Source organism: Heterodontus francisci, chromosome 8 (assembly GCF_036365525.1).
Source record: "Heterodontus francisci isolate sHetFra1 chromosome 8, sHetFra1.hap1, whole genome shotgun sequence".
Taxonomy (NCBI): Eukaryota; Metazoa; Chordata; class Chondrichthyes; order Heterodontiformes; family Heterodontidae; genus Heterodontus; species Heterodontus francisci.
Window position 1 is genome coordinate 43,086,628 of NC_090378.1, and position 275,741 is coordinate 43,362,368.

General features: G+C 42.8%; 4 protein-coding genes and 1 long non-coding RNA gene across 13 annotated transcripts; 3 read left to right on the top strand and 2 right to left on the bottom strand.

The window, feature by feature from the left end:
• Positions 1 to 18,143: 18,143 nt before the first annotated feature.
• Positions 18,144 to 89,231, bottom strand: dmap1 (DNA methyltransferase 1 associated protein 1). 2 transcript variants are annotated; one of them, XM_068037019.1, is made up of 12 exons: positions 89,138 to 89,231; positions 87,433 to 87,582; positions 81,414 to 81,522; positions 75,882 to 75,973; positions 66,628 to 66,823; positions 65,926 to 66,084; positions 57,845 to 58,012; positions 52,777 to 52,962; positions 48,903 to 48,974; positions 34,199 to 34,271; positions 31,591 to 31,886; positions 18,144 to 19,398 (listed from the first exon to the last, which is right to left on the bottom strand). In XM_068037019.1, exons 3-12 carry the CDS (start codon positions 81,510 to 81,512, stop codon positions 19,339 to 19,341), a joined length of 1,401 nt encoding a protein of 466 aa, XP_067893120.1. In that variant the 5' UTR covers positions 81,513 to 81,522; positions 87,433 to 87,582; positions 89,138 to 89,231; the 3' UTR covers positions 18,144 to 19,338. The 2 variants fall into 2 exon arrangements, with proteins under 2 accessions (XP_067893120.1, XP_067893119.1); XM_068037018.1 differs by lacking the exon at positions 87,433 to 87,582.
• A 263-nt stretch (positions 89,232 to 89,494) lies between these two features.
• On the top strand, positions 89,495 to 176,273 carry LOC137372782 (HORMA domain-containing protein 1-like). The gene is made up of 15 exons (XM_068037020.1): positions 89,495 to 89,570; positions 94,010 to 94,104; positions 100,747 to 100,891; positions 104,125 to 104,188; positions 118,174 to 118,210; positions 121,646 to 121,666; positions 133,473 to 133,499; positions 133,608 to 133,675; positions 140,046 to 140,197; positions 145,273 to 145,508; positions 145,824 to 145,854; positions 148,804 to 148,865; positions 150,324 to 150,395; positions 160,936 to 161,052; positions 176,192 to 176,273. Exons 2-15 carry the CDS (start codon positions 94,057 to 94,059, stop codon positions 176,249 to 176,251), a joined length of 1,140 nt encoding a protein of 379 aa, XP_067893121.1. The 5' UTR covers positions 89,495 to 89,570; positions 94,010 to 94,056; the 3' UTR covers positions 176,252 to 176,273.
• Positions 109,975 to 114,200, top strand: LOC137372515 (uncharacterized). Its single transcript, XR_010975441.1, has 3 exons — positions 109,975 to 110,204; positions 112,294 to 112,444; positions 112,599 to 114,200. It is a non-coding gene; the product is annotated as an uncharacterized lncRNA (long non-coding RNA).
• Positions 176,274 to 203,462: 27,189 nt separating the features above from the next.
• Positions 203,463 to 231,206, bottom strand: mmachc (metabolism of cobalamin associated C). Of its 3 annotated transcripts, none has more exons than XM_068037026.1 (4): positions 231,134 to 231,206; positions 212,806 to 213,000; positions 207,718 to 207,870; positions 203,463 to 204,819 (listed from the first exon to the last, which is right to left on the bottom strand). In XM_068037026.1, the coding sequence occupies exons 1-4, from the start codon at positions 231,203 to 231,205 to the stop codon at positions 204,532 to 204,534; spliced, it is 708 nt and encodes a 235-aa protein (XP_067893127.1). In that variant the 5' UTR covers position 231,206; the 3' UTR covers positions 203,463 to 204,531. The 3 variants fall into 3 exon arrangements, with proteins under 3 accessions (XP_067893127.1, XP_067893129.1, XP_067893128.1); XM_068037028.1 differs by having other exon boundaries at positions 231,110 to 231,185; XM_068037027.1 differs by lacking the exon at positions 231,134 to 231,206 and adding an exon at positions 216,584 to 216,662.
• Positions 231,207 to 231,293: 87 nt separating this feature from the next.
• LOC137372785 (coiled-coil domain-containing protein 159-like) lies at positions 231,294 to 267,440 on the top strand. Of its 6 annotated transcripts, XR_010975499.1 has the most exons (13): positions 231,294 to 231,353; positions 234,100 to 234,168; positions 237,828 to 237,861; positions 238,321 to 238,469; positions 239,575 to 239,656; positions 239,750 to 239,942; positions 240,399 to 240,466; positions 244,270 to 244,346; positions 247,113 to 247,213; positions 252,426 to 252,505; positions 257,044 to 257,211; positions 258,348 to 258,412; positions 267,238 to 267,327. XR_010975499.1 is itself a non-coding variant. In XM_068037029.1 (12 exons), the coding sequence occupies exons 1-12, from the start codon at positions 231,297 to 231,299 to the stop codon at positions 267,372 to 267,374; spliced, it is 1,215 nt and encodes a 404-aa protein (XP_067893130.1). In that variant the 5' UTR covers positions 231,294 to 231,296; the 3' UTR covers positions 267,375 to 267,440. The 6 variants fall into 6 exon arrangements, 5 of the variants coding, with proteins under 5 accessions (XP_067893130.1, XP_067893133.1, XP_067893134.1 ...); XM_068037029.1 differs by lacking the exon at positions 258,348 to 258,412 and having other exon boundaries at positions 267,238 to 267,440; XM_068037030.1 differs by lacking the exons at positions 231,294 to 231,353; positions 258,348 to 258,412 and adding an exon at positions 231,369 to 231,550 and having other exon boundaries at positions 267,238 to 267,440.
• The last annotated feature ends 8,301 nt before the right edge of the window (positions 267,441 to 275,741 follow it).

The window sequence follows — 275,741 nt, forward strand, 5'->3', positions numbered from 1 at the left end:
TATGCCTCATTCTTGGCAGGTGGGGACCTGCATGACAATATTATATATTGCAGGACCAAGCTATCCCTGAAATATCATTAAGTTATTAAAGGTTGGCTCAGCTTTTCAAATTTTCAAGCAAGCATGGTCATATGAAATTCCACGTGACTTTCAATGCAAGGGTGAGTTATGGAATGATCCTGAAAGATCTTGCATTATCGCCGTAGAAGTTTCATCCCACCTGCTGTGTTTTCTTCACAAGCCAAGTAGTCTAATGCCACTTTCCTGCTAGATCCCCATGCCCTATAATCTTTCTCAAGCAACTATTTAATTCCCTTTTAAGAGAATTTATAGACTTTGCTTCAACAAAAATCTTTGGCAGAGAATTTCAAATGCTCGTCACTCTTTATAAAAGCACTTTTCAAACCTCCCATTTGTTGCATTAGTGCTGATTCGTTACTATCATACCCCTTTACAATCTAAAATCTCTATTAGATCACTCCATAACCTTCACAGCTCTAATGAAAAAAAGCTATAATTTATTAAAGCAGCTTCTCCACAATGCTGGTCTTGGAATGCACATAGTTGACAAGTCATTTCACAGGGCCTTGAGCTTGAAAGTCAGTAGAATATTCAACTGGTGCTGCAAGCCTGAGAATATTGCTAGAGCAGCAATGGCTGCCATGGTCAGAGCCAAAATCATCTGCAACTTCTTTATGCCATGTTAGTAGCACCTGGGAGGCAAATCCACCATTCAGGAATCACATTTAAGCTTCCAGGAGCACCAGTCACTCCATTCACTAACTTTCCCCTTTGCATAACCATCTCTCCAAGGTGCTGCTCATGATTTCCCTCCCTGAATCATCAATCTCACCTTCATCATTGCTGTCTAGCACTGTATATGTATCACAGCTTCAGCTCCCCCAGAAATTTGCTGCATTACCTCTTGCTTCCAATAACAGCAACAGCTTGTTGTTATATAGTGCCTTTAAGATGGAAAAAAAAATCCCAACACACCTGAGAGAGGCACAAGAAAAATGGGTGCAAAGCCAAAGAGGGAGATATAAGGGATGATCAAGAGCATTGTCAAAAAGGTGGGTTTAAAGAAAGATCTTAAATGAAGAATGTGAGGCAGAGAGTTTAAGGAGAGAATTCCAGAGTGTAGGGCCTAGATGACTAATGACATGGCCATCAAATGGTGGAGAAAAAGGGAGGTAACGATGTACAAGAAGCTAGGGTCACAGGAATGGTGAAAATGGCTGGAGGAGGTTACAGAGATAGGCAGGGACAAGTCTATGAAGGGAATTTTGAAATTTGAGGCATTAGTGCACTAGGAGCCCATCTAGATCAGCAAGGATAGGGGTAATGTGTGAACAGGACTTGGTGAGGGATAGGATACAAGCTGCAGAGTTTTGGATGAGCTAAAGTTTACAGAGGATGGAAGATGATACATCAGCTAGGACAGCATTGGAATAGTCAAGAGGTGACAAGAGTCAGGATGTCAATGCCTATGGATGGCAAAGGCACTGTTCTCGAGTGAACAGATATTCTGGGGAGAATTGCAGAGAGGACTGGTGATTAATCCAAGGAAGTAATATTGGGTGGAGTGAGCAGAACAGGAAAGATTTAGCATGGCTAGCCCCCAGCAGGTGCATTCAGTGGGCATGTTGACAAGAGAGGAGACTGGGATTGTTGGAGTAAGGAGCCAGGTTTGGATGGGTTCTTTGGGGAATGCCAATAGAGGCACAGAAGGTAAGTGGACTTATTCAAGTAGGATTCAAGCCTGCAATAGCAGCAAGAGAATATGAAGGCAAAGGAGTAACGATGAATTGGCAAAAGGGGCAAAGCATCTGAGGAGAGAAATGATTAATAGGAAGGGGATGAGATAGAAGAAAAGGGCCCAAAAGAGGAAAAAAAGGATATAATAATGAGGTTATGTCATGCAAGACCTGTACAACACTGGTTTCCACTAACCTAGCATAATTCAAAGAATTCAGAACATATGAATTAGGAGCAGGAGTAGGCCATTCTGCACCTTTGTGCCTGCTCTGCCATTTAATAAAATCATGGCTGATCTGATTGTGGCCTCAACTCCACTTTCCCACCTACCCCTGAAACCCTTTGACTCCCTTGTTAGTCAAGAATTTATCTACCTCTGCCTTAAAAACATTCAATGACCCTGCCTCCACCACTCTCTGGGGAAGAGAGTTCCAAAGATTCACAGCCCTCAGAAAAAAAATTCTCCTCATCTCCATCTTAAATGGGTGACCCCTTATTTTTAAACTGTGTCTCCTAGTTCTAGTCTCTCCCACAAGGGAAAACATCCTTTCAGCATTGTTATGTCCCTTCAGGATCTTATATGTTTCAATAAGATCACCTCTCATTCTTCTAAACTCCCATGGATACAGACTCAACCTGTCCCACCTTTCCTCATAAGATAACCCCCCCCCCACCCCAATCACAGGTATCAGTCAAGTGAACCTTCTCTGCACTGCCTCTAACGCATTTATATCCTTTCTCAAATAAGGAGACCAAAACTGTACACAGTACTCCAGATGTGGTCGCACCAATACCCTATATAACTGTAGCAAAACAACCCTACTTTTATAAAAGCAAAATACTGCAGATGCTGGAAATCTGAAATAGAAACAAGAAATGCTGTAAATACCAAGCAGGTCTGGCAGCATCTGTGGAGAGAGAAGCAGAGTTAACGTTTCAGGTCAGTGACCTTTCATCAGAACCATTCTGATGAAAGGTCACTGATCTGAAACGTTAACTCTGCTTCTCTTTCCACAGATGCTGCCAGACCTGCTGAGTACTTCCAGCATCTTTTGTTTTTATCCCTACTTTTATATTCCTTCCCCCTTGCAATAAACGACAACATTCCATTTGCCTTCCTAATCACTTGCTGTATCATACCAACCTTTTGTACCACCCAGATCCCTCTAAACCTCAGGAGTTCTGCAATCTTTCTCCATTTAAATAATATGCTGCTTCACTATTCTTCCTGCCAAAGTGGATAACTTTACATTTTCCTACATTATACTCCATTTGCCAATTTTTTGCCCACTCACTTAACCTATCTATATCCCGTTGCAGTAGAGGCCTGCTACCCGACCCAAACCTGACGGGACCCGACGACATGTGTCAGGTCGGGCCCATCTTCAGAGTCCGGCTTTCGGGCTCGGGTCGGGTTGGGCTGAGTCGGGTCGGACCAGATACACACAGGAAGTACTCTGCTGGTAAGTATTGAAATTACCTGAGCTGGGAGTCCGGGATGAAACGGAGTCTGTGCAGTGAGCGAGTGACGTCACAATGACGTCATCGCGCATGCGCTGCAGCTTCATGGAGTTTCCCAGTTGGAAGGTAAGTAAAGGGGTGGTCGGGTTGGGGCGGGTTCAAGTCGGGTCGGGCCCGGGGCTAAATCGGAAGGACTCGGGCCGGGTCGGGCTCAGGTCCACTGTGGTTCGGTCGGGTTCCTTTTTCCCTAACTGAGCAGGCCTCTACTTTGCAGACTCCTTGTGTCCTCTTCACAACTTACTTTCCTACTTATCTTTGTGTCACCAGCAAATTTAGCAACCATACATTCAGTCCCTTCATCCAAGTCATTGATATAAATTGTAAATAGTTGAGGCCACAGCACAGATCCCTGTGGCACTCCACTCGTTACAACTTGCCAACCCGAAAAAGACCCATTTATCTCTATTCTCTGCTTCCTGTTAGCCAACCATGCTAATAGGTCACCCCCTACACCATGAGCTCTTAATTTCCTTAATAAACTTTGATGTGGTGCCTTGTCAAATGCCTTCTGGAAACCCAAGTACACCAGATCCACAGGTTCTCCTTTATCCACGTTGTTTGCTACTTCGTCAAACAACTCCAATAAATTAGTCAAACATTATTTCCCTTTCATAAAACCATGTTGGCTCTGCCTGATTACATTAACCGCAAATAATTGAAACTAGTTTTAAGCCAACTAAATTTCATTGCTAAACTCCTATATTCATTCAACTGTCTTCTTACAACCACATATGGCCAGTTAGAGACTGAGAGCAATTCTTTTTTTCTGCTATGTGCATCGCAATCTAAAAGCTTTTCTGATTATTCCACCCAAAATATTTGTTCTTCGAACATGGGTAATGATTTCAAGGCCTCATTCACTTCCGATCCCTAGTTGCTATGTATAGTAGCTGTTTGACCACTTCAAGAGGCATTAAGAATCAGCCACATAATGTGAACTAGGCAATTTGAGGGGCAATTAAGAGCCAAACGCATGGTGTGGAGTAGAGTCATGTGTAGGACAGACTGGGTGGGTAGAATTATTAAAAGAAACAGTCCAATAACCAGGAGACTAACAGCAGTGCACTGAGAGGGTGAACAGTATTTTTTCAGTATTATAAGTGGTTTTAAAAGTTGTTGAAGCAATAAGCAATTCACAAACTGCTTTTCTGTAATATTATTTACCTGCCAGTACAATGATCTCGTCTGCCTGTCTATAATTGTACAACAAAGTGGGTCCCCAGTTAAAGTGTTAAAATCTTCAAATGGTTTACTGGACAGTGTTAGAGACAGTAATTATAAAACACATTCAGATCACAGCTGTGACTGCAGACCTGCCCGAAAATAGTCTTGCTCAAATATGAGATGTTGGCTGCAAGAAAGTGCAACTCTGAACAAATAATTTACAAACAATAAGGAACTAATGAGCTTTGTGAATATACTGCAAAGTTTACTTAGTATCATTTATTGCACACTTGGGTAAGGTAAGATGACAGGTAGGATGGTAGTAAAATCCATAAACATGATTTTTTCAGTGTAAAAATAGCACTGCATCATCTGTGATGGTTAATAATAGGGATACCCATGGGATAATCGACACAATATACAGCTTCTCTGATATTCAGCCTGCTGAAGCAGCTGTTAATTAGTTATCGTTGTTTTCAGTTAAAGCCGTACTCTGTTCTTCTTAAAGTTACATTATTGTGCAATCTACTAGAGCTGTAAACTTATCTTCACAACCTGCAAAGCAGAGAGGGCATTTTGTCATGGAGGTCACTAGTAGCTGACTGATCTCAATTATTTTGCTCAGATAGTTTATGTTCCCCTCTATGGTTTTAAAAGCATACTGGAGGAAAAAAACAATGCTTGGGTCTTGGCCCGTTCAGTGAGACCAACCGTTTCACGGCAACATAATCCAGTTTTGTACTTTATCTTTTCCAAATAAAAGAAACTAAAGAGGTAAATGTCGAAACACCAACATTCATTTCGCTATTCAGCTTGTGTCCTTTGGCATTGACATCACTGTGATGTAGTTTCTTATTCTCTGGGCTTTTCAATAGCAAGTTGATTGTAATAAACAAAACTTGTTCGTGCACCAATTTGGCTAAATACATTATTCATTTGTATATAGTGTATTTTTAATTAAGGCCACCGTACATGCTTGGTGTAGATTGTGCAATGTGCCACTAGAGGGAGTTAATAGTAACAGTTCAGTTTACAGCCGTAATCCAGAAGGTAGTACTATGTGTTTCTTCCAGAGATTTACAATAGCGGATATACGAGGTGAGATCTTACAATAGTTACAAGGATGGAATCTGCATTTACTTGATAGCCAGGTATAATTCGCCATGCTTTCAGTTGTGAACTCCAGGTAATGCAGATTGTCAAATACGGACAGTGTTGGGGTTTGTGCACAACTGGCCTTGCATCTTTGTGCAGCTAATGCAGGACAGCCATTTTGTCTCATACACCAATGCAAGGGTAGTGTGGTCTGTTTAAACCTTAGAGAAGAATTAATTGCAGGATTGAGGCACCACACTTAATGTGCATTATTCCTATGGAACACTATCCTGGATCTTTCATCACGCACTATCATTGAACTGATGATCAAGATGGCGATGCTATGCTCAACCTATGACATTTTGATGTGCACTCAGAGTCCTCATCTGTGTTCCCTCCTTGGCAGAAGTGTCTGCAACAATTCAAGGGTGTAATGTTGGCTTGGAATCACCGATAATAAAAAAGTCCTTACTTTTCCACTTTGGAGGTGAAGAATTTAAAAATACTTTTGAGACACTCACGCTTGCACAAGATGACTCAGCAAAAATACACTAACAACTTATTTCACACCCAAGAAGAATGCAATATACGAAACAATTATTTTCCAATGAACCAAGCAAATGAGACAATTGATCAGAATTGCACGTGACTGAGACAACTGGCAACCAAATGTGACTTTGGTGATGTCAAATACGTTGAATGAAAAATCAAAACACAAATAATTGAAGGCTGCCACTCTAGTCAAATAGACAGAAAAGCACTCAAGAAAGACAGAAAGCTGTCAGAGTTGCTGGAGTTAGCAAGATTTCTATCCCTTTCAGAGTTCAGAGCTGCTGAAGTTGAAGCTGCCAACAGCGACTTCAAGCTCAACTCCTGTGAACAGTGTTCACCACTCCTGTGCCAGGCAACCACGTGCAAAGCAATGACCACAATCTCACAAACAGGATCATGACTTGTCCAACCAATGCTTCCACTGTGAGTGCTTATCTACACCAGACAAGTATGCCCTGTTGCAAAATCAACTGTTAAGATCAATACTACCAAAAGGGTGCCATGTAGTACATCAAAAAGACGAGAGAATGTACCCAATGTAGAGATAGATGACTCTGAATATACTTTTGTGCTTGCTTCCAGACACAGCAACCAGCCACATGTGTCAATGACCATTGGCTGCTCAAAAGTAAATGCTCTTATAGATGCAGGAGCATCGTCATGGGAGATAAAACATTCAACAAACTTCAGGACTGTCCCAGAGTCACATTTGCAAACCAGGGAATACAAATATCTTCCCTTGCAACAGTAACAAACCACTGAATATTCTTGAGACTTTTGAAATGTCAGTCACATTCAAAAAACCAGAACAAATGCTGTATTCTATATTATATCTGGAGAAAGTGACGTGCTCAATTTCCACACAGCAACAGATCTGCACATGATTGCAGTCACATACGCAGTTCCTATGCTTACCAAAAACGTTCTTGAACTGTGTGCTGACTGCTTCACGGGTATCGGCAAAATGAATGGTGCTACTTGCAAGCTGTATGTAGATCCCAAGATGCGTCCAGTCATGCATCAACATAAACAAATGCCGTTCAATGTCAGAAAGCAGACAGAGAAGGAACTTAAGTGCTTGCTTGACCTTGACGTCATTGAGAATGTTATGGATGAACCCATCCTTTGTATAGGTGTCACCCATAGAAGTTGTCAGGAAATCCAAGGACGAGAACAAGATCAGAATCTGCATCAATATGCGGTCACCAAACCAAGCTAAACAACAAGACAGACATTTGGCACCATCATAAAGTGAATGGTGCCAAATGTTTTGCTAAACTTGACCTCAATGCAGGCTACCATCAAATCGAGCTTGCAGAAGAATTGATATATCTTACAATGTTCTCCACTCACATCAGGCTCTTTGGATGCAAGAGGCTCAACTTTGAAATCAACTCAGCAGCTGAGGTATTTCAGCACCTGATTCAATCTGCACTGCAATAACTTGAGGGCATGTTGAATATCAGCGATGACTTTCGTATCTGTGGTCATAGTGAAAGTGAACTCAAGACATACTTACATGCATGCCTGCAATGTCTTAGAGAATGCAACCTCACCCTGCACAATGAATGCAGAGTCAAATTCTTTGGCCATGTCTCAACAGTGAAGGAATATCATCTAGTCCAAGGAAAGTTGAAGCCACTGCAAATGCTGCAGATCCTACGAACATGCATGAAGTCCAGCTCATCACATATTGTAGTCATTTCATTCCTGACCTCATTATGCTCTCTGATCCCCTACACCCTGTGACAAAAGAGACCACCAAGTGAGAGTGGACTAAACCGTATAAACAAGCTGTACATCAGAACAAGGGTTGTCAGCAAGTTGCACAAATGCCTATTTCGACCCTGAGAAAACCACACAGTTAGCCGTGGATGCAAGCCCGGTTGGCTTAGGTGCAGTTCTCATGTAGGAAGACAAAGCAGGTCACCCATCAAGTGTGGCGATGGCAAGCAGATCGTTAACACCCATAGAACAACAATATTCACAGAGAGAAGTACTCTCAATCACATGGAACATCCTACACTTTTATTTCTACTTGTATGGAAGAGAATTTGAATTGATAACCGATAATAGGCCACAAGTAAGCCTGTTCAACAATCTGCATAGCAAGCCACCTACTCGAATAGAACATTGGATACTCAAACTGCACGAGTACAGGTTCTGTGTTAAGTATCAGCCAGGCAAGCTTAACCCAGTGAACTACCATTCACGCCATCCTTTAATCAACAAGCAGTCCTACTAGTCGTGAAGATGACTGCCGAAAAACATCTCAACCATGTCAGTGTAAACATGGTGTCAAAGTCGCTAAAATTAACTGACATCAAATTGGCAACAAAACAAGATAGAAGTGATTGAGAGAGCGTCTACAAACGAAATCGCTTGCACGCTATAACGTCTTCACAATGTTCAAAATGATCTCACAGTTGCAAACTCTTCTGATCTCGTGTTACATGGCAATTGCATGGTCATTCTGCAGTCATTGAGAGAATGGGTTGCAGAAATAGCACGAGGGACACCAGGGAATTGTCAAAAACAATCAATTTCGTAAAGAAAAAGTATGGTCCCTGGGAACTGACCGCACAGTGGAGCACAAAATCAGTGTCAGGCAACCATAATGTCAAATTTTTGTGATCTGCTCAACATGTTGGAGCTATCTGCAGACCCACGGACTGAAATTAGCATAGACTTCGCAGACTTGCCCACTGATGAGCACTTGCTCGCTGTAACTAACGGCCATAGCAGATTCCCAGTTGTAGAAATAGTTATGTCTACCTCAGGGAAAGCAGGCGTCCCAAAGCGCGACCAGATTTTCATCTTATTTAGAATCCCGCTAACGGTGAGCAGCGACAATAGACCCCCATTCAACAGCAATGAGTTCAGTAAATTCGCGAACTACCTGGGCTTCAGTCACTGAAAAATCACACCCTGTTGGCCAAGAGCCGCAATTGACAGATTATGAGATCCATACAGCTACTGCTGGGAGCAAGTCGTGGAAGCAGGAGTTGTATCGTTTTCTTCGCAATTATAGAGTGACTCCTCACTCGACCACTGGAAAGCCTCCATCTACGTTCAGCTTTGCACATCCTATGTGCACACATCTTCCTGAGCTACCCCGCAAAGCTAATGGATCAACACGTATGCGAGCACGATAGAGGACAAATAGATCACATGAAAGCAAATACAGAACGAAACATGAAATTTAGAACTACACCGCTAAAGTCAGGAGACAAAGTGCTTGTAAAACATGATGGTTATGTTGGAAAGCAAACAACCCGCTGACATCCAGCCATTTGTTGTGACCAACACAAAAGGTTTATTACTCATCACTGCTAAGTCTGGTTTGAAAATCATCACAAGAAAAGCATCAAAGTGTCACAAACACCCTTTCCAAGTGTTGCATCCGATCCAAACATTAACACTTCAGAAGAAGCTCATGAACTAAATGAGACACCTGATGTCACATGTCGATATTCTCCTCGTAAGCAGAAATGTCCACCATACTTAACGATTATGATACAAACTGATGTCCAAACAGAATATAAGCAAACCATTAAAACTCTCATTTACCAAGGAGAGGGATGTAGTGTATTGTTCATTTGAGGCCACTGTATATGCCTAGTGTAGCATGCACAATATGCCACGAGAGGGAGCCACTAATAAAGGTTCAGTTTACAGCAGCAATCCAGAAGGTAGTGCTGTGTGTTTCTTCCAGAGATTTACAATAGATAGCAGATCTACAAGGTGAGATCTTACATACATGGACTGCAATTGTACAGCAGTCAGTTGGTTGCAGCAGCAGCAATGGGATCAACTATGGTAAATTTGGGGCAGCTCATGTAGCATTAAGTGTCATTAAACTCAATTATATAGTGGAATGTCACTTTATGGGAAGACTAAAACCCAAGGTAATATGTTCTGTTTTTGGTGAGGAAGATATCATTCTCCCCATTTTTAGTTGCTGTTGTTGAATAAAGTGGATATAATGGGTAAATCTAAACTGTCCTTTCACTCAGTTTTTAGCTGGATAATTTTGTGAAATACCCTAGTAGGGTATTGGAATCCTGGCCAATTATGGCACATCTATAATACTTCTCATTTCTCACTTCTCAATTGGTGTGACAGTGTCTTAACTAATATAAATACTATTAGGCCAGCTGTGTAATAAGCAAAACAGTAGCAGGTGTGTCTCAGCAGTTCACCGTCATGGCCCATAAAAATGTGGGTCCATTCTATAGAAATAATCTTTTTGGAGCCGTAGCAGTAACAACTGCTTTGGCCTTTAGAAAGGCCACAAACCATTACTAGATTAACCTTTACTAGATCCTGGAGGGGATCAATTACCTTTAATTGAAAGGGACAATGGTTCTGCTGGTTGCAGAAGAATTCTTTTTTTTAAGTTTTATCTTCAACCCAAAAGGGCACCCCAGGCAGACTGGCTCTGGTTATTTGCCAAAGACATTTGACGCAGATGCTGTGCAACCACTTGGCTTTGAGATGTCTGTAGTGTGAAGGAGGGTGTCCCCAGGAATTTCAAGACCAACACATTTTCTGTAAATGGATTAAAAGGCTACAAATATGTGAAGAAAATGTAAGCAGTTTTTCTTTTCATACAAAGGAAATGCAAATGAATGTCCAATTGTTAGGGGCCACTTTCTTTCACAGACTGAAGGAAGCCATATAGGGAGACCAAGCAGCTAAAATAATCACTTCTGCAACTAAAAGATTTATGAATGAATTTGCAATATCATTGGCACTCTGTTGTAATTCTGAACCTTCTCATGTTTCTAAGCAAAGCTGGCAGATAAGGGCTGATTCAACAACACTGGCTCAAAGGCACAAGGCACAGATCATGTGCCAGCAGAGCAATGAATGATGAGCTGGCCTTACCAGATGCTGTCAAGATAGCTTATGAATATTATCACAGTCTGTGCACAACTTGAGCCTTACACAGGACATAAGAAGAATAATGCCCCCGTGCATACCCATACCTCAGCAGGGCACACAGCCAGTTGAAAACTTTGCTACACTCGCATCTTGCATGGATTTCACACATCAAACCATTGAAATACAAACCTGGTCAGTTACTGACATCCAGATGGGCTTCAGGCTCAGCACATAGTAGTCATTAAATGATCCCTGGCATACAGAGAAATGCATCTGTGTATATATATTGCCAACCACTGGCCGTGCCATCCCCGAATCAGGTTGACTGCAGGTTCTTGCAAAGCTCTACCCTGCTGACCCACAGCAAGTTGACGTAGTTCTCTTCAATTGTGAAAGTGCTGTGGAAAGGTCAAAGATGCACTTCACTTTTGTTGACAATCCTTGCAGGATGTTTTGAAGGCAGGTTCAGTAGTGCACCAATCCCTTGCCCATGTAGAGGCATGGCTCAGATTGCTGTCACCTCCACTTGCTCCTCATTAGACAAATGTGTTCCCTCATCAAACTCAGTATTTAAATACTCCCAGATGCTTGGATCAGTAATAGTAATTGTGGCAGAAAAAGTGCAAGACACAAGCTGCTGTCATGTATTAACCACCAGCTGGTTCCAGGTCATGTTAAACTATAGGAGAAAAGGAAGATATTTTACCGTAGTACAGGGTAGACTACTTTCTCACAGGTATGGCGCCAACTTAGTCCTTCCACTGACATAGGTCTAAATACATCAGTGGTCACCTCCTAATATTTGGTCAACTGCTTCAATTGTGGTGGCCCCCTCAGCCTGTGCATTCATTCCTAGTGGTTGCAACCAGTCTTGGAAGAACACACAAGACACTCAGACATTTGAAACTGTCAGAACACCCAGACAGCTGTCACCACTGCCTGTATAACTACAATGGATGTAGACTCTCTCTGGCACCAGTGCAGTTCAGAGTAGACCTTTCTCTATTTGGTTGCAATGGTGCAAGCTAGTTCTGTGCTATGTGACCTGCAGCTTTACTGCAACTGTAAAGAAAAAAGGAAAAGTTCATTTAGATGTTTGAATAGTATTTTCATGGCGAATGACAGAATGTAGTATGGGTTTGTGCCATGCTTATTATGCCTGAATGTTAAGAAAACATATGCACTTACTTTGAAAATGCTGGTTCCTCTGAACTTATTCCTTACTTAGGTCCAGGTTCCATAGACCCAAGAGTCCCAATTCATTCTCTGCTATCTTCATCCACACAGTTTTCACCTTTATTTTTACTGAAGAATGGGGGCTTACCATTGCAAAAAGCACCACCTTCCTTTGCTGCAATTCTGCATTAGCTTTGCCAATGCCTCAGGCTAGAAAGTCATATTGTTCCATTGCAAAGTCTATCTAAATTCAGGTATTTAGTACATAAAATTAAGCAGCAATACTTTAATAGTTGCTACCTCACCAAAAACCCTCAACATCCCGAGTCAATCACATCCGGGCCTAGATCCCAGCACTGATAGCCTATTAAAATTAGAGCGAGGAGCTGATCTTGCAATTCTTTACCAGCTCAGCTGCTGGTGTGGGTGCATCCCAGAAATTCTCCTAAGCACAAGTGCAGGGCTATGGAGTTTTTTTTTAAAAACTGCTTTTCTTTGTAGTCAAGAGACAATCGTACAGTCCAGAAATACTGTAGCGTTAAACGCCTAGTTGTTTGCATAAAGCTAACTTACTGCAGAGTGCTGACTGCTTTCAATTTTACAGGGTCAGCTCATTTGCATAATAATTCAGAGCTGCCTGCCTTGTGCAAGGAGGTAACCTAATTGAAGGGAGTGGGGCAACAAAAATCACACTTTAGCGGAAAATTAAAGGGATTTAAGCTTAAATGCAAAATGCCAAAATTTCTAGATTAGAAAAACTCAATGCATTTTGCACCTTTAACAAGCTTTGATCTGCAGACAAGCAGAGATTTTATGTTCTAATGTTCAGAATTTAAGGCATAAAGTTCGCATTTTTGTTGATAGCTTTAATGGTTTGCTAATTGCAAGAAAAAAAGCGCGTTAAATTGAGTTTTGAGGATCAATGCCCACACGGGGATTTCACTGATTGGACCTCCAATAGATTCAGGGACATTACAAGGAAAAGAAAATCAGCATCAAAGCAAAAGACGACGTTTTGGCTGGTTGGAATATCCCCAATGCTCCTTGGAGATTGCAAAACGAGTGTTCAAGAGGAAATCTTACTTATAATTATTACTGATTTCACTGGGGACATTAGTGTGAAACAATTGCAATAACAAATGTTAATTTGAAATCAAATATATGACAGGAGAGTTTTATGCCTGTTCCAGTTTAAATCAGGTTATCAAATAAACTAGGTTATGAATTGGAGATTCTTCGTAACAGCTTGATAACATACAACATTTTCAAGGTCATCTTCACAAAAGCAGAAACAATGTTATACAAGGCAAGCTATTCAAATTTTAAATAGGCAGAATTTGGAATTGTGGAATGTCTGCAGGGTGGCTTGTCTTGATAATTGGAGAAATCCAAATCTGTATTCTACTAAAGCAAATCTGTCTAACAGCTAATCTAGGCCTTATTAAAAGCCAGTGTTGAAAAATTCAAAATCTTGAAAGAATTACTAAAATGTTATTGGCACAATTGTTGCTTTCCTTTTTGTATGTTCAAATAGATTGCTGTCACAAGCTGATCAAATGTTTAGTTTAGTTTAGAGATACAGCACTGAAACAGGCCCTTCGGCCCACCGAGTCTGTGCCAACCAACAACCACCCATTTATACTAATCCTACATCATTATGTGAGGAATAGGATCACAAAAATCACAGTATATCTAGCAGCCCACTGGAAGTAGTGGACTAAATAATTTTGACAATAAAACTTAAACCACGTATTTAAAGATTTAAAAATCTTTAAGCATAATTATAAAATTAAATCATAATCAGCCCATCAAGTCACTCATTACCAATTGCAAACATTACCATAATATGCAACATGTAAAAGCTCTTGTACTATAGCACCTTCTAGTGGCAAGATTCAAACTTTCTCTCTGTCAACAAACAATTATTGTGGAATTTAGAATTCAATTCATTGGTTACAAACTGGGAAAAATAAAACAATAGCCACATAGAACCTTAATGCAAAATAACACTAATTTAGAGCAAAAACAATCTGGTAAGAAATCATTTACAACACACTAAAAATCAGAGCATCGCAATGCTCAATCTGCAGTTCAGGGAAATCCAACTGAATATCATTCTTTTGCTTCCAACACTCAGCACCACCTAAACCCACCCCCCAACCTCCACAACAGTCTGATCCAGCTGTTCTGATGCACAGTAAGGTGTTGGGACAGAGACAACATAGACATTAATGTGGGTGAGAGCAGCAACAAACGAACAGAAGTATGTAACTATAAACTTTTTAAAAGATTTATTTCTCGTAATTTCAAACACAATATTGATGATACAGTTCAACAGAAATGGGGGGTGGTTGGGGAAAAAGATATGAGATTCATTGCAGTGAGTTCTAGCCAAAATAAAATAACACTAAGAGTTGTTAGCAAGGTTACTGCTAACATGGAGATAGATAAAATAATTCAAAAAAACTAGAGGCAAGTTTCCAGTTTGACTAAGCCAAAAATCTCACATTTAACATATGTGTTTGATCTTCTATCACCACCCCTTCACTATGTGGTGGATTATACCAGCCCTCTGAGGATGCGCTGGAGGCAGGGGAGCCCGTAAAATGGAGAGGCGTCGCGGGGGTGGTGGAGTGCCCATCCTCTTCCTGTCACCAGGCCATTTTATCAGCGGCGGGGAAGGTGGAGGATGGCCCTCCTGCCCAGACGCTAATTGAACCACTTAAGTGGCCAATTAAGGGCCTCTCCTGCTGCTGCTGCATTTTACCAGCAGTGGGTGGGTCCTCCGCCACATGGGTAGACCACCTAATAAACCCTGGCGGCCTCCCTTCAGGCTCCAGGGTACGGAGGGCCCTCCTATTCAGGCATTCTGTGGCCCATGGAGTGGCAATAGCCTCCCTCTTGGCAACCCCCACCCCCCACCTCATTCCTCGCAGGGCCTGGCTGGCTGGCCCGCCCTTGCGCCCCCAGACCTCACTTAACTGGTTGGAAAGGTTCCATGGTGTCCTTGCTTCCAGGCGCAGTCCCAGCAGTGGCCACCACCCCTGGTGGCACTGGTGAGATTGCCGAGCTGCTGGCCCTCAGAATGGCCGGCAGCTCCTAAGGATGGGTGGTCGCCTTTTAAAGGGACGGGAGCCTTGACGACATTGAATTCGTTGCCAACGGCTGAAAAATGTGGCCGGGGCTCCCACAATTGGCCGAGGCGGGGTGGCCCCCAACATTTGGGCCAAGTCATCGGGGCCCCCGCCATGCCGATAAAATTCTGGTCTGTATGTCTGCCTCTTTGCTGCATCTGATCCTTTAACAAAAAGCTGCATCGTTTTCCTGTTCTATACAGAAAGTACATTTGTCTTTATTAGAATATTTGTGGTCAACATAACATGATCGTCTTTTCACTTGACAAAAACTCGAGCAAATTCCATAAAAATAGAAATTCTATTCGCAGGTAATCATTGGAGCAGCTCCACAATTGCTAACTTTTAGTCCAGGCCTTCAGGTTAAACCAGGAATGTGCAGCAGCTGGATCTTAATATTCTCTACAAAGATTGCCAGCAGCAAAGGTTAACATCATTTTTCCTACCTGTGGAACTCCTGCCCAGACTCTAATGTCATTGCCTGGAACTGTGTTCATTGTGTGTATAAATTTAGGCACATAGTTAACCAATACTTGTCAAATGGGATTCTTGGTGCATATACTTACAATTTCTTTTACGCTCCCAAAAGCCATCAAGGTCAATTTCATGAGAAATCTGTTCTTGTTATAGTTGCTTTTGGACATCGCCTAACTTTTTTACACAATAAACAAACTGATCCCTGGATTGTTCAGTCAGAGGACATGCTATTTTATCTCACATGTAACAAACAATATATTATGATGACCACTAATTATCTTTATTAAATAACAAACTGCATTTTTATTACAGAACTATAACATTGGGAATAGAATTTTCAGACTTGAATTTCATAGTTATGTGCCTTTTTGTACAAAATGTATTATTTGCTAAAGCAAACAGGAATATATACTGTAATGGAGATAGTATTATGTTGCTGATACAGTTGGCATCCTTCCATCTACGAAGGATGGACACACAGCAAACAATCCATTTAGGTGGGGTGTCTTCTCTTGGTCCACTTTTGCTGATGGCTGTGAAGGCCAATCCTTAAGAGGCAGGTTCTACCACAAGTGCTGCACATGAAGCTTCCAAATGACGCTGAGTTGTTCTTTTTGATGTTGGTGTCTGTTGCCAAGCTGCTGTGGCAACTGATCATCGTAGTAGTGCACAGCAGTCCACAGGATGTGTCACAATTTCCTTCCTTCGCCGGCTAGTGACTCCCAAGTGACAGTGGGCATTTAGGGCCTTCATGTCACGCCTGCAAGCATCCTTGAAGCAGAGCTTTGCGTGCTCCTCTGGTCGTCTGGCCCCAGCTACCTCACCATACAAAGTCCTTGGGTACGCAACCATCTTCCATCCTGTAGACATGTCCGATCCACCAAAGTTGCCTCTGTTTGATTAGTGACAATACACTTGGGATCTCTGCTTTGGGGAGGACTGCCACATTTGGGATTTTGTCCTGCCAAGATATACTCATAATGTGCCACAGACAGCAAAGATGAAAATTATTGAGCTTCTTTTCCTGGTAGCTGCAAGTCACTTACGTTTCACAGCATTACAGTAAGGTGCTGAGAACACAGGCCTTATAAACTATCTTCTTGGTCCGAAGGGTCAGCTTGGTGTTATCCCATGCGCGTTTTACAAGTCAGCCAAAAGTGGTAGCTGCTATCCCTATGCACATATCAAGCTCTGCATCAAGGGACAGATTGTCACCGGGGGCCCAAGGTAGCAGAATTTGCTAACAACTTCCAGTGGGTGTTATTTAGTGTGATCAGGGGCAGAGACGCAACACCTCGTGCCATGACCACGGTTTTCTTTATGCTTATAGTCAAGGAGAACAAGTTACAGGCATGGGAGAGACAGCTCATGAGTCTTTGTAGCTGAGTTTCCATGTGAGCGACTAGCGCAGCATCAGCGTAGAGGAGTTCTCTGATCAGGACGTGATGTGTTTTTGTCTTCACTTTCAGCCTTGATAGATTGTAGACCTTGCCATCTGGCCGAGTGTGCAAATAGACTCCTTCCATATCTGCAGGGAAGGCGAAGGTCAGGAGCATGGAGAAGATGCCAGAGTGGGGTCTGGGACACAACCCTGTTTCACTCCACTCTGAAACTGTCGGAAGTGGAGCCGTCAAACTGTACAGTGCAGTGCATGTTGTCATGGAAGGTGCAGATGAGACCGAGGAGCTTCGGTGGACAGCCAACTTTTCCCAAAATCTTGTGGAGCCCTGCTCTGCTGACGGTGTCAAATGCCCAAGTGAGATCTACAAAAGCAAGCACTTCTCTTATAGCTAGCGTATGGAGATCACATCCACAGTAGATCTGCCGGCACGGAAACAGTACTGTGCTTCCGGGTACACTCAGTCTGCAAACAAATAGAGTCTTTTAAGTATGACCCTACCAAAGGCCTTCCCTCTGAAGCTAAGGAGTGAGATGCCCCTGATATACTCTAGGCAATACTGGTCAAAAGTGAAGAGATACATGTAAAATAGATTAAATGGTTGGAAGAATTAATCTAGAGGAGACTATAGAATATGAAAGTAAGAGGGTCTGCGATGTGAAGGTATTGGGGATGATGGGGGAAACATGATGGAAGGAAATAGGCTGCATGATTCTTGGGTTGGGGTCCCACTATTGGGTCTCCAGCTCCCCTGTGTTGACAGATCCTGGGTCTCGATCAATACTGTCAGGAACTTCCCCACTGACCCAAGCACAACAATACAGTTTTCTGGGGGATATGAGGGTAGGACAAGGTCAGCTTGCGCCCTGCCTGACCTTCACCTACTCACCACAATCCTTTCCCCTTCAATTTCTCCTCTCCAATTACCCCCCCACCCCCGCAACACCTCCCCGCCAAACCAACATTTACATTTTCCCAGTTGCCTCCCTTGCCCAAGTTACTTTATTTCTTCCGTATCCACCCCCACCGCCACACTTTTCCTTTCTCCCAAGCAGATGAAAATATACTGTAAGCACAGCATGTACTTTTAAATATGGTGTTGGTTTCCCAGGAAACCACCAAAGAGAAGGCACTTGGCCAGGAGAGGGAGATGCAGGCAAAGTAAAGGCCCAGGGACAAGTGATAAATATAAATGGGAAAGAAAGAACAGAGGACCAGATCCAGGAACAGTTACCAAATGTCAGAGTGGTCATGGGAACCAATGAAGTGGGGGTGGGAGACGTCTGAGAAGTGGTGAAACGACATAGGAGTTCCATCAATATTTTAAGAAAATATTAAAAATTAATATATTTATATATTCTTAAGACAAATGTGGGAAGTTAACTGTCTCACCTACCTTGAAGACCAAGCATGGAGGAGTTAAGTAAAATCAATGGAAAAGTATGACAGAAGTAATGTGTCAGGTAGAGAGACCCAAGTAAGACTGATATTATAAACTTAACCAAAATGCTACAGGAAGTGCTACACAACAATAAGCGCACAAGATGTATATGCATCCCTTCCAGTGATTGCTCTGAACAGCTGCATATCCAACAGGGAGTTCCAGCACCAACTTCAACTAACGATGTCATACCTCAAACAACTTTTTAAAAATTCCTTTATTCTACGTTGATATTTTCTGCACTACAACAAACATTTGCAATTTCTTTTGAACACTTCCTAGTAACTGGATACTGCATATATTTGCAGCCTTTCTTCATCAAAATGAAAAATTCTAATAAAAATAAGGTGAAGTGAGTGGTCTTCAGTCAATGATGGTTTCACTGTCCTGTACAAAACAGAACAAAACCCGACAAAGAAAACATAATTATACAAATATTAAAAGCACTGTGATCCATTTCAGAAGTAAATGTGCCTCATTAATGAAGTTCGGAGTCATTTGGGGTATTGATAGAACTTCTACAGGAAATGGCTTAGCAGTTTTTTTTCTGATGTGATGGATATAGTATGTGTTACTTCCTAACCACTGCCAAATAATTTATCAGCAGTGCTCACTACTCCTGATTTCCTGGAGTTTTGGTGGTCTTTTCTGAATAAAATGCAGGAGCATAACTGCTATGTGGTGAAAGATCCGTTTAACCACATTTTGTTCACTTCCTAGCCTTTCAAACCAGTTCAGGGCTTCTTCAATTTCTTTACTGAAGAACAGCTTGATGCAGATTCTCTTCGCTTCCTCTGTAAAAACAAAAATCAAGATGTAAGGCAGCATGCATCAAACCATTTGCACAATCTCCAGATTAACTCTTGAAATTCGGATAGCAGCTAGAAACTTATGGTCATAGGAACAGCAACAAGTAAAATGACAACATTGCCATAAAAATCATTATTTTCTAAGAAAGATGAAGATCTCCTTTCAACACTGACTTATTGAACAACAGTGAAATTGGACTGCCAATGTAGATCAAACAATGGTGAGAAAGTGACTGCGGACTTAAATGACAATTAAAGGAAATCTCAATTCAAGTGTTGATTCATCTGGGATGCACGATCATTATCGTGAGCTTGTTTGCATTTCATCTACAGTATTACATCTGCTGACATCTTTAACAGTCAAAAAGATCACTCACTGCATTGTTTCAATTAATATTTTTCCCCACAAAGGTTTTATTTCATGACCTTTGTCTACTTGGAAATGTTAGTGGCTGGACCATATACTCCTGCATGATTTCATTATTTGGGAGACAAAATAGGCCTTTGCACAATGAATTGGCAGAATATGGATTTTTGCTGACGATTCCGCCATACAGCATAGCTTCTCATCTGTAAGGCTTTCAAAGAGACATACTTTCCAAGATTAAAAATAAAATAGAGAGATAAAACAGATTACGAGAGTAAACTAGCAAGAAATATAAAAACAGATAGCAAGACCTTCTACAAGTATATAAAAAGTAGGAGAGTAGCTAAACATTGGTCCCTTACAGGATGAGACTGGGGAATTAATAATGGAAACAAGGAAATGGCAAAGACTTTGAACAAATATTTTGTACCTGTCTTCACGGTACAAGACACTAAAAGCATCACAAAGTAGAAAAAAAATCAGGGGGCAAAAGGGAGGGAGGAACTTAAAACAATTATCACTAGAGAAAAAGTACTATGCAGACTAATGGGACTAAAGGCTGCTAAGTCCCCTGGACCTGAAGGCTTGCATTCTAGAGTCTTAAAAGAAATAGTTGCAGAGATAGCTGTAATCTTCCCAAATTTCTTAGATTCTGGAAAGGTCCCACCAGATTGGAAGACCGCAAATGTAACACACCTATTCAAGAAAGGAGCCAGACAGAAAGCAGGAACTATAGGCCAGTTCGCCTAATATCTGTTATTGGGAAACTGCTAGAATCCATTATTAAGGAAGTAGGAGCAGGACATTTAGAAAATCATAATAAAACCATACTGACTCTGCTTGATTGTATGAAAGGGAAATCACGTTTGACAAATTTATTAGAGTTCTCTGAGGATGTAACAAGCAGGGTGGATAAAGGGAAACCACAGATGTGGTGTATTTGGATTTCCAAAAGGCATTTGATAAGGTGCCACATAAAAGGTTACTGCACAAAATAAGAGCTCATGGTGTTTGGGAAAATGTATTAGTATGGATAGAAGATTGGCTAACTAACAGGAAACAGAGTCAGGATACATGGGTCATTTTCAGGTTGGCAAACTAGTGGGATGCCACAGGGATCAGTGCTGGGGTTTCAACTATTTACAATGTATAATTAATGACTTGGATGAAGGGACAGAGTGTATTGTAGCCAAATTTGCTGACACTACAAAGATAAATGGGAAAGCAAGTTGTGAAGAGGACACAAAGGGATACAGATAGGGTAAGTGAGTGAGCAAGCAAAAATTTGGCAAATGGAGTATAATGTAGAAAAATGTGAGGTTATCCACCTTGGTAGGAAGAATAGAAAAGCAAAATATTATTTAAATAGAGGGAGACTACAGAATGTTGCATACAAAAGCGATCTGGGGTCCTTGTACATGAATCACAAAAAGTAAGCATGCAGGTATAGCAAGTAATTAGGAAAGCAAATGGAATGTCGGCCTTTATTGCATGGGGGACGGAGTATAAAAGTAGGGAAGTCTTGCTACAACTGTATACAACGTTGGTGAGACCACATCTAGTGTACTGTGTACAGTTTTGATCTTATTGAAGGAGGGATATACTTGTATTGGAGGCAGATCAGAGAAAGTTCATTGGGTTGATTCCTGGGTTGAAGGGGTTGTCATGTGAGGAAAGATTATGCAGGTTGGGCCTATACTCACTGGAGTTTAGAAGAATGAGAGGTGATTTTATTGAACCATTAAAAGTTTTGAGGACTTGACAGGTTAGATGCTGAGAGGATGTTTCCCCTCGTGGGGGAATCTAGAGATTATTTCAGAATAAGGGGCCTCCCATTTAAAACAGGAATTTCTTCTCTCAGAGAGTCGTGAATTCTCTACCCTAAAGAGCTGTCAGGGCTGAGTCATTGAATATATTCAAGGCTGACATACATATTTTTGAACTATAGGGTAGTCAAGGGTTATGGCGAACAGACAGGAAAGTGTTGAGGCCAAGATCAGATCAGCCAGATCTAACCGAATGGCACAGCAGGCTTGAGAGCCCATATGGCCTATTCCTGCTCCTATTTCTTATGTTCTTATCCAATATTGGATGTTAGACAAGTAATGTGACAAATCAGATGCAGTGGAGTGGTCAAGTGAGGTGGTTGCGAAGAAGAGCTGGTTGTCCTCTGATTTGGAATCTTACGCTGTGTTCTCAGATGATCACAGAATCCTTACAGTGCAGAAGGAGGCCATTCGGCCCATCATGTCTGCACTGGCTCTCAAAGAGCAATTCTCTCAGTTCCGTTCCCCTGCCTTTTCCCCATAACCCTGCACATTCTTCCTTTTCAAATAACTAATTCTCTTTTGAATGCTTCAATTGAACCTGCCTCCACCACACTCTCAGGCAGAGCATTCCAGACCTTAATCACTCGCTGCGTGGACCTTAACCACTTCTCATGTCACTTTTGCTTCTCTTACCAAATACTTTAAATCTGTGCCCGCGTTCTCGATCCTCACGAGTGGGAACAGTTTCTCTCTATCTACTCTGTCCAGACCCCTCATGATTTTGAATACTTCCATCAAATCACCTCTCAGCCTTCTCTTCTCCAAGGAAAACAGTCCTAACTTCTCCAATCTATCTTCATAACCAAAATTCCTCAGCCCTGGAACCAATCTCGTGATGTTGCCAAGGGGTTTGTGGGACTCCAGAGGCAACAATGCAAGAGCTGGAACAGAAGCCATAGCACGAGGTTCTCTGGCTATGAGAGGTTAGACAGGAATGGAACCAGGCAAGGGCAGTCCCACTCAGCTGGTCAACAGAAAAGAGGATGGTATACAGCTTGCACTGCTCTCAAAGTAGATACCATGTTAAGCATTTTCTGCATCAGCTACTGTGTCCTTTCTCCCAGTCACCAAGAAAGCCCAATTGTAATGTCCAGACATTGATCCAAACTCAGGTCCCTTAGCAGAACCTTACTATTGGGCCACTTTCTAGGCATTCACATCAAAGAGGTTTAAAATGCTACACATGGCATTTCAAAAGCTGCAAAAGCATCTTCGGTTCTTAAACAGTTAAAGAATTACCAAGCTACCATGATTAGGTTAATTCTTGTATTTTCAAAGTACTGGTAAAATTACATTTTTGTAGGGGGAAAGGAGGTAATGTTAAAAACAATTTTAGAAGCACTCTAAAATGGTTGTACAGTGAATTGGTTTGACCTTCAGTCTTATTCTAATCTAATGCCATCCTCGTTGTTTAATCAGCCAGTAAAGGTCAGAGCTGTATTTAACATTTTAACTATTTTGTACACCACTGAAAATGCCCTACAGGAAATCTCCATTCCCAACTTTTCAAAATTGACATTCTGTATGACTTTATGCTGATTGATATAAAGAACATAATAAGGATCCATTATTATTCTCTAAATACACCAAAAGAATTACGTATGTACCTGATTCTGTGTAAAGTTTCAATGTGCACTCCCTATCCATTCTCATTGCACATATGGCATTACTAAAGGAAGATGAGTGTCCAAATCATGAAAGGTAACAGGCAATTTTGGGAAAACATATATGACTGCTTTCCACTGGTTGCAAATTCTTCCTTCACTTAGCAAAGTCAACCAAACAAAAAAAGTACAGCACAGTAAATTTCCTGCTACACACAGTAAATCTCTTCTAGTACTGGTTTGCTTGAATGAACCACATAAGATGAAGAGCAAAGATGGAGTTATGTTGAACCTGACCCTTTTGGAAATAGCTAGAAAAAGTGACAGACACGGAACAAAAGTTACACCCCAAATTGTGGTGAAAAAGAGTTTGCAACAGCAGTTGTTATAATTGGTGAAAGGAATGCAAGTTTTCTGACAAGGTCTGGCTTTTTCAGCTTTTAAAATGTATTATTTCCTTCCAAAAAACTGCCTGCATTTTCTGCAATCTCTGTGTTTTAACACCCGCATACTCTCTGCCAACAGTATTATTCAATGTACAATTATTTAGCAACCCAGATTTTACTTTTGGCTTTCACTCAGAACTTTCCCAAGATCTTAAAGCTCTCCTGTATAACGAATTACAAACACAAACTTGTTAATTCACCACAGAACAGCTCATTGAAGCAGGGCAGCATACTGAATCAATGCTGATTTTTGAACCTTTTCTATGGCAGCACATGTCAACCTAGAAAATTGACAAAAGCTAGCCAAATGCTTCAAAGAAAGCTGAAAACTCAAAAACATTCCTGAAATTGTGCCTTCCATCACATAAAGACACAGAAAATGCAGTGGGACATGGAGCTGTGCAGTTATATTGAACATTCAATCACTTCTATTGTAGGGGGTAAAATCTGAAGTGAACAAAAGTGTAGTTTGCAAGTGTGGTGGATCAAAAAAAATGACTGAAGGGGGTTAAAGTAATGCAGGCACCAAACTGATTTCATGGAAGGGTCTTCGGGCATAAACCCCATAAAATTTTGATTTTTGCCATTTTATATGATACACTTTCCAGCATTTTGAAACCTACTTTAATTCCACCTTTCTCTGGAAGAGTTAGGGATATTTTAAGTACTGTAAAGCATTTGGAAGGGCTTCAATACAACTTGGCAGGGTCCAGTTCACTTCATTAGAAGATGGCGCCTTAAGCTGTATTTTGGGAATTATAGTCCACCTGAATGACAATGGTGCATTCTGGGAGTTGTCATCCAATACCCTCGTAGAGTTGGTTCCTTCAGACATGGCGGAGATACATAACACAAGCTAAGATTGCAAGAGAACTCACTTTCAGATGACACGAAAGATGCAAGCCTGTGGAGAGGGATCTTCTTAGAGGTGCTGCTAATACACAACGGCTGATTTTATGGGTAAGTTGTTTCTCCCCACGAGAATATCTTTTTAAAATGTATGCTGTAAATGTTATTTTTAAGCTGTGTAGAGTGGTATTTGTGGTCCCACATTGAGGGGAAAAAATACAGCATTTCACTGGTGGCTGTTTGAGCCTTTCCTTCCTATGTAGGAATGGAAGTGGTGTTTTACTGGTTCATATTTAGTTAATGGAATATGGGACAAAAATAGTATAGTTTAACAGGCAATCACAAAAGTACAATATAAACCTTGTGATGCCCTGCACACATTCTTAAGCCCTATGAAATCAGATCATCAGTATCAAACAGTAGAGTAACTAGAAAATGAGAACATCGTTACACAAACACAACTTCAACTATTTTCCTAGAATAATGTCAGTTTATGAAGACTAAACAGGACTTCTACACCCATAGTCCTATTGAAGTTTACAGCCTGGAATTTCCACTCAATAGTGCTAGTTTTTTCATGCAATTTGCCCAAAATCAGAATAATCAGAGCAAAAGATTGAGGAATATTAAGTGCAAATTGAGTTTCTGCAATCTTCTGAATTAGTTTTAAAAACATTGCGCTAGTAGCAGGATACACAAACCTAGCCATGCCCACAGGGTGAATTTTTCACCATTGGGAGTTTCTGTTAATTGTGCTCGTCTGCAGGCCTTTGAGAAGGCTCCAAGAATTAAGCTGGATTTTTTGGGCACAAGGACTAATAGATACATTAGGATTTTTTTTTTTTAATTTACTAAGAGCTGACTACAATACCCCAATCTATCTAGAAAACAGGTTTGTATATTTTTTTAAAAAAAACAATTTTCAGTAATTTAAAATGGTTTTACTCACAGGTGGTGGATTGACCCTTAATTTAAAAACCTTATTTTTTTTTAATGATAAACCCATTTTCAGCTGTAGTAATCTAAGTTTACCACTCAAATAGATCAGGGAATATTTATGAAAGCAAAGGTTTAATAAAAAATTACACTTTAAAACGCTTTCCAATTGTGTTGGTTCATGGCAGATCTTGCATTCGGCGATATGCAAATAAGTTTGAGCAGAAACCTGGGGGAAGAAAACACTTCTCAAAACAGGCAAAATTTTGCATGCATTCTGTACCAGAAGCACCAATTAAGCCCAAAGCAGAAACTCCACCCCCTACATATCTGAAATTCTAGGGCCAGCAAATATGTGTACTAACAAATTATGTGCAGGACATATAAACAGAACTAATATTTTTACTGGGGTGAGGGGGGAGGTGGAAACCATGAAGTCTCCTTGGTGACTGGTTAGCAATTATGAATTGATTTTCAGCTTCTGTTACTTGCACTTAACAACTATATTACAACATTTCTCAACAATTCAGTTATCCAGACTTCAAGGATCACCTTTCTAAGGATTTTTTTATGATGCACAATTGTCTATTCTGTCTAGGGCAGTGGTTCGCAAAAGTGTGGTCCTCCGGGTGGTTAGTGGACTGTTCCAAAATACAAGTCATTGATGCAGTACGCCATTGCTGAGGCCGTATGAGAAAGCAGGTCAGAACTCTCATCCCCATCACTCGCATGATGTTACACAACCAAATTGGCTCTCATGTGCGCAGCACGTGTTGTCATAAGCACAAGGAACACCAATGAGTTTTCTAAGCAAGATTTATATTACTGTTGCAACATACAACTGCCAGATCGGATTTTCGACACTTATGGAGCTGAAAACAAAGAGGAACTGGCTGAACGTGGAGCTCTACAGCTTAGAAAAAGCAGCATCATTCTTTCCATTAATTCTGATGTGTCTTCTTCCATGAACAGTTGTGATTTTTCTGCTGAAATTTCTATTCTAAAAAAAAATCAGCAACTTACAAGTGATTCTGAGCTTCTGTTATTTGCACTTAGTAACCACAGTATAACATTCTACAAGTTCCGTTATTCAGGCTTCAAGGGTTGCCTTTCTAAAGCTTTTCTTTATGGTGTAGGATCACGAGCAGGAGTGGGCCATTCAATCCCTCGAATCTGATCCGCTATTCTCAACTTCATTTGCCAAACGTTGTTCCATATTCCTCAATACTTTTCCCTAATAAAAATCTGTTGATATCAGGGTTGAAAATTTCAAGTGACTTAGAATCCACAGCATTTTGGAAGACAGAATTCCATGTTTCCACTACCCTTTGGTGAAAATGTGCTTCCTGATTTCACTCCTGAACAGCCTAGCTCTAATTTTAAGAATGTGTGTTCTGAATTCCACCACCAAAGGAAATAGTTTCTCAGTATTTACTCTATCGAATCCTTTTATCATTTTAACAACCTCAATTAAATCGCCCCTTTATCATTTAAGCTCAAGGGAATAACAAGCCAAGTTTATGCAACCTGTGCTTATAACTTAACTGTTTAAGCCCAGGTATTATTCTGGTGTGTAAGCATCTTCACATTGGAGGGAACTGGTATTAAATAAATAAGTTTGTCATCTGCAGCACAACTACCTCATAATATCAAGCCTTTTCACAAGTCCTTTTACATGCAGTAGTAGTGATTGTTCTGCTGAAGTAACTTATTGGTTTTACACACAATTCATTAACAGGGTACGATAGCTTTTGGCTAATCACAGGATATACTCTTGCACTGTCTAACACCTAGTTAGTAAATATTGATCAGACATAGCTGAAATCAAACAAATACAGTGCAGCAGATGCAGTGTGAAAAATGGCAGCTCATAACCATAGAGACAGGTTGCCACTAATGATGATATCTATTAACATTAAAAGTTGTGTTCAAATATTGATCATATTAATAATTTCACAAAGCATATTTGAATAAACAATGTATATCGACAAGTTTTATATATATAGTTTTAAAAAGACCCTACTTAAAGATAGATCTAATAATGTATTTGTGACAGTTAGAAGGCCTATTTTAATATAATAAAGGGCGATTCATGAATTGCAATTTGTAATTTCTGTAGTTGATTATTTTTTCTATCGAAACTCGGGTATTCATTAGTAGCAAGGTTTATTCATAGCACCAAGGTTTATTATCTAATAGATAGAGGAATGGCAGAGCTGCTCCGTACCCTGGAGTGTATATCCTGTGCTATGTGGGAACTTCATTGTCCTGGATAACTATATGTGCAGAAAGTGTCATCAGCTACAGCAGCTCGAGCTCTGGGTTTCGGAACTTTAGCAGCAGCTGGTGTCACTGAGGTGCATTGTGAGGTTGAGAGCTTCATGGAAAACACGTTTATAGATATGGTCACGCCACAGTTAAGAGCATACAAGGAGAGGGGGAATGGGTGACCGCTAGGTAGCCAAGAAGAAACAGGCAGATAATGCAGGAGACCCCTGAGCACATCTGACTCTTCAACCAGTATTCAGTTCTGAATACTGAGGAAATTAATTGTTCATCTGGGGAGTGAAGCCAGGGCCATGGCACCACAGCTCCACAGGAAGGGACAAGGAAGACTGGTAGAGCAATAGTTATAGGAGATTCGATAGTTAGGGGAATAGACACGCGTTTCTGAAGCTGCAGAGGAGAATCCAGAATGGCGTGTGGCCTTCCTGATGCCAGGGTCAAGGATGTCACTGAACGGTTGCAGAGCACCCGGAGGGGGAGATGGATGAACAGCCAGCAGTTCTGGTCCACATTGGTACCAAAATAATAGGTAGGAAGAGGGATGTGGTCCTTCAGGCAGAGTTTAGGGAGCTAGGTAAGATATTAGCATGCAGGACCTCAAAAGTAGTAACCTCCAGATTACTCCCAGTACCACGCGTAAGTGTAGAAATAGGAGGATAGAACAGATGAATGCATGGCTTGAAGGATGGTGCAGGAGGGAGAGCTTTAGATTCCAGGGACACATGAACAGTTCTGGAGAAGATGGAACCTTTACAGGCCGGATGGGTTGCAACTGAACAGAGCTGGGCCAAATTTCCTTGCGGGGCAATTTGCTAGTGCTACTGGGGAGAGTTTAAACTAACTTGGCAGGGGTGTGGGAACCAGGAGATAATACAAGAGAATTGGGAGAGAAGATTGCACTAGAGTAGGAAATATAAGTTATTAGGTGGGGTCAGAGTAAGAGGGAAAGTAATAAAGTCTAAATGAGTGTTACTATACATGTATGTGAATGTGCAGAGTTTGGTAAATGAGATTGGTGAGCTGCTGAAAGCCACGTGGAAGTTTGATTTTGAGGCGATAACGGAGACCTGGCTCAAAGAAGGGCAGGACTGGGTACTAAATATTCCTGGATACAAGGTGTTCAGGAAAGATAGGAAGGGAGGAAAGGGGGAGGGGTGGCAGTTTTGATGAAGGAGAACACTGCAGTGCTAGAGAGGATGTCCCAGATGGGTTAAGGATAGAATCTATTTGGCTGGAGCTGAGGAACTAAAAAGGTGCAATTACATTGCTCGGTACAGTATACAGGTCACCAACCAGCAGGAAAGATGTAGAGGAACATATTTGCAAGGAAAATACAGAGATGTGCAAGAATTATAGAGTAGTTATAATGAAGGACTTTAATTATCCGAAGATAGACTGGGATAGAAGTCGTGTAAAGGGCATAGAGGGGCAAGAGTTCCTAGAGCGTGTTCAGGAGAATTTTCTGCAGCCATATGTTTTCAATGAGAAAGGAGGCACTGCTACACCTGGTTCTTGGGAATGAGATGGGCCAAGTGGATCAAGTGTCAGTAGGGGAAAATACGGGGACAGTGATCATTGTATCATAAGGTTTAGGTTAGCTATGGAAAAGGACAAGGGACAATTCAGAATAAGAATAATGAACTGGGGGAAAGCCAACTTCAATGGGGTAAGAATGGATCTGACCTAGATAAATTGGAATCAAAGGTTGGCAGGCAAAAGGGTAAGTGAACAATGTGCTGCCTTTAAAGAGGAGATAGTTCGAGCACAGTCAAGGTATATTCCCACAAAGGGGAAAGGTACAGCAAACAAATCCAGAGCTCCCCAGATGATGAAAGAGATAGAAATTAAGAAGAAGAAAAGTGCGCTTGTGACAGATGTCAGGTGGATAACACAACCGAGCACCAGGCAGAATATAGAAGGTTCAGAGGGGAAGTGAAAAAGCAAATAAGAGAAGCAAAGAGTGAGTATGAAGAGAGACTGGCAGCTAATATAAAAGGGAATACAAAAGTCTTTTATGGGCATATTAATAGTAAAAGGGTGGTGAAAAGGAGGAGTGGGCCCGATTAAGGACCATGGAGTAAGGGGCATGGCTCAGGTATTAAATGAATACTTTGCATCTGTCTTTACCAAGCAAGAAGATGCTCCGCAGGTCATGGTGAAAGAGTAGGTAATTCAGACACTTGATGAGTTTAAAATTGATAAGGAGATATTAGATAGGCTGGCTGTACTTAAAGTTGATAAGGCACCAGGACCACATGAACTGCATTCAAGGATACTGAAGGAAGTGAGAGTGGAAATTGCGGAAGCACTGGCCATGATTTTCCTGTTTTCCTAGATGCAGGGGCGGTACCAGAGGACTGGAGAATTGCAAATGTTACGTCTTTGTTCAAAAAAGGGTGTAGATAAGCCCAGCAACTACAGGGCAGTCAGTTTAACCTCAGTGGTAGGGAAGCTTCTAGAAACCATAATTTGGCACAAAATAAATAGTCACTTGGACAAATGTGGGTTAATTAGGGAGAGCCAGCATGGATTTGTGAAGGGCAAATAGTGTTTAACTAACTTGCTGGAGTTTTTTGATGAGGTACAGAGAAGGTTGATCAGGGCAATGCTGTTAATGTGTGCATGGATTTCCATAAAACATTTGAGAAAGTGTCACACAACAAACTTGAGAAAAGTTATAGCTCATGGACTAAAAGGGGCAGTAGCAACATGGATACAAAATTGGCTGAGTGACAGGAAACAAAGAGTAGTGGTTAATGGATGTTTTTCGGACTGGAGGAAAGTTTGTAGCGGAGTTCCCCAAAGGTTGGTGTTAGGACCCTTGCTGTTCCTAATATATATTAATGACCTAGATCTTGGTGTACAGGGCACAATTTAAAAATTTGCAGATGATACAAAACTTGGAAAAATTGTGGACTGAGGAGAATAGTGTAGAATTTCAAAAGCATAGAGCAGGTTGGTGGAATGGGCAGACAAGTGGCAGATGAAATTTAATGCAGAGAAGTCTGAAGTGATTCATTTTGGTAGGAAGACAGCCGACAGACAATATAAAATAAAGGGTGCAATTCTAAAAGGGGTGCAGGAGCAGAAGGACCTGGCTGTATATGTGTATAATTCATTGAAGATGACAGGAAGGTTGAGAGTGTGTGGTTAATAAAGCAATACAACATCCTAGGCTTCACTAATAGGGGCATGGAGTACAAAAGGAAGGAAGTTATGTTAAACTTTTATAGAACACTGGTTCGGCCTCAACTGGAGTACTGTGTCCTGTTCTGGGTGCCATACTTCAGGAGAGATGTGAAGGCATTAGAGAGAGTGCAGAAAAGGTTCACGAGAATGGTTCCAGGGATGAGGAATTTCGGTTACGTGGATAGATTAGGGAGGTTGGGACTCTTTTGTTTGGAGAAGAGAAGCTTGAGAGGAGATTTGATAGAAGTGTTCAAAATCATGAGGGTCTGGACAAGGTGGATAGGGAAAAACTGTTCCCATTGGTGGAAGGATGGAGAACAAGAGGAAACGGATTTAAGTAATTGGCAAAAGAAGCAGCAGCAACATGAGGAAAAACTTTTTCACGCAGCAAATGTTTAGGATCTGGAATGCACTGCCTGAAAGTGTGGTGGAGGCAGGTTCAATCAAGGCATTCAGGAAGGAATTGGACTGTTATCTGAAAAGGAAGAATGTGCAGGGCTAAGGGGAGAAGACCGGGAAGTGGCACCAAGTAAATTGCTCTTTTGGAGAGCCAGCACAGACACAACGGTCCGAATGGCCTCCTTCTGTGCTACAACAATTCTGTGATTCTATGATTAGCCAATACAAATCAAAAATTTGCTGGATATTTTCATTTCACTATCAGTGCTTACCGAGTTTGGTGTGAGAGGTGCTGCTCCAACAACATCAATGAACTGATCTTTTCCTTCCCCCTTAATTTCTTCAGAACTGGTTCCCATAGTTCCCATCTGTCCATCAATGCCAAAACCTTCTCCTGATGCCAAGCTGGTTGTCCCCGCCTTTGCCAGTGCCTCATATCGATGTCGTAGCATCTGAAGCTCATATTCACAATTGGCATACGCCTGCTTCAGCTCATATAACAGCACGAGATCACTGCGGAGTTCATTGAACATGTGTACAATCTCTTCAGTGGGCATTGGGTTTAGATCTGCAAATCAGTATTAACCAAATTGTGTAAACATTTTCATAAACTTTAAAACAAAAACCATTCCACCTAAATACAGTTGAAGACATCACTAAAAATTGTTAAGATTAGAAATAGCAAGGCAGTTTGATGCTCTGTATCAGACTTGCAGTACTCTTACATTAAACCTGTAACTGTATCTTAATACAGCTTCAGTGCTGGTAGCATTAACCTTCAAAACTGCAGCCACACAGAACTGTGCAAGCCATCTACACTTCCAGTATCATTTCTCCTCAGTTGACTTACTGTGAGTGTAGTAATGCCCTTGGTATATCAGCTTCACTATTAAAGAATTCCCATAAAATGGCTGATACATTGGAATTATCATTCCTTAGCAACAGTGGTGTAGCAATCTTAACAGTGCTGTTAAACCTGGGCTTGCTTTGGAAGGAAAAAAAATCTCTGCAGTTTAAATCATTAATTTCTCCAACTATTAAACACTTCAGACTGAAATAGCTCAATGACTTGTTAGAAAGGTCTGAAGACATGCAAGCAGACAAGTCAAATTGTCAAGAACTCTTGACCTCCAATTAAACTGCCTACTGAATAGACATATTAGTACCAACTTTCTATCATTCTGCACTAGCAACTCCTGACCATATGTAGATTGTACACATGTCCTCATTTCCTATAACACAACCAATAGTGTGCTGCATTTTAATAGTCACTATATCCATATTAACCTTTAGTATTGAAAGCTCTTTATAAAAGTTTCTTAAATGATTTTTCTCAAATCATATTTTCCAATAAAAACACAAGATAATTATGCAGCTTGGCAACAAGCAGGCCTGCCCTAATTAAATGCAGAGGTCACAGGTTGAAGCAGTTTAATTAAAGTACTGAAGCCATTTATTGGTGCAGACTCTCTTGAGATGAAAGGATGTTATTGTATTTTTAATATATTTTAGCAATTGAAGATTTATCTTTCGAACACCCCAAAGATGCAACAAATGTTGCTGGTGACTGCCCTTAAGGCCATATGCGCCATTATTTTGTACATTGTAATTGTGCAACATACAACATGGGCGGCGCAGTGGTTAGCACCACAGCCTCACAGCTCCAGCGACCCGGGTTCAATTCTGGGTACTGTATGTGTGGAGTTTGTAAGTTCTCCCTGTGTCTGCGTGGGTTTTCTCCGGGTGCTCCGGTTTCCTCCCACAAGCCAAAAGACTTGCAGGTTGGTAGGTAAATTGGCCATTATAAATTGCCACTAGTATAGGTAGGTGGTAGGGAAATATAGGGACAGGTGGGGATGTGGTTGGAATATGGAATTAGTGTAGGATTAGTATAAATGGGTGGTTGATGGTCGGCACAGACTCGGTGGGCCGAAGGGCCTGATTCAGTGCTGTATCTCTAAACTAACTAAAAAAAAAACAATGAATATTTGACTACATGACCCTGTACACATGCTTTAAATGGTCCACAACCACTTAAAATATAATGTTGACTGTAGAACACTGATGTATTATGTGTGTGCGCACATACATATATATATGTATATGTATTCAAATGGACTTAAAATGTCCTAATGCACTATTCAAAAGAAAACCAGGGAGTTTCAGTGATTCAAACAACATTACCAAAAGCAGATTCATTCATTTAGTTGATGTGGGTGCTTGCTGTATGCAAATTGGCTACTGCGTTTACATGTGCACTTCAAAAGCAATACATTGGTAATGAAATGCTTTGGTAAGTCCTGAGGATATGAAAAATGCTACATAATGCTAGTTATTTATTTCTGTTGTGTGCCAACATAGCAATCTAATCCTAATTTTACAAAACCTGCTACTTTACTCGTATTTCTCTGTTGCTTACATCTTTCTGACTGGATAATTTGATAATAAATTGGCACAGTTTTGTGCTGTTGACCCATGGCCACTAGAAACTGAATTGACATTGCCTGTACTGGTTTTACATAGAACCCAAAAAGCAGCAGAGAAAAGACTTTCATCCACCAACCTACGCTATACTTAACTCAGATTCCAGAGGTGAAAGTATAACATGCTTACCACCCAGTCCTTTTTTGGTGTTAAAAAGGTTACTGCAGCTTCAAAGGTATTGAACAGTAACAGCCCCAGATTTCTTATTTTTGGCAAATACCTCAAAGTGCATTTATCTGTTTGAGTGTCCCTTTCCTATACATTAAACAGTCACTGACACAATTTCACTAGTAATATATTGTTGAAAATTCATAGTGAGAGTGTGATCAATCTGCACATATTTTTATAGCAGAAAGTAATCAATAAAATAATCAGGATATCCACTTCTTTGCTTACCAACTCCCAACTCTGTTAGCATCTGTTCAATGGCTTTGATTTTTTTCTGTCCAACTGAGCTTGGCAGTTTCATCTAAATACAAAAAGGAGAAAATAACAATCAGGCAGCAGGTTCATTAAAACTGCCTTGCTGAAATAATGAAACATAAGCATTCAGATTATTCTGGGTACTGTCTGTGTGGAGTTTGCAAGTTCTCCCTGTGTCTGTGTGGGTTTTCTCCGGGTGCTCCGGTTTCCTCCCACATGCCAAAGACTTGCAGGTTGATAGGTAAATTGGCCATTATAAATTGCCCCCAGTATAGGTAGGTGGTAGGGAAATATAGGGACAGGTGGGGATGTGGTAGGAATATGGAATTAGTGTAGGATTAGTATACATGGGTGGTTGATGGTCGGCACAGACTCGGTGGGCCGAAGGGCCTGTTTCAGTGCTGTATCTCTAAATAAATAAATAAATAATAAATAAATTCCATTAGCAAATAACCTGAAGTTTCTTCGAAACTTGATTTTTTTCCCCATTCTAAAATATAACTATTTAACCCTAGTAGATACAGTTTTAAATCTGGTCTAAATAAGGGAGTGATTTACATTCACAACAATCAATGCATGAAGGTAGGGCAAGTATGGTGACTTAGTTTTGGAAACAGTCAGAGATATCAAGCAATATTAAACGCAGATAATCACACACTAATGCAAACTGATTTTTTTTTTTAAACTGTTAATCCCTTGGCAATTGAAAGATTCCACTACTTCAACTATTCTGACACTTTACGAATAAAGGGTTAGGATAATGTTCTATTGCTTGCTATCTTGTTGCTTTTTCCATCCTAACCCTGGTAAAACTCGCATTATTTTGAGCAATCATATGTAAATTCTTTGCCCTGTGCATTTAAGAGGATAGTCCCTTTCAGCATACCCCACAAGTGCACATTAGGAAGTTATACACTACCAACTTTCATTTTAGATCCATTAAAATTAATAGATAGGAAAAAAAAAAATCATATTGCGGGCGCCCAGTTTCTTAATTTGTGTCCCTAACATGAGCCAAAAGTGAAGTGAAACATATCCCATTTTATTTTTAAATTAGGTGTTTGGCTTCCGCCTAATTTCATTATGTCCTCCACCCCGTATTTTGTATTCTTCCTTCCCAATCTCTTTCAGGTCATGCTATGCATCTCTGTTTTTAACCAGGGAGTCAAGGAAGACCCTTGGTACTTAAAGGTACATGAGAATTGCACAAAGCAACTCTGCCTTCCACTCTGAGGGGTAATATTTCGATCAGAGAGTTAAATCTGTATGCATGAATGAACAGAACATGAACAAAGATTCCAGCATCATTTTTTAAATATATCAAAGGAAGCTGTACAGGTTTGCATTTCGCTTTTAAATTACTGAAGCAATAAGTTATTTTCAGGTAAGATATCTTAACTATATCTTAATTTTGTTGATACTCCCCTCCTCTCATATACACATGACAGGGAAAGCTTTTGGCAGTATGCAGATAAGAGAAGGCTGTTGCATCAACATGTGATCATGTGGTAACATAACAGTCTCCTAATGCGCCTCCTGTCTCCCTAATAAGTTGCTCTCCTTAATAACTATTCATTACCATTCTGTTGCTTCTGCATCCCTCCCACAACAACCCCATCTCTCCCAAACCCCTTCTCCTTCAATACTTAAGTTCCCCTGCAGCTTTTTAGTTCAATCAGCAAGTACAAACTACAGGCAATGTTACCAGACTGGACAGGTTCAGACCCAATTGGGCTTGATTTTGTCTCAACTTGCTGGAAAAAATAGCCTTAGATGGGTGCTTAATGAAGGGTGGGAGCAGTGATGGTGGGGGGGGGAGGTGGGTTGTAGGGGAGTCTCGAGTGCAGGAGTTTAAGCAATCAATGGCATCCTTAAACTCTGAATTATTGTCCGGGCTGGCAGCATGGTTCATGCAGTAATAACCCACCTCCAATAATAATTTTTATTTGGTCTCATTTGAAAGCAGGAGTTGCTTTTAATTTAAGCTAACACAAAGACAGAGAGGAAATGGAAATAAAACCTACAGAAAGTGAATGCACAAAGAAGAAATTATTTGGGGGTAAGCTGAGTTTAAATGAATTTCTAAACAAATCTTTGTGCTTCAGTGGAAGCCTCTTCTCACAAACTAATATACTTTATTAACTTAAAAGGTTCCTTGTCTAATCTTTTTTGAATTTTTTTCCCAGGAAAAAGACCAATATGTGAATAAATCAAAATCTATATTTTTCTCTCAAGTGCACTTTTTACACTTTTGCTTTTTCAACACTTTTTTTTTTTAAAAAAAAAGAGCTCTTCATTTAATGATTTGCAAAAGAAGCTTTAGGATGTGTAAGCAAAGTAATTCACCTGCATCCAAAAATGCTTAAAATCCAAGAACAGCCAGGGGCTTTGACACCGCCCCCCCACCCGCAAAAACCCCTACTGGGGCTATTCGTTCTTGTGCGACTCCCTAACCACAGCAAATTTGAGCAGCAGACTCACTGATTTCAATATTTAAAAGAGTGACATCTTTGTTGACAATCCCGGGTATGTGATTGGTGCAAGGAAGTATTTAATTCTGGCTTATTTACAAGCCCTGGATCCTCACTATAGTAGGTGCTGTCTCAATCACTCAATCCCTCTCCCTAATTGCTGTCAGAGTCTGAACCTGACCATTCTCAACCTTGGCATTCTATTTGACCCTGTGATGAGCATCCAACCTCATACTGTTCCATCACCAAGACCATTTTGTTTTCATATCATTCCATGGCCTTGTCCCTTCCCATCTCTGTAACCTCTTACAGCTCTACAATCCTCAGAAATCTCTGCACTCCTTCCATTCTGGGTCCTGCACATCCCCAATTTTAATCATTCTGTTGTCGGCCATACCTGCAGCTGCATAGAGTTCTGGGTTTGCAGGCAACTGCTGTCAGATGTGCCTGTCCCTTGTAAACCTTGGAATTTGGATTAACACTAATAATTAATCATTTGGCATTTTCCACTTGGGCACGTCACTTAACTTCGGAATAAATGTTTCAGTTCTGAGAGCTTGTTTATTTATTTAGTTGAAATCGCAGTGATGCAAATGGAAACTTTAAACATTAAAAAATAGTTGCATGTCTTTGGTTATTTTCTATTGCAAATTTGCCAGAAATTACAGAAATGTTCGAGAAAATAGGCTGCAAAAAGTGTTAATTGTAATTATCAAATGTAATTTTTTAAAATATTATTTTAGGGAAAAACTGGAACTATTCTGTCACTTTGGTTTTTATATTAAAATGTAAATGGTATTTCGGACTTGTTCATCTTTTAGTTTTACATATATTGGGAACCAGCATGATTCATATATTTTTTGTCAGCCACACGTGAGACTGAGCTCCATCACTCCTTCTAGAGCTAATCCAGTTTTGTTTTAATCCTGAACAGTATTTTTCCCTTTTAGTTGCAATTCCAGAACGTTGATAACCTGTGTAAATCTACTTCCACCTCTGTAATATCACCCATCTCCACCCCATCTCAGCTTCACTGGGTTCACATCTCATTTTTAGGTATGCCTGGTGCTGCTCCTGGCATGCTCTCCTGCACTCCTAGTGCCATTGTATAGATGATCACAGGCAGTTTTATTTTTCTGTGGCGTTATGTCTCCTAAGAACTGATTCTCTAAACTAATTTCAGAGGAAGACTACTTTCTTTTCATCAGTCAAGATTATATTTGAATCCGGGTCCAGGCATGAAAGGATGATGTGCTAACCCACCATTGGCACCCAAAACAACTTGCAGTGGCTGGAGGGCTGTTTTGTTTAAATCTTGTTCACACATTGATTTTTAAAGCAGAAAACTGGGAGTAGGCAGCGATTGACAATCACACGTTGATATGAAACTTCTTTTGGGCCTCCTTATCTCGAGAGACAATGGATACGCGCCTGGAGGTGGTCAGTGGTTTGTGAAGCAGCGCCTGGAGTGGCTATAAAGGCCAATTCTGGAGTGACAGGCTCTTCCACAGGTGCTGCAGAGAAATTTGTTTGTTGGGGCTGTTGCACAGTTGGCTCTCCCCTTGCGCCTCTGTCTTTTTTCCTGCCAACTACTAAGTCTCTTCGACTCGCCACAATTTAGCCCTGTCTTTATGGCTGCCCGCCAGCTCTGGCGAATGCTGGCAACTGACTCCCACGACTTGTGATCAATGTCACACGATTTCATGTCGCGTTTGCAGACGTCTTTATAACGGAGACATGGACGGCCGGTGGGTCTGATACCAGTGGCGAGCTCGCTGTACAATGTGTCTTTGGGGATCCTGCCATCTTCCATGCGGCTCACATGGCCAAGCCATCTCAAGCGCCGCTGACTCAGTAGTGTGTATAAGCTGGGGATGTTGGCCGCTTCAAGGACTTCTGTGTTGGAGATATAGTCCTGCCACCTGATGCCAAGTATTCTCCGAAGGCAGTGAAGATGGAATGAATTGAGACGTCGCTCTTGGCTGGCATACGTTGTCCAGGCCTCGCTGCCGTAGAGCAAGGTACTGAGGACACAGGCCTGATACACTCGGACTTTTGTGTTCCGTGTCAGTGCGCCATTTTCCCACACTCTCTTGGCCAGTCTGAACATAGCAGTGGAAGCCTTACCCATGCGCTTGTTGATTTCTGCATCTAGAGACAGGTTACTGGTGATAGTTGAGCCTAGGTAGGTGAACTCTTGAACCACTTCCAGAGCGTGGTCGCCAATATTGATGGATGGAGCATTTCTGACATCCTGCCCCATGATGTTCGTTTTCTTGAGGCTGATGGTTAGGCCAAATTCATTGCAGGCAGACGCAAACCTGTCGATGAGACTCTGCAGGCATTCTTCAGTGTGAGATGTTAAAGCAGCATCGTCAGCAAAGAGGAGTTCTCTGATGAGGACTTTCCGTACTTTGGACTTCGCTCTTAGACGGGCAAGGTTGAACAACCTGCCCCCTGATCTTGTGTGGAGGAAAATTCCTTCTTCAGAGGATTTGAACGCATGTGAAAGCAGCAGGGAGAAGAAAATCCCAAAAAGTGTGGGTGCGAGAACACAGCCCTGTTTCACACCACTCAGGATAGGAAAGGGCTCTGATGAGGAGCCACCATGTTGAATTGTGCCTTTCATATTGTCATGGAATGAGGTGATGATACTTAGTAGCTTTGGTGGACATCCGATCTTTTCTAGTAGTCTGAAGAGACCACGTCTGCTGACGAGGTCAAAGGCTTTGGTGAGATCAATGAAAGCAATGTAGAGGGGCATCTGTTGTTCACGGCATTTCTCCTGTATCTGACGAAGGGAGAACAGCATGTCAATAGTCGATCTCTCTGCACGAAAGCCACACTGTGCCTCAGGGTAGACGCGCTCGGCCAGCTTCTGGAGCCTGTTCAGAGCGACTCGAGCAAAGACTTTCCCCACTATGCTGAGCAGGGAGATTCCACGGTAGTTGTTGCAGTCACCGCGGTCACCTTTGTTTTTATAGAGGGTGATGATGTTGGCATCGCGCATGTCCTGGGGTACTGCTCCCTCGTCCCAGCACAGGCATAGCAGTTCATGTAGTGCTGAGAGTATAGCAGGCTTGGCACTGTTGATTATTTCAGGGGTAATGCTGTCCTTTCCAGGGGCTTTTCCGCTGGCTAGGGAATCAATGGCATCACTGAGTTCCGATTTGGTTGGCTGTATGTCCAGCTCATCCATGACTGGTAGAGGCTGGGCTGCATTGAGGGCAGTCTCAGTGACAGCATTCTCCCTGGAGTACAGTTCTAGGTAGTGCTCAACCCAGCGGTCCATCTGTTTGCGTTGGTCATGTGAAACTATGAGTGCACAAATCAGAAAATGGAATACTAAGTGACACTAGTTGTTTAGAAATTTCCCTTTTTTAATCTAAATTGAGTTCTGTGATAGTACTTTGGAGGTTGGATGCCCACTTGTCCAGAGAATATCAATCAGAATGTCACATATGTAATAAGAATTAAATGACAGGACATATTATTAGAACATGTGAAGCACATAATGTTGCATAGTTCACCTCTTAATTATACAAAAATACAGTTCTATGACTTATACAGCGACAGCTACGTTTTAACCACAACACACAGTCAAGACAACCATTATAGAACAGAATATTAATTATGTCCTGTGTCATTTTTTCAACTGTAGCTGGTAAATGCTAATTGCATTTCACCAAAGAACAAAGCCAGGACATTTTAAAATAAACTTCATTATGTGATTTTGCTTCCTCGCTATAAACTACAAAACTGCTGGTTTAGGCAACAAACAGAAAATTTGTCATTGTAATGGAACTGAAATCTCAAAAATATAACTTTGAACACAATGAAAAACAAATACATATTAAAAAGTAATCCGAAGCACAAGACATAAATGCCTTTGATTTTCAAAGCAGTGACTGATTTAACATAATCACTAACACTACATGATATTTTACTCATGATTCATTTCATATATTATATATTTTTAAAAATCCACTGTCAATATTCATTTACATTCATAAGAAATCCTGGTTCAGATTCACATTCAGATTACGTAGCAAGTTAATGATTTTTCTTCACTGTTTTTAGATTCCATAGCTAGCACTATTTAAGCTTGTAAGCATACCTGTGCAGTTCATGAAAAAATGTCTGAAATGCCTGAAGGCTTCTAAACTTCATTAGTCACATCTATTCTTTCCTTCTCTAAGGGGGTGGGGGGGGGGGGGGCGGGTATGGGAGGGAAAGAGGGGAACATTTCTGTGCAGATAATGTTGTGTTCTGACAATTAAAACTGAAGGGTCATATAAGTCATCAATAATTTCTATACTTTGCTTGCTAGAACAGGTTCAAGATCAGTACATGTAATGCCAGCACCAGGGGCTAGATTATGAAACTCATCTACAATCATTCTTTCATCATAATTAGTCATTAACAAAGATCATTTTGTTATAACACTATCCAACATATGGGTCTTTACCTTTGCAGCCCTCATATGCCAACATTCCCTTTGTTTGTCATTAGCAGGTTTGATCATTGCTAATCAAGAAAATAAGGTCATCAAAAATCCCATCATAAAAAAAATTATAATTGGACAGCTTGGAAAATTAAAAAACTGGGAAAATTTCAAATGGGGGAAAAACTGATATGCAATGTAAAGGAGTCTTTTTGAGAATCATTCCTCAGAACATTCAATATTGCAACTGGATGATCACTTCTTTAAAGTCATCCCAATAAACAAATTGCAACATGTGAACCCATAAGACCTAATGCATTATTAAAAGTATTTGAGTAATATACTCCTCATTTTGATGAAATAAATTTTGCATACAGACCAGTCTGTGCTCATCAGTCTTGAAGACAAATAAACTGACATGGGTGAGTTTTCAGATATGAGTTTTATGTTGGTGATATAAATCATAAAATGTTGGTAATGATAGTAAATTAAAATACACTTTGGCTGTTGATACTTTGTAGCCTTTAATAAATTAGTCCTCTACATTATTGAAGCATGCAACGTTAGCTGAATTAGGAACCATTCAGAATTACCAAAATTACAGGCGTTCAGCATTGTAGGAGTTGATGTAAATTGTAATTTCATGCTATCTGACACTACAATCCAATAATCACACCTGCATGAATAGTACAGCCTTGTTTTTTCCACAATAAATCAACGGCGAATCAGATGCACGAAGTTGGGAGCTAGATTTTTCTAACACACGACCGACAAACAGCCTTTGATAATCAGTTTACATAACTTACTAACAGCTTCGCACACCCCATTATGTTTCAAGCAATTCGATAATGCACTTAAAAGATGCCAAAAAGATGCCAGTTTACCTTAAGTGAAAGTAAGAGGGGACTTGTACACTGGGACAGTGATACTGCCATTAATCATGCTTCTTGATCAACTCATCAGAACTGCTGAGTATTTCCAGCATTTCTTGTTTTTATCATCATAATACTGACTAGTTACCAATAAAGAATTCATTAAACATATTCCCTCATTATCCCCGGCCCCAACACAGTCAAGATTAGAATTTTTTTAAAAATCATCTTAGGATCTGTCAAGACTAGGTTCAAACACAGTTATTAACAGAGGCCAGCTACACAATAGGATTTAACCAAAAAATACTGACAAAATATATAGTGCTTTATTCCTTGATTTATACTAGAAGTAGTTACTAACACGTTATGTAAACTGTGATTACTAGAGGCTCCACCTGCCTCAGTCTGGTGGATGGGTTAGAAATTCCAATTTCCAGCTCCATGTGAGTGATTCACCTATGGATGAAATGGGGCCTAACCTGAAGTGAGACTATTGGCACATGTGGGCCTTATTTAAAAGAAACCTATCCTGTATCTTCTGACGTTCAGCAAGACCCCACCCATAATGTGATCCAAGATAATCACCACTTTTGCTTCCGGTGGTGCAAATCAAGTTCAAGCAATTTTGCAGTTTTTATTTCAAGTCCAGGACTACTACATCATTCTCCAGTTTTCCGATTCCAGAAATGGCAATGAAATATTAAAGTTTCAATAATAGCAACTGCTTTAGAATACATTTATTTTGCTGTAAATCTATCTCTGTATTATATTAGTTACATTGAACACATAAAATGGGTCAATGGGGTCCTGGCACTTGTCCTGCTCAAGCAAGCTTCTTTTAAATAAAAGATGGAAGTTTTATTTCCTGACAAATATTATGTTTTTTTAAAATTACATTTGACTCTGTGCATGTCCTCCGTGCGGGTTCCTCCGCTACGTGGGGAGAGCGACTTGTAAAATGAGGCGTACTCCCTGCAGGCTTGGGGGTGGTTGGGGGGAGGTCCCTCCTCCGTGGGCAATCTGTGGCCCACGGACAACCCCACCGGCAAAATTTTCACCTCCATGGATCACCCTCCCCCTGGACTTCACGCCCCCCACCCCACTTCCGCACTGAGGCCTTCCACTGTGGCCCCTGCGCCCCCGCCTCAGTTACATGAGGTCCAAGGTTCCAGCGCTGGTCCTGGGCCCAAGGGCTCTGCAATACTGGCAGTGGCCACCGCTATTGGTGGTGCTGCCAAAACTGCTGAACTGCTGACCCTGTGATTGGCCAGCAGATCTTGAAGGCGGGATCCTTATCCTGGTGCCGGAAACTTCGCCTCCAGAACAAAGGATCACGCGGGGCAGGGGTGCGCGCAATTTCTAATTTTAGACCTGTGCCAGGAGCCCCACAGCCTTCCACAAGATTCCAGCCGATGGGCTGAATTTTACCAGCCCCCTGACGTCAGGGGTCGTGGCCCGGAAAATACTTGGTCACAGACCTGAAAGTTAACTCTGCTCCTCTCTTCACAGAGGCTCCCAGATCTGCTGAGTATTTCCAGCATTTCGGTTTTTCTGCCAGAGTTCCAGCATCCATAGTCTTCCGTTTTTAGGTGAGTATTTGGCAGCTGCCAGAAAGCAGGTGTTGGGGCGCTTTAAAAAGGGCCCCAGCACCTGCTCCGCAGCTGACCCAATGCCCATTACAACACCAGATGTCCCACCCCCCCCGTCACTTGGGGGGGGGGGAATGCGTCGCTTCAATGTTAATGAGTGACGGGTGGTTCGCGCGGTTGGACTGCCATCTTCAAAGCTGCTGGTAGTAAAATTCAGCCCTACATTTGCAACAGACAACTTCTTCATCTCGTATCCTGTGGAAAGGAGGCATCAGTGGGACTATACATAGCACTCATGTGAGCACTGTGGCTATTTGGAACATATCCCATCATCGACAGAAAAAGAGTTTGCAGTCAGGTATTGTCCAGGTGGTATATCAGTGGACATTATCCAACAAGCAGCCTTAATATCTTCATTGTGTGGCAGGAGAAGAATCGCTGGCTTGATAGTTCATAAGAAAACTGGGTGATCCCCTGTATCTATAGCTGCTGACTGAACTGAAAAATCCTGCAACAGCAAAGGAGAACTGAAGCCGGTGCACATCATCATGTTTGTTAATCCTCAGTTACCACTCCACCTTCAAGAAAAGTGTGCCATGCAGCTTTGGGCAAGAATAAAATATGCAACAAACGAACAGTTGTGTACAATACTTTAAATAAGAAATCCCAGAAGATGTAGCTGTTCTCAGCTTAAGGTTGCAATGGTTGATGGGTCCTTTAAAAAAAGTTTTTTTTTGAAAAACTGTTCTTGGGACATGGGTAGTACTGGCAATCCAACATTTGTTGCCCATCTCCAACTGTCATCAATTAGGGCATATGGAGTAGGACTGGAGTTAAACGTAGGCCAGACTGCATAATGGTGGAAGGTTCCCTTCCCGGAGGCTTTTCGTGAACCCATTGAAGTCTTACAGATATCTGGCAGTTTTCTGGTGCTAGCCCACAAATTATCAGGTTTACTGGTCAACTTCATGAAGGGATTTGAAGCTATGATCTCTGGGTAACTAGTCCAGTACCCCTTGGCTACCGTACTCTTAACCATCGAAGACACAGGTAACACAGTTACTAGTGATACTGCCAAACTTATTCCTCATTTGAAGACAGATATGAAGCATTGGGGTGACTGTATTGACTCAATCAGAAGGCTCCCTTAATCCACCCTGCATCTCAGTTCCAAATAGGGCCAACACTTCTTTGGTGCATCTTCTGCACTGAAATCTTTTCCATCAAAAGTGGGATAAATTTCGAACAGATCTAACAGCTCAAAACTGGGCATCCATGAGGTGCTGTGGGCCATCAGCAGCAGAATTGTATTCAACCACAATCTGTAACCTCATGGTCCAGCATATCCCCCACTCTACCATTACCATTGAGCCGGGGGACCAACTCTGGTTCAAAGAACAGTGCAGGAGGGCATGCCAGAACAGCACCAGGCATACCTAAAAATGAGGTGTCAGCCTGGTGAAGTTACAACCACAGGACTACCTGCATGCCAAACAGCAGAAGCATCATGCAATAGACAGGGCTAAGCAATCCCACAACCAACAGATCAGATCTAAGCTCTGCCACATCCAGTCATGAATGTTGGTGGAAAATTAAACTGACAAGAGGTGGTGACTCCACAAATATCCCCATCCTCAATGATGGGGGAGCCCAGCACATCAGTGCAAAATACAAGGCTGAAGCATCTGCATCCATCGTCAGCCAGAAGTGCCGAGTGGATGATCCATCTCAGCCTTCTCCTGAGGATTCCAGCAACACAGATGCCAGTCTTCAGCCAATCCGATTCACTCTGCGTGTTATCAAGAAATGGTTGAAGGCACTGGATATTGCAAAAGCTATGGGCCCTGACAACAAACCAGCAACAGTACTTAAGACTTGTGCTCCAGAACTAGCCGTGCCCCTAGCCCAGCTGTTCCAGTACAGCTACAACACTGGCATCTACCCAACAACTGACTAGGTATGTCCTATGTGCAAAAAACTGAACAAATCCAATCCGGGCACTTACTGCCCTATCAGTCTACTTCCGATCGTCAGCAAGTGATGGAAGGGGTCGTCGACAGTGCTATCAAGTGGCACTTGCTCAGCAATAACCTGCTCAGTGACGCTCGGTTTGGGTTCCACCAGGACAACTCAGCTCCTGACCTCATTACGGCCTTGGTCCAAACAAGGACAAAAGAGCTGAACTCCAGTGAGGTGAGAGTGACTGCCCTTGACATCAAGGCAGCATTTGACCGAGTATGGCATCAAGGAGCCCTAGCAAAACTGGAGTTAATGGGAATCAGGGGAAAACTCTCCGTTGGTTGGTGTCATACCTAGCACAAAGGAAGATGGTTGTGATTGTTGGAGGTCAATCATCTCAGTCCCAGGGCATCACTGCAGGAGTTCCTCAGGGTAGTGTCCTAGGCCCAACCATCTTCAGCTGCTTCATCAATGACTTTCCCTCCATCATAAGGTCAGAAGTGGGGATGTTCGCTGATGATTGCACAATGTTCAGCACCATTCGCAATTCCTCAGACACTGAAGCAGCCCATGTCCATATGCAGCAAGACCTGGACAACATCCAGTCTTGGGCTGAAAAGTGGCAAGTAGCATTCGCACCAAACAAGTGCCAGGCAATGACCATCTCAAACAAGAGAGAATCTAAACCATCTCCCCTTGGCGTTCAATGGCATTACCATCGCTGAATCCCCCACCATCAACATCCTGGGGGTCACCATTGACCAGAAACTGAACTGGACCAGCCACATAAATGCTGTGGCTACAAGAGCAGGTCAGAGGCTGGGAATTCTGCAGCCACTAATTCTCCTCCTGTCTCCCCAATGCCTGTCCACCATTTACAAGGCACAAGTCAGGAGTGTAATGGAATACTCTCCACTTGCCTGCAAGGGCATAGCTCCAACAACACTCAAGAAACTCGACACCATCCAGGAGAAAGCAGCCTGGTTGATTGTCACCCCATCCACCACCTTCAACATTCACTCCCTCTACCACCGATGCACAGTGCCAGCTGTGTATACCATATCCAAGATGCACTGCAGCAACTCATCAAGGTTCCTTCAACAGTACTTTCCAAACCTGCGACCTCTACCACCTAGAAGGACAAGGGAAGCAGATGCACCACCACCTGCAAGTTCCCTTCCAAGCCACATACCATCCTGAATTGGAACTAAATCGCTGTTCCTTCATTGTCGCTGGGTCAAAATCCTGGAACTCCCTTCCCAACAGCATTGTTGGTGTACCTACACCTCAAGTACTGCAGCGATTCAAAAAGGCAGCTCACCACCACCTTCCCAACGATAATTAGGAATGGCAATAAATGCTGGCCTGGACAGCGACGCCCACATCCCGCGAATAAATAATAAAAAAAGTGCTGTCCCCATCTCTGCTGTACAATTGGTCGAATTTTCTGTATTTGCCCTTTAATGGCAAACTGCAGCCCAGAACTGTTGCCTTACTTGGTAGTTTTTGCTTTCCAACTATGTATGCCATAGGTCATTCAAACTAGGGGAGCAACTCCAGATGGAAAATTCAGCAGAGCCTAACCTATGAACTACCAGCACAGGTCAGTCTGTGCTGTGGCTCAGCTCAGTCTGATCTTTGCTATTAACAACAAACAAAGGTTCAACTGGCATACCAATTCCTACTGCAAGGCTGTCCAATTTACAGTTCATGAGGCATTTCCAGTCCTGAACTCCTAACCATGTTCTACTAGTGAATTATATTTTTCATTCATTGGCTTGTGCACTTTGCATTTGGTAGGCCTCGAAGTTTAGATAAATCTTTATATTTGAAAATCTAGACCTGTTCGCATCCGTCAGCAATTTAATGGTAAGATCAATTTAAACTTTAGTTTCATAATATTCATCAAAATGAAAAATGGTTGAACAATTATTGCAATTTTTGCGTCAGTCTTAAATACATACCATTTTGGTTTTAATGACATCAGTCACTGTTGAAAGTGGATCCCACGTCCCTTATATTGTGGAGTTGACTTATACTACCCAAAATCTACTTACACATTAATATAACCAAGAATGTAACAATGTGCTTCTCATGACATATGAATTAGATATCACCTGTTTTACATGAACCCTTACATGCCCTCATGTGTTTCCCAACCTTTCAGGAGACAGAATGTTTATACTTTAATGAGATGAGGCCAGAATGATACATGAAGTTATTTTATAAATAAATATACTCATACCAGCAAACTTACTTAATTCAAATCAGTAAAACTTGTCTTTGCGTAATAATACAAAATAATGAACACATTACGCTACCCTGCATCCATGGGACACCTTGCCTGACTTAAACAAAATAACTGTCCTCCAACATCTCAAATTGAGTCTAAGCTAAAACATGCTCAAGAAACTTCCTGTTTAAAATCTCAACTGTCTGTGTTTCTGTCCTATTTTATCACTATGTTCATGGACAGAATAAACCGAATAGATCAGTGACTTTCATTTTGGACCAGCTTACAGACCACCTGGAAGATCCTTGCGGATCTGTGGACCAAGCTCTAGGAACCACTGCTCTCGTCCAATTCACATACACACTTTATCTTGATTCAAGATCAAGCATATGAAGGAAATAGGAAATGGTTCTAACAAACTGCATCTTTTTACCATGATCGTAAATTGTAGGCTTCAGCTGCTTTTTAGTCAGATTTCAGTTTAAGGTTTAAATCATTAGCAGCTGGAACTGTCCAGCTGAAATTTGGGAGAAATCTAAACATTAATATGCTACAGAAATTATATTACTAAAACTAAGGGGCAGACTGCTTTGTAAATTTGTCTCACCTTAAAAATGCAGCACATTCATGAAAGGGCATTCTGCAAACCCTAACTTAATGCAATGCAATTAACGATGTCAAAATGCATCGCATCATTTACGCTCTGGTTCAACAGAACAAAACTGATGCATACCCTCTGGCTGTTCTCTGTCCGCGCAAGAAACATTTTGCCAAACAGCTTCTTGCAAACAAGTGTTTCTTTAAATATGAATTTTTTTTCCAAATATTGGTCCTATGTTGTCAAACAGGTGTAAGCATATCTTATATTTGGCATATCAGAAGTTTTTGATAAATTAGCACAATAAGTTTAAGCAACATAATAACCATCCTCTGAAAAACTGAATGTGGCTTAAGGAAGGAGCCAAGCTTTTATAAAAATCTAAATTAATAATCTGAACTCTCAACACCAAGTGATTACCATAAAAAAAGTGATGTATGGTACACTACCGCTGCCATACTTATTCCCCTTCCTCAATTTAAAAATTAAACGAAGTATAAAAAAACCTTACCCTTTGACTTCGTAATGTGACACCTGCGGATTTGAAGTCTGGAAATTTGATGCCTGCTGTCTCTGGTACAGCCTGTAAAACAGGAGCAGGCAGCATATGTTGATATAGATGCATGACAACTAGGGCAATACTTGGAAGTAAGGAAAAGTAAATTGCTTCTGGATACCACACCATCTGCTAAGTCAAAACAGTCAAGGCTAGAAAGTTAAGACTGTTCTGTAGGTATTAATTAAATGTACAAAGATATTTGTATAACGAAGTACCTCATCTCTCTTCTGAGGGTTTATTAAGAGTACCAGTTAATTATCCTTTGGTTATAAAAGCAGCAGACAAAATTATCATACACAAATACACAGTCAACTGAAACTTCTAGTCAATGTGGCAACTACTAATTAGTATTTGATTAGTTAGCCAAAAAATCTCCAGAAGCAATTTTATTCAGACCTGCAAAAAAACAGCAGTATGTAGTAATTATTTGTCTCACATGTTGCAATGCTATTTGTTTCATGGCACGTGTATTTGTCTAATACAATTAACCCTATCTTGCAGAAATCTTTACAACAAACACAAGAATTTTCTTTTACTTAAAGCAGAGCCCCAAACCTCTAGTTTACCAAAATATGCAAATACTTGCTGCTCACTGTAATCTATGGAAAATAACTTGTAGGAATTTCAGTGCAGCAGGATGCTAACATAAGGGAGGTTCACCTACAAATAGTTCTTACATGTAAAACCTCTCTGAAATTTGGTACAAACCAAGTAAAAATCAGTTAAAGGTCATCACATATCCCTTGTGCAGCAACTTACTGCTTATCCACTTTTATACAATCCTTTTCTAGAGTTAGTTCAATATTACAACTCAATCCATTTTAAAACAAAAAAAGTAAAAATGTAACATTCCCAACATAACAATATATCCAGTATATGGATGATTACAGACAGTTTTACTTTTCTATTGGCTGTGCTCCCTCGGAATCTATTAACCATTTCAAGTAGAATTAATGAATCATTTCATGTCTCATATTTTAGTCTTAAAACAATTAGCTGTACTTTAATGGATCAGAAGTTTTACAAGTACTTGCTGGAATCAAGTATTCTCCGTGGCGAATATCAAAAAGTTTAAACCATTCAAGTGTAACACAAAAACCTGAACTCAATGCTCAAGATATGTTCAGTCCAGAAATTTGCTCCAAGTGTTGATGCAATGATTCAAGCTAAGAGGTAACAGTGGCGCAGTGGTTAGCACCGCAGCCTCACAGCTCCAGTGACCAGAGTTCAATTCTGGGTACTGCCTGTGTGGAGTTTGCAAGTTCTCCCTGTGTTTGCGTGGGTTTCCTCTGGGTGCTCCGGTTTCCTCCCACATGCCAAAGACTTGCAGGTTGATAGGTAAATTGGCCATTAGCAATTGCCCCTAGTATAGGTAGGTGGTAAGGAAATATAGGGACAGGTGGGGATGTGGTAGGAATATGGGATTAGTGTAGCATTAGTATAAATGGGTGGTTGATGGTCGGCACAGACCCGGTAGGCCGAAGGGCCTGTTTCAGTGCTGTATCTCTAAACTAAACTAAAAGATGCTGGAGAGTAGTAGTAGTAGCAAATAAAATCTAAATATAAGGAAGTATGAATATGGGTTAAACTTTATTTATTTAGATAACTTGATGAATGTGTCAAGTGCCAGCACATCGAATTAGGCCCACCATACAGAATGACTATTGCACCTTTGCCATAGATGGTTTGCAAATCTAATAATGGGCCTTAGATACTTGATTTTGTTTGGTGAACTTTGAGTATTTAGAGGTGAAATTCTGATTCCCTTTTGTAGTGTTGGCTAAATGCCTAAAAACTTCAATGGATATTGGAAACCAGGTGATCAAATTATAGGTGGTGGAAGCAGTCAGCAACATTGGAATGTAAGTAAGGGGTTGGTCAGTTGTTTCATTTTAAACCTGCTAATTTCGTCTGCTCAGACAGTTTAATCAGTAGATTATCAATGCGATTATTTGATGCTTCTCTGCCAACTGCTGAGTTGACAATTCTTCCTGAGTTCTATAATGTATCACTTAGAATACAAAATATTTGGCAGATATTTTTTAATAAGACTAAATATTAGTGGTAATATAATTTCAGAAGCAATTAAAAACACAGGTCTGGATTTAGAGGAGGTAGCAGAGGCCCCACGGCCGGGGCTGAAACACCGGGGTGGGGGGGGGGGGGGGTCGCCCGCTGTGGCAGGCGGCGGGACCAGGGCCGCATTTTGCTGGCAGCAGCCAATTAAGGATGGCGGCCTGGTCCCAAGAGCTGCCAGCCACTCAGACAGCCAGCAGCTCAATAGCCTCAGGAGCTGCACCTGGAAGATGAGGACACAGATAGCTGGGTGCCCTCAAAGTAGTAAATAAAGTCTGGGGCGCGACTGGGCCAGTCAGGCAGGCCCCAGTGAGGAGGTGGGGGTCACCAAGGGCTGATGGCACCACTGCCACAGGTGTGGCCATTGCCACTGGGTGGGGCACCTTCCGTGGGCAAAGAGTTCCAAAAAAGGGCCCCGCTGCCCCAGAGCCCGCCAGTTTACCTAGCAATTGGCACAAACAGTAGCGGGGCCCCCCAGCCTCTGGTAAAATGCCAGTAGAGGCAGGAAAAGGCCCTTAATTGGCCACTTAAATGGCTAAGTTGGGCTCTGGGTGGGCAGGCCAACTGCCAGCTTTCTCGCCACTGGCAAATGGCATGGCATTGGGAAGGCATTAGGCACGCCACTGGACACCTGCCCATGCCATTTTCCGGCCTCCTGCCTTCCAGCCCATCCCCAAAGAGCTGGTAAAATTCAGCCCATGATATAGAATTATGTTTTTGTGAGAAATGATTTACTGTTAAGTATAAAGTTAGAATTTTGAATTTACTTCTGAAGTCAATCATTCTACAAGTTAAAAATGTAAGCTAGATTATCAAAACAAAATCAAAGACTTAGGGACTGAAATTCTGAGCGCTTATGATGCAAAAATGCATGTAGTTTTGGCAGAAGGACCAAGATGTATTCAAGACAATGCTACATTACCACATCCTGAACATTTGCAGCTGTACTCACTGACAAAGAGGCATCCAAGCCAGCCAGTGCATTCAAAGTGAATGCTTTGACCACTGACCATAAAAGGCCATGGGGGGGAAGCATTGTGAGAATGATGACAATCGGCTTCCAAAAGCTTTCAGGCGCCACCTCTCAGGGTTTGAAGGCTATAACTGATACAGCCAGATCTGCCCTCCTGCTGATCTCTGGGCATCCAAATCTGGTAGCCAGCACAAGCGGCATGGCTAGAATCTGCCTTCATGATGCTGTCCTTTCTCTGCTGATGACAGTTTAAGTGATCTCTTTACCCAGCTCACTTAGATGTCAGCTGATCTACATGTTTAGAGTGCAGGACCAGACTGGCCATGCATCTGATGGAATACAGCAAAATTATGGGCCTTGAACTTAATTTGCTTTTGATTTCTAAAATCACAGTGGTGCTGTTATGCAACCGTTCGATACTGACTAAAGCAGCAATGTTGAAAGTAGTACTGTAATTTTAGACACAAGAGCCATGAAACTGTCATTTAGACTTGTAGCAATCCTGTCTAAAGTCATTAAATGCCACTGAATTACCTGGAACCATGCCAGTGGACTAGGTTATTAAAAGTAGATGCAGGGGAAGTGAATCAGCATCAGATTTGAGCAATTGTGTTAAAAAAAAACAAGGATTTCAATTCAATTTTTTCTAAATCAAAACAGGCTTGTGCTAGCGCTAGAAAGTTATTAGCCGAAAGAAGTGCAATATAAAAATGTCGAAATATTCTATTCAAGCATGTTCTTTTTTTAAAAAAAATTCCAACGCATATAGGTGCTCACCGGTTTTTCTGTTTCTTTTTTCTGCGGTAGTTTCTTCTTTGCTGCTTTGCGCTCTGCCCGACGCATTTCTGTGGTATTGTCTGCAGCTGTGATGAGTTTCTGCAAATCCTGTGTTTTCTTTTCTCTTTCTTTTTTTCTCATTTCAATTTTCCTCAATTCTTGTATTAAGTACTCCTCTTCAGCCACCTGCAAGTAGGACGACAGCTGAATATTACAGCAAACAATGCTGACACCTAGTGGAAAAGCTGCATAATGTCCTATAGACCAACTGTTGTCAATTTCTCTTTTAATGCAAAGAGCGTTATTAGAATATGGGAAAAGGAGTTCATTTTCACACTCTTAATTTTTCAGATTTTCCTCCTTAAATGTCATCTTTTAAGTGAGTGACCTTGGTTGGGAGGAGGGGGGAAATAGAGTTCCACAGCCAACTACTCCTCCATGGTAACTTACACCAATGGCTATTCTTCACGTGCGCTTAAAGAGCGGGTACTGGTGGTCTATTTACAGCAGCGATCACAAATGAGCAGAACCTTGCCCACACCCAGCAATTACCCAATTACACTTAGTGATCAGGAGCAGTAATTCTGGCTTCCTGGTAGAAGGATGAGAATAACTGTCACCCTTAGTTCTATCCAGTTGACATTGACTAACTCAGCACAGACAAAAATTGAATACCATGGATGCTCCTGGCCATGTGTTGGTGCTCCTGTGTGCTACACCATCAAAAACAAATAATTTGAAAATCATTTATAATTTGAACTACCTAGCAGCTACTTTGAAAACTCAAAAATATCATCCAGTACTGCCCCTTTCTATAGCAGTATTTAACCTGAAATGATTGATCAACACCAAATCCTAAATAAAAACAAGAAATGCTGGAACCACTCAGCAGGTCCGGCAGCATCTGTGGAAAGAGAAGCAGAGTTAACGTTTTGGGTCAGTGACCCTTCTTCGAAACTAGCAAATATTAGAAATGTCACAGGTTATAAGCAAGTGAGCCTGGGGTGGGGCAAGAGGCAAAGGAGAAGGTGTAGATTGGACAAGGCCACATAGCTGACCAAGAGGTCATGGAGCAAAGGCAAACAATATGTTAATGGTGTGTTGAAAGACAAAGCATTAGTACAGATAGGGTGTTAACGAACTGAAGATTGAACAGCAGCAAGTCAAACATGAAAAAAAACAGTGGGTAAGCAAACTGAACAAACTACAATGAAATGAAATAAACAAAAGAAAAAAATTGTAAAAAATGTAAAAAAAAGAATGTAAAAAAGAAAAAGAAAAAATAACTAAAAATAAAAGTAAAATGGGGGGCCCGTCATGCTCTAAAATTATTGAACTCAATGTTCAGACAGGCAGGCTGTAGTGTGCCTAATTGGTAGATGAGATGCTGTTCCTCGAGCTCGCGTTGATGTTCACTGGAACACTGCAGCAAGCCCATGATAGAGATGTGAGCATGAGAGCAGGGGGATGTGTTGAAATGGCAAGCAACCGGAAGCTCAGGGTCCTGCTTGCGGACTGAGCGGAGGTGTTCCGCAAAGCGGTCACCCAGTCTGCGTTTGGTCTCCCCAATGTAGAGACCACCACATTGTGAGCAGCGAATACAGTATACTAATTTGAAAGAAGCAAATCGCTGCTTCACCTGAAAGGAGTGTTTGGGACCTGGGATAGTGAGGAGAGAGAGGAGGTAAATGGGCAGGTATTACACCTCCTGCAATTGCTGGGGAAGGTGCCATGGGACGGGGACAAGGTGGTGGGGGTAATGGAGGAGTGAACCAGGGTGTCGCGGAGGGAGCGATCCCTGCGGAATGCTGACAGGGGAAGGGAGGGGAAGATGCGTTTGGTAGTGGCATCACGCTGGAGGTGGAGGAAATGGCGGAGGATGATCCTTTGGATATGGAGGCTGATGGGGTGGAAAGTGAGGACAAGGGGAACCCTGTCACGGTTCTGGGAGGGAGGGGAAGGGGTGAGGGTAGAGGTGCGGGAAATGGGCCGGACACAGTTGAGGGCCCTGTCAACAACAGTGGGGGGGAATCCTCGGTTGAGGAAAAAGGAGGTCATATCAGAATCACCGTCATGGAAGGTGGCATCATCAGAGCAGATGCGTCGGAGACGGAGAAACTGGGAGAATGGAATGGAGTCCTTACAGGAGGTATGGTGTGAAGAAGTGTAGTCCAGGTAGCTGTGGGAGTTGGTGGGCTTATAATGGATATTAGTAGACAACCTATCCCCAGAGATGGAGACAGAGAAGTCGAGGAAGGGAAGTGTCAGAGATGGACCATGTAAAGGTGAGAGAAGGGTGGAAATTGAAAGCAAAATTGATAAAGTTTTCCAGTTCGGGGCAGGAGCAGGAAACGGCACCGATACAGTCATCAATGTACCGGAAAGAAAGTTGGGGGAGGGGGCCTGAGTAGGACTGGAACAAAGAATGTTCGACATATCCCACAAAAAGACAGGCATAACTGGGACCCATGCGGGTACCCATAGCAACACCTTTTACTTGAAGGAAGTGAGCAGAGTTGAAGCGGAAGTTGTTCAATGTGAGAACAAGTTCAGCCAGGCGGAGAAGGGTGGTGGTGGATGGGGACTGGTTGGGCCTCTGTTCAAGGAAGAAGCGGAGAGCCCTTAAACCATCCTGGTGGGGGATGGAGGTGGTGTAGAGCGATTGGACGTCCATAGTGAAGAGGAGGCGGTTGGTACCAGGAAACTGGAAATTGTCAAAATGACGTAGGGCGTCAGAAGAGTCACAGATGTAGGTGGGAAGAGACTGGACCAGCGGAGAAAAGATAGAGTCAAGATAGGAAGAAATAAGTTCAGTGGGGCAGGAGCAGGCTGACACAATGGGTCTGCCGGGACTGTCCCGTTTGTGGATCTTGGGAAGGAGGTAGAAACGGGCTGTCCGGGGTTGCGGGACTATGAGGTTGGAAGCTGTAGACGGAAGATCTCCAGAGGAGATGAGGTCAGTGACAGTCCTTTGGACAGTGGCTTGATGTTCGGTGGTGGGGTCATGGTCCAGAGGGAGGTGGGAAGAAGTGTCTGAGAGTTGCCGTTGAGCTTCTGCAAGGTAGTGGTCGGTACGCCATACAACAACAGCACCACCCTTGTCTGCAGGTTTGATGACTATGTCGGGGTTAGCCCGGAAAGAATGGAGTGCCTCAAGTTCGGAGGGGGACAGGTTAGAGTGAGTGAGGGGGTCAGAGAAATTGAGATGACCAATATCTCGCCGACAATTTTCAATGAAGAGATCAAGAGCGGGTAAGAGGCCAGGGGGAGCGGTCCAGGTAGAGGGAGAATGCTGGAGGCGGGTGAATGGGTCTGCTGGTCGGGGGGAGGGCTCCTGGTCAAAGAAGTGAGCCCGGAGACGGAGGAAGAAGAGCTCAACGTCATGCCGAGCGCAAAATTCATTGAGGTGGGGACGTAAGGGGATAAAACTGAGAACTTTGCTGAGTACAGAACGTTCAGCATCAGAGAGGGGGAGGTCAGAGGGTATAGTGAATACACGGCAAGGGGTCGGGTCAGAGGGAAGTGAAGCGGAAGGAGGATCTGGAGGAGCATTCATCCCCATCAGCTGCTGAAGTTTGCGGTCCTTGACATCTGAAAGGAAGAAAAAAATTTTTTTGTTAATGCGTCGGATGAGACGAAAGATGAAATGAAACTGCGGAGTAGAACAGCTTTGAGATAAGGTGAGGCGGTGCTGCTGGAGAGAGAGGTTCAGTGTGTGCATGTGGCGGCGCATAGCACTGAGTGTGGATCTCAGGATGCGGCGAGAGTAGCAGTCCGAGGAACGTTGTATTTCTCGGAGATACCTGTTAATCCTGGGTGGATTCAAAACATGATGGATGAAAATGCAGTCGGAATCCATGTGGAATAAGTCGGAGCAGGAGGCAGTCACTGAGGAAGGAGATGTGGCTGTGAAAACGAGTTTTGATAGACACTTTATCAAACACCAGGAGGGAAATAGAAAGCAATGAAGGTGAACAAAGTAAAAGAGACAAACGAAAATCCCGTCGGAGGGAAGAGCAGAGCTTCCTGGAAGAGAAGTGGCAGTGAATTAAACACTAAAATAAAAGCAAAATACTGCGGATGCTGAAAATCTGAAATTAAAAACAAGAAATGCTGGAACCACTCAGCAGGTCTGGCAGCATCTGTGGATCAATCCTAAATATTGGTTTGTTAACTTCATTATTTTGGTGCTCTGAGACAATTCAGTACTCCATGTTTCTTTGTGTTTGTCCATCAATGTGCTGCAAAATTATGCATATATACTAAAAATGATTTTTTTTTTAAAAAAAGTTGCTTACTTTATCCTCTTACACCCATGTTCGATTTCAAAACTCTTGTTTAGAAATCTCTTTGTGGCTTTGCTTCACTTGTGCAATCTCACCTGCCTCAGGTCATATCTAATGCTCTTCTTATTCTGTACCATTATGCATGCCCCCTTCTCCCATTTCACCATTGCTGACAAATTATTCAGCCCTGCACTCCGAAATACTCTTTCTAAACTTCATCTTACTACATTCCTTCCCAGCTCCAAAGTCTCCTCAAAACCTAGTGCTTTGGCCACACCTTTTACTGCTTCCTGCTTATTTTCCAGTTTGTTCAATTTGTGAGTTGGTTTTTGAAAGAGGATGCCTTTGGTAATAGATTTTGTTAAATTTACTGTTTGGGTTAACTGGAAACATGCATAGAAATATCAGTTGGAACAAACGTGCTAATATTTCTTTCTTGAGATAGAATACTTCACTATCACAGCTGGATGAGCAAGAACTGGAAATGTCTGATCAGAACAACAAGATTATGTGTAGTATTACCCATCATCATCTATAAAATATGCTTAAGAAAACAACTTGCAGTGTAGACAGGCACACACATTCACAATGCAAATATACTCATAGCTTTCATGAGGTAAAAAGTGCTATTTCTAACAACTAACATGAAACATTAACCCATCTTTTTGGTTCAGCCGCTGACAAACCGGCTATGCATTTTCAAGACTTTCTGTTTCTATTTCAGTTCTAGCAATAGTACATTTTTTCTTCAAACTGTTCCACTTTGACAGAAATATTCTTACCTGCTCTGGTGTTCTGTTATACAGTCTTTCAAGCTGTTCTTTTCTCCGTCTCTCATGTCCAGCATCAAACACAGAGAGTTTGGGATCAGAACCAGGTGGGGCACGGATCTTTGTTAATTTGGCACAAATACTATAATACCGCTCTTTCAGATCTTCTACTGAACGTTTCTGCAAAAAATAAGGTTGAGTGATTAAACATGCTCCAAACATTTGTTTATTAGGTGTGCCTGAGCAGCCCAGGAATTATTACAAGCAGCTGGAGAGGGCAGCACACAAGATAGCACTATCTCATGGATTGAGCAAGCACTGATGGTCTTTTCTGACCCTTACTTTCTCCTACAGGTGATAACGTTGGCCCCGACTGCAGCCCCTAGTTTGAGATACACCATGAAACAGACCATGCCGCGCATGCAGCAAGACCTGGACGACAACATTCATACTTGAGCTGATTAAGTGGCAAGTAACATTCGAGTCACACAAATGTCAGACAACGGCCACGTCCAACAAGTGAGAATCTAACCGCCTCCCCATGGCATTACCATTGCTGAATCCCCCACCATCAAAATCCTGGGGTGATCACTGACCAGAAACGTTACTGGACCAGCCACATAAATACTATGGCTACAAGAGTAGGTCAGAGGATGGATACTCTGACGAATAATTCACCTCCTGACTCCCCAAAGCCTGTCCACCATCTACAAGGCACAAGTCAAGAGTGTAATGGAATACTCCACATTTGCCCGATGAGTGCAGCTCCAACGCTCAAGAAGCTCGACACCATCCAGGACAAAGCTGCCTCCTTTGTTATCTCTTGCCCCACCCCCCGGCTCACTTGCTTATAACCTTTGACATTTCTAATATTTGCTAGTTCCGAAGAAGGGTCACTGACCCGAAACGTTAACTCTGCTTCTCTTTCCACAGATGCTGCCAGACCTGCTGAGTGGTTCCAGCATTTCTTGTTTTTATTTCAGATTTCCAGCATCCGCAGTACTTTGCTTTTATATTAATAAAGCTGCCTGCTTGATTGACACCCCATCCACCACCTTAAACATTCCATCTACCACCAGCACATCGTGGTTGCAGTCTGTACCATCTACAAGATGCACTGCAGCAACTCATCAAGGCTTCTTCGACAGCACCTTCCAAACCTACGATATCTACAGCCGAGAAGAACAAGGCAAGATGCACATTAGAACACCACCACCTGCTAGTTCCCCTCCAAATCACACAACATCCTAACTTGGAAATATATCACTGTTCCTTCATCATCGCTGGGTCAAAATCCTGGAACTCCCTCCCTAAAAGCACTGTGGGTACACCTTCATCACATGAGTTCAAGAAGGTGGTTCATCATCACTTTCTCAAGGGCTATTAGGGTTGGGCAATAAATGCAGGCCTTGCCAGTGAAGCACACATCCCAACAACGAATAAAACAAAGGTCACTATCAGACTACAAGGATGGAAGGGATTTAGCATTTCCTTGCTGTTCATCAAAAAAAATTATAGCTATACATATATTATAGGCAAGGAAGCAATAGAAAAAATATATATTAGCAGATCTCTTGTGGCATTCCTCACAGTGAATCAGAGGATATTATAAGAGTTGTGAAAGACAATAATATACATTAAGCTCAGTCTGCAAGCAGGACCCTGAGTTTCCAGTTGCTTGCCATTTCAACACTCCCCCCTGCTCTCATGCTCACATCTCTGTCCTGGGATTGCTGCAGTGTTCCAGTGAACATCAACACAAGCTCGAGGAACAGCATCTCATCTACCGATTAGGCACACTACAGCCTGCCAGACTGAACATTGAGTTCAATAATTTCAGGAGCATGACAGCCCCCCATTTTACTTTCATTTTTAGTTTTTTTTTCTTTTTTACATTTTTTACAATCTTTTTTTTTGCATTTATTTCATTTCATTGTAGTTTGTTCAGTTTGCTTACCCACTGTTTTTTTTTTTCAGGTTTGCACTTGCTGCTGTTCAATATTCAGTCCGTTAACACCTAATCTGTACTAATGCTTTGTCTTTCAACACACCATTAACATATTGTTTGCCTTTGCTCCATGACCTTTTGGTCAGCTATGTGGCCTTGTCCAATCTACACCTCTCCTTTGTTATCTCTTGCCCCACCCCCACCTCACTTGCTTATAACCTGTGACTTTTCCAATATTTGTCAGTTCTGAAGAAGGGTCACTGACCCGAAATGTTAACTCTGCTTCTCTTTCCACAGATGCTGCCAGACCTGCTGAGTGGTTCCAGCATTTCTTGTTTTTATTTCAGATTTCCAGCATCCGCAGTATTTTGCTTTTAATATACATTAAGTGTTTTTTGGTTTTCTGAATAGTTTCTGGGAATTTTAGTCAAATTACTTTGTGCTGAACTTTTTCTGGGTTTACTTATACAAGAATCTAGACATCAAAATGCACTACAGATTTGTGTTATGCTCATATTCATAATATGGTGCATGGTATACACAAGACTTTTATGGTAGTCCAGAAGCAACATTGAAAAAGACCAAACAATGTCTTAGTTAGACTTCTACAGCGAACTTTCTTTGCAAAGAATAGTCATTTTACATTGAAGAGCAAATGTGTTTGGGAAGAAAATATTTTTGAAATTGTTACGCATCATGACCGATTATCTGAATTGAGGCTACTAGCTTATCTGGTAAGAACCTACCCTTGGAAAAGTGGTAGCTTGTGTAATTGGCAGCTTTACTGATCCAACCCCGAACAAGCAACAGGTGGAGGATGGACACCTCCCCTCCCTCGGGACTCAGCTACAATACTGGCATCTACCTAACAATGTGGAAAATTGTCCAGCTATGTCCTATCCACAAAATGGACAAATCCAATCCGGCCAATTACCACCCCATAAGTCTACTCTCAATTATCAGCAAAGTGATGGAAAGTGTCGTCGATAGTGCTATCAAGCAGCAGCTACTCAGCAACAACCTGCTCACCGATGCTCAGTTTGGGTTCTGCCAGGGCCACTCGGCTCCAGTCGTCATAACAGCCTTGGTCCAAACAAAGACAAAAAAGAGCTAATTCAAGAGGTGAGGGGGCAGTGACTGCCCTGGACATCAAGGCACCATTTGACCAAGTGATACATCAAGCAGCCCTACTAAAATGGAAATCAGGGGGAATACTCTCCACTGGCTGGAGCCATACCTAGCACAAATAAAGATGGTTGTGGTTGTTGAAGGCCAATCATCTCTGCCCCAGGATATTGCTGCAGGAGTTCCTCAGGATAGTGTCCTAGGCCCAACCATCTTCAACTTCTTCACCAATGACCTTCCCTCCAATACAAAGTCAAAAGTGGAGATGTTCGCTGATGATTGCACAGTCTTGAGTATCATTTGCAACTCCTCAGGTAGGGAAGTAGTCCGCATGCAGAGAAACCTGGACAATATTCAGGCTTGGGTTGCTAAGTGACAAGTAACATTCGCGCCACACAAATGCTAAGCAATGGCCATCTCCAACAAGGGAGAATCTAACCACCTCACCTTGACATTCAATGCCATTACCATCGCCGAATCCCCCACCATCAAAACCTGGGGATTACCACTGACCAGAAACTGAACTGGACCAGCCATATAAATACTGTTGCTACAAGATAAGGTCAAAGTCTGCGAATTCTCCAGCGAGTAACTCACCTCCTGACTCCCCAAAGGATGTGCACCATCTACAAGGCATAAGTCAGGAGTGTGATGGAATCTTCCCCACCTGCCTGGATGAGTGCAGCTCCAACAATACTCGAGAAGCTCAACGCCATCCAGTACAAAGCAGCCCGCTTGATTGGCATCCCATCCAGCACCTGAAACATTCACTCCCTCCAACACCGATGCACAGTGGCAGCAATGTGTACCATATACAAGATGCTCTACAGCAACTCACCAAGGCTCCTTTGTCAGCACATTCCAAACCCACGACCACTACCACCCAGAAAGACAAGGACAACAGGCGCATGGGAACACCACCACCTGCAAGTTCCCCGTCGAGCCACACACCATCCTGATGTGGAACTCTACTACCATTACTTCACTGTCACTGGGTCAAAATCCTGGAATGCCCTTCCAAGCAGCACTGTTGGGTACTAACACCACATGAACTGCAGCGGTTTACAGAGGCAGCTCACCAGTGTTAAGCAATTCACTTGGGGAACTGTGCGTGAGGAAATGTACAAGGATCACAATATCTAGTTTATATAACAAAGAGAGGGTCTCTTATTACATCTGCTGGGTTATGCTATTGTACATCCAGATACTGGATGGGGAAAGTAAACTTTTCATTGTGAGGGACACGGGTCCCCATTTGCGAGTGATCGTTGAAACTAACCAACTGTTCATTGAGAATATCTATGACAGATCCAAAATTTGTAACAGAGTCATTACACCATTCTGACAATAACTAAGCGTTCAGTTTCAAAGCTATAGACCCTGATTCCCCCATTACTGTTTTGAGTCTTTCTTGCTACAATAGCAAGAACATCTCCATTTTATCAAGTAGCTGTGGAGGAAGAAATCTGCCCATTATGCAAGTGCCTCAGTGACTTTACGTTAATAAACACCATCTGGTTGGTCGGGGTATATGGGCACCAGCTGATGCTGAACCCTGCTTTATTATACCTGAAGTTAGCGATCCCGGGTTCAATTCTGGGTACTGCCTGTGCTGTGCGGAGTTTGCAAGTTCTCCCTGTGACCGCGTGGGTTTCCGCCGGGTGCTCTGGTTTCCTCCCACAGCCAAAGACTTGCAGGTTGATAGGTAAATTGGCCATTGTAAATTGCCCCTAGTGGTGGTAGGAGAATGGTGGGGATGTGGTAGGGAATATGGGGTTAATGTAGGATTAGTATAAAAATGGGTAGTTGTTGGTCGGCACAGACTTGGTGGGCTGAAGGGCCTGTTTCAGTGCTGTATCTCTAAATAAATAAAATAAAATAAAGACATATAAACATAGCTAAAAGGTTGAGGACCTTTTGAGCCATACCAGGATAGTGAGAGATGCATTTAATTACAAAACAAAACAAAATACAAAAATATCCGATAAAGGTATACAGCATGAACTGCTAATAACAAGCTAATCCGATAATAGATGCTTTGTCCACTAAAAGCAGCTAACAACAAGGCAAGTTAACACAAAAAAATTAAAGCTGGAGTGCTAGAATCTGCTTTTAGGCACCAATGTTATCTTTTGGAGGTGCACATACAACAGCTACAGTGGATACTCCAGCTGTTCCCAGCACTCAATTTTAAGTGTCCATTTGACATACGGTTGCTAAGCTATAGGGAGCTAGCTCAGCTGAGTTGAACCAGTACTGGAATTCGGAATCAATGTTGGTAACCTGGAAGATCCTAGTGTACTATAGCTAAGACCGAGTCCTGCTGCTCAACTGATCTAGCACAAAACAACTCAGTCATTTACAGTAAAATAAAAGCAAAATACTGCGGATGCTGGAAATCTGAAATAAAAACAAGAAATGCTGGAACCACTCAGCAGGTCTGGCAGCATCTGACAGATGCTGCCAGACCTGTTGAGTGGTTCCAGCATTTCTTGTTTTTATTTCAGTCATTTACAGCTCCTATTCAGCTGACCTGGTACAATTTAGCATCACCAAGTCCCAGAAATTAGAAACAGCTGAATCCATACAAATTGCTTACAACGGATGCTAAGTGTTCGATTAAAACTGCATTAGTATCTATTGTAAGCAATAGATTTACTATTGAACTCTACAGTTTGGGTTTCCAAATTTAGTCTGTCTGCAATAATATATGTGTTTAATAGAAGTTCATTGTACTGTGTTCATCCCTAGCACTCGTCTGAAACAATATGTTTTGGGGGGTCTGCACTGTGTATCTGGAATGTTACTATGTAACTGGTTTTGGCTGAATTTGGTGGGGGTGGGGAATGGACTTCTTACCAAGACAAAACTGTAACCAGTTTTCAAAAGTGTGCATTTTCTTTAGGCTTCTCAGACCTCAATCAAATGTAGCTGTATTGGCTATATTAAATACAACTGTAAAACAAAATTCACAAAGAAAAATTTGTAAAAAGAATAACTGCACTAGAATAAAGAAAGAACTTGCATTTTTATAGTGCCTTTCATGAGCTCAGGACATCTCAAAGACTTCAAGTATTTTTGAAATATGGGAGTCAATTTGTGTACATCAAGGTCCCACAAATAGCAAATGACGTAAATGGCCAAATAATCTGCAGTTTTTTTTGTGATGTTGGTTGGTGGATAAATGTTGGCCAGACATCAGGAGAACCTGCCTGATTTTCATCAAATAGTGCCATAACATCTTTTATCTCCACCCGAGATGACAGATGGGACCTCAGTTTAACGATGCAACTCAAAGTTAGCACCTCGAACAATGCTTTACTGAAGGGCGAGTCTGGATTATGTGCTCAAGTCACTGAAGTAGTGCTTCTGACTCATAGATGAAAATCATCACTGAGCCAAGGCTGACACTTAACTGATTTAACAGTGTATGTTTTCCCAAAAATTAATTTAAATATTCCAACACATAATATACACCTTACACTTCATAAATGAATCTTTAACTGTATATCTGGAATATTTAGTTATTATTCAATTTCCTTTTATGTTTTCCTCCTTTCCATGATCTTCCTGGCCAAACGTTGACTGCTGAGGGTGGAGGATCTACTAACAGAACTAGCTCAATGCCATTTTAGGCTAGCTATTAGGAGATATAGAAAAGGTTTTTCTCAAGTCCTTTTTCTCCCTTGTCCAATGAGAAACCAAATGGCCATTGTTTGGTGCCTCCCTACAGTAATGCAGCTGAGATCAGGAAATAAACATGTGAGAGAAATCAAATCTGTGCCCCACCATCCGATAACATTGTCCGTTACTGTTCCAACATGCTGTACCCATTTTCTCCCAAAATATTAGAACCCAAAAATTCCGGATCAGGACTAGGCAGAGGGTAAATCTGGGGTGAAGCAGAACTTTTGCCTGTCTATTTCAGTGTCCTTGGTTCCATCAAAAATTCCAGGGACAAGCTACTTTGAATATTCTTGGTGGGTGCCCATGTTATCCCCAGTGCATATAGAGTTCCTGCCTGACTATCAGTGGGGCATGGAAGAAATTTAATTGAGATACTCTGCTGCAGTATCAGCAGGGCCACAGGCTGGAGAACTACCAAAAACTCTCTTTCCAAAAGTATGGTTGTTTTCTTATGACCCTCTAGTATTACCGACATACAGCACTACTTAGGACATAAAATAGGAAAACACATTGCATGACATATTTTCCTAATTTACAGGCCACTGTAATACAGACAACCCTTATGCGTCTGCAGGTGAAAAGGCAAGGATTTCCGAAGGGATTGAAATTCCCGTGAATCTAGTATTCTGTTCCAAATTCTGGCCCCAATGCTGGCAGTTCATTGTCCAACCGCCCTCCCTTGCTCAAGCAGTTTCAGAGACTAGGTTTGTGAAAAATTCAGTCAACTTACAGTTACAGATATATTTCTTATTCCACAATGTTTCAAAAGTTCATGAATTTTTGATAAACAAGCTTTTCGGGTGGCTTTCTCCAACTTTAATAATTTTATACTAAGACAGTAAACACAACTTGTGCTACAGAATGATGGGTTACATCTATGTTCCAGACCTAAAACAGCACATCCGAGAAGTGGTTGCAAATCTCCACCCGGAAGTAGGAAATAAATTATATTTATATAAAAATCAGAAAGTCAAGTCAAGTCCTACGATTTTTCTCTGCCTCCTAATGGTTAATTCAGCATCGGCTGGGATCTTGATGGAGGTCATCTGACCAAATGCTCAGTCAAGGAATAGCATATAATGTGGAGGACAGAAAACTTAAAACAACATAGTAATTGTTAGTAACAGAATGAATCATTAAAGAAATACAGAACACCTACATTCTGGACAGTTAGTGTTAATATAAAGGTCTATGAAATAAATGAGAAAAATGTTGCTATTTTATTGTACTTGCTCAGTAGAAAAGACATATACACATTCAAATTCTCACAGCTGTCCAGATAATCTAGCATTCATGAGGGTTATTTTTATTTATTCATTTTACCTCTACTCACCCTGAACTGCTGGTGGTCATAGCGGTCATGGATGACAATGAACCGGAGATCAAAGCGCTTGCAGAGGTCAAAGAGATGGTCTGTTTCTGCTTTGGTCCATCCATCATCGTGTAGATACATCTGGTATTCTTGCTCTGAGTATACAGGCACCTGAACAGTCTGCAGAACCACAAAGAAATTTACTTTGCTTTTATTTGGAAGTTTTTTTGACAAAACAATATGATATAATTTGAAGAATTGTTACTGACTTCAATTAATTCTGTTCTCCCATTGATGGGCAAAAGGAAGGCTCATTTTTATACCATCTCTCAAATGTCTGCAGCAGCTGTGCAAGATCTTTACTGATGCTACTTACAATCACAACAGCTAGTGTGAAACTGCAGCAGCACAATTAATGCACCAATTTCACAAAATACCATACCAAAAGGGCCAAAGGTGGTTCCAGTTTGTTTCAACACTACAGTCCAGACAAGCACGTAATAAACTAGAATACAAGAGACAGCAAATCTTAGCATTCCTAATTTTTTAACAAATCTAGTTAGACAATCTGGCAAAATTTTCAGGAAAAATTATGACCTTATAGCATAGCATCTTTTTTCTAATAATTTAAGGGATAACTATACTGTTTCCCCTATCTTTCTGCTCCCCCAAAAGAGGGACTATGATTTATTTTATCAATTTTTGCCAACATTAGTGTTCTACCTTATTAAATCTAGCAAAAGGGTAGTCTTTGCCTTCATCTGCCAGACGTCTCCAATGGAAAAATATTGCACCATCCTTCCTGGCTGGGTTCGTGAAAGGCATCCACTTCCATGGTCGGACCTTTTTGCACCCCAGCTTCGCTTTAACAGTCCTGTACCCTTGTGTTGTGTCACTTGGAAGCAATGGAGGAGCATCCCTTTTCAAAACATACAAAGAAATATTTTAAACTGTAGTTAACGAGCACATTCAAACATTTATCTACAAAGAATTTTATTAAAAATCTTACATAGGATGCCAACTTCCTTACATTCAGTTGTTACAATTTTTGGTCAGACCTTTGTGTCAACTTTCCGATTGTAAATTGATTTGTTAACAATTTCCATTCAATTTTGCTATGTCACCTTTCATTGCCAGATTGTTGATGACCATAAATGTGACAACATAGAGGCAGTGGAGGTGTCAAGGAGTGGTGAAGAGGTACAGTTGGGTGTCATCAGCCTACAAGTAGAACCTAAACCCACGTCTCTGGAAAATGTCACCAAGTGGCAGCATGTAGATGAGGAAGAGGAGGAGGCCAAGGCCTGAACATTCGGGGCCTTCAAAGCTAATGACTACAATTGGATATCGAAGAGTGAAATTAATCAGGGGCAGTCCCAGTAAGCTGGACAATAAAGGATTGGCATTGGAGAAGGATGGTGTGGTTGACCATGCAGAGAGGATAATGCACCATAGTCATACAGCATGTCATCTGTGACTTTGATTAGGGCTGGTTTGGTGCTGTGACAAGGACCCGCTTGGAGAGATGTAAATATGGAGTTGCGGGAAAGTTGGGCACAGAATTGTCGTTTGGTTATGTCACAAATATAAAAAAGAAAGAAAATGTTTCATATTCCAGTACCATTACTGTTTCACTACCTACGTCAATAAATAAGTTATAAAAACAGAAAGTGCTGGAAATACCCAGCGGGTCAGGCAGCATCTATGGAGAGAGAAGTAGAGTTAACGTTTCTGGTCTGTGACCTTTCATCAGAACTGGCAAAGGTTAGAAAAGAATTAGGTTTTAAGCAAGTGAAGTGGGTGGGGGGGTGGGGGGGGGGGGGGCGGTGGTGGTTGGTGGGGAAGAGAACAGCCCTATCACACACCTCTTTTGTTCTCTTCCCCACCAACCACCACCCCGCCCCCCCCCCCCCACCCATTTCACTTGCTTAAAACCTAATTCTTTTCTAACTTTTGCCAGTTCTGATGAAAGGTCACAGACCCGAAACGTTAACTCTGCTTCTCTCTCCAGACACTGCCTGACTTGCTGAGTATTTCCAGCACTTTGTTTTTATTTCAGATTTCCAGTGCCTGCAGTATTTTGTTTCAATAAATAACTTGTTCTGTTTATATACACCCAAGCTTACTAAAAGTATAAAATGTTGGAAAACAGCGAAACGTCTTAGAGATAACATATACCTCAGTACGACTGCAAATGGTAACCTAGTTGCAGTTTATCTGGGCTCAACTGCATTAGATTCCCAACCATCCAGTATTTTGTTTGCAACAGTCCTTAATCATTATGTGTCAGCCAAAGAACACTAGAACCTGTAGAAATCATTCAAACAGTGGGTCTTAATCAGAATCTCTGCCTGCCTCAAGCTTTCCTTCATGGTCAGTCTGATTAGCCTCAATACACTATTTGTACCTGCCCTTTCATGCACTGACTCATTTCCCTCTGCAAACAAGAAAGAGAATACATGGCAGAAACAAGCATAGAGGAGGACTTTTTTTTTTAATTCATTCATGGGATGTGGGTGACGCTGCCCAGGCCAGCATTTATTATAATAATCCATTATTAAGGAAGTAGTAGCCGGACGTTTACAAAATCATAATGCAATCAGGCAGTCAGCATGATTTTATGAAAGGGAAATTGTGTTTGACAAATTTTTTCATGTTCTTTGAGGATCTAACAAGCAGGGTGGATAAAGGGGAACCAATAGATGTAGGGCTGGATTTTGTTCACCTCACAACATCAGGCTTTGTGGCGCGGGGGGGGGGGTGCGGTAGATCAGAGCAGCAGCAGCCTGCCACAGAACCCAACACTGTGATTGCCAGGCCAATCCTCCCGATGGCAGTGAAGCTCCTTGGCAGCCCTTCTGCTGCTCTGCGACGGGACCCTGGTTTAAATATTTAAAGTAATATTATGTATTCATTTAAATGGAATTCCTCGCGATCTTACCTGCTGTTCTGGATCTTCAGCGCAACAGGCGGCAATCACACATCTTTACTTGCCCGTCGAGGGAAAGCTGGCGCCTCTGAGATAGGGAAGGGGGGATCTCAGCATTTGTAGTGTAGTTGTGGGGTTGGGGTGAACTCTGCAATTTTAATGTAGTGAAGACGGGGGGGAGAAGGGATCAACTCAGCAATTTTAGAGTGGCGGGGGGGGGGGGGGGGGGGTGGGATGGGGCAAATATGTATTTTCAGTGTAGTGGGCGGGGGGTGGGGAGAAGAAACGGGAGGCAACACTGCATTATCTACGCAGGGCTGGCAGCCCTTTAAAAAGGGCACCAGCACCTGCATAGAGATTGTTGATGCTGTTCACGGCATCGCCAAGGCTATCCCCGCCACCTGATTGGGGTGAGGCGTCCGCCCTGCACATTCGAACGAGCCGCTGGACTCAAAATCACAGCGGCGTGGCAGCACGCAAACTGTGCGTGCCAGTCAGCACTTTTTACATTGCCACCGCTCCCGGCGGCAGGAAAACAAAATTCAGCCCAAAGCGTATTTGGTTTCCAAAAGGCATTTGATAAGGTGCCACATAAGGTTACAACACAAGATAAGAGCTCATGGTGTTGGGATAATATATTAGCACAGATAGAGGATTGGCTAACTAACAGGAAACAGAGTCGAGATAAATGGGGCATTTTCAGGTTGGCAAACTAACGCCTGGATTGCCACAGGGATCAGTGCTCGGTCCTCAACTATTTATGATCTATGCAAGGACACCCAGATCCCTCTGAATGCAGCACTGTGTAGTCTATCTCCACTTAAATAATATTTTGATTTTCTATTCTTCCTACCAAAATGGATAACCTCACATGTTTTGGCATTATACTCCATCTGCCAAATTTTTGCCCACTCACTTAACCTATCTATATCCCTTTGCAGACTCTTTGTGCCCTCCTCACAACTTGCTTTCCCACATATCTTTGTAACATCAGCAAATTTGGCTACAATACACTCAGTCCTTTCATCTAAGTCATTAATATAGATTGCAAATAGTTGAAGCTCCAGCATAGATTAAAAATTGTAAATATCTAGCAAGCATCAGTAAAATCAAAAAAAGCAGATTGTTCTTTTAAGAATCCTAATAAATATGTGGAAAAACAACTCAGTATCACCATCCTGTGGCCACAAGATAAACTACATGTGCAAAAATACTGAAAGATGGAGCAAGGGACTAAATGGTGTGAGGACACAAATAAAAGGAAATGTACAGTAACATTAGTCATGTAAGCTTCAGAATTTTGACTGCTAAAAAATCTCTTAACTGTGTTCTTGAAACAAGACTTAATGGTATTTGGTCCTTCATTGCAAACCACTGGGTTTGTTGTACTATTTCCAAAAACAACTGTCTCCAACTGCCCCCCACCCCAACCACCTTCCCAACCCACAGCAAACAGTAATCCTGTACCTTTCCCAAGTCTCTGTCAATGTCAATCTGTCATCAAGTACTTGGAAATTGATCAGAAAGCATTCTAGAATAATTAATACACAAATTTTCCCTCAGATCCTTTAGGGAACCATTGGTCTCCACAAAAGTTAATATTGTTGCTACAGGGTTGTGATAGATGCTGACCTATTTTCCCTTATTTGCAAAGTACAATTTATGTTGCATTACAGAACTTCATTGTGTGTAGAAAGCTTCTTAAATAAGTACATCTCACTTTTCTATAATAAAGTGAGATGTATTACAGCAGTTCCAGAATGAAATTAAACAGTATTTTAAAACAGATAGGAAAACAAAAGCTTTCAATCCTTGGAGACTTTCCTCTTAAAAATCAACTTTTTAATGTTGACATTCTTGGGGTTCGAGAGAAGAGGCAATGGCCCAATATTTACAGGGAGGCAGCAGGAGGACAGTTTTGTGTTCAGGTTTCCCTCAGGTCCTGCCAAATATAATGGCAGGACCTAATTAACATTTCTTGTCTCCGTTTCCCGACTGCGGCTAGGCAGATTGAGAGGCTAGGAGGGATCGAAAAGGCCGGTGGTGGGGGTGGTTGGCAGCGAAGATCAAAGGCTGCAGCCTCAGGATAGTGAAGCCCTAATAATAAAATAAAACCAAAAATCAGACTAACAGAGGAATTCTTGGACGTGTATAGAATATAGACTTTCAGAAGGCATTTGATAAGGTGTTACATAACAGATTGGTTAGCAAAATTGAAGGTGCAGTGGCAGGATGTGTACAAAATTGTTTTCTGTCTCTTGGCCAGAGTATAGTGGTGTTTATCAGACTTGACGGAAGCATACTGCCATGGAGCATACTGTCATGTCCCCCAGGGTCTGTATTAGGACCACTGCTCTTTTTCATACATATTAACAACTTGGACTTGGGCTTAAGGGGCAAAATTTCAAAATCTGCAAATGGCACAAAGCTTGGAAATGTAGTAAACAGAGAGGAGGATAGTAGTAGATCTCAGGAAACCATAGATTGGTGAAATGTTCAGACTCCGCGTCATACATGACAGAGAAGGCCATTTGGCCCATTGAGTCCATGCCAGCTCTCTGCGGAGCAATCCAGTCAGTCCCACTCCCCCGCTCGATCTCTGTAGCCCTGCTGATGCAAAGTCACAAACCTGAAACATTAACTGTTTCTCTCTCCACAGATGCTGCCAGACCTGAGTGTTGAGAACTTTGTTTTTATTTCAGATTTCCAACATCCGCATTATTTTCCTTTTGTATTAAGGTTAAGGGGAGATTTAATAGACATGTTCAAAATTATGAGGGGTTTTGATAGTTAGGGAGAAACTGTCTGCACTGGCAGGCAGGTCAGTAACCAGAGGAAACAGATTTCAGATAATTGGCAAATAAACGCATGGGGTAAAGAGAATTTTCTTTTTTTGCGTGTAACACATTGTTACGATCTAGACAGCACTACCTGAAAGGGTGGTGGAAGCAGATTCAATAAGGTAATTGGATACATACTTGAAAAGGACAAATTTGCAGAGCAATGGGGAAAGAGCATGGACATGGAACTAATTGGATAACTCTTTCAAAGAGTCAGCATAGGTATAATGGGCTGAATGGCCTCCTTCTGTGCAGTAAGATTTTATGATACAGATTAATAATGGTACCTGTAGATCCACATCCCTTTCTAATTTAATTTTTTTTTTTACAATTGCCAACAGTTTTATCTACTTTTATCAATGAATTGGCCCATCATAATAGTTAAGGTGGGTTTCCTCCTCACATTGTATGTTTCATCAAAAAGACCCATGTACTACATCAAATACTGTTTTCCTATCATTTAGTTCTTATAATAAAAAACATGGAAAAATAACCAACAGGCAGTGCAAGTATCAGTGGCTCTGTCATTACATAAAGAACATATTATTTTAAAAATAATTCTCATAAAAAGGTTAGATTGTCTGGAACCAGGAAGGCCATGAAGTCCTACACACAGTTTCCCTCAAAAGTAAAATACTTAACTTTGAAACATTTTTTACGAAGGTAACACAACATAAACTGAATTCAATAATCAGGATTGTCTTTTTACTTTATCTCTGTCTATCATATTTCCAGAAACACAATTTCTACTTTACAGTCACTCTAGCACCATCTGCAATAACAATTTTATCTACTTAACAATAGCATCAACCTTCTTGCAACTTGTCAACATTTTCACCACCTTAAAATTGCAAAGATGCAGTCACAGACTGGCCCTATAAACTCAGTGCAATAAAATAGCATGAATGTAATTGCATGAGAAAATTAAGCAACATTAATTTCGATGTAAATGTTGTGCTATGCTACCTCCACTGGATTTGATGACAAAAATAGATGTCATGCATTTTCAGAATGTGGTTGAATATCAATGTTGGAAAAAGAATAAACTGCATTTATAACAGACCATTTGAGAGTGGCAGAACTCCAATCAGAATTATCAGAGCTGCCAGATGTTAAGAGAAACAAAAGAAACCTATATTTTTCTCAATAGCTGTGTAACTGTCAGACTTTACTGAATACAACACAGACGAGGTGTAATAAAGAGATTTGCCCTGCTTAACCCCTTAAAAACAGCTTTATAAAAAGATGGTACGGCACCATCATTGGACAGTGCTACTATTAACAGCTTAGGTGGTTTCAAGCTTTATTTTAAAAAACACAGCTTATGAAAATGAATGAATCTGAAAACAAACAGTAAATCAAATTTACTTTATTTTATAGATAACTTGTGGAGCTTTAGTTGTAGCAAATATTTTGATTGTTTATGAAGTGTATTTGCAAGAGTTAAAATTTCTCCCCCATTGCTAAAGCAAGCGAAGATGGAAAAAAGCAAGCATTATCAAAAGAAAAATAACATGTTTATCTGTGACCATAATAAAGCATAATGACTGTAGTGTAATGTGAAAGATGTATGTGAAACAAAATATTGTTGACCTGTCATCACATCTGTCACTGGGAGTTATTGGACTGTGAAACAGACTTTGTTTTTTAAAAAAAAATAATTTACCTATTATGATGCACGTCACTTTAACAGTTTCCTGGCATTAACTGTCTCCTTTTCACCAGGGAGGTCCAATCCCACTATATCTCCATCCTCCACCAGGATAGCCTGTGGGCTCGCCACTTCTTCCTTGAACGGATGCCCCAAAACCCCCCAATCCACCACTACCTACCACCTTCTTCCTCCTAGCTGAACTTGTTCTCACATCAAACAACTTCTCCTTTGACTCAACTCACTTCCTCCAAATGACAGGTGTTACTATGGGAACCCTTATAGGTCCTAGTTATGCCTGCCTTTACATGGGCTCTGTGGAACATTCCTGGCTCCAGTTCTATTCTGGTCCCCTCTCTCACCTCTTTTTTTACTGTACGCTGTTGTCTGTATCGATGCTGTTTCCTGCTCTTAGCCAGAATCAGAAAATTTCATAAGAACATAAGAAATCGGAGCAGCAGTAGACCATACAGCTCGTTGAGCCTGCTCCATCATTCAATATGATCATGGCTCATCTTGGGCTTCAACTCCACTTTCCTGCCTGCTCCTCATATGCCTAGATTCCCTGAGACACCAAAAATCTGTCTATTCCAGCCTTAAATATATTCAATGATACAGCATCCACTACCCTCTGTGGTAGAGAATTCCAAACCTTCGAGTGAAGAAATTTCTCATCTCAGTCCTAAATGATTGGCCCCTCACCCTGAGATTGTGCCCGTGTTTTAGATTTCCCAGCCAGTGGAAACAACCCCTCAATGTCTACCTGTCAAGTCCCTTCAGAATCTTCTAAGTTTCAATGAGATCACCACTCATTCTTATAAACTCTAGAGAATATAGGCCCAATTTACTCAGCCTCTCATCAGAGGACACCCTCTCCTCCCAGGGAACCTTCGTTACACTGCCTCCAATGCAAGTATATCCTTCTTTAAATATGGAGACCAAAACCACACAGTATTCCAAGTGTGGTCCCAAAGCCCTGTACAATTGTACAAGACCTCTCTATTCTTGTACTCTAATCCCCTTGAAATAAAGGCCAACATGCTATTTGCATTCCTAATTGCCTGTAGGCTAACTTTGTGAGTTCCTTATACAAACAGACCCAAGTCTCTCTGAACATCAACATTTACAAGTTTCACGCCCTTTAAAAAATACTCCGCTCTTCTATTCTTATTACCAAAGTGAATAACATTAAACATTCTACTCCATCTACCACCGTGTTGCCTACTCATTTAACCTGTCTATATCTCTTTGCAGCCTGTGTCCTCCTCACATACCTACCTTTATATCAACAATCTTAGATACATTACTTTCCGTCTCTTCATCTAAGTCATTAATATAGATTGTAAATAGTTGAGGCCCCAGCATTGAACCTTGCATCACTCCACCAAGTCACAGCCTGCCAACTTGAAAATGCCCCATTTATGGCTACTTTTGCTTCCTGTCCATTAACCAATCCTCTATCCATGCCAATATATCACCCCCAACTAAGACCTGTTACCCGACCCGAACCAGACAGGAACCAACGACCTGTGTCGGGTTGCACTTGCGGGTCCAGCATTCGGGCTCGGGTCGGATACGTTCTATCACAGGTAAGTGGCTCTACTGTTAATTTAATTTTATGACTAGAAATGTGGTTTTGTTACAGTTTTTTAAGCTTGTGCACATCAGCAACAAAGTGAAAAACAGAAGGTAAGTTAACTGATGGTCGGGTTGGGCTCGGGTCGGGTTTCTTTTTTGTAGACCCAAGCAGGCCTTTACCCCCAACTCAATGAGCCCTTATCTTGCCTATTAACCTTTTGTGTGGCACCTTATCAAATGCCTTTTGGAAATCCAAGAATACTACACCTACTGGTTCCCCTTTATCTATCCTTAAAAAAGCTCTAATAAATTTGTCAATCACTATTTTTCTTTTGTAAAACCATGTTGACTTTTCAGCAACTTTGCTTCCAATTTCCACCCTTCCCTCGCTTTCACATGGTCCACCTCCAATACTTCCCTTGCCTTCCTTGACTTCTTAGTCTCCATTTCTAGAGATAGGCTATCAACAATAGCCACTATAAACTCACTGACTTCCACAGCTACCTTGATTACACGTCCTGTTTCTTTAAGGACTCTATTCCATTCTCCCAATTTTTATGCCACCTTCCAAACCGTACTTCCTTTTTCCTCAGCTGAGAATTCCCTTCCACCATGGTTAACAGATCCCCAACCCGATTATGGACAGTATTTAAGCAGACTTTGTAGTGATAAGTGTATCAATAAAGGTGAAAGGACTATTCTTCTGAAAACGTGACCAGTGTGCTAGTGAAAACCTGCCTAATTTTCATTTTATTTCTTTCTTCAGAAGCAGATTCTGAAATCGCCACTGTTCTGAGGCACAAGATCTACTCAAAATTTCAGCAGAATCTAGCAACAGTGGAATATGAAGTAACATTATATTGCAATACTCCATTGATGCCACAGGGGGCTGCTATAACACAAAAGAGTTGAAGTTATGAGCAGACTCCCAATAAACCATTCAAATGTGAACAATTGTTAAAAATTTGCTTTAACTTACTTTTTGTCAGAATACAGAAGAGCATAAACTTCTCTGTGCATTCCCTCTGGTCTCTTAAATGTAAGTGTTTCTGCAGACTTCTTTGACTTTTTCTTAAAAAAAAAATCATTATTCAAAAATTAGTTTTATCATTAAGGAACAAGGCAGAGAGGGAAAATTGAAGGAGTTAAAACTATACATAAAGTAAAGAAATCACAAATAAAGTAGAAAATGTAGCCAGATGGCTAACAACTAAGCATCTGCAAAGCATAAAGGGAAAAACAGCCATCCTTACACAAGGACAAGGACTGTGAAACAGCTGCAGTTGCAGTTTAATGAACCCAGCCTGCTGAATAGGCAGTGTGTGATATGATGTGCTCTGAATGAGACTGAGGCTGCTGCAGTTGCAAAGGTTGCTAGACAAGGATGGATAAGAAGAACAAGGCCAGCAGTATTTTGTTTTGCTTTGCAACTAGTACTAAGCAAACGGATGACTCCAAGTCATGGGTGTACGTGCCTAAGAACATTCTCGATGCTGGGAGCAACTGGATAAAAGGGGGAGGCTAGGAGCCTCTGCGGCGAAGACCTGCGGGAACAACCATTGCGGAAGGGAACCCTGAGTCTGGGATTCAGTGAAGAGAACCCATTGGGAGGGAGACTGATCACCTCGCCTTGCAACGGGTAGTATTTAAGTTCAAGCCGTGAGTCTTGTGATATATTGTAACAAGTAACAAGTAGTTTAACAAGTGAAATAACGAGTAGCTTCATAAGTGATTTAAGTATCAATAAAAGTGTTTATACGAAGTATCTCATGTAGGTGTCTTTTGACCACCATGTCAGTTGACAACCTAGTTTGAGGGTCAACAAAAAGATAATACAAGGAGGAAACAAAATAAGAAAGAGACAGAGAATGAGAAAATGCATTTTCCCAGATATTACCTCATTATAAATAGCAACCATATACATAATGTACAGTGCAAGTGTTAATTGTGTGATTATATGCAGGCGAAGGGAATTAATTGGGGTTTTAGTTGAGCATTTAAAAGCAGACACTCACTGGGTCTGGGAGACGGATCTGAGTATAGAGCTACATGTTTGTAATGCTTTTACTCTGCACAATAAATGTGAAACTGAGTAAATATAGGGTCCAGCCGTATCCTTTTATAACAAGCTTTCTAGTGTTTAACACAAGCTTGTGTTGCAGGATTTCAGTTGCCAACTATCTTGCAGTGAGTTACTATCTTTGGGGAGCTCAAAACTAGAACAATTTATCTGCTTTATGAATAACTCCAAAGACTGTGGCTCTCAATCTTTAAACCATGTAGATTGTTTTGCCTTCCTCCTCACTGGCGACCACTGATCCCTGGCTTGCAAAGGTTCATCTCTTCCTCCACCCCTCCAAATTAAAGGAATATTGAAAGGTACCTTTGGTTTTTACTTCAAGCCAGTTTTTCAAATAATTTAGCATTTTTTCCCTAAATAATCAAGTTGAACGTTACCTTATTTCAAGACTGTTATGACTTCTTTGGCCTCCTCGTCTCGAGAGACAATGGGTAAGTGCCTGGAGGTGGTCAGTGTTTTGTGAAGCAGCGCCTGGAGTGGCAATAAAGGCCAATTCTAGAGTGACAGACTCTTCCACAGGTGCTGCAGATAAAATTGGTTGTCGGGGCTGTTACACAGTTGGCTCTCCCCTTGTGCTTCTGTATTTTTTCCTGCCAACTGCTAAGTCTCTTCGACTCGCTACTCTTCAGCCCCGCCTTTATGGCTGTCCGCCAGCTCTGGCGATCACTGGCAACTGACTCCTATGACTTGTGATCAATGTCACAGGACTTCATGTCGCGTTTGCAGACGTCTTTAAAGCGGAGACATGGACAGCCGGTGAGTCTGATACCAGTGACGAGCTCGCTGTACAATGTGTCCTTGGGGATCCTGCCATCTTCCATGCGGCTCACATGGCCAAGCCATCTCAAGCGCTGCTGGCTCAGTAGGGTGTATATGCTGGGGATGTTGGCCGCCTCAAGGACTTCTGCGTTGGAGATATGGTCCTGCCACCTGATGCCAAGGATTCTCCGCAGGCAGCGAAGATGGAATGAATTGAGATGTCGCTCTTGGCTGACATACGTTGTCCAGGCCTCGCTGTCATAGAGCAAGGTACTGAGGACACGGGCTTGATACACTCGGACTTTTGTGTTCCGTGTCAGTGCGCTATTTTCCTACACTCTCTTGGCCAGTCTAGACATAGCAGCGGACGTCTTTCCCATGCGCTTGTTGATTTCTGCATTGAGAGACAGGTTAGTGGTGATAGTTGAGCCTAGGTAGGTGAACTCTTGAACCACTTCCAGAGCGTGGTCGCCGATATTGATGGATGGAGCATTTCTGACGTCCTGCCCCATGATGTTCGTTTTCTTGAGGCTGATGGTTAGGCCAAATTCGTTGCAGGCAGCCGCAAACCTGTCGATGAGTCTCTGCAGACACTCTTCTGTGTGGGATGTTAATGCAGCATCGTCAGCAAAGAGGACCTTCTGTACTTTGGTCTTCGCTCTTAGACAGGCAAGGTTGAACAACCTGCCATCTGATCTTGTGTGGAGGAAAATTCCTTCTTAAGACTTGAACGCGTGTGAGAGCAGCAGGGAGAAGATGATCCCAAACAGTGCAGGTGCGAGAACACAGCTCTGTTTCACACCACTCAGGATAGGAAAGGGGTCTGATGAGGCGCTGCTATGCTGAATTGTGCCTTTCATATTGTCATGGAATGAAGTGATGATGCTTAGTAGCTTTGCTAGTAGTCTGAAGAGACCACTTCTGCTAACGAGGTCAAAGGCTTTGGTGAGATTAATGACAGCAACGTAGAGGGGCATCTGTTGTTCGCAGCATTTCAACTGTAGCTGGCGAAGGGAGAACAGCATGTCAATCGTGGATCTCCCTGCTCGAAAGCCACACTGTGCCTTAGGGTAGACATGCTCAGCCAGCTTCTGGAGCCTGTTTAAAACGACTCGAGCGAAGACTTTCCCCACTATGCTGGGCAGGGAGATTCCACGATAGTTGTTGCAGTCACCGTGGTCACCCTTGTTCTTATAGAGGGTGATGATATTGGCATGTTATGAAACTGTTATGAAACAATAAATTGGTGGTCTCACACAGAGGGCTGAATTTTATCAGCCCCTCGACGCCCTGGGTGGTGGCGGGGAGGCCTTTAAAATGCTAGTGGGAGCGGACCACCTCGACACCGAGAAGGCCCCACCAGATATCAGCAGCGGCGTTGAGGCCTTGGAGCAGCCACAGGGCCTTCATTAAAATATCAAAATGAGGATAATTAACATTCAAATTAACTTACCTACCAACGGTGGCCGTCTCATGCCAATTTTACATCTAACTGGCCACAACTCACACGCCTTCAGAACTTCGTTGGAGTTCCAAGGCGAGACACTGTTGGGGAGGGAGGAGGAATAAAATTATCGGGGGGGGGGGGGGGGGGGGGTGGAGCTGTGGGGAGAGGGGAAAACACTTTTTATTGGTTGTAGGGATGGTAGGAAGGGGTTGAGGGTCAAAGGGAACAAATTTCAGGTGGGCGGGAAATGTTTGGGATATAAATGCTTTTTTCTGGGGGGGGGGGGGGGGGAAAAAAGAGGGCAATTTAAAAATAGATTACCCATTGCGGGTGGGCGACGGAATTTAAAGTTGAATTAAAATTTTATTTTTATTTCCTGGATTTAAATGTCACCAAAGGGCTTGAAGCCCTTCAAAAATGGCATCTGCGCAGTGGCGCCAGATGCTGTTGCTGGGGACACAGCGGCCGCCCACTCTACATCATCAGGGGCAGCCACTCTGCCCCCTCCATTTAAATCAGCCCTTGCGCGTAATATCGCAGAGCTGTGTGGTGGCATTTCCATGTCGGAAGGCCACCTCCTACACAGCGTGCCGTCGCAAAGCGCAGCATGCTGATAAAATTCAGCCCAGGTTTCCAAAATGTAAATAAAAACAAGTTGAAAATTTAGCAGGTGATTGCATTACATTTTATTCAAGGTATCTTCTTAAAGAGGATATTCTATGATTTTCTTGACAGCTCAGTAGATTTCGGTGCCAAATTAGCTGATCTCAAATAAATCTGTCAGGTCAATTATAGGGATACTACAATAAAAGCAAAATACTGCAGATGCTGGAAATCTGAAATAAAAACAAGAAATGTTGGAAATACTCAGCAGGCTTGGCAGCATCTGCTATTCTGATGATGTGTCACTGATCTGAAACGTTAACTCTGCTTCTCTCTCCACAGATGCTGCCAGACCTGCTGAGTATTTCCAGCAATTCTTGTTTTTATTACAGGGATACTACAATTGGCCTTAGTATGCCTGGACTTGAGTGTGAAAAATTTGCAGGGATTAGTATCCAGTGAGACTTGCTAGAAGAGTGTTCACTTGAATTCAGCATGGATAAGATTCGGTGTTACTGTGATGCCCCTAGAGATCAATCGTCCGTGGACACTTAAGGTTCAGATGTGGCTCGTTGAGCAAGATTGCAGAAGATGAGCGGTACTGTTGAACCAGAGTAAACAACTTCAAACTAGGAAGGGGAGAAAATTGGCAAAAAAGGAATTTCCAAGTAAGGCTTATAATCATGTCACTTGAAACTAATCGCTAATTTTGTAAATAAATCTGCACACTTATACTAATTTTGTTTCTTCAACATCTGCCCACACATCCTAATTGGCGCTACTATAGAAACTATTCTGCCCCAGTTACCAGCAATTGAAACTTATGTGGGATGATAAAGTTCAGGATGGTTAGCCCCATTTCTGACTTCAAAAGTACACCTAGATCTTAATCAAACTAAGATCTAATCTCATAAAAAGTGAACACTCAGCTGCTTGGGCAGCTTATTCTTTTTAATAAAGCGCCATCTCTGAAGTCAGAGAGCACTGAGATTCAATATTTACCCATTTCTACATTGTGCTGCATCATTTCTGAGTACTCTAGCTCTGATAATCAAGGCAAGATGATGCCAATACAGAGGAATCAGTGGAGAAGCAAAGATGTTAATTTAAATGAAAAGCAAATGTAAATTTTCAAATTTTAGCAAGTCTTCTTTAAATTATTCCTTTAAATCCAAAAAGACAAAATATTTTAATGCAATACAAACAAATTGGCCCAAAAGATTATTTAAAAACAGGACAATGCATACATGTAAATGATAACAAACCAGTAATCTCACTGATGAACTCACATAACCGTAAACTGTGAGAACAAAAGTCAAGGGATTTATAATAATTATAGAAACCCAGAGATTACATCTTTGAAATAATTTTAGGTCTGCACATCATACAAAATTTATTTCCTACAAATTCCAACAGCAAATTTATTGCACTTTGGGTCTTTGTGTTGATATGTATTGGTGTTCAATCCATCTTCTTCATGCGTCATTACGTCTACACTTAATGATGGTGTAGGCACTATGAATTTATTGAATGTCAATCAATGGTCAGCAATAAAATAATATGGTCTGCATATGTTAACTTTGAAAGCATTAATATTGTGATTTTAAAAAAAGACTTGTTACCTTATCTGAATTGATTATATCTTTTTTACTGATTGGTGTGTTTTCGGAGTCACCACCCCCCAGCTCTAAGATATCACGAACATCTGCTCCTGTAGTCATTTTTGTAAACCTGTAGAGATGACATAGAAATTTAATAAATAAATAAATTTAGTCACAACAAATAAAAATTACAACTACTGTTTCCTCACTTGAACCTGGGTTTAAACTCCAATGCAGACTAACATTGAACTCTGCCATTCTGCACAAAATTCAGAATCTTAAACCAGGGCAATGAGAGAACACAAATGTAGCAGAGAAACCCATCTCAACTGCATAAGGTGATTTCCACTGGCCAATATGGACCCTAAATTCACATTTCCAGTTGTAGTAAGAACAACAGAGAATATAAAATGGAGGGGAAAGTTGGGGGAGGTGGAAAAAAGAGAATTTTTTCTTTTTTTTTGCCGATTTCCTCCCATTGTTAAGTATTGACTCCTGTTAGAATACTGTTAAGAGCACCAATCACCCTCCTGTAGGTTGCCAAAGTGGCTATTCTTCATCTGAGTAGAGATAGTGAGTTCTTGCAGGCTAGTTTACAAAGGGAGGGGCATCACAATAAAGTTCAATCTTGGTCTTACTCAACTTCTATACATTAGGGTCTACGGATAACAAATAGGATTGGGAATATTGACCAATTCTAACCTCCTTAGCCAGGGGCAGTGAGGTTATCCGTAGCTATCCTACTGCCACTCTTCCTGAGATCATCTGATTTCTTATAGAGCAGCAATCACACCTGGGAGATTGTAGTTTGTATGGAACAAATGGATCTTGCCTTTTCCATTTTTGAGTGCTTTCTTTTTTTTTCTTAGATGCACAACAAGAGCACTGGGGAGAATTTTTCATTTCTCGCATCATCCACCCTTATTGGGCTCTCTGAGCAAAGCTACCAATTTAATTCTGATATATTTTGGTTGCTTTTGTGCCCTGGACCTGTGGTGTAATTAATTGAATTGACTGTGTCCAAACATATTTTGCTTGGGAAATTACAGCTCATAAAAAAAGGTTTTTAAACTGATTAGTCGGTACTGGATTCAAACTAAGACTCCAGTCGTTCAGTCCTATTTGGGCTTGCTTTCAACACTCTTCATCCATGCGCACAATAGTTTCCACTGGTAGACCAACACTTCATATAACCAACTTAATGCATGGACTAAAATGCTTCTACAATAACTACCCTTTTATCAAAATATTTTACACTGGAATAATATGTGGATGTCTCACACACTGTATTAAGCAGTAAATACCATGTTATCCAAGACCATATAGTTCAAGATAAAACTGCAAATAAAATTTATTACCAGATATAGGTTTGAATTGAAGCGACATGAAAAATCAGAACAATGCTCAACTTACACACTACCAATTTGAAAGCAACAAAATGTTCCAGACTCTAAAAGAATTATTTAACCCGAACCTTTAAACAAAACTCTTTTTTGATATTTTACATTGAGCCATTCCTCTGCTCTACCGTGCTTGTCTCACTGATAAGGCATAGAATAGCTCATTCCAGTGAAGTATGCATCAGAGAGCTTCAACCCACATCAAACCCTCATTTCTTCTGAAAAAGTCCCCAATTCATTTTAAACAAGACAAAACATATAGAATAATTTCTATTAACCAGATTGATGGGGTTACGGGTAGAAGCTCCAACACTGTCTTGGGAGAGGTTTAATGAGTGAGGCTTGAAACAAAGCTCAAAATTACTGAGCTTGAGGAACACAATGAGTTCCAAATTACATGTTGCCTCCCAGATGCCAGAATAAGAGATTTAACAGAGCAGGTGCAAAAGTCTGTGCTGACGCCAGTAATTTAGAGAAGAACAGGATTCAGGTCCTGCAGAGTTCCACGGGTCAAGTGCTAGATAGGACCAGGACCTCAAAACTGATAATTTCAAGATCACTACCAGTATGACAAGCTTACAGTACAGCAACAGTTTGATTCGGAGGGGAAAAATCCATAGCTATTGACAAGGTGTGATGGGAAATGATCAGATTTCTAGGATATTGTACTGAGTTCTGGTGTAGGAATCAGCTTTACTCATGGAACAGCTTGCAACTGAACAAAGCTGGGGTCAATATCCTGAAACTGTGGGGGAGAGTTTAAACCAATACCCATGGAAGAGGGTAAAGCAAGAGTAGGCAGTCTGAATTGGAAAGTAAGCTGCAGGTGCATAGGAAATAATGAGGTGGAAAGCTTGACAGGTTAAGCAGAACAATTTAATTTAAAAAAAATCAGAAATAAGGTGGGCAAAAAAGGAAATTACCAAACCAAACAATACTCAACTTAAAAATGTGTGTATATTAGTACAGTATTTGCAGCCTTTGCCATAGTCAGCCACATATAATCTTCCAACTCCTCCCCTCTGTTGTCCAGTTGGTGGGATTGCCCTCACCTGGTTCCACTCTTGCTTATGGCCAGAACATCTCCACCAATAGCTTCTCTTCCGATGCTCACCATTAGCTCGGAGATCCCCCAAGGAGCTATCTGTGATTCTTTCATCTTACTCAGCTACATGCTGCCCCTGGACCATATCAACCATAGACATAAGAACAGCTTTCTTTTACACGGATGACTCCAGGCTCTGCTTCTCCACCACCTTTCACATGCTTTTCTGTCATTAGGCTATTTGCCAACTTCTGGTCTTGGATGAGCACAGTCTCCTCTGGCTAAAAATTATGAAAATTGAAGCCATTGTCCCTTAAGTCCCTCAGCAACATCATCCGTAAACACAAATTCAGTTTCCACCTGTATGCAGCTAACACCAAGTCTTACCTCATCACCAATTTTTTTCAACCTCTTCACTGCATCTCCAAAATCCAGTACTGGATGGGCAGAAATTACCTCCAATTAAATAGTGGGAGACCAAAGCCATTTCTTGTCACTGATTCCATCCCTACCTCAGGCTGAACCAGAATATTTGCAACTTCAGCATCCTATCCGAGCCCAAACTTAGCTTCCAACTCCATATCCTCTCCTCCCAACCAATATCTGCCCCTACCTTAGCCCAATTGCTAACTTTTTTTCCCCCACCTCTTCTCTAATATTGCCCTCTTTGGTTCAGCATCCTTTCTTCATCTTTACACATCTGTGACTTTGGGACATTGCTCTACTTAAAAAGGAGAAACTAGTGTTGCACAAGAACTAGCGTTATCGATTATAATAGAAAGTTATGTCAGGTAGGGCGGCACAGTGGCGCAGTGGTTAGCACCGCAGCCTCACAGCTCCAGCGACCCGGGTTCGATTCTGGGTACTGCCTGTGTGGAGTTTGCAAGTTCTCCCTGTGTCTGTGTGGGTTTCCTCCGGGTGCTCCGGTTTCCTCCCACCTCCAAAAGACTTGCAGGTTGATAGGTAAATTGGCCATTGTAAATTGCCCCTAGTGTAGGTAGGTGGTAGGAGAATAGTGGGGATGTGGTAGAGAATATGGGGTTAGTGTAGGGTTAGTATAAATGGGTGGTTGTTGGTCGGCACAGACTCGGTGGGCCGAAGGGCCTGTTTCAGTGCTGTATCTCTCAATAAAAAAATAAAACAAATAAATAAACTTTGGTAGCAGCACTCTCATCAATGAGTTAGAAGGTTATGTGTTCCAAGAAAACTCCAGGCCTTTAATCTATAACCTAGACAATGTGTCATAAGTGCCATCTTTTAGATGACACATTAAACCAAGGCAGTGTATTCCTCTACTGGTGCATGTGAAAGAGCCAACAGCATTATTTGAGGATAAACACTTATGAAACACTGAGAATAAATTAGTTTGAGTTGAGAAAAGAAACAGAAAAAGAAAATGTGAACAAGGGTACTTGACTGGAAAAGAAAAATTATAGTAAGACACAAATAAACATTGCCTAGATTAAAACAGAAACAAAAAATTGGCAAATAGAACCACAGATCAATGTGAAATATTTAAACAGGAGATAGAAAGAGTATAAATCATAATATTGTTATAAAGCTTTGTTTTGTATTAAAAAATTAGAATTCTGTGTGTTTTTAAAAATCTGAAAAAAGGATTTTTCAATGGACATTGATTGCTGAACTTTGTGGGTTTAGACTGAGTGAAATACACAGACTGTTTCCAAACAATTCAGCAGCAAAATGACAGGTCAAGATTTATGATTATCATGTGACTTGATTGTTGAAGTTAGTTTCACTTTTGGATTGTAAAAGGACAGTGAGTTGGACAAGGAGCAAGCTTTTGAAATTTGGCTGTGACCTGCCTGGAGACTAGAGAAAAAGACCTCTCTCTGTAAAGGAAATCTGCATCTCTTGAAAAGAAATCCTGCATTTGAAAGGTGGCAGATTCCTATTGCCTCCTGTGTTTTGGAAACCCTGGAACCTGCAGAAAGCTTCTACTGCTGTGTTGTTGCTGTGAGTCCTGAGCAGACCGGTTGCTGCGCCCCTACTGAAAGACCTGTGTGACGCCTGCTGCAGACAAATTGCCTTGAATGCCTACCCATCACAGACTGTTCATCAACCTCGTCTGGAGAGACTTCGAGTGGCATCCCACTATTCGACTCTGGGACACCTCAGCATACCAAAAACATCCTTCCAAGAACGTGATAAACGCAACAGTTTATTTTTTCCTTTTTATTCCTAAGAAACAGCTGTAAACCAAAGATCCTTTTCCCCAGTTAACTGGTTTTTTTGAATGCATGTGCATGAGGGCTAAGGAACTAAGGAGTTTTATATATATATATATATATAGAAATAGATTTATCTCATTAGTAGTTAAGACTTATTATTTCTTTGCTAACAAATAGTTAATGTTGTTGTTTAGAGAAACCTGGTTTTCTGCGCTTTATTCTGGGGGACAAATAGCGTGTCTAATTTGGCTATTCTTCGGTAGGTGGGTAACTTTCTTGATATGCTGTGACCTGTGGTGTAGTGGGACTGAATTAACAGTGCATTACTTCCACCTTGGTCGTAACAATATTCCAGTTGAGTGTACTAAACACTGGGGCTGCAGGGATGAACATGGAGTTTAGATTAAGTTTGCAACTAAAGAAATATTTAGTGCTGGATAATAGAATCATACAGTCATATATCCAGAAGGAGGCCTTTGGCCCATCATCCCTGGCAGGCTCTTTGTAAAAGCTATCCAATTAGTCCCATTCCCCTTCTCTTTTACCCAATGTTCTGCAAATTTGTTCCTATAAGTATTTATCCAATTTCCCTTGGAAGGATGCTATCGAATCTGCTTTCATCAGGCAGTGCATTCCAAATCATACAACTTGCTGCATAAAGAAAATTCTACTCACCTCACCTCTGGTTCTTTTGTCAATTACCTTAAATCTGAGTCCTCTGGTTACTGACCCTCCTGCCAGTGGAAATAGTTTCTCGTTATTTACTCCATCCAAACCCTCCATAATTTGGAACACCTTTATTAAATCTCCCCATAACCTTCTCTGCTCTAAGGAGAGCAACTCCAGCTTCTCTAATCTCTCAACATAACTGAAATCCCTAATTCTAGTAAATCTCCTCTGCACCCTTTCCAAGGCCATAGCATCCTTCCCAAACGGTGATGCCCAGAATTGCACACAATACTCCACCTAAGGTCTAGCCTGTGATTTATAAAGGTTTAGTATAATGCTTTATATATGCTTTTGTAATATGTTTATAAAGTCCACAATTTATTATTTATTTTAACAGCCTTATGAACTTGTCCTACCACCTTCAGAAACTGTGTACATACACTCCCGGACCTCTCTGTTCCTGTACCTCCTTTAAAATTGTTTCATTTATTTTCTTTTGCCTTGTCTCACTTTTCCCACCAAAATGCATCACTTCACACTACTCTGCATTAAATTGTAACTGTCATTTCACTAGTCTGTCTATATTTTTCTGTCATAAAAATGAAAGCCATGATAAATACAAAAAATATAGGAAGGGAAACAAAGAAGGAGATTAGAAAAGTTAAGCAGCAAGTGATATAATTAGCAAAAAAAAAAGAGGGCAATAAAAGGTTGGGTTTTTTTTTAAAGCCCACCCCTATTTGTCTTCAACGGGTGATGTTGGACCTTCTCCTTGAACTGCTGCAATCCTCTTCATAATAATCCTCCCACAATGGTGTTAGGTAGAGAATTCCAGGATATTATAAACATATTTGTAATAAGAGGATGGAAAAAAAGGGGTAGGCCTGTAAGAGATGAAGAAGGCAAACTTGTAGTGGATAGTGATGAATTGACCTATTTCTAAGCACTTTGCCTCAGTTTTCACAGTTCAAGTGGATTTTGGGATTTTAGAACCATTAGTGGAAGTTATTATTAGTATACAGCAATGTATTCAATCTCCTACTTTTAAAATCAGATTTGTGTAAAGCTTAGTTTAATTAGAAGTCTTTCATGTGGAACTAAGCTTTCAAGTGGCACTAGCTACTTAATCTCAAATGTCCTCAAAAGAAGTCAAGGTGGTTTTTGTCAGGAAGGATCCCTTCCCTCCAAATCCATGGTGTCTATTTCTTATTAAATCACCACTATGCAGATACTTAGGATAATTCAGTTTTACTCTAACATTACATAAAACCTTGGGAGGTGTATGCCACCCATATTATCTGCACAACTTGTGAATCCCTAACAGGTAATTTAATTTTCCCAATATAAAAATATATTTTAGAGTCAGAGAGATACAGCACTGAAACAGGCCCTTCGGCCCACCGAGTCTATGCTGACCATCAACCACCCATTTATACTAATCCTTCATTAATCCCATATTCCCTACCTTCCCTCAATTCTCCTACCACCTACCTACACTAGGGGCAATTTACAATGGCCAATTTAACTATCAACCTGCAAGTCTTTGGCTGTGGGAGGAAACCGGAGCACCCGGCAGAAACCCACGCCGTCACAGGAGAACTTGCAAACTCTGCACAGGCAGTACCCAGAACCGAACCCGAGTCGCTGGAGCTGTGAGACTGCAGTGCTAACCACTGCGCCGCCAAATTATTTATTTCTATTCTTAATTTCTATATACACTCTAGACACAATTTTAAAACAGTTCAATTCAAAACCAAAAGAATTAAGAATTTGTTATCCAACTGTTATTGAATTTTTAAGAGTGTTGAATATTGTCAATATATTAATTGGGACTCACATTATTTAAAATTAATGCATGAACTCCTCACTAATAGTATACCATCAGAAACACACATATTCCAATTACATTAGTACCACGAGTGAAAAATTGTAACACAAAACTACTTGAATTCTGGCTGTGCATTTTGAATGAGTGAAATTTCAAATGGCGATCAAGATTGCCACAATAACAATCACTGAAATAGTAGTTATAAAATTAATTCATAAACTAATTCGCCCAATGACATGCTGTTGTTTAGCCCAAGACACCAATACCCATGAGTATCCATGTCACCAAAAGTGCTTTCCACTGGATATGCTGGCATTTTTCTTATTACATACATATAAATCGGTTACGATGTAGGAAGATAAATTACTGCTTTTACTTAAAGCTGCATTTAAGTGTAAACTTAGTTCAGAACTGAAATATGCTTCCACCTGCTGGACATCTCATTCTAACAGCAACAGCAAGGCAACCCAGCAATCGTCTGGCTTTTGTATTGGGCTTTTCTTTAGAGCTAGGCCCAAACACTTGATTCTGATTTCTGCAATGAATATAATCAAGATAAATAAATAATTACAAAGATTACATCATTCAATTATAAATGATAAAACAAGTACCTCAATTAATCAACCCAAACACAAGCTTTACTTTCTTCTTTAAATCATGTACTGGCGCTTCCTGCCTACCACTGGCACTGACTAAACGGCATGCTGGGAAGCCCGCTTGAGCGCATTGCGCATGTGCGGATCGCACACCATCTCGGGAGTTGTAGTCCCAGGAGTTGATCGGAGAAATGATTAACCGGTTCGGGGTTTTTACTGAAAAATTCATGCTGAGCTGCGCTGACACGTTCTTTTTAATAAATAACAGTTTAATATTGACACTGTTGTACTGATTATGACTGGGACACCTGCGAAAGCAACGACTGAATTTTCGCGAGATTTTGCTGGACTTTGCTCGAGAGGCAGTTGCCGGTGTGAATGGTGGCGGCGGGGGCAGATGCGCAAGGCGCTGAGTGAGCGCGAGAGGAGAGCTTCACAAAGCGCGCGAGTGAGTGGGTTAGAAAGCACGAGATCGGACTGGTGAGGGAGCGCGTGAGTGAGTAGGTTTTAAACTGCACGAGGGACTGGGTGACAGATCGGGAAGGAGACAACAGGTAATAATGAGAACAGGTAATAGGGAGTGAGAGAGAACATGTAATAGAGAACAGAAAATAGGGAGTGAGAGAGAACATGTAATAGAGAACAGGTAATAGAGAGAAAGAAAAACAAATAAGAGAGAGTGACAGGGAACAGGTAATAGGGAGTGAAATAACAGGTAATAGAAAACAGAAAATAGGGAGTGAGAGAGAACATGTAATAGAGAACAGGTAATTGAGAGAGAGAAAACAAGTAATAGAGATTGAGAGGGGACAGGTAATAGGGAGTGAGATACCAGGTAATAGAGAACAGAAAATAGGGAGTGAGAGGGAACATGTAATAGAGAACAGGTAATAGAGAGAAAAACAAGTAAGAAAGAGTGAGAGAGAACCTATAATAGAGACCAGGTAGTAGAAAACAAGTAATAGAGTCAGTGAAAAAGAATAGGTATAGAGTGTGACAGATTACGAGAGGAAAATCACAGGAAACAGAGATCAAGTGTAGAGCAGGTATAGAGCACGAGAGTATAAGAGGGAGATAAGTATAGTCTGTGAGGATGGCGTAAGAGAGCACAAAAGCGTGAGAACAGGTAATAGAGCACATGGGGAGTGAATACAGATACAAGACAGAGCACCAGAGAAAGAACAAGTATAGTATGCGAGGGGAAAGTAAAAGCAGAAGTAGGGAGCAGGCAATACAGCATGAGAGGGAAAGTATAGGTAATAAAGTGTGAGAGAGCAAGAGAATGGGTATAGAGCGAGGATTATGAGAGGGAGAAAATGTATAGAGTGTTAGGGCAGTGTAAGACAGCACAAGAGATTAGTTAACAGTGCACTAGTGGAGTGAAATCAAGAATGAATACAGGTAATAGAGCAGGAGACGGCATGAGAGAGAGAGGTAACAATTACAGAATGCAAGGGGAGCGTAAGAGACAGGTAACAGAGCATGACAGAGTGAGAGAACAGATATGGAGCATGAGAGATTACACGAGGGAGAGATCAGGTATAGCGCATGAAGAGAGCATAAGAGTGAGAGAACAGGTAATAGAGCAAGGAAAAACATGAGAGGGAGAGAATGGGAAATGGCGTATGAGAGACTAGATAATACTGTGTGAGAAAATATAATGAGGTGAATAGAAAAGACAGCATGAGAGAACAATAGAACAGGTATAGAGCAGCAGAAAGCATGAGAGAAGAACAAAGAATGCGATGGGAGAGCATTGACAGTGTGAAAACACGTAACAGTTGTGAGAGCTTGTGAAAGGGAAATAACAGGTAAAGAGGGTAATGGGAGCTTAACAGCACAAGAGGGAGAAAACATGAAAGGGAGAGAATAGGTATAGGGTGCGAGGGGACCATGCTGGAGGAATAGAGGATGAATGTGTTGCCACTAAGGGAGCATGAGAAGGAGTGAGAATGCTAGAGGTTGAATGTGAAACATCAATGAAGTAAATTATTACTAATAATAGAGGAAAGAAAGCCCGAGATGATAGAAGAATCAAATGCAAATTAATAATTATTTTGAGTTGAATTTTTTATGGCACCTTTAAATATAAACCATTACAAACTGCTTAGAATTATTAGGTAGAATTTTACCAGCCCCTGCATGGTAAACATAAGAAATAGTAACAGGAATAGACCAGCCCCTCAAGCCTGCTCCGCCGTTCAAAACAATCTTGCCTGATCTTCTACCTCAACTCCACTTTCCTGCCCGCTCCCCATATCCCTTGATTCCCTGAGTGACCAAAAATCTGTCTATCTCAGCCTTAAATATATTCAATGATGGAGCATCCAATACCTTCTGAGGTAGAGAATTCCAAGGATGCACAACCCTTTGAGTAAAGAAACTTCTCCTCATCTCAGTCCTAAATGGCCTGAGACTGCGCCTCCATGTTCTAGAATGTCCAGCCAGGGGAAACAACCTCTCAGTGTCTACTTGGGCTGGGAGGGTGGGCGGGGAGGCAGGTAAAATAGGGAGGTGCATCGGGACGGCTCCCCGAGGCAGTCCCACCACCAGTACATTTTCCCAGCAGCGGGACTAGATGCAGGCTGCCTGTTCTAAGGAGGCTGGAAGCTTATTAGCATAATTAAAGGCCCTATTAAAGGCAATTTATGGGGCTGCCGGCATTTTGCCGACATCAGGGGAGCTGCCAGCTTAATGGAGGCAGCCTCCCTGCTGCAGGCTGGGAGGGACAATCGCAGCCGGAGGCTCAATCAAAAGAGGGGCCACGGGCAGGGAAGGCAGCCCCAATGGCCCCAATGATCTCCCTGGAGGGGTTTCCCCCTCCAACCCTTGGCCCCCTGAGTTTTTTTTAAACTTTCCCGTCAGAGCTCCCAAGGTCTCCTTTATGCCTCAGCAGTGACCACTTCTCCTGGTAGTGTTGCTGAGGCTTCAGAGCTACCAGCCCTCAGATTGGCCTGCAAGTGCAGGCTTGGGACCCACATTTCACCCCAACGATGGGGTCCCAACACCCACGGTAAAATTCAGGCCTTTCTCTTGGATCTTATAGGGTGGAAGCAAGGTCCCAGATTTGACTTCAATGGCCTGGGCTGGCCTTATAAGAAAATAAATTGGCCAGCGTTACCACTTTTACTTCATATTTAGTCAACTAAAATGATATAGATATTCTGTAAGCTTGGGATTTGGCTTTTTTTCACCCTGACATGAAAAAAATTCACATGGAGGAGGAACATCTTGGTGGTGCCTGTGGAAGTAAACCCCAGCATTAGTCCCTGCCTTCAAGAGAAGAAGGGGAGAAATGTTGTTTTGGGAGGCATCAACACATCCAACCAATGGAAAGCAACAACCAACAAAGTCAATAAAATGTTGAACTATATTGCCAAAAACAGTTTAATATAAATTACAGGAAGTAGTGATCAAATTATACAGAGCTCTGGTAGAGCATGCCTTGAATATTGTGTCTATTTCTGGTCATCAATACACAAGGGAATCATTCAAGCTTTGGAAGAACTGCCACAGGGTTGATCTCGAGAATTAGAGATCAACATACTACCTGATCCTTGTCACTATTTCATTCAAGAAGTTTTAAACGACAATTATTTGCACATGTAGTATGCATGTAACATTTCATAAGAGTCATTTACAGCATAGAAGGAGGCCATTCGGCCCGTTGAGTCCATGCCATTCTCCGCGAAGCGATCTAGTCAGTCCCACACCTCGCTCGATCCCCCTAGCCCTGTAAGTTTATTTCCTTCAAGTGCCCATCCAATTTCCTTTTGAAATAATTGATTGTCTTCGCTTCCACTACCCTCATGGGCAGCGAGTTTCAGGTCATTACCACTTGCTGCATAAAAAAGTTCCTCCTCACATTCCCTCTGCATCTCTTCCCCAAAACCTTCAATCTGTGTCCCATAGTCCTAGTACCATCAGTTAATGGGAACAGTTTCTCCTTTTCTAACTTGTCCAAGCCTGTCATAATCTTGTACAACTCTATCAAATCTCCCTGTAATCTGCTTTGCTCTATAGAACAACCCCAGCTTTTCCTACCTAACCTTGTAACTAAAATCCCCTGACCCTGGAACCATTCTGGTAAATCTCCTCCGCCCCCTCTCAAGAATCCTCACATTGTTCCTAAAGTGTGGTGACCAGAACTGGATACAATAATCTAGTTGTGGCATAACCAAAGCTTTATTAAAGTTCAGCATAACTTCCCTGCTTTTGTACTCTATGCATCTATTTATGAAGGCCAAGGTCCCATATGCTTTGATAACCACTCTCTCAATATGTCCTGCCACCTTCAAAGATCTACGCACATGCACCCCCATGTCCCTCTGTTCCTGCACGCTCTTAAGAACTGCGCCATTAAGCCTATATTGCCTCATCCTATCCCTTCTGCCAAAATGCATAATCTTGCACTTGTCTGTATTAAATTCCATCTGCCACTTGTGGAATAGATATGCAGCATAGATATAAAATTTAATGCAAAATGTTTAGGCCAGACTGTTAAAACCTTTTTACAGTGTCATGAGGCTGTGGAATGCACTACCAGAGTTAATAACAGAAATGGAGACCATGTCAGTATTCAAGAACAGGTTATTTGTTGGTTGAAGGGAAAAGGATCTGAGAAGATGACAGACACGTAGGATTAGAAGTACTATTTATGAGGATAAATACCAAAACAGACTGGCCTGGATGGCCTATTTCCATATTGTAATTTCTATGAAATTCAAAATCTTTTGTACGCTAAACAAATTGTTAAAATACTAAGAATATAAATGATACAGCCACACTCACTTGGCTCATGCAGGATCAGTTATTGGTCCAAGGTTTTATCTACTACATTTGTTTTGAATTCTGACTTTGAATCTATAATACATCTTTCTACTGTAGGATTACAGTTCATTCGAACTAACAGAAACTAAACCCTTCCTGTTTCCATGGCAACAGCACAACAAATGCGGGCCTCTGAAAAACAAATATCTGGGGTAATATTTTCATTCAATCTAAGAATTGATATTACTGCATAGTATGCTGTATGCAGCACAATATATTACAGGATGCTAGACATTCAACTTAAATTACAATTTATATTTTGTGTATCAGCTACTGTTTCTGTCATTGCCATTTTGTTAGGAAGGAAAACAAAAGTTGCTTCCTTATACTTAGAAGGCATGAAAGTGATTTATACACAATGTATATACCAATATAAATATATTCTCTGTATTAAAAATCTTACATCTGTTTGTACTTCCTATGTGTACCACTTGAAAAAGTTGGAGAGCATTTCACTTTATTTTTCCCACTTAAATCCAACTGGAAGGTCAATTTGAATTAACTGGATTCTTCCTGATTGGCTGCTATTCCGGCAAATCATATCAAGCCCTGCTTTCTTCATTATGATTACATATTCAGTCAAAGACTCTCTTCTGAACCATTTATTGGGGGTTAAGGGTAATCTTTTATATAAAAACATAGAAGCTGTGTGTTAAGTTATTAAATTTTGAGTTTTTGAGCTAATTTATGTTTTTGTGGAAATATATGTTCAGTAATGGCAGTATAAATGTGAGCATGCTAACTACTTTAAAGCAGCGAAGTAATAATTGGAATCGACTGACAATCGAAGAAGTGACAGCACAAAGTGCCCCTGGGGGGAGTGGGGGAGGAGGAGGCAACAGATGGAAATTTGGTTCCGGAGTGGGCTAGCACCTGATGGCTTGAAAAGGTCCATGGGAAGTTATAGACTGTTTCTACTGGGCCTCACTTCTTCACAGGGCTACCACACCTTGTACCCCATTCCCCCAGTATTGCCACATACCCTTAAATTATAGTCTTTATTAGCATTATTGTCAGTCTAACAACTGTTGTGGGGAAATTTTTGGAATCTATAGTGAAGGGCAAAGTAACTGTGCATTTAGAGAAACTTGAGCTGATTAGGGAGAACGACATGGATTGGTAAAAGGTAGGTCATGCCTAACAATCCTAATTGAGTTTTTTGGGGAAGTAACTAAAGTAGTAGACAGGGAATGTCAATGGATGTAGTTTATGTGAACTTCCAAAAGGCATTCGATAAGGTTCCACGTAAGAGACTGTTAGCTCAAATTAAAGTTCATGGAATTCAAGGCAAATTAGGAGATTGATTAGGCAGTAGAAGACAGACGGTAGGGATAATGGTTATGTACTTGAATTGGAAGGATGTAACTAGTGGTGGAGGCTCAACTATTTATTAATGACATAGATTTAAAAAAGAGAGACATTTATTTTTGCTGATGACATAACAATTGGTGGTATAATAAATCATGTAGACAAGAGTGTAGAATTACAAAGAGATATTGATAGATTAAGTGAATGTGTGAAACTGGCAGATGGATTTCAATGCCGGTAAATGTCGAGTCATCGATTTTGGACCAAAAAAGGATCGATCTGAATATTATTTAATGGTGAAAAGCTAAGAACAGTACTAGTTCAAAGAGATTTAGGCAGTAGTTCTCAAAGTGGGGTCAACAGAGACCTTCTAGGGGTCTGTGATGCAGGGCCAGGTTTATAGGTGGGTGGCATGAATGAATGCCCAGGGCGCCATGGTCAAGAGAGAGTGAGTGGTGGCTGGCGGTGTGCTTTGATACCCTAGGGCTTTCTCTTCTCCAGACTCCTGCTCTCTCTGGGCTCTTGCTCTGTCCAGGCTCCCCCTCTTGCCGGCTCCTGCTCCCGCCATGCCCCTGCTATCTACATGCTCCTGCTTTCCCTGGGCTTCTACTTTTTCCATACTCTGCTTTCCTCTTGCTCCTGCTGTCCCTGTGCTGTGCATCCTCAGTGCTCCTGATCTCCTTCTGCTCCCCTAGTGCTTTCTCTATGCTCTGTTCTCCTCGGGTTCCTCCCCCTCCAGGCTCCTGCTCTCTCTGGACTCCTGCCAAGGACAGACAAACTCTGCGGTGTGAAGCAGCATACCCATCTCACTGATATCTACAGATAAATACCTGTTTTCTTAAAAGCATTATTAAAACACATTTCATAAACAACCCTTTTGTATTATTAGTATTACAATATAGGTGAGGGAGGTCCATGACTTTTAATCCTTTTGAAAAGGGGTCCTTCAACCATAAAGTTTGAGAACCACTGATTTAGACGTTCATGTATACAGATCACTAAAATGTAGTAGTCAGGTGCAAAAAAATCAAAAGGGCTAATTGAATGTTAGTCTTTATAACCAGAGAGGGCTAGATTATAAACAGGAGAAAGTTTTTCTACAGTAAAACAAAGCCCTGATTAGACCATGTCTGGAATACTGTGTACAGTTCTGGGCACCCCACCTGAGAAAGAATCTATTGGCCTTGGAGGGTCTGCAGCACAATCTCCCCAGAGTAATACCAGGGTTGTAAGGTTAGATATTGAGGAGAGATTACATTAACTAAGTTTGTATTCCCTGGAATATTGAAAGTTAAGGAGTGATTTGATTGAGGTTTTTAGGATTTTAAAAGGAATTGTTAGTGTAGATAGAAACTTTTTCTGTTGGTAGGGGAGTCCAGGACAAGGGGACATCACTTTAAAATCAGAGCCAAGCCATTCAGAAGAAAAGTTAGGAAACACTTCTTCATGCAAAGGGTGTTGGAAGTGTCAAACTCTCTCCCAAAAAAAGCAGTAGATCCTAGTTCAATTAATAATTTTAAATCTTTTTATGTTTTTTAATGTTAAACTTTTGGTTGACCAGGGTATAAAAGGATATGGGTCCAAGGCAGGTGGATGTGGATAAGAGACAGATCGGCTATGATCTCATTGAATGGTGGAACAGGCTTGAAGGGTTGAATGACCTAGTTCTTTAGTTATGCCTATACCAGCAAATGCCCAACACTACCAGACCCTGGCCCCATCAGCACCACCCCATGTGGCTGTATCAGCATTTCAAAGGAATTCCCCCCCCCCCCTCCCCACCCCTCAATCTTGCTATATTTCTTGTTCACAGACATGGCCCCTCAGCTAAGTGTATTTCCATGTCAGAGAGCCCCCCACCCCCCTTTACATTTCTGTCACAGAGCCAGGAGTGAAGACCAAAGCAAAACCATTTATTTTGATAATTGATTTTCGATATATAAGCAGCAGTCAAATTTGTCTGCTTACAATTCATATTTTTTTAAAGTCATCAGTTGTGTGGGCAACAGAGGGAAATTGCAGGAGATTTTAACAGTTGATTTGCGTGACTAGAATTTGGGAGGTAAAACAAAGCAGTGGAGGGCATTTTGCACCACAGCTACCACTGTTGGGAGGCTTGCATCATTCAGGCAACTGTTGAACATAGCAAATTTTCTTGCTAAGTGTTTACCTACCATTTAATATTACAAATTAGAAGCAGGAGTAGGCCACTCAGCCTTTCAAGCCTGCTCCGCCATTTGATAAGATCATGGCTGATTTGATTGAGGCTTCAACTCTACTTTTCTGTCTACCTGCTATAACCTTTGACTCCCTTGTCAATCAAGAATCTATCTAATTCAGCCTTAAAAATATTCAATGACCCTGCCTCGACTCCTCTGTGGGGAAGAGAATTCCACAGACTAACAACCTTCTGAGAGAAAAAAATTCTCTTCCTCTCTCTCTTAAATGGGAGACCCCTAATTTTTAAACTGTGTTCTGTAATTCTAGTTTCTCCCATTAGGGGAAACATCCTTTCAACATCTACCTTGTCAAGTCCCTTCAGGATCTTTTATGTTTCAATAAGATCACCTCTCATTCCTTTAAATTCCAAAGGATATAGGCCCAACCTGTCCAACTTTTCCTCATAAGATAACCCCTTCATCACAGGAATCAGTCAAATGAAACTTCTGTGAACTGCTTCTAATGCAATGATATCCTTTCTTAAGTAAGGAGACCAAAACTGTGGGCAGTACTCCAGATGTGGTCTCACCAATACCTTGTACAACTGTCGCAAAACTTCCCTACTTTTATATTCCATTCCACTTGCAATAAACAGCAACATTCCATTTGTTTTCCTAATCACTTGCTGTACCGGCATACTAACATTTTGTGAATCATGTACCAGGACATCCAGATCCCTCTGTACTGCAGAATTCTGCAATTTCTTGCCATTTCAATAATATACTGCTTTTCTATTCTTCCTGCCAAAGTGGACAAGTTCACATTTTCCCACATTATACTCCATTTGCCAAATTTTTGTCCACTCACTTAATCTATCTATATCCTTTTGCAGACTCTTTGTCCTCTTCACAACTTACTCTCCTACCTATCTTTGTGTCATCAGCAAATTTAGCATCCATGCATTCGGTCTGTTCATCCAAGTCATTAATATAAATTGTAAATAGTTGAGGCCCCAGCACTGATCCCTGTGGCACTCTACTAGTTACAGCTTGCCAACCGAAAAATGCCCCACTTATCCCTACATTCTGCTCCCTGTTAGCTAACCAATCCTCTATCTATGCTAATATGTTACCCCATACACCATGAGCTCTTATTTTGTGTAGTAACCTTTGATGTGGCACCTTATCAAATACCTTTTGGAAATCCAAGCACACCACATCTACAGGCTCCCCTTTATCCACCATGCTTGTTATTTCCTCAAAGAACTCTAATAAATTAGTCAAACACAATTTCCCTTTCACAAAACCATGTTGATTCTGCCCGATCACATTAAAATTTTCTAAGTGTCCTGCTATAACCTCCTTAATAATAGATTCTAGCATTTTTCCTATTACAGTTGTTAGGCTAATGGCCTGTAGTTTCCTGCTTTCTGTCTCCCTCCTATCTTGAATAGAGGAGTTACATTTTCTATTTTCCAATGTGATTGGATCTTTCCAGAATCTAGGGAATTTTGGAAAATTATAACCAACGCATTTACTATCTCAGCAGCTACTTCTTTCAAGAGCCTAGGATGCAGGCCATCAGGTTCGAGGGATTTGTCAGCCTTTAGTTCTAATAGTTTTCTCAGTATCCTTTCCCTGGCAATTGTAATTGTTTCAGGTTTCTCCCTCCCTTTCACCTTTTGATTTACAAGTATTTCTGGGATGTTATTTGTGTCTTCTACAGTGAAGACACACAAAATATCTGTTCAACGCTTCCACCATTTCCTTACTTCCCATTATTAATTTCCCAGACTCACTCTCACTCTTTTCCTTTTTAAATACTTGTAGAAATATTGTAAATGGTAACAATAAAGTGTTACTTAGAAATCATAATAACATGTAATATTTATGAAGCTGCAGTGTATAGACTGTGCAATATTTTTAATAATAAATATCAATATTTAAAGATTGGGGATTCCTGTGGCTTCGCTCACAAAAACTTGAATTTTGCAAGGCTCTGTTGCAATTGCAGATGGTTAAATCCTCTTTGTAATGGTCACTCAACCATAAAAATTCAGTGCAGGGAAATATATCTCCTGCAGCAGCACCTGAAAGTCTGCCACATCAAAGCTCCCATGATTCTATTATGCTATTATGGATAACAAGTGCATGTTTCTGCACCAACTCAACTTCCTTTTTTTGTGGTGAGCTTCAGCCTTTAACAGCTGCTACCTCACTTGATTTTGTGCTCCCCAGCAAGTGTGCTGAAGGCCAAGCTGTTTGGCCAAATTATTCCTGTGGAAGTAACCTTCTCAAATTATGAGGAGAGACTCCCATCACAAAATTTGGCATGACTGTAGCTTGTTTTACTGACAGAACTGTGCACGTGAGCTTGTGCCATGTGCCAGCTCAAACCGATTTTTCCATGAATCGCAAAATCACGGCTGATAAGTTGGGTGATAATTTTAAAAGACAAGAGTGCTTTCCATATAATGCAGAAGATGTTTTCTGGTAAGATGGAGCTGTACTCCTTTAATGTTTAATTCTTAAGTAAGCAGAGTCTCAGGTGATTGAAAGTTTATTTGTTTTGCACATTAGAATTTGTCTGAGAGTTTTAGGCTCCATCTTAGAAGCATGCAACATTTTAATAATGTTTTGAAAAATATATTAACCCTGTATTATTATAGATATGCAAAGGGTAGAAATTCCACTGGTACCATTGTACTGTACCAGAAATACTGCACGGTAGAAATTCTGGCATGATCCCATGCCAGAGAAGGAACGCCAGTGGAACTGTACCACAGAAGAGCAGTTAGTATCTCTGAATGTCAGGCGAGGATAGCTACAGACTCAGTTAGCCAAAGACTGGATATATCTGTAAAAGTATTTTATAGTTGGCCCAGAATCAAATGGCAATCAATTGCTGTTCGATTCCTGTTTATGACCGAGAAAGGCATCTACGTCTGGGCCTTGTGGCGATATACCTAGAAGGATTTCTGGGGGAGCCTAGGAATGCCCTCAAGCTGAAGTCTGGATTGCAATGGGGAGGAGGAAGAGACATCCCCACACTCCTCAACCCATCCTTTGGAATTTACTATTGCTGTTGTAAAGGAAAAGAAACCCCGTAGAGACATGTTTTGCTCCAGCTTCCAGTTCCTTCGCTCCCCTTTCGTCCAAGAAGGAGCAAAAATTTCTGGGCTATTGTAAAGATTAAGCTAACAGTGGAATGCCTAATTTAATCAATTTGTGAAGAAGAAGTTTGTGAGGTCTTTCTCATCAGTGGAACGGTTTCCAAATGGTTGTGCTCTATTTTTCCACTAATGTTTGCTCCTTATGTGCTGCTAGTGGAGTGCAATATTTCCCAATGATGTGACAACACAATACCAATCCCTTGTTTTCATTAAGAGAATGATGGCTGTGGGAGTATCATGCATTACATATCTGCGTGGGATATTTCCCGAAGATGCCTATAGAACACGATACTTGGAAGGTAAACATACCATTGATTTAAAATAGTTTTATTATCGCTGAGATGTCATACCGGAACAGTAATGTGATTGTACAGACTTCAAAACTTAAACATTTAATACTTATTTGAAGGTGATGATTTGAAGAACATGGAGCTAAAGTAGAGATGTTCCAAATGTTATTTGGAAGCTTAGCTTGCTAAATAAAAGTCCATTAGAAACCCTCTACTTTGCATCGGTATTCACCGAGGAGAGGGACATGACGGATGTTGAGGTTAGGAACAGATGTTTGATTACTCTAGGTCAAGTCGGCATAAGGAGGGAGGAAGTGTTGGGTATTCTAAAGGGCATTAAGGTGGACAAGTCCCCAGGTCCGGATGGGATCTATCCCAGGTTACTGAGGGAAGCGAGAGAGGAAATAGCTGGGGCCTTAACAGATATCTTTGCAGCATCCTTAAACACGGGTGAGGTCCCGGAGGACTGGAGAATTGCTAATGTTGTCCCCTTGTTTAAGAAGGGTAGCAGGGAAAATCCAGGAAATTATAGACCGGTGAGTCTGACGTCAGTGGTAGGGAAGCTGCTGGAGAAGATACTGAGGGATAGGATCTATTCCCATTTGGAAGAAAATGGGCTCATCAGTGATAGGCAACATGGTTTTGTGCAGGGAAGGTCATGTCTAACCAACTTAATAGAATTCTTTGAGGAAGTGACAAAGTTGATTGATGACGGAAGGGCTGTCGATGTCATATACATGGACTTCAGTAAGGTGTTTGATAAGGTTCCCCATGGCAGGCTGATGGAGAAAGTGAAGGCGCTTGGGGTCCAAGGTGTACTAGCTAGATGGATAAAGAACTGGCTGGGCAACAGGAGACAGAGAGTAGCAGTAGAAGGGAGTTTCTCAAAATGGAGACGTGTGACCAGTGGTGTTCCACAGGGATCCGTGCTGGGACCACTGTTGTTTGTGATATACATTAATGATTTGGAGGAAAGTATAGGTGGACTGATTAGCAAATTTGCAGACGACACTAAGATTGGTGGAGTAGCAGATAGTGAAGGGGACTGTCAGAGAATACAGCAGAATATAGATAGATTGGAGAGTTGGGCAGAGAAATGGCAGATGGAGTTCAATCAGGGCAAATGCGAGGTGATGCATTTTGGAAGATCCAATTCAAGAGTGAACTATACAGTAAATGGAAAAGTCCTGGGGAAAATTGATGTCCAGAGAGATTTGGGTGTTCAGGTCCACTGTTCCCTGAAGGTGGCAACGCAGGTAAATAGAGTGGTCAAGAAGGCATACGGCATGCTTTCCTTCATCGGACGGGGCATTGAGTACAAGAGTTGGCAGGTCATGTTACAGTTGTATAGGACTTTGGTTCGGCCACATTTGGAATACTGCGTACAGTTCTGGTCGCCACATTATCAAAAGGATGTGGATGCTTTGGAAAGGGTGCAGAGGAGGTTCACCAGGATGTTGCCTGGTATGGAGGGCGCTAGCTATGAAGAGAGGTTGAGTAGATTAGGATTATTTTCATTAGAAAGACGGAGGTTGAGGGGGGACCTGATTGAGGTGTACAAAATCATGAGAGGTATAGACAGGGTGGATAGCAAGAAGCTTTTTCCCAGAGTGGGGGTTTCAATTACTAGAGGACACGAGTTCAAAGTGAAAGGGGAAAAGTTTAGGGGGGATATGCGTGGAAAGTTCTTTACGCAGAGGGTGGTGGGCACCTGGAACGCATTGCCAGCGGAGGTGGTAGATGCGGGCACGATGGAGTCTTTTAAGATGTATCTAGACAGATACATGAATGGGCAGGAAGAAAAGAGATACAGAAGCTTAGAAAATAGGCGACATGTTTAGAGAGAGGATCTGGATCGGCGCAGGCTTGGAGGGCCGAAGGGCCTGTTCCTGTGCTGTAATTATCTTTGTTCTTTGTTCTTTGTTCTCTACAGTTGCTTGCTGCTGGGCTGGAGGTTTATCTCCTCATCAAGTTATACTGTACTGTAAAATAATAATATTCAACAGATCTTGATTATTCAAGTGTTTTTTGCTAAATGTGTTCAGCCTCCACAGAGTTGCCAATGGATATTTTTCAAACCAAAAATATCCATTGGATTAGGATGAATGTAAATTACAGTTAAATTGCTCAGTTGCTGTGTCCTGTTTATTTTGTAATATTAATGTCACATTTTTCTTTAGAGCATTTAAATTAATTTATCAATGATTTCATGACACTTCAATGATATGGCCAATTTTTCTTTGCCCTGTTCCCAAAGGCCCCCGAAAAATGGATGCATTGCGGGCAAAAAATGGGTGCTGTTCCTTTGCTGCTATTTTCCTCCTGAAGAGTGCGGCATCTGGACTACCTCTTTGGCTTTTTTAGTGTCTGCACCTGACAGCCCCCGAAGAAGGTGTAGCAATGTTAATTCCATTCTAATGAATGTCTGAAGGCTTGCACTCTGATTTCTTCTAATAGCATCAGGTGAAAATCAAGGGCAAACTGATTCAGACTCAACTGTTTCAATGTTTCCGTAGTCAGCCTATCATCCTCCATGTTCTGTAAACTTCAACTCATCTAAAACTCTGCTGCCCATAACCTAGCCAGCATCAAGTCCTGTTTCCCCATCACTGCTACCCTTGCAAACCTATATTGGCTCCTGGCCTCCCAATGCATCAAATTCAAAATTCTCATCCTTGTGTTAAAATCTCTTCATGGCCTTGCCCCTCCAAACTTTTGTAGCCTTCTCCAAATTTTTGTAGCCTTCTCCTACACTACAATGCCTCCCAGAACTCTTTGTTACTCCAACTGAGACTTATTGTGCATTTGCAGTCCTTTCATCCCACCATTGATGGTTGTGCCTTCAGTCGCCAAGGCCCTATGTTCTCTATTGCCTCCCTAAACCCCTCTGCCTCTCCACCACCCTCTTTTCCTTTAAGACCCGGCTTAAAATCCACCTCTTTGACCAAGCTTTTGCCATCCATCCTAATAATACTTCCTTTGACTCGGCATCCATTTTTATCTGATTACAGTTATAGTTAAAGGTCATCAATGAACAACTTTCAATAGTGGTTAATTGGCTAGTGTGAATTACAGAGATTTATTTATACCATGACGATTTCAGTGGTTTTTGTTCCTAAGTAGATCCAGCAAATTAAAAAAAGGTACAATTCATTATATTTGTGTTCTATATTTTGAATATCGCAAACACCTTCTAAAATTTTTTAAATGGTAAACTTTGATATTGTAACTTTATTTCTCAGGCATGTGTGTAAAAATTCTGCGTGAAGACAGTCGGTTTCCTGGAGCATCTAAAGTAGTAAAATGGTAAGAACACCTTATCTTAGTTATAGACAATGTAACAATAAAACACATAATTAAATGATGTTTTAAAAAACTAGATTAGCTAAATGGTCTTCCCTCATTTCAATCACTTGTTTAGTATGAAACCAATTGATTCATTGTGAAACATTGGGCTACATTTTAATGTTTCGATCCACTCATAGCTGGGAGAGGCCAACAGTGCGTCAGGATCCCAGAAGTTTGAGCAGGGGTTTTTTCAGTGGCTTTTTAACTGAGCCATGGCATTACCATCGCACTTGCATGTTTCCCGACCAATTAGAGTGAGCGGACATGATGACAACCCACACATGATTGTTGAAGCTTCTCTATTTAAAGGGAGCCTGCAAGTGTCAGAATGAAAGCATTCTACAATTGTCAAGAGAGAGCCAGCTACTTGACAGATGGTTTGTCAATAAGGGAAATCTTCCCTACAGTTCTCAGATGCATTCCTGGACATCATGCTACAGGCTGTAAGGCCCCACAGGAAAGTTCTGTTCCCTGTGGATGGGAGGAAGAAAGCCTCAGAGACCAAGTAGGCATGGCTGCATGTGACAGAGGAGGTCAGCAGTAGGAATATGGTGCCTTGCTCCTGGATTCAGTGCCAGAAGTGGTTCAATGACCACATCAAGGCAGGAAAGGTAAATGGCATGCCATATTCAAATGCAAATCTGCGCAGGTGAGCCCATCCCTTTCTTTCAAGGCACCTGCTTGTTAATCTGTTAATTGTGTATCAATTGTTTGATTTTTTGCAGGTGGGTTACTTGGGGTCTGACTTGAGACTGGTGGAGCGTTTTGAGTGAGGCGCTATATGTTTGTAATCCTTTTACTCAGTACAATAAATGTGTAACTGAGTAAAGATAGGCTCCAGCATTATCCTTCCATAACAAGCTTTCTGGAATTTAACATGGTAGCAAAGGATGAAGGTTAGAAACTCGGAATTTCTTTTTACATAGAAAACTAAAATCACACAGGATATTGTGGAAAATATGGCAGAAAGCAAGTGTAAATTGTCAGGGTATGATTACCCTCCGATGTTCTCTGAGTCTGAACCATATGACCGGTGGAAGAATGAAGTGGATATGTGGACATGGGTTACATCTCTACCAAAGAGGAAACAGGGTATGGCCTTGGTGTTGTCACTTGCTACGAAAAGTAAAATCAGAAGTAAAGTGTTTTGTGAACTGGATGCTTGTCAGTTGGATACTGATGAAGGGTTGGATTTTCTGTTGGATTTCTTAGATGAAATTTACAAGAAAGATAACCTATTGAATGTGTATGAAACATGGTCAGAATTTGATAGATTTCGGAAAACAGAAGGTTATTCAATGGAGGAATATATCATGGACATTAACTGACTGGATAGAAGATTGAGGAAATTCAATTTGGAGATCCCTGGCTCAGTGCTAGCATTTAAATTGCTAGATTGTGCTAGGGTGTCGCATAAGGATAGGCTCCTGGTTCTAACTGGGGTTTGGTTCTTGGACAAAGACTCCCTGTTGGATCAAATGTCTGCTGCCTTAAAGAAATTCCTGGGGAAACAATCATTTCTTGCAGCCCTGGTAGAGCAAACAGGGCATTCAGCGGTGACACAAAGAATGGAAGACTCAGATTTCAAAATGATCCAGTGACTGGAAGCAGATATAAGTACAATGGAAGAGTTAAAGACAGGAGGAATGAGGATGAAAGCACCTTTAACAGGTCTGACTATTACAGTGGCAGACAGAATTGGAACAGCAATCATAGGCGAATGAATCCCTGGAATGCCCAATGAACAGTTAATAAGTGCTTCAGATGTGACTCAAAGTATCATTATGCAATGAAATGCCCTAAGTGGAGGGCAGAGTCCTCGAAATAACACATGGTGCAGAGAATTCTGAGGCAGAAGAGGAAGATGTTGATGAATCTGAACGAATTTTACTAGTCACAAGGAGTTTTAGTCCTGTGATGAATGTCTTAATTGCCGATTCGTTCAATTGTGCTGTATTGGATAGTGCTTGCACGTCGACAGTATGTGGAACTGATTGGTTACAATGTTATCTGTATTCACATAGTAGTGAGGATCGACGCAAGGTTAAGGAATATAAAGTACTACCAGCTTTAGTTTTGGTGATAAGAACACATTGAAGTCACTGAAGAGAGTAGTAATTCCATGTAAAATAGTCGGAGTAAGCCACTTTATCAGTACTGATTGTAGTCCCTAATGAGAAAACTTTACTGTTGAGTAAGCTTTCAAGGAAAAAGGCACAAATGAAACTTGATATGGAGCATGGTGAGGCAATTGTTTTTGGAAAGTTAGTGAATTTGCAATTTACCCAGTCAGGGCATTATTATATACCAGGGTTGTCCAACCTTTTCACGTGGGGGGGGGGGGGGGCACATTACAATTTTTGTCTTACATAGGGGACCAGTCAGGCAATTTCAGAAAGATAAAGGAATTAAAATTTATCTTATTGTTAATTAAAACAGCAACAAATGTACCTTTTTGTGAAGAAGCTTTAAATGAGAAGACTAATTTATTGACTTACTTTCTCTTCATTATGTTGGATACTGATTTAGTGAGATACCTGTCATTTTCTTCCTTGCACAAGTAATCAATGTGCCCGCAAACTTGTAGCGATGCAGAGTATTCCGGATAGATGTCATTCTGTCAGGAGTGATCTTGATCACTCTCTCTCTGTCCCCTCTCTCTCGCTGTCTGCCCTCCTCGCTCTCTCACTGTCTGCCCTCCTCTCTCTCTCTCTCTGTCTCCCTTCCTCTTTCTCTGTCCCCCTTTCTCTCTCTCTCTCTATGTCCCCCTTTCTCTCACTCTCTCTCTGTCTGACAGTTGCAGATAGCAGGCACACTTAGCAGATAGCTGATCGTTTTTTTTAAAAAAGCAGAAGTCAGTTTCACAGCTGACACGTGCTCGGAGCGGCAACGGCAGTTTCTGAACTTTGGCAGATTTGGGGTTTTCCGGCGTGCTTTTAGAAAACCCTGAATCTGTCCAAAGTTGGGAAATGTCTGTTCCCGCTGTCACCTTTGAAACTGACTTCTGATTTTTTTGAAAAGATGGGCTGCAAGAAGAAGCCAGTGGGAAATTTCTTATCTCCAGTCACAGACCCCTAGTGAGGATGAGAAACAGCCCAGGTACAGTTTACTTCCACAAGCCAGATGGAAAATTTTGACGGGCCGGATTCTGGCCCGTGGGCCGTATGTTGCACAACCCTGTTATATACCCTTAACAAAACCTGATGTTTCTAGTCAGAGCGTTAGAACATTATTAATGGCATCAGGTGTTAAGAATCAGAGAGATAAAAAGCAAATTTATCTTAAAGTTACACAAACAATTTGCTCACTCTTGTCAGAGATTAAAAACCCTGCTAAAAGACGCAGGTGTGATTGATGTAGAGTATACGAGGATAATAGAAGAGATTAGTGAAAAGTGTGAAATCTGTAAAAAGTATCAGAGGATACTATCACATCCTATTGTCAGCCTTCCATTGGCACGTGACTTTCACATGGTAGTTGCCATGGATTTAAAGGTGAGGGACAAAGACAAGAATATTTTCACTCTACATTTTATAGACCAAGCAACTAGATTTAGTCTTCCAACAATAATAAATAGCAAGGACAGAAGAGTGATTATAGACAAAATTATGGACTTGGGGCACCAGCTAAGTTTCTGAATGATAATGGAGGGGAATTTGCCAATGACTAGTTCAGAGACATGTGTGAAAACATGAACGTTATGGTTATGAATACTGCAGCTGAAAGTCCTTTCACAGAGCCCATTGCTGAAAGGAATCATGCAGTGGTTAATGAAATGCTGCGTAAAATCTTAGCTGACCAACCAAACTGCAAGTTGACAACTGCCTTGGCATGGGTGGTTCATGCGAAGAGTTTGCTTCATATGGTTGGAGGATATAGTCCCTATCAATTGGTCTATTGGCAGAATCCTAAATCACCTCTGTACTCTGCAACAGTCCTCCTGCTTTAGAAGATACGACAATTAGTTCCATTGTATCTGCACGCTTGAATGCTTTACATGCAGGGAGACAGGCTTTCATTAAGGCTAAGGTCTCTGAGAAAATTTGGAGAGCTCTGAGGCATCGTATAAGGCTATCTGAGGCGGGATTTAATTCAGGAGATCTGGTTTATTATAAAAGAAAGGGTTATAGGGAATGGAAGGGCCCTGATAAGGTAATCGGCCGTGATGGTAAGACAGTAGTTATCAAGCATGGAAATCAAACTGTTAAGGTTCATTCCTTGCGATTGATCGGGTATGATTACAAAATCTCAGAATGTGAGCAGTTGATAGAGGGAAACGATGCACCTTGTGCCTCAAATTCATATGTTTTGTGATGAAGGTCCTGAGGAACAGAATGAGGTAGATCAAATGTTGATTAGTAATGTGAGGGATCATAACACTGAAGAAAGAGATTTCATATCCAAAGGACAATTGCCCCAGAGGGGTCAAATAGATGGAGGGATGCAACAATTGTGGAACGTGCAGGAAAATCTACAGACAAATTTAAGTAAAAGCAAAATACTGCAGATGCTGGAAATCTGAAATAAAAACAAGAAATGCTGTAAATAGCAGGTCTGGCAGCATCTGTGGAGAGAGAAGCAGAGTTAACGTTTCAGGTCAGTGACCCATCTTCAGAACACTGTTCAAGTTTAAGTTCAAGGACAAGTTTAAGTATTGGTTAAATGTTCAAGATGAAGGCCAAGAAGCAAGGTCCATGGACTAGCAGAATAGGGTGGAAGAGTGGAGGGTAAGAAAGCGCAGTGCAAGTTCTAATAGTGGGTCTGGAAGTGACTCATGCGTAAGGAAGCAATCACTTACTGAAGAAAGAGCCTCCGATAATGTGCAAGGGAGATCTTCTAGCAGTAGTCCCGAAAGACATCAAAGTGCTAATAGAGACCATAGTTTGAGCAGATTCCGCATTGAAACAAAGGCTGGAGAGCAGTCTTGGAATAGAACTAGAAGCCGAAGCCCTCATGACCATGAAGTTTTAGTGGCCGCCAGTAAACTTGAGGATAAACGAATAAGAGAAGCAAAACATAAGGAATTGAGAGAGGAGAGTTGGAGAGATTTGGACTTTATTCTGAGGTACCAGATAGGGGACAGCCAGCCTTGTCACATAGATGGACTTGTACTGAAAAAGTCCTTCCCAATGGAACTGGTGAGGCTAAAGCGAGGCTAGTTGCGAGGGGTTTTGAAGAACGGCTGGTGATACTGATGTTGGAATGGACTCTCCTACAGCTGGAAAAGTAGTCTTGAAAATCTTTTTGTCTCTTTTGGCCATATATTCATAGGAGTGTTGATCCATTGACATAAAAGTCGCATTTCTGCAGGGAGATACTTTTCAGAGAGAAGTGTTTCGGAAACCAAACAAAGAGGCAGCAGGTGCAGAAGGGAAACTATGGAAACTGAACAAATGCGTCTATGGCCTTAATGAAGCTTCCAGGATGTGGTATTTCACGGTGAGATCTGTTTAGTTGAGAATTGGTTGTGTTCAATTAAAAGCAGGTCCTGCAATGATTTATTGGTATCGTTGTTACAACAGTTTTATTTTTTTATTGAAAGCTTAGAATTCTGTGTGTTTTTAAAAATTGAGAAAAAGGATTTTTCTCTGTGAACATTGAATGCTAAACTTGGTGTTTGAACTGAGTGAAACACAGACTGCAAGGCACCTGTTTCCAAGCAACCTAGCAGGGAAATGACAGGTCACATGAATTGATTGTTAGAGTTTCAGTTTCATTTTTGCATTGTGAAAGCGCAGTGAGCTGGACACGCAGCAAGCAGTGAAATCTGGCTGGGACCTGCTTGCAGACCAGAGAAAAGACCTCTCCCTGAAAAGGACTTGCATCTCTTGGGAAAAAATCGTACATTTGAGGTGTGGCTGGTCTGCGTGGAGAGAGAAAAAGACCCCTGGAGAGAGAAAAGACCCAAAAAGAGGAGTTGCTATTCTCTGAGAAGGAAGACTGCTTTGCAGAGAGGAGGCCCTGCATTTGAAAGGTTCCAGATTCCTATTGCCTCCAGTCTCTCAAGAATCCCTGCCTCAAGAGTGATTCCTGTTGCCTCTTGTATTTTGGAAACTCCTGAAAATCAAGAAAGCTTTTATTGCTAGACTGTTACTGCTAAACAAGCAGACTTTTTGCTACACCCTTTGTTGAAAGACCTGTGTGATGCCTGCTGCAGACAAATTGCTTTGGGAGCCTGCCTATCACAGACTGGCAGCCTCGCTGAAGAGATGTCGCGTGGCATCCGACTATTCGACTCTGGGACACCTCACCATATCAGAAATATCCTACCAGAACAGGATAAACTCAATCATTTAGTTTTTACCCTTTTATGCTTAAGAAACAGCTGTAAACCAAAATATCCCTTTGCCCCAGTTAACCAGTTTTTTTAAATGTATGTGTGTGTGCATGAGGGTTAAGAAGAATAAGAAGTTTGAAAGGAATCTTTTCACATATAGAGTAATCTGACTTAGTTTATTAATAAATAGTTAATTTTGTTGTTTTAAAAAAAACATGGTTTGGTGTACTTTATTCTGGGGATAAATAGAGTGTTTAATTTGGCTATTCTCCGGTAGGTGGGAAACTTTACTAATATGTTGTGACCTGTGGAGTAGTGGGACTGAATCAACAGTGCATTACTCCTGCCATTGTAAAGGGAACTTTTCAGGCATCTTCATGATACACATTGATGATTTCTTATACTGCAGATTTTGAGAAATATGTTATTCATAAGATTAGGGCAGAATTTAAGATTGGGAGTCAGGCTTGTGGGGCCTTTAAATATTTAAATATTTAGCTATTAAGCAGACTAAGTCTGGAATAACTTTAAATCAACAATCCTATTTAAAGAGTGTTGCTTCCATCACGGTTAATTGTGTTAGTTCATTATAGAAAGATGATGATATATCTAAAGCAGAGACTGAGCAATTGTGAAACTTGATTGATCAATTAAACTGGTTGTGCTCTCAGACTAGACCTGCTGCTAGTTTAGATGTGTTGGAGTTAAGCATGACGATGAAACAGCCGAAAGTTGAGAATGTTTTAAGGGCAAATAAAACATTAAAAAAACTAAATCTAGAGAAATGTGTACTGAAGTTCCCATCCTTAGGTGACCCAAAGAACATGAAGCTAATAATTTTTAATCATGCTTCACATGCTAATCTTGCTGATGGGTATTCGAGTGCAGCTGGTTTCACAATATTTCTGATGGGTGAAAATGGGAAATGTTGTCCTTTCGCTTGGGAGGCTAAGAAAATAAAGAGGGTCGTTAAAAGCACTTTAGCTGCGGAAACACTGGGTTTTGTGGAGGTAGTGGATATGGGGTTCTACTTGTCAAATATTTTGGGTGAAATTCTAAAGAAGGGACATATTGAAGATAGAATATCCATTGAATGTTGTGTGGATAATGATTCTTTGTGGGACACTGTACACTCTATAAAAAGTATGAGTGAAGAAAGACTACATAGTGACCTTGCTGGATTGAAACAAATACTGGAGAGAAAGGAAATCGCGAAACTTAAATGGGTAGATGCAAGTCATCAGCTATCCAATTGTTTCACAAAAAGAAATGCTAGTACAAAGAAATTGTTAGGGGTGCTAGAGGAGGGGTGCCTCACAATGTCATCCTTTTGTGCCCAATTTGGAATTTATTTTGAAATGTTCTTTGAGAGTATTAATCCATGTTGTATTATAAAAGAAAAAAGGAATCTGTTAATCTGTTAATTGTGTATCAATTGTTTGATTAAATGCAGGTGGAGGGTGTTAATTGGGGTCTTACTTGAGCACTTATAAGCAGACACTGAGACTGGTGGAGGGTTTTGAGTGAGGAGCTACATGTTTGTAATCCTTTTAGTCTGTACAATAAATGTGAAACTGAGTAAAGATAGGCTCCAGCATTATCCTTCCATAACAAGCTTTCTGGAGTTTAACACTGCTCACATCCCCATCTGACCAGCCACCACTGACACTCATTCTCATCTTATTGTCCCATCATTTACAGTGACCCTCCACAAATGTTGTCCTTCCAATGTCTATACACATTCTATTTCTCACACTCATCACTCTTTTCTTTCTCTACTTGCAAGAGAAGAGAGTGCAGACCACCAGAGAGAGGCAAAGGTGGCTAATCAGTCAATGTAACCCTGACTGCTGTGGAGGAGGGCATACTGGAGATAAGCAGAGGCTTGACATGCGTGATCATTGGTGAGGGAGAGATGGGGATCTCCCAGCTACCAGGTGACAGAATTAGATATCATACAGCCACATGGCTGGAAACACTTAATGATGTTGACTTGATGTCAGCAGGCAATGAAAAATGGTGATCTGCATAATGATGACAGAGAACTCTCTCACCTTATCAGTTCTCAATCATGTCTTTGATCTCTCACAGGTCCTGCAAGCGTTCCTCAGGGGCTCATGCCAGAGGAGTATGACGGGTCCTCAGAAGATGTCGCACATTCCAAGGAAGCACTACCACAAGCTTCATGCGCACCCTCCACAGGCACCGATACACACACTTCACTGGGGCCTTCAAGACAGGCAGTTGGGTTGGCACATGGTGATGCAAATGCCACAAATGAGCTGAGCAGGTGTCGAGGACAAGGGCAGTAGTGGAGAGTTTTTGTTGGAGACCCTCCAAGCTCTACTGAGCAGGACGCAGATGCTAAGCCTCAGGGATCATTCATGAAGAGGGCTATTCTGGAGCAGCAGCAGAAAATGCCTGAGATTCTGTCAGCATTTCCAGAGGCACTGTGCACATTTGGAGAGAAATTGGAGAAGTCAGTCTCCATCTTGAGTGCCATGATATCACGGGCCTTTGTACTGATGTCTACCTTGTGACGAAACCATACCTGCCAAATGGAAACATATCAATTTTGTCATATGGAACACTATTTGAACTTTTACTGGACATTGAACATAACTTGGTTAAAAAGACCACAGAGCTGAATGGCTGAAAACATGGCTGCACATTTGCATTGTGAGAGACAGTTGAATAGAGTATAGGTTTCCTTTTATTTTCAGGATTCAATTCAATCCAGCCAGGGTGAATTGTCCGTGACTACAACAAACCACTATGGGTACAGTTATATGTTGGTTATTAGTGTAGCAGATTTATTAAGTAATTTATATTCAGTGCAAAGAAGTAATACTTAACAAAGACAATAGTCACAGTCTGTTCCTCAGAACCTTGGCAGTAGCCCTCCGAGTGGCTGCAGTGCGGACTTTCTCTTGCTGTGTTCTGTTGACTGAGGATTCTCTTCTTACTTCTCTGGATTTGTCGTGCTGCTTCTCATGTTCAATATCTGTTCTTTTGTATGCTTTTTGGCCATCAGACCACCTTGTAATTTTCCCAATGGTTGGTCCAGATCTTGTGATGGCAGTTACTTCCCTACTCTAATTTGGGCTTAAACGATAAAACATTATGCCAATAATTGAGATAAAAACCTGTGGAGAGTTCTATTCATTACAGTTGTTATCTACTTGGACAATATGAATTTGTACAGAAATTGATTCTTTTTTTAGTAATGAATGTTATCAGTGTCACAAAAGTTTATCTGCTGACTTTGTGTCACAGTGATTTGCAATGTCCTACTGATACTGAATTTCTTACAAGCTTAAGACTTAGTTTTTAAACTTAATACTTTAAATTAAAGCCCATTCTCTGTAGCATGATTCTTAATTACAACTCAGTCAAGGTCCATTGCTTTGTAATCATTGTTTCTTGACGAGTTACTACTTAATACATTAATTTGATTAAAACAGTTGCTGTTGCAAGAAACAAAAATGGTTTCTTTAGTCACGTGTTAGTAATAAGATGGCTTACTTGACCTTGTTAGTTATTACAGAGGATACAGTGTGAAAATGGTCAAGTTAAGCTAAAATCCAGCTACCCAAACCTACTTACAAGCGAGACAATAGGAGTGCTCCCTGATTCAATTAGCAAGATTGGACTGGGCAACAGTGATGATCCACATCTTGTCTATGTAAGAGCCAGCACTCCAACCCCCCCCCCCCCCCCCCCCCTTAATCGAGTGTGTCTGATAAGGTTTGAAGAATCAACATTCCTCACAGTCGATGCTGTTTCAAAGAGATGGTCACATGACTAACCTGTTGGCCAACCTGGGAATTGATTGAATTGTGCCTCACAGGAAGGCTTGGGGCAGACTGCAATTGAACTTCAAGAAGAAAGCGCTGTTCTCTCCCTCTCTCTCTCTTGAAAAGTTTAAGGAAGCAGCTTAAAAGGACATCTTCAGCCTTCTGGTACCAGCGAAACAAGTTTGAAAGTGTGCACTGGGCCCCAACAAGAACTGCAAGACGTAACTCCAATCAAGCTCTTTACATCCAAACCAAAGACAGTATCTGAATTCCATTTACGACTCCAAATCCTCCTCCTTTAATTCTTTCTCCTCCTCTGTATCAATTTGTGTGCATATTTTAGTAATATTAACTATTAGAGTATTAAGGTTAATAAACTTACACCATTCTTAGTTAAGCCTGAGAAAGCCTGTCTGATTGGTTCATTTACAATTATAACTAGAGAGCAGTGAGCAAGGACTCACTGAGGTGAAGCTAAAAAACACTGTGTTTTGTAAGTTAAACCCTGTTACAACAACCAGGAAAGGGGCCAGAGGGGAGCCTGAGACCCCTTCCTCACCCAGTTGTAACAACCTCCTGGGAAGAGTAGCCAAATGCATGGAGCTTCAGACACAGAAGACAACTATGTGCACGTTGTCCCTTACCAATGGCCTGCACACTCATTTGCCAGCTTAAGTAGGATGGAGGACAGCCTCGTCTTGGCCTCATTAAAGTACATCAAAATGCTGTCCAGCTCTTGGCTGGCAGGGAAGTGTAGGTGGGCCATGTGAATGAAGATGGAGAAAGGGACATGGAAGTGGAGCTCTTCTCAAAGCGCTCCCACTCTTTCCCCAACCCTCCCCCCCTCCCCCCCCAATCCCCCAAAGTCAGACCCACATGTTGCCTCCTGATTTGGTTTTTATTTAATGGCTATGTCTACCCCTGCGCAGGTATAGATGGGGTAATCTTTGGCAGGTCCCTTACAGGCTCCAAAACCCCGAGGATGTTGAACATGAGCATCTCAGCAGTCAGAGCAGGGCAACCCTTTCACCAGTTCTAAGTCATGTCTTTCACCTGTCTTGGCACCTGAACTGCATCTTCAGCATCTGCCGCCTTACCAGTGATGCCCAGATCCCATGAAACGAGTGAAAAAAAACATTGATTGCTGAAGATGCAGCCTGCCCCTAGCTCTGCTGAAGCCACAGGGGTAGCACCATGTAGCAGTAATAGGAAAAGGAAGAGAAAGGCATTTGTAGTTGCACAAGAGTAATCACTTGGGTGTTTAAGGTGTATTAAATTGTCACTTTTATGTTCAATATTTATGAATCATCAACTTTGTTTCAAAGCTCCATTGTCTCCTTCCCATTGTTGCCTGCCACTTTCCAAGTAACCTTCAGTCTTGAGGAAAATGGTATGACAAGAGTACATGGGGAGTGAGTGGGATGGATTAGCAATTGTGGGACTGCTTTGTGCTGGGGGGCAGGGAGGTGGGCATACTGGATTCAGCATTGGTGTGCCAGATGGCTGCACTGCCTGTGCCTCAGATTTTTTTTATTTGTTCAAGAGATGTGGGCATTGCTGGCAAGGCCAGCATTTATTGCCCATCCCTCATTGTCCTTGAGAAGGTGGTGGTGAGCCACCTCTTGAATCACTGCAGTCCATGTGGTGTAGGTACACCCACAGTGCTGTTAGGGAGTGAAATCCAGGATTTTGACCTTGTGACTGTGAAGGAGCAGTGATATATTTCCAAGTCAGGATGGTGTGTGACTTTGGGGGAACTTGTAGGTGTGGTGTTCCCATGTGTCTGCTGCCCTTGTTCTTCTAGGTGGCAGAGGTCGTGGGTTTGGAAGGTGGTGTCGAAGAAGCATTGACGAGTTGCTGCAATGCATCTTGAGATGTACACACTGTGCGCCAGTGGTGGAGAGTGTGAATGTTTAAGGTGGTGGATGGGGTGGCATTCAAGTGGGCACTTTGTCCTGGATGTTGCTGAGCTTCTTGAATGTTGTTGGAGCAGCACTCATCCAGGCAAGTGGAGTGTATTCCATGGACAGGCTTTGGTTGGGGGGGTGGGGGGGTGTGGTCAGGTTGAGAGTTAGCTAAAGCATGCCTGAATATGTCCATCCCAGGCATCCCTAGCAGCTAAGTGAGCAGCTGCAGGTACCCTTATCACATCAGGCTCCTCCTCCTCCTGCTCCTTCTGTTGCTGCTCCTCTTCCTCCTCCCATCTCCGAAGCTACAGAACAGTTTCACCTTCCTCCTCCTGCAGCTCCAGTCCTCCGTGCTGTGCTGTGTTGTGCAAGGTGGAGCACACCATTATCATTCTGGACACGCTTTCTGCTGTATACTGAAGAGTACTCCCAGATTTGTCCAGGCACCTGAATTGCATCTTCAGCATCCAGTGCTTTTTTTATTATTCGTTTCATGGGATGTGAGCATCGCTGGCAAGGCAACGGATGCTTGAGATGCAATTCAGCTGCCTAGACAGATTTGGGGGTGCCCTCTTGCTTGTTTTGCTCAATGACCACTCGTGCTCATATGGCATCGGTTGTAGCTTCCCTGGGCATCAGTGGTAGGGTTGCTCACAGGTATCATAAGCCACATCTTTAGAGGTAGCCCTTTTCTCAAAGAAGCCATCTGCTGACTCTACTTGGAGGTGCAAATATCTGTGGGAGACTTGACTGGTGCAGAATGAAGGCATCATGACAGTTTCCTGGATATCTTGCACAAACTTTCAACCCCTCTGTCCTCTGGAGTGGGAGGTTGTTGAGGAGAAGGCTGCTGTTGTTGGTGTTGCAGGTGCTGCTCCTCTTGGTCTCTCATCAGAGGTCTGAGGTGGAGCTGCATAAGTGGCCCCCCATGCCACTGAGAAGATCTGTAGCTGGATAGTGCAGATCAAAGACAAAAAACTGAAAGGTAGCAGAAATGACCTCCAAAGCAGTGCAAACACACTCTCAGAACAAGACCTGTGAGCAAAAACCTTTCACATAGGCAAAGAAGCATCTTTCATATCTCACTATTTAAAGGCTTTCCAGCCTATTAATTGCTCAGACTTGCCAATTCCCACTGTCCTCTTGCCTTGTTCAACCTGGCAAGTTTCAGAAAGCCCAGGAAACCTGTACTCTGACAATTAAAGACAGAATCCAAGGTACAAATTGCACTCAATTGCCTTCAGCTTATGTTAATAGCAGACCCGCCAGTCTTACAGGGTTTTCCTGCACGCTACCAAATGTGCGTGAGTTCACAGAAAAATACAGTACAGAAGAGGCCCTTCGGCCCATCAAGTCTGCACCGATGCATTAAAGACGCCTGACCTGTCTACCAAATCCCATTTGCCAGCACTTGGCCCATAGCCTTGAATGTTATGATGTGCCAAGTGCTCATCCAGGTACTTTTTAAAGGATGTGAGGCAACCCGCTTCTACCACCCTCCCAGGCAGTGCATTCCGGACTGTCACCACCCTCTGGGTAAAAAAGTTCTTCCTCAAATCCCCCTTAAACCTCCTGCCCCTCACCTTAAACTTGTGTCCCCTCGTAACTGACCCTTCAACTAAGGGGAACAGCTGCTCCCTATCCACCCTGTCCATGCCCCTCATAATAGTTAAAAGCAGAAGGCGGCAGGTTCCTGTCAGCTTCCCAACATGTGGCATTTTTTGCTGTTTTAACCTGCCACACACACAGGTATACGCCCACCCTGGCAGGTTACTATTCCTCCATTGTAATTCTGTGAAATAAATGTATTAGATCTCAGTGATGCTTCGTGCAGAATTTATTGAAAGAGTCATGAGATAAACTTTCCATATTATGTGAAATGTTGATCTGGAATATTCAAATTTTACTTAACATTCTTATTCGCTTTGCTGAATACAGTTATTTAAATGCTCTTTTTTTCAGGATGATGGGATGCTTTGATGCTTTGGAGAAAAGATTTGTAAGTTAAGTTAGTGTCAAATACAAAATTATCTTTCAATATTGCATTTTTAAGTTCAGAACACGTGTGTTCCAGTTACTTTAAGTACACAAAATGTTTAATATTTCTGAAGGGTGTTGGTAACATAAATATAAAGTTATAGGGCTGAATTTTATTGGGGTGCCGCCGTCCGTGGCAGCGCCCTTTGAACTCAGCGCGGCGCCCGCATTTCGTGGCCGCCGCAGGGCCCCCGCGATATTACGTGTGGGGGCTCATTAGCATCACTGCGCCGAGCCTCCCCCCCCCGATATTACGTGGGGAGAGGCGGGACATTCGGTGCAGTGAGGAACCCTTTGACAGTTGTGCAGCAGGTGCTGGGGCCCTATTTTAAGCACCCCAGCACCTGCTTCCTGACAGCTGTCAAAGAAATACCTGACTACTGAAGAGTGGGGCTGCTGTCAATCTGGCAGCAAAGTAGAAAGTGCTGCAGAAATCCAGCAGGTCAGGAAGCATCTGCGAAGAGAGAAGCAGAGTTAACTTGTCCAAGTTCACAGACCTGAAAGTTAACTCTTCTTCTCTCACCACAGATGCTGTCTGACCTGTCGAGTTACCCCAGCACTTTCCACTTTGCTGCCACATACTTACCCTGCTGTGTCCCAGCGTCCTGTGAAGTTGCGATCCTCTTCTTCCACTCAAGTGTAACATTCTTGTAGGCATGCTGCACCTAGGTGAATAATCTTAAATTTGCATATTCCAGGACGTGAGACTTAAATACACCATAAAAGGTATTACAGAGGTTTACAGAGAACACACTGACACAAATGGGAATGCGCGGGTGAACAGCAATGTAAATACGTCTATCACTAAATGTTCCTCACCAACATGTGTGTCCTTCTTTCTGTGCGAATGATGTGTGCCAGCATGTAGAGCCAATGTCACATCTCTTTGCACTGTTGGCCCTTCAGAAGAGCCAACGTATGCAATAACATCATTGTCATGCTACCTTTACTCATGAGCGTCTCTACGGATGCAGCTGCTGCCACTAATGGTTTACACAGGGATGCTGCAGATGTGGACTGGTGCACTCCAGGTGAGCAAGGGTGATGTGTGGCTTGCAGAGCTCATGTCGGTTCCTATGGAGTAGACAGCCTTTGTCTACTAAGCCTCTTCTGTATATCCCTACCTCATTGCTAGCTCTGCGTACAGAGCCTGGGTGCCCTCTGCCCTCCCATGCTTCTTTCATATTGTAGGTCCTCAGCGTCCTCATGGTCCGAGGAGGAATCCTGTTGATGTCTCTCCTCATCATGCCAGGCCTATTGGGGGTGTAGTTGTGCAGAGCAGGAAAGAAAGGAGCTGGCTTTTTTGGTCCATAGTACACGGCATCACCCTATCCATACAGGCATTGGAGGTGCTCTTTCAGCATGCCGATCTCCTGCTCAGTGGTAGCTCATGTAGCTCAGTGGCTGGCGTTGTATCTCTCCTCTACAGCAGTGGTGGAGTCTCTCACTAGTGCTGGGAGCCATATCTGCAAACGATAGCCCTTATCTTCAAGAAGCCACCCCTCCATCTGAGCCAGTTCAGTGAACAGTGGTGGCAGCTGGGACTGGTGTAAGACCCAGGTGTCATGGTAGCTGCCCGAGAAGCGGTCACACATTCGCTGCAAGCATCTGCGGTGTTCACATACCAGCTTCACCTCGATTGAGAGGGCTCCTTTAGTGGTGATGTCTGCAGTTGGTAGCCTGACAGTAGGCCTAATGGCCACATGAGTGCAGTCTAGGAACATTCCAACCTATGGTTCTCTGGCAATGGTGCCAGAACCAATGACCCTCTGGGCCTGGCTGTGAGAGTCCGTCATGAAGCAGACATCCTCACTGGCCCTCCTGTGTAGGGCATTGGTGACCTCCCTGATGTAGCAGTGCACTGCTGACTGTGTGACCCCACAAAGGTCTCTGGTGGGCCCCTTAAAGGCTGCAGAGACGTCAGACTTGAGAACTGCTGCTGCTATGAGGAACAAAGGCATGGATGTCGACTGGAGCCCATGGGCTGCAGGTCATCCTTGAGCAGGGCACAGAGATGTGTCACCACCCTCTAAATATGCGCAATCTCCTCTGACACTGGTGCTCTGACATCCGATGGTATGTCATGTGGGGCCTGTAGATGCGTGGCCACCATAATGGCGGTCTCCCCTTAGGAGCTGCTGCTCACAAGTGGGGGCTTCTACATGGATCACACCTGCCTGTTGATATTGCCTCTGGCGCATACAGATCCTCACGTGCAGAGGATCACACAATGTAGGATGAGCCATACCTATTTCCATGTGATAAATAAAGTTGAACCCTGCATGTATTCGAAGGCTCCTAACAGGGCAGGGATTGGTGTTGACAGGTACATCAACTGCTTTCCTGGATCAACTTTGTGGCATGCCATGGCATTGCCCATCTTGGCCAACACTCAGAGTGGCACAACATGACCACATCAATTGCCCCCATGATCCATAAAACCTTAATGCTCCTACCCTTTCTGGCACCCTCTCCATCCACAGGGTGCCTAGTGTGCCATTGCCCCCTCACAAACACAGAGTGTACACTGTTAACGGAGGGATGGTATACGGTACCTCCCTTCATGCCAGCACAGCTTTCCCTCCAGTAATCCCAGACCCCCTCCCGTTCAGAATGCAAAGTGCGACCCCTGTGTATCTCCCCCCCCCCCCCCCCCCTTTAGGAATGCAGAGTTAGACTCCTGTGTATCCCCCACCTCCCCCCTTTAGGAATGCAGAGTTATACCCCTGCATATACCCCGTCCCACCTCCCTTTAAGAATGCAGAGTTAGACCCCTGCATATCCCCCCCTTCCTCCTCCTTTTAAGAACGCAGAGTTAGACCCTTGTGTATCCCCCCTCCCTCCAAGAATACAGAGTTAGACGCCTGTGTATGCCCCCCCTCTTTCCTTCCAGAATGCTGAGTTAGCCCCCTGTGTATCCCCCCCCCCCCCCTTCCATAATGCAGAGTGAGAACCCGCCAGCTTTTCAGATCATGAACGGGACGGCACATGACGGCCGTCCGTTCAACGAAAAATCCGGCAGTGTCAGTGGAGAGGTGGCGGGCTGCATAATCAGCATAGGTAAGTAATCATTTCCATATGTTGATTGTGGTGCCGCTGCCGTGAGGCGGGGGGGCCGCACCAAGGTTGTGCCGCCGCCGGTAAAATGCGGCGGGCCCGTCTTGACGTTGCAGGTCAAGGCGGCCTCTCCCCGCAGCATTTTACTGGCCCCTGTGCCGTGATCTGCAGCGTCGAGGGGCCGGTAAAATTCAGCCTATATTTTGTGATGTCTATTTCATTTCAGAACATAAAGGTGAATTTAAATGTCTCAAATTTACATACACAGTCATTATATATTCCTAGATCATTTAAAAACAAAACATTTCAAGCTTTTCTGTGTTTCTTTTTTCATTGATAGCTGCGAACAATCATTCTGGGAGTAAGTACATTTCAAAAATTTACATGCTCACTATTAGATGTAAGATTTTGAAACGATTAATTCATTCAGATTTTTAAGACCAGTATTTTGTTGTCTAGTATTAGGTTTAACAAGACAAAGTGGATGAAAGTTGATACAGTACATGCGAACAGTAATGACATTACACTCCTGAAACTATTAATAAAATCATTTCTAAATAAGGATGAAAATGGAAAAATGTACATTAGAAAATTAAGTGCAAGTAGAAAAGGTTGGAAATGCACAGCAGGTTTGTCAGTAATTGTAAAAAGGAAAGATGGTTTAAAGTTTTGTGTGTTGTCTGTTCAAAATATTGTTCTCGCCAGATGAGGAGGGGAGGTTTCAAGCTCCCCTCGTGCCCTCCCTCTTATTTGACTGCAACAGTGGCTCCTTTTAAACAGTGGCTGTACTTACCACCTCTGTGAGTGAGTGTTTTATCTTTTTCCTTTACTGTGATCTTGAAAGAACCAATTGGACAGGTTTTCTTGAGTTTAAACAAGAAAGAGCTAAGTTTATTATACTTAACAATCTAACCCCAAGATAAAATAATTTTTAAAAACACTACACATTCACACCAGAATCTCACACACACACTAATATATTACAAAGGGAAAAATAGATTTGGTGGTTGGATTAAAGTCCAGAATAAATGGAACTTAAATACACGGTCTGTGAAGTGGATGATCCGGTAGTCCTCTGGCTAAAACTGTATTCTTGAAGCCCTTGGCTGGTCAAAGTGCACTTTGACTGCTTTGCCCAGGGTTTTCTTGAAGGCAGACTGGTAGGTGGCTCTCTTTGCCTGGTCTCTGGCTGTAGCAGTCTGCAGGCTTGGAGGGTCCACAGTCGCAGACGATTTTCAAACTTGATGTTTCCTGGAGAGAGAGAAAGGGGAGCACATAGCCTTCTCTGCTGCTGCACACTCAGTTACTGCTTATCTTCTGTGAGTGTAACAAAACTCCCAGTTTTTTCAGAAATGGACAGAAGGTCCCATGGTTCTCTCAGTCCCCTTTGTTTATAATGAGGTCCAAAGTCTAAAATTCAAAGACCGCAATTGTTGACAACGCGATCGGTAGGTGGCGCTGTTTTGGCACATGCGCAAATACAGCATGTGCCACGAAAACGTCACAGCTTGCGACTGTAGCAGCTGCCAGGACTAAAGATGGCACTGCTCAAAGAATCACAGAGATGAAACCTAACAAACACGTGGCAGAATACAATGGCCGGAGTGGGAGAGTGGAGCGGGCCGGGGAGAGCACCGCGGGGGCCGGGGAGAGCAGCGCGGGGAGCGGGGAGAGCAGCGCGGGGGCCGGGGAGAGCAGTGCGGGGAGAGCAGCGCGGGGAGACCAGCGGTAGCGGTGCGGTGGTGGTGGGGGGGAAGAGAGAAGGGGTGGGGGGGAGAAAGAGAGAAAGGGGGGGGAGAAAGAGGGAGAGGGAGGGGGGGAGAAAGAGGGAGAGGGAGGGAGGGGGGAGTGAGAGGGAGGGGGGAGAAAGAGGGAGGGGGGAGAAAGAGGGAGAGGGAGGGGGGGAGAAAGAGGGAGGGGGAGAAAGGGGGGTGAGAAAGAGGGAGAGGGAGGGGGGGAGAAAGAGGGAGAGGGAGGGGGAGAGCAGCGCGGGGGCCGGGGAGAGCAGTGCGGGGAGAGCAGCGCGGGGAGACCAGCGGTAGCGGTGCGGTGGTGGGGGGGGTGGGGAAGAGAGAAGGGGGGGGGAGAAAGAGGGAGAGGGAGGGGGGAGAAAGAGGGAGAGGGAGGGGGGGAGAAAGAGGGAGAGAGGGGGGAGAAAGAGGGAGAGGGAGGGAGGGGGGAGAAAGAGGGAGAGGGAGGGAGAGGGGGAGAATGAGGGAGAGGGAGGGAGGGGGGAGAATGAGGGAGAGGGAGGGAGGGGGGAGAAAGAGGGAGGGGGGGGAGAAAGAGGGAGGGGGAGAAAGAGGGAGTGGGGGGAGAAAGAGGGAGAGGGAGGGGGGAGAAAGAGGGAGGGAGGGGGGGAGAAAGAGGGAGGGGGGAGAAAGAGGGAGGGGGGGAGAGAGGGAGAGGGAGGGGGGGAGAAAGAGGGAGAGGGGGGGGGAGAAAGAGGGAGGGGGAAGGAGGGAGGGGTAAAGAAGGGGGAAGTGGGGGGGAGGGAGAGGGGGGAAGGGGAGAGAGTGGGGGGGGGAGCAGCGGAATGGAAGAGGAGTGCATTTTTCTGTGCATGCGCCATAAACACAACAGCAAAAGACTTACTGGCCAGTCCCTGGACCCGGTGACACCAAGGTCTTCGCACGCTCGCTCCCCGCGGCTCTCTGCGGCCTCTCGCTTCCGGCCCTCTCCATTCAGCCGTTCCCTCCAGCTGCGGATGCCCAATCCAGTTTATTTCTCCCCTTCTCCACAGTACTTGAGGCATTGCAACTGTCTGGTCCCTGCATTTTGCATGCTCCCTCTCCCCACCCCTCCTTGCTCTCCCCACCCCTCCCCTTCTTCACCCACCCCTCCCTCTACCCGCCTACCAGTTGAATATCTGAAGTGCAGTTGCAAAGTCGGGGAACTAGCATGCAAAACAAAACCTCAACAATTCTGGGTTTAATTATTGAAAAGTTTTATTAAGTTCATTAAGTATCCGAGGAACTGCTGTGCATGGATACATGAGTGTTGTGTCCAGCATTCCCGTTAGACAGACAGGCCGTGTCTCTGCTATGCACAGCTAAAGAGATTGTTCCTGGAGAGCCTTGTGGTGAATGAACGCTTGGCTCTCTATTCCACTACTGTATTGTCCATGTGAAGAAGGCAAAGTCACAAGAGTCTGAGCTCAGTCTATTCTTGGTGAATGTTCCCCAAGCGCATCCCAATGTGCACTCCCAATTCATCCATAAATGCAATGTTCCTTTCCACATCGTGACCAGCTCCGCAGCATGATCCAGTTGCCTTCGTTGCTTGAATGCTGACCGTAAGTCTCGAGGATTGTTTTCTCGACGGCATGTTTTACATGAAAAGAAGAAAAGCAAATCAGAGTCAGAGCTTGCCTCCCACCATCCACTGAAATTACTGTTGCGCACACCTTTTTAAGTTCTGCAGTGAAGGCGCCAATGAAGCACTTATTACCCACGTCAGATGCAGGAATCATCACATCCTTGCGTCATCTCCTGCACTGCCTCCTTTGCTGGAATGCCGTCCTTAAGTGTCAAGGATTGTTTTCTCAAGGGCACATTTTACATGAAAGGGAATAATGAAAGAACATCAGTGTCAGAGGTTCCCTCCCTCCAATGAAATTACTGTTGCGCATGCTTTATGCTCTGCAGTATAGGCCAATGAATCACTTAGTACCCACCTCAGCTGTAGGAGTCAGGATGATGTAACTGCCCCTATCTCGTGATGGTTCAATGCTACTCTCAGGGAAACCATGAATGATGTGAGGGTGCTGGAAAAAGAAGCACATTTCTTTTGGACTATGAACATAAAGCAGGCCATTTAGCCCAGCTGTTCCCTGCTAGTGGTTATGCTACTTGTGCGTCTTCCCATCCATTCCCATTTAATCCTGCCTACTACTATCAGCATCATCTTCCATTTCTTTCAGTCTTATCTACCTTTGCCTCAAAGCAACACTGAGGATGCAGAATGGTGTGGCTGCACTCCCACCTCACCAGTTGTGTACGCAGCAAGAGCATTCACATTTGTGCTACCACTGGACACGGCATGCTTGTTTCTTTTAGTGCTCAGCCTCTTCTTACTGAATGTTCCCCAAGTGCTTGACCCCTTTGGACGCCTTCTCTGCTTGACAGGCAGCAGCTGGCAATTGCGGAGTCTCACAAGGCTCTGCATAGTTGTTTCAAGGGCGGATGGGGAAACATGTGGCTGTGTGTCCACGTGCACTGCTTGGATGGGTGCAGGAACAGGTGACTGTGTGTCCATGTGCACTGCTTGGATGGGTGCAGGAACAGGTGACTGTGTGTCCATGTGCACTGCTTGGATGGGTGCAGGAACAGGTGACTGTGTAACTGAACAGCAAGGAGAGGGTACCGCAGGTGGCGGAAGTGGAGCTTTGAACAGGCAGGCGTATGTATGGTCCATCAGATCATTAGGCCAGGGGGTGAAACGCTCAGGATCTATGGATTGTGGTACACGACTGATGTCCAGCGCATGGCCACCTCCATCCGAAGGTGCTTCCGTGCAATTGTTGGGCAAATTAATTGGCTCCATCTCATCAGCCAACCTTGTGTTTATGGCGCATGCACAGAAAAAGGCACTCCTCTTCCGCTCCGCTGCTCCCCACTCCCTCCCGAATTCCCTCCCTTCCCCCCCTCCCGACCTCCCTCCCTTCCCTTCCCTCCCCCTCCCTTCCCCCCCGTCCCTCCCTCCCTTCCCTCCTTTCCCCCCTCCCTTCCCTCATTTCCCCCTCCCTTCCCCCCTCCCTTCCCTCTCTCCCTTCCCCCTCTCCCTTCCCTCCCTCCCTTCCTTCCCTTCCCCCTCTCCCTTCCCCCCTCCCTTCCCCTCCCTTGAAATGTTTTCAGACCAACTTAACAACAGGGACTGGAGCACATGCGGTGCCCCAGACAATGTAAATATTTTCAGAGCAACTTACCTTGGAACAATCTCCTCTGTCTAATAAAAATGAAGCAAATGTCCAAAATGACGAAATAATTGAGATAAAATGCCCGACGAAACCTCTCCTTCCATTTTCAAAAACTCGCTAGTTTTTAAAAAGTTAACCGTAGGCTTTTTTCCATTAAAAGTCCAATGTAAGTTTCCGACCGATGAAATTAATATTTCTCATTTGGAATATGGGGTTTCCTTGACAATACTCATAAATCTTTCAGATTAGACATCAACCCAAAGTCCTGTCTGCCTTCTCAGGTGGACATAAAAAATCCAATAGCACTACTCAAAGAAGAGCATAGGCGTTCTCCTCACATTCTGGTCGACATATCCCTGCTAATCATAGCAGACTAAATAGTTACTAATCTCATTGCTCTTTATGAGACTCTGCTGTGCACAAATTGGCTGTCATGTTTTCCTACAAAACAATTCTGACTGCAGTTTAAAGTTATTCATTGGCTGTAAAGTGCTTTGGGCCATTTTGATCTCAAGAAAAGCACTATATGGTGCAAGTTCATTTTTTTTTTCTTTACAGATGCTGGTGAATCTAATGCTGATTTCCAGAAGTTTCTGTTTTTATTTAAAAATAGTGTTTGATACACTGTAATATTTAACTTAAAAGGAAAAAAGTGCTAGCAACATTTAGTGGAATATTCAGTACTGCACTAAAATGTCCATTTTTATTATGTCAACAAATTGTTCAATTTCTAAATCTTCATGTCATTGGGTGAGTTGTACATATGGCCAACTCTTAACTCCTAAAGTTGCAACTGCATAAAATACATTACAATTGTAGGCTTTTTTTTCAGTTTATGGGTACAAAGTCCCTCGACCTATTTTTTTCTCCTTCCATTTTACAATTTTCTTTCCTGCCTTCCTCCTTTCTTGAAGTTGTTGATTCCAGGCTTTGTTATCTTGAGGTGACCATTCTTAATGTGTGAGATGAGACAATGTATGAGGGTAGGCCACTCAACCACGGGACATCACAGTAGTGCCTAATCCCACCTTCATCCAATGTCTACAAAAATGCACTTCCAGCAGAGGTCAACGCATCCTGATGGGAGTCATAACTGATATTCCTCTCTTTAAACCAAAACCACCCAGGCCTATTTCAATAATTCTATTGCTACACCAGATGGGATCAGTTAACTCAACAAAGACCGGGTATCAAGCCTGTGACCTTACTGGTCTGTATGAGCCAGCTATTCATTGACAAACAGCTGAACCATCGGTGAGTTTAAACTTAGGGGTTATGTTAACCCCAAAACGGGTGCGATTGGGTCAGTTGAGAAGTTAAAATTTTAAGAATTTAAAAACTGAACCCAGCACGCCCACTTCCGGTTTTAACAGAGGCCGAACGGGGGCAGGCAACCAATCTGCTTTCAGGAGGCGAGTTGGTCATTGAAAGCATTTAAGGATCCTGAGGGCTTCCATTTTAACGGGATTAGGAAACCCACCAAATAAAAGACAGCAAGAAGGGCTGGATCCATAAGGTAAGCGCCTTTATAACACTGCTTGTGGGCTAGGACGAGCAGGAGTGTTTCCTCCCAAACCAAGAAACTACCCTATAAATCTCCCTGCAATCTGTCCAACTTCCCATCTGTTACAAGATTGTCTCTGTTTCTTTGGTAAAATATGTTTTAAGAACTTATATTTGAATTATGGACATTGAGTCATCTGGAGATTGCTGAACTTTGTGTTTTTTAAAAATAGGAAGGTCAACAGAAGGTTGGCTAGTAAACAAGTCTTACTGGAAGGCATCTGATTTCAAGTAAAAACAACAGGGGTTGTGCTTGTGACTTTGAAGGATGTTTACAGAGGGGAATGACAAGCCAATATTTATGGTTGTCATGTGACTTGCTGCTAAACAGTTTAGTTTCATTTTGAACTGTAAAAAAGCCAGTTGGTTTTTGACCTGAAAACAGAAAGAAAGTGTTGCTGTATGCCTGCCAGGAGAAGATAGCTGATATTTTTCTCCCTTTGAAGAATCCCTGCATCTTTAAAGAATTCCTGCATCAAGTTTTACTATTTCCTGCTGTATTTGAAGAAACTTTTACTGCTACATAGGAACAGGAGTCGGCCATTTAGTCCATCGAGTCTGCTCCGCCATTCAATATGATCAATGCTGATCTTCCACTTCAGTGCCTTTTCCCCACACTATCCTCATATCCCCTTATGTCATTTGTATTTAAAAATCTGTCAATCTCTGCTTTAAACATACTCAATGACTGAGCTTCCACAGCCCTTTGGGGTAAAGAATTCCAAAGATTCACAACCCTCTGGGTAAAGGAATTTCTCCTCATCTCAGTCCTAAGTGGCTTCCCCCTTATTTTGAAATGGTGTGTCCTGCTTCTAGACTCCCCAAGCAGGGGAAATATCTCAGCTGCATCTACCCTGTCTATCCCTTTAAGTATTTTGTAGGTTTCAATGAGATCACCTTTCATTCTTTGAAACTCTAGAGAATACAGGCCCGGTTTTCCCAATCTCTCTTCATAGCACAGTCCTGCCATCTCGGGACCAAGTCTGGTGAACCTTCATTGCACTCCCTCTATGGCAATAATATCCTTCCTGAGGTAAGGGGACCAAAACTGCACACAGTACTCCAGGTGCAGTCTAACCAAAGTTCTATACAATTGAAGCAAGACTTCACTACTCCTGTACTCAAATCCTCTTGCAATAAAGGCTAACATACCATTAGCCTTCTTAATTGCTTGTTGCACCTGCATGTTAGCTTTCAGTGACTTATTGAGAGGGACATCCAGGTCCATTTGTACATCTATACTTTCTAATCTCTTACCATTTAAGAAATACTCTTCACATCTATTCCTCCTACCAAAGTGGATAACCTCATTTTCCACATTATATTCCATCTGCCACGTTCTTGCCTACTCACTATGTCTGCCCAAATCCCCTTGAAGCCGCTTTGCATCTTCCTCACAACACACATTCCCATCTAGTTTTGTATCATCCACGCACTTGGAAATACTACATTTTGTCCCCACATCCAAATCATTGATATATATTGTGAACAGCTGGGGCCCAAGCACTGATCCCTGCGGTATTCCCCTAGTCACAGCCTGCCAATGCGAGAATGACCCATTTATTCCTACTCTCTGTTTTCTGCCTGTTAACCAATCCTTAATTCATGCCAGCATATTGCCTTCTATCCCAGGTGCTTTAATTTTGCGAACCAACCTCCTGTGGGGGACTTTATCAAAAGCCTTCTAAAAATCCAAATATACTACGTCCACCGACTCCCCTTTCTCAATTATGTTAGTAACATCTTCAAAAAACTCCAACAGGTTCGTCAATATGATTTCCCATTCATAAATCCATGTTGACTATGCCCAATCAGATCATTATTATCCAAGTGTCCATTTATCACATCCTTTTGAATAGATTCTAGCATTTTCCTAACGACTAATGTAATGCTAACAGGTCTGTATTTCCCTGTTTTCTCTCTCCCTCCCTTCTTAAATAGTGGGGTGATATTTGCAACCTTCTAATCTGCAGGAACCGCTCCAGAATCTTTAGAATTTTGGAAGATGATCACCAATGCATCCACTGTCTCCAGAGCTACCTCTTTCTACACTCTGACATGTAGAATATCAGGTCCCGGGGACTTATCAACCTTCAGCCCCATTAATTTCTCCAATACAACCTTCTAACTAATACTAATTTCCTTCAATTCCTCATTCCCCCTAATCCCTTGGATCTCTAATTCTGGGAGATTTCTTGTATCTTCCTCAGTGAAGACAGGCACAAAGTAATCATTTAGCTTCTCTGCCATTTCTCTATTCCCCATTATAAATTCTCTTGACTCTGCCTGTAATGGACCCACATATGTCTTAGCCAAACGTTTCTTTTTTACGTACCTATAGAAGCTTTTACAGACCGTTTTATATTTTTTGCTAGCTTACGCTCATATTCTGTTCTCCCTTTATCAGTTTCTTCGTCCTCCTTTGCTGTATTCTAAAATGCTCCCAATCCTATTTCTGGCAACTTTATAGGCCTTTTCTTTTAATCTTCTACAATCCTTAACTTCCTTTGTTAGCCACAGTTGACTGCCTTTACTTTTGGGGTTTTTGTGCCTTGAAGGAATGTATAGCTGCTGTAAACAATGTAATAATTCTTTAAAGACTATCCATTGCCTATGTACTGCCATACCTTTTAATGTATTTTCCCAATCCACTTTAGCCAATTTGCCCCTCATACCTTCATAATTTCCTTTGTTCAAATTTAACACCCTGACTCCAGTTTGAATTACCTCAATTTCAAACATAATGTAAAGTTCTACCACATTGTGGTCACTCATCCCTAAAGGTTCTTTTACAACAAGATTATTAATTATCCCTTTTTCATTACATAATGCTAGATCTAAAATAGACTGTTCTCTAGTCAGTTCCTCAATATACTGGTCTAGAAAACCATCCCTCACACACTCCGGAAAGTCGTCATCCACAGCATTAGTGCTCATGAGGTTTACCCAGTCTATATGCAGATTACTGTATTAGCCATGCTACATGCTTCTCTAATCTCCTGATTAATACCATGCCCCACACTACCACTACTGTTTGGTGGCCTATAAATAACTCCTACCGATGTTTACTGCCCCTTGCTGTTTCTTAGCTCCACCCAAACAGATTCCACATTTTATTCTTCCGATCTGAGATCCTCCCTTACTAATGTACTATCCCATCCCTTATTATCAATGCAACACCACCTCCTTTTCCTTTTTGCCTGTCCTTCCTAAATGTTGAATATCCATGAATATTCAGTTCCCAGCCTTGGTCACCTTGTAACCACATTTCCGTTATGGCAATTAGATCGTACCCATTTACCTCTATTTGGGCCTTTAAATCATTTACCTTGTTGCAAATGCTGCATGCATTCAGGTAGCGTGCCCTTAACCTTGTCTTCTTGACATTCTGCATTCTAAGCCTAATTGATGCTCGCCTTTGTTTCGCCTGCCTTCTAATGTCTCTTGCTACTTTTCTACCTCCTGTTACCAGCTTTACTTCCTTCCAATTTGAGCTACCCCTCAGGTTCCCATCCCCCTGACAAGCTAGTTTAAACCCTCCCCAACAGCACTAGCAAATCTCCCACAAGGATGTTAGTTCCAGTCCTGTTAAGGTGTAGCCCGTCCATCTTATAAAGGTCTCACCTGCCCCAGAAGTGGTCCCAATGCCTCAGAAATCTGATGCCCTCCCTCCTGCACCAATTCTGCAGCCGCGTGTTCAATCGATTAATCCTCCTATTCCTATGCTGACTAACACCTGGTACTGGGAATAATCCTGAGATTACTGCTTTGGAGGTCCTCCTTTTTAATTTCCTTCCTAACTCCCTAAAACCTGCTTTCAGGACTTCATCCTTTTTAATACTTATGTCGTTGGTACCAATGTGAATCACGACCTCTGGCTGTTCACCCTCTCCCAGAAGCATATCCTGCAGCAGCTCCATGACATCCTTGACCCTGGCACCAGGGAGGCAACACACCATCCTGGAGTCACATATACTGTTGCAGAAACGCCTGTTTGTTCCCCTAACGAACGAATCCCCTATCACTATTGCTCTTCCACTCTTCTTCCTTCCCTCCTGTGCAGCTGAGACACCCATGGTGCCACGGACTTTGCTCTGGCTGCACTCCCCCGAGGAACCATTGCTCTCACCAGTATCCAAAATGGAAAACCAATTAGCAAGCAAGATAGACTCAGGGGTCTCCTGCACTGTCTGCCTAGTTCTTTTAGGCTGCCTGGCAGTTACCCATTCCCTCTCTGCCTGCATGCTCCTAACCTACGGTGTGACCACCTCCCTAGACATGCTATCAATGTAGTCCTCTGGCTCACGGATGCACAACAGTGACTCCAGCTGCTGCTCGAGTTCCGAAACCCGGAGCTCAAGCTTCTGCAGCCGGTGACGCTTCCTGCTACATTGCTGCTATAAGACCTAAGAAGATCCTTGTTGCTGCTTCCTACTGTAAAGCCTGACTGGAGCTTTCTGTGCTGCATCTTTTGGAAGCCAGACTGATCATCAACATCGCCTGGAAAGAACTGTTCTAGGAAGATCCCATTGACAGCTGCCTATTCGCCTTTGGGACACCTCGCCAAAATGAAGGACTTCCTTCATACCTTCTTTTAAGCTTAAGTGTTTTTTTTAATTCCTTCTTTGTAACAGCTGTAAACACAAATCCCTTTTTTTCCCCAGTTAACTGGTTGGTTTTGTATGTGAGTATGTACGTGAGGGCTAGGATAAATAAGGGGCTTTAATATTTCAATTTGCCTGTATGCTTTATTATTGTTTAAGACTTGCTTTATAATAAAAGGATAGTTTTGTTATTTATTCAAGAAACCTGGTTTGTGTGCTTTATTCTGGGATAAAATAGAATATCTGATTGACTGTTTCGGGAAGTGTGGAAAATTTAAATATATGTTGTGACCTGTGGAGAAGTGGGACTGAATTAACAGTAACACATCTCACGACCTCTGACCTGCGATCTCCCCACCAACTCCACACCCTGTTATATCTCCAACTTGTCCCATTCACCCAACACCTCACATTCACCAGTTCCCTGTGATCACCGACCTCTTCCCGACGCAACTATGCTGTACCCCTGTGACCCCCCTCCCCAAACCAGGCACTCCTCCACCCACCCCCAACACTAGACCTACTTGCTGCTCCGCTGCAGGCTTTCCCACCCAACAGACTTGGGAAAGCCTACCAAACAGGCTAGCTGTCGGGCGAGAAACCTGGAGAAAAAAATTAAAAGACGTCCTGCAATAAAAACCCACAGAATGTTCAGGAAACCTATATTTCATTCATAATTCTTCCCTGCAGCTCTGAACACACAGCCCCATAAATATCAGGGCCATTGTCTCGGCTCACCCATGAAGGTATGAAAAGGTTACCAGCACCTATCAAACTGCTCCCCAGCATAACCTGCTCTGTTCAAGAGAGAGGGAAAACAATAAAGAAAGGGAGAATCCGTGACAGTTCAAGTCATACATGGGTAGGAGGGAGAAAAAGGCTTGATTATTAAATGGAAATTGGTCATTCCTCCTAGGTTATTTAGTATTCTTGACGTATGTGTATATATATATATATATATATATATATATGATATGAATATATCTGTATATTGTAGCTATAGCAATTATTTAAATGTTTAAATATTTTGAAGGAGAATATGATCCCTGTACAGTACAAATTTTGTTAACTTGAATTTTTAGGTTCATAGAGATCCCGAGGATCCAAATGTAAGTATTTATACGTTGTGAAAATGTTTATATAATACAATTTTAATTTTTATCTATGAAGCCAAATGGAAGATAACTAACTAGACTTAATCCCATGTCTATCTACAGAGCATAATTGAGTCTTACCAGTTTAAATTCAAGTACACTGCGGATGGGCCAAAGCTTGATATTTTAAGGTAATTAACTGGGCTCAATCTTTAGAAAAAGTTTCTCTTTATCTACGCTATAATATCTTTTAAACATCTCAACACCTCAATTAGCTCATCCCTTAAGCTTGATACTCAAGGGAATGCAAACCTCGTCTTTGCAATTTGTCGTCTTAATTTTAGTCTCACATCATTCTGGTGAATCTGCACTCCAAGGCTAATAGATGCTCCCTGAGGTGCAGTGCCCAGAACTGAACACACTACTCAAGATGTGATCTAACCAGAGTTTATGCAGCTGAAGCATAATCTCCACCCCTCTTTTATCCATCTTCAAAAAAAGGCTAACATTCCATTAACCTTTTAAATTAATTTTGTACCTGTCCACTACCATTTAGTGATTTATATACATGCACCTCTAAATCTCTCTGCTCCTCCACAGTCGGTAGTTTCTCACCATTTCATTTTAGAAAATATTCTGACCTATCTCTTAGGTCCAAAGTGGATGGCCTCACACTTCCTCCGCTCTTCCCAAGCCACACGCACATTGAACTCCATCTGCCACAGTTTTGCCCACTCACTTAATCTCTTCACAGGTCCCTTTGCAGCTTGACCCAATGGCTAGCAACACTGAAGGATGCCCTGGCTAGTCAGGATGTGAGTTCCTTGAGTCTTAAAATTTGAGTTTCAATTCATTTAATCATCATTCATGCACATCAAACTCAGCATATTTAAAAACCTGCATAACGGAACCATTTTAATATGTAATGTGATATATACTGATGCCATAAAAATGGATTAAAAGAAGCAGAAAATACAGAGTAGGTGGGGGTGAGGACTTTTTAAAATTGTATTTAAAAGACCAGAACAATTAGTTTATTTCGTCTGTTACGACCAGGTGAGAAAGGTGTCTAGCGGTCCCTCTCACCCTTCACCTGGTCTTACTGTAACAGGGTTTAATTTTAAACACACCATGTTTTTAGCTCCCCCTTGGTGAATTCTTGTTCACCACTTTCCAATTATAAGACAAAGAAACCAGCACAAACAGGCTTTCTTAGGTTTAAAGAAGAAAAGTTGAAATTTATTAAACTTAAACTCTAATTCGGTTAACGCCTACGGATACATGACGCACCCCACGCTAGCATGCATACGCAATACACACATGCAAATAGAGATAGAAAATAGTAGAAGAAAAATAAAGTGGAAAGGTTTGAGGCAATATCTAAAGAGTTGTTGTTACGGTTCTTCGGGTTCACTGTAGAGTACTTGATTGTAGGTAGATCTTCCTTTATGTTGGGGCCCAGTATTCTTCTTAAACCTTGTTCACTGTAGGAGACTTTTCTCTCTTGGGGTTCATGTGTCTTCAGTGGATTCAGAGGCTTGTGAGAAAGAGATGGGAGCAGACGGGAGTGATCTTCTCAGTCCAGGAGCAAAACAGTCTTTTTGCCCAAACTGTTCGTTCAAATTCAAAAAATTCAGATTGCCCTTCTGGTTGATCATGTGACTAGCTGGTTTGACCATGTTCGTTTGTGGATTTGGCCATCTTAGCAGTCAACCTGGAATGGGAGCACCCCCATCTTCAACGTCTGGTGATCAAAAGTCCATTGTGGGTTGAATGTGTCAGGGAATGGCTGTTTCGTCCTTCCAAACACTGTCTATTAATATGCAAATGTCGTTTCCAGCCATGGCTGATCTGTTTAACAAGTCCTTTCTCCACTCCAGCAACAGTTTAAAATCAATGTTCATGGCAAAGTTAATGTGCCTCATTCTTGGCAGGTGGGGGCCTAGCATGACACCTCCACACCAAGAGAAATGCAATGCGATTTAAGAAAAGCGCATTTCATTAAAAGGGTCGAGAGAAAAATGTAAGATACAGAAAAAAACGTGCATTTCTCTCATTCATTCCCATTCATTCATGAATCCTAAAACTTATGACAGCCTATCTTCTCTTGGTGCCAGTACTGCTTTAATTGCCCTGTTTTTGGCATCCCAATAAACATATGTTTTTTTGGGGGGAAGTTTCTCTTTTTGCCGATTTCCATGGCTGCCTAGGGTCTTTGTTCCTGCTGAGGTAATTTTTTTTTAAAAGGGGCAGTAGTGGGCGGGTCTATCCTGAACTCTCTTTCAATGCTTTGCTGAGTCATGTAAAGGTTTTTGACTTTGGGGGATGGGTGGTTTGCTTTTGTTCTGACTGTGGGGGAGGATTCTTTGGTAATCTCCCCTTTGTCTCAGAGGACACTTCTGCCTGCAGGTTTTTGTGCAGACTCTACTGCACTCCGCTGTGGCACTTCGACTAGGTGAGGCATCATCCTCACGTTTTCTCTGCCCCTAGAGGTCTTTCTTTGACTCTGCCGGTTCTTGTAAATGCTGTTAGCAACTCTGGTGGTGTGCTTCTAGTGTCTGCATTTATGTAGGAGGATGTGGGGTCTAACTTTTCACATTTTTCGGGGTTGGCTGACCAGACTGTAGGGGCTTTCATCTGGGATTCTTCCCAGACTTCCTTTAACCTGCCCTCTTGGTCACTTTTTCCCCTTCTCTTTCTAAACTTTTGCTAGCCTTGTGCCTGCCTGTCCCTTTTTGTTCTCAGCGGAGGTCCCTTACAGTTCACCAGCCCTCTGCTGGAGGGTCCTCCTAACAGGACTTAGAGGTGCAGGTTTCACTGTCGGTTGGGGTTTCCCCTCAACCTGGCACATGTGGCAACTCCTGCAGTACTCCACCACATCTTTGTGGAGTTTTGGCCAGTCAAACTGCTGTCTTATACGAGCTTTGGTCTTTCGGCCTGTACAGCCACTGTAGTCTCGTAGGCCCTTCTTAATATTTCTCTCTGGTACCTCTGCGGCACCACTAACTGGTGAACTACTGCCCATTCTTTGCTCTCAGGTCTGTGAGGCGAACTCCATTTCCTCATCAGTACCTCATTCTTTAAATTGTAGCAATCAGGGACTCCCTTTGCTTCACTTTCAGACTGGGCAGCCTGTGCAAACTCTCACAATACTGGGTTGGCTCACTGAGCCTCAGCTAGGGAAAATCCATTTAATTAATTCCCTGGGTCTCCTAACTTTCCAAAGAAAGTCTCGGACAGGCAGACCTCATGGTCATCTGCCTGCAGTGCCAATGCAGTCTCCGCTGGGGGAGCTGGTTTGATCATGGCCTGATCCACTACACATTCAGGGAAACTGCAGAGGTCTGTCTCCCACCACTGCCCTGTTTCTCTGACCTCCTGTGGTCTTTCTTTCACTACTTGGGGGCCTACCACCTTCACCCCCGCCAGATCATTACCTAGGAGCAGGTCAACCTTGTCCACAGGCAAACTAGGGACAATCCCTACTGTCACCGGTCCCGAAACTAGGTTGCACTCCAGGTGCACCCGGTGTACAGGTGCAGGCATACACTGCCCTCCAAAACCATTCACCACCATTTTGGTGTTCACTGCACTCTCTGGGGGAAAGGTCAGGCCTTTTCCCAGTAAAGGGATCTAGAGGCCCCTATGTCCCTGAGAATCACGATGAGCTTGCTTGCCCCACTCAAGGGGTATGGGGTTACACTCCCTTCAGATACAAAACCCTGATAAACCTCAGGAACCCTATTAAATTTTCCTGCACTTGCAGCAGTAGACCTCCTGCACTCTTACTGCAGTTAAAGCCCCAGCTTGTTCTGCAGTGCTTTCCATTAGGGTCCCTTCTTCACTGAGCGGGTGTGCCCTGATTAACCCGACAGATTTTCCCTTTAGGTTCCAGCAGTCAGCTCTTAAATGCCCTGCTTTATTACAATGGATGCACACAGGTCTCCGGGTCCCACTCTTGCTCACCGCACCTTCCTTTTTGGCTAGAGGAGAGCCCCCTGTGTCTCCTGCTTCCTCCTGTCCCAGGACTGCTTGGGCTCCCATCACCTTCCACCCTTTATCCCTTTTGGATTTGTGGGGGTGTCTAGGAAAGGTTCTCCCCTGGGAAACCGACTTATAAATTAAAGCAAACTCATCGGCCAGGACGGCCGCTTGCCAGGCTCTCTGGACCCGCTGCCCCTCTACATGGGTCTTTATGGAGAGTGGGAGAGACTGTTTAAATTCCTCTAACAGAATTACTTCTCTGAGATTCTCGTAGCTAAGCTGTACTTTAAGAGTCCTTAGCCACTGGTCAAAAGCCAGCTGCTTACTTCTTTCAAACTCCAGATGAGTTTGATTAGCGTGCTTCTTGAGGGTTCTAAACTGTTGCTGATTGGCTTTGGGTACTAATTCATGTGCCCCAAGGATAGCATTTTTGGTCAGTTCATAATTTGATGAACTCTCATCTGGCAACAGGGAATAAACCTCGTGGACTTTTCCAGTTATCTTGATTTGTAGTAAAAGAGGCCAGGTTTCAGCTGGCCATTTTAGCTGCCTTGCCAGTTTCTCGAAGTACACGAAAAACACTTCCACATCTTCCTCATTGCATTTTGGAATTAATTGAGCGAGTTTTAGCAATTTTGTACCCAGCCCCGAATTACACTCCTCCATATTGGCCACACTTTCACTGGGGTTACTCTATCGCCTCCAAGTTAACTCAAGCTGCTTTAACTCTCCCTCTTCGGATTCATTCCAGAATATTCTTCCTCTCTCCCTCTCCTCAAATTCAAGTTTCCTCTGTTCCAATTGTATCTTTACTAACAATACCCTGTCGGAGTCTGCTTCTAACCCTGTTTCTGCTTTTGCAGATTCAAGGAAAAATTTGTTGGCCACTAGCTTTAGGAGTTCAGACTTCCTAGCCTTGCCATGTACAGTGAACCTACACTACTCAGCCATTTTCCTCAACTCCTTCATAGACAGTGTTTTTAACTTATCCCAAGTTACTTCGCCCTGGCTTGGAGAGCTGCTAGCTTCAGTTGCAGACATGTTAGTATTCAAGGACAAACAAACACAAGAAAACCTGTATTGAAATCTTGCTCTTTTTTGATTGTGAACAATTTGGCTTCCCAATTCCAATTTCTCTTGTTTGTCTGTGGGTAAAATCCCAGACGAGCCCTCAAATGTCTGTTATGACCAGGTGAGAAAGGTGTCTAGAGGTCCCTCTCAGCCTTCATCTGGTCTTACTGTAATAGGGTTTAATTTTAAACACCCTGTTTTTTTAGCTCCCCTTTGGTGAATCCTGATTCACCGCTTTCCAATTATAAGACAAAGAAACCAGCACAAACAGGCTTTCTTAGGTTTAAAGAAGAGAAGCTGAAATTTATTAAACTAAAACTCTAATTCGGTTAACGCCTATGGATACACGACGCACCCTATGCGAGCATGCATACGCTATACACACATGCAAATAGAGACAGAAAAGAGCAGAAGAAAAATAAAGTGGAAAGGTTAGAGGCAATATCTGAAGAGGAGTTGTTACGGTTCTTCCAGTTCACTGTAGAGTACTTGATTGTAGGTAGATCTTGCTTTGTGTTGGGGTGCAGTATTCTTCTTAAACCTTCTTTTCTCTTGGAGTTCATGTGTCTTCAGTGGATTCAGAGGCTTGTGAGAAAGAGATGGGGGCACACAGTAGAGAGATCTTCTCAGTCCAGGAACAAACAGATTTTCTGCCCAAACTGTTTGTACAAATTCAAAAAACTCAGGTTGCCCTTTAGGTTAGTCATATGACTAGCTGCTGTGACCATGTCCGTTTGTATATTTGGCCACCTTAGCAGTCAACCTGGAATGCGAGCTCCCCCACCTTCAACGTTTGGTGATCAAAAGTCCATTGTGGGTTGAATGTGTCACGGAATAGCTGCGTTGTCCTTCCAAACACTGTCTGTTAATATGCAAATATCTTTTCCAGCCAGAGCTGATCTTTTTAACAAGTCCTTTCTTCACTCCAGTAACAGTTTAAAATCAATCTTCATGACAAAATTAGTGTGCCTCATTCTTGGCAGGTGGGGGCCTAGCATGACACCTGCTGCATCTGAAAATTTGCTTGCAATGTTAAGAGATCCCCCAAACAACTGCAATTGGCAGATGCTCATATTTGAGAATTGGAGACATAACTGGTTTTGTGGGAGTAGATTCGTCTGATTGGAAGGTTTGATGGACAAACTTAAATGATTGAAGAAAATGTAGTTACACAGGTAACTCACTTAGGCTCAAAATTCCATAAGCTTTTAAACAGCATAATTGTCTTGTGCCCAGATTATGGGTGTATTTGAGTGCAAATGTGGAGTAAATTGCAGGTCCATTGATTTAAATGAAGGCACACAACACTCTCAGTAGAATTGCAGGAAAGGCCACAAGTGTAATGGAATGTGGGAGGGGTGGGGGGAGGATTTAATGGTAAAAAACCAGCATAATAGGCTTCTGTTCAATTTTTCTGCCACAAAAAGTTTGTTACCTTAATTATGCACCAGAAATCCACCAGCAATAGCAAGGACATTCATTCCCAATGTATTTAAATTTGTACAGCAAAAACAAGCATATTGGAACAGAAGTGAGCCTTCAAGATACGAAGAAAGCTTCCATCCTGCTCATCCGTAAGCTGTTTGTCTTGATGCAGAGCCTTGAAATTCTTCCGAATGATGTGTCTCTGACAATGAAACTCTTCTATTATGATGAAGGTAAATTTGGTTTATTATTTTAAGAATTGTTTTATTCCCAGACATTTATTTCTTACTGGCTGCTTCCAGTACTTAAGTAGTTAAGTTCCAAAATGGAGGTTTTCAGCCTGTGCATTGTTCACAGTATTTTTGTTTTTATTTTGTTTCATGATTTTTCTGCATATCACATCCCCCACACAAAACTAGTGTGAACTCACACCTCTGGGTAACTATCCTCGAAGGGATGATTTCCCTGTAAGATGTTGTGTGACATCAGAGGTGTGTCATTCCTATGTAGCCATCCCCACTCCCAAGCAGTATAAAAAGGCTAGTCCCATCCTGCAGTGTTCATTTATTTCTCCCAGGAGTGAGTGAACATTGAAATTGCATATGCATGATATCTTTTTGACGTGTTTGCTGTAGTAGGCACGGTTCTATTTTTTCTTTAACCTTCTTCACTGTTCATCATTACTGATTGTATTTCACTGAGTTTCTGCCACATTTTGTCTGGTTCACTCAGTTTCTTCAAAGAAGAAAATTACCTTCTAAATTCTTCTCATCAAATTTTTTAACAATAACTAACAGCTGCATTGATTTAAATACTATGCAAAGTTTTTGTGGGTTTTTAATCATTGCATTTGGATTCCATTGTCTGTCAACTGAGTATGGCATTGGCTTCTATATTTGTCTGAACTTTCCAGCCTGTACCAGATGAGTTATCATCCAGTAGAGAATGAAAAGGATGCTTCACCTAGTACAACTGGTCCCATTTTGTTCAGGATCCAGTTCATTGCTCCATCAGTGCTCTCAATCAGTCAGTGCTCATTGAATCCACAGCACCCACTCATGGTGCTCAGATTCCCTGCAGTCAAGCAATGACACACTTTCATGTTGCACGGGCGGCGTGGGACTGCCCCAAGGTCATTTATTATTTGGTTTAAAGGGAGGCCATCCGTTATGTGATTGCTTTCCAAAGACCATAGCCTAGTTCTGGTCCATTTGCTACATGTGGTTGTTCATTCAAAGGATGAAAAAGATTCAGCAACGTCGGTGATCTGTCTTTGTACTGTCTGCACTGTTTCAAGATGTGGAGGTTGTCCCACAATGGTTCTTGCTTATGTTATGTTTTTCCTTTCCCCCTTTGTCTTACAGCTGTTTCACATTTTTTCGTTGCGTGCCATTCTTGTGCAGGGGCCATGCCAATTTTATATATAATACTGTGGATGCTGGAAATCTGAAATAAAAACAGAAAACACTAAAAATGCTCAGCAAATCTGGCAGCATTTGTGGAGATAAAATGTACTCGACCTGAAACGTTGGCCTAAATATTAAAAGTGGCAGGATACATAGGTGAAGTTTTGAACGGGAAACTGGGAAGACTGGGTTTCCCCCTCTGCTGTGGAGTTTAACTCAAAGAACAAAGAAAATTACAGCACAGGAACAGGCCCTTCGGCCCTCCAAGCCTGCGCCGATCCAGATCCTCTATCTAAACATGTCGCCTATTTTCTAAGGGTCTGTATCTCTTTGCTTCCTGCCCATTCATTTATCTGTCTAGATACATCTTAAAAGACGCTATCGTGCCCGCGTCTACCACCTCCGCTGGCAACACGTTCCAGGCACCCACCACCCTCTGCGTAAAGAACTTTCCACGCATATCCCCCCTAAACTTTTCCCCTCTCACTTTGAACTCGTGACCCCCAGTAATTGAATCCCCCACTCTGGGAAAAAGCTTCTTGCTATCCACCCTGTCTATACCTCTCATGATTTTGTACACCTCAACCAGGTCCCCCCTCAACCTCCGTCTTTCTAATGAAAATAATCCTAATCTACTCAACCTCTCTTCATAGCTAGCGCCCTCCATACCAGGCAACATCCTGGTGAACCTTCTCTGCACCCTCTCCAAAGCATCTACATCCTTTTGGTAATGTGGCGACCAGAACTGCACGCAGTATTCCAAATGTGGCCGAACCAAAGTCTTATACAACTGTAACATGACCTGCCAACCCTTGTACTCAATACCCCGTCCGATGAAGGAAAGCATGCCGTATGCCTTCTTGACCACTCTATTGACCTGCGTTGCCACCTTCAGGTAACAATGGACCTGAACACCCAAATCTCTCTGTACATCAATTTTCCCCAGGACTTTTCCATTTACTGTATAGTTCACTCTTGAATTGGATCTTCCAAAATGCATCACCTCGCATTTGCCCTGATTGAACTCCATCTGCCATTTCCCTGCCCAACTCTCCAATCTATCTATATTCTGCTGTATTCTCTGACAGTCCCCTTCACGATCTGCTACTCCACCAATCTTAGTGTCGTCTGCAAACTTGCTAATCAGACCACCTATACTTTCCTCCAAATCATTTATGTATATCACAAACAACAGTGGTCCCAGCACGGATCCCTGTGGAACACCACTGGTCACACGTCTCCATTTTGAGAAACTCCCTTCCACTGCTACTCTCTGTCTCCTGTTGCCCAGCCAGTTCTTTATCCATCTAGCTAGTACACCCTGGACCCCATGCGACTTCACTTTCTCCATCAGCCTACCATGGGGAACCTTATCAAACGCCTTACTGAAGTCCATGTATATGACATCTACAGCCCTTCCCTCATCAATCAACTTTGTCACTTCCTCAAAGAATTCTATTAAGTTGGTAAGACATGACCTTCCCTGCACAAAACCATGTTGCCTATCACTGATAAGCCCATTTTCTTCCAAATGGGAATAGATCCTATCCCTCAGTATCTTCTCCAGCAGCTTCCCTACCACTGACGTCAGGCTCACCGGTCTATAATTACCTGGATTTTCCCTGCTACCCTTCTTAAACAAGGGGACAACATTAGCAATTCTCCAGTCCTCCGGGACCTCACCCGTGTTTAAGGATGCTGCAAAGATATCTAACCTCAACATCCGTCATGTCCCTCTCCTCGGTGAATACCGATGCAAAGTACTCGTTTAGAATCTCACCCATTTTCTCTGACTCCACGCATAACTTTCCCCCTTTGTCCTTGAGTGGGCCAATCCTTTCTCTAGTTACCCTCTTGCTCCTTATATATGAATAAAAGGCTTTGGGATTTTCCTTAACCCTGTTTGCTAAAGATATTTCATGACCCCTTTTAGCCCTCTTAATTCCTCGTTTCAGATTGGTCCTACATTCCCGATATTCTTTCAAAGCTTCGTCTTTCTTCAGCCTCCTAGACCTTATGTATGCTTCCTTTTTCCTCTTAGCTAGTCTCACAATTTCACCTGTCATCCATGGTTCCCTAATCTTGCCATTTCTATCCCTCATTTTCACAGGAACATGTCTCTCCTGCACGCTAATCAACCTCTCTTTAAAAGCCTCCCACATATCAAATGTGGATTTACCTTCAAACAGCTGCTCCCAATCTATATTCCCCAGCTCCTGCTGAATTTTGGTATAGTTGGCCTTCCCCCAATTTAGCACTCTTCCTTTAGGACCACTCTCATCTTTGTCCATGAGTATTCTAAAACTTACGAAATTGTGATCACTATTCCCAAAGTAGTCCCCTACTGAAACTTCAACCACCTGGCCGGGCTCATTCCCCAACACCAGGTCCAGTATGGCCCCTTCCCGAGTTGGACTATTTACATACTGCTCTAGAAAACCCTCCTGGATGCTCCTTACAAATTCTGCTCCATCTAGACCTCTAACACTAAGTAAATCCCAGTCAACTCCTTGCATCTTTTGGCCCTGACAGGTTCTCGGCCTGGAAGTCAGCCTGATTGACAGGTTTGGCTCTCAGTCAGGCAGAAAGCACTCTGCAGCAGTCTGTAGGACCAGGTAGGTCTGATTTACAACCCTAGAAGGGGTGGTGGGGACCGATCCCTAACCCACAGGGTAGTCCGAACCTCGACCCTGGGAGCCTTGTATGGGGGAGGTGGGGTCTGATGGGAGAAAGCTTGTCAGGCCGGGAAAGAAGCCTTCCTGCTGCTCCTGGCCCACAAACAGTCCTGTGAAAGCACTTACCTTCTCCCCGAAGATGTCTTTGCCTCACTTCAGCTGCCAGTTTCCTGAGAAGAATTTCTATACTTTCAGAAAGAACAAGAAGCAAATACAAGTTATGATGAGCCTATCCAGCCTTTACTATAACCTTTTGACAACTCACCTCCAACCTTGACACTCCTATAGACTCTCTGTCCATCTGCCTATTAAATCTAATGCCTCTTCTCTGAAAACTCAGGATTTTCAGCGATGGTGATTCTCTCCCTGATGTCCTTCTATGGCGAGAAGGGGGAAAACACAATTTTACAGGCCTGTGCGTATCCCTGAGACCTCTACAATGTGAAGTCATGCATCCCATGGTGATTTGAGGTGCCTTTAAAAGAAGGGCGCTTGAAGACTAGCAGACTAACAGGAAAAATAAGTGGCTTTGAGTAAAGAAAGTTTTTGAGTGTTTTCAGATTTGCCTTTTGCACCCAAATAATGTGAGAAAGAGTAAGAGAGGTAAGGAGTTGTATGAAGCTGTATGAGTAGTTGAGGATGTATATGGATGCCAGAGCTTTGAATTATTTTGGCCACACTGGTGGGGACTTCAATCCCCAAAAAATCTCAGCATACCATGCAACAAAGCTTCTGTTTAACTTATTCAGTCACAATAAAATGTGATTCAATTCTGATCACATACCTAAAACATCATAACTTGTGATTTATCTTAATAGATACTGGCCTAATGTGTATTTCCAGCATTTTCTGTGTTTATTTCAGATTTCCATCAGTTTTTTTCTTTTTCCCTAATTTCTAGCCTGTTCTCCAAGAATTAACCTGGAAACAGACTTTAGCCTTTACACTGTTTTTACTCTCAGCAAATACAGTATAAGCATAAAATAATTATAAAATTGAGTGTCAATTCAAGTGGCATGATGAGCATCTGCATTGGGTGAGAAAAAGGAGCAGGCGTGGCTCATTGAGCCTGTTTTGCAATACAATTAGATTATGGCTGATCTGGTAAATAGGCAAACATTACAATTTATGAAGTCCTACCCTGAATTTTAATCTTTATTTAAAATGTTATTAAATAAATATTTGTAAAAAAAAATGTTCCTAATCCACATATTCTCTACTTGGCAGTGACACCTCCTGAATACCAGCCGCCAGGGTTCAAAGAAGGCGAGTGTGATGCTGTGTGGTTCGAGGGAACCCCAGTCCATTTTAAAGTTGGTGATGTGCCCACTCCATTCCATATGATGAAAGTGCGAGTCACCACAGAGAAAGAAACAATGGAACAGCTGGAGAAAGAAAACATGCTAAATGAGGAAATTGAAACTTCACTGCAGGGAATGGAGGAAGTCAAATCCACCCCAAATGTGAGTGCGAATGTTAACTAGCTGCTTGTAACTTATTTTGGACTTAATTATCTAGACAAGAATGAGGTTCTACTGGAAACAAATATAACAAGAACAGATGTCTCATAGCATTGATTCTGTTGCTTGTCCAGTGCAGAAAAAATTCTGAATTTTTGTGGTGAGACACCAAGAGCAACACCAGACCCTCCTGGTGGCTTGCCAGGATGATGTTCAAGCTCCACAAATACACATCATTGCTATCATGTTTTGACATGTTACAATCAGTGTCTTAACTGTGTTTTGTTTCTTTGGATGTAGCACCGAAATGCTGTAAAGGAAAGTACTCCATTCTACCAAAATATTACAGGTATGATAGTTTCTCGCATTTTGAACAAATATGAGCAGTGGCTGCAATATCCAACTTGCTGAGCTATAGAAAATGTCATAAGGTTTGTTGGTTAGTGCAAACAAGAACTGTGAGTGCCAGTAAGAATTAAAGGAGGTAGCCTAGAAAATCATTTGTGGCGCACACCCTCATTTGGAGCTGGAAGTTCACACCCACCATATTGATGGGACTGCTCTATCGGTGTCCAGGGTGCATCCCAGAACTATTAAAATGTTAATATATTTAAATAAGCTTGTCAAATTGAGTGATGGTGCATCATCAGGAAAGCTGGGCTCCCCTTCTTCAAGTAACCACATCTTCTTGCTAGAGGGACATGGGTTAACTTTTCGTATGAAGGGAGAGGTGAGTGGCTGATGAAAGAATTTTCAGTTTTTCATGCAGAGTGCATAGGGTAAGATAGAAGCAAGGAGAAAAAGGATAAAGTGTGAAGAAACTTTGTGTGAAGTCTCCTGCAGCATTGTGAATCACCATGGCCATGATTCTCCCCCTACGCATATGATCAGCATGCTTTCTTCGATGGGGAAGAGGATGTGCAGATGATTTCAGCCTCCTCCTGTCTGGAATTCTGCACAATCTTTTTTTGTATGAAAGAGAGGAGTGTATTAGTAACACTCTTAGAGGTCTGGGCAAGTGAGGATTACAACAGAATGTTGTGTAGTGAAGTTTGTAGTGAGGGTGGAGGTGGTGGAGATGTGAGCAGAGAGTAAGAGAGCACTATTCTTACCGTGACAATTATGATGAGGGCATTGAACTTTTTGCAGCATTGCAATCATGTCCTTGGAGCTAAGAACCTGGCATTGACCTCCATTGCGACATGAGGTAACTCTTTTTTACGCAGTGAGTGGTCAGGATCTAGAATGCACTGCCTAAGAGTGTGATGGAGCCAGATTCAATCACAGCCTTCAAAAGAGAATTGGATCATTATCTGAAGAGAAAATATTTGCAGGGCCTCAGGGAATAGGCAGGGGAGTCGGACGAGGTGATATGCTGTTGCAGAAATGGACACGATGGGCTGAATGGCCTCCTTCAGTGCTGTAACCATTCTATAATTCTAAGGTGGTACAGATGTTGCCTGGAGAGTTTTCTTCCCCTTGGTGGTAACAGGATCTCCCTCTTCCTGTCCACTGCTTGGACCAGGGCTTACAAAGCAGCATCTGAGAATTTGAGGGCACGATGCACAGATCTAGCAGCCATTTCTCTTTTCAGAAGTGTTTCCCTGGTGTTTGCAGCTAGAGTGTACCTTCCATTTAAGAGGTGTTGGATGCCTTTGTGACATCAGAGATGCCTAATTTCCACCCCCACCCAAAAAGAAGTTCAGCCAATGAATAACATAGGCTCCACTCTTGACTCATTATAATGATGTCCCAGCATGAATTTAAGATGCTGGGCTGGATTTTGTGCAGGAGGCGGGGCTCCAGGCGTCAGGCCGAAAAGGCGGGGGTAAACCCAGCTCTGAATTTTTTCTGCCCCCCAGAGCGATTCTCCGGTCTTTTGGGGTGAAAGTTTAAGGAAGCGGGATCCCTGCCCTTTAAAGACTTAATCGGGACGGGGATCCCGCCCTCAAGAGCTGCCGACCAACCACAGGGCGGGCAGCTCAACATTATCGGCAGCGTCACTGGGAGTGGTGGCCTCTGCCAGTACTGAAGAGGCCTCAGACCCAGGCCCAAGGTTGGAACACCGGAGAAGTGAGTCGGGGTCGCCGGGGCTAGTCCAGAAGGCCCCAGCGTGGGGGTGGAGGTAGTGGGTTGGGAGTTCGGTCCATGGGGAGGGGGCTCCCGGGGAGTGTATTGGTTCCCAGTGGGGGTCCTCCGTGGGCCACAAATTGTCCATGAAGGAGGGATCCCCCTCCCCCATGTTGCAAAGTTTCCTCCCCGTGCGGCGGAGGGGCAACCCGCCCCCCCCCCCCCCCCCCACCACTGGTAAGATCCCACATCAGGGCCTCAATTGACCTCTGGATGGGAAGGCTTCAGTCAGCCTGTCTCGCTCCCAGGAGAATTGGAACTGGCAATCCCCCATCCGGTTCCGTGGCGGCCGCTGCTGCTCTGATTCTCCACCACCACCCCACCCCCAAACACAAAATCCACCGTCGGGAGGAGAACAAGATCCAGCCCACTGTATGGGACCATGTGAACAGGTTCTGTGCAGTACGCGTCCCACCTCTTGTGTGCCCATTTTCAAAAACGATCAAATTTCTAGATCCAAGACATCAGTTTTGCTGATGTTGAACAAGAGGAAATCGTGGGCCACCCTTCCAAAACTTGATGTTGAGTAGGCAGTCAGACAGACCAACTGCATGATGACACAGTCAGCATCAAGACCATAAGAAGATAGATAAGGATGAGCAACAGTCATTCAGCTCATTTCGTTATTTATGCCCAAGCGCAGAATAATTGTCATCTCTATCCTACTTTGGCTCTAAATCTGCATATTCCTGAACTGTTAACAACTATCCTTTCCCAAAGCCTGAAATGGATGCTGTTCTAGAAGTATGCTGTTTAAGAAATAATTTCAATTTCTTAAAAATGCAGCAAATTTTTCATTTTTGTTTTGTGTATATTGAAACATTGCAAATATATGGACAGATGCATGGCAAAGATCAAATGAGTGAATGTACATAATTTTCAATACAAGAAGGAAAAGGACTATATAAAACTTTGTTTCGCTAGAGCATCAAGACAAGCTAACTTCTGTGAGTAAAACAGTGGTCAACACTTCTATGGTTGTGGATTATTATAAAAATAAAAGTCATAATTTGAGATAGGTGACCAGTCACAACCACTGAAGGATAACTATGCAACATTCTACGACATCAATATATGCAATAATATTAATGTTCAGAGGTAGTATCTCATTTATATACCAATTAATTGGAAAATATGTAATCTTTTGATGTTTTTTATATTTTGGCAGCTCATTCTGAACTTCAGAAAAGTGTGACTAATGAGAAATCATTCAATGAATCAGAAAAAGAGGTATTGTCATTTTTGCGATATGTGTAGAAATTTATATAAATAATCTGAAAGTCACAAGAACAAATAGAAGAAGGAACTTTCATTTATATTTATATAAAAATATATATAAAGTCAAATGAGCACATTTTGTGTTCATTAAAATAAGAGGTGTCAGTACTGGATATTGGAAAGTTTTCCCATTGCTGTGACCCATTGTCTAGATTGACTCTAAGGTAGTGAAGGGAATTTTACCATGGTCATGGCCAGCATTCCTCCCTCAACCAACAAAACATAAGAAGCCCACAAATTGCCTGCAATATTTGTCTACACAGCAACAGTCACACTTCAAAAGTAATTCACTGTATGTGAAGTCCTTTGAGACATTTCTAAAAGATATAAGGTACTGAACAATTGTAAATTCTTAAATTGGCGGTTATGTACTTGGGCCGTTATACAATTAATTCACATCACAGATTGTGACTTGGTGAACATGCAAAAAATGTTTACTGATTTGTAATAACACAGAAAGTGCAACTTCACAGATCAGCATATTGCAATATCATGATATTCTTAGTTACATCTCACTTGATCTTTCAATTGTTAAATCTTTAACAATGGCCCAGATTTTGCTGTAATAATAATGGTGAGGTTATCAGGGTAAATCTGAAACACCTTCTGGCATCCACTCCTGTACTGGTAAACGTGGAAATACAGAAGTAGCTATCAGAGATACCCTGCTCCTCCAAAGGGTGCACTGTTGCTATACTTTAGAATTTCACAGAATCATTGTAATAGCATGAAGTTAGACTATCAATGAATTGGACCCGTACTAAAAACGGCTGAAAAAATTAGGACTGGTGCATTCAGAAGTAGGGGAGAAGTTTGTTCATGTAGCGCTGCATCTAGCGAATGATTTACTCTCCCAGTGAATTTTTAACAGCGTAATACGTGATAGCTATTGCTGAACAACCTCTCTGGCCCTGAAAAATTCATTTCACAGGTGTGAAGTCTCATTTCCTCAAAAGAAAGTTAATGTTGCAGCTTTCTAGAAGAAAATAAATAATTTTTTCTTAGTTTTCTGTTTTTTTGCTCTTAGCGCTCTCTCTCTCTTAGTCCTATCTGTATGTCCCAGTTTTTATTTCACTTCCTGTGCAATCATTTAAATGTAATTTATAGTTCCTGTTTTTCACTTCCTGGTTTGCAGTGTGTGTCTGTCAGAGAGGATACTTCAATCTGATTGGTTGAAGAGCCTTGCTGTTGCTTGCTCTGCTCACAGGTGCCATAAAGACTTTGTAGAGGGCATCACACTGGATCGGATGCCGTGTTAAAAGAAATCTCCACTGACAAGCCCATGAAACGTTTCTGGGCAACTATATTTGAGGTGAACAGTGCTTCCTTTGCTGCTAAGAGTAAAATCTAGACCGTTGTGTACTGTAATATCAACTTTGCATTTGTCTTATAGATACTCTTTCCTTTTAGATAAAGCAGTTGGTAGCAAAGGCAGCAGAGTTGGATGTGTCAGGCAAAAGGACAAAACTTAGAAAAGTGCTGGTCAGTAGCCTGCAATATCTCATTTGAACTAGTTTCCCCTCTTCCAACCTTAACACTCATTACTTCCAGGCATTGTGCTCCAGTCTGAAGAACAGAGAGGGTTAACATTACCAATTAATCCACCGGTACCTTTCCTGAAGATGTTCTTGGTTCAACTAACAAAAGTTGTTTTTATTATGCCATGAGTTTAATGTTTGTCTTTTCCTCCTAATCTGGGATGCTTGGGCTGAATTTTCCCAGTCCCGCAATGTCAGAACACAGCACATCAGGTTGCCACCTGATGCGTTCCCACTGCAGAGTGATCTTGCTGGAGGCAGGGCCAAAACAGCAGAGGCGACCTGCCTGGCAGTGATGGGTAGCCAATTAATCCCATTAATGGGCCAACTGGGGGAAAGGTGATGACACTGCCAGAATCTTCCCAACGGCAGATGAGCCCCCTGCTGAGGCCGGAGCCTGGAATTAAACTGGAGACAGCCTCCCAGTGGCAGGCCAGAGAGCCATCAACGCCTCCTCTCCATCATCCCAGCACGATCCACTAGGATGCCACAGTCACAGCTATGGCCACAAACCATCCTGTTGAGGAGATCCCCCTCCACAATGATAGCCTGACTGCTGTTGTGATGCATGAGTTTTAAGTTTTTTGCAGTGCTGCAGAAAGCGTCTCCATCTTGAGGTGTCCTCGCAGTCTCCTGCCAGCCTTGGCAGTACCCACCTCTTCCGTTGGAGCTTCTGGCCAGACATCGCAGTGGGCCCTTTTATTGGGCTTCCCACTTCCCTCCTCCTGTTGTCATTATTTGAACAGGGCTTCCGGAGGCAGCTTCTTTGTTGTTCGCCTCTGGGAAGGTTGCAAATAACAACCCACCCTGGCCACTTCCGGGATCGCAACCCGGAACTGAGGCTGACATCGGGATCGCAACCCAACTGAGAAAATCCAGCCCTTTTTTTCTGGAAGGCATCTCTTCCATCTATCTTGATAGGAGCTGAGGAAGCTTATTAGATATGTGGTTAGCAGACTAGAACTTTAGCGAGCAATGGTTCTCATCCCATAGTGTCATAAAGGTTTGAAATAAGTATTTTATCTGCTAGGTTTTACAGCAGGTTTTACTGTAACAGTTACACCAGATAATATTCTTTAGGAGTGAGGTTGCAGAAATTAGTCAAATCGAGGAAAGTAGATCAACCCGACCCTACCCAGAGACAGAGGGGGAAATTTTAGCCCCCACGAATGGGTGGATTGGAAACAGGTGGTGGGTAAAAATTATTGATTTTTAGAACAGGAGAGCAACTGTCTCAAAAGTGCCCACTTCCAGGTTTAATGAAGGCACATATGAGTGCCATCGAGAAACCTGCTCGCCAAAGTTCCTAATTGGGCGCATGGGTACTTATTAGCACAATTAGCATCCTTAGGAAACGTTAATGACATATTTTTATATTGTATTTAACGGCTCCAAATTTTACTTGATCAGGATGGGTTTTCCAGGGGTCAAGAAACTGATGAGGGTAACAGTTGAGTTTGAGCAGCAGTTCAGGTGGGTTTTGAACATGTCATTGTCCCATCTGAATAAAACCTCACTTATTATAGCTGTTTCTCAGTTCCCTCTGACGTTCCCAAACGTCTGGCAGAGTGCTTGTGTGGATGCAGCTTTTTTCAATCGTGGAGGATTTCAAATTGACAGGATCAAAATAGGAGGCACCTTGGATGTGTTTGACAGCACATCAGAAGAGGAAGACCATCATCATCCATGGCAGTGACGACATGCTGTGGTGGGATCAGCATGTGTATAGGAGAGAGGTCCACCGGAGGGAGGTTGGTAGGTGGCTTCGCACTCATCTTTGGATGAGGAGAATATAGAGGAGGAGGAGCAGGAGGATGAAGATTGGACATTCATCGCTTACATTGATGTTAGGGATGCCCTAATATCGCAAATGTTCACCGTGTGACACATAACAAATGAAAGCCCACGGTCTGCTCCCACCGCCAGCACCAACCCCCAACCTTGGTGTAAGCCATGGCTCAGTTAGTAGCACTCTTGCCTCTGAGTCACAAGGTTCTGGATTCAGGTCCCACTCCAGGACTTGAGTGCAAAAATCTAGGCTGACACTCCAGTGCAGTACTGAGGGAGGGCCGCAATGTTGAAGGTGCTGTCTTTCAGATGAGACATTAAACTGAGGCCTTGTTTGCCCTCTCAGGTGGATGTAAAAGATCCTGTGACACTATTCGGAGAAGAGCAGGGGAGTTCTCCCTAATGTCCTGGCCAAAATTTATTCCTCACTCAACAGCGGCACAGTGGCGCAGTGGTTAGCACCGCAGCCTCACAGCTCCAGGGACCCGGGTTCGATTCCGGGTACTGCCTGTGCGGAGTTTGCAAGTTCTCCCTGTGTCTGCGTGGGTTTTCTCCGGGTGCTCCGGTTTCCTCCCACAAGCCAAAAGACTTGCAGGTTGGTAGGTAAATTGGCCATTATAAATTGTCACTAGTATAGGTAGGTGGTAGGGAAATACAGGGACAGGTGGGGATGTTTGGTAGGTATATGGGATTAGTGTAGGATTAGTATAAATGGGTGGTTGATGGTCGGCACAGACTCGGTGGGCCGAAGGGCCTGTTTCAGTGCTGTATCTCTAATCTAATCTAATCTAATCACAAAAACAGATTATCTAGTCATTATCACATTGCTATTTTTGGGAGCTTGCTGTGCACAAATTAGCTGCCGTGTTTCCTACATTACAACAATGACTACACTTCCAAAGTACTTCATTGGCTGTAAAGTGCTTTGAGATGTCCAGTGTTCATGAAAGGCGCGATATAAATGCAAGTTTTTCTTTCAACCCTCTCTTTGCATATATAAACATTCAACCACACATTCACCCAATGGGTTCTGGCATGTGTTGATATTCATGAAAAAAGTGAAAGGATAAATTTCCCTCTGGATGCAATAATGGGCAAAATGTGGAAGTGGTATAAATCATTAACTTTATGTGACATTATAAAAAAAAAAGGAAACATAATAACTTAATATTTTATCAAATACTCATGTACATACCCTTGGTGAATTACAATGTCTTCAACTTATGTTTCTACTGCTTCCACATGGTGCATCCTGTGTGGCTTCAGAGGTGATAGAAGCAGACTGCTCAGATCCCTCCCCTGACTACTGAGGTGCTTTTGGCCTACATCCTCATGGGTTTTGGAGCCCCTGAAAGCCCTGCCAAAACTGCTGCATTTTCACTTGTGCAGGGACAGACTTGACCATTGGAAGACAAGGCAGCATAGAAACATAGAAAATAGGAGCAGGAGTAGGCCATTTGGCCCTTCGGGCCTGCTCCGCCATTCAAAAAAGATCATGGCTGATCGTCTAATTCAGTTATCTGTTCCTGCTTTCTCCTCATATCCCTTGATCCCTTTGGCATTAAGAAATATACCTATCTCCTTCTTGAATATATTTAATATAATATATTTAATGTCAGCTGATGGGGTGCAGGATGCAACAGGTGAGAAGTGGGAACACTTTGAGTAGAATTCCAACTTCCATGTCCTCTTTCACCATCATCCCTCTCCTGCACCAGTGCCACATCAGTCCTACCATTCTACTGCAGACCAGTCCGGTGAAGATCAGTGACACATTATAAGCCCACAGATAAGGTATCTGTCATCCTGTTTAAAGTGGCAGACAAGTTAGCATCCAACGTCTGCGCAGCCATGGCCATGGTCTGCCTGGATTCATTTGAGAGCCTTGCTTGAAGCTCCACGGAGGCGACGTCTCTCTCCATGGCAGACATTCCCACAATTTTCTGCATTACCAATACACTACTGTTGGACCTGCTGCCAGACCTGCTGAGTGGTTCCAGCATTTCTTGTTTTTATTTCAGATTTCCAGCATCTGCACTATTTTGCTTTTATTACACGACTGTTGGAGTTGGACTTCTTCTCTGCTACTCTGGAGAATGTGCATGGCATGTCTGCCAGTACCTGGCTAAGTTGCTGTTGCACCTTTACCATCTCCTTCTCAACAATAGCCCCTGGGGTTCAGCATCTGTGTCCAGTTTGTAGAGAAATGCATGCCCCAATGTGGACTCTACTTGATTGTCCCTGCCACCAGTGTCTGCTGATGCTCACTAATGACGTGAATCACCGGGTGAAAACCCAACTAACATTCTAAGTGGACCCATCGAAGTGCGAGTGTATGCACTGGTGTATAGCTGTAGGTTCTGTGAAGGTACATTCTTAGAAGGAATGAGGTCCTCTGAGTCATTGTCTTCATGGATGTTCTGCAAAGCTTTCTGTACTGGAAGACAAAAGAAAGGGATATGATTTAGTTGCGATAAAGTCACAATCTTGACAGTCTTAATACTCAGTCTTCTTATAGTTCAGTCATTGATGAAATGAAGGCAGCATATGTGTCAGAGATATTTGTAATTCTGTCAATAGCTATCTGGGAGCCCCCTGTCCCTCCATCACTTACTGAGAGGGATGCAAATGTGCCACTTATCTCCAGGGTGTCCTTTTCTGTACTACATGTGGTAGTCCACCTCCAGTACTGTCCCTCTCCCTTGCATTTGCAGTCTCTTCTCCTACAAGGAGTGATAAAACAGACCTGTGAGTGAGTGAAGGAGCAGAAGAGTCGCAAGGTGCAGGGAGCCCAGAAGTTTTAACTTCACAGCGTACATGTTGTCAGGCAAGCCGCCCGCCTGCCAAGAATGAGAAAAATTAATTTTGCCACATGAACATTGATTTTAAACTATTGTTGGTGAAGAAAGAACTTGCTTTAAAAAACAATTGGAGACTTTGGCTGGAGAGAGATATTAGCATATCAACAGACAAGTACTTCAAAGGACAAAGGAGCTGCTCCAATTTAATCCACAATGGACTTTTGATTACCAGACATTGAAGCATTCCAGGTTAACTACTAAGATGGCCGAATACACAAACAGACGTGGTTGGGCCAGTTTGGTCATATGACTGACTGACTTTTGGAGTTTTTTGAATTTGAACTTCCAACAGGGAATTTGAAATCAGAAGGTTGTTAGCTCCTGGATGAGAAAACCTCTTTCCTGTCTGTTCTCATCTCGCTCTCATCAGCTTCGGAAACCATTGAAGGCATATGAACCCTAAGAGAGAAAAGTCTCCTACAGTGAACAAGGTTTAAGAAGAATACTGGGCCCCAACGAAAAGCAAAACGACCAACAATCAAGGACCCTACAGTGAGCTCGAAGCACAGTGCCTCGAACCTCGCCATTTTATTTTTCTTCTCTTTTCTGTCTATATTTGCATGTGTGTATCGCTAGTGTAGGCGCATCATGTATCCATAGGTGTTAACCGAATTTAAGTTTAAGGTTTAATAAATTTCACTTTTCTTCTTTAAACCTAAAGAAAACCTGGTGTGCTCATTTCTTTGCCTTATAATTGGAAAGCTGTGAACAAGGATTCACAAAGGGGCAGTTCAGAACACAGTGTGTTTAAAATTAAACCCTGTTACAATAAGACCAAGTGAAGACAGTAAAAGACCCCGAGACACCTTTCTCACCTGGTCATAACAGTGTGATGCCACTGATTGGTTCCCTCTGCTGGAAGCCAGCCTGAATGACAGGCTTGGCTTCCGCTTGGGCAGGGAGCACTTCGGAGGACGTGCAGGGCAAGGTAGGTCCATGCTTCCGAGGGGGTGGAGGTGGGTGCGATGACCATTAAAGGGAAGGTCAGGGGAAGATCGGAAGGGTAGGGATGGGGGTGCTGGATCGCAGGGGATTGCCCATACAGACATGCTGGGCCCAGCAGGGAGATGAAAAGGCTGAATCAGGCAGTTCTCGTCTGGCTTTAGCTGCCACGTACCCCGAGGCTCAGGAAACCTGGTTGTCCACAGTTAAATGTCAACTGTTGAGTAACAATGGCAACACGATATCATTGCTATAATGGAAACTTGGCTTAAGGAGGGGCAAGAATAGCAGCTCAACATCCCTGGATTTAGAGTATTCAGGCATGATAGCGAGGGAGATAAAAAGTGGGGGGTGTAGCATTATTAGTCAAGGAATCAATAACAACTTTGAGGAGGGATGATATGCTATATGAATCATCAAACGAGGCCATATGGATGGAGCTCAGAAATAAAAAGGGGGCAGCCACATTACTGGCAGTGTACTATAGACCCCCAAATAGTGAGAGGGAAATAGAGGAACAAATATGTAGGCAAATTTCTGAGTGCAATAAATCTAGGGCAGTGATAGTAGGGGATTTCAACTATTCCAATATCGAATGGGATACAAACAGTGTGAAAGGCACAGAGAGGACAAAATTCTTGAACTGCATTCAAGAGAACTTTTTTAGCCAGCATGTAACAAGCCCAACGAGAGGGGGCGCAATTCTAGATTTAGTTTTCGGTAATGAAGCTGGGCAAGTGGATGAAGTAACATTTTGGAGATAGTGACCATAATACAGTTAGTTTTAGCATAATCATGGAAAATGACAAAGATAAAACAGGAGCAAAGGTTCTAAATTGGGGGAAGGCAAATTTTACGAAACAGAAGTGACCTGGTGAAGGTGGACTGGATATAGCTTCTTGAAGGAAAATCAGTGGCAAACCAGTGGGAGGCATTCAAGAGCAAGATACTACAGGCACAGTGTAGGCATGTCCCCACAAAGATAAAGGGTGGTACTGCCAAATCTAGAGCTCTCTGTTTATCTGGAAGCCTACAGGGTAAGTTAAAGCAAAAAAAAGAAAGCTTATGATGATCACAAATATATTAATACTTTAGAAAGCTTAGTATAGCAAGTGCAGGAGAGAAGTAAAAAAAGTAAATTAGAAAAGCAAAGAGAGGACATGAAAAATTATTGGCAGGTAAAAGCAAGGAAAACCCGAAGATGTGTTATCAACACATTAAGAGAAGGAGGATAACTAAGGAAAGGGTAGGGCCTATCAGAGATGTACAGGGGAACTTATGCATGGATGCAGAAGATGTGGGCAGGGATCTTAATGAGTTTTTTGTCTCTGTCTTCACATAGGAGAGCGTTGATGCAGACATTGTAGTTAAAGAGGAGGAGTGTGAAATATTAGATAAGATAAGGATAATGAGAGAGGAAGTGCTTGAGGGTCTGACATCCCTGAAAGTGGGTAAATCACCAGGACCGGATGTTTTGCATCCCAGGCTGTTAAAGGAAGCCAGGGAGGAAATAACGGATGCGCTGAGGATCATCTTCGAATCCTCACTAGATACAGACGAGGTACCAGATGATTGGAGGTCTGCGAACATTGTACTATTGTTTAAAAAGGGTGCGAGGGATAAGCCAGGTAATTATAGTCCAGTCAGTCTGACCTCAGTGGTGGGTAAATTGTTAGAATCTATTCTGAGGGACATGATAAACTTTCACTTAGAAAGGCACAGATTAATCAGGGATAGTCAGCATGGATTTGTTAAGGGAAGGTCATGTCTTACGAACTTGATTAAGTGTATTGAGGAAGTAACAGGGAGGATTGATGAGGGTAGTGCAGTGGATGTGGTTTACATGGATTTTAGTAAGGCATTTGACAAGGTCCCGCATGGCAGACTGGTCAGTAAAATGAAAGCTCATGGGATAAAGGGGAAGGTGGCAGGTTGGATCCAGAATTGGATCAGTGACAAGAAACAGAGGGTAGTAGTCGATGGATGTTTTTGTGAATGTAAATTGATTTCCAGTGGTGTTCCACAGGGCTCAGTGTTGGGTCCTTCGCTTTTTATGGTATATTTTAATGATTTGGACTTAAATGTGGGAGGCATGATTGGGAAATTTGCTGATGACACAAAGATTGGCTGTGTAGTTAATAGTGAGGAGGAGAGTCGTGGACTCCAGAATGATTTCAATGGTTTGATTGAGTGGGCGGAAAAGTGGAAAATGGAATTCAATCCTGAGAAGTGTGAGGTGATGCATTTGGGGAGGGCAAATAAAGTGAGGGAATATACAAGAAACAGGAGGATATTGAGAGGGGTAGAAGAAGTGAGAGACCTTGGAGTGCATGTCCACAGGTCCCTGAAGGTGGCAGGACAGGTAGATAGAGTGGTGAAGAAGGCATATGGATTGCTTTCCTTTATTGGCCAAGGTATAGAGTACAAAGGCAGGGATGTGATGCTGGAGCTGTATCTTCTTCTCTTCTTTGGCCTCCTTATCTCGAGAGACAATGGGTAAGCGCCTGGAGGTGGTCAGTGGTGTGTGGAGCAGCGCCTGGAGTGACCATAAAGGCCAATTCTAGAGTGACAGGCTCTTCCACAGGTGCTGCAGAAAAATTTGTTTGTCGGGGCTGTTACACAGTTGGCTCTCCCCTTGCGCTTTTGTCTTTTTTCCTGCCAACTGCTAAGTCTCTTCGACTCGCCACACTTGAGCACTTTACGACTGCCTGCCAGCTCTGGCGAACGCTGGCAACTGACTCCCACGACTTGTGATCAATGTCACAGGGCTTCATGTCGCGTTTGCAGACGTCTTTGAAGCGGAGACATGGACGGCCGGTGGGTCTGATACCAGTGGCGAGCTCGCTGTACAATGTGTCTTTGGGGATCCTGCCATCTTCCATGCGGCTCACATGGCCAAGCCATCTCAGGCGCTGCTGACTCAGTAGTGTGTATAAGCTGGGGATGTTGGCCGCCTCGCGGACTTCTGTGTTGGAGATACGGTCCTGCCACCTGATGCCAAGTATTCTCCGGAGGCAGCGAAGATGGAATGAATTGAGACGTCGCTCTTGGCTGACATACGTTGTCCAGGCCTCGCTGCCATAGAGCAAGGTACTGAGGACACAGGCTTGATACACTCGGACTTTTGTGTTCTGTGTCAGTGCGCCGTTTTCCCACACTCTCTTGGCCAGTCTGGACATAACAGTGGAAGCTGTATAGAGCGCTGGTTAGACCACAGCTGGAGCATTGCATGCAGTTATGGTCACCACATTACAGAAAGGACATAATTGCTCTGGAGAGAGTGCAGAAGAGATTTATAAGAATGTTGCCAGGGCTTGAGGGTTGCAGCTATGATGAAGCTTGTTACCGATGGTGGGGGAGTCCAGAACCAGGGGTCATAGTCTAAGGATACGGGGTAAACCTTTCAGGACTGAGATGAGGAGAAATTTCTTCATCCAGAGAGTGGTGAGCCTGTGGAATTTGCTACCACAGAAAGCAGTTGAAGCCAAAACATTGTATGTTTTCAAGAAGGAGTTAGATATAGCTCTTGGGTCTAAAGGGATCAAAGGGTATGGGGCGAAAGCGGAAACAGGTTACTGAGTTGGATGATCAGCCATGATCATAATGAATGGCGGAGCAGGCTCGAAGGACCGAATGGCCTACTCCTGCTCCTATTTTCTACGTTTCTATGAAAGATTGGATAAGTTGGAGTTGTTTTCCCTGGAATTGAGGAGGCTGAGGGGTGACTTGATTGAGGTGTACAAAATTATGAGGGGCCTAGATCGTGTAGACAGAATGGACCTGTTTCCCCTGGTGGGGAGGTCAGTTATCAGGGGACACAGATTTAAGATGATTGGTAGAAGGATTAGAGGGGACATGAGGAGAAAATTTTTCAACTAGCGGGTGGTGGGTGTCTGAAATTCACTGCCAGGATTGGTGGTGGAGGCAGTGACCCTCAATTCTTCTAAAAGGTACCTGGACATGCACCTAAGGTTCTGTAACCTGCGGGGTTATGGACCAGGTGCTGGAAGGTGGGATTAGTTTGGATGGATAGCTTATTCGGCCGGCGCAGACACGATGGGCTGAATGGCCACCTTCTGTGCTGTATGTTCTATGTTCTCACATTAAGGCTCGCAGTCCCATTATGTTTAAAACGCCACCCTGCCTCCTTGGAGAGGTTTGATTGCCTGCCCATCATTCCGTCTCCATTAAACGGAAGTGAGTGGATTGTTTACAGATTTCAGTTGGGATTCAAGTTTTTAACACTTTAACCTCCCACCTGACCCAAATCCACCCATGTTTTGAGATTAAAATTCTCCCTTTGTCCCCACGCTATTGTGTAAGAGAAACAGATACCTGTGGTTGCCCACTAGGTACCTTAGCTGTTTAAGCAACAGCAAAGGCCAGTTGATCCCAACACAGAAATAAATTGCAGGGCAATGTATTGACATGAACTCTTAGTGGTCAAAATAATTTGGGAAATGAGATTGGTAGAAAGGGGGAAGCAGATGATGTTCTTATTCTCTTTACCAAGTATCAGTGTTTGATCTGTGACAGTTTTAAAGAATGAAAAAATATTTTTAATAGGGACAAATACTGAAGATTAATCTGGTTGCACAAAATTAATCACATTATATGATTTATGTATTGCGGATTAAAACTTTACAATACATTGTGTGACAACTTTTAATAACTGCAGTTTGCTTTTTCAATTATAGTTGTGAGAATAACAGAAAATTATTTAAGACCATAACAAAACATTTGTACTCTACTTGAAAGAAGATTTTACCCTAAACTTTTAACTCTGCAATATTTTGATGCCTATATATGTGTGTTGTATTTGTTAACAGTTATTACCATACTGTTCAAAACGTTGTTATATTTGTAGTTAAATTACTGGGCTTTCACTGTTAGGTACAAAGGAATGACTGCCATGATAATAGCAAAGTGCAGGAGGAACCTCAAAAGTTGAGCACTACGCAGGCCATAAAAGCTGTTCGAGTCAAAAAAACAATCTCTGAACTTGATCATGTGAGTGAAAAATCTTTATCAATTATTCTGTTTGTTCTGTTTTGTTTTAGTGGTTAAATTTGAACACACACATACATAAACAGATAAACAGTTCTTGGATGCACTTCCTTACCTGTCTCAGTCACATGCCGTACAGAAATGGCATATAGTGGAAGCAGACTTCTGCAGCTCTTGCGTTATCGATCTGCCAAGTCGCCATTGGCCTGATTTGGATATGTCAGAGTCAAAGCCAGTGGGAAAGCAGCTCCAGATTTCCTGGATTTGGACTGCTGCTGCACTCAGAAAAGTTCCACTGACTGCTATGATGTGCAGCATTTGTCAGGATCAGCTGTTCAAGGTGGAGGTGAGGAATTCTGACTCAGAGGAGTTTGGAGATCTTTGAACACAGATTTTGCAAATAGGAAATTATTTTTAAAGCTTGTTTTGCCATTCTGTCTACAGACTCTGATGTTGCTCAGAGTCAGACCACTGGCAGATTTCACACTTCCCTTCCACCCCACCCCTACCCACAGTCAGGGCTGGATTTTGTGCAGGAGGCGGGGGTCCCAGCACCGGGCCAAGAAGTCACTTTTTCAGGTCCCCAGAGCAATCCTCCAGTCTTTGGCTGTCAAAGTTGAACAGGCGGGATCCTCATCCCTTTAAACACTTATTAGGGATGGGGAACCCGCCCCCAAGAGCTGCCGGCCAATCACAGGGCTGACAGCTCAACAGTATTGGCAGCGCCACCGAGAGCGGTGGCCGCTGCTGGTACTGCAGAGGCCTCAGGCCTCAGACTGGGGCCCAGCGTTGGAACCCGAGGTAGGTGAGGCAGAGTCACCGGGGGCAGTCCGGAAGACCCCGGCGAAGGGTGGTGGGGTGGGGGATAGACGTTCGGTCCAGGGGGTGGCGGGTCCCGGGGGTTACAGTGATCCCAGGGTGGGATCCGATTTGCCCACGAAGGAGGGACCACCCCCCCCAAGCTCGCAGGGACGGTGCCTTGATTTCCAAGGCATCCCCTCCACTGCTGGTAAGATCCCAGCGGCAGCGGGAAAAGGCCCTTAATTGGCCGTCAATAGACCACTTGAGGGCCTCAATTGGCCTCTGGGCTGGAAGGCTGTGGTCGGCCTATCCCACCCCCGGGAAGATCAGGTCCGGCAGTCCCCGCATCGGGTTCCAGGTCGGCCGCTGCCACTCCGATTCTCCAGCACCCCCCCGAACCCCTGCCACAGAACCCAACGTCGGGCTGGGAACAAAATCCAGCCCTCAGATATTCTCAGAAACATGTGTTGCATTCCCTGTTGGCTTACTCTTTCCATGGAGAGCAGCACCACAAATTGAATGAAGGAGACTCATTGCTGTGTTGGATCTAAGAAAGGAGCTCTTATGTCTCCTGATTGTTTTCTGGTTCCCATATATTAGAAATAATCACACTTTAGACTTGGAAATAGAGCATGGCTACCCGACCCGAACATGACAGGACCCGACGACATGTGTCGGGTTCAGGTCAGGTCGGGTCACATTTCTGGGTCCGGCATTCGGGCTTGGGTCAGGTTAGGCCGGGTCGGACACGCTCTATCACCACCTGCGGTAAGTGGCTCCAATGTTAATGTATTTTTTGGACTTGAAAGGTGGTTTTGTTACAGTTTTTTTTAGCTTGTGCAGATAAGCAACAAAGTGAAAAACGGAAGGTGGAAGGATGGTCGGGTCGGGACGGGCGCGGGAAAAAATGAAAGGACTTGGACTGGGTCAGGCTCGGGGTCGGATGTGGTTCTGTCGCGCTCGGGTCGGGTTTCATTCACACACTCGAGCCGGCCTTTACTTGGAAAGGCTAGAGTCTGTTTATTCCATTCAGCTTCCATGCTCCCTGGTATAGGACTGTCCTAGGGTGGTGTCCTGTTACATGTCACGTGACTCTCCAGTGCAGCCATGAATGTGCCCCCCCCCACCCCGGAACAATTACACATAACAATTAGTTCCTAAATAATTAGTTCCTAGCACTTTACAGGTGATATAACAATGTATAACATCCCTCTTTCTTTCAAAACATAATGTCGCGACATCAATATTACTGTCCCACTCATTAACTTTTTCTAAACTAATGAAGATTATCAACCAACTTTTGGAAATAGTCTGAACCCCTTTTTATTGTCTCTTACAGTGTGTATTCTTTTCTAAAAATATTATTCACAGTATCGCTTAGGTGGTAAGATTCTGTGCCTCCATCTTGTAGATTTGGCATTCGTTGCTCTCAATGGTGAGTTGACACACTGCACAGGCAATGTTGTGCATGTTGCTCTTAGTGTTGAAGGAGTCGTGCTTGCTGTTGCTAATGTTGCGTCATTTGCTGGTGACGTTAATGTTATCTCGCTGGATAGTGATGTTTCCCATGTTGATGGTCTTTTCTGTTTTTCCAGCTCAGCTGTAGGTCGAATATGGATTCTGTTCCTTCTCATTTGGTTACCGGTTTCAGGCTCAATGATGTATGACCTTGGAGTCTCAGCTTCACCAACAACTTTTGCTGGGCACCAGGTTTTCATGATTGGATCCTGCACATGTACAGTTTGTCCTTTCAACAGCTCAGTAAGGGATTTAGCATGCATGTTGAAGTGTTGCTCTCCTCTTACCTGTGCTTCAGTGAGTTGTTGTCTCACTTCCTCCTGGTTACTTGGAGGATGTATTTTGCTTGGCAGAGGACTCTTATATTTTCTTCCAGTCAACAGCTTTGCATGTGATTTCATGTGAGCCTCGAGAGGTGTGGATCGGAGTGACAATAAGGCTAGGTTTGGGTCTTGCTTTGTCTCTTGGCATTTCGCAAGGGTTCTTTTGACCATCCGGACATGTCTTTCTATAAACCCGTGTCCCCAAGGGTAGCCTGGTGATGAGGTGATGGTGTCGAACCCATACTGGTCATCGAATTCCTTGAATTCTCTGGATGTGAATTGAGTGCCATTGTAACATATTAATCTTTCAGGAATCCCTTGCTCAGCGAACAGAACTCAGAACTGCTGAGATGATTGTTGTGGCTCTCAAATCTTTCACCTTCCGGATAAACGGGAGCTTTGAGTAGTAGTCTGCAACTATGAGATACCATTCTTGATTATGTGTGAATAAATCGGCTCCTACAGGATGCCATGGTTTGGGTGGTACTTCAGTAGCTATCATCTCTTTTTGCTTCGTGTTTCTGTACTTCTGGCATAAGTTGCATGTAGACACCGTATTTTTGATGTCTTTGTGCCTATCCAGTGCACAGCTGATCTGGCTCTGAGCTTACATTTTTCCTTCCCATGTGGCCTTCATGTATCTTTTGGAGAAGTTCTTCCTGCATTGTTTTGGGTATGATTATTCTAGATCCAGCTGGCAGAACACCATCTTCTAGTGAGATGTCATCTCTGATAGACTAGTACTGCTGTATTGCTGGCTATGTTTGCTGTTTCTTATCAGGCCATCCCTGGATCACTTGCTGAGACAGTATCTGTAACTCCTCTTTGCTGGTCTCATCTCTAATTTGACTATGTTTCAGTGGTGTTACATTCACCAGGTGATGAATCTTTATACCTAGATCTTCTATCTCATGTTTCTCTTGTGGCGACAACCAAGATACGGTATTTGTCAGCACCTTTCTCTCCCTGGCTTGTATTTCGGAGTGAAATCGTAACTCTGAAGCCTCAAGAGTAACCTCTGCAGTCTTGCTGCTGCTTTATATAGATTTTTCTTGTCGGTCTGCTCCAGTGGACGATGATCACTCTCCACTGTGAACTTGCTCCCAGAGAGATATTTGTGGAACTTCTCACATCCATACATGACTGCCAAAAGTTCTCTTTCTAAGTTGGCATATCTGGTCTCAGCTGAGGTTAGAGCTTCAGATGCAGATGCTATTGGCTTGCTTTCTTGTACCAGGACTGCTCCCAGTACTTTTGTGGAAGCATCTACTTGCAGAGTGACAGGTTTATTTCTGCTGTGATATGACAGACTTGTCTCCTCGCATACTACCTTTTTAAGTTTGTTAAAATTCCTGTCGTGTGACTCTGACCACTGGTACTCTACATCTTCTTTCATCAGCTCCCGCAGGTTTGCTGTGTGTTCCGACATGTGCGGTATGAAGGAGCTCATGTATTGGATCAAGCCAAGGAAACTTCTCAACTCTCTTTTATCTCTTGGGGCTTCCATCCCAGAAATGGCTGAGATTCTTTCAGGACTCAGCTTGACTCCATCAGGTGTGTACAACATTCCGAAGAACTGGCATTCTGTCACTTTCACAATGCGTTTGTCTGCGTTTAGCTTGATCCCAGCTTTCCTGGTTCTTTCCATGGCTTCATGTAGATGGTTGTCATGATCTGTTCCATCTACAACATATATCTGGATATTATCTGCTATGCCGACTGCTGCTTTGCATCCCGTGTGTCTCGTCTACTTTCTGCTGGAACACATCCTGGCTCGCTTTAAGGCCAAAAGGTAGAGGCAGGAGTTTGTACCGTCTAAAGGATGTATTGAATGTTGTCAACAGCGAAGATTCCGTGTCTAGCTTCATATTCCAGTATCCATTTCTGACATCAAGCTTGCTGAAAACACACCAGTGCTGGTGTGATCTCCTCCAGTGTTGGAATAGGGTAGGGATCCCTTTTTATTGCTTGGTTAAGATCTTTGGGATCGAGGCAATTCTTAGCCGTCCATTTGGCTTCTCTCTCACCACGACAGAATTTACCCAATATGTAGGCTCTGTGACTCTGGCATTTTCTTCCATTTCTTGGAGCTCTCCTTCAAGCTTTCCTTTTATTTCTATTGGTACTTTACATGGGGGATGAATCACTGGTTTCATTGCTGGGTCAATAGTGATGTGATACTCAAAATCTTCAAAGCATCCAACCGTCTCATCAAAACACTCTGCATACATTTGTACCAGATCTTCTTTGCTTCTGATCAGAGGGCGCTTTTCAATGACTGTAATGTCTTCAACCATCAATATCGCCTCCTTCACCTCATGGTTCACTGAGATAATCTGCAGCTCTTTGCAACTGCTCAACCCCAGGATAATAGGACCATCTGTTTCAGTGACGTAGAACATACAGTTAACATCTTTTCCTTTGTGTGTCCCTCTGATTTGGGTTGTTCCTTGCTGTCGAATCTCAGTTTCCCCGTATGCTGTTAGCATGCCGTTGTTCGGTTTCAGAGCACCTTTCCTTGGATAACCATTTTCTTCCAAATTTTCAGAAAGATCTTCTGGTATAGTCTGAGTGGGATGATATTACTCTGTGCTCCAGTATCAATCTTCACCTTCAAACTTATCGCTGTGGGCTTATTTCTCACCCTCTTGCTGATCTGAATGGTCGTGTGAATTTCTTTTCTCTTGGAACTGTCGCATCCAGACATTTCATGCATTTGTATGGTTCCTATGTCTATTGTGTTCTCAAACCCATTGTCATCTTCCAGGGTATGGATGTTTTGGTTTCTTTGCCTACTCATTTGCCCTGTCACGCTGGCTCTGGAGACTCATCTGCCACCTTCTTCCCTTGTTCTTCACATCTTTTCCCAGTGATTGGTCTTTCCACAATCTTTATGCGGGACATTCCCTTCCGTCTGTGAATTCATGTGGTCATCCACATTTCCTGCACATCTTCCTCTCTGTTTGGTGTACATTCTTTAGTTGTTGTTTCACTGCATCAACCCTGCTGCCTTTCTCTTGCCTTAACTGAAGCCTAGCTGTTTGGATAGTGAGTGTCTTCATCTGTCTGCTCATGGCTTCATGTGCTGTGGCAGTGTCTACAGCCTGCAATATTGTGAGCTTGTCCTTTCCAATTAGAGCTTTCTGTACTTCAGAATGCGCAGAACCCCAAATTAGCTGATCTATCAGCCTTTCATCGGTGACTTTAAATTTACATTTTTCAATCTTTTGTCAGTAGGCTCACCTAGTTCCTGGCTCAGGCCTTGAAATTCATATTGGTACATTCAATGATTTGATTTTGGCTGGAGACGGGTGCTGAATCTTCCAAAAATTTTGTCCGGGTTTCTGATTTCCTCTTCACTTAGCTCCCAGCTGTTAAATAAAATTAATCCTTTATCTCCTGCCCACAGAAGGATATAGCTGACCCTTTCCCCTTCACTAGTGCCTTTTGGAAGCTACTGAATGTCAATCTGCACTTTTGTTTAAACTTCTCAAATGTCTCTACGACGTCATCAGCTTCCCAATTCATAATTGGTTGTAGCTGTGCATTCATTCCAGTCCCGGCTGATATTTTGTTTCTTCGTTTTCACACGATTCACTCAGTGCTTTTTTCTTTCTCTCTCTCTGGCCCTAATTTGGGTCCATTTTTTTTGAATCTAGTTCTGCATTAAATTTGTTTAAAATGTGTTGGGTTTACTCACAGACACTTGCTGCCACCATATTATGTCTTCTGGTTGTTTTCTGGTTCCCATATGGTAGAAATAATCACACTTTAGACTTGGAAAGGCTTGAATCTTTATTTATTCCATTCAACTTCCATGTTTCCTGGTGTAGGACTGCCCGAGGCTGGTGTCCTGTCACACGTCACATGACGCTCTACCATAGCCATGAATGTGGCCCACCCCCACCCCGGAACACTTACAAATAACAATTAGTTCCTAGCACTTTACAGATGGTATAGCAATATATCACAGGAACGTAGAAGATATGAATGGAATGAGATTAAGAAGACAGACAAGGAGGTGGAAGATTGTGGTTGTGCAGTGGCTTACAGGGATGCCAGGGCAAACACTTAAGTGCTCAGTGAGCAACCTGCTGTCGGCAAAGTGTCACCGGTCTCACCATCTCTCATGGCAACAAGCTGAGTGCCTCCCCATGAACTCCATATCCTTACCCTCGAAGCAAATGAGGTCTTTAAGGTTGGGAAATCCCACCCTCTCCTGTGCCCTTCCTGTGTTGGGCATTGTGTGCCAATTTGTCCTGCAAAAGATAAAGTGATTGGGGAGCGTGTGCCAAGTGGCATGGGAGAAACGACATAAGAGATGTGGGATGTGAGGCTGTTAAAGTGGAGGAAGGAGTTTTTGGATTGTGCATGTGTGTAATTGTTGTGAGGGAGCTGGGTAGTTATAGTGTAAGATGCCAAGTTCAAGCCCTGCTTAACCACAATGCGGTGATAAGTTAGTTAATCAAATTTTGCTTTAAGATGGTGAAAAGTGTACTGGTACCCAAGGTGGACAAGGAAGAAAAAGAAGAGGTGTGCAGCATATTACTTTAGTGCCTTGCAGCGAATGCTGAAATTCTGGTGGCACTGTTCTGCAGTTCTGGAACTGAGGGAATTGGTAGTCATTGCCAGTTCCACCCTGCTGACCATCCACCACCGCCCCCCCCCACCACCCTTCCCTTACTTCCAGGTGACATGAGTGATAATTCTGGGTGACTTGATGAAGCCCACACCCAATACTCTGCTCATCCAGTCTGTCATGTCTTTGATGCCCTCCATGAAGATTTGGAGGTCTGAATAAGTGAAGTTGCTGATTTTCGCTGATGATTGCACAATGTTCAGCACCATTTGTGATTCCTCAGATACTGAAGCAGTCCGTGTAGAAATGCAGCAAGACCTGAACAATATCCAGGCTTGGGCTGATAAGTGGCAAGTAACATTCGCGCCACACAAGTGCCAGGCAATGACCATCTCCAACAAGAAAGAATCTAACTATCTCCCCTTGACATTCAGTGGCATTACCATTGCTGAATCCCCCATTATCAACATCCTAGGGGCTACCATTGACCAGAAACTGAACTGGAGTAGCAATATAAATACCGTGGCTACAAGAGCAGGTCAGAGGCGAGGAATGCTGCGGTGAGTAACTCACCTCCTGACTCCCCAAGCCTGTCCACTGTCTACAAGACACAAGTCAGGAGTATGATGGAATACTCTCCACTTGCCTGGATGGGTGTAGCTCCAACAACACTCAAGAAGCTTGGCACCATCTAGGACAAAGCAGCCCGCTTGATTATCACCCCATCCACAAACATTTACTCCCTCTACCACCGACGCACAGTGGCAGCAGTTTGTGCCATCTACAAGATGCACTGCAGCAACGCACCAAGGCTCCTTAGACAGCACCTTCCAAACCCGCAACCTCTACCAACTAGAAGGACAAGAGCAGCAAATGCATGGGAACACCACCACCTGCAAGTTCCCCTCCAACGTTCCACTAGATTGGAAAATAGCGAATGTAACTCCATTATTCAAAAAGGGAGGGAGACAGAAAGGAGGAAACTACAGGCCAGTTAGCTTAACATCTGTCTTAGGTAAAATGTTCGAAGCTATTACAAAAGACGTTATAGCAGGGCACTTAAAAATTCAAGGTAATCAGGCAGAGTCAACATGCTTTTGTGAAAGGGAAATCACATTTAACCAATGTATTGGAGTTCTTTGAGGGAGTTACATGTGCTGTGGATGAAGGTGAACCGTTAGATGTATTGTACTTATATTTCCAGAAGGCATTTGATAAGGTGCCACATCAAAGGTTAGGGGATAACATATTGGCATGGAAAGAAGATTGGCTAGGTAACAGGAAACAGAGAGTAGGCATAAATGGGTCATTTTCTAGTTGGCAAGATGTGATGAGTGGTGTGCCACAGGGATCTGTGCAGGGGCCTCAACTTTTTACAATTTATATAAATGACTTAGATGAAGGGACCGAAGGTATGGTTGCTAAATTGGCTGATGACACAAGGATAGGTAGGAAAGTAAGTTGTGAAGAGGACATAAGGGGGCTACAAAGGGATATAGATAGGTTAAGTGAGTGGGCAAAGACCTGGCGCATGGAGTATAATGTGGGAAAATGTAAAATTGTCCATTTTGGCAGGAAGAATAAGAAAGAAGCATATTATCTAAATGGTGAGAGATTGCAGAGATCTGAGATGCAGAAGATCTGGGTGTCCGAGTGCATGAATTGCAGAAGGTTAGTATGCAGGTACAGCATGTAATTAGGAAAGCTAATACAATGTTATCATTTATCGCGAAGGAAATTAAATACAAAAGTAGGGAAGTTATGCTCCAGCTATACAGGGCATTGCTGAGACCACATCTGGAGTACTGTGTACAGTATTGGTCTCCGTATTTAGGGAAGGATGTAAATGCTTTGGAGACAGTTCTTACGAGGAAAGGTTGAACAGACTAGGCTTGTATCCGCTGGAATTTAGAAGAATAAGAGGTGAATTGATTGAAACATATAAGATCCTGAGGGGGCTTGACAGGGTGGATGTGGAAAGGATGTTTCCCCTTGTGGGAGAATCTAGAACTAGGGGTCACTGTTTAAAAATAAGGGGTCTCCCACTTAAGACAGAGATGAGGAGAAATTTTTTCTTTCAGAGGGTCGTGAATCTTTGGAATTCTCTTCCTCAAAAGGCAGTGGAAGCAGAGTCTTTGAATATTTTTAAGGCAGAGGTAGATAGATTCTTGATAAGCAAGCAGGTGAAAGTTTATCGGGGGTAGGTGGAAAGTGGAGTAATCAGTTCAGACATGAACTTATGGAATGGCGGAGCAGGCTCGAGGGGCTCAGTAGTCTACTCCTGCTCCTAATTCGTATGTTCGTATAATCATGAAAGAACCAATTGGACAGGTTTTCTTGGGTTTAAACAAGAAAGAGGTGAGTTTATTATACTTAACAATCTAAACAAAATAATTTAAAAAAAAGTTACACACTCACGCACACGAGAATCACACACACACAAATAGATTACAGAGTGCTGAGGGGTAGATTTGTGGTTGAATTCGAGTCCAGAATAAATAAAAAATTAACACACAGTCTGTGAAGTTGGATGATTCTGTGGTCTTCCAACTAAAGTTGTATTCTTGAAGTCTCTGGCTTGTCGAAGTGCACTTTGTGGCTGGCCCAATTGGCTCAGGGTTTTCTTGGAGGCAGACTTGGTGGCTGTCTTCCCCTGGTGCCTCTGTCTGTAGCAACCTGTAGGCTTGGAGGGTCCACAGTCACAGACGGTTTTCAAACTTGCGATATTATCTGGAGAGAGAGAGAGGGACGCAGGCCTTCTGCTTCTGCACAGTTTCAGTAACTGGCTTGTATGTCTTTGTCCAACGGAAACTCTCAGCTTTCACAGAGATGGACAGACAGTCACATGACTGCCTCAGTGTATTCTCTGGAACCTTCTAATGACATTCAAGGTTAGGAGTTTCCATCTCCTCAGGCCTCAGGACACCAATATTTACACTTGGAGGAGTTTGCTCTTTCGAAGTCAATGTGTCAGGATGGCCTTGAATGTCATGATAATGAAAGCAATCTTAGATAATTCAATCACTCAAGCAAGCCACTGTTTTGGGTACAGGCTCATCAGACATATGTCTCCTGTTGGAGGCCTTGGAATGTATAAGGTGTTCAAATGCAAATTGCGGTGGCTATCTTGGCTGCCAGCTTTTTTAAAGTTAACTGTCGGATTTTTTCCATTAAAAGATTAATGTAAGTTTCCAACTGATGAATTAAACTTCCTCATTTGGCATTTCATGTTTTCTTGACAATTTATATATATAGTTACACTCCCAATCATTGCTTAGTATTGCATGACTTATTTAAACAGTTTAGTTATTCCTTCCTCAGAATTCTCCCAGTGCTCCTTTCATAAGAAAATTCCAAATTTCTTTTCCTGTCCCACTGCCATTAAGTATGAAATTGTGGAACTTCTACCCACTCACTAGTTGCACCCCAGACCTGGTCCCAGTTCCCTTGGTAACCAGCACTTAAATATTTCTGACAGCATCCGTGCCATTTACAGCACACCTGAGGCACCCAACTCAGGTTGGGTTTAGAAACATGCTCATGACCAGCTGAGGGCCTTCAAACATTTTTAAAAAGGTTCCCAGTTTTTTTACTGGATCAGTTTCAGTATTGCTCTGTGAAAGGCTGCAGTTGGGAAACTGCCCTTTTAAATTTTAAATCTCTCCCCCCCCCCCACCCCCAACATTTTTAACAACGCTATATCAGGGATACACAGAGGCCTCCTTTGCATACAGCATTGCTCAGAGGGAAGTATATGATGTGAATTAATTCCCTCATTTGCAGTTTAATACACCCAGTCCTAAATTCGCAGGAAATTTTGACATGGAGAAAAAGACAGGGTCTCAGTGTAACTAGGCCCTGCCACAATTTCTGCACTTACCCATCCAGAATACACTGTTTTTATGCCTACAAAAAAAGTTGGCTCTAATATCTTCTTCCACATTCTTTTATTAATGGTCCATGTTGTGACAGAAAAAGTGTGAATTTTACTGTTAACAGGAAGAAAGGGTTTTACAGAAAAATTATACTTTTCCACTAAATGTTGTGATTAGATTAGATTATTACAGCGCAGTACAGGCCCTTCGGCCCTCGATGTTGCGCCGACCTGTGAAACCACCTGACCTATACTATTCCATTTTCATCCATATGTCTATCCAATGACCACTTAAATGCCCTTAAAGTTGGCGAGTCTACTACTGTTGCAGGCAGGGCGTTCCACGCCCCTATTACTCTCTGAATAAAGAAACTACCTCTGACATCTGTCCTATATCTTTCACCCCTCAACTTAAAGCTCTGTCCCCTCGTGTTTGCCATCACCATCCGAGGAAAAAGACTCTCACTATCCACCCTATCTAACCCTCTGATTATCTTATATGTCTCTATTAAGTCACCTCTCCTCCTTCTGTCCAACGAAAACAACTTCAAGTCCCTCAGCCTTTCCTCGTAAGACCTTCCCTCCATACCAGGCAACATCCTAGTAAATCTCCTCTGCACCCTTTCCAAAGCTTCCACATCCTTCCTATAATGCGGTGACCAGAACTGCACGCAATACTCCAGGTGCGGTCTCACCAGAGTTTTGTACAGCTGCAGCATAACCTCGTGGCTCCGAAACTCGATCCCCCTACTAATAAAAGCTAACACACCATATGCCTTCTTAACAGCCCTATTAACCTGGGTAGCAACTTTCAGGGATTTATGTACCTGGCCACCAAGATCTCTCTGTTCATCTACACCACCAAGAATCTTCCCATTAGCCCAGTACTCTGCATTCCTGTTACTCCTTCCAAAGTGCATCACCTCACACATTTCCGCATTAAACTCCATTTGCCATCTCTCAGCCCAGCTCTGCAGCCTATCTATGTCCCTCTGTACCCTACAACATCCTTCGGCACTATCCACTACTCCACCGACCTTCGTGTCATCCGCAAATTTACTAACCCACCCTTCTACACCCTCTTCCAGGTCATATATAAAAATGACAAACAGCAGTGGCCCCAAAACAGATCCTTGCGGTACACCACTAGTAACTAAACTCCAGGATGAACATTTGCCATCAACCACCACCCTCTGTCTTCTTTCAGCTAGCCAATTTCTGATCCAAAGCTCTAAATCACCTTCAACCCCATACTTCCGTATTTTCTGCAATAGCCTACCATGGAGAACCTTATCAAACGCCTTACTGAAATCCATATACACCACATCCACTGCTTTACCCTCATCCACCTGTTTGGTCACCTTCTCGAAAAACTCAATAAGGTTTGTGAGGCACGACCTACCCTTCACAAAACCGTGCTGACTATCGCTAATGAACTTATTCTTTTCAAGATGATTATAAATCCTGTCTCTTATAACCTTTTCCAACATTTTACCCACAACCAAAGTAAGGCTCACAGGTCTATAATTACCAGGGCTGTCTCTACTCCCCTTCTTGAACAAGGGGACAACATTTGCTATCCTCCAGTCTTACGGCACTATTCCTGTCGACAATGACGACATAAAGATCAAGGACAAAGGCTCTGCAATCTCCTCCCTGGCTTCCCAGAGAATCCTAGGATAAATCCCATCTGGCCCAGGGGACTTATCTATTTTCACACTTTCCAAAATTGCTAACACCTCCTCCTTGTGAACCTCAATCCCATCTAGCCTAGTAGTCTGAATCTCAGTATTCTCCTCGACAACATTTTCTTTCTCTACTGTAAATACTGATGAAAAATATTCATTTAACGCTTCCCCTATCTCCTCTGATTCCACACACACAACTTCCCACTACTATCCTTGATTGGCCCTAATCTAACTCTAGTCATTCTTTTATTCCTGATATACCTATAGAAAGCCTTAGGGTTTTCCTTGATCCTATCCGCCAATGACTTCTCGTGTCCTCTCCTTGCTCTTCTTAGCTCTCCCTTTAGATCCTTCCTGGCTAGCTTGTAACTCTCAAGCGCCCTAACTGAGCCTTCACGTCTCATCCTAACAAAAGCCTTCTTCTTCCTCTTGACAAGCGCTTCAACTTCTTTAGTAAACCACGGCACCCTCGCTCAACAACTTCCTCCCTGCCTGACAGGTACATACTTATCAAGGACACGCAATAGCTGCTCCTTGAATAAGCTCCACATTTCGATTGTGCCCATCCCCTGCAGTTTCCTTCCCCATCCTACGCATCCTAAATCTTGCCTAATCGCATCATAATTTCCTTTCCCCCAGCTATAATTCTTGCCCTGCGGTATATACCTGTCCCTGCCCATCGCTAAGGTAAACCTAACCGAATTGTGATCACTATCACCAAAGTGCTCACCTACATCTAAATCTAACACCTGGCCGGGTTCATTACCCAGTACCAAATCCAATGTGGCATCGCCCCTGGTTGGCCTGTCTACATACTGTGTCAGAAAACCCTCCTGCACACACTGGACAAAAACTGACCCATCTAAAGTACTCGAACTATAGTATTTCCAGTCAATATTTGGAAAGTTAAAGTCCCCCATAACAACTACCCTGTTACTCTCGCCCCTGTCGAGAATCATCTTAGCTATCCTTTCCTCTACATCTCTGGAACTATTCGGAGGTCTATAGAAGACTCCCAACAGGGTGACCTCTCCTCTCCTGTTTCTAACCTCGGCCCATACTACCTCCGTAGACGAGTCCTCAAACGTCCTTTCTGCAGCTGTAATACTCTCCTTGATTAACAATGCCACACCCCACCCTCTTTTACCATCTTCTCTGTTCTTACTGAAACATCTAAATCCCGGAACCTGCAACATCCATTCCTGCCCCTGCTCTACCCATGTCTCCGAAATGGCCACTACATCGAGATCCCAGGTACCAACCCATGCTGCAAGCTCACCCACCTTATTCCGGGTGCTCCTGGCGTTGAAGTAGACACACTTTAAACCAGGTTCTTGCTTGCCAGTGCCCTCTTGCGTCCTTGTAACCTTATCCCTGACCTCACTACTCTCAACATCCTGTACACTGGAACTACAATTTAGGTTCCCATTCCCCTGCTGAATTAGTTTAAACCCCCCCAAAGAGCACTAGCAAATCTCCCCCCCAGGATATCGGTACCCCTCTGGTTCAGGTGAAGACCATCCTGTTTGTAGAGGTCCCACCTACCCCAGAAAGAGCCCCAATTATCTAGGAAACCAAAACCCTCCCTCCTACACCATCCCTGCAGCCACGTGTTCAACTCCTCTCTCTCCCTATTCCTCGCTTCGCTATCACGTGGCACGGGCAACAACCCAGAGATAACAACTCTGTTTGTTCTCGCTCTAAGCTTCCACCCTAGCTCCCTGAATTTCTGCCTTAAATCCCCATCTCTCTTCCTACCTATGTCGTTGGTGCCTATGTGGACCACGACTTGGGGCTGCTCCCCCTCCCCCTTAAGGATCCCAAAAACACGATCCGAGACATCACGAACCCTGGCACCTGGGAGGCAACACACCAACCGTGAGTCTCTCTCGTTCCCACAGAACCTCCTATCTGTTCCCCTAACTATGGAGTCCCCAATGACTAATGCTCTGCTCTTCTTCCCCCTTCCCTTCTGAGCAACAGGGACACACTCTGTGCCAGAGACCTGTACCCCGTTGCTTACCCCTGGTAAGTCGTCCCCCGCAACAGTATCCAGAACGGTATACCTGTTGTTGAGGGAAACGGCCACAGGGGATCCCTGCACTGCCTGCTGGTTCCCTCTCCTTCCCCTGACGGTAACCCATCTACCTACTTCTTTTACCTGAGGTGTGACTACCTCCCCATAACTCCTCTCAATATCCCCCTCTGCCTCCCGAATGATCTGAAGTTCATCCCGCTCCAGCTCCCTAACGCGGTTCTCGAGGAGCTGGAGTTGGGTGCACTTCCCGCAGATGCAGTCAGCAGATATTACAAAAAAATTCTAAGCGACAGTTCTCATGTTATCTCCATTTCTTGACAGGCAGCATGTGATTCTGCAGTGCTTCAAGAGAAAATTACAAAGAGAAGGAGAAAAAATTGAAGAGCGTTCTGATAATATTGGGCACAACTTACTATTCATGACAGTATTAACTGTTAATTTAGTTAATTTTTATTATATTGAATTGCATGCCAATTCAATACATTGTTACCCATAATTTCATTAGTCATTGTTGTTACTACTTTGGTTATAAAATGTATGAAATATATTTAGGGAATATCGATGAAATAAAATGTTGCAGTCATATAAACTTTGTCACACGTTTCTTCAGCTTTTTAAAGGGTATTTTCCTGTGCTAAACAATAAGTAAGAATTTATCCAATATTAATATTTGGGAATTAGAATAGATATATGAAAATAAATAGTCTGAAGTTGGGCAGTAGTTTGAAGCATTAAATTGATTTCAGTGTATCAAATCATATTTTAAAAAAACATAAACATCTGGATAAGTGTGATTTTAGGATGTGGACATTTTGATGTACTGCAGAGGTTGAGTCTCAGGATTGTATATTATTTCATCAGGTACTCTTTGTCATTCCTCACATTTTCTAAATTAGCACACGGTTCTGTTATATGCCCACCTTTATGCTTTACATAATATTTCCAATTCTGCACTGAGTGCTGCTTGAGTGCACGGAGTGTGACGTTGGGAGTTTGGTAAGTGAGGGGATGTTAAGGCTTAATCTTTCTCTAAAGTCTAGTTTTTGTTTACATTTTGCAATTAACTAAAAACTACTATTTAAGTTGTTTCTTCCAGTCTTAAAAAAGGATATACAAACTGTCTGAGAGCAGCTGTAGCTTGTTAATTGGATAGATAGCTCAAACTTGTTTCTGAGCTCTAGCAGAGCTGACTCATCATTGTTTATCAGAGAGAATAAATACAGGGGCCTCTGAGTTCTGCTTGTCTGCACTGAGCGCTGCTTGAGTGCAGAGGATGTGAGGTCGGGAGTTTGGTGAGTGAGGGAGTTCGGTGAAGAGGGAACTATAAATTAATTAAGAAAATAAATTAAATTAGCAAATAAAGATTGCAGGACAGGTGATATGTCATGGATGTAGCATTTGGGAGCTCCTGTATGCCACTGCAAAACATGGCAACCACATCTGTAGTAAGTGTCTGTGGCTCGAGAAGCTTCGGCACAGAGTTAATGAGATGCAGACATTGCGATGCATTAGGGAGGGGGAAAGTACCTGGACACTTTGTTCCAGAATGCAGTCACACCCCTTAGGATAGGGTCGTCTGATTTGGTCAGTGGTCAGGGACAGGAGGGTGTTACTGTGAGTCATGCTGGTAAGGGGATCGAGAAGGTGAGAGTGGAGGAGCCTTAGCCCTTGCAACTGAACAAAAAGTTCGAGGTTCTTGCAGCTTGTATGGACAAGACTAAGGGTTGTAGTATGCATGAGCAGACTGACCATGGTACAGGAAGCCATTCAAGTGGTGAGAGTTAAAAGCAATTAAGTGGTATTAGATGACAGTATAGTCAAGGGGATAGACACTCTTCTCTGCAGCCAAGAGTGAGAATCCAGAAAGCTGTGTTGCCTGCCTAGTGCCAGGGTTCAGGACATCTGCTCAGGGTTGGAGAGGAACTGGCAATGGGAGGGGGAGGATCAAGCTGCTGTGATCCATGTAGGTACCAACGACATAGATTGGACTCAGAAAGAGGTTCTGCATAGGGAGTATGAGGCGCTCAGGACGAAATTTTAAAAAGAACCTCAAAGGTAATCATTTCTGGAAAATTGGGTAAATAAGATTAGAGACATGAACACATGTGGGAGAAGTGGGTTCTGGTTCGTGGGGCACTGGCACCAACTGGGGAAAGTGGGGGATGTACCATTGGGACAGACTGCACCTGAATTGTGCTGGGACCAGTGTTCTGGCGAATCGTATAACTAGGGAAGTCGAGAGGGCTTTAAACTAAATAGATGGGGAACGGGATCATGTAGGGGAAGATTGAGTAAATTAAAGGGAAATTACAAGGCAATAGAACAAGGCAGCAATAAAGGTAATGATAATCAGAGTATAGCAGGAAGGGACAGTGATTGCAAACTTAAGAGTGTGCCAGCAGATAAGGCCAGAGTTTACAAAAACAGTAAAAAGTTGAATTCAGGGTTCTGTATCTGAATGCCTGCAGCATTCGCAATAAAACAGATGAATTGTCAGCTCAAATAGAAATTTATATGTATGACCTGATAGCCATTACAGAGACGTGCTACAAGGAAACCAAAGCTGGGACCTGAATATGCAAGGGTACGTGACATTCAGGAAGGACAGGAAGCTGGGAAAAGGGGGTGGGGTAACTGTTAATTAAAAAGGGCTTTAGTACTGTAGTGAGAGATGACAGTTCTAAAGATCAAGACGTAGAATCAGTTTGGATGGAACTAAGAAATAGCAAGGGCAGAAAACATTGGTGGGAGTTGTTTAAAGGCCGCCAAACAGCAGTGATAATGTAAATCACAGTATATAATCAGAAAATTAGAGGTGCATGTACCAAAGGTAATACAGTAATCATGGGGGAATTTCAATCTACATATAGACTGGGTAAACTTAATTAGTACTAATGTTATGCAGGACGAATTCTTGGAATGTATGCGAGATGGTTTTCTCGAGCAATACGTTGAGGAACCAACTAGGGAAAGGGCTATTTTAGATCTAGTATTATGCAATGAAAAAGGATTAATTAATAATCTTGCCAGTGGAAAAGCCCCTGGGAAGGACGGCATTACCCCTGAAATAATCAAGAGTGCCAAGCCTACTATACTCTCAGCACTCCATGAACTGCTTTGCCTGTGCTGGGATGAGGGAGCAGTACAACAGGACTTGCGCAACGCCAATATCATCACCCTCTAGAAAGAACAAGGGTGACCGCGGTGACACCGCAACAACTACCGTGGAATCTCCCTGCTCAGGATAGTGGGGAAAGCCTTCGCCCGAGTCATTTTAAACAGGCTCCAGAAGCTGGCCGAGCGTGTCTACCCTGAGGCACAGTGTGGCTTTCGAGCAGAGAGATCCACCATTGACATGCTGTTCTCCCTTCGCCGGCTACAGGAGAAATGCTGCAAACAACAGATGCCCCTCTATGTTGCTTTCATAGATCTCACCAAAGCCTTTGACCCTGTCAGCAGATGTGGTCTCTTCAGACTACTAGCAAAGATCGGATGTCCACCAAAGCTACTAAGTATCATCACCTCATTCCATGACAATATGAAAGGCACAATTCAGCATAGCGGTGCCTCATCAGACCCCTTTCCTATCCTGAGTGGCGTGAAATAGGGCTGTGTTCTCGCACCTACACTGTTTGGGATCTTCTTCTCCCTGCTGCTCTCACATGCATTCAAGTTTTAGTTTTTTTAGTTTTAGTTTTAGAGATACAGCACTGAAACAGGCCCTTCGACCCACCGAGTCTGTGCTGACCATCAACCACCCATTTATACTAATCTTACACTAATTCCATATTCCTACCACATCCCCACCTGTCCCTATATTTCCCTATCACCTACCTATACTAGGGGAAATTGCTAATGGCCAATTTACCTATCAACCTGCAAGTCTTTGGCATGTGGGAGGAAACCGGAGCACCCGGAGAAAACCCACGCAGACACAGGGAGAACTTGCAAACTCCACACAGGCAGTACCCAGAATTGAACCCGGGTCGCTGGAGCTGTGAGGCTGCGGTGCTAACCACTGCGCCACTGTGCCGCCCATCTTCAGAAGAAGGAATTTTCCTCCACACAAGATCAGATGGCAGGTTGTTCAACCTTGCCTGTCTAAGAGCGAGACCAAAGTACGGAAGGTCCTCATCAGGGAACTCCTCTTTGCTGACGATACTGCATTAACATCCCACACAGAAGAGCGTCTGCAGAGACTCACTGACAGGATTGCGGCTGCCTGCAACGAATTTGGCCGAACCATCAGCCTCAAGAAAATGAACATCATGGGACAGAACATCAGAAATGCTCCATCCATCAATATCGGCGACCACACTCTGGAAGTGGTTCAAGAGTTCACCTACCTAGGCTCAACTATCACCACTAACCTGTCTCTCGATGCAGAAATCAACAAGCGCATGGGAAAGGCGTCCACTGCTATGTCCAGACTGGCCAAGAGAGTGTGGGAAAATGGCGCACTGACATGGAACACAAAAGTCCGAGTGTATCAAACCTGTGCCCTCAGTACCTTGCTCTACGGCAGCGAGGCCTGGACAAGGTATGCCAGCCAAGAGCAACATCTCAATTCATTCCATCTTCGCTGCCTGCAGAGAATCCTTGGCATCAGGTGGCAGGACCGTATCTCCAACGCAGAAGTCCTCGAGGCGGCCAACATCCCCAGCATATACACCCTACTGAGTCAGCGGCGCTTGAGTTGGCTTGGCCATGTGAGCCGCATGGCAGATGGCAGGTTCCCCAAGGACACATTATACAGCGAGCTCGTCACTGGTATCAGACCCACCGGCCGTCCATGTCTCCGCTTTAAAGATGTCTGCAAACGCGATATGAAGTCCTGTGACATTGATCACAAGTCGTGGGAGTCGGTTGCCACTGATCGCCAGAGCTGGCGGGCAGCCATAAAGGTGGGGCTAAAGAGTGGCGAGTCGAAGAGACTTAGCAGTTGGCAGGAAAAAAGACAGAAGCGCAAGGAGAGAGCCAACTCTGTAACAGTCCCGACAACCAATTTTATCTGCAGCGCCTGTGGAAGAGTCTGTCACTCTAGAATTGGCCTTTATAGCCACTCCAGGCGCTGCTTCTCAAACCACTGACCATCTCTCGGTGCTTACCCATTGTCTCTCAAGACAAGGAGGCCAAAGAAGAAGAGAAGAATAATCTTGTTGGAAAGGAGCCTTTAGGAAAGAGTGACCATAATATCATAGAACTTTACATTAAGTTCGAAAGTGATGCAGTTCAATCAGAAACTAGGGTCTTAAATCTAAGCAAAGGAAACTATGTAGGTATGAGCGACAAATTGGCTTGGTCGATTGGGAAACTACATTAAAAGGTATGACAGTAGACAAGCAATGGCTAACAGTTAAAGCACTAATACATAGTTTACAACAAAAATACATTCCTTTAATGCACCAAAACCAAGCAAAGAAAGTGTTCCAACCGTGGCTAATGAAAGAAATCAAATATTGTATTAGATCAAAGGAAGAGACTTATAAAGTTGCCAAAAAAAATGGTAAGCCTGAGGATTGGGAGCATTTTAGAATTCTGCAAAGGAGAATCAAGTAAAAGATTAAGAAAAGGCAATAGAATATGAGAGTAAACGAGCGAAAAACATAAAAACGGACTGTAAAATCTTCTATGTAAAAAGGAAAAGGGTCCATTACAAGCAGAGTCAGGAGAACCTATAATGGAGAATAAGGAAATGGCAGAAAAAAAAAGCAAATACTTTGGCTGGAATTTTACGTTGGTCGGGACGCCCCACCCACTGAGCAAAAAGTCGGTGGCGAGCCCGCCTCTGGACCAGGAAGCCATGCCAGGATTTTATGTGCCCCAGGCCCTTAATTGGCCTTGGGCAAGACTTCCACCCCTCTGAGACAGGAAGTTCTGCCTCCAAGAGCTGCCCCCAATCAGTGGGCCGGCAGCTCTCAGTCGGAGCAGTGCCACCGGGAGCTGTGGCCACTGTTGGGACTGCACCCAGCCACAGCAGCAAGAGGGATGCCAGCCTGGAAACAAGGCAAGTGTCTGGGACCTCGCCGGGGACAATCGGCCAGGCCCCAGTGAGGCAATGGGGGTCAGTTGGGGCGGAGGCTGTGTAGTGCAGTGGGGGTGGTTGGGTGGTGGGGGCCTCTGTGGGGCACTGGGTGCCCGAGCAGGAGGGCCCTCCCCAGCCCACATGGTGGCCACCAGGTTTTACTCGGCGGCCTCCTGGGAGACCTCAGTCGGCCGCTGGTAAAATACCGGTGGCAGCGGGAGGAGGCCCTTGAGTGGCAGTTAATTGGCCACTTAAGGGCCTTGACTGGCCTGGGGCGGGCGGACCGTTTCACGCCACGGCCGCCCCTCATAAAATTGCAGCAGGGGTGGGAAGGTGTCGAGAATTGCACACCCCACCTCCCACGCAATTTTTTGACCCCACCACCAGCCCGCTCCTGCGGGGGTGGGGTAAAATTCCAGCCTTTGTGTCTGTCTTCACGGAGGAAAATACTAAAAACCTCACAGAAATAATGGAGAATCAAGGGACTAGTTTAAATGAGGAACTACAAGATATTAATATTAGTAACAAAAAGTACTAGAGAAATTGATGGGACTTAAAGTAGATAAATCCCCTAGACCCCAACATCCCAGAGTGTTGAAAGAAGTGGTTATGGAGATAGTAGATGCATTGGTGGTCATCTTTCAAAATTCTAAAGACTCTGGAATGGTTCCTGCAGATTGGAAGGTGTCTATTGTAACCCCACTGTTTAAGAAAGGAGGGAGAGAGAAAATGGGGAACTACAGACCTGTTAGTCTGACATCAGTCGTAGGGAAAATGCTAGAATCTATAATAAAGGATGTGATGACAGGGCATTTGGAAAATAATGGTAGAACTGGGGGGCAAAGTCAACATGGATTCATGAAAGGGAAATCATGTTTAACCAACCTGTTGGAGTTTTTTGAGGATCTAACTAGCAGAATAGATAATGGGGAACAGGTAGATTTTCAGAAAGCTTTTGATAAGTCCCACACAAGAGGCTCGTAAGCAAAATTAGAGCACATGGGATTAGGGGCAATATACTGGCATGGATTGAGAACTGGTTAACGGACAGAAACAGACCATAGGCATAAAAGAGTCATTTTCAGGTTGGCAGGCTGTGACTCGCGGGGTACCGCAAGGAACAGTGCTTGGGCCCCAGCTATTCACAATCTGTATCAATGCTTTGGATGTGGGGATTAAATGTATTATTTCCAAGTTTACAGATGACACAAAACTAGGTGGAAGTGTGAGTTGTGATGAGGATGCAAAGACGCTTCAAGGGGATTTGGATAGGCTAAGCGAGTGGACAAAAATTTGGCAGATGGAATACAATGTGGAGAAATGTGAGGTTATCTACTTTGGGAAGAAAATAGAAATACAAAGTGTTTCTTAAATGGTGAGAGGATGGAAAGTGTTGAACTTCAAAGGGATTTGGATGTCCTTGTTCATGAGTCACTAAAATCTAACACACAGGTACAGCACGCAATTAAGAAGGCAATGGTATGTTGGCCTTTAATACAAGAGGATTTGAGTATAGGAATAAAAATGTCTCACTGCAATTATATAGAGCCTTGGTGAGACCGCACCTGGAGTATTGTGTGCAGTTTTGGTCTCCTTACCAAAGGAAAGATATACTTGCCATACAGGAAGTGCAATGAAGGTTCACCAAACTGATTCCTGGGATGGAGGGATTGTCCTATGAGGAAAGATTAAATAGACTGGGCCTTTATTGTCTAGAGCTTAGAAGAATGAGAGGTGATCTCATTCAAACATACAAAATTCTTACAGGGCTCAACAGGATAGATGCAAGAAGGATGTTTCCCCTGGCTGGGGAGTCTCGAACCAGAGGACACAGTCCCAGAATAAGGGGCAGGCCACTTAGGACTGAGATGAGGAGGAATTCTTCACTCATAAGGTGGTGAATCTTTGGAATTGAGGCTCAGTCGTTGAGCATGTTCAAAACTGAGATCGATAGATTTCTACACATCAAAAACATCACAGGGTACAGGGATAGTGCAGGAAAATGGTGTTGAAGTAGAAGATCAGCCATGAAAGGTGTAGCAGGCTCAAAGGGCTGAATGGCCTACTCCTGACCCTATTTCTTATGTTCTTATGTTTACATAATCGGATGTAGTGCCGGACACAGCTGTAATTAGAATTAAACAGCTGTTATAATTAAAGAAAAGCAGGTGTTTTATTTAGTTTGTCGCTAAAACCTGACCCATCTGATTATATCACAATCCATTATGTAACATCTTGTCACATCGTACTTATGTCTCTCAGATTAATTCACATCCATTTATTACATCTTGATCATAGATTAAGGTGTGGGGAATAAATCCTCACTTCAGTACATGTAGCAGAAGATTTCAAAATTAGAAAAGTCACTATTCAGTCGCAAAATGCTCAACATATCTCGGTATACCTTTTTTACTCTCTGCCTCAGAAGGTGGTGGAGGCAGGGTCATTGAATATTTTTAAGGCGGAGGTAGATGTATTCTTGTTAGGCAAAGGAATCAAAGGTTATTGGGGGTAGATGGGAGTGTGGAATTCGAGACACGAACAGATCAGCCATGATCTTATTGAATGGTGGAACAGGCTTGAGGGGCCGAATGGCCTACTTCTGCTCCTAATTCATATATTCGTATGTTCGTATTACACATGCTTATACAGACAAAGCAACTTGCAAGAAAGTAACTGTTGACCGCTTTTCCCTCAACATCGAATATCATACATTCTGAAATACAAATGTTGCTCAATACCTGGATTATGGTTATTCAATGACCAAGACACTGGACCAGTGTTGAAAGACAGCAGACTACCTGGCCTAGATATTTATGGGAAGGGAGTGGGCAATTATGTTTGCTGGGGGATGGTGGGAGGGATTCCGGAAAAGTGGACGTCCTGGCAGATTTAATGGCAGTATCTCATTATCACTTAATCTTTTTCCAGCCTGGGATCCAGCCAAGTCGACAGGTTGGTCGACAGGAAAAGCAGTAAGAGGCTGATGAAAGTTCTGATGAAAGGTCACAAACCTGAAACATTAACTTTGCTTCTCTCTGCACAGATACTGCCAGACCTGCTGAGTATTTCCAGCATTTTCTGTTTTTATTTTAAAAGGCTGTTGGAGATTGTACTCAACAACAGGGAAAGATTGGGGGTTGGCTTTGGACTGGCAATCGAGAGAGATCGCAGTGGGTGGGGAGGAGATCGTACCGGCAATTGGGTGGGATGGTGAGATCACGGAGTAACAGGGAGGAGTAGGACCAGCAATTGAAAGAGGAGAGATTGTGAGGCAGAAGGCACTAGTCAGTCTGGTAATTGGGAGGGTGGGGGAGCAGGTTAAGGATTGCTGGCTTGGAGGGGGATAATTGTGGCTGAAGATTTGCTTGATGGGGCTGGGGTCCCCCTGGAACACAAGCAATGTTCTAAAAAGCACTTACCTGCTTAATCCAGCTGCTCCCATCTTCATTTTGCTGCTGGGTTTCCTGAGCCCTGGAAATTTCCCTGCAGCCAGTAAATTTAAATCAGGCTCACAACTACACTGTGGGAGCCTGATTTAAATATTATAATAAGGTGTCCCTCCCCTTAAGAGAAGAACAAAGACACACCAAACAACCCACCAGCCTAAAATGGTGACAGGCACATACATGGCGGTTTGCTTCCAGGTTACATGATTTTTCGATTTTTAAACTCCACTTCTCCTGCCTGTTTTAATTTGAGATTGCATTAAAATTTACCCTTACGTATCAATGTGCTGGAGAAAAAGATTGAAATGCATGCCTATTAAGTCTGTTCCTTCCACAAGTGATGTGCAATCATTTTATCTTGGGCCCACTGAATCTGAAGGTTAGCAAATTCTCTGGGCCTCCAAAGGTAAATGATGCCAAACACAGGAATACTTTTTTTTAAAATTCCTGTGGTGGGGTGTCACTAATTGACTTTGAGAAGATGGTGGTGAACCACTTTCTTGAACCACTACAATCCTTGTGGTAAAGGAATTCTACAGTGCTGTTAGGTAGGGAGTTCAAGGATTTTGATGATGAAGGAACCTCTGACCTTACATCTTATGCTATACATTCTGATAAGCTAACTTCCTTGGCATGATATTCCAGGAGCTGAGGAACCATCGTGTTCCATTGCCACAGTATCTATATTTTTAAAGAAAACTAGTAGAACTTGACCTCATAGAATGGTTACAGCACAGAAGGAGGCCATTTGGCCCATTGTGTCTGTGCTGGCTCCCTGCAAGAGCAATTCATCTAGTCCCACTCCCCCACCTTTTCCCTGTAACCCTGCAATTTTTTTCTATTCAGATAATTATTCAATTTCCTTTTGAAAGAAGTGATTGACTCTGCTGTCGCCACACTCCCAGGCAGTGCATTTCAGCTTCGAACCACTCGCTGTGTAAAAACGTTTTCCTCATGTTGCCTTTGGTTCTTTTGCCATTCACCATAAATTAGTATCCTCTGGTTCCCAACACTTCTGTCACTGGGAACAGTTTCTCCCTATCTACTGGCTGGGATTTTATGATTCCCGCAGCATTCACGATGGTGAGACTGGAAGTTGGCGTAACTTCCGCTTCTGTCATTTTCCCGTATCCCACAATTCTATACTTAAATGAACGGTGTGCCGATGGGCATGGGAGACACGTGGGATCATGCAGTGGGAAAGGCCTTTCATTGGTGGAACCTGCCATCACTGGGTCAAGCACTACGATCGCAATGGCTATAAAGCATTCTGTGTTTCTAGCCTCAAGGAGCAGCAGCCTTCGTGTTATGTACGTCTCTTCAGTTACCAAAACTTATTTCCAAATGCTTTTTCCTTCCTTAATTTGTCAAACCCAGCACCAACTCTCCATTTTTTCTCCCTGCAGCAAAAGCAAAACATATGTCAGTCAACAGGCAGTGTTCCGCTCTACAGTTCAGTGATGCCTCCCTGCAGGTTCTCCTCCAGGCCGCCAGGGAAAGGCAAGAGGTCCGCCTCCCTGCAGATGGAGTCAGAAGATCCCCTTGCCTATCCGAGGCAGCCTCAATGGAGGTAGCAGAGGAGGTCTCAAACCTTGGAGTGACACGCAGAACCTGGGTTCAGTGTCGGAAACATAACAATGACTTGCTCAGATCGGTGAGGGTAAGTGGTCTTGGCAAAGCTGTTCCATTGTTTTCCTCCCTGGCTCCGTGTCTTTAAGACAGAGGGTAGACGAGGCATGCAGTGGAATGCATGAGCAGCCTTGGTCCATACACTAAATGATTGTGCGCCAAGATGACGATTAGCATTGTTTGTATGCTTGGATGTGTCACGCAAAAGCCACTCTGCAAGGAGTGATGTCAATGCATGTTTGCAATGGTTGTGATGGATCTTCTGACGTGTCATTAAATCTGAACTGTCTCCTGCAGGATAAATGGACCCACAACCAGCGCAAGCGTGCTATAACAGGTGGAGGTGTCCCAGATATCTGGGTTCTGACACCGGCTCAGGAGGAGGCATCAGAAACTGCAAGAGAGGAGGAGGCAGTGTGATCGCAGATGGCAAACCAGAATCCTCAAGGCATAAGGATGAAGTGTCATCTTCACTCTTGCAGCTATATGTGCACACCAAAGGAAAATGTGTGAACTCATGTACTGCTGATTCTTAATGTGATTCTGTTTGTGTCTCCACTGCAGGTGCTCGCACTCAAGTCACAAAATGCCACGATGCCCAAGACCTCCCCTGGGGAGGAAGATGAAGCCAATGCCCCAGGGGGTGCACATTCACCTGCCTCTCTTTCCACTTCCGCCAGCGCAGATACATCCACATGGTCTGCGGGGTGTTTAAGATTAGAATCAGGGTCACAAGCTAGTGGTCATGACACAGACACATCCCAGAAGCTGAGGGAGCATGTGCCAGCTGGGTTCCCTGACAATCGGAGGACTGCAGGCAGATCAGGCCCCTGGTCGGCCCTGTGCTCATGATGATCCTCTGTTTGTTGTTACCAGAAGTCTGCAGGACGTGCAGCAAAGCCACGTGGAAAATATGTCGGAGATACCTGAGGTCATGTGTGGCTTTGTGCTTGCCATGGAGGAGTCCGTGCAAGCCATGATGTCCTAGGCATTTAAGTGTATGCCTTCCTCAGTCGAGAGTTTGGCGAGCTCCGTGGTGAGTCTGGTTGAGCACTTGAGCCATATGCAAATTTGACCTGCTGTTGCCATGGGCTCCATGCAACCGAGTCCAAGCAAGAGGGGGACGAGGAATCTGCACCTCCCTCCAGGTGCCACTTCCCCTCAGGGAGACAGGCAGATTTCATCATGCACACAGATGGTGGAGGAGTGCGTGCCAGCTGCCTTGTGGTCTTCCTCTCAGGACACCCCCAGGGTAAGCGGCGTCTCGTCCTCCCACCCGACATTGACCCCCTTACCTCCAGCAGGCGAGCACACGGGGGATACTCAATCACCATTGCTGCAGACCCCAATAGGATAGAGCTACCAAGGTCCCGTCCTTCCAGAAAATGCCTGCCATGATCATCCACAGCAACGGGCAGTGCACTGAGCAGCCTGCCTGCACCTCAGCTGCTAATGTCAGGGTTGCACCTAGATTTATTAGGAAATGTAACAAGAAACTGCTTTGAGCATGAGGGTGGCATGTGTGCTGTCCATATTGTGCACATTATGGTGAATTTTCAATACATATTTATTTAGTTTAATATTTGATGCACTCTCATAAGTCATTTGCTTGGTTTCATTTGAAAAGGAAAATGTTTATTGGAGTCATATGGCAGGAAAGCATTGATGCTTGCAATGTCTTTCAGAAAGTGTCCAGTGTCCATTTTTCAGTTTGATGTTAGCCTTTAGTCCTCAATGATGGCTGTTTCACATTTTTTAATTGTAAAATTACCAACATGCCTTCCATTTGTGGTTTTGCAGTCACACCCTTACTTTCCTTGCATTGTTGTGTCCTTCGTTCCATCACAGCTCAGAGAAAATTAGATCTGTTGGTCACATCAAGTGCTGCAATGTTGTACCTTCCTGTGTGCAGATTAATGCCTTGATGCAGTACAATATTTTCAATGTGGACGCAGGTTTGGAGAATGTTTGTTTTCTCCTCCCAAAGTTCCTTTTTGAAGTGTGTCATGCAGACCCCCACCTGCCAAGAATAAGGCATTGTAATTTTGCCACATGGACATTAAATTTCAAATTGTTGCTGGGAAGAAGGGGTTGCCAGGCCCCTGGCCGGAAAGACATTTTTGTATATTAACAGACAATGTGTGTAGACAAAGGACCATTCCCTAACACACACAATACACAGAGCCAAGATGTGGTCAGACCAGTTAGTCACATGACTAACTGGCTGTTGCAGCGTTTGAACTGAGAGTTTTAAATTGCAGAAATACTGTTTGAGAAAGCAGAAAGCTCTTTGCTCCTGGACTGAAGAAGACCTCTTGCCCGTCTGCCTGCTCCCATCTCTTTCTCACGGAACTCCAAAAACCCACTGAAGACACATGAAACCCAAGAGAGGAAAGTCTCCTACAGTGAACAAGGTTTAAGAAGAATACTGGACCCCAATGAAAAGCAAGATCTACCTACAATCAAGGACTACAGTGAGCTTGAAGAACCGTAACAACAACCGTTCAGATATTACCTCAAACTTTTCCACTTTATTTTTTCTTATGCTCTTTTCTGTCCCTATCTGCATGTGTGTATTGCGTATGCATGCTAGCGTGGCCGCGTTGTGTATCCATAGGCGTTAACTGCATTAGAGTTTAAGTTTAATAAAATTTCACTTTTCTTCTTTAAACCTGAGAAAGCCTGTTGTGCTGGTTTATTTGTCTTATAATTGGAAAGCGGTGAACAAGGATTCACCAAGGGGAAGCTAAAAACATGGCGTGTTTAGAAATGTAAACCCTGTTACAGTAAGACCAGGTGCAGGCTGAAAGGGAACCCGAGACCTCTTTCTCACCTGGTTGTAATAAGTGACTTATTGTTGGCTGAAATGTGCAAATATTAGGTTTTCCCTGTGTCCCTTGCATGTCTCTCTATAGCTCTTAATTAACGGCACCGTTTGCATTGATGTCCTCCTCCTCGCCCTCTTCATAGTCATCCTCATCTGAGGAGGACTGCTGTTCCTCCTGTTCCTCCACCTGCAGAAAGTTGCCGCGTCTAATTGTCTGGTTGTGTAATGCACAGCAGATAATGATTATTCATGAGATCCTCTGTGGCGTGTAATGAAGAGCTACTTCAGACCGATCAAGGCAGTGGAAGTGCATTTTCAGCAAGTCAGTGGTGTGTTCGATGGCTCTGGTGGATGCGTGAGTAGCATTGCATCTCTCTTCAGCTGCACTTTGGGGATGTTGCACTGGTGTCATCAACCATTTACAAAGGGGGTAAGCCTTGTCACCCAGGATCTAGCCATCTACTTTGGCTGGTTTCTCAAAAACTCCTGGCAGCTGTAAGTTCCTCAAAATGTATGAGTCATGACAGCTCCCTGGTACACATGCACAAATCTGCATTATTATTCTCCTGTGGTTGCAAACCAGTTGTATGGTTAAAGATTGGAAGCCTTTGCGATTCACAAATGCAGCAGGCTGGTCCTAGGGAGCTCTATTGGCCACATGAGTGCAGTCAATCCCCCCTTGCACTCTACAGAACCCAGCGATGATGTTGAAGGCCACAGACCTTGCTGCCTGGCTGTCCTCGTCTACAGGAAGTAGATGAACTCATGGGCACAACAAGATAGAGCATTGGTCACCTTTGAGTCGTCGTCCATGATATGCCACATATGTCACCTGTTGCTTCCTGGATGGCACCTCTGGCCAAACAATTGAATGCAGCAGTCACCTTGAGGGCATGTGGCATGCGATTCCCACCAAACCCAAGTGATTGCAGGTCCTACTGCAGGATCCTACAAATGTATGTGAACATTTCATATGACATCCTTAGGCATCCCTGGCATTGCATCTTTGACATTTGAAGATGATTTGCCCTTGTCCTGAGGATGCGATGACTTTGATAATGTCATTCCTGGATGTTGGCATTCACAGCATCCTCACCTTCTTGTTTTGCCTGTTGCTGGCATTCAGGATCATGCATTGAGGGAAAAGAGCCATCCTTAATCACTCCCTCTGTTCTTCTGCCCGTGGTATTAGACAAATTGGGTGTATGACACCCATGTCACTGTAGCTTTGCAAATAATGAAATGAGCAGAACGTTCAAATTTAGCCTTCTGTTGCCAGTCAGCTGAACCATCGAGGCTATGAGCAGTTCTCTTTTCTGTGCCTTAAGATTGCGGCCAGGTTGAGTCTCCACCCACTATCATTTGTCTCCTCCCACTTGCCTTGCAATCTTTCAGTGGCCACGTGGGGTTTTCAATATCATTTGAGAAAATGGTGCATGTACAATTTAAGGCATGTCTCCCTTCCTTCCAACCTCCTCCTGCCACCTTCCAGCCTGCATCCATCTCCCTTGACCCACCCAATGTAACCGTAACCTTTCCCTCCCTTCCCTCTGTTGACAGTGAACTTCCCCCGTTATCTTGGAGAGTGCCACAATCAATTTATTCATGTCATCCACCCCTGTTCCTACTCCTGTTACCATCAAAATGCCCGCTCTGGCCCTTGATCCTCCTGAAATCCTGAATATTACTGCCGAGTCCCGTTCCCCTCCCTATGATGCCTTAGAGTACACAACCCTAAATCTCAACCCCCCGGCACACAGAATCCATTTGCCCCCATTGACTGTGACCGTTCCCTCTGCCCGTCAGTACCGTGAATTTGTCCCAAAGGTCCCCGACGTTGACAGCACTCAACCCTCCTTTAGGCCCCTCATTACCATCTGTTGACTGTAATGCTCAAATCAGCCCGCCATCCCCGCAGCCACCCACATCCAGCTTCAGCAGCAAGAACAACCACTGCACACCCTGGACTCTCCCCTCCTCCCTCCCCTGCTCCTCCATGCACCCGATCATCCCACCCTTTGTCCTCCCCAGTTCCTCCATGCACCCAATAACCCTACCCTTTCCTCCCCAAGTACCCTTCCCTGCTCCTCCATGTAGATACCCCCATACCTTCGCCGCCATCCACTGAGAAGAATCGCCCTTACTGGTGCCCAGCCTGGAGCCAAACATCCATTCCAAAGTTGGTGTTCCCTGTGCCAATGAGTTCAGGAAGTGACATCAGACACAACTGCACAAAGCTGCACGCCACGTTCAATGTGAACCGGGTGGCGTGGGAATACCACTCACAGTTAAATTAATCTGACAGGTAGGACTTAATTTGAACTAAGTGTAGGGTAATGAGTATTCATGATATGGTAATAAATGCAAAGCTTCAATGCAACACCTTGCTGGGGGAACCGCGAACCGCTGCAAACACACCTCCGACTTAAGTTTCGCTAAAAATGCCACTGTCGTAAATCTGAAAAAACAACTCACCCCAGATTAATCTACCTGCACGCCACCAAAACCACCCTTGCGGGGCCCATAAAATTTCACCTACTCTGTCCAGATCCTTTAAACACCTCTATCAAATCAAATCATCTTGTGATGAGATGTCATTAGGGAACTAAATTGGAATCAGTGGGTTGTATTCATTGGAAATTGCATACAATTACTCAAAAATTTGCCTAAATTGTTTTCTTTGTGGTGTGGGAAGGAGGGGTTCCATTGTATTGGACATTGGCACCAGTACTGGGAGCAGAGGCAGCTGTGTCACAGGATACACCTGAACCGAGCTGGCACCAAGGTCCTATCAGAAAGGATAACACAAAAACGATTTTAAACTAATAAATGGGGGAGGGCTCAGTCAGAAACAATAGTAAAATGATAATTTAAAGATTTAAAAAACAGTGATAAGAGGAACAGTTATGTCACAAATCCCAAGTGGCCAGTTAATTGGCACTAATGGCTACTCACCACTGCTGGACAGGGAGCCGCTTCCATTGCTCACCTGCCTCCAGCAAGATTGACCAGAGGCGGGAACTGTACGGGTGGCAGACTCAATGCAAAATGTATGCCCTCCTCCCAACACTAAAGCTGCCTCTTAGTTCGAACTCCTAACTCCTCAAAATTCCATCTTTGGATTGGCCCTTTAAATAGTCTAGTTGAGATTGTGTCATGCAGGCCTACACCAACACCCATTGTTGGCATCCAATGCCAAACCTGGAGGTAATATTATCATTTGGTGGCTGCATTAAAATGCCACAGACAGATACTCTGAAAGTGCTTCCAGGCTTCCCACCTGAGATCACACCCCCACCCCACTTGAAACACACCTGAGTTCTTATTGGGGCCTAACTGTCAGTGTTTTATGGTAAACATCAGTCTATACCAGGTCCCTCTTCCCTCAGTGCTTCACCTGCCTGAGATCTGATGCAAATGGAAGTGGTGCCAGATGCTGAATACTGTGGGTAATAATTCAAGTGAAAACAGGAATTCCTGACCACAGTATGCAGTCTTTTCATTATTTTAAACAGTTCTATCGAGTCATTCCTTAACTTGTTAATTTCCAGAGAATATAACCCAAATTTATCCAACCTCTCAAAACTCAGTCCCTTTATCCTAGGTAGCATCTTTGTAACCAACAATGGATTTTCTCCAAGGCCAGTATATCCTTCCTAAAGTGGATCATCCAAAACCAAACACAAAATTCCACCAAGGACTAATGAATGCTCTGCATAAAGTTAGTACTTTGTTTCTTTCTAAAGCCTTCTTTGATAAAGATGTGCCTTGCAAAAGCGTCTTAGGGCATTTTTTGTAACGACAATCTAGCTTTTCACAATTTATGTACCTGAACACCTAAATCTCTTTGTTCATCTATTTCCCTATTCAGATTGTACTGTCATCTACTATTTCTATGTCCATAAAAGTGTGGCCCACAAAACAATAATCAGTACACTTCAAAAACATGTATAAATTATTTGTGACTGTGAACAACACAAGTTTCTTTCTTTATTTTGCTATCTGTGTAAGGTAACATTATTTATTTTCCAGGAATCAACTAAAAAACACCAACTTCACCAGTTCTAGACATCTCTCACAAACTTCTTTCCGAATCCTTTCAGGAGACAAGTAGTGCTCACACACTTCCATATCCATTGGCCTCTTTGAAATAAGCATAACCTTGAACTCACCATGAACAATGCCAATAGAAATTTACTATTTATTTACTACTAGAGTGAATAAAAAAAGAAATGATAGAAAGGTTTTCTGTATTTTGTTGCGATATATGAGATGTGTTAGGATTTAAAAATTGATACTGCCTCTTGTGATGCAAAAACTTTGAGAAAGAACATTTTTATCAAATCATGGTCTATATCGCTTATTAAAATTTAAAATTTTCCAGATCAATGACAGGTTGTAATGGTTGTATTTGGAAGAACATAGAACATAGAACATAGAACATACAGCACAGAACAGGCCCTTCGGCCCACAATGTTGTGCCGATCCTTTGTCCTCTGTCAAGGACAATTTAATCTATACCCCATCATTCTCCTTTATCCATATACCTATCCAAAAGCCTTTTGAAAGAATTGAAATCAAATTTAATTCAAACATCAGATGTAGTCTATGGAAACAGATAGAATTAAATTGTGCTAATAGAGACCAATTTTCAGTGATGCACATGGTTGCAAGTAGATTATTTTTGTTCAGTTTCAGATTTTATTCCTGTATATAGTGTCACACTTATTTGATAGATTGTGTTTAGCAACTGTGCATAACCTGCAAACTGTTTGATGGAACTGCTCTGAAATCTTGAAAATCATAAGAACAGTTAATGCCATTGAAATTCCATTCAAATTCCTTCACTAACCCAGAGAAAAATACTCTGCAAAACGTCAAAAGTGATCAGGCATTCCCGTAAAGAAGCTGATTGTTTGACACATATAACAATGAACACAGCGATATCTAATATGACATTCATCATTTTATTATTTATTGTTCCACTGACCCCTTGATGCCTCAGGTAATTATAGACCGGTGAGCCTGACGTCAGTGGTAGGGAAGCTGCTGGAGAAGATACTGAGGGATAGGATCTGATTAGATTAGATTAGATTAGATTAGAGATACAGCACTGAAACAGGCCCTTCGGCCCACCCCACCGAGGGGTGGCCGACCATCAACCACCCATTTATACTAATCCTATATTAAACCCATATTCCTACCACATCCCCACCTGTCCCTATATTTCCCTACCACCTACCTATACTAGTGACAATTTATAACGGCCAATTTACCTATCAACCTGCAAGTCTTTTGGCTTGTGGGAGGAAACCGGAGCACCCGGAGAAAACCCACGCAGACACAGGGAGAACTTGCAAACTCCACACAGGCAGTACCCAGAATCGAACCCAGGTCCCTGGAGCTGTGAGGCTGCGGTGCTAACCACTGCGCCACTGTGCCGCCCATAATTAATCAGTGTTCGATTACTTTCACTCCTACTTTGGGATGTTTAACTAAATTTGCGGATGAGCTTTGAAACACCTTAACTCAATTCTATGGAACTTCCATGCTGCACCTCCCTCTCTGTACTGCTTTCTCCACCTTTAAAAATCACCTTAAAATCTATCTATTTGTCAAAGCTTTCAGACATCTCCAAGTTTCCCACATGGCTCTGCATTCGTCCTTTACATTTTTACTTTTCTCCTCTGTAAAATGCCTAGTGATATTTTCTATATTAAAAGTGCAAGTTGCTGTTTTCATGTCCTCCTCCTGCTTTGTCATTATGCTCTATTATCCTTACAAAAAGACTCATTATTAAAACAAGAAATACCCACGTGTGGAGGTTTATTGCCATCATACCTCCAGATCTCCTGTGTATTCAGACTTTTGTGAATGAGAAATCAAACAGCAATATCCGTCAGGCAAGTTCCACAACTGAACTAAGATGTCTAGCAGAATAATTGTTGGAACTGCTGTCCTATCTATCATAATCTGTGCAGTCATTAGAATCTTAACATATTATGCTAGGAGATTATGTGGCAATGCTGGAAGTTGAAACATATTCTGAATTAAAATACCAATTTTAGAAGTTAAAATAAACAGTTTTGAGAGGCCAAGTGGTGCATGCTATAATGTGCAGGACTTTCATTAATTCATAAAGCTGTATGTACTTTTAAAAAGCCCAGTTTAGCAATATGAATATTCCCTTTATTACAGCATAACATATCTTAATTATAAAGTTAGCAGTACTGTATGCCTATGCACAAGTATGAATTTTTCATTTCATACATCTTAATGCTTTGTGATTTTCAGTTTGTGTTGAAATATGTACAATTTTTAAAGGATGTGTATAACGAACTGTTATACATTTAAAAAAACCTATATCCACTAAACTACTAACACCCCAACTTCCTTTCCTGGCTTCCATTGTTAACTGTTCTCTTTCCTCAGGTTTTGTCCCCCTCTCTTCAAAAAACCAACCCTTCACCCCTCTGTCCTTGCAAACTAGTGCTCCATCTCCAACCTCCCTTTCCTCTCCAAAGTCCTTGAACATGTTATCACCTGCCAAATTTATACCCATCTTTCCCAGAATTCCATGTCTGAATCCCTCCAATTAGGTTTCCACCCCTGCCACAATACTGAAAGCACTATCAAGGTCACATATGGATCCTACCTGACTGTGAAGGCGGCAAACTATCCCTCCTTGTCCTTCACGACCCGTCTGCAGCCTCTGACACAGTTGACCATACTACCCTCCTCCAATGCCTCTCCATTGTCATCCAGCTGGGAGGGACTGTGCTCTCCTGGTTCCATTCTTATCTATTTCATTGTAGCCAGAGAATCGCCATCAATGACTTCTCTTCCCATTCCTATACAAGTTACCTCTGGTGTCCCCCAAAGATCTATCCTTGGCCCCCTCCTATGTCTCTCTACTTGCTGCCCCTCGGTAGCATCATCTGAAAACATGCAAGTTTCCACACGTACATTGACGACACCCAGCTCTACCTCACCACCACCACTCTCGATCCCTCCAATGTCTCTAAATTTTGCTTATTTGACATCCAGTACTATGTAAGCAGAGATTTCCTCCAATTAAATATTGGAAAGATTGAAGCCATTGTCTTTGGCCCCCACCACAAACTCTGCTCCCTCGCAGAGTTCAGTAAGGCGTTTGATAAGGTTCCCCATGATAGGCTGATGGAGAAAGTGAAGTCGCATGGGGTCCAGGGTGTACTAGCTAGATGGATAAAGAACTGGCTGGGCAACAGGAGACAGAGAGTAGCAGTGGAAGGGAGTTTCTCAAAATGGAGACGTGTGACCAGTGGTGTTCCACAGGGATCCGTGCTGGGACCACTGTTGTTTGTGATATACATAAATGATTTGGAGGAAAGTATAGGTGGTCTGATTAGCAAGTTTGCAGAGGACACTAAGATTGGTGGAGTAGCAGATAGTGAAGGGGACTGTCAGAGAATACAGCAGAATATAGATAGATTGGAGAGTTGGGCAGAGAAATGGCAGATGGAGTTCAATCAGGGCAAATGCGAGGTGATGCATTTTGGAAGATCCAATTCAAGAGTGAACTATACAGTAAATGGAAAAGTCCTGGGGAAAGTTTTGGGTGTTCAGGTCCATTGTTCCCTGAAGGTGGCAACGCAGGTCAATAGAGTGGTCAAGAAGGAATACGGCATGCTTTCCTTCATCGGACAGGGTATTGAGTACAAGGGTTGGCAGGTCATGTTACAGTTGTATAAGACTTTGGTTCGGCCACATTTGGAATTCTGCGTGCAGTTCTGGTCGCCACATTACCAAAAGGATGTAGATGCTTTGGAGAGGGTGCAGAGGAGGTTCACCAGGATGTTGCCTGGTATGGAGGGCGCTAGCTATGAAGACAGGTTGAGCAGATTAGGATTATTTTCATTAGAAAGACGGAGGTTGAGGGGGGACCTGATTGAGGTGTACAAAATCATGAGAGGTATAGACAGGGTGGATAGCAAGAAGCTTTTTCCCAGAGTGGGGGATTCAATTACTAGGGGTCACAAGTTCAAAGTGAGAGGGGAAAAGTTTAGGGGGGATATGCGTGGAAAGTTCTTTACGCAGAGGGTGGTGGGTGCCTGGAATGCGTTGCCAGCGGAGGTGGTAGACGCGGGCACGATGGAGTCTTTTAAGATGTATCTAGACAGATACATGAATGGGCAGGAAGCAAAGAGATACAGACCCTTAGAAAACAGGCGACATGTTTAGACAGAGGATCTGGATCGGCGCAGGCTTGGAGGGCTGAAGGGCCTGTTCCTGTGCTGTAATTTTCTTTGTTCTTTGTTCTCTTTTTCAGAACTCTGTTACTTCATGCTTAGGCAAGCATTTGAAGATAATGATTGCTTCCATAAGTGAATTTCTAGAAACCTGCATTTTTTTGGCTTAACCCTTCTGACTTACTCAATATCAGCAGTTAACATGTATGAAAAGCATGTTAGCAAGTTGAAGATTCTTTCGAAGAGCAAGTTCACCAACAAGATGTTGCTCCAATGAGTAATTATTCTGACCAGAAATTCAGGTGTAGTTACAAATATGGTCAATATGGTGGGGAAAATGTCTCATTTTAATATGAAGTTGCATAACCTTCTCTTGCTATGGCCAGTATATTTTTATTGTGTGCAGGTGTTTTTAAAATTTCCATGCCCCCTTTCATTTTTGTTGTCTCTTTGTGGCACACTGCATTCCAGGCTGAAAAACCTCATTGGAAATTGATCAGGGGTGACTTTTTGTACAAAACTGCTTTCTTCCCTGTTGAAAAGGTTTCAATCAGCACCTCCCATTCTGCTATTGATAATGTGTTTAACATATACTTTATTTAGGAAGGCAATGAAATAAAAATTGTAACTCATGAGGTCAATCTATTATAAAGATATCTGAGTTTTGTAGCGCATTCTCTAATGTGTAGTTTTTGCTTTTTGTCTAGCTAAAAGCACAACATTAGTGCACAAAATTTCTGTTTCAGGAAAGAACCAGGTGGAAGTTGGGAATCATCCTAAAGGAGGTAAAGAAAAAATTGGATAGCATATGCTCATTAGGCCACCATTTTGTGTTTACTTACAGCAGGCTGAGAGTGGTACTGGTAGTCGCCTAGGGTCAGACTCTGCCCACCTATCCTGTGCAGTTCTTCAATTAAGCTGGAAATATAGTTTTGACAATCAGTAGCCATGATTGTTAAATAAAAATTATTCATCAACCTTGAGAAGACAAACAAAATTTAAGTTGGTGGCTTCAAAATATTTAATATATAAATAGTGACAAATACAGAACAAGTTAATTTTTAGAAACGAGAACCTGATTAAGCCAATGTAAAGGCTCTGCTCATTCATGATCCTAGCTGAGGTTTAACAACAGAGGACTGAATCTAGAGCACTCATGAATACCATCCTGAAGCCTGTAGTCCATCACATCCTGTCCTTCTTGGCAAAGAATGTACAGTGTAAGGTAGATTTTAGGGAACATAAGAAATAGAAGGAGTAGACCATTCAGCCCCTCAAGCCTGCCCCGCCATTCAATAAGATCATGGCTGATTTGTCCCAGGCCTCAACTCCTCTTTCAGGCCTGCTCCACATAACCCTCGACTCCCCGAGATTTCAAAAATCTACCTCCTCCTTGAATACATTTAGTGACCTAGTCTCCACAACTCTGAGGTAGAGAATTCCAGAGATTCACCACCCTCTGAGAGAAGAAATTCCTTCGCATCTCAGTTTTAAATGTGTGCCCCCTTATTCTGTAACTATGCCCCCTAGTTCAAGATTCCCCCACCAGTGGAAATATATTCTCAACATCTACCCTGTCAAGCCCCCTTAGAATCTTATATGTTTCAATAAGATCAGCTCTCATTCTTCTAAACTCCAATGAATAAAGGCCTAACCTGTTTTGCCGTTCTTGATCAGACAATCCCTTCATCCCAGGAATCAGCCTCGTGAACCTTTTCTGAACTGCCTCCAATGCAGGGAAAAACATTATAAAACATGACTTCAAGATAGTATATAATTAGTCGAATAATTGATGTGAAGCCAGATAAAAAGGCTCAATGGAAGCTTGAGGAACAGCACTTCATTTTTCGATTAGACACTTTACAACCTCCCGGACTCAACGCTGAGTTAAACAATGTCAGATCATAACCACTGCTCCCATTTTTTCAGACAGCAGATGCTGGTAATGATTCTGCTGTCGCCATTTACTGCTCCTCTAGATCCATCTTTTGTTTATTAACTTGTCCCATTATCACTTCCTTTTGCCTTGCCCCATTATCCCTTTTGTCATTTAACCCCCCTGCCTTCCACCTATCATCCTTTGTTTCCTTTTGTTCTTTCCTTCCTCCCCATGACTACCCAGCCTCTGTACTTGCTTAAAGCCTGGTATTTCTCTAACTTTAGCCAGTTCTGATGAAAGGTTAATGACCTGAAACATTAACTCTTTCTCTCCCCACAGATGCTGCTTAACTTGCTGAATATATCCAGCATTTTTTGTTTTTAATTCTAGATTAGAAGGATTGCATTCTTCAGAATATGACATTTACACTCATACCATGCTTGATATTCAATAAATCTCAAAGGTCTGCAGAACAATTATCAAGTTGATAGGTCATTATTGGTACTTGGTGAAAGACAAAGAACCTGCTGATAAAAGGATCCCTCACAGTGCAGGATTTCAAGACTGGACTCAATGGCAAATGCAGGTTTACAGTCTCACAAGACCACAGTTGGAATAATATTTGCTCTGTACATTCAAGACTTGGCATCTAGGAGATTCCCACGTAAAGGAGTTCTTTAATCTACTGGGTCGGTTGTTCACCAGGTCATATCAAAAACATTGACTTTCAAGAGACTTTATAGTTACACATATCCACCTAGTTCCACTGACTGTATTCTCATAATCCCAGAAAATATTCACAATCTTGCATGTCAATTCTATGCTATTTGGTGCTTTGATGTGATTTTTTTTTTGCCTGTTTTGTCTTCCTCCCCTGAAAGCACTAATTCTTACTGAATAGTTCCAAAAAAGTATGTTGCAGAAGTGGCCATTCTTCATTTATAAATTCACACCATAAATTCAGCTGTGGAAAGCATCACATGGGTCCTATTCTATCTTCAGCTGACAACTGTATTTGTTAGCCAGGTTGATGATCTAGGAATTCTCGTTGATTTTCCCCTCCATGGTCTGGGCTGCTTAGGCCAATTGCAGGATCTCAACCACTTCTCTGACTGAGATCAGCTAACTCAGTGAAGAACCTGGAACCTTCTGCTCTGTATGATTTAGTGCTGCATCGAGCAATGGTTCTACCAACTAGACCAAGGATGGACAACATGTGGGTACAGTTGTTCCTCTCATATGCTGTGGAACTTTGTTAATCAGCAGACACAGCTATTGCGTGCATAGCACTGACTGGCAATAGTAAAGATTCAGAAGTATTAAGAAAGGAGACCAGGGAGTTAGAAATTACATCTAACAATGAGAGCTAAGCAGGCAGTGACAAGCAGCATTGAGGCTGACGGAGAGGCAGGAATGCCATCACTGAGCCAAGGTTCATTCCTCCTACATGTAGTAGTTAGATAATTTTGCAGAAGGTAGTGTAGAAGAAATGCAATTTTTTATTGACAAAAATTTGAATATTTTAATGGGCAGAACTGTATCACAGCAAAATTCCCTAAATATCAATGAGCAGAATCACCTGTTAATCTGGTTCCGGCAGTATTGGTCGAGGATGATGCTGATGAGACACCAGAATTTCTTGATTTTGATTAGTGTAATCAGATCTGTTTATGCCCACCTGTACTACTGAAATTGGTAAGTAGTTCTTCAGTTTAACTTTGCATCTAAAGAATGGCATTCCCAACAATGTGACACTCTATGAAAGCAAATCTTCTGACCCAGGGACTGCTACCAACTCAGCCAAGCTGACTCAAAGACAATCTCATTTCAAGTATAACAAGTTTTAGGAATACTTAACTTTTGCTTTTTGGTATTCTTCCTCTCTTCTCCAGAATCAGCAGACAAGTTGCTCCACCCATGTTTCGACATCTGCCTTTTGAACCATTCACAAAGCTGTGGTCAGGTTGTCTCAACTGCTTTCCCACATTCTGATCTTTGGTGATTACCTACACATGTATAGGTTATTTACTTGTATGATAGAAGGCTCTGTAAGTATTAAGCACTACATGGCACTGCTTAGTTATATCTGATTTTATAATTGTGATTTGGGTTGCTTTTATATTGTTAATGCATGTGATTTGGACAGAGAACCCCTTAACCTGAACAGTTCACAATGTCCTCCTTGAAAGGAGGGATGGGCAAACGTGGATGCCCTTGATGGGGCTAAAAAAAGTACGCTTTTCATACAATGATCAGGATTTTACCGGCCCCCAGGAGGTGGGCGGGTGAGCCGGTAGAATGATAGGGAGCTAGGTCAGATCGGCTCTTAACTAGTCGCACTGTCGGGGCATTTTACCGACTATGGGACCAGAAGTGGAGAGGCTGCTTGCTCCAAGGAGGTGGGCAACCAATTTCCATACTTAACGGCAATTTTAATGTACTGCCACGAAGGGAGGCTGCCAGCTAAAATGGAGGTGGTTTCCCTGTGCAGCCTGGGGGGTGGAAGGAAGGTTTAATGGAACTAAGAGGGGGCTGGGGGCAGGGAAGGCAGCCCCCATAGCCCTAACAATTTCCCAGAGGAATTTCCCTATGACACTGGGCCTCAGAAGTTTAAAAACATTTTTTTTTCCTTAATTACTTTGAGTAGGCCCCAGGTCTCCTGCATTCCTCAACAGCACCCACCTCTCCTTAATTAGACGGTGGGCTCATAGGCAGCCAATTAGTAGGCCGCATGTGGTAAAATTGCTCAGCAGATCCCGTTGTTGGCAAGTGCATGCTCAGGACTTGCTTTTTACCCCAACGTCAGGGTTCCGACTCCCCTTGTAAAATTTAGCCCAATGATTCAAATCTTATGTAGAGATATTAGGATGCAAACCCACATACCAACAGTCCCTGGCAGTATGCGTGTACGACTCCAATGAACCATACCAGTTAGGCTCCCTTGAAGAGCAATGACTTCTAAAATAAACATAATGCAATAAAAGGTTAATTGTTAGTCCTGTGGAGTGGTACTCCTATTCATGTAAAGTTGCCAAGAGGTGCCGATCATTTAGGACTGAGATGAGGAGGAATTACTTCAAAAGGGTTGTGAATCATTGGAATTCTCTACCCCAGAGAGTTGTGGACATTCCATCATTGAATACATTTAAGGCTGGGATAGACAGACTTTTGGTCTCTCAGAGAATCAAGGGATATGGCGAGCAGGTGGGAAGGTGGAGTTGAACCCTAAGATCAGCCATGATCGTATTGAATGGCAAAGCAGGCTTGATGGGCTATAAGGTCTAATCTTGCTCCTATTTCTTGTGTTCTTGCCAATTTTGCCTTATAGGTGTGGAGCTGCTTATGGAAACCACCTTTTGTTCTGAATGTGAACAACAAGAGCTAGGTGTGAGAACCCAAACTGTAACAGGCATCTAGTCCTCTACAATTTCACAATTTTTCCTAATCAGTGCACTTGTAATTTTACAACTTATATAAAGGTATTATTAAAATGCAATATTCAGCAAGACATTTTGAAGTGACTTAAAAATAAACATTTATTTTAGATTTTTCATTGGTTTACATAATAGTTTTTCCACAAAGTATTTGCATATACCTGAGTGGTGTTGCAACACTTCCCGAATCAGTAGTTGAAGCAGCATCTATGTCAATATTCAAGATTAAATTGGATAGCAGATGAAGGAAAAAGGGTTGAAAGGATAGGAGAGCAGGGTGGGTAAACATGATTAGAACTATTTTCACACATGGAAAGTAAAAGCTGACATGGACAGGTTGGGCTGCATGGCTTGTTTCCAAATTGCGACTTATTCTGCACTTATTTGCTTCCAAATGATTTTATTTATTTTTTTATTTATTGATACAGCACTGCAACAGGCCCTTCGGCCCACCGAGTCTGTGCCGGCCATCAACCATCCATTTATACTAATCCTACATTAATCCCATATTCCTACCACATCCCCACAATTCCCCTACCACCTACCTATACTAGGGGCAATTTACAATGGTCAATTTACCTACCAACCTGCGAGTCAAACTGGAGCACCCGGCGAAAACCCACACGGTCACAGGGAGAACTTGCAAACTCCGCACAGGCAGTACCCAGAATTGAACACGAGTTGCTGGAGCTGTGAGGCTGCGGTGCTAACCACTGCGCCGCCCTATTTTGACCAAACAACCTTGAACTGCAAGACCAGAATATAAACTGTTAACAAGCTTTCTGAAAATCTCAAAATATCACCTTTTACATTATTTTTATGTTACTGGATTAAGCATAATCAAACGGCGCATAATTTTGTTTTTCCAATTCATTAAATATACAACTATATAAAAAATTAATAACATAATCACATAAAAAATAAAGCCAATGTAGAGAACCAGAGTTCTTTTCATAAAATATTTTAAAACCATACATTATGGCATAAAAATGAACTGAATAAATAATTTATCCCACACACAAATAGAAAAACCTCTTTTTCCCCATAACTTATTTATTTAGCACCTAAATAGTGAGTAGTCTCTATATAGCTTTCCCCTCCACCACCCCCTCACCAAATTATGTAATCTAGGTTTCCTGTCAGTGGACAGATTAAAGAGCTCCATGTGTTGTGCTTTGTTGATTTCCTCAATTTTTCAGTCCAAGTAGGTTTAATCTTTCAGCAGGAGGTGTAGCAAAGTATTGTTTTTGTTCTTCAGAGTACCTCTCCTCTACATCAATGATATCTCTGTAGGTCCAGTCTCGCCAGTGAAAATTAAACCTTTCAAGTAACTGGATCTTTTTTTCATCTGTTGAAACACAGCCTACAGGCAGCTTCTGCTCAAGGGATGGGACATGGACATCTAGGAAAATCAGGACTCCTCGTATTGCAAACCAGCCTCCATAACGCGGATGAATGCACACTCCATACAGTTTCTGTAAGGAAATTATTTTTAATTTTGTTGTTATATGCAAGGCATTTATTGATTTCTGCCTTTTACCTGTTTTGGTCTCTTCAGCTAAGATCATGGACAGACGACCTACTCTCAGACCGTGTTCAATGGCAGTACCAAGTAACATCCTTGGCAGAGTTGGCAGCTAACAGGTCCTAAGCCTCCAACAACTAACTGTCTGCTAGAAGTTGCACAAAAGCAGCCTAGGATGTTCCAATAATTTTTCTCCCCTGCAGGGCAGCACCTAGCTTCTGCTCATTCCTTTGGCTGAGATTGGCAACTTAGTATGCAAGGGATCATAAGTTAAAATCCATACCAGTCAATTCCTTTTAGACAACTTATTTAGCAATTTCAAAAAGAATACATCACAGCTAGATGGTGTCATTATTTCGAAAGAAACATTTTGAATGGGGCTACAAGCTGGGTTACCTGAACACCTCACATCTGAAATGATTTCTGGCTGGTGAAAAATAGTTAGGATGTGATGCTTGCAGCTGCTCTGATTAACCCATTCACTGACCTGCTGAGTTGCCAGTGGTGCCATTTTTGTAAGTTACTTTGTCCTGATAAAGAACTTGAATTTATATTGTTTATTTGACCTCATGTTGTCCCATTGTATTTCATAATGTACCTTTTGAAGTGCTACTTCTGTAACGTAGGGCAACATAGTAGCCAATTTGTGCACAATAAGGTCTTAGAAATAGTGAGATAAATGACCAATTTTCTATAGTGAAGTTATTTGAGGGACAAATGTTGGCCGAATCACCAGGAAAAGACCTCTTCTTCAAGTAGCAGCATTGAATATTTTATGTCTAGCTCATACAGAAGACAGGTATGCAGCTTAAAGTGTCATCCAAAAAATATTATACAATTCATCAAACCTATAAATGCTAAGGTTTTTATTCTATTTTGTTTAAAGTAACTGCAGTTTGAGAAAATCTTCAGGAAAATTTGTACTTTCTCCATACGTTCCACAAAACATTATCTGATTTAATTAAAACTAGATAATGAAGAACAAAAAGTGAAAATGCCTGAAACCCTGAAGTAATGCTATGTCCCAAAAGCTTGCTTTCATAATTACAATTGCACAAACATTACAAACATCACACCAGATATGGGTTGTCCACACTTTTTGTCTTCATGAGTTGCAAGGAACCTCAAGGTTCTGAGAGAAAATTTTTAAATCCATGTTCCCATTAATTTTTTTTTGCTCACGGAATGTGGGCGTCGCTGGCTCAGCCAGCATTTATTGCCCATCCCTAATGAAACATTAATTTACATATATAGAAAGACAGAAGGGTTTAAGTGGCATGATTCACAGTGGGGAACCAAGACAGTAAAACACTTCCTGAGTGAGGGTGTAACAGATAGATGGGATGCAAGTGCATCCAAAGTCAGAAAAGAGGATGCTAGTAGGGCTACAGAAGGTTGCTGAGGTAGGGATGGATCTCATCCCAGAGGAATTCAGAATTACAAGAATTTTGAATTTGATTTACTGGGGAACTAATGGATGAGGACAGGCTACAAGAAAATAGGGATCAGGATGTGGTGGACAAAGTTTTGAATGAGGTGCAGTTCATGTAAGGTGGAAATTGGAAGGTCAGTGAAGTGAGCGTTACAAAGTGTAAGTTACAGAGAAATGAATGAGGGTTTCAGTGACACAGGGTAAGTTGAAGTAGGGGGTTGTAAGGTTCAAGATTTTTGGAAAATGTTAGTATGCCTTATTTCTAGAATAGTGACTCTTTGGACTTGTTGGCTAAATAAAAAAAAAAGTCTGTAGGCCGTTGAACAGGCGTTTTGGTGCAAATAACTATATTCCACAGACCTGTGTCTACTGATGAGAAACCCAGGAAACTGAAACAGACTTCTATCAGCGAGGTGACAGAAGAAAGCTTTTTATGGTAGTCAGAAGCCACAAGGCTGAGAGAAACAAAATCGCCTCATTCAGTATCATTTATGTTAACTCAAAACTGTACGAAAAGCAGAATGAACTGATCTATTCTCAGGAGAGGAGAGTCAATCATCAAGGAAAGGCAGAAGACTAGGAAGAATCCCATCTACACACACTCCAGGGCTTCTTCCACCAGAACAAAATGGTTTGGTCAATCTTTTTTCTAAACTGTATTTCATCTGTGAGCATTGTTAGAACTGTGGCTTGTCATTTGCCATCGACTCAACTGCTTAGTAATCTTAATATCATTGTCTGTGGTTGTTATCTCTGCTCAAAGTTAGAACTAGTAATCAGGTGATTTTCCTAAACATTGGGAAAACAAAAATAATATAATGCTATAGGGTGGAGACAGGTGCTAGTGCAGAAATAAATCGGAAACAAGGAAGAGAAAGGGGCTGAGGCAGGGGAGAAGGAGTCAGCAGTTGAGGCTGCCATGTGGACATCTTTAACTTTGAGATGAAAAAATCCTTGTGCTCCTCACATGACATTGTACATAAGGATGGGGGTTGGGGGGTAGGGGTGGTAGGCAGACAGCAGAGAGGAGAATTAAAGGAGGCAGTTTGTCATCAAGAAGAATCTGAATTGGCTTTATCTGTTCATGATAATCCTGGCATTGGATGAGAATTTGGCTGTAGGGAGGTGCAGCCTTTCTAAAGTCAACCAGCCAGATCAGGCAGTGAATGACAAGTCCTAATCAACACCAAAAGATACCAATGCATTCAAAATAATTCTCTATAATAAACCTGAAGTGCTACATGTTGAAACGTTAATTTGCTAAGCCAGTAAATGGCCAAATGCAGTTTGCAGCTGCAATTCACAAGACTGCTAAGTTATTATCTTGTCAGAGACATTTAAAATGGACAATCCAAAATGTAGCAAAGCACAAGTGTTCCTCCTCTCCTCACAGAAGGCAACTGGTCTCATTCTTACTTTTTCTCCCCAGGGGTTTTGCTGCACATCCTTCATCTGGTAATAATAGGCTGCTCCAGCCACATGTGCAGCTGTCTGTGCGAGAATCTTAGGCCTTCGATTAGGAAGCATCTCAAAGTCATGTATACCTTCAATCCTCTGATCAGAGAAAGTCTACAGCAAGAAAAAAAAGTTATTGTTCTCTTAATGTACAAGTTATAAGAGGCCAAATATCTGGCAACCATAACAATACAGATAACATTTTAAAAAGAAAACGTTATTTAATGATTCACAACATTCTCACTTTAACTGATTAAATAAATACTCAACGCCCTAAATAAACTTCTTCCTTGGCCTCCTTGTCTTGAGAGACAATGGGTAAGCGCCTGGAGGTGGTCAGTGATTTGTGAAGCAGCACCTGGAGTGGCTATAAAGGCCAATTCTAGAGTGACAGACTCTTTCACAGGTGCTGCAGATAAAATTGTTTGTCGGGACTGTTACACAATTGGCTCTCCCCTTGCGCTTCTGTCTTTTTTCCTGCCAATTGCTAAGTCTCTTCGACTCGCCACACTTCAGCCCCGCCTTTATGGCTGTCCGCCAGATCTGGCGATCACTGGCAACTGACTCCCACGACTTGTGATCAATGTCACAGGACTTCATGTCGTGTTTGCAGACATCTTTAAAGCGGAGACATGGACGGCAGGTGGGTCTGATACCAGCAACGAGCTCGCTATACAATGTGTCCTTGGGGATCCTGCCATCTTCCATGCGGCTCACATGGCCAAGCCATCTCAAGCGCCGCTGGCTCAGTAGGGTGTATATGCTGGGGATGTTGGCCGCCTCGAGGACATCTGTGTTGGAGATACAGTCCTGCCACCTGATGCCAAGGATTCTCCGGAGGCAGCGAGGATGGAATGTATTGAGACGTCGCTCTTGGCTGACATACGTTGTCCAGGCCTCGCTGCCGTAGAGCAAGGTACTGAGGACACAGGCTTGATACACTCGGACTTTTGTGTTCCGTGTCAGTGCGCCATTTTCCCACACTCTCTTGGCCAGTCTGGACAAAGCAGTGAAAGCCTTTCCCATGCGCTTGTTGATTTCTGCATCGAGAGACAGGTTACTGGTGATAGTTGAGCCTAGGTAGGCGAACTCTTGAACCACTTCCAGAGTGTGGTCACCGATATTGATGGATGGAGCATTTCTGACATCCTGTCCCATGATGTTCGTTTTCTTGAGGCTGATGGTTAGGCCAAATTCATTGCAGGAAGCTGCAATCCTGTCAATGAGTCTCTGCAGACACTCTTCAGTGTGGGACCTTAATGCAGCATCGTCAACAAAGAGGAGTTCCCTGATGGGGACTTTCCATACTTTGGTCTTTGCTCTAAGACGGGCAAGGCTGAACAACCTGCCATCTGATCTTGTGTGGAGGAAAATTCCTTCTTCTGAAGACTTGAATGCATGTGAGAGCAGCAGGGAGAAGAAGATCCCAAACAGTGTAGGTGCGAGAACACAGCCCTGTTTCATGCCACTCAGGATAGGAAAGGGGTCTGATGAGGCACTGCTATGCTGAATTGTGCCTTTCATATTGTCATGGAATGAGGTGATGATACTTAGTAGCTTTGGTGGACATTCAATCTTTGCTAGTAGTCTGAAGAGACCACGTCTGCTGACGAGGTCAAAGGCTTTGGTGAGATCAATGAAAGCAACGTAGAGGGGCATCTGTTGTTTGCGGCATTTCTCCTATAGCTGGCGAAGGGTTAACAGCATGTCAATGGTGGATCTCTCTGCTCGAAAGCCTCACTGTGCCTCAGGGTAGACACGCTCAGCCAGCTTCTGGAGCCTAAATAATAAATGAGATTTAAATAGCACTCTACCAATTAAGCTTGACCTAATCATAGCTGGCTATGCTACTTTCCTCCCTTGCGGACAAAACCAAACCACCACTCACCCCAGTACTTATCTCTCTAGTTTGGTTTCTAACTCCCCATGTCCTCTCTGAGCTCAAGTTGTCAACAAAACTCCAACTCCTTCCCCCACAATCCCATTCCCAATAAAATATGGACCACCCAATTTTCCTATCTGGTCATTCATGCTAGCTGATATTGTAAGTGGTCCCTCCTCCTCAAGCAATGTCCTTTTTACTTCAAAACCCACCCTTTGTCCTGAAAACTGCCTTCTCATCTCCAACCTCCCATTCCTCTTCAAAGTCCATGAATATGTTGCCACCTCCAAAATTCATGCCCTTATCTACTAGAACTGTTTCCGATTAGGTTTCTGCCCCTCCCAAAGCAACAAAGCAGCACTAACCAATCATGAATAACATTGTGTGTGACAATTATCATGTTGCATTAACCCTCATTAACGTCTCTGCTACCTTTGACACAGTGGCCCACACTATCGGCCTTCAACAACTGTCTTCCATTGTTCAGCTCAATTGAACAGCCCTTCGTTCCACTGTTACTTATGTGATCACAGCCAGACGTTACCAATGGCTCTTATTTTCCCAACCCACACTGGCATCTTCGGAATATGCCACTGATCCAAAGCCTCTCTTCTTCAGCATCATCTGCAGATATGGGGTTAGCTGCGATATGCAAGCGACAATACTCAGCTTTAGCTTTCCAACCCCTCTACTACTTTGGTACTGTCAGTCTTCTTGTCCCACTTCTAGTCTTTGATGAACTACTATTTCCTTCAGCTAAATGTTGGCAAGACTGAAACCATTATCTTTGGCCCCTCTGCAAACCTTATATCCTCACCATTGACTCCATCGCCCTCCATGGCAAGTGGGAATGAAATTCAACTTGGATGAGGACACATAGTGGGTGCTATCACATCTGCCCTTTATACATGCTGGCAAATATTCAGCTCTTTGGAAGTGGGCATATAATAGGAGACTGATGCAATACCGTCTGTTTAGCATAACAGCCAAGGTGAATTTCTATCCCACTATCTCCAAATGACCCAGACTATTTTCACCCTTGGCATTCTATTTGAAATGCCAACCTCCTCTCCATCATAAAGATCACCTACTTTCACCTAAAGCATGGCTACCCGACCCGGACTCGATGGGACCCGACAACATGTGTCGGGTTTGGGTCGGGTGGGGTTGATCTTGAGGGTCCGGCGTTCAGGCTTGGGTTGGGTTGGGTCGGGTCGGGTCGGACACACTCTATCACCATCTCCAGTACGCGGCTCCGATCTTAATGCACTTTTTAAACAACCTTTCAAGTCCAGTTACAATTTTTGTTACTTATCTGCACAAGATTAAAACGGGAAAAACAGAAGCTCGGTTGGGTTGGGTCGGGCGTGGGAAAAAATGAAAGGACTCGGGCAGTGTTGGATGTGGTTCTGCCGGGCCTGGGTCAGGTTTCATTTGCAGACTCGAGCCAGCCTTTACTTCCACCTCCACCCTTCTGCCACAGAAAACTCAATCAACGCCCGTCACCTTTGAACTTTTTCCTCTCCTGGCTGACTTCCCATACACCAAAAAACTTCAGCTCATCCAAAGCTCTGATGTTCATATTCTATTCAGCACAAGGTCCTGACTATAAATCAATCCAGTTCTGAATAATCTCGATTGGTTCCTGCACCCCTCTCCTGCCGCAGATTTATAATTGCGATCCTCAATGGGATTGTTCCTGTTGATCTCGGTAACCTCTCCAGCACTACAATCCAACCCCTCCTCACCAAGCACTATTCCTCTGTCTTAAACGTTTTGTTCATCCCCCTCCCTCTTGCCCATCAATGTCCCCATTTTCTAAAATTACCTTCCCCTTTAAGAATACCAATAACAACTTATATTTCATGTAGTGAAACATTCCCAGGCACTTCAGGAGTGTTTTTTTTATTTGTTCATGGGATGTGGGTGTCCTGGCTAGGCCAGCATTTATTGTCCATCCCTAACTGCCCTCGAGAAGGTTGTGGTGAGCTGCCTTCTTGAATCGCTGCAGTCTTTGAGGTGTAGGTACGCCAACAGTGTTGTTAGGAAGGGATCTCCAGGACTTTGACCCAGCAACAGTGAAGAAATGGCAATATAGTTCCAAGTCAGGATGGCATGTGGCTTGGAGGGGAACCTGCAGGTGGTGTTAACAAACTAAATTTAATACTGACACATAAAGAGATATTAGGGCAGATAATCAAAAGCTTGGTCAAGGAGGTAGGTTTTAAGAAGCATCTTAAAGGTGGGAGAGAAAGAGACATGGAGGTTTAGGGAAGGCCTTGACAGGTGGAAGTTTTCAATGGAGCGATTATAATTGGGGTTGTTCAAGCAGTCAGAATTAGAGTGCAAATATCTCAAGAGGTTGTAGAGATATGGAGGAGTGAGATCCACAGTTGAGAATTTTTAAAATCAAACCTAACTGGGAGCCAATGTAGGTCAGGGAACTTGGTGCAAGTCAGGCCATGGGTGGCAGAGTTTTGGATGAGCTGAAGTTTACGGAGGAGAACTTGGAAGGCTGACCATGAGTGCATTGGAATAGTCAAGTCGAAAAGTACCAAAGGCATGGAGGGTTTAAGGAGCAGTTGAGCTGAGGCGGAGTTGGGCAATGTTACGGAGGTGGAAATAGAGGGTCTTAGTGATGGCATGGATGTGGTCAAGAAGCTCATCTTGGGGTCAAATATAACACCAAGGTTGCAAACAGTCTGGTTAAGCCTCAGACAGTTGCTGGGTAGAGAGATGAAGTTGGAACCGAGTTTGTGGTGGGGACCAAAGACAATGGCTTCAAATCTTTCCAATACTTAGTTGGAGGAAATTTCTGGTCATGAGAACCTCCAGAAAACTGATCTATCTGACTGTCCAGGTCACCTTTAATATCTCCTTTGGTGTAGTACAATCATTTTTCTTCCCCACCATGCTGGCACTACACACATATGAATCTCTGCTTCAGGGATCAATGCATAATATTCAGCAAAAAGACAAAGACTTTAAAAAAGAAATATCAGCACTAAATTTAAAAAGCTGGAATAAAATTTTTGCCACAGTAAATTCTTGACATGGTCCTGAAGTGAAAATCACTTAATTATCAACAATTAGGGTTATCACTCCTAATACTGTCTAATACTCCAGTTTGTTCAAAGTTTTAAAAATATTAAAACATATTTCTTTACTTTCTTGACAAGTGAAAAATAATGAACACAACACTCATCAATAGGGTCCCGAATAGTGGATAATTGCTTGGCTGCAATGAAAGGTTTGAAGGCTTTTTCAAACATCTGAGGTGTGCTGAGGACAACAAAGGCCAAAGTGTCATCTGGATACTGAAGATGGAAGGAGGGCTGTACAACAGCATTATACCAACCAATCTGTGCAAAAAAAAAACAGAAAGCAGAGTCATAAGAAAACCAACAAGAACAAGCAGGACTAAAGAAAGCAGTACTGATAAGCACAATATATTTTTAAAATGAAAAACAGTAAATCAGGTGCACATTTTGTTGTCTGTCATATCACACTTCTGTCACACTAGCAGCTGATCAGCATTTACATTTCTCCCACCAGATTCACTCACATACTAACTTAATTTTAATAAAGAGCATCTCATCACAACCTGGCACATTTCCTATGGTACAAAAGTGGCGGCACTTCAAAAGTACTTCATTGGCTGTGACATCCAGAGGTTGTCACGAACGCCTGCTATGCCAAATGATTTTTTAATCCATCGGCTGGAAACCTGAATTAAATGTTTAAAAAGAAAAAAGGAACTGAAAAAAGGTGACTGCTAGCAGCTAAAATGGCCACCAAAATTTGCAACAAAATCCCTTGCATTTCACTGCATTGACAGGGAGTCGGGATATCTGGCCAGTCCGCTCCAGAACAATGACTTGAGAAGTTTGGAGTGTATCACCTGGCCAGTCTCTATTAACAAAACATTAAAGGCAATCTTGGGACATTAAACTGGCGGAGATGCACCACTCAAAGGTAATCACTTGAACAATGGGACCCTGATGGAGTGAAGTCCTAAACATGAACTAATTAAGTTTCAAGAGGAAACAGACATTGAGCCATTATGTGATAGGGCCATCATCTGTGTGTTTTAGGCTGGCCTTTCTCTCTCTGCAGCAGACAAGCAACTGGTCCCTGATCAGAAGATGCCCAAGTGGGGTCCCCCCCTCTCTCTCTCCCCCTACAGTCCACCTGGCAAGTTTCGAAATCTGCCTGCTGGCTGTGACGACCCAAGTCTATCATTGCTGCAGACAGAGACCCCATGAAGGAAACCATTTGCATCGCTGTTCTCCAGAAAACCCCGAAACTGCTGGCCACCACTACAAGCTGGAAGCCTCAGGACCACCGAATTCAGCCGGAAGGCATCAAACCCCAGAGACTATATACCCCTTTTTATTGCTCCAGACTCTAATCCGACCAATCTATCCTTCCCAACTCTGTAACCTATGCGTGTTGTTACGACCAAGGCGGGAAGAGTGCACTGTTAATTCAGTCCCACTTCTCCACAGGTCACAGCATATCAATAAATTTTCCCACTTACGGAAACAGCCAGTTAGGTACACTGTTTGTCCCCAGAATGAAGCACACCAACCAGGTTTAATAAATCAACAACAAAAATTAACTATTTATTATAAAACCAAATCTTAACCAATAATGAAGTAAATCTATATACGAATTGAGATATTAAAGCCCCTTATTTTCCCTAGCCCGCATGCATACCCACATACATCCAAAAACCAGTTAACCAGGAAAAAAAAGAATTTTGGTTTACAGCTGTTTCATAGGAATGAAAGTAATAATTTTAAAAAACGTAGACTTTCATGATCTGGAAGGAAGTTCTTTGGATTGGCGAGGTGTCCCAAGTCAAATAGTTGAATGCCACTTGAAGTCTTTCCAGGCCAGGTTGATGAACAGTCTGTGATAGGAAGGCGTTCAACGAACTTCAACAGTAGAAGACTTCACATAAGGTCTTCCATTACGTGTGCTGCAACAGGGCTCTTCTTAGGTCTCACAGCAGCAATATAGCAGTAAAAGGTTTCTTCCAATATTCAGGATTTCTTAAATTTAGGAGGCAACAGGAAGCGCACTTGATGCAGAGATTCTTTAAAGAGAGGTAATACTTTTTCTGGATCTTCTTCGGATCTCCAAGCAGGTCAAAAATCAAATTTCAAGTGCCTGCTTTTGTCACCGGCTTTTTAATGTTCCAAAATGAAACCAAAACCATCCATAAACAAGTCAAATGTAAATCTGAGTTCTTTTTGCCTTCAGTCTGGTTCAGTAAATATACCGAGTCGGATGTGTAGGTAAAATCAATTACTTTATTTGCGCAGTCGCCAGCGGACTTACTCTGAGAACAGCGGCACTGACTCCATCAGAGTCTGTCGGGTCCCCCCCCAGAGTAAGTGAAGTTTGTGATACAGGTACTACTGTTTATACATTAAGATTCATGCTACACCTCCTTGTTTAACCAATCAGTGCGGTACAATTCGACTTCACCCACGTGGTGACATGCAGTACATCTGTTACTGAGGTTACAATACACTCCATTCTCAATACATACTTGTTACTAACATAATATTGTTTTGCATCAGCAAGATTAAAAGAAAACAGACATTAAGACAATTAGCAAAGGAAGAGGGGTTAGAAACAAGATACTGATTTTGATTCCCACAGATACTGCTTTTGCTTCCCACAATTGTCATAAATCCTGGGATCCTGTAATCTCTATCAAGTCACATCATGAAGTAACACCAAGCAGCAACAGTATACAGTGATAGTGTGGCCTTTCATTCCTTATCATCACTCACACAGGGATGGCCAGCATGTCTCACAGGAATCCATTTGTTCCAAACCACAAGGAGTCACACAATCAAGTCATAAATGAACAAATGTCCTTGCAATTACCAGTGCCTGTAAGTTTATACGATCTCACACTCTCAGCCTTTACTTTTAACTATTTCATTGCAATTTCTCAAGCTTTAAATCATTTCATCAGAGCTCAGCAAAACTACTATTCCTAACTTGGCTATATTTCCCATCAAGCATAGTGCCATGCCTTTCTGCTCACTTCCACAACATGCCCAGTTATAAATTTGTTTCTTGTCATAACAGAAGGTAACTCTGAGGTCAACCCCTGCTGGTTTCCTTGAAATTACCTGCATTCCAGTCCTTGTTTAACAGTTCAGCTTTTATTTAACTTCCTTTCAAAACATCCATAGAGCTCAGCTATTTCCAGATGTCTCAATGTCCACTGAAATCCTTTTCCAGTTTTGAAAAACATAGACTCCGAAGTCTTAATACTAAAAAAAATCCTCGTACCTGTGTGTATGTGTGTAAGTTGGAGCGAAGTTTATTATTTTACTTATATTGGTTTAGGTACAATAAAGCTAACCTCTTCTATTGCTAAACTCAAGAAAACCTGTCCGATTGGTTCCCTTATGAGAATAGCAAGCAAATAGTGAAACACTCACTGAATTGGCAAGTACATTCACTTTTGAAAAGAAATAAACCCTGTTGTGGTCAAACAAGGAGAGGGAGATGTAACAGAAATGTGGGAGTTCTTGTCCATGATCAACCTGAAGATGAACAAGAAATTGGAGGCGGAAAACCAAATTGATTCCTCGCAAAAATGTAATAACTTCAATACATGTGTCATGCTGGGCCCCCACCTGCCAAGAATGAGGCAAATAGATTTCGCTGTATGGACATTAAATTTCAAACTGTTGCTGGGAAGAAGAGAAGGCCTGTTACAAGGGCTGCCAGACACTTGGATGGAGGACATTTGCGTACTAATGGAGACAAGAGAGATTACTTCCCTTATCGACTTAACCCAAAATGGAATTTGATCACCAGGTATTGTACGTAAGAAGAGACATTCCAAGGTCTGCTAGGACAAGAGAATCCACAAACACAGAAGTGGTTAAACCAGTTGGTCACGTGACTAACCTGCTGGCCAATTTGGGAGTTTTGAATTGTGCAGAGACAGTTTTTGAACTCAGAAAGAATGTCTGCTCCTGGAGTGAGAAGACCTCTCCTGTCTGCTCCCATCTCTTTCTCACAAGTGTCATGGAGGCATATTAATTTTTCCACATGGACATTAAATTTCAAATTGTTGCTGGGAAGAAGAGAAGTCCTGTTACAAGGATTGCCCGACCTTGGCTGGAAAAAAACACTTACATACCAGCAGACATTGAAGGTAGGGAAGCACTTTCCATTCCCTGCTAAGATGATACAATACAGAGCCAAGATGTGATCAGTCCAGTTAGTCACATGACTAACCTGCTTGGCAGCCTGGGGGCTTTTGAATTATACAGTTTGAACTGAGAGCATGTAGAAAGCTGGTTGCTCCTGGACAGAGATCTCTCTCTTGTCTGCTCCCATCTCGTTCTCACAAATCTCTGAATCCACATGAACCCCAAGAGAGAAAAGTCTCCTACAGCGAACAAGGTTTAAGAAGAATACTGGGCTCCAAGGTAAAGCAAGATCTACCTACAATCAAGGACTCTACAGTGAGCTCGAAGAACCGTAACAACTCTTCAGATATTGCCTAAAGCCTTTTTCTTCTGCTCTTTTCTGTTTCTACTTGCATGTATGCATGGGGCACGGTGGGTATCCATAGACGTTAACCAAATTAGAGTTTAAGTTTAACAAATTTCAACTTTTCTTCTTTAAACCTAAGAAAACCTGTTTGTGCTGGTTTCTTTGCCTTATAATTGGAAAGCAGTGAACAAGGATTCACCAAGGGGGAGATAAAAACATGGTGTGTTTAAAATTAAACCCTGTTACAGTAAGATCAGGTGAAGACTGAAAGGGAACCCTAGACCTCTTTCTCACCTGGTCATAACACAAGCCTCTGGAACCACTGAGGACACATGAATTTCAAGAGACAAGTCTCCTACATTGAACAAGGTTTAAGAAGAATACCGGGCCCCAACGAAAAGCAAGACCTACCTACAATCAAGGATTTTACAGCAAGCTCGAAGAACAGTAACCAAAACCATCTTCAGATATTGCCTCAAACTTTTCCACTTTATTTCTTCTGTTCTTTTCTGTCTCTGTCTGAATGTGTGTATCACATATCCATGCTAGCGTTAACCAAATTAGAGTTTTAAGTTTAACAAATTTCAACTTTTCTTCTTTAAACCTAAGAAAACCTGTTTGTGCTGGTTTCTTTGCCTTATAATTGGAAAGCAGTGAACAAGGATTCACCAAGGGGGAGATAAAAACATGATGTGTTTAAAATTAAACCCTAGTACGGTAAGACCAGGTGAAGGCTGAGAGGGAACCCTAGACCCCTTTCTCACCTGGTCGTAACACATGTTTTCTTGTGGTTTTCAGTGCTAGAGTATAAAGTGTCCACACTCCAGACTAGTAGCTTCCTAAAACAAAGTGAAGTAATTTGGGACAGTTTAAAAGCCTATCTGAAGAGTTAACGAGCATAGCTAAGCATTTAGAGATTACTCTCCATCCAAAAGCTAGGAAACCCGAAATCCTAAAACTTGTGGCCAACCATATTGAAATTGAAACTGAAGAACCAGAGACAGGCTTAGAAACTGAAATAGACAGAGTAACATTGGCCAAGATACAGCTGGAACAGCGGAGACCAGAGCTAGAATTCAAAGAAAGAGAATTTCAGGAAAGGGAAAAAGAAAGAGCTTTCCAGAAGGAGGAGGAGGAAAGAGTGTTAAGGCAGCTTGAGCTAAATAGGGGAAGACCCAATGTACCAAGTGAAGGCACTGCTAGTGAGGGAACTACCCCTAGCTCAGGACTGAGTGCTGAGCTCTTGAAGTTCTCTAAACTGATACCAAAGTTCAATGAGGGGGATGTGGAAGCATTTTTCATCTCTTTTAGAAAGCTTACAAAACAGTTGAAGTGGCCAGTGGACAGCTGGAACTAATTGCAAAGCAAACTAACAGGAAAAGCCCATGAGGTTTATTCACTATTGCCTGATGAGAGTTCATCAGAATATGAGATGACCAAAAATGCTATCCTGAGCGCACATGAGCTGGTACAGGAGGTGTACTGCCAAAAATTCCGAACCTTCCGAAAGCAGAACAAACAAACAAACATCGAGTTCAAAAGATTTAGCAACTCGCTTTTGACCAATGGATATGAATTAAGATAGGGCCCACATATGAAAACCTCAGAGAGGTGATCCTTCTCAAGGAATTCAAAATTCACTTCCCTTTCCATTAAAACCCACGTGGATGAACAAAAGGTTCCAAGAACCAAGCAGGCAGCATTCCTGGCTGATGAATAAACGTTTGTCCACAAGCCCTTTCCCCAAGAGAAACCCTTCCCTGCTCAACTCCCAAAACCCAAAAAGGATAGAAGATGGGAGGGTGATAGGAGCCTGAACAGCCATGAACAAGAAGGGAAAGCTGGAAACACAGGGGGCCCTCCTCAAGCCAAAAAAGAAGGTGCTGAGAACAGCAGTGACGCCCAAAAGCCTGTGTGTTTCCATTGTAACAAGGCAGGTCACCTACAAGCCGACTTCTGGAAGTTACAGGGAAAACCCATAGGATTATTCAGTGTCCACCAGACCAGTGCAGGAAAAAGGGCCCTGCTGCAAAGCAGAGCAGACCAGGCTGCGGCTTTAACTGCAGCAATAAGACCCAGTAAACAAACTGCTACAAAGATGGGAGAACTTCAAATCCCTGAGAGTTACCAGGATTTAGTGTCCAGAGGAAAATTGACGCCCATACCCCTCGGGTGAGTCAAGTAAGGCCATAATCATACTTAGGGATACAGTAGCCACCCAATCCCTTCTGCTGGGAAAAGGCATGACTTTTCCCCCAGAGAGTGCATTGAATGCTAGAGTACTAGCAAATGGTATCGGGAAAGGTATATGCCCATACCTTTATCTCGGGTGTACCTGGAGTGTGACCTTGTTTCAGGATCGGTAACTGTGGGGATTGTCCCTAGCTTACCTGTGGACAGGGTCGACCTGCTCCTGGGTAATGATCTGGCAGCGGTGAAGATGGTAGCTTCCCAGTGGTTTTAGAAAGAGGTCAGGGAGACAGAACAGTTACAGGAGAAGGTCCCTGGCATTTTTCACGACTGTGTGGTGACCCGGTCCATGGCCAAACAAGCTCCATTACAGGAGGCTGAACAGACCCTGCAGACGGATGACGTTGATGTCTGCTTATCGGAAACCTTCTTCAGGAAGATAGAGGACCCAAAGGATGTGTTAAACAGGACTTCCTTGGTTGAGGTTCAGCAAGCCGACCCAGTGTTCAACAAGTTAGCACAAACTGCAACTGAAGCACAGGGAGTCCCAGAATGCTACCATTTAAAGAATGAGGTGCTGATAAGGAAGTGGAGACCTCCTCACAGACTACGGACGAAGAGTGGTCCACCAGATAGTGGTGCCGCTGAGATAGCATAAGGAAATATTGAGAATAGCCCATGAACTTCCAATGGCTAGACATGTCGGTATCCGAAAAACCCAAGCCTGCATAAGACAGCATTTTGACTGGCAACAACTCCACAAAGATGTGGTGGAGTTCTGTAAAACGTGCCAGGTTAAGGGAAGCCCCAACCTGCAATAAAACCTGCATCCCCAATTGCCATACTGGCTTTTGGGGAACTCTTCAGCAGAGGGCTGGTGGACTGTGTGGGGCCCCCACTGAAAACAAAAGAGGGCTCCCAGTAACTTCTCACCATCATGGATGTGGCTACCTGACTCTCAGAGGCCATTTCCCCAAAGAACTATCTCAGCCAAGGTAGTGGTGAAAGGGCTAACCCAACGCTTTACCCGATATGGGCTGCCTGCTGAGATCCATTCAGATCAGGGCATGAATTTCATGTCTGGGGATCTTTCAAAAGGTCATGAGTAATCTGGGCATAACCCAGCTAAAGTCCTCAGCCTACCACCCACAGTCACAAGGGGCTTTGGAACGGTACCACCAGACCCTAAAGACAATGATTAGGGTATACTGCTATGAGTACCACTATGACTGGGACAAAGGGTTGAGATTTCTCGTTTGCCACCAGGGATTCACCAAACGAGTCCACTAGCTTTAGTGCCTTTGAATTAGTTTATGGACGAGGTGAGAGGTCCTCTTAAACTAATCAAGGAGGTCTTAGGGACACAGGGATGAGTCTTCCATGTTAGACTACATCTCCATGTACTGGGAGCGGCTCACGAGAGCCTGTGCAGTGGCTCAGGAGCACCTAAAAACCTCCTAGACAGCTATGAAAAGGCAGACAGATAAACATGCCAAGGTCAGAACATTTTGGCCCAGAGACCACGTGTTAGTACTACTCCCAATTCAGGGTGTACCACTGAAAGTCCAGTTCAGTGGTCCTTATACAGTGGTAAAGAGAATTGGCAGGGTGAATTATTTAATTGACATCCCAAACTGTAGGAAAAAGCAAAGATTGTGCCGCATCAATACGTTAAAATGGTATCACAGGTGGGAAGGGGACAAACAAGCACAGGTCTGTCAAGCAGTCAGGAGGGAAAAGGACAAAAGGGTCAGTGAGAATGAGTTGGAGAAAGGCCTGCAGGATTCCCAAATCAAACCCCCTACTATCCGGTTAGCTAACACCGAAATGTTAGGGAAATTAGACACCGTACTCTCCTATTTAAATGAAGAACAGTGAGGAGCCCTAACAGGGCTGCTCACAGCATTTAAAGAGATCTGCAGGGACAAACCAGGGTGCACAACCCTAACCCTACATGATGTGGATGTAGGGGAGACCCCTCCCATAAAACAAAACTCTTATGGCCTAGGTCCCAGGAAACTGACCCAGGTTCAGGAGGAAATTCAATGCATGCTGGAACACAAGCTGATTGAGCCCAGTCAAAGCAGCTGCAGTTCCCCAGTTGTGCTCGTGCCCAAGCCCAATGGCTCAACAATGCTCTGCATCGATTACAGGAAGGTTAATGCAGTGACCAGAGCTGACTCCTACTCAATTCTCCACCTGGAAGACTGTATTGATAGAGTAGGAAATGCCACCTACATAACGAAGATAGACTTGCTAAAGGATACTGGCAGGTGTCCTTAACACTCCGAGCTAAAGAGATCTCGGTTTCTGTCACCCCGATGGCTTATTACAGTGCCGAGTGATGCCCTTTGGATTAAGAAATGCCCCAGGCACTCTCCAAAGGCTGATGAACCATGTAGTGGCTGGCCTACCCAACTGTGTAGTGTAACTGGAAGATCTGTTAGTGGACTGAAAAATCTTAGACTGAATTTCAATCAGTAATCCATATCTAGTGAAGAACTGGGTTAACTTCTCTACCATTAACCTAGCAGAAATTGTTTTCAAGGGAATGTCCTCTGGGAACCGAGTAGCCATATCCATGATAGTGAGTATATATTGGTGTCCTATTCTATTATGGAAGTGATTGTTTTTTTGTTAAAATATTTTTTGAGAAATTCAGTCAAACTGAATAAATGTTGGGCCAGTTTTTTTTTTCCAACTAATTTGGCAACAATGTTTACTGATTGTCACATGACTCAAGTTAAAAATAGAACAGAAATCCTAGTAACAGGGGAAGATGTGGGCAGAGAAGTCAGTTGCGCGTCCCTTAATAGGACAAGTCAGCAAGCACCAGCGCGCACTTGAGACGGCAGAAAACTCGCAAGTTTTTGGTTACAGTGGCAGTGTGTTTTACCTTCTGGAATGAAATAAAGTTAGCCTGCTGCTGAAGTGTCAAGGAAGGAGAGAAGACCACAACCCAGCTCGCTTTCCAGCACCTCTCTAAAAGACCCTGAGAAGTCCACTGTCTCAATTCATCTCATCTCCTGTCTTTCAGGAAAAGCCTGCTAGATTGGTTCTCAACACTGCCTGAAAAGAACTGTTCCAAAAGATCTCAGTGACCCATCTACATGTACTTGGAAGTTAAACTGTATGCCAGTTTTGGAACACAACAAATCTCATCTGCTGTTTTCTTCAGGAATGAGCAATTATTCAGCCCAAGTGGGTTTTTGTTGTCTGTAACAGAGCTCTGAACCAAAATCCCTTTTATTTTTCCGGTATGTATGTATGTATGTGTGTGTATGAGTGTGAGGGGCTAAGGTAAAAAGGGGACTTTAAAATTTAAATCTGTGTGTTTCTGCTTTACCTCATTACTGGTTAAGATTTGTTTTATTAAAAACTGATAATGTTGTTGTTCATTAAAGAAACCTGGTTAGACTGTTTTATTCTGGGGAAAATAGAATATATGATTGACCGTATCGGTAACTGGGAAAATTTAAATATATGTTGTGACCTGTGCAGAAGTGGGACTAGAATAAATAGTGCACTCCTCCCTCCTCGGTCGTAACAAGTGACACCTGGGGGGACCACCTAGACCAGTTAGAAGCCCTCTTCCGAAGGTTACTGTCAGCTGACTTAGTGGTAAATCTCGCAAACAGTTAGTTTGTTAAAGCTCAAGTAACCTACCTAGGGCATGTTGTGGGTCACGTTGAGTGGTGTCCAAAGCAGCGAAAGCACAGATGCTGATGGATTTTCCTACCCCCACGACCAAATGGGAAATAATGCAATTTTTGAGGATGTGTGGGTTTTACCGCAAGTTTGTCCCAAACTTCAGCACTATTGTAGCCCCACTGGCAGACTTACTACAGAAAAGAGCAAAGGTAGTGTGGTCATTCGAGAGGCTGATAACCAACGAACAAGTGCTGGCAGCTCCAAACTTTAATAAACCATTTAAAATGGCAGTTCATGCAAGTCACCTAGGGGTAGGGTGCTGTCCTGCTCCAAGATGATAAGTCAGGCATTGAGACACCATTTGGGGAGTTCTTCAAAAAATTAAACCGATGCCAAAAGAGATACTCCACTGTAGAAAAGGAAGCTCTGGAACTGTTGCTGGCTCTCAAGCACTTTGAGGTTTATGTCCAAAATGGATATAGGGAGACCATAGTCTATACTGACCACAATCCTATATCATTTCAAAATCCAGAATGCAAGGCTATTTCGAAGGAACCTGCTTTTGCAACACTTCTACTTAAAAATTACCCACATTGCACGTAAAAACAATGTGATAGCCGATGCTTTATCCAGAGTCTAACTCAACACAGTATCATCCCAGATGAAAACCAAAACAGAGCATAGCTATGGCTGTGTAAGGTTGAGAAGTGAGTGTTTGAGGATGAATGTGTGCATACATTTTTTAAAATTTACAACCTTATATTGAAATGCTCCTGTCGTCACATTTAGGGGAGACGGTGGCGTCGTGTGGTCACTGAACTAGTAATCCAGAAGCCCAGGCGAATATACTGGGGACACAGGTTCAAATCCCACCATCGCAGCCAGAGGAATTTAAATTCAATTAGCTAATTAGAAAAATGTGGAACTGAAAGATAGTCACAGTAACGGTGCAATGAAACTACCATCGATTGTCGCAAAAATCCATCTGGTTCACTTATGTCTACAGGGAGGAAATTTGCTGTCCTTACCTGGCCCACGTGACTCCAGACCCACAGCAACGTGGTTGACTCTTAACTGCTCTCTGAAATGGCCTAGCAAGCTACTCAGTTGTCAAGGGCAATTAGGATGGGCAACTTGACAGTGAAACCCACATCTCATGAAAGAATTAAAAAAATTCATTCCATGTGGTATGGAGGTGTCACGAACACCTGCTATGCCGAATGATGATTTTTTTAAATCCATCGGCTGGAAACCTGAATTAAATTTTTAAAAAAGGAACAGAAAAAGGTGACTGCCAGAAGCTAAAATGTCCACTGAAATTTGCATCAAAATCCCTGCCATTCCACTGCATTGAGATTCGGGATGTCTAGCCAGTCCCTTCCAAAACAATGACTTGAGAAGTTTGGAGTGCCTCACGGCCAATCTCAATTAACAAGACATTAAAGGCAGTCTTGGGACATTAAAGTGTTGGAGACGGACCACTCAAAGGTAATCACTTGAAGAATGGGACCCTGATGGAGAGAAGGGAAGCTGTAGACATGAATTAATTAAGTTGCAAGAGGAAATATACATTGAGCCATCATGTGACGGGTCCACTATCTGTGTTTCAGGCTGCCTTTTCTCTCTCTGCAGCAAACAACTGGACACTGATCAGAAGAGACCCAAGCAGGGTCTCTCTCTCTCCCCAGTCCACCTGGCAAGTTTCGATCCCTGCCTGCGGGCTGTGACCACGTAAGTCTATCATTGCTGCAGAGACCCTGTGAAGGAAACCATCTACATCGCTGTTCAGGAAAACCCTAAAACTGCTGGCCATCTCTACAAGCTGGAAGCCTCAGGGCCACTGAGTTCATCCGGAAGACAACCAAGTCATCAAACTCCACAGACTGTATACCCCTTTATATTGCTCCAGAATCTAATCCGACCAATCTATCCTTCCCTACTCTCTAACCTATGTGTGAGAGTGAGTGAGTGGAGTGTGAGAGAGTGAGTGAGGTGAGTGAGTGAGGTGAGTGAGGTGGGTGGGTGGGTGGGTGAGTGAGTGAGAAAGTTGGAGCGCAGTTTATTATTTTACTTAGAATGGTTTCTTTTGGGCCTCCTTATCTCGAGAGACAATGGATACGCGCCTGGAGGTGGTCAGTGGTTTGTGAAGCAGCGCCTGGAGTGGCTATAAAGGCCAATTCTAGAGTGACAGGCTCTTCCACAGGTGCTGCAGAGAAATTTGTTTGTTGGGGTTGTTGCACAGTTGGCTCTCCCCTTGCGCCTCTGTCTTTTTTCCTGCCAACTACTAAGTCTCTTCGACTCGCCACATTTTAGCCCTGTCTTTATGGCTGTCCGCCAGCTCTGGCGAACGCTGGCAACTGACTCCCACGACTTGTGATCAATGTCACAGGATTTCATGTCGCGTTTGCAGACGTCTTTAAAGCGGAGACGTGGACGGCCGGTGGGTCTGATACCAGTGACGAGCTCGCTGTACAATGTGTCTTTGGGGATCCTGCCATCTTCCATGCGGCTCACATGGCCAAGCCATCTCAAGCGCCGCTGACTCAGTAGTGTGTACAAGCTGGGGATATTGGCCGCCTCGAGGACTTCTGTGTTGGAGATACGGTCCTGCCACCTGATGCCAAGTATTCTCCGGAGGCAGCGAAGATGGAATGAATTGAGACGTCGCTCTTGGCTGGCATACGTTGTCCAGGCCTCGCTGCCAATAAAGTTAACGTTAAAGTTTAGGTGCAATAAAGTTAACCTCTTTCCTTGTAAAACTCAAGAAAACCTGTCTGATTTGTTCTTTTATGATCGTAGGATGTAGTTGACAAGTACATTCACTTTTAAAAAGAAATAAACCCTGCTACTGTCAAACAAGGAGAGAGAAAAAGAGGTGAGCCCTTTGACCCCTCCTCACCTGATCGTAACAAGGTTGTGAAAGGAGCTACATAAGTGCTCTAAGTTCTAATTTACTTAAATGTGGTTGACTCTTAAATGCCCTCTGAAATAGTTGAGCAAGCCACTCAATTGTATTAAACCACTACAAAGACAATAAGGAACGAAACTGGACAGACCACCCGGCACCGACCTAGGCACCAGAAACACGACGACAAACCCAGCCCTGTCGACCCTGCAAAGTCCTCCTTACTAACATCCGGGGGCTTGTGCCAAAGTTGGGAGAGATGTCCCACAGACTGGTCAAGCGCAGTCCTGACATAGTCATACTCACCGAATCATACCTCAAAAACAATGTCCCAGACACCGCCATCACCATCCCCGGGTATGGCCTGTCCCACTGCAGGACAGACCCAGCAGAGGTGGCGGCACAGTGGTATACAGTTGGGAGGGAGTTGTCTTGGGAGTCCTCAACATCGACGCCGGACCCCATGAAGTCTCATGGCATCAGGTCAAACAAGGGCACAGAAAGCTCCTGATTACCACCTACCGCGCCCCCCCCTCAGCTGATGAATCAGTACACCTCCATGTTGAACAGCACTTGGAGGAAGCATTGAGGGTGGCAAGGGAGCAGAATGTACTCTGGGTGGGGGACTTCAATGTCCATCACCAAGAGTGGCTCAGTAGCACTATTACTAACCGAGCTGACCGCGTCCTAAAGGACATAGCTGCTAGACTGGCTCTGCGGTAGGTGGTGAAGGAACCAACAAGAAGAAAAAACATACTTGACCTCGTCCTCAACAATCTGCCTGTCGCAGATGCATCTGTCCATGACAGTATTGGTAGGAGTGACCACCGTCCTTGTGGAGGTGGAGTCCTATCTTCACACTGAGGATACCCTCCATCAAGTTGTATGGCACTTCTTCTTCTTTGACCTCTTTGTCACGAAAGACAATGGATAAGCGCCTAGAGGTGGTCAATGGTTAGTGCAGCAGCGCCTGGAGTGGCTATAAAGGCCAATTCTAGAGTGACAGACTCTTCCACAGGTGCTGTAGATAAAATTGGTTGTTGGGGCTGTTACACAGTTGGCACTCTCCTTGCAATTCTGTCTTTTTTCCTGCCAACTGCTAAGTCTCTTCAACTCGCCACTCTTCAGCCCCGCCTTTATGGCTGTCCGCCAGCTCTGGCGATCGCTGGCAACTGACTCCCACGACTTGTGGCCAATGTCACAAGACCTCATGTCGCGTTTGCAGACATCTTTAAAGCGGAGACATGGATGGCCGGTGGGTCTGATACCAGTGACGAGCTCGCTGTACAATGTGTCCTTGGGGATCCTGCCATCTTCCATGTGGTTCACATGGCCAAGCCATCTCAAGTGCCGCTGGCTCAGTAGGGTGTATATGCTGGGGATGTTGGCCGCCTCGGGGATTTCTGCATTGGCGATACGGTCCTGCCACCTGATACCCAGGATTCTCCGGAGGCAGCGAAGATGGAATGAGCTCAGACGTCGCTCTTGGCTGACATACATTGTTTAGGCCTCGCTGCCGCAGAGCAAAGTACTGAGGACACAGGCTTGAAATACTCGGACTTTTGTGTTCCGTGTCAGTGCACCATTTTCCCACACCCTCTTGGCCAGGCTGGACATAGCAGCGGACGCCTTTCCCATGCGCTTGTTGATTTCTGCATCAAGAGACAGGTTACTGGTGATAGTTGAGCCGAGGTAGGTGAACTCTTGAACCACTTCCAGAGCGTGGTCGGCGATATTGATGGATGAAGCATTTCTGACATCCTGTCCCATGATGTTCGTTTTCTTGAGGCTGATGGTTCAGCCAAATTCGTTACAGGCAGCCGCAATCCTGTTGATGAGTCTCTGCAGACACTCTTCTGTATGGGGTATTAATGCAGCATTGTCAGCAAAGAGGAGTTCCCTGATGGGGACTTTCCGTACTTTGGTCTTCGCTCTAAGGCGGACAAGGTTGAACAACCTGCCATCTGATCTTGTGTGGAGGAAAATTCCTTCTTCTGAAGACTTGAATGCATGTGAGAGCAGCAGGGAGAAGAAGATCCCAAACAGTGTAGGTGCGAGAACACAGCCCTGTTTCACATCACTCAGGATAGGAAAGGGGTCTGATGAGGCACTGCTATGCTGAATTGTGCCTTTCATATTGTCATGGAATCAGGTGACGATACTTAGTAGCTTTGGTGGACATCCGATCTTTGCTAGTGGTCTGAAGAGACCATGTCTGCTGACGAGGTCAAAGGCTTTGGTGAGATCTATGAAAGCAACGTAGAGGGGCATCTGTTGTTCGCGGCATTTTTCTTGTAGCTGGTGAAGGGAGAACAGCATGTCAATGGTGGGTCTCTCTGCTCGAAAGCCGCACTGTGCCACAGGGTAGACACGCTCAGACAGCTTCTGGTGTCTGTTTAAAACGACTTGAGCGAAGACTTTCCCCATGATGCTGAGCAGGCACTATGTATGGCACTACCACCCTGCTAAATGGGATATATTTTGAACAGATCTAGCAACGCAAAACTGGGCATCCATGAGGCGCTGAGGGCCATCAGCAGCAGCAGCAGAATTGTACTCAACCACAATCTGTAGCCTCATGGCTCGGCATATTTCCCACTCTACCATTACCATCAAGCCGGGAGTTCAATCCAGTTTCAATGAAGAGTGCAGGATGGTATGCCAGGAGTAGCACCAGGCATACCTCAAAATGAGGTGACAACCTGGCGAAGCGACAACCCAGGACTACTTACATGCCAAACAGCACAAGCAGCATGTGATGGACAGAGCTAAGCAATCCCACAAACAATGGATCAGGTCTAAGCTCTGCAGTCCTGCCACATCTAGTCGTGAATGGCGGTAGACAATTAAACAACTAATTGGAGGAGGTGGCACCACAAAAACCCCTCACCTCAATGATGGAGAACCCGGCACATCAGTGCAAAAGATAATCTTCAGCCAGAAGTGCCAACTGGATGATCTATCTCGGCTTCCTCCTGAGGTTGGCAACATCACAGGTGCCTGTCTTCAGCCAATTCGATTCACTCCACATGATATCAAGAAATGACTGAAAGCACTGGATACTGAAAAGACTATGGGCCCTGACAACATTCCGACAATGGTACTGAAGACCTGTGCTCCAGAACTTGCCGTGCCCTTAGCCAAGCTGTTCCAGTACAGCTACAACACTGGCATCTACTCAGCCAAGTGGAAAATTGCCCAGGTATGTCCAGTACAAAAAGACAAATCCAATTTGGCCAATTACTGCCCCATCAGGCTACTCTCGCTCATCAGTAAAGTGATGGAAGGTGTCATTGACAGTGCTATCCAGCAGCACTTACTCAGCAATAATCTGCTCAGTGACACTTAGTTTGGGTTCCATCAGGGCCACTCAGCTCCTGACCTCATTACAGCCTTGGATCAAACATGGACAAAAGAGCAGAACTCCAGAGGTGAGGGGAGAGTGACTGCCCTTGACATCAAGGCAGTATTTGACCAATTATGGCATCAAGGAACCCTAGCAAAACTGGAGCCAATGGGAATCGGGGGAAAACTCTGTGCTGGCTGCAGTCATACCTGGCACAACGGAAGATGGTTGTGGTTATTGGGGGTCAATCATCTCAGCTCCAGGACATCACTGCAGAAGTTCCTCAAGGTAGTGTCCTAGGCCCATCCATCTTCAGCTGTTTCGTCCACAACCTTCCTTCAATCATAGGTTCAGAGGTGTAGATGTTCGCTGATAATTGCACAATGTTCATCACCATTCGTGACTCCTCAAATACTTAAGCAGTCCGTGTAGAAATGCAGCAAGACCTGGATAATATCCAGGCTTGGGCTGACAAGTGGCAAGTAACATTCGCGCCACACAAGCACCAGGCAATGACCATCTAAAACATGAGAGAATCTAACCTTGACATTCAATGGCATTACCATCGCTGAATCCCCCAATATCAACATCCAGGGAGTTACCATTGACCAGAAACTGAACTGGACTAGAGAGGCTACAGGAGCAGATCAGAGGCTAGGAATCCTGCAGCAGGTAACTCACCTCCTGACTCTCAAAGCCTGTTCACCATCTACAAGGCACACGTCAGGAGTGTGATGGAATACTCTCCACTTGCCTGGATGAGTGCAACTCCAACAACACTCAAGAAGCTCAACACCATCCAGAACAAAGCAGCCCACTTGATTGGCACCCCATGCACAAACATTCACTCCCTCTACCACTGACACACAGAGGCAGCAGTGTGTGCCATATACAAGATGCACTTCAGCAACGCACCAAGGCTCCTTAGAGAGCACCTTCCAAACCCATGACCTCCAGCCTCCAGAAGGACAAGGGCAGCAGGTGCATGAGAACACCACCATCTGCAAGTTCCCCTCCAAGCCACACACCATCGTGACTTGGAACGGCAATATAGTTCCTTCACTTCACTGTCACTGGGTCAAAACCCTGGAACTCCCTTCCTAACAGCACTGTGGTGTACCTACACCACGTGGACTGCAGAGGTTCAAAAAAGCAGCTCACCACCACCTTGTCAAGGGCAGTAAATGTTGTCTTAGTCAACAATGTCCACATCCCATGAACGAATTTAAAAAAAATTCCACAGAACAGCATCAACAGGAATCAAGACCCAAATTTGCAGAAAAACTAAGATTTTGAAAAATTACAACCAAACCTATATTAGGACAAAACCCTGAAAAGTAATCAACTCTATTTAAAATATTTGACACTCAACTTTGCTCTAGTGTTTTCAGTTTCTACAAAAACATGAGATCCTACTATTCAGCAACTGCAACCTAAATTTACAGCATTTCCCCCTATAACCTAGTGCTTTCCCTCACTATTCTATGCCTTCTCACCAACCAAACTCCCTTCTCCCTGGGAACACCGAACTGCTCTCAGCTCCAACTTGTCTTCTGCACTACCCCCACATGCAGTCACATTAGACAAAGGCTGATTGGAAGAAAACTGGGGAGTCTGGTGGGTGCAGATTGTTAGGAGAAAACATTATTCCAGCTCCTGTGACCCCCACCCCACCGCCACCTTCTGAATTCCATCCATTAGCCCTATCCTCCCTGCCACCTTGAAGACCACTCCGTCTAGACACGCTCACACAGAATCACACAATGCAAACATGCTCACACTCACAGACCATCCGATCCACATTTAAAGTCTAATTCAGAAGCAATGCGGCGACACCTACACCAACTACTCGAGGTGTATTTACCCTGAACGGATCGCACTGAAAGCCTAGTAGACTCAGCAACTCATTCAACTGCTGCTGTACTGAAACCGCCATAACCGCCCCTCGCTGTGATGTAACATCCGCTAAGGATGGGGGTGGGGGCCACCAGAGAATGTAAACTACAATTCCCAGACTGCCTTTCGTCATGCGTCATGACGTCACGCGAAGGGACGCTCGTTTAAACTGTGGAGAGTTACCGAGAGTGAGTGCCCTTCTCATGCCAGTTCATTATTACAAACATTTAGAGCCACTCTGCAGCTTCGGACTGTTTCTCCGGCCTTGAGAAGGCGGCGTTTGCTGTAGTAACGTGATGGTTTGGAGTGTAGAGTCTCTGCTTCGTGAAATATAAAGTTAACCCAGTGTTTTCAGTAAAAATGGCGACTACTACAGTTGGTGAAGGTTTATTTTAAATTATTTCGTCCTCTACGCCTCCTTTTTTGGTCTTCTCGCAGTGTTTGATCCTCCTGCAAAGCCTCTTCACTGTTGTGTAGTTTTGTGAGATTGCCGTTATATTGTTCCCTTCCTAATATCCAAATTTAGCCATTCTATTTCCAGTAATGGCTTCTACTTTTACACTGCCACCTCTAAATGTTCTTCTCTTCCTCGTCTCCATGTTGCCCCTTTTGCGAAATCATCTGGCTTGGGATAAGTTTCAAGTGTATGCTACCATGCCAGATTTATCTAGTAACCACCACTCCACTCAACCGCCCCTGTATATGGAACTGTTCTTTATATAATTCAGTAGCTGATTTGATTATCCAGTATGACTACGAGCTATATAATGATTCTATTGAAATGTTTCCCTCTCCCAAGCCAGCCTCCCAAACTTAATTCCATGCGTCCCTCGGATAGTTTACTCACATCTCCCAATTTTTATTGAGAAGTTTGTAGGGGATATCTGAAATATTCAATTTCTACTGTAAAAGTGTCCTTGCCTCTACAAGTGAACTGTCAGGCAGTTGTGGAACATTAGAATTGCTTGTGCTTTATCAACTCGTACATGAATCCCATTCCAACTCAATATTGGAAAAACTCAAAGCTGTTGTTTATTGCCCCTTCCAGCTATCTTCATCTACCTTCCCAGCTACTCTCATGCCGAAGTTGATCATTTGTAATTTTGAGCTCCTGATTGATGTTGAGTTGAACTTCAACTCCTCATATTATCCAACTGGTTGCTTCAACCTCTGCAACATAGGCCTTTAAATTGGATGCAGGGAGCCAGTGTAGGTCAACAAAGACAAAGGTGTAGGGTAAGCTAGACTTAATGTGGGACAGGATATGGGTAGGTGCATTTTGGACAAATTGATAGTTGTGGAGGCTGGATGATAGAAGGTCGTCAAAGACAGTATTGAATTAATCGAGTCTGGCCGTGACAGCAGCATGGATTAGGGTTTGAGGCCAAGGTGGAGTGAGCCAGACAAAGTTGAAGAGCTGGTAATAAGTGATCTTGGTGATGGAGACAACTTGTGGTTTGAAGCTCAACTTAAGGTTGAGCATGTTGCAAAAGTTGTGCATAGTTTTGTTCATTGAGTGATTGCCTCCTCTTCTTTGACCAATCAGTGGCAACAAATGCAATGTAATGGCAGAAACCAAATGCTAAATCTCAAGCCTTGTAGTTAAACTGAAGAAAGTTAGGACTTATTTGTACTTTGTCATACAGACATTTTGGTGGGCTAGAAGTGGTTGTGCTGTTTGGAGAAGTTAAAATTTATCTAGTTAATAACTAAATTGTTCTTACGACTGGGCAACAACACTAGTTTCTATTAATCAGACAATAAATATGTGGAAATTTTGGCACTGAATAATTGGGTGTCCAGTATCCAATCTAAACTAAAACACCCCATTTCTTACTTTAAAGGGAGGCTTAAAGAAATGTTAGAAAACATAAATCTGTCTTGATGCTTTCCCCCAATGCTTCTGTGTTCTCAGACGACTTGTCTGACATTCAGTCTTGGATGAGCCACAATTTCTTCCATTTACACATTGGGAAGACATAAGCCTTTAGACCCCATCGCTAACTTCACATCCATGCCACCGATTCCATTCTTCACCCCGGCCACTGGATCGGGTTTTGGATTGAACCAGGATTTGCAAATTCAGCATTGTATTTGACCCAGAGCTGGATTTCCAATCTCATGTTCTCCATCATAAAGGCTGCTACTTCCACCTCTGTAACATCACCTGTCCATGCTCCTGCTTCAGCCCATCTACTGCCAAAACCCTCATCCATGCCTTTGTTACCTCCAGATTCAAGTATTCCAATGATGTCATCTTCTACCCTCCTAGTGCCTCAGCTCATCCAAGAAACCACTTCCTGTATCCAAGTCCTGCTCACCCACCATCCCTGTGGTCTCTGACTTGTATTGGCTTCCAGCCCCCCAAAACTTCAGATTTTAATTTCTCATCCTTGTGTTTAAACCCCTTTATGGACTTGTCCCTCCTTATCTCTGTAACCCTCTCCAACCCTATAACTCTAGTCTCCATTGTGTTTCCCATTCCTTTCGACCCACATTGGTGAACATGCATGTGGGAATCTAGTCCCTCTGGCATTCCCATCCTGCACTTCTCTGCCTTCCATCTCCTTCTTTAAGACCTTCCTTAAAATCCACCTCTTTGACAAAGCTTTCAGTCACCCCTCCTAGTATTTCTTTCTTTGGCTCGGTGTGCATTTTTATCTGATTATGCTTCTATGTTACAATTACTATATAAATGCAAATTATTATTTTGGCAAATATTAATATTTGTATAATCCTATTTTTAAAAAATGTAAGTACAGAAACAAATGGATATTTTTGTTTCAAAATCCATGGTACATTAGCCATACAATCTTATCATTGGCAACAGCAACCTGCCAAAAGAAAAAAAGTGAAGTTTGTTGATTAATATGGTGCCTGGTGATGTATTTGAGGTTGCTATTGACATTAGCTGTGTTTACATTCCTGTAACAGAACATGAACTGGGACACACAGCTAAATTCCATACTGAATGATACTGACTGCAATGTTGCAAAAATCAAGGTAAGTGTGTCATGCTGCTGGAATGAATGTTATTTTTCCATTTTAGTTTGTAACTTCCAAATGTAAGGATGAATTAAAGGATGTGTTGCAAAAAAAGGCGTCTCAAAAGGTTGTCCAAGTTCAAAGTTCTTCTCAGGCCACTTTAAAAACAGAATTCAAGCTATGTTTTTGATTCATTCATTTGTAAGAACTATTGTAGCAATATTCCAGACTGGTTTGTGACTTTGTTAGTAATTGTAGCTTTTATACTTGTAACTGTTGATATTTGGTTAAGGAACATTTACGATTTGAATATCGTGCAATTTTAGACATCCCGTTATAGACCAATAGTAAAGCTGAAGCATGGATTAACTAGGATGATACCAGGGGTGAGAGAACACAAGATCAAAAGATAAATATGGAGGAGGAATGCTATTCAACTTCATTATTTAAAAAATCCTACTGTTCCTCCATGTGAGATGAATTGTCTCTTTTTCAATTCACGCTTGGGATATGAGCGTGCTGGTAAGGCCAGCATTTATTGCCCACCCCTAATAGCCCTTGAGAAGGTAGCGGTGAGCTGCATTCTTGAACCGCTGCAATCCATGTGGTGTAGGTACACCCATAGTGCTGTTAGGGAGTGAGTTCCAGGATCTTGACTCAGCAATAGTGAAGGAACAGCGATACAGTTCCGTCAGGATGGTATGTGACTTGGAGGGGAACTTGCAGGTGGTGGTGCTCCCATGCGCCTGCTACAATTGTTCAACTAGGTGGTAGAGGTTGTGGGTTTGGAAGCTACTAACGAAGGTGAGTTGCTGCAGTGCATCTTGTAGATGGTACACACTGCTACCACTGTATACCAGTGGTGGAGGGAGTGAAGGTTTAAGGGGTGCCGATCAAGTGGGTTGCTTTGCCCTGGATGGTGTCGAGCTTCTTGATTGTTGGAGCTGCACTCATCCAGTCAAGTGGAGAGTTTTCCATCACACTCGTGACTTGTGCCTTGTAGATGATGGACAGGCTTTGGGGAGCCAGGAGGTGGGTTACTCATCACAGAATTCCCAGCCTCTGACCTGCTCTTGTAGCCACAGTATTTATATGGCTGATTCATTTCAGTTTCTGGTCAATGGTAATCCCACGATGTTGATGATATGGGTTTCAGCGATGGTAATGCCATTGAACACCAAGGGGAGATGCTAGGTATGACTCCAACTCGTGGAGAGTTTTTCTCCTAATTTCCATTGACTTCAATTTTGCTAATGCTCCTTGGTCAAATGCCAATGGAAACTAAAATTGGAAGGGTGTAAAACGGGCAGCCAGTCCATTACTACTCATTCTCTACTCTGTGGTAAAAGTGAAAATATATTCCAGCATGTGAACAAGAATGGCTTGATCTCAATCCTAGATTTGCTTTTTACTAGTTTGGAAATGTATCCACTTGACTTATTTTTGCAGTTTAGTTTGAAGTAATTTCTTGGATCTACCTTTTCTATTCTCATTTACTATCTATTAGATCACCACTCAGTTATTACTTTTTGAGGCTGAAAAGCCCAGGTCACACCTCGGAGCTCTGACACTACTGACCAGCCTTGTTGCTCCTCTCTGAGCTACCTCAAGTGTTGAATGTCTCCCTAGTGTCTAGACCAGAACTAGATGCAGTACTAAAGGCTGTGAGTTGAACTTTAAACTCCACATCCCTGCCACCACCAAAGCTGCTTACTTCCACTCTACAACATTGCATGCCACTGTCCATACATTACACTGCCTCTGAAAAGCTTATCTATGTCTTTCTTATGTTTAATCTTGTTTTTCCCCTGCTAACCTCCTGAGTTCTGACTCGTACAAATTACAACTCACATCCTATCCTGCACCAAGTCCTGTTGTCCAATTACCTCTGCATGGGGAGGCAATGGTGTAGTGGTAATGTCACTGGACTAGTAGGTCCAGGCCATAACTCTGGGGGCATGGGTTCGAATCTCACTGCAGCAGATGGTGAAATTTGAATTCAATTAATACATCTGGAATTAAAAAGCTAGTCTAATGGCGACCATGAAACCATTGTCGATTGATATAATTACCGATCTGGTTCACTAATGTCCTTTAGGGAAGGATATCTGCCATCCTTGTCTGGCCTACATGTGACTCCAGATCCACAGCAATGTGGTTCACTCTTAAATGCCCTCTGAGATGCCCTAGCAGTTCAAGGGCAATTAGGGATGGGCAATAAATGCTAACCTAGCCAGTGACGCCCATATCCCATGAATGAATTAAAAAAAACAACCTGCACTGGTTCCATTTCTGCCTATGTATCAACTTCAAAATCACCTGCAAATTCCTCAATGGCCTTACCCCCCTCCCTATTTTTGCAACCTCATTTAGCCCCCTGTTCTTGTATGCACTCTCTGCTATACCAGTTATTAATATGTACATATCTGTGGAGCTGATTAAATTGTGTTAAGCCATAACACATGGGAATCAGTAATACTGTTAAGCTTAGTGGTATGAAACTACTGTTTTGTGACGCATAGGTGTCACCAGTAGGAACACAAACATGCCAGATTGACTAAAACTGGTAGCAATAGTGTCATACCAGAGCAATGTAAGGGAATCCAATTTTGCTTGCTTGATTTGTATCATTTCAAAGATGTTGTTCTCCCTAACTTAATTCCATACCTCTCAAATTGATTAGGTCATCTGGCTGTGCTGTTAAGAAGTGCAACACAAACAACTTTGGAGAAAGAAATTTTGTTCAGCCTTCCTTTTCTTCCCTGGCCTGCATCACATCTCCATCACACCATCTCCTCCTGATGGTCAATTAAGATTGAGAAGCAAATAAGTAGCAACCCATGTGTCACAACACTTATGGCCTCGGTTTTGTGGTAGGAATAATGGTGGGGCTATCAATGCTCATTGTCATTAAAGAGTAAAAGAGACAGTAACTTCCCTTGTCTACACATGCATCGTTAAATGCAGAAATCAGAAAGTTGCTGTCTGATTTGCCCTGCTCCTCCAGAAACTTAATTACACTGATATCTCGCCAAGAGATTCGGCATTCAAACAGATGAAGGACGAAAAGCTAGATACCCAATAAACATGCCAGAAAAAGTTAGGGCTTGTCTTTCAAGTTTAAATTAATTTTTGATGGTGTGATAAGTCTTAATTCCAATCAAACAGCACCTCTGCCACTGAAAACTTTACGTGTAGAGTCTTATTCCTTCAGATTATTGTTTTTTTTTAAAAAGCAATCTTTTTTTCTTTTTCTTTCTGTCTGTTTTATCTCTCTCTCAATCCCATATTTCCTTCCCTCTTTTTATTTCACCGTCTGTACATGAATTGAATATTCTAACTTCTACTTCCCGGTTCAGACTTTGTGTGCCTCAGTAGGGACCCTTCAATCTGATTGGTTGAAGAGACACACTACTGCGTGCTCTGTTCACACAGATCCCAGATCCTCGATCCCCTATTGAGGGCACTGCACTGTATCAGACTCCTGATGGCTGTAAGTTGCCACTCAAAAGCCCGTGTTAAGTGTGTGGGCAGCTGTAACCTTAATTAATGGAGAGCACTGTTAGTTTGCCACTGGCTACAAAATCCAGGCCTATGCTATTCCCAAAAATATTACTGTTGAACATTTATATACAGTACTGACAATTAATGGAAAGACTTTTTGCCTTTCTTCACAGAAAAGATTGAATACAGCAGGGTATTATGCAAAAGGTATGTCTTTTTGTTTGATTTACGGAATAGATTTTTGGCCACCTTTCTTGTTTCTGAGGGTGCATCACTTGGGACCAGTTTTGTTTTCCAGCCATTTCCCAGCTGGGAGAGCAGAGACATCCTGCTCCCATGGTTATGCCAATGTCCTCTTAATCTGGCCACTGGAAGGTATCACCCTTTTAATTTCCCTCCATTCTACACCAGGTCATTAAAATCAAGACTTGAAATTTTTCATGTGCAATGGTTGGTGTTAGCCTGCAAGGTACAAAGCAATATGTGCCAGCAAGGATAGATTATTTTTCTCTGATTCTGGTGGAAAGATTGCACCAAAGGAAAATATTATGCCACCTGAGAGAAATTAACATATACCTGAGAAATTAATGTTTTGTGGTGTAATCACCAAATTATGCAGTTTTCAGTAGTTTCGTTTTCATATTTTATGTCTTTTTGCTCTTTCAGTTGGCTCACTTGACAAAATGGAACATGTTCGGTTCAGTGATCCTATATCAGTTCCGATGGAACCCTCTTTCTATTCAGATATGTTGAACTATCAATTACCGAAAGAAGAATTAATGGGTATCTACAGGCAGCTACAATCCCAAGGAAAGGTAAGTGTGACAGAAGTAAATGAGAATGTTGTATATTTTAAATCGTCGATGTCTTTCTTTGTCAGTGTCTCTGTACTTGTCTATACATGTAACCCAAAAATAGAGTCCAGTTGTTTCCTTAGGAGACTGTAATGACAGTGCAGGACATGGCATACTCCAGATACACTTGTTCAAACTCAGTACAAAGCTAACTTCCTCAGGCGAACTTGTGCTCCCAATGTGACCTTTTACACAAAGTAAACTGAACCACCATCTTGTTATTTCGGTATATACTGGAAATCATACAGTTTGCCACATTAAACTCCTGATCCAGACTTGTTTCTCCTATTGCACTAAAAACCTCAAAGAATTAGCTCTACGTCCTTACAGTCACAACCCAACATTAATACTATGATATGTCCACCTGGAAATTCTGACATTGAAGTTCAGAGGGTCAGGGGGAGATCCTGTAATCACCCTACAATTGGCAGGTGCCTGTACCAGTAAGGGTGTCTTCTCCTAGAGACCATATTCTGCCACTCCAGGAGTACAGGGATCCCCCCCCCCCCCCCCACCACCGCACCCCCGCCCCACCTCCGAAATATCCAAATATCCCCTTCGGCCCATTAATTGGTGAATAAAAGCTCTATTCAGGGATCTTAGGCTGGAACCCCAGTTGGTTCTCATGTACGTTGTTTGGTGGATTGGTATGCCTTGTGTTACCAGCTACTTGTGTTTCGCTGAGTCTCTGTGAGATTGGAGACTTTGGAAGTACTGTCTTTGGAATCCCTTTCCACGTCCTCCTCCTGCATCAGTGACCTTGTAGGAGATGCATAACAGCTAGATATCATCTCTAGGACATGGCTGACATCTAGTGAATTCCTAGGTTTCCGCCTAATTGACAGCCTTCTGCTGCTGGATATTTTGCTGCACTGTTTCCATGATATGGGTGGAATTTGCAGCTAACATTTTTAATTAAATCACTGCATCACCCTTGCAGTGACAGTCTGCATACTAGCCAGTAATATATGTTTTCTGAAATACAGAGAAATCAAAATAGTAGATCATTTCCTCCAAAGTATTTATTTTCATTTCTGGTGGTCAATATTGTTCTCTGTGTCTTTAGGCCATTGAATCTTTACATCAGGCTTTATTGAGAGTTGAAACAGAAAAGGAGCAGCAACAGCAGAAAATTCGATCATTAGAACGTAATGCTTTAAAACTTTTTTACTTCAGATATTAACTTGTTTTTATTAAAAATGCAATCTGAATTCAATTTACCAATTTGTTGTCCGGCGTAGAAGATATTCGGCGATTACAGAGTCAATCCGAAGAAAGAAGTTTGGATTTCCAATTGGAGAGGAAGATGGAGGAATGGCGGAGAGAAATGTCAAATGAAATGTACAGCTTGCGGGAGCAAATACGACATGTGGATGGGAGTTTTAGTCATCGAAAAATCACAATTTCTAGTCTGATGCAAGAAGTCCAGGAAAGGTAGGAACTGGTTATAGTAATCATTGCTTTTGCAGCTTTTGTGGCCTTGTGATTTCGTAGTAAATTTGTGTCTGACTTTCATGATTTTATTCAAAGCCATTGATAGAGTAATGAGGCTGATACAATATTTCAAATAAATCTAAACTATCCTTTTTAACGCAAATCTTCAGTTTTATTTAGCTGATTGATTAACTCTTTGAGCTGGGAGAAATCGGCTTTGATCTACCACTAAAGAAACTAACTACTGCTGCCATTTCAGTTCTCATTGCAGTCATGAAAATATGTCTTATCACTTGGTGCCCCAAATCAAAACTATTTTGAAAAAGAATACTAAAAGCAGGAATCTTGTCTAGAATTATTTTACCACTGACAATATTTAACTGTATCCTGAAAAACTGATGACAATTGATAAATAATCCAGTGGAAATATGCTTTAATCAAATACTTCATTCGCAGCAAAAAAGATCTCTGTGAAGAACATGATTCACTTCGAAGGGAGATTGATAATATGAAGCACAAAATACGTAAGTGCATGTGCATTAATGGGTTGGTGTTATGTTTTAATGCCTGTAGACTAGAAATAGTTGGCCTGTTTTCAGTTTTGCTTTTTCCCTTTTTGACAAACGATGAAAGGATCAGTGTACCATAAATAAAACTTTTATTTAAATTTTGAGAGGAGGGGAAAAGAGCTAAAGTGTAGAACAAGGAGTTCTACATAAGAGGGTAGACATTTGATCCGCATTACTGAAAGATCCAGAAATCATGTGATGTGGGACAATTTAAAAACCTACATCATAACTTATTGCACTCTTTACAACTACACCAGTGGAACTCTGTGGTACTTGACATATTGAGGAGAATATGGAGACTTTAGCAACCTGCACCACATGTTTTGGGCCTATCCAGGCAGGTCCTACAGAAAAACTGTCAAAGAAATGGGGAGATTAAAACCGTGCTACATTTCACTTACCTTTTGCTTCTTTGAAAGAACTTACGATTTGCCGCAATAACAATGTGTATTTGTGTACCACTGATAACACAGAAAAACAAACATCCAAGGGCACTTAATAGCTGATAAAAGGAGTCCGTGTCAAGCCTTTTGCAAAAGTGTTAGGACAGGTTACTGAAAACTTGGTTAAAGCAAAGTGTTTTGAGCAGGTTTTGGGTGGTGGTAGGCTTGAGTGTCGTTTGCATTTGTATGGAATCTGACCCTGTGTTTTCTGGTGATGCTGCTGATGAATAACAATTAATTGAGGAAAAGGAGATCGAGGATGAATCATTGGGGAAATCTGGGGATGGTGTGCAGGGGCTGGAGGAGAAGTCATTGCTGTAGATGCGATGGTAGTATCGTGACAGATGAAAATGGACCCTTGGAATGGCAGGCCTTCTGAGGTGGACCACAGAGAGGTGATAATAGCACTGTGTAATGTTGCAAAGAGATCAAGGAAGATTATGTACCATGGTCATAGTCACAGAGGATATTGATGATGACTGACCATTATGGCCTCAGTGCTGTGGGTAGAACAGAAACTAGAATGAATGGATTTGAATAGGGAGTTATGGAAGAGCTGAGCCTGAAGTGGAGAGGTGATGAGACATGCAGTGATCTTGGAAAAGAAGAGGTTGGAAATTGGATGGCACTTAGATGGGGGATGGGTCAAAGGTGAACCATGTGAGGTGGCAAGGATTTGATGAGGGTGGGTGGAATGGAGATGGGGCAGTTACACACCAGTGGAAGCCATGAACAATGTCAGTGACCATTAGGGTGAGGAAGGATGGTTGAGATTTCAGATGAGGAAGGCATCAAGGAGGCAGGAGATAGGCCTCATAGAAGAGAGCTCGAAGTGGGTGGGGAAGGTGGTAGAGAAGCTGCAAAGTTTTAGGTGTCTTGGTAAGAATGAGTAAGGGCCGGAAGGTGGCACCTTGAGACGAAGAAGCCCATGAGCTCCTCGCACAATGTTAGAAGTAAGATCTGAGAGGCTAAGAGAGGGGGATGAGGAGGCAGTTTTCAATGAAGTATTATAAAAGGAAGAAAGAAAGAATTTTCATTTATATAGCACCTTTCATGACCTTAGTGTGCTCCTAAATGCTTTATAGCCAATGAAGTACTTTTTGAAATGTACTCACTGTTGTAATGTAGGAAATGTTCTTATCCTTTGGGTTGACCCTGGAGTAGTAGGAGGATTTGACTATTAAAGGGGCAGCATCGTAATGCTTGATACTGTCCAGCCAGATTCAGAAGTGAGCAACAAGAGCTATCAGAGACTATAGTTAGGAAAAATATTGCGAGGTTGTAACGCAGGTTCACTAGGATGGTGCCTGGTATGAGAAGATACAAGTACAAAGAAAGATGTGGCTATTTTCCTTTGAACAATGCAAATTATGGGGCACTGTAATGGAAATGTTTAAACTTGTGAAAGGATGGGACCGGGTAGGTTGAAGCAGACTTTTCAGTACTTGAGGGGTCAGGATTAAATGTAAGAGATTTAGAACAGTGCAAGAAAAACATCTTTATACAAAGAGTTGTGAGGCTATGCAATTCACTTCCAGAGTTAGTGATTAAGGCAGAATCTATGCCAACATTCAATATTAGATTGAATAAGTGGATAAAGGAAGAAGGAAGAGATATGGAAACAGGACAGGTAAATGTGACTGGGATTATTTGCTCACATGGAGGGTAAATGCCAGCCTGAAGTGGTTGGACCCAATGACCTGTTTCCGTGTAGTAACTTACATACATTTCTTTGTATTCCATATGTGGATGATTTGTGAGATGGCCGGGTGAGGTGGCAATAGAGTGCATAGGGTGTCGTTGGGAAGGGTGTGGTTAAGGGGCAGAGAGGATGGAAGAGAGGGAATAAGGAGAATTAAATTGGATATAGAAGTCGCTGAGAATGCATAATTGCTTTGAAAAGAGTAAAGAAGTTGCTTTGGGACTTGGGAGGCAGCAGATGGAAAATAGCCCCAGCCTATCCAGTCTCTCTCCATAGCTGAAATGCTCCAGCCCAGGCAACATCCTGGTGAATCTCCTCTACACGCTCTCCAGTGCAATCACATCCTTTCTATAGTGTGGTGACCAGAACTGTACACAGTACTCCAGCTGTGGCCTAACTAGTGTTTTATACAGCTCCATCATAACCTCCCCGCCCTTATATTCTATGCCTCCGCTAATAAAGGCAAGTATACCGTATACCTTCCTAACCACTTTATCTACCTGTGCTCCTGCCTTCAGTGATCTATGGACAAGTACACCAAGGTCCCTCTGACCCTTTGTACTTCCTAGAGTCCTACCATCCATTGTATATTCCCTTGCCTTGTTAGTCCTCCCAAAATGCATCACCTCACACTTCTCAGGATTAAATTCCATTTGCCAGTGCTCTGCCCATCTTGCCAGCCCATCTATATCTTCCTGTAATCTAAGGCTTTCCTCCTCACTATTTACGAAACCACCAATTGACCCTAGCACCAGAGAGGCAACATACCATTTTGTTCCTTGGTAGGGGAGTTTTCCTAGTCCACTAATCCTTTTCTGACCAGCGTGGCCGATTCTTGTCTTAGTGTATTGTGGGTTTTATAGATCTTTGCCATGTTTTCTTCCTTCGTCTATGTCTGTGCTTCCCTTGACTTTCATGCTGCACTTAGGTTAGTGCGCATTATTTTCCTTTTGTTTCCATGGTCTCACAATTTTTATGCTGCAACATTAAATGATTTTTCTCTTACCATGTAAACCAATGAATATCTGCTTCTACAACCACTTGCGAGTACCTCTTTCTCTTTGTTCCTAAACTTTTCTTTGTTTTAAATTGGGAAGAGAATAATCATTTTTTTTGTGATCATTTTTTTGTCCAGAACCATTTAACCTGCTGGATGTTTCTTATGTTTTGTTTAGGAGACTCTGTAATGTAACGTTAGGTTCAGAGCATGATCAGAGCAATATATTTGGAATGTTGAGACCACTTAACGTTTTTTATATATATATATATTTTTCACATTGCATTAAGAAATTTGCATTGGCCTGGCTGATGATGTTAATCAACTAAGCTGCCATGTATATTATTGTACAGCAATTTTTCCCTTTATATTAACATGCAAAAGTAAGATGTTTCACCAAATATTCTCCCTTTCCCAGGACTCCAGTCAATAGGCAGTTGATGTAATGTGATAGTAACCTGTATTTTTTTAAAATCAAGCTTTATCATTTGTTCTTGAAAGTCATATTTCTGGAGATACTATCAGAAATTCCTAGTTCAGAAAGGCAATAGGCCAATTTACTTTTATTAATAAATGTTACCCAATTATAATGAATTTGCACTGTATTATTTCTTAGGGAGACAAGAGGAGGAACTGCTGAACCAGGTTTCTGATGTAAAGGAACTTAAGCAATCACAGGAGAAAAACAGTAAGGTAGATCACTACATTACAAATTAAGGATGTTTTGTTTTATTTGAAATATCTTATTTGGCACTCTACGTTTGGTAATACCAGTCTTGGAGAAGCACAAGTAGAACCTGGCACTCTGAAGTACAAAGTTTGGTTAATGATTTTTTACTAGTGCGCACTATTTTTCAGCTAGCTACTGCCTTTATGTTGTTCCTCACTAAAACTCTGAAGTACATGTATATTAGAGTCATAAAGTTATTTACAACACATAAGGAGGCCATTGAGTCCATGCCAGCTCTCTGCGGAACAATCCAGTCAGCCCCACTCAATCCCTACAGCTCTGCAAGTTCATTTCCTTCATGTGCCCATCCAATTTCCTTTCGAAATCATTGATTGTTTCCACCTCCACCACCCTTTTGGGCAGCGAGTTCCGGGTCATTACCACTCATTGTGTAAAATTGTTCTTCCTTACATTTCCACTGCATCTCTTGCCCAAAACCTTCAATTCGTGTCTCTTGGTCCTTGTACCATCAGTTAATGGGAACAGTTTTTTCTTGTTTACCTTATCTAAGCCTGTCATAATCTTGTACACCTCATAAACTATAAAATTAGTCTTTTGCAGTGACTGTTCCAGATTATTTTGCAATTTCACTCTCAAATTCTACTTTACAGATATATTTGATGAAGAAATATAACATGCCAGTGAGTAGGAGAAAATTCAGTAAACTGTCCCTTTCACTGAAATTTCTCTTTTATAATGCTGCTTAGTATTCTGCAGCATGTATTTTGTGAAAGGAGTTTGGGATAGTTTGATCCTGGATGTTGTATTAGTCAATGCTACTCAATAATTTGAAAAGGAGGACATACATGTTGAACTTGAGATACTAGATAGCAGAAACCAGTATCTGGACTTAAAAAGTTAGTCTAATGATGACCATGAAACCATTGTCGATTGTTGTAAAAACCCATCTGATTCACTAATGTCCTTTAGGGAAAGAAATCTGCCATCCTTACCTGGTCTGGTCTACATGTGACTTCAGACCCACAGCAATGTGGTTGACTCTTAAAATGCCCTCTGAAATGGCCTAGCAAGCCACTCAGTCCAAGGGCAATTCGGGATGGGCAACAAATGCTGGCCTAGTCAGTGACGGATAAACGAATAAGAAAAAACTAATCTTGGGCATTTGTGAATGATCCTGAATGCTGCCACACGTTCATATTAAACTGGAAATTGAGCTAAAAATTAACTCTTCTGGTCAGAGATTTTAGAGCTTAGGTGTACAGTGAAAATTAAATCAGTTTGACTTAGACTAAAACACAATTGTTGTTTCTTCCGGGATGTTGCAAAATACTGCAGATGCTGGAAATCTGAGATAAAAATAGAAAATGCTGGAAATACTCAGCAGGTCTGAAAGCATCTGTGGAGAGAGAAACAGTTAACATTTCAGGTCTGTGACCTTTCATCAAAACTGATGAAAGGTCTCAGACCTGAAACGTTAACAGTTTCTCTCTCCATAGATGCTCTTTTTTTGTTTTGTTTAATGTAGTTTTGTTTACTCTAAGAAGTATTAGTAAAATAAGTTTTTGCCCAGAGGAAGCTTCTTAGCCAAAATCTCAAGAAATGACCACAGTTGCGCACTGCTGTTCAAAAGAAAGAATTGGCCTCAGCGCAGACCAGTAACAAACCGCATTGCCCAGTTTAACACAAAAACTTAAAAAGCAGGAAGTAAGAAGTTGACTTTATGACTTTATAATTGAGTTTAACAGCTCAAAACTAAAGTTTGCAACCAGGAATATTTTTATACTTCCTTAAAACCTTTTTGTGATGCTGATTTTTTTCCTCTTAAAATGTACTGCCAACATATGTCACTGGACAAAGCACTGCAGCGATTAAAAATGAGAAAAAATACATAAAGTATGCATAAAGGAACCACCGCATTTTTGTCACCTACTTTGTATGTCCAATGACTTTCTTTCTGTTGTGACTTTTGATCCAGTTTGCTTTTTTAAGAGAAATGTAAACTGGTCAGAAAGCTTTATGCTTGAGTCGAGGGCAAGTGAAACAAGTTCAGTGTTAATAGAGAGAAATGAAACACAAAATGCTGGAAATAACCAGCAGGTCAGGCAAAATCTATGGAGAAAGAAAACAGAGTTAGCATTTCTGGTCAATGATCTTCCGTCAGAACTGTTCTAACCTGAAACAATACCTCTGTTTCTCTCTCCATGGATGTTGCCTGACGTCGTTTCCAGCATCCACAGTATTTTGCTTTTGGAAATAGCAAGACATAGTCTGACTAAATAATTGTTTATTTGGATTTTCTTAGCAAATCCTGTAGTAATTCTCTCAGTTTTGATTGCAATGATTACTATTCAAATAAACTGTAGTACTTTGGCTTGCTTAAGTGGTTTGTCTCAAATCATGTATTAACTAAAATCCTTTCTCAGTACTGAAGGAGTGCTGCACTGTCAGAGGTGCTGTTATTTGGATGAGATGTTAAACTGAGGTCCACCTGGGGTCTCAGATGGGTATAAAAGATCCCATGGCATTATTCAAAGTAGAGTATGGTGTTCTGGCCAATATTTACCCCCCAACTAACATTATAAAACAGATTATATGGTTATTACCTCTTTGCTCTTTGTGAGACCTTGCTGTGTACAAATTGGCTGATGCATTTCCTACATTACAACAGTGACTACACTTAAAAAGTACTTCATTGGCTGTAAAGAACTTTGGGATCTCCTGAGGTTATATATATTAAAATTATACTTGCTGACTTTTTTCTCTGATAGATTCTGAGAGAACTGATGAATAAGTATCAATCTCAGTTTTTGGACATTAGCAAGTCAGTTCATGAACAGGAGTGTGCTGAGCAGGAGCTTACACACATCAGGTGAGTGGCGTTTACTCAAAGGTATTTAATCTTGTGCTTAATTATGTATGTTTATACAAGAACATACCAATGCTGAAGGTTTGCTAAATATTCTACTGTTATACTTTGTACTGATGGGTAGCTCATTGCTGAATGATTTGACATAAAGGGCAATGGCCTTTATTCACATTTCTTTAAAAATACGACATTGTCCTCATTTTCTTCAATTGTCTCTCTGCCTATCTCATCAAAATCCATTCTCCATGAGATGGGTCACTCTGGCTTGGAAATGTCTGTCATGTAAATTCTATGGTCAGCCATTAGGATCACAAGATAATTATCAGTGACTGCCAGTCAGCCATCATTTGCATAACTAACTTGTATCACTAGGGATCGGCTTTGTAGCTCTTCTCAAAATTGTCTCCAATGGTTGTGAACAGAACTGGACGGAGCACTCAAGCTGTGATTCAACCAGCACACTATGTAATTTTATCATTAATTTATCTGACTTTAAAAAAAATTAATTCATGATGCAGGTGTCGTTGGCAAGGCCAACATTTAGCGCCCATTCCTAGTTGCCCTTGAGAAGGTGATGGTGAACTGCCTTTTTGAAGCATGTGGTGAAGGTACTCATGACCTTCGAGGTGGTGGAGGTGCTGACAAAGAAGTCTTGGGGAGTTACTGCAGTGCATCCTATAGCTAGTGCAGCCAAGTTACTCCAATACTGGAGGGGATGGACATTTATGAATGGAGGAAGAAGAGTGGAAGAGCAGGTGATAGGGGATTCGTTAGTTAGGGGAACCGACAGGCATTTCTGCGGCAGTAAACGTGACTCCAAGATGGTGTATTGCCTCCCTGGTGCCAGGGTCAAGGATGTCACGGAGCACCTGCAAGACATTCTTCTGGGGGTGGGTGAACAGCTAGTGGTTGTGGTCCACATTGATACCAATGACATAGGTAAGAAGGGGGATGAGGTCCTGAAAGCAGATTTTAGGGAGCTAGGAATGAGATTTAAAAGCAGGACCTCAAAAGCAGTAATCTCAGGATTGCTCCCAGTCCCACATGCAAGTGAGCATAAGAATAGGAGAATTGAGCGATTGAACACGTGGCTGGAGAACTGGTGTAGGAGGGAGGGCATCAGATTTCTGAGACATTGGGATCGGTTCTTGGGCAGGTGGGACCTGTACAAGATGGACGGGTTGCATCTTAGCAGGACTGGGACGAATATCCTCGCAGGGAGATTTGCTAGTGCTGTTGGGGAGGGTTTAAACTAAATTGTCAACTAAATTGTCAACCTGAGGGAGAGCTCAGATTGGAGGGAAGTAAAACTGGTAACTTGTCAGGGGTGTGGGAACCAGGAGCAAGTATTCGAGGAATACCAAGGTGCACAGAATACTAGCGGAGCTAGATAGCACGAGAGTAGGGAATAGTAAGTTATTACATGGTGTCAGAGTAAGTGAGAAAGTAATAAAGTCTGAATCAGGGTTAATGTGCATGTATGTGAATGCACAGAGTGTGGTTAATAAGACTGGTGAGGTACAAGTGCAGATTGCCATGCGGAAATATAATGTTGTGGCTATAACAGAGACCTGGCTCAAAGAAGGGCAAGACTGGGTGTTAAATATTTCTGGATACAAGGTGTTCAGGAAAGTTAGGAATGGGAAAAAAGGGGGAGAGGTGGTGGTATTGATTAAAGAGAGCATTGCAGTGCTGGAGAAAAAGGATGTCCCAGAGGGGTCGAGGACAGAATCAATTTGGCTAGAGCTTAGGAACAACAAAGGTGCAGTTACATTGTTCGGTGTTGTCTGTAGGCCACCAGCTAGTGGGAAGCGCGTGGAGGAACAAATTTGTAAGGAAATGACAGAGAGGTGCAAAAACTATAGGGTAGTTATAATGAGGGACTTTAATTATCCAAACATAGACTGGGATAATAATAGTCAAAAGGGCAGTGAGGGACAAGAGTTCCTAGAGTGTGTTCAGGAAAATTTTCTACAGCAGTATGTTGCTAGTCCAACAAGAAAGGAGGCACTGCGAGACTTGGTTTTTGGGAATGAGGTGGGCCAAGTGGATCAAGTATCAGTAGAAGAGCATTTAGGGGATAGTGATTATTGTATCATAAGGTTTAGGCTGACTTTGGAAAAGGACAAAGAGCAATCCAGGGTAAGAATAATTAACTTGGGGAAAGCCAACTTCAATGGGGTAAGAATGGAGCTGGAGCGAATAAATTGGAGTCAAAAGCTGGCAGGAAAACTGTTAGATGAACAATGGGCTATCTTCAAAGAAGAGATAGTTCAGGCACAGTCAAGGTATGTTCCCTCGAAGGGGAAAAGTAGGGCAAACTAATCCAGAGCTCCCTGGATGACAAAAGAGGTAGAGATTAAGATAAAGAAGAAAAAATGTGCTTATGACAGATGCCAGGTAGAAAATACCAGGTAGAGAACCAGGCTGAATATAGCAAGTCCAGAGGGGAAGTGAAAAAGCAAATAAGAGAAGCAAAAAGAGAGAGCATGAAAAGAGACTGGCAGCTAGCATTAAGGAAAACCCCAAAGTTTTCTGTAGGCATATAAATAGTAAAAGGGTGGTAAAAGGAGGAGTGGGGCCGATTACGGACCAGAAAGGGGATTTACACATGGAGGCAGAAGGCATAGCTGAGGTATTAAATGAAAACTTTGCATGTGTCTTTACGAAGGCAGAAGATGCAACCCAGGCAATGTTGAAAGAGGAGGTAAGTCAGACACTAGAGGGGTTTAAAATTAATGAAGAGGCAGTATTAGATAGGCTGTCTGTACTTAAAGTGGATAAGGCACCAGGGCCAGATGCGATACATCCAAGGATACTGAGGGAAGTGAGGGTGAAAATCGCAGAGGCACTGGCCATAATTTTTCAGTCTTCCTTGGACTCTGGGGTGGTGCCAGAGGGCTGGTGAATTGCAAATATTACACCATTGTTCAAAAAAGGGTGTAAAGATAAGCTCAGCAGCTAAAGGCCAGTCACTTTAACTTCGGTGGTGGGAAAACTTCTAGAAAAAATAATTTGGGACAAAATTGATAGTCACATGGACAAGGAAAACCAGCATGGATTTCTTAAGGGAAAATCATGTTTAACTAACTTGCTGGAGTTTTTTGAGGAGGTAACCGAGAGGGTTGATGAGGGCAATGCTGTTGATGTGGTTTACATGGACTTTCAAAAGGCATTTGATACAGTGCCACACAACAGAGTTGTGAACAAACTTGTAGCTCATGGAATAAAAAAGACGGTAACAACATGGATACGAATTTGGCTGAGTGACAGGAAACAAAGAGTAGTGGTTAATGGATGTTTTTTGGGCTGGAGGAAGGTTTGTAGTGGAGTTCCCCCAGGGATCAGTGTTGGGACCCTTGCTTTTCCTGATGTATTTTAATGACATAGACCTTGGTGTACAGGGCACAATTTCAAAGTTTGCTGATGATACAAAACTTGGAAGCATTGTGAACTGTGAGGAGGATAGTGTAGAACTTCAAAAGGACATAGACAAGTTGGTGGAATGGGCAGATAGGTGGCAGATGAAATTCAATGCAGAGAAATGTGAAATGATTCATTTTGGTAGGAAGAACATGGAGAGACAATGTAGAATAAAGGGTACAATTCTAAAGGGGGTGCAGGTGCAGAAGGACCTAGGTATATATGTGCATAAATCATTGAAGGTGGCAGGACAGGTTGAGAGAGCAGTTAATAAAGCATACAGTATCATGGGCTTTATTAATAGGGGCATAGAGTACAAAAGCAAGGAAGTTATGTTGAACTTGTATAAAACACTAGTTCGGCCTCAGCTGGAGTATTGCGTCCAGTTCTGGATTTCGCACTTGAGGAAGGACGTGAGGGTTTTGGAGAGAGTACAGATTCACGAGAATGGTTCCAGGGATGAGAAACTTCAGTTATGATAGATTGGAGAAGAGAAGGCTGAGGTGATTTGTTAGAGGTACCACTTGTGAAAGGATTGAGAACGAGAGGGCACAGATTTAAAGTATTTGGTAAGAGAAGCAAAAGTGACGTAAGGAAAAACATGTTCAGCAGCAAGTGGTTAAGGTCTGGAATGTGCTGCCTGAGAAGGTGGCAGGTTCAATTGAAGCAATCAAAAGGGAATTAGATAGTTATATGAAAAGGAAGAATATGCAGGGTTATGGGGAGAAGGCAGGGGAATGGAACTGAGGGAATTGTTCTTTTGGAGAGCCAATGCAGACATGGTGAGCCAAATGGCCTCCTTCTTCTGCACTGTAACGATTCTGTGAGGATGAAATGCTGATCAAGTAAATTGCTTTTTCCTGGATGATGTTGAGATTCTTGAGTATTGTTGCACCTTTCCAGGTAAGTGGAAAGTATTCCATCACAATCCTGACTTGTGCGTTGTAGATGGTGGAGGAGTCAGGAGTTGAGCTATTTACCACAAAATATCCATCCTCTGACCTGCTCTGGTAGCTATGGCATTCATGTGGCTGGCCCAGTTGTGTTTGTGGTAAATGGTGATCTCCAGGCTTTGTGTTGGTCATGCCATTAGCTCACGGGGAGGTGATTTCACTCCCTTGTTAGAGATGGTATTTGCCTGGCAATTGTATGGCATTGAATGCTGCTTGCTACTTATCAGTTCAAGTTGAATGTTGTCCACGTCTGCCACATATGGGCATAGACTTCATTATTTGAGGAATTACAAATGGCGCTGGACACTGCAATCATCAGCAAGCAGCTCCACTTTTAACTTAATGATGGAAGGAAGGACATTGATGAAGCAGCTGAAGATGGTTGGGTCCAGGATACTGCCCTGAGGAACTGCTGCAGCGATTTCCTGGGGCTGAAATGATTGGCCTCCAACAACCATAACCATCTTCCCTTGTGCCAAGTATGTCCAACGACTGGAGAATTTTCCCCTTGAACCACATTGGCCTTCTAGAATGTAGTCTCACTAAGAGATCTAAATGACTTCACAGATTGCTGGAGCAGAGCACAAATAGGTTTACCAAATGAACTCCAGGGTGAAATTACAGTATTTTCATTGTGGTCACTCCCATCTATCCATTATTTTCTGTAATATCCAAAAGACTGTCACTGAAGAGTTGAATCTGAATAAAGCTACAAATTTAATCTGCAGTAGATTACTAAAATATTGTTCCACCCTAATTACGTAAGGACATTGTTCCACTACACCTACAATAATATTTTCCTTAATTTATTGTTAATTCTGAGTTGAAATTCTTTCTAGATCCACAATTGCTGGTTTGAAGGAACAACTGAGAAACATCCGTCTAACTGACAACCAGACCAGTACACCATCAAAACCAGGTGTGTGCAAGCTGCTGCTTAATTTGCAAGACAACTTGGTTAACATTTCAACCAGGTTCTCTCCCTTCATTATAACTGCTCCGATGCGTTCTTATTAATTAGCCCTCAGTTACTGTCGTCCTCCCTTTCAAAGCTGCTGTGTTCAACTCTCCCTCAGAAACCCACCTTTAAGTGATGTCCTGGCAAACTACCATCCCTTCTTCAACCATCCTTTCCTCTCCAAAGTCCTTGAGCGTGTTGTCATCTCCCAAATTCCTCATCTGTCTTCGAGCTCCATATTTGAATCTCTACAATCAAGATTCTATCCCCTGTTACATCCCTAAAGTGGTTCTAGTCAGTGTCAAAAATGACATCTTCCGTGACTGACCATGGTGCATTATCCCTCCTCATCCATTTCAGCCTATCTGCAGCCTTTGAGACATTGGCCATGCCTTCCTCCGTCACTTCTCTGTTGTCCAGGCATGGTTCCACTCTTGATTATAATGAGCAATGGCTTTTTTTTCCTGATTCTGCACTGTTACCTCTGGAGTTCCCCCAAGGGTCTACCCTTTCCCTCTTTCTTATCTACTTGTTATCCCATAGGCAACATGATCTGAAGACACCAGAGTCAAGCCCCATATGTATACTGACAATATCAAACACTACCTCTCCACCACCTCTCCCAGTCCCTCCACTGCCTCTGTATTATCCTACTGCCTGTCCAACATCCAATCCTAGATGAGCTGCTATTACCTGCAATTAAACATTTGGATGACCAAAGCCATTGCCTTTGGCCCTGGCCCCAAACTCTGTGCCATCAATGCCACTCCTCTCCCCAGCCACTGTCTCAGTATAAACCAGACTGTTCACAACCTCAGTGTCCTATTTAATCCCGAGCTGAACTCTGACCCCATGTCCTCTCCATCACAGGGACCATCCTTGCCTGTTTTTGCTCATCTTCACCCTTGCGTCAGCCGATCACATGCTGAAACCCTGAACCATGGCTTTTGCCACCTCTAGACTTAACTGTTCCAATGTTCTTCTGGCCATCTTCGCATCCTGCAGCTTCCATAAACTTCAGCTTATTAAAATCTCTGCTGCTGCTATCCTATCCTGCGTCAAACCTATAGGGCATTCGATAAGGTGCCACACGAAAGGTTTATATGCAAAATAAGGGCTCACAGAGTTGGGATATATATTATATAATATATTAGCATGGATGTAGGATTGGCTAATGATTAGGAAGCAGAGAATAGGGATAAATGGGGCATTTTCAACTTGGCAGGCTGTAACTAGTGGAGTGCTGCAAGGATCAGTGCTGAGGCTGTTTACAAGCTATATTAATGACTTGGACAAAGCGACTGAGAGAAATATATCCAATTTTGCTGGCAATGCAAAGCTAGGTGGGAATGTAAGCTGTGAGGAGGCTGCAAAGAGATCTAGACAGGTTAAGTGTGTGCAACAAGGCAGCAGATAGAGTATAATTTGGGGAAGTGTGAGGTTATTCACTTTGGTAATAAGAATTGAAAAGCTGAATATTTTTTAAAAGGCATGAAACTAGTAAATGTTGATCTGAGACTTTGGTGTATTCTTACAAGGAACACAAAATTTGCAAACAGGTAATAGCAAGCAATTAGAAGGCAAATGGCATGTTGGCCTTTATTGCAAGAGGCTGGAGTACAAGAATAAGGAAGTCTTGCTGCAATTGTACAGGGCTTTGGTGAGACCACAGCTGGAATATAGGTTTGGATTTCTGTATCTAAGGAAGGATATAATTCAAAATAAAAGCAAAATACTGTGGCTGCTGGAAATCTGAAATAAAAACAAGTGTAAACAGTGGCGCGGAGTCAACTCCCCCTTGGCCTCTTTATTCCCTTCACCCACTTGATCCTGGCCGTCACGTGGGACTAAGTCCTCTTAATTCAGGCTCAGGCTGGGTGTTTGGGATATCGGGTTACAGGAGAGCCACCCTTCACCTAATCCACCGGCTACAGTTAATGGCTTAGTACAAAGAGGAGGAAACTCAGTCCTTTCTTTAACTATCAATTTACTTTATTCACGTTGTTATACAATGTAAGAATAAGGCTTATACACTTGGTTAGACAAAAGCATGCAACTCAAACTGGGTTATACAGTTAATAACAAAGCTAGCTAGAATCGATAAGCACACCCACTAGGTTCCTCTGACCTTTCCCTAACCTAATCACAGAAAACAAAGGAAAGGGGAGAGCTGACGCTGGCCAGGCGTTCCATTCTCTCTCTCTTTTATGTCGTCGCCACGTTGCTCGCTCAGGGTCTTCCAGTTCCGCGATGGTTGGTCTCCGGAGTTTCTCGCTGGCTCTATGCCCGAGATTTTCCATACTTATTCTCTTTCTTATCTCTTCAAAACTGTGCTTTTTCTTTACGGTTGGTTTAGGCTTGCTCACCTCGTTCGTATCTTCTCCTTATTGGCCCAGACCCAAAGACCCCGGTATCACATCGTGAACAAATAAGGCTCTATTCCTGTGATCTCTCTCCTTGTCTTGTCACATAAATTAATTAGTTCAAACTGGTTTTTACCAACACAGACCAGTGTCTGAGCACAGGTTACTATAGTTCACAAACAATCCAGCAGTTTGTAACAGATTCTGTACTACTTGAAGCCCCTGGCCAACACAAGAAATGGTGGAAATACTCAGAAGGATATAATTCCCTTGGAGGCGGTACAGTGAAAGTTCACTAGATTGGTTGGGGTGAGAAGGTTGTCCTATGCTGAGAGGCTGAGTAAATTGGGCTTATACTCTCTGGAAGTTAGGTGATCTCATTGAAACATACAAGATTCTGAAGGGGTTTGACAGGGTAGACACTGAAAGAGAGGGTAGTTCCCTGGCTGGGGAATCTAGAAAACAGGGGCACAGCCTCAGGATTAGGGATTGATCATTTAGGATTGAGATGAAGAGAAATCTCTTCAGTCAGATGCTTCTGAATCTTTGGAAATTCTCTACCCCAGAAAGTTGTGGATGCTCCCATCGTTGAGTATATTCAAGGCTCAACTAGATAGATTTTTGATTTCTTAGGGAATCAAGGGATATGGGCAGCAATCAGGAAAATGGGGTTGAGGCAGATGATCAGTCATGATCATATTGAATGGTGGAGTAGGCTCGAGGGACCACATGGTCTACTCCTGCTCCTATTTCTTATGTTCTTAAGTTTCATCACACATCATCCCTTTGTTTATTGACTGACGTTAGTTCCTGGTCTCCCAATGCTTCAATTTTAAAATTCTCATCTTCATGTTAAAATCTGTTCATGCCTTGCCCCTCCCTATCTCTGTAACCTTCTCCTGCCCTACTACCCTCCAAGAACTCTCCGTTCCTCCAGCTCTGGTCTCTTGTGCAACTACCATTCCCTTTGCGTCACCATTGGCAGGATGTTCCTTCAGCCATGTCGGTCCTATGCTGCATACTGTGCTGCCTTTCCAGCTGCCTCTTCTCCTTCAACATTTATTAAAATCCACCATCTCCACCAAGCTTTTACTCATCCCTCCTAATATCTCCTTCTTTGGCACAGTGCAATTGGTTATGCTCGTGCGAAGCATATCAGAACATTTTTCTATGTTAACTGTGGTAAATAAATATAAGTTGTTGTTCCTGAGCAGATTTATTGTCACAAGACTGATTTCAACCGTATATGCAAACCTACAATGGAGTATTTCTATTTGGTGCACCCTTAGGATGTTATGTAGGGTTCAAGGCCTAGTTCCAGTGGTAAGATCACTCATTGTAAACTCCCCCTCCTTCCCCATCACTAAGCCCTGTAGAAACACTCTCTCACTGACTCAGTAGGTAAGAGCACCATGTTGTACTGAGCCATACAGGCCCAGTAGGATCCTTGGTTTAATCTCAACTGAGTTAGCCATTCTCAGTCAAGTCATCATTGGAGGTACTTCAGTTGGTCTCAGGGCCAGGATTTGAATTAATTGATTACTATCCAGTGGCCCTCGTTGCAAGAATGTGTGTAGATTTTGGTACTAATGGTCCTGTGGTATTAATCACAATCAAATAGCTTGTCAACACTATATAGTCTCACTTGCACATGAAAAATGAGATAGTAGAGGAGTGAAATGCTCAGAGAACTGTATCCTAATATAAGTCTCTGCTTTCAGGGGAAATTGGGGGATATCACTTTCTTTCAATAATAAATGTGGGAGTGAATAAAATAAAATAATTTCACTCTGATGTTCAGGAGGCTGTATAAGTAAAGCTTGAAATATCAGCCAAAACTGAGGCATAATTTCACCATTATAATACAAAAAGCATCTGGGTAACTGTTTGTAAAATCAGAGTAATTTAAATCTAAGGTTATTTCCCTTGGAAACCTACCATTTCAGTTCTATACATTCACTAAGGTACCATTGAGGAGCCACATGTGCTGGATCTCACAGGCCTGGATGCTGAATGGAGTGGCATTACTATTAGACTGGGGACAGTTCAAAGTGAGGACATCTTAGCCAGAAATTGTATTTTTTTCTCTGTTATTGCAGCAGGCAGGCCATTATCTGGCTGTGCTGTTCATTTCAGATACAAGAAAACTCTACCAAATGAAGAAACAACCCAATACCCAGTCGCTAAATGAAGATGAAGATTCTGACTCCAATCTAAGTTGCACTCTCAGTCTGGTAGACATTAGCTCAGATGATGACTTTTCTTCGTTGCAAGATCTTGATTTAGATCCACCAAGTAAAAAAGGTAAAGCCTGGAAATCTGTTGATTGTAAATGCTGGCTGAACAACCCAGTTGTTGTAATGGCAGACCATTCAACTTAAGATTTGGTTCAAATCGTATTCTCCTTAATGTGGACTTGTTCTAGTTATCACGAAAGGCTGGGGCAAGAGAAAGCTGATGGGTCATCTTATGGAAGTCTTTAAGATAATGAAAGGGTTTGATAGGGTAGGTGTAGAGAAGGTTTTTCTAGCTGTGGCAAGCTCAGAACTAGGGGCCATAAATATCTATAATAGTCACTAATAAATCCAGTGCGGATTTCAGGAAAAACTACCCAGAGAGTACATAGAATATGGAACTCATCACCACGAGGAGTAGCTGAGGCGAATAGCATAGATGCATTTAAGTGGAAGCTAGATAAATACATGAGGGAGAAAGGAGTAGAAGATATGCTGATAGGTTTAGATGAAAAGGAGTGGGAGGAGGCTCGTGTGGAACATAAACACTGGCATAGACCTGTTGGGCCAAATGGCCTATTTCTATGTTGTAAATTCAGTGCAATTGTTCTGCTAGCTACCAATCTGAGGGGAGACAGGAAAAGACAAAACAATACCAGCAGAGGTTGTGAAGAACTTCATGATGGAAAACATCCTGCCACCCCCCACCCCCAAACACCCCAGCTTAAGAATGGAAAAGGTGATGGATTTGGTGTTTTTTTGTTTTTTTTTAAATGGAATAACCAGTGATGGAATTACATTTTCATCCACAAGAACAAAAATTTGTTTTTTGGCAGTTACCTTAAGATATGGAACAACATAAAGATTATATTTTCCAGTAGCTAAGTATATCTGCAAAGCTTGGATTCTTTATCAGTTTGTATCACCCATGTACTTTTTCAATATCCCAAGTTGTCAGTGGAGAAAACTGACATTTTTATTGTATTTTTCTCCAAATACTACAAATCATAGAATAGTACTGCACGGAAAGAAGTCATTTGGCCCATCGAGTCTGCACCAGCTCTTTCGAAGAGCAATCCACTTAATATCATTGACCAGGAATATATTTTTGACACATACCAGGCAATGTTTGAACATCATGCATTAGTATCTCCTCTTCCACTATGTTCCCTTTAAAGTGTGCTTTTCCAATCTTTTCTTCTGTAGTTTCCCTATGATGCTTCTCTGAAACTTCCATCCATAGAGCATTGCTAACGGGATCTACGATCATGGTACTCAAGTTCACATTCACCATCCTATTCAGTGTTCTTCCAAACTTTTGTGACGGCTGCTCTGAGTAACTTTGAAAACATGCACCTACAACAACAACTTGTATTCATATAGTGGCTCTAAAGTAATAAAACGTCCCAAGGCACTTCACAGAGGCATTATAAAACAAAATGATTGAGCCGCATAAGGAGATATTAGGGCAGATGACCGAAAGCTTGGTCAAAGAGGTAGGTTTTAAGAAGTGCCTTAAAGGAAGAAAGTGTGGTAGAGAGGTTTAGGTAGGGAATTACATAGCTTAGGGCCTAGACAGTTGAAGGTATGACCACCAATGGTGAAGCGATTAAAACTGGGATGCTCAAGGGGTCAGAATTAGAGGAATGCAGATATCTCGGAGGTTTGTAGGGCTGGAGATTACAGAGATGGGGGATAGGCCATGGAGGGATTTGAAAACAAGGATGAGAATTTTAAAATTGAGGCGTTACTTACCTGGGAGCAAGTTAAGGTCAGCGAGCACAGGGGTGATCTGTGAACAGGATTTGGTGAGAGTTAGGATACAGGTAGTAGAGTTTTGGATGACCTCAAGTTTGCAGAAGGTAGAATGTGGGAGGCCAGCCAGGAGTATCTTAGAATAGTCAAGTCTAGAGGTGACAAAGGCATGGATGAGGGTTTCAGCAGCAGAAGAGCTGAGGCAGGGGCAGAGTTAGGCGATGTTATAAAGCTGGAAGTAGGCGGTCTTGATGACGGTGTGGATATATGATTGAAAGCTCCTTTCAGGGTCAAATATGACGCCGAGGTTGCGAACAGTCTGATTCAACACCAAATAATTGCCCGGGAGAGGGATGGAGTCGGTGGCGAGGGAGCAGAGTTTGTGGTGGGGGCCAAAGACAATGGCGTCAATCTTTCCAATATTTAATTGGAGGAAATCTCTGCTTACATAGTACTGGATGTCAAATAAGCAAAATTTAGAGACATTGGAGGGATCGAGAGTGGTGGTGGTGAGGTAGAGCTGGGTGTCGTCAATGTACGTGTGGAAACTTGCATGTTTTCAGATGATGCTACCGAGGGGCAGCAAGTAGAGAGAAATAGGAAGGGGCCAAGGATAGATCTTTGGGGGACACCAGAGGTAACTTGTATAGGAATGGGAAGAGAAGTCATTGATGGCGATTCTCTGGCTACAATGAAATAGATAAGAATGGAACCAGGAGAGCACAGTCCCTCCCAGCTGGATGACAATGGAGAGGCATTGGAGGAGGGTAGTATGGTCAACTGTGTCAGAGGCTGCAGACGGGTCGTGAAGGACAAGGAGGGATAGTTTGCCGCCTTCACAGTCAGGTAGGATCCATATGTGACCTTGATAGTGCTTTCAGTATTGTGGCAGGGGTGGAAACCTAATTGGAGGGATTCAGACATGGAATTCTGGGAAAGATGGGTATAAATTTGGCAGGTGATAACATGTTCAAGGACTTAGGAGAGGAAAGGGAGGTTGGAGATGGAGCACTAGTTTGCAAGGACAGAGGGGTGAAGGGTTGGTTTTTTGAAGAGGGGGACAAAACCTGAGGAAAGAGAACAGTTAACAATGGAAGCCAGGAAAGGAAGTTGGGGTGTTAGTAGTTTAGTGGATATAGGTTTTTTTAAATGTATAACTGTTCGTTATACACATCCTTTAAAAATTGTACATATTTCAACACAAACTGAAAATCACAAAGCATTAAGATGTATGAAATGAAAAATTCATACTTGTGCATAGGCATACAGTACTGCTAACTTTATAATTAAGATATGTTATGCTGTAATAAAGGGAATTTTCATATTGCTAAACTGGGCTTTTTAAAAGTACATACAGCTTTATGAATTAATGAAAGTCCTGCACATTATAGCATGCACCACTTGGCCTCTCAAAACTGTTTATTTTAACTTCTAAAATTGGTATTTTAATTCAGAATATGTTTCAACTTCCAGCATTGCCACATAATCTCCTAGCATAATATGTTAAGATTCTAATGACTGCACAGATTATGATAGATAGGACAGCAGTTCCAACAATTATTCTGCTAGACAGCTTAGTTCAGTTGTGGAACTTGCCTGACGGATATTGCTGTTTGATTTCTCATTCACAAAAGTCTGAATACACAGGAGATCTGGAGGTATGATGGCAATAAACCTCCACACGTGGGTATTTCTTGTTTTAATAATGAGTCTTTTTGTAAGGATAATAGAGCATAATGACAAAGCAGGAGGAGGACATGAAAACAGCAACTTGCACTTTTAATATAGAAAATATCACTAGGCATTTTACAGAGGAGAAAAGTAAAAATGTAAAGGACGAATGCAGAGCCATGTGGGAAACTTGGAGATGTCTGAAAGCTTTGACAAATAGATAGATTTTAAGGTGATTTTTAAAGGTGGAGAAAGCAGTACAGAGAGGGAGGTGCAGCATGGAAGTTCCATAGAATTGAGTTAAGGTGTTTCAAAGCTCATCCGCAAATTTAGTTAAACATCCCAAAGTAGGAGTGAAAGTAATCGAACACTGAATAATTATGGGCGGCACAGTGGCGCAGTGGTTAGCACCGCAGCCTCACAGCTCCAGGGACCCGAGTTCGATTCTGGGTACTGCCTGTGCGGAGTTTGCAAGTTCTCCCTGTGTCTGCGTGGGTTTTCGCCGGGTGCTCCAGTTTCCTTCCACATCCAAAGACTTGCAGGTGATAGGTAAATTGGCTGTTGTAAATTGCCCATAGTGTAGGGAGGTGATAGGGAATATGGGATTACTGTAGGGTTAGTCTCAATGGGTGGTTGTTGGTCGGCACAGACTCGGTGGGCCGAAGGGCCTGTTTCAGTGCTGTATCTCTAAATAAAAATAAAATAAATAAAAATTGTAAGTCTTAAGGAGCGTTTTGAAGGAGGGAGAAAGGTAGTAAGGTTGCAGAGGTTTAGGAAAAAACATTCCAGAATGCAACGCTGTGACATCTGAAGGAGTTTGTGAAAGGAGGATTGCAAGGGAGGCCAGAATTTTAAAAAGTACATGGGGCGTCTAGTACATGGGGCTGAAGGAGGTTCTAGAAGTAAGGAAGAGAAAGGCTGTGCAAATGAAGACCAGGATTTTTAAACTGATGTGTTGGGGGAGAAGCCAATGAAGGGTGGTGGGGGGAGAGTAGATTACCACAATGTGTGGGTTCTACTATAATTGGGCCAGTCAACTAACCAACCAAAAAGGCAGAAAACCAAAACCTTTTCCCATATGGTCACAGTTAACAGAATGGTTTAGGGAATAAAAATGTAATAAAACTATTGGAATGGGAAAGAATAATTACAACCATCAGGAGCTTCCTGTTCTAAAGACCACATGGTGAGGTATGTGGGCCTCAGTGGGATAGATGATGCTTTTTCATATTCTTCCATGGGATGTGGGTGTCGCTGGAAGGTCAGCATTTGTTGCCCATCCCTAATTGCCCTTGAGAAGGTTGTGGTGAGCAGCCTTCTTGAATCGCTGCAGTCCATCTGGTGCGGGTAATCCCACAGTGCTGTTAGGAAGGGAGTTCCAGAATTTTGATCCAGCGACAGTTAAGGAAAGGCAATATAATTCAGGATGGTGTGTGACTTGGAGGTGGTGGTATTCCCATGCGTCTGCTACCCCTGCCCTTCTAGGTGGTAGAGGTCGCAGGTTTGGAAGGCGCTGTCGAAGGAGCCTTGGCGAGTTGCTGCAGTGCATCCTGTATATGGTACACACTGCTGCCACTCTGGTGATGGAGGGAGTGAATGTTTAAGTTGGTGGATGGGGTGCCAATCAAGTGGACTGCTTTGTCCTGGATGCTGTCGAGCTTCTTGAGTGTTGTTGGAGCTGCACTCGTCCAGGAAAGTGGAGAGTATTCCATTACACTGCTAACTAGTGCTTTGCAGATGATGGATAGGCTTTGGGGAGTCAGTCGGTGAGTTACTCACCTCAGAATTTCCAGTCTCTGACTCGCTCTTATAGCCACAGTATATACATAGCTGTTCCAGTTAAGTTTCTGGTCAATGGTAACCCCACCAGGTTTTTGATAGTGGGGGATTCAGTGATGGTAATGCCATTGAATGTCATGGGGATATGGTTAGATTCTCACGGTGGCCCAAGCCTGTATGTTGTCCAGGTCTCACTGCATATGGTTGTGGACTGCTTCAGTATCTGAGCAGTTGTGAATGGTACTGAACATTGTGCAATCATCAGCGAACATCCCCACTTCTGACCTTATGATGTAGGGAAGGTCATTGATGAAGCAGCCTAGGACACTACCCTGAGGAACTCCTGCAGCAATGTCCTGGCCTCCAACAACCACAACCATCTTCTTTTTTGTTAGGGATGACACCAACCAGTAAAGAGTTCCCCCCCACCCCCTGCCCCCAATTCTCATTGTCTTCAATTTTGCTGGGGCTCCTTGCTGCCACACTCTGTCAAATGCTGCCTTGAAGTCAAGGACAGTCACTCTCCCCTCACCTCGCGTTCAGCTCTTTTGTCCATATTTGAACCAAGGTTGTAATGAGGTCATGAGCAGAGTGGCCCCGGTGGAATCCGAAACTGAGTATCGGTGAGCAGATTGTTGCCGTGTAAGTGCCGCTTGATAGCACTGTCAGTGACACCTTCCATTACTCTGCTGATGATCGAGAGTAGACCGATGGGGCGATGATTGGCCAGATTAGATTTGTCCTGCTTTTTGTGAATAGGACATACCTGGGCAATTTTCCACATTGTCAGGTAGATGCCTGTGTTGTAATATGCTGAAACAGCTTGGCTACGGGCGCAGCTAGTTCTGGAGCACAAGCCTACAGCTGGAATGTTTTCAGGGCCCATAGCTTTTGCAGTGTCCAGTGCCTACAGCCGTTTCTTGATATCGCGTGGAGTGAATCGCATTGGCTGAAGACTGGCATCTGTGATGCTGGGAACCTCAGGAGGAGGATGTGATTGGTCATCCACTTGGCACTTCCGGCTGAAGATGATTTGCAAATGCTTCAGCCTGTCTTTTGCACTAAAATAAAAGCAAAATACTGTGGATGCTGGAAATCTGAAATAAAAACAAGAAATGCTGGAAATACTCAGCAGGTCTGGCAGCATCTGTGGAGAGAGAAGCAGAGTTAATGTTTCAGGTCACAGAATCACAGAATAAAACAGTGCAGAAAAGGCCCTTCGGCCCATCGAGTTTGCACCGATGCATTAAAACACCTGACCAGTCTACCTAATCCCATTTGCCAGCACTTGGCCCATAGCCTTGTATGTTATGACATGCCAAGTGCTCATACAGGTACTTTTTAAAGGATGAGAGGCAACCTGCATCTACCACCCTTCCCAGTCAGGGCATTCCAGACCGTCACCACCCTCTGGGTAAAAAGGTTCTTCCTCAAGTCCCTCTTAAACCTCCCGCCCCTTACCTTAAACTTCTGACCCCTCGTAACTGACCCTTCAACTAAGGGGAACAGCTGCTCCCTATCCACCCTGTCCATGCCACTCATAATCTTGTACACCTTGATCAGGTCACCCCTCAGTCTTCTCTGCTCCAGCAAAAACAACCCAAGCCTATCCAACCTCTCTTCATAGCTTAAATGTTCCATCCCAGGCAACATCCTGGTGAATCGCCTCTGCACCCCTCCAATGCAATCACATCCTTCCTATAATGTGGCGACCAGAATTGCACACAGTACTCCAGCCTGACCAAAGTTCTGTACAGCTCCAACATGACCTCCCTGCTTTTGTAATCTATGCCTCGATTGATGAAGGCAAGTGTCCCATATGCCTTTTTCACCACCCTAATAACCTGCCCTTCTGCCTTCAGAGATCTATGGACAAACACGCCAAGGTCCCTTTGTTCCTCGGAACTTCCCAGTGTCAGGCCATTCATTGAATACTTCCGTGTCACATTACTCCTTCCAAAGTGCATCACCTCACACTTTTCAGTGTTAAATTCCATCTGTTACTTTTCTGCCCATTTGACTATCCCGTCTATATCTTCCTGTAACCTAAGACACTCCACCTCACTGTTAACCACTCGGCCAATCTTTGTGTCATCCGCGAACTTACTGATCCTACCCCCCCACATAGTCATCTATGTTGTTTATATAAATGACAAACAATAGGGGACCCAGCACAGATCCCTGTGGTAAACCACTGGACACTGGCTTCCAGTCACTAAAATAGCTGTCTGTCATCACACTCTGTCTCCTACAGCTAAGCCAATTTTGAATCCACTTTATCAAGTTACCTTGTATCCCATGTGCATTTGCTTTCTTGATAAGTCTCCCATGTGGGACCTTGTCAAAGGCTTTGCTGAAATCCATGTAAACTACAACTGCACTACCCTCATCTACACACCTGGTCACATGCTCAAAAAATTCAGTCAAATTTGTAAGGCATGACCTCCTTCTGACAAAGCCATGCTGACTATTCCTAATCAAATTTTGCCTCTCCCAAGTGGAGATAGATTCTCTCCTTCAGAATTTTCTCCAATAGTTTCCCTACTACTGACGTGAGACTCACTGGTCTGTAGTTCCCTGGCTTATCTCTACAACCTTTCTTAAATAGTGGGACCATATTAGCTGTTCTCCAGTCCTCTGGCACCTCCCCTGTGGCCAGAGAGGAATTAAAAATTAGGATCAGAGCCCCTGCAATCTCCACCCTCGCCTCCCACAGCATCCTGGGACACAAATTGTCCGGACCTGGAGATTTGTCCACTTTTAAGCCTTCCAAAACCTCCAATACCTTGTCACTCTCTATGACAATTTGCTCAAGAACCTCACAGTCTCTCTCTCCAAGTTCCATATCTACATCCTCATTCTCTTGGGTGAAGACAGATGTGAAGTGTTCGTTCAACACCCTACCAATGTCCTCTGGCTCCACCCACAGATATCCCCCTTGGTCCCTAATGGATCCTACTCTTTCCCTGGTTATCCTCTTCCCATTGATATACTTATAGAATATCTTGGGATTTTCCCTACTTTTACCAGCCAGAGCTTTCTCATATCCCCTCTTTGCTCTCCTAATTGCTTTCTTAAGCTCCGTCCTACACTTTCTGTATTCCACTAATGCTTCCATTGATTTGCTCTCCTTGTATTTTCTAAAAGCCTCTCTTTTCCTTCTCATTGTACCCTGAATGTTTCTGGCCATGCATGGTTCTCTAGGCTTGTTGCTCCTACCTATTGCCCTAGAGGGAACATGTTGGGCCTGTACCCTCCCCATTTCCTTTTTGAATGCCCCCCACTGCTCTTCTGTAGATTTCCCGACAAGTAACTCTTTCCAATCTACCTTGGCCAAGTCCTGCCTTATTTTACTAAAATTCGCTCTCCCCAATCCAAAACCTTTTCTTTGCAACTTGTCTATTTCTTTCTCCATAACAAGCTTAAATTGTACCATGTTATAGTCACTATCACCAAAATGCTCCCCCACCAACACATCAACCACCTGTCCGGCTTCATTCCCCAGAATTAGGTCCAGCACTGCACCCTCCCTTGTTGGATCCTCTACATACTGGGCTAAAAAGTTCTCCTGTATACATTTTAAGAACTCCACTCCATCTAAGCCCTTAACACGATGACTATCCCAATTAATGTTGGGAAAGTTGAAATCACCTAAAATAATTACCCTATTATTTTTACACACCTCTGCAAATTGCGCACATATTTGCTCCTCAATTTCCCGCTGACTATCTGGGGGTCTATAATAAACACCTAGCAATGTGGCTGTCCCTTTTTTATTCCTAAACTCTACCTGTAAAGCTTCATTTGATGCCCCCCTCCAAGATATCATCTCTCCTTACTGCAGTAACTGACTCCTTAACTAATATTGCAATGCCCCCTCCTCTTTTACACCCTCCTCTGTCTCGCCTGAAGATTCTATATCCCGGGATATTGAGCTGCTAATTCTGCCCCTCCCTCAACCATGTCTCTGTGATGGCTACTATATCACAATTCCACGTGTCCATCATTGCCCTTAACTCGTCCGTTTTACCTGCAATACTCCTGGCATTAAAGTAGAGGCCATCCATCCTGGTCTTACTCCCTTGAAACTTACTTCCACTGTATTCCCTCTTACTTGTTTGCTTCCCTGTGTTTAGCTGTGTCCCTATTCTGCTAGGAGTCTGCGTCCCCTCCCCCTGCCAAATTAGTTTAAACTCCTCCCAACAGCACTAGCAAACTCACCAAGGATGTTAGTCCCCCTCTGGTTCAGATGTAGACCGTCCCACTTGTACAGGTCCCACCTTCCCCAGAAACGGTCCCAGTGGTCCTGGAATCTAAAACCCTCCCTCCTGCACCAACTCTTAAGCCACACATTCATCTGTGCTATTCTCCTATCTCTATACTCGCTAGGTCGATGTCCTTTCAACATTAACACCTGCTGGGCTCCCCCATCAGTGAGGGTAGGGATATTTGTGGAGCTTCCTCCTCCTGTTAGTAGTTTAATTGTCCACCACCATTCATGACTGGATGTGGCAGGACTGCAGTCGATTTTGCATGACTCAACTTGTTATTACACTTAATGAAATTGAATAGCAACAAAAGATCTATGATTTCTCAGCTGTTAATTCTGCTGGTTACATGAAGTACATGATAATTGTATGAACTGTATCAGATTGGGTCTCGCCTTTTTTTGCAGAGGATGGGAGATGGAGGAATAAGTGATGACATGTGACTTGTAGACTCGTGAGCTGCTTAGTTTTTCAACTTACCTAAAGCTGGAATGTAATTTTCCCATTTGTTATCAAGTGGGATTTTCCAGGACCGGTTTTTTTTATTTGCCCTTTCAAAAAACATTCCAGCTTAAACTAGTGATGGTTAATAAACTTAAAAGTAACATTTTGTTCTAATGCAGGTGCCAGGTACAGTTCTGCCTTGTACACAGAGCGTGAGAGAAAACCGAGAACAAATTATTCCGATGAAGATGTTAGCGTGGACTTAGAAGGACTATCTGACAACCCACCTGAACTAAATCTCAGTGATCTGTCCTGAGTATTGGAGTCTCTGAAAACTGGATCCTGCATTGTTTCTCATAAAGGCTCCTTTTACATTTTCAAAGTTATGCTCCTTTTTAAGTTAATGTTCTGTCTGAATCAAAATCATCCAGTTTTTATTCTTGGCGCTCACGTAGTGATATACATACACTTTAGATAGACCAGTAACGGACAACTTCAGTATGTTTATTGGTTGTTTATGGTGTCAGACCTATGTTAATTAACATTTTAGTGTCTCAACTTCTAGGCTTTCTATAATCATTTAAAAAATCAGTTGCAGATGCCTAATGGTACTGCTCAATCTACTGATGACCACATTACTAAAATTTGAGTATTGAAGAGTTTGGTTGAAGAGAAATGGAAGCTTTATCATGCAGGCTGATCTCTTGTGGCATTACACAGAAATCAAAAATAAGTGTACTCTTACTTTGATTTTATTAGCACCTATGCCTGTGTCCTAGTGACTACAAGGAATATCCATGTTATTGTTGATGGGGATAGCAGGACCTTGAACAAATGACAGACAAAGTCTGATACCCAGATCCAGTGGTGAATCTTCCCTTGTTGGCCTTATATACTGGATTAGAAAGCAGTCTTGTACACATTATTCCATTTTCACCTTCACCTATGTCTTCTGGCCAATTAATTTAGGTGTAGTTGCAATCTGTCATAAGAACATAAGAAATAGGAGCAGGAGTAGGCCATTCAGCCCCTCAGGCCTACCCCGCCATTCAATGAGATCATGGCTGATCTGCTCAAGGCCTCAACTCCTCTTTCGGGCCTGCTCTGCATAAACCCTCGACTCCCCGAGATTTCAAAAATCTATCTACCTCCTCCTTAAATGCATTTAGTGACCGAGCCTCCACAACTCTCTCGGGTAGAGAATTCCAGAGATTCACCACTGTCTGAGAGAAGAAATTCCTTCGCATCTCAGTTTTAAATGTATGCCCCCTTATTCTGTAACTATGTCCCCTAGTTTGAGATTCCCCCACCAGTGGAAACATATTCTCAACATCTACCCTGTCAAGCCCCCTTAAAATTTACATGTTTCAATCAGATCACCCCTCATTCCTCTAAACTCCAATGAATAAAGGCCTAACTTGTTTAGTCATTCTTGATAAGACAACCCCCTCATCCCAGGAATCAGCCTAGTGAACCTTTTCTGAACTGCCTCCAATGCTACTATATCCTTCTTTAAATACGGGGACCAAAATTGTACACAGTACTACAGGTGTGGCCTCACCAACACCCTGTACAGTTGTAATAAGACTTCCCTATTTTTAAACTCTAACCCCCTCGCAATAAATGATCTGTTTGTCACTCATTTTATTCATGGGGAATGAAACCTGGGGTACTGGTCTGAACTAATAATCATTTTGAGGACGGTATTTGTTTATATTTTTTAAACAATATCTAAATGGGTGGGGTGTAGCAGCTACAGGAAACAGGTGAGGGAGCAGGAGTCATAGTAATCTTTTTGAAAGTGGGTGAAGAAATGAAACAAGCTTAAATATAACTGAAATGGGAATGGAGAGCATGGGACAGACATAGGGAGGACACAAGTGGTCAGGGAATAAAGAGAGTTATCGAACAGGAGTGTAAAAGATGGTGAAAAATGAAGTGAGAGGAACTATTAAAATGAATTAAGCTGTCTGAACAACAGTTCAGTATCTAATAAATAAGGGAACTGGAGGCAATAATAAATTGCAAGGAACTTGATATAGACTAGATTACTGAGACATGGCTACAGAAAATTCAGGGCTGAGCATTAAACAATTGCAGGGTGTAACAGATAGTGTGGAGGAGGGGGAAGGGAGGTGGAGTAGCTGTACTTAAGAGACAACATAGTGGCAGAAAAAAGTAACAGCCGTCAATAAGACTGAAATTGAATCCAGTAGGTAGAGATGAGAGATGATAAAGGATCAATCACACTAACAGGGGTAGTCTATAAGCCTGCTCATACTGGAAGGGAGGTGGAAGAAGAAATATGCAAAGAAATTAGAAAATGAGTAACATTTATATATGAGATTTAGACTACCCTGAAATTAATTGACCAGACGGCGTAGGTTAAAAACAATAAGGGAATGGAGTTCCTACAATGAGTACAGGATTCCTTTCTAATCCAGTATCTAAGAGGCCCAAGAAGGGGAAATTCGCTACAACAAAAACAAGAAATGCTGGAATCACTCAGCAGGTCTGGCAGCATCTGTGGAAAGAGAAGCAGAGTTAACGTTTCGGGTCAGTGACCCTTCTCCGGACCCTTCCGAAGAAGGGTCACTGACCCGAAACGTTAACTCTGCTTCTCTTTCCACAGATGCTGCCAGACCTGCTGAGTGATTCCAGCATTTCTTGTTTTTGTTTCAGATTTCCAGCATCCGCAGTATTTTGCTTTTATTTTAGGGGAAATTCGCTACTGGATTTGGTAATGGAGAATGAACCAGAACAGATAAAAGTTGTACAAGTAGGGGGAACATCTAGGCAAAAGTGACCATAATGAACCTACAGTCCAAGGACTGCAGCGGTCCAAGAAGGCAGCTCACCACCACCTTCTCCAGGGCAATCAGGGATGGACAATAAATGCTGGCCTAGCCAGCGATGCCCACATCCCATGAACAAATAAAATACAGTTTTGGCAAATAATTGTGAAGGACATAAGCACAACAAAGAACAGGGTAATAGATTGGAGAAAAGCTGATTTTGAGGGGCTGAGAACAGGACTGGAGAAAATAGAATGGACAACAATATTGGCAAACTATGATGTAGAAGAGCAATAGGAAACATTTAAAACCTTGTTCAACAGAGCCCAGGAAAAATATATTCCACTAAAGAAAACACTCGTGAGACCCCATTTATGAATAAAGACATAAGGGAAAAACCTGCCTGCACCACACTCTCAGGCAGTGCATTCCAGACCTTAACCACATGCTGTTTGAAAAAGTTTTTCCTCATGTCGCTTTTCTTTCTTTTGCCAAGCACTTTAAATCTGTGCCCTCTCGTTCTCTATCCTTTCACGAGTGAGAACAGTTTTTCCCTAGCTACTCTGTCCAGACCCCTCATGCTTTTGAATACCTCTATCAAATGTCCTCTAAGCCGCCTTTTTTCCAAGAAAAACAGTCCCAACCTCTCCAGTCTGTCTTCATAACTGAAGTTTCTCATCCCTGGAACCATTCTAGTGAATCTTTTCTGTACTCTCTCCAACGCCTTCGCATCCTTCCTAAAGTGTGCCACCCAGAACCGGATGCAATACTTCAGCTGAATAAGGTCAGTGCATGGGGAGTCGGGACAATTAACAATGGATTGCTGGCTGAAAGACAAAGCAGAGTAGGGATCAAGGGTAGCTAAAAGAATGAAATAAAAGATAAAACCATAATATTTTAAAAGGGCAAATTTAAGAATTTCAATCCTGCTTACCTGATAGCAAAACATGGAAACATACCCTTTATAAAATAGCATAATGTCATAACTGCCAGAACTGAGATTTCTAACATTGAAAAACATGACTCACAGCACCACCTATAGGCATAACAGATATTGCAGGTAAATGAACACTGCATAAAAACTCACATTTATATCATGCCTTTAATGTAAAACATCCCAAGGCCCTTCAAGCATAACCAGAAAAAATCTGATACTGAGCCAAAGAAGGTGACATTAGGATAGATCACTTGATTTCAGTGAATTTTTATATACTGGTGGCCAACTTTAATTTAGCAAATTTTTAGCAATTGATTTCCAGGACAATTAGGGTTGAACAATAAATGCTGGTCTTGCCAGTAATGCCCGCATCCCATGAATGAATTTTAAAAAGTCTGCTTTTGCCAATACACTGATCCTGAAAATCTGTGGGTTGTCCTGGCTTAAGTGCCACAATCCACATCCCTGTGACTTGTGCTGCTGTTTCAGTAAAGTATGGAAGTGGGGGGTGGTGGTGATATAGAAGTTATTTTCATTTAAATAATCCAGCCAGACATTTATGCCACTAGAGGTATACTTCAGGCACCTGCCAGAGGATGCTCGAGGAAGGGAGGGACAGGAACCCCTCTCCATCAGAAAGATGGTGGAAGTGTATCCAGCAATCCCCTTTATACAGTGGCCAACTCTTTAAAAAAAAACTACAGCTGTTAGAGGTGCAGGCTTAGACTCCCAGTCAGGTCCCACTTCCATCAAATGCCTACTGTCAGTCAGAACACCAAATCATTGCTCTTCCACCATCACTGGAGAGACCCTGGCAACTCTCCCAATTCTGTTGGTGATGACCAATATGGTGGTAATCAGTAATATTAATAAGTACAATTAGTTACAAGCAGTAGCTAAACAGTGGTACAAAAGACTGAAAGTACATGATCCTCTGAGAGCAAATAACCACAAATATTCAAGCTGTTTGGTTCCCCCCTTGTCTAATTAGCAGCTGCCCTGGCACATCTCCATGGAATCCCAGCCATAACCCCGGTCTCACCGGACTATGATTATGACAAATCCCTCTAGGCCACTCTGTAATTCAGCAGTCGATTTTGCATGACTTTCAACTTGTTTGCCCACTCTGAGCTCGCTGCACTATAGTTAGTTCTGCCCTTGCTACTTCCTACACCTCAACTGTCAAGCCATGGCAGAAAATAATCTATGATTACACATGTAAAATATAGGGCAGGAATAGTGCAATGTGACCTTTTAGATTTTCATGAATGAACTTTATGAATGGTGTAGAGTAACATTAATGTGATTAGAAATTAAACACTAAACCTTTTTGTATATCTACATTGTTACTCAAAAGAATTTTTGTTCATATCTGGCAGGTAGCCTATTTATAAGCTGTTAAAGATAGCTGGTGCCCATTGATACAAAGGAGCACACATCAATGCAGTCCAGGTTGACTTCTATTTTTTTTTATTCGTTCGTGGGATGCGGACGTCACTGGCTAGGCCAGCGTTTATTGCCCATCCCTAATTGCCTTTGAGGTGGTGGTAAGCGGCTTTCTTCCTTCTTGAACTGCTGCAGTCCTTGAGGTGAAGGTACACCCACAATACTGTTAGGAAAGGAGTGCCAGGATTTTGACCCAGCGACAGTGAAGGAACGGCAATATAGTTCCAAGTCAGGATGGTGTGTGGCTAGGAGGGGAACTTGCAGGTCTGGAATTCCCATGCATCTGCTGCCCTTGTCCTTATAGGTGGTAGAGGCCGCAGGGTTGAAAGGTGCTGTTGAAGGAGCCTTGGTGAGTTGCTGCAGTGCATCTTGTAGATGGTACAAACTGCTACCACTGTGCATTGTTAGTGGAGAGAGTGAGCGTTGAAGGTGGTGGATGGGGTGCCAATCAAGCAGGCTGCTTTGTCCTGGATGCTGTCGAGCTTCTTGAGTGTTGTTGGAGCTACACTCTCCAGGCAAGTGGAAAGTATTCCATTACAATCTTGACTTATGCTTTGTAGATGGTGGATAGGTATTGGGGAGTGAGTTACTCACAGCATAATTCCCAGCTTCTGACCTGTTCTTGTAGCCACAGCATTTGTGTTGCTACTCCAGTTCAGTTTCTGGTCAATGGTAACCTTCAGGATGTTGATAGTGGGGGATTTGGCGATGTAATGCTATTGAACGTCAAGGAGAAATAGTTAGATTCATTCCTGTTTGAGATGTTCATTGCCTGGCACTTGTGTGGTGCGAATGTTACTTGCCACTTACCAGCTCAAGCTTGTATATTGTCCAGGTCTTGCTGCATTTCTACATGGACTGCTTCGGTATCTGAGTCACGCATGGTGCTGAACATTGTGCAATCATCAGCGAACATCCCCACTTCTGACCTTATGATGGAGGGAAGGTCATTGATAAAGCAGCTGAAAATGGTTGGGCCTGGGACACTAGCCTGAGGAACTCCTGCAGTGATCTCCTGGGACTGAGATGATTGACCCAACAACGATAACCGACCTCCTTTGTGCTAGATATGGCTCCGACCAGCAGAGAGTTTTCCCCGATTCCCATTGTCTCCAGTTTTGCTAGGGTTTCTTACTGCCATACTCAGTCAAATGCTGCCTTAATGTCAAGGGCAGTCACTCTTTCCTCAACTGTGGGGTTCAGCTCTTTTGTCCATGTTTTGGAGCAAGGTGGTAATAAGGTCAGGAGCTGAGTGGCCGTGGTGGAACCAAACCTATCAGTGGAGCAAAAAGTACTGAACCTTTACTAATGACTACACCTGACTCAAAGCAAAGTACTGCAAGGGGAATCCAAAGGAGGAAGGTTGTACCCTACTACTCCAGGCATTGTAAATGTGCTAATACAAAGATTGTTGTTTTGATTTTATAAATCAAAAATGTCTTCCATAAAAGTAAGAATGTACAGCTGTACAGATTGGGAAGCTAGTGGTAAAACTTTGAGAACAATAAACCATTAGAAGTTTAAGTATATTCAACAAAAAATGCTATGTTTAAATTGTTTGATACTCCAGCATAGTACCAGTATTGGCCGTATGCATTTTGGCAAATATATATAGCTTAAATCTTTATCATGTTCTACAAGTTTGATAAATTTTTGAAGCCATCTACTATACTTAAGCATTTGAAAACCAAAATCTTTTGTACACTGTATTTTAAACAGTTATGCATAAATTGAATTACTGGAGGAAAGGGATTAATTTATAACTGTTCAAAATAAAAATATTTCAGCATTTTGTATATTTCTTAATGTTCATCCTATAGAGTGAATTTCTCTTGGATTTGAATACTCTCAGCTAGTTATTTGTGCTGATTGGTTGGTGCCCTTAAAGCAGATAGGGAAGTGGGCAGTAACAGCTCAGCAGTGTTGTGTAGACATTGCCCCGACCCCAATCGATGTAAAGATGCATCGGCATGCACCAGATGCATTTTCATAACCATTAAAGCCATACAGCACCTACAATAGATTGATGCCAGGAAGAGAAACTAGGACTATTTTTTTTTATTGAAATGGGGAAGGCAAACAGGAGGTTTAATAAGTTTTTTAAAAAATCATGAGTTTTGATGGGGTGAATAGGAAAAGACTTTTTAGTTAGGAAATATTGAGGGGTCATCAACTTAAAACTGTGATCAAGGCAGGTTAGGAAAAATGTATTTATAGAATTGTTCGTGATGGAATGCTTTACCACAGGGAATATTTCAGGCAGAGATTGCTGTATATTTTAAAAGTTAAAAGTGGATTAAAATTGATGCAGGACAATGGGGAAAAAGCATAGGCGTCAAAATATTTTTGGATTGCTCTAGCAATTAGGCGTTATATATAAAATAGGCTGAATGGCCTTTCTGCTGCAATTGACCATACGTCTTAAGCTACAAGTCTTAAGGGATAAGGTGACAACTGACAATTTGATAACATTTAAAGGGAACTGGACCAATTTGAACTGAGCTAAGAAACTGATGTTTCATTTTAGTGTTATGATTATTAGAACAGATGATGAGAAACATGCATGAATGTGTGCTACTTTGGAACCATTAACACAAATGGAAAAAAAAGATATTTGGTGTGATAATTGACCACTAGAAACAAAAATAATGTGAAGCATTTAACCAACGTGATCAGAAATGTGATATCTTGCAGGCAGTTAATTGCAAGTCAGAACAAACAATTTAAACTTGTTCAGTTCATTGGTAAGGTGCATTTTTAGATTAATGTGCACAATTCTGGGTTGTTTTAGCTTTAACAGCCAAGGAGAAAATTCAGAAGAGTCAAACAAGTGTTCGCAGTCACTGAAGTAAAGTTAGTGCTAGGAAACTGAATACTTTCTTACTTTTGGCACCTATTCAACATCAAACATGAAGGAGCTCGCTATAATCTGGACCAAATGTATCTCAACTCAGATTACAGAAAAAACATTGAGCTTTGCCCCGGTAGCTGCTTTTATACTGTACTTTTCATTTAGATTCTGGGGGTCCAGCATCAGTGAATTGGCTGCTGACATTTATGCTGTTATATTAGTCTCCCTTGGCCGAGTAGCAGACATTCAGACCCTGAATCTACAAGTCTGCTGTTGGACTATGGAAAAGTGATTGCACAGCACAACTGCTGGGAGTTGGCTGAATTAAAATAGTTTTAAAAACAAAGGAGAATTGAAATTGTTGAGCTAAAATAAATTTAGTGCTATTTATTTTTGGGGGCAGGCAGTGGTGTAGTGGTAATGTCACTGGACTAGTAATCCAGAGGCCCAGGCTAGTGCTCTGGGGACATGGGTTCAAATCCCACCACAGCAGATGGTGAAATTTGAATTCTGATGGTGACCATGAAAACATTGTCGATTGTTGTAAAAACCCATCTGGTTCACCAATGTCCTTTAGGGAAGGAAATCTGCCGTCCTTAATTAGCCTGGCCTACATGTGACCCCAGAACCACAGCAATATGGTTGACTCTTAAC

Bases quoted from the DNA above. Each gene is read 5' to 3' on its own strand.
- dmap1 (XM_068037018.1), bottom strand. From the start codon at position 81,512: ATGACTACAGGAGCAGATGTTCGTGATATCTTAGAGCTGGGGGGTGGT. The intron at 75,974-81,413 runs GTAACAAGTCTT...TTTTTTTTTAAG, and splicing joins ATATAATCAATTCAGATAAG to AAAAAGTCAAAGAAGTCTGC. The intron at 66,085-66,627 runs GTAGAACACTAA...GTGGTTCTGCAG, and splicing joins CTTTTGCTAGATTTAATAAG to ACTGTTCAGGTGCCTGTATA.
- LOC137372782 (XM_068037020.1), top strand. From the start codon at position 94,057: ATGGCAACAGCACAACAAATGCGGGCCTCTGAAAAACAAATATCTGGG. The intron at 104,189-118,173 runs GTAAGAACACCT...TCTTTTTTTCAG, and splicing joins GCATCTAAAGTAGTAAAATG to GATGATGGGATGCTTTGATG. The intron at 121,667-133,472 runs GTAAGTACATTT...TTGAATTTTTAG, and splicing joins TGCGAACAATCATTCTGGGA to GTTCATAGAGATCCCGAGGA.
- mmachc (XM_068037026.1), bottom strand. From the start codon at position 231,205: ATGGCGGTTTCAGTACAGCAGCAGTTGAATGAGTTGCTGAGTCTACTA. The intron at 213,001-231,133 runs GTAAATACACCT...TTTTTTGCACAG, and splicing joins TTCAGTGCGATCCGTTCAGG to ATTGGTTGGTATAATGCTGT. The intron at 204,820-207,717 runs GTAAGAATGAGA...ATTTCCTTACAG, and splicing joins AAAACCCCTGGGGAGAAAAA to AAACTGTATGGAGTGTGCAT.
- LOC137372785 (XM_068037029.1), top strand. From the start codon at position 231,297: ATGCGTCATGACGTCACGCGAAGGGACGCTCGTTTAAACTGTGGAGAG. The intron at 231,354-234,099 runs GTGAGTGCCCTT...TTCCTGTAACAG, and splicing joins ACTGTGGAGAGTTACCGAGA to AACATGAACTGGGACACACA. The intron at 247,214-252,425 runs GTGAGTGGCGTT...AATTCTTTCTAG, and splicing joins CAGGAGCTTACACACATCAG to ATCCACAATTGCTGGTTTGA.